Source organism: Styela clava, chromosome 3 (assembly GCF_964204865.1).
Source record: "Styela clava chromosome 3, kaStyClav1.hap1.2, whole genome shotgun sequence".
In the NCBI taxonomy this organism is placed as follows: Eukaryota; Metazoa; Chordata; class Ascidiacea; order Stolidobranchia; family Styelidae; genus Styela; species Styela clava.
Window position 1 is genome coordinate 8,873,126 of NC_135252.1, and position 211,360 is coordinate 9,084,485.

Consider the following 211,360-nt stretch of genomic DNA (forward strand, 5'->3'; position numbering starts at 1 on the left):
CCAAACTACTGGTGACAGAACAAGATTACACTCGGAAATTTAGAATTAAAAACGCAATGAACACATCGTTTCATCTGATAAGATTTGTCATCAAGAAAATTTGGCATACACATCCAATCACATATTTTAACTGCGGTAAGGATGATAAAGACTTTCTCTGACATCAGACGAATTTTGACTTTTTAATTACAAAACACAAATAAAAAATAATGCATCGTGAATTATATTGCACTTCAAATATTGCTTTCTCCGAGTTTTCGTACTGATCTGTAAGGTCCCAAGCAAAATCCTGCGTTTTCTATAAGAAACAAATTTCAATGATCTGATAGTATATGTTCTTGCTGTCCTATAACTAACTCAGTGAATGCTACTGGCAAATATCTGATTACCTATTCAAGTTGAAAGTTTTGAATGTCCACATGAATGTTTCTCGTCTCTACTTATTGGTAGATTACTCGCCGTGTGACAACAACTGGCTCTTTGTGATAAGACGAAGTGCTAAATGAGCACCATGTACATTAAGTTCTCTATATTGAAAAATAGATCTTATTTACTTGTATTTTAAAGTTGCACTTAATTAAATTTTATTTTAACATAAGGTATAATCTTTATGAACGAATAATGTAATCGTAAAAGGTTTTTATGCGCCCGATACTTGATAGATGAAAAATTCGGACGGCATTGTAAACATATAAATCATCATATTTACATACATACGCAAGTAAAATCACTGAAAATTTTCTGCAGTATAAATTATAATATACACCAGGGGAATTCGCTGCTTGCATCTTCTGTGCGTTCATGCATGATGGGTGCGATTGCCCTGTTTCGCGCTTATAGCTCGTGGATCGTCGTTCCGAAAGAGCAGCTGCGGCTTGCGAGTGGTAAATTTTCGCACAATACACGTTTATTACTGGTATAACAGGATGTATAATAAGAAAACTATTATTTCAGCACTATGAAAAAGTTTCAGTTGATGGTTTGTGGATAATTAAAAAAATTGCATAAAAACTTTGATATATACATGATCATTCATGATTAACTGACGAACTAAATGCAAATGTGCTTATAATCATGCCCACTTTGAAAAGTTTTGTTACATTTATTAAAATTCAAAAATTTGTACATTTATTAATTGTAGAAACTCATTATATTCAAATGAGTCCGAGCAATGGTACTCCCGTAGTGTGTGTACCAGATGAAGGTTAGACCATAATTTGATTCCGGTTTTCCTCATTTTAGTTATATTTTGAGTTAATATATACCCCCTGCCCATAGATTTCAGTCCCTTTACACAACTTAAAGTAAAGTAGGCGAACAAAATGAGTTACCTTCGCATTGGTACCTATACTACTGGAGAGCCCGAGCAACGACATGACAGGGTATCGGGTAGAATGAAATAAGATAAACTTGTACTGGATACAAATACTTTATGGAATGTTGACTTTCTTTGCGGAGAATGAGGAAATCGCAGTTAGAAACGATGAGATAAATGCATGCAAAATATATGGGGGGTGTGATTCGATCAACATTTTTAAGAGAACTTGGTTTTTAGACTTTGCTGGATACAATAACCGAATGCTTTGAATCTGACAGATTTCAGTGCAGTTTACCAACGTCTTACGTTCACGGTTTAAATACTTTTTATCTCGCTGAATTCACAAGTATAAGAACAAAAAAGGACAGCAATTGTATACGAATTCACTTGGTTATTTGTGAGGAGTTTTATAAATAACGAGGCCTCAAAAAGAGCAATTTGAAAAATAGCAACGAGAGTGAGTGATGGCGTTTGATGATCATTGATTTAGGTAACAAAAGTCTCCACTCTGAAGTTTCTCAAAAATTCCAATATAAACACAGAGATAATATGGTAATGCCGTTGATTATCTCAAGAACAAAATTCAAATGGGTTCAGATCAGTAATTTTTAGCCCAAATACGCAGAAATATTATGATAATACTCAAATGTGCGGTTTTAATGGAAATATATTTCAATCCGAGAAAAAAAAATTTACATATCTCCAATAAAATTGAATATTTTCCCAACCACGATGATAATATAAGCAAATTTAACCACTTTGAATTAAAAACGACTCGATGCCGGATATGATAGTGGTTTGATATGTTGCAACCTTGCCCGCACGTCATTCAAATGCAATTGAAAATACCATGTTTTCATAGTACAAATTGCGTAAATAGACATAGGAAAATGAATATAATGTAATTTCTCAAAACTGTATCTGTAGAATTTTTGGTTTATTATTGCACAGACGACGATAAGCAAATTTATATCAAAGATTTAAAAATATTTTTTTTTAATTTTTGGAAAAATTTCACATCACTCTATAAAAGACTCGTCTTTTGGAATCTATAGTCACATCTCGGTGTGTGTGTCTTTACAACTTCAAGAAATTCTGAAGGCCGGTTGAATCAGAATCGGACGAGTTCTTTGTGTTACAAGGTAAGTTCGTTGGCCTGTTTTCGTTTGCGAACTGAGTGTTTTTAATCTGACGTGAATTCAATTCACTTTTGACCTGATTTGCACAATTTTTCCCACGTTTTCTGGCCCCATCCATGCACGTTTCCGGAGCACGTTTCACTCAATATGCAAGATTGTGTCTGATTTGGCGGCAGACGATGAAAGGTAACTGACTTGATTGACCGCCTGTCAAACATTTGGCTTACATGGAAGTAGTCCTCCTAGTATTTGTTTGACAATTTCCTGCATTACTTCCAGGAACCATTTACAGAGAATATACAATGGATTGGTCGTTTTTGATAATATTGGTAACTAGTGTTTTTTTCGTGAACATGTCCAATGGACAACCACGGCCAGGGTAAGTAAGTGTTTTATTGTTAGCAAACGACAGAGTTGTTGTTCGTGTGTTGAATATAGCGTTACCGTCTTCGTAAGAATTTACAGCCATTCAACATTTTTAATTTGACGTTCAAGATGTTTATGTCTTCGCTGTAGTAGGAAAAAATGGCTGCGAGTATGCTGTAGAGATTCTAACCTTTTTAAAAGTAACATCCAGGAAATTTTTTTCGGAGAACTAAATTGAGTACTAAAAACGTAACTTTGAAACGTTTGGATAGGGTTCTAGGTCCAAGTCAGAGGTGGGCAAGGTTTTTGGTCCAAGGGCAAGAATTTTGCCCATCTAGGCTGGCGAGCAAGTGTGACGTAACAATGTGACACAGTGTTTACAAAGGCAAAAGTGGAAAACAATAAGCCTCGTGCCAAAACTAAATTTAATCGCAATTTCAACAAATTCCTTGAGTTCTTTTTAGCTAAAACATCAAAATTTGGTTTTAGTTTGGTTGTCGCAGCATCACGCGGGTCAAATTGAATTACCCAACAGGCCGGATTTGGCCCGCGGGCGTTAGTTTGCCTATTTCAGGTCTAAGTGATTACCTTTGACTCATGTAAATCTGTATATTAAGCAGCCCTTTTTTTTATTGGAAATAAAAATTTGGAGTAAAATATTATCCACGGCAATATTTATTTAAAATGTTGAATTTGTACTGTTTTTCAGATATAAGCAAGCAGTAAATCCACTTCCTGCTTACCTCGAACGTAAGTTTATACGACTAGAATTTGCGCAAAACTAACTCATTGTAATTTCTCAGACATAGTGATTGTCACATTGGATATAGTAGGGCGGGGGATGATGGCCCCCCTTATTGAAAATTGTCTATATTTCGAAAACCTTTCTTCAAATATTCTTAAAACTTTGCAAGTATAAACATAAGGGGCTGAACTCTTTAGCCACTCGGCGACGTCCGCCGGTCTCCAACCATCGCAACAGCAGAAACGTTTTTGAACGAAAAAAAAAATCGGGGAAGTTGGACATATGGTCGGATATGACGGACATGTGATAAAATCGCATCAAAATACTAGTATTGCGTTCTGTTTCTTATCAGAATATCAAAATAAGCAATGTATTTGGAAAATTTTTTGGGGCATTCGAAAATTCCCCCTATGTCCATCTTACCCCTTAAATTTTTGAAGTTGTAAACCCATTTATTGTTCACGAAAGTATGATAAAACACAGTAAAGCAGCCAATTTTTATTTGATCATACTTTCACACAAATCTTAATCATCACACCAAAAGAACATCTGGGATAGCATCAAAGCTATCGTCATGGAATTTTACATTCGAATGAAAATATTTATACAAAAAAGCTTCAAGCAAAGCAGTCATCACATTGGAAGGACACAATGTGTTTTCCATAAATCCCGGCACAAATATCGTGAAGCCACTTTTGGCATTTCTGGCACTGAATCCATCCCTCGTCCTCTTCAAAAAAATTGCCGTTGCAGACAGCACAGAGGTTACTGTAACAATATCTTTCATGTCGCTCATTCTTACGTTTATTTTCTTTTTTCTTCCTCTTCCTGGGAGCTGCAACTTTCTTAGACGAGCTAGATGACATCGTTTCTGCGAGTGCTGTAGTTTTCCTGAACGAGCTAGGTGGCGTTGTTTCTGCGAGTGCTGACAGTTCGGCTACATATTTCTCACTTGTTAACACTCTAATTCCCGCCTGAATGGCTTTCTTTGCCTCTTGGCTCTCTGAGTGGCTACTGGAAGAGGCAAATATATTCAAATGATACACTGGTGCTATCAGGTCTCTGCTATTTTCTTGCCTCAAAGAATCACTGACTTTATCAGAAACTAACTGAACTCCTGGTGAAGTTCTACTTGAAAAAATCGTTAGAGAGCACTGAGCAGCATGGTTCACTTGTGACACTTTCTACCTCTGTCGTGGTGTTAACCTCATGAGATGGTACATCGTAGTCTCTATTTGTTATTTGCCTCTGTTTGATATTCATTGGTATTTTCTCAACATTCTTTAGGATTTTCTGTTTCCCGTGCATCCAAAACTTGCATCTGGAAAAACATGATAGTACATAAGGGTAAGATGGCCACCCCCCATAATTTCATAAGATTATTGAGATTATCCAAGAAGTGTTTTGACAGGTAAAAGCAATAACAAAATTAAAAAGAAGACTTTCTGGTATCTTATTCACAAAGAACGGGTTTGAACGGTCAAAGTAAATAAAAGTCCGGAAAACGCAAAAAATTTATTACCCCCTCATAACCCCCCCATTTTTACATGATCACATGCTGAAAGATATAGTTAGCTGCTAGATGGCACAAGTCGCTCAGTTAGTCCTAAATCATTGTCATCAAGTATAAACTTACCAACAAACGCGCGATTCAGAGTTCCTTCGCTGAAAATGAGCATATAGTGCCTCCAAGAAAAACGTGTCCTTACTAAATGCCCTTTTTTCACCCTTCAAAAATCACAAGCCACGTGGAAAGCTACACAACTGACGAACTACGCCAAGCGCTGAACCGAAATGGCTAGAACGAATTCCCTCCTTAGCAACGAACTCGGCAATGGCATTTGCAGAACCAAGCCCCATAAGATGTCGCCAATAGGTCAATTTGAAAAAAAGTGTCCATCTAACCCCGTGTGTCTATCTTCCCCCGCCCTACTATATCGTTAATTCGTATACGAGATGAAATAAAATCACAGAAGAATATATTCAGACAAAATTATTCGAACTAGAAAATAATACTGTTAATAAATAAATGATAAATAACAAACCAGTAAGATGGTTCAAAATTCTGCACAAAATTACGGCGGGTATATTCTGTTTCCAAAATAATAAAATTGTCGTAATTATATTATTTTTCAGGAAACGATGTAAATACAGGATTGAGGAGAAGGTTTGCAGATACAATATAAATGTTTTATGTATGCTGTAAATTAAGAAAACTTTGTTCAATGTGTCAAGATGTTGATATATTCCAAGCGTGCTATACTTGTATTTTGCTATACAATTGTTTCCACCGCAAATTACTGCTTGTTTTCAACGTGGACGTCAGATTCATCGCTCCATACATGAAGGCTTGATTTAGAATCCCATTTTTTAGTATAATATGTAATATATCATACAGCTATTATTACTTTATTTTGAAGAATTGAAAAATGGTTTGAATTAATTTATAGGGTAAGAAGATATCAAAAACACAATACGGAAATTAGACATGAAACCACAAGCACTGAAGAAAAATGGGGTAAGTAGATCAATTATTGCATTTAAACAGGCGCTCCGGAGTATGTGTACCAAGATGGCGCACAAACTGAACCTTAACCTGGTACACATACTATGTCCAGGTTGTGCGCCATCTTGGTGCACATACTTTGGGATATAATATAAAAATTCTGTTTCTGGCTATAGCGTTATTTTTCTTAATTACCCCGATTGTGTATCTGTGCAAATTACCAAGAAGCGCTAAATTTTATGCAATAGATTTACTTTTCTATCCAAAATTTTGACAATGCTCCAATTGTCTCAATCTAAATTTCTAAAACAATTGTCAACAGTCAATGTTAATATTTATAACTAACACGTTTAAAAATGTGTTACTAGGGAATATACAAGGACCATCTTACGAACACATCCAGAATTGCGACTTTCGTTCTGAAGATAGCGATACTAATATCGAAAAGATCCTACAAGGAGGTAACTTAAAAACGACGCAACGCATGTCGATACACTCAATGTCTCAATGTCTTGTGTGCAATTTAGTATTGAATAATTATTTTGTCGTGGTTTTGGTATGTGTATGTCATAGCCTGTCTATACTTTGGCGGTCCAAAATCTATCTTGACATAGACTAGTGTAAGACTGTAATGAATGTTTAGAAATGGATGAATACATTAGCATTATAATATTTTTGATGGTTATTTTAATAATAGTTTTTGAGTTCTACTTCTGTATGACCAATATTCTGATTCAAAATAGCTAGAAGTAGCTAGGATGAGTAACGAATCTGTGTGAGGTAAATAGTGCCAGAGCAACTGCTAAAAATTCGATGGTTACGTCACCGACTCACCGTTGACATCTTGCGGGTTAGCCAGCATGTTATGGAATAAGTAATCTATGCTCCGTGATAATTCTTTTCAGTCCAAGGCTTACAGCCTTTATGTTTTAATTCTTTCATCCACTCAATGTTATATGTATAGTGTTTCAAACCTTGCTTGGATGCCTAACTTCTATTTCGTACCCTTATTTTTTTTTAATTTTTTAGAAAATGCTCCTGATAAGTGGAGAAATTGGTTTGTTGAGATAAGTGATGGGAGTAAAAAATGTGGAGGAACTCTCATCGCGCCGAGACTTGTTTTGACTGCCGCACATTGCTTTCCTTTCATAGCAAGGCGTCACGGCGGACCCATCTCTAGACATAATTGGTAAATTAACTATTACTAAGAAAATAAACTATTTATTTTGATAACTATAACATACAATATCGCACAGTATATCGCATACCCCTGCCAAGAGTAGCAATACATCAATTTTAATATACGGACTTCGTCATGTTAAATATTCTGTGCAACAATCAAGTTGTAATGAGAGGCCTTCGCTTCCCGGCAAAAAATCTCTTACTGTCGAATTTTATTTAAATGTATTTTATTTACATTTACAGTAAAACACTTGCCAACTACAATGCAACAATAAATCCTACTGGAAGACCTGGAGATCAGGAAATAATCAGGATATCTCACGTTTACAAAAATTCTGAGTTTACAATTAACCAAGGCTGGGGTTGCATTTATTCGTAAGATTGATATAGTCTATATATATATATATATATATATAAGGTTGATAGCCTATATGTGTTTTTATTCCATACAGAAGCTCTGCATCATATCCAGTGATATGCGAGTATGTACTTACTATTGTACTCTGATAAATTGGAGGGCGTCAGGTTTGGAGCATTAACATTTGAAACAGTGTCTTTGCTTGGTTAAGATTTGTATGTTACAATAAACAAGAGAGCAATTTTCAAATATATAGACACGAAAGCCAAAACGAAATATTTCACCCACAACTTCCTCGAAATCATATCTTGAACGATGCTGAAACTGTGGAACAGCTACCGTATAACTTACTGGTACCGGGCGTCCTATAGCTTACCCCGGTCTTGCGAAGATGATGATCAACATGAATCGAAATATCAAATGATAACCTTATCAAAAAACTCCCGTCTTTTCGTTTTGGCTTTCCATATATTTTAGAAATTGTGCATAATGATACAACGTAAAAATGGCATTTTCGTCAAAATTCTTCTGACCAATATCCATACATTTCTTTACTAGAAACGATGAAGCAATCGCAGTACTATCGACAGAATTCACCACCGATTTTAAGCCTCCTTTCTGCTTGAGTCATGGCCACAAGCCAGAATCCGAGGACAGGTGTTTTGCTGTTGGAATGGGATATACAGGTGTCGCTGTATATATATATTTTATTTGAAAAACCTATCCAAACTTTTAGTGATAAAATATAGATCGAATCATGTCAGTTATAAATATGTCGGTCATTACCATTGGTAACATTATTGTTATTCTGACAACGATTTAATAGCTTGGAATTGAATTTAGTGAACGAAAATTTGGGATTTGGTGCTGTTTATTTGAGTGCGGTACTTCAAGTTTTACGCTCACATCTGGGGAACACTTTAAGGCACACTTAAATTAAATGTTAAATAAACAATTCTAGGGTTTCAGTCTTTTTTTTGTGACTATATAATTATTCACCTGCTCTGTACCGTGTCATTTTTAGAGCGCTTCCGGGATAATCCCGATAGAAAAACATCGAAAACTTTGCAACGAAGAAATGTCAGTAGAATGAATTGCTCGTCAAAGATTTGCGAATTGAACAATAGGGAGAAACATGAAATACACTGTGTAACCACTGGACCTTTACAGGTATTGAAAAATAAATTAGAGACACGGCCAACGGTACAATTTGTACAAATTCTATTACCACCGGTGTGTTGGATGAGCCCGATTTACCAAACTGAAAAATAAAAATGATAAAAGAAATCAAACTCAGGAAACGAAATAATAAGCTCGCACTAAACGTGCAAAAATTTTGTTGGCCGAATCGCCCAATCGTCATGTACCCCATGTTCGTATATATATAGATATATGAATATATATGCTGTTTGTGCAGAAACATATTCATCAGGCATGCCAATTTTGCGAATTTGAGTTTGCTAGCTGACAGCAGACGAGTCTATGATAAAATAATAATAAAATCTAATAATTCTTAGATTCCTTGTTACTTATATAAATTAATATATACATAGCTACTTATCGATATCGAGGTTCTTGGGCTTCATCCTACCTTGCCTAATGGCAAACCCGTACCTCAAATACGCCAAATACTGGAGATAGGAGAATCAAGTCTTGAGCGCTATATGATAAGACTTGAACTCGATATAAAGTAGAAATGAGTGACGAATTATGACAAAAATAGTTTATGAGTCTACTTATTTAAGTCAATTGTTGTTTGAGATAATATTATATATTGCTTTACCTTAAACTTAACTTAAGTTTCTTACCAAGTTAAAAACAATGTGTTATATTTACAGGGTGACAGTGGTGGGCCGATTATTTGTAGTCGTAATGGCACAAAACAGTATTATTTAATGGGTATAATTTCTAAAGTCCACGGAGAAGGAAATTATGCTATTGTTCACAATGCAATGCAGAGAATGCAATTCTGGATCGAAGACTTTCTCCGGTCAGAAGCCCTGGATTTAGATGATCGCTCTAGCTGTCCTCCTCATATCCCGACAGCTCGAAAGTGGAATTGTCCTACATCAAAGAAATCATGTTAAGTTAAGACATTATATACATGACATAAACTTGCGAATCGTATATTTTCCCATTTTCAGTCACACATCCAATATGGCATAGCTGCGTGGGGCTCTGCAACCAAAACAAATTTGCTAAATCAGAAGTTTTACAGAATAGGACTGTTAGAATTCCTATATTATATACTATACCCTATATCTACAGGACCAGGGTGCTGAAACTATCTGACATCCATAAGCTAGATATCTGCAAAGACATTGATCTATTTCACAACAACCAGTTGCCTGCAACTTTTGGCGATTATTTGGTTAGGTTTAGTGACATGCATGAGCAGAATACGCGCTCTTCGACAAAGTCTAATTATTTGTACCCCGTTTTTCAATAGGAAAATCCCGCTCTAAAATATAAAGGTGTCGTAACTTGGTAACTTGGAATAGTATTCCCAGCAGTTGACGTGACTCCACCTATATGCCACTTTCAAAGTGAAGTATAAAGAACTCTTAAATTCTTCTGTCTTGCCAGCACCTTGAATTGATGTGCTGCCAGCACTTGCTTTGCCATTGTCAGCAGAATGCCGCTGTCGCAGCCTGATGCCCACAGTGTATGTATTGCTTTGCGGTATATGCAAAAATGTACTCAGTTATTATATATTCTTCTAATACTTTAAGGGGCGTACCTACCTGAGGAGCATAATCAAATAATTTTTGGGTCTTGTGTGTTCTGGTTTGTATATTCTCGGTTATATTAAACCGTGATCCTGGTCTATGAATTGACTCAAATATTCTGATTAATATTTTAATTATGATTTGATTTAGTTATTGCTTTATGCTCTTTAGTACGAAGTTTCGACTCATTTTTTCACCACTGAAAGTATGCAATCCCGACTCCGGGGAATTCGTAATATCGACTGTGTCAGGACTGTATAATACGTCTCCGGCTCCTTTTTTTTTTAACAACTTCTCCGGCTCCAGTGAAATCGTGACTTTACAGCCCTGACGATACATATCGTTGATGTGTATTTGTAGTAAATTCAAGGCATTCCAAAGAATTTATTCTCTTCGATTCTATTTTATTTTATAAGTCATTTCTATTCGCTCATTTTAAAAATAATAATTATCCGTGATACATTAATTTTAAAAACGAGTGTATCAATATCATTGATACAAAGAATGGAGTTGAATTTCATAAAAAAAGTGCATATATCAAATCTTTCAAATTGTAGTACATATATGTATTTATTCCATTTCGTTACACTTATTTTTAGTATTTAGTTTATTTAAATATCGCATGGTTTTTTGGACTAATTGGACTGTACACACGAGAAAATTTGTGATTTTTCTTCCATTTTTTCTTTATCTGATCATTTTGTATATTTTTTTCAATGAATTGATGACGGAACGCTTCGACTTCGACCTTGAGTACTTATGTTTTATTTATTATTTCCTTATTCAGCAAATAAATGCTAACATCAACAGCAAATTGTTTTAAATTTCTCTATAGCGATTAGTGCAGTTCATTCCTACAGAACAGTTGATCGTTTTGTACAGCTAAAACGAAGTACATACGGACCGAAACTTAATGACGAGCCCCTCAACATATTTATATTCGGCTCATCGTATTCCAACTATATATTGGGTTGATTTACAGTAGACCTGCAGTCCTAACAGGGGGGCCGGGAGTTTTGAAAATAACAGTTTTTAATATATATTAATATATTATAAAAATAGATATAAAATGAGTGCAATTTCAATGACCTTATTACACACACAGTAAATGATTTAGACAACGCTAAAAAATCTATAAAGTAAACTTTAAAATATACTCATTTTAAGTCGAATCCTTACAAAGAAACTAAGTCATATGAAAACATATATATACAAAATTACAAATCTCCATTTACAACATTGTATATCGATAATGTTGCAATTACCAATATTTATATCATATCCATATTCTGATAATCTAATCTAATAACTTATTATCTGAAGTAGACACAGTCTGGTCGAACCTTTCTTAAGATGCACCCTTCAATATCACTCCATCCGTTTTGCACATACAATATTTCGAGCGGGTAGGAAATCTGATTGCAGTACTTTTGCACAAAAACTTTTCAGGCGACCAGGGACCAGCTGGCTTGAGTCATAGTTGACGTAGGTAAATAGGACTTGGTAATGTTTTATTGGTTAGGATGTATATATATATATATATAGATTCCCACAAATAAAGAAAATCAAGAACTTTGAATAAAATGATTATCGTCCCCATATTGAGGTGTTCAACTTAGAATCTGGCGACAGTTGCATGTATGCCACTCATGAAGGACGCCTCCCCGTTCCAAATCGGGGAGTTAGATTGCGTCATGTTTACGTAACTGAAATATATAGATTCCCACAAATAAAGAAAATCAAGAACTTTGAATAAAATGATTATCGTCCCCATATTGAGGTGTTCAACTTAGAATCTGGCGACAGTTGCATGTATGCCACTCATGAAGGACGCCTCCCCGTTCCAAATCGGGGAGTTAGATTGCGTCATGTTTACGTAACTGAAATATGTGCCCTTATTAGTATGGAATAATTTTTGCCTCTGTTCAGACTGTCGGGCGTCTTTCTCATTCCAGTGTTTACGTTATCTGAAGGGTTGAAGTTAGCGAGCTGATAAAATAAGAGGCCTGACGATGAAATTAGTTGAGTGACGTCCGCCATTTTGTATCGTTTACGGACTGTTTTATATCAAGATACTCTCGAAGCATTGCCACCACAAGGTCAGAGCGTATGTGTTTGAATGGTTTCCACTTTGTTTAGCGTTAGCTCTTATGAACGACAAATCAGCAGCATGGTATCGATGAATTAGAAAATAGGAATGACAATGGATGTACGACCAGATTTCAGTTTGAGAAGTATACCGTCTTGTCTAAATAAAATAATTTCGTTTAAATAGATGGCATTTACATTTTTCCATAGGGAGAGCAAAACCGATATACCGGCTTAATAATATGACGTACCTCGGCCGGTTACTAGTCCATGTCAAGTATGGGATTAGTTGGTTCTGATTTTTCTGAAAGTCGTCTGAATTTGGAATGTATATATGTGAATGTACTTGGGCTTGATTTTAAACACAAAAGAAATATAATTTTCATTTATTCAGCGCTTAAAATTGGTTAATTGGTGAAGGAATTTCTGTATGTTCCAGTATATAATTATATTTAAAAACAGACTCGATCATAACATCTTCGAATTTTGCCATGTGTTGAAATATGAATCGCATTTGATTCTGCGTGTTTTTTGAATATTTGTAAGAGAGAATATCAAATAAACATTACTTAAATTGACGTTATGGGCGAAATGTTCACTAATACAGCACTACAATGACTTTCCGGTACCGAAATCCATACGGACCTAATTGAAGATTCAATAGAAATCTGCTCTTAAAATTCTAACGCTTGGCGCGCACTCAAAATTATTCCTATTGCTACGACGAACGCACACTTCTATTAACAGTTCGGTCAGAAAATTATAGCCGTAGTGAAGACGGCCTAGTCTAGTGTATACCAAAACCTGATTGAAGAATAACACCTCGAAACCAGATGAAACAAAATCAGGTAACCTGTCAAACTATTCAATGTCACCTCAAAACCACGAGGCTAATTATCTATAGATAGTTTTACCAGTTTCATGCAATGTTGTATGATGATAATACCTTTTTCAAATTAAGTGCTTTGTTTTCGGATAATGTGGTATATTATGAAAGAGAATCTTAATATTTTCAAAAAAGGTTCGAAATTTGTGAAACAATATAAAGTTATGTAAGTTACGTTAATTTTTGAAAAACCGTTTATTTCAAAATTGAGTAGCGTATATCTGGTAAAGATGTATGGTTATCAATTTTTTACCGATACCAACGAGAAGGCGCCTATGTCTGCTAACAGTATTTAAAGTGAACATTGTTTCAACTGATAAAGCAGATATTCTAGCTAGGGATGGCGGAATCGAGTCCGGATTTGATTACAGACTCGATTTTTTGCGGAATCGATTCCGATGGATTGGAATCAATTCTCGAGGTTAAAACGTCGATTGTAAACAATGTGTAACGTTTTGTGTCAATTTCTTCATATATATATATGTAGAAACTGCTTTACTGCTATGTTGAGTTGCTACGACGTCGCAAACTTCACTATATATATTTTTTTCGCTAGAAGGCTTTTTACGTTTATTTATTTCTAAAATCTCTGTGGTTCTGAGGGATTCCTTTTTATGTTCGATTTTGTCCCCCGTGACAGATTAGATACCCATACTACTTAGTTTTGGCCGTCTTGTCCTTCCTTATGTCTGAACATCGCTTTCTTTTTTGATTTCATATATAATATTGCTTAGGTGGGTATGTTTTCTCGGTAAGATATGTCCAGGAATCGAGAATCGGGATCAAAATTTAGGAATTTGATAAGAATCGAATACCTGTAAGTAATCATACTTAGCATCCTTAATCCTAGCACACGAGAATGCACAACATCAAATTTGTATTTGTGATTTAACTTAATAGATGGCTTAAAATACTCGAAATCAGTGGTTCCCAACCTTTTTTAACGTCAGAGACAAATTTAAACCTTAAAGTTATAAGGCGTCGCATAAAAACAACGCAAAATAAAGTAGCAACAAAACTCAAGTATGTATTTTAAAGTAACAACATCAACAAAACTTGGGGTATAAACCGATTTAACGCTAAAATTTGAAATTGGCTTTGACTTTTAATTCTGAAGTCTGAAACAGCGCGGCGCAATCGTGATGGATGCATTCTCCAGCAATATACATAACAATAGAAAGCTTCAAATTTTCATAATGATACCTATTTCAATTTAAAAAAACTTCTCTTTACAATCAAATTGAAACGCCCGTGCTCGATTACAAAACTCGTTGTGGGCCTGCTCCTATGCATAGCAAAATATATGGTGAAATGTTCATTAATTTAAGGGCGATCACTCATTCTCTATCCAACTGTGAAAATGAGACAGTGAACGCTTCGTACACGATGCCTCCAAAGCCAAATTAATTTTTGTTACCAATATTCGTATACTAATTAACACATTTTAGATAAGATCTAAGAGCTAAACTTATCGGAAGTATCAGTCTATTTCGTATCCAATACCGATATCAACAAAATGGTCGATTCGATACGTCTCTTATATCTAGTTGTGAGCGACCATGAATTGTCAATACAACGTTATCGCAGCCACATCCCTGTCACACGTTCGCCGTGGTGCCAACGCGGGGGAAATCTCCAATTTCATGTTAAATCTATTTAGTTTGAGTATTTTCCTAAGGATTTGTATCTGACATAAATCCTAACAGTTGCCCAGTTTTAGCTACAAATATTAGTATCTAGATCAGACATGGGCAAAGTACGGCCCGCGGGCCAAATCCGGCTCGATGGGTAATTCAATCTGGCCCGCCCTATGCTGTCACAACAAAACTGGGACGATATTTTTAAAGGTTTTAGCTAAAAATAGCGCAAGGAATTTGTTGAGATTGCGGTTAAATTTAGTTTTGTCACGAGGCTTATCGTTTAATACTTGATTTTGTAACACTGTATATATTGTTCATAAAATGTAACATTTTACGTCACACTTACATGGCCCGTTAGTCTAGACTCTAGATGGGCAAAAATTTTTGCTCCTAGTCCAAAAACCCTGCTCACCTACCTATGATCTAGATTCTAGATATTGTTTTTGTGAAGAAGGATCTTGTAGAATGTAAACGTATCTTTGGCTGTTTGAGGTATGAAAGATATGAGATCCAGTCTAAAGCCGTTCTTTGTTAGTACAAGGTAATTACTGATAGAATAACTCATAACTGCCAAACTAAAAAGTTACACAACTTTGTATACATTTATTTAAACAGTAATATAGAGGAATAATATTTTGTGATTAGCCACCAGGAAAACATTTAACGCAAATCTAGTCAACCCAAATATGGGCCTTTCTACTAGAGTGAGAGAGGCTACTCCACAAAACACTTGTTTCACGTCAAGCCAATTAAACAATATTGAAGAAGCAGTCGCTGTATGTGATAGTTTGTTGGCTGACGCAGAAACATCCAATGATGAAATTACATTCCCGTCGCCTGATACAAGACTAGTCAATGCAGAACAAAGTTCCTGTTTTCCAACGACTACCTTTCATCCTAACGGTCTTTCGATTAGGATACCTTTTCCTGTCGAAGGTGACTTAGCTATGATCGAATGTGCTGGGAATCGTCACAATGAAAAGTTTCCGGCAATGGTTAGATCAACTGGAAGCCGAAAAGAAAAGAAGCGCACAGAATGCATAAACAACGCTTTCTCAGAATTGAGAAAACGTATTCCAAACGTTCCTATGGATACGAAGTTGTCAAAAATAAAAACGCTGCGACTAGCAACGTCGTACATTGCTTACTTGACAGATATTCTTCAAAATGCTGATCCCAGCAATCCTAAAGATGGCAGGGATTTTCGTGCGGATCTGAAAGCCCTGAGAACACGAGAAAGAAGACGGCATCTCTGCCAGGTATACCCATCCTATATATACCAATCTATTGAATAAACTATATAAAACTATCTTACGTATTGTCAAAACCCAAAACATGCGGAACTGTAACATGTAAACCCTTGCTTACTTCCTAACAAGGTAAGTTAAGTATCTTATCACTCGTACCATAGGAAACAGCCTGAGTGTTGTATGGGACCTTGCATAGGCAAACTACGGCCCGCGGGCAAAATCAGGGCCGTTGGGTAATTTAATCTGTCCGCCTGATGCTACCACAACCAAACCAAATTTAGATGTTTTAGCTATATAGCTCAGGGATTTTTTTGATATAGTGCTTACATTTAGTTTTGGCACGAGGCATATTTTTTCCACTTTTGCTTTTGTAACACTGTAAATAAGATTCTGTTCATAAAATGTAACTTTTTACGTCACACTTACATGACCCGCTTGTTTAGGTGGGCACAAAATTTTGGCGCCTGGTCCAAATACCTTGCCCACCTCTGCTATGGACACTACCGAGAAATCTAGCTTGTCCTTTCAGCGCAATTAGCATAAGGTGATAATCACTTGGTCACAAGCGTGTTTATTTTATTCCAGACTGATGTTAGCGGAAAACATGCCGTTGTCAACGGGCAGTTAAATTTAACAATGGATGAGGAAACGCCAAATAATGCGGAGAAATTGAATTTGCAAGGTGGTAAAAAGAGAAAGGGTAGAACGGGATGGCCAGAAGCCGTGTGGGCAATGGAACTAGGAAATAACGTTACGCAGAGTGTTGATAGTTTTACCTCCAACAGTGAAATAGACACCCACACTTCAACAGAAATTGTTCCTACCCGGAGTATTACACAAAATGTTCCATTTTCACGCCTAGTTGAGGACACCGACTACAGTGAAGAAACATTTCAAAATATACCGCAAAGATTCTACGTATTTAACGGCGCTCAAAATTACGCCCCTGTTCAATCGTACACTTCAGATATCTCGAACGTAGGAACCGCTCAGACCATACATTCGATTGGCGTTGTTACTGGTAATGGATACGGTCAAAAAGATGATTATGTGTCTCCGTTTTCATATCCGGCAATAACATTACCAGCTGCTTCATCGTTTTCAAGACGTTTGCCTCCAATACCACGGCTGCGGCACGAAGAAGAACGCGGGGTTGAAATTCAGAAAATATCAGAAGGGCTTACTAGTACTGATTTTGATGTCATCAGAAGCGAGTTTACAGATCTAGAAAAAGGGGACCATTGCTCTCATTCGACTCCCAGATTCGCAGAACTGAAGACCGTTTCTGTTGCAAGTATAAAAATATCAACTTCAGCTATTAGTGGTGAGCTATGTTTATACATATGTGCTCCCCTAAATCTTCAGACTTGTTCCAATTAACCGAGTCATTTTCAGGTGTATTTACATCTAATCCAAGTTTTCAGTTCTCTATTCACTCGCATTAACGTTAGTGCAATCCAAAATCAGACTAATATTATTCAAATTTGTAACTTCAATTTCAGTCTAGTTTCGTGAAACATGCATGATATCAATTTTTATGTTGCTGTCATAAAAATTCATAATATTTCAGGATACGGCACGTTCACCAGTACTGATTGTGCCGATTCCAACCTGCAATGCATGGAAGCAACACCAGTTTTTGGATGCCTATCTTCTGAATGAGTATACTCTGGAGAGTTTTATGTTTATTTATCTTGTTCGCTTACAGAAATAAACAGACAAATAAATCATAAGATTTGTACATTGTGACACTATTATATTACCTATTTTATTTTTCTGACAATCTTTTCTTGAAATCGGTTGTAAATGCTGTATATCAAAGATTGCCCAGCATAATGTTTTACACAATTTTGCATCCCGTGTGACTCTCAGTGTAAAGGTGTTCGTCTGCACCCTCGCCTCGAAATATAATTCTTTTTATGGTATAATGATGAACTACAATTAATATGTACAAATTAGTGCATGATAATACAGATTGCAGGGTTGCTGTCTGTTCAATCAGTAGATAGATGTTCATGATAAAAATTTCTGTTCTCCGAAAGAGTTTTGGAATGAGACATCTAAAATGACGCCAAACTGTTGGCATTCGCTTTCAGTAAATTTGGCAATATTTTATAACATAAATTAAATAGTAATACATTTGGAATAGAAACACGAGCAGAACAATGATTGGTATTATTCATCTTATTTTACTGGTACAAAATCGGAATTCTATACCGAGAATTCATATTTTTGTATGGCCCCTGGTCCGAAAACTTTACCCCCCCCCCCCTGCTATAAAATCTTGCCGTTCAATGCGCAAATAACATTGCTTCTTATTTTGTAAAAGAACTTAGAGTTCATGAAAGTTTGTATCAAGAAATTTGTGAAACAAAATGGCGTTTTATATTGAGCTCGAAAATAAAATTTTATCGGCGATAACAGAAATAGACGCTAACAATTTGCGATTTCCTTTGTAGAACAGTTTTGTTAAGCTTTAAAAAAAATGGGCGAAATTCATAAGATTTGCTATATATATTATATATATATTGCATTGGTATCAGTTGAGAACTTCAGATCTTCTCTGATCTTACCGTAACAAAACGATTTAATAAAGTTCAAAATAGCTCGACATGTAAATTGTGTGGAAATTACCGGCTATTTGTCAATAAGGGAGTGTATTATTTTTAGTGCTTATTATTTTGCCGATTGAAGCACGGTGGCATCGATTAGGATAAGTATTTGATGCTGATCCTCCCTATACTGGTTCCACTGAAAGTTGCCGCTTCTGATCACAGGATGGAATGTTATTCTGACTTTTAAATTTATTGGCTAGTGGCGGTGGCTAAATATATAAAGTGCAGTTAAATTTTCAAAGAAGGATCGGAGGATAAATTGTGCTCTCTCTCGTAGATAATTTAAAATGAGTTAAGCGTGAAAATACATTAGAAAATGATATATCATTCCAGTTAGAACTAAACCGTCTGATCCTAATATTTATTTATTCTGCATGGACCATGTTTGATCGCAATACTATCAAATACTTTCAGAAAAAATTTTTGTACACCAGAGATTTTTTTTCTCCATATAATACACGTCTTGTATTTTATCACTTACACTGTTGTTTCAAGCATGCCCAACTTTTATATTGGTTTAATTAGCAAATCAATATAAAAAAGATGTTTATAGTATTTGCAAGCGTTTAAGAAAATAGGACGCAATCATCGTACTGCGAACTAAATTAGACCTATGCAACTACATCACTTGAATGAAACGTGCATAAACTCAGGCTTATACCTTTTTTATTTGAGTTCGACTGAGTTATTTTTATTAAAAACAAACTTTAAATGTAAAACTATGAAATTAAAAAAATCTGTTACAATTCGATCGATATAAATGAAAAGTGTACTTGGCGGTTCGAAGTCTTGGGATTAATGAATGGAGAAGATTTAGACCAAATTTGTGTAATTCCTAATGTCATTATGAAATATCCTCATTTCGGTAATGCCTTTAGCTTTGTATACCTCAAATAATTAATCTAAAACAGCTTATTCAGAACTGCAGTTCTTCTGTAGATAACAAGGAAAATTTGAAATTTATTCTCCATTTCAAAGCTATTCAACCCAACTCATTTGCTGAAAGAACGTCGTTGCATTATAATGTATATACTATATAACAAAGCGTATGCGAAACTTCCATGAGAATATTATTCATACAGAATGTCTTCAAAATGGTGTTTGTGGTGTCACGAGAATAAGCGGGCTTTCGTACTTTCCCAGGAACGTACATTTGTTTATTCATATCTCGGAGTTGATTACATTAGTTGTCCGTATATTTAACTGTCTTTGAAGTTATCCAGAGTCCCCAAATGACGTCTGCGATAAGTGAGAAACCGATCTTTATACTACAGGACTGGAAGTTCTGACTTAATCTTCTATAAAAAAGAAATAATAAAATCAGTCATGATCTTAAAATAAGCTGGCTGTTCGCCCAAGCAGTCATGTTGTTTCCCAGAAGGGTGCGCGATCTGCCCTGGGAAATTGAGGACTAGGGAGTGTGTTACAATTTTGTTTCGCATATATCAAATTGAAGTCAAACTGAATACGTATCAATATGGGAGATGTTCCCATTCTGAGTATTCTGCCGATACCGCAGATTCAAACTACCGACACCGAATCTAAAACTGTGAGATAGTAAAAGCCGCGTACACTGCCCTCGAGGGCGAAAATTCACATGACAACAGACCAGTGGTTCTCAACCTTTTTTCTTTAATGGCCCAGTTTTGTTGCACCGCAAATTCTGTGGCACATTAACTTTCTCATGCAAATGAAAAACTACAAAAAACAAAACATTCTTTTTCCAATATCTATGACGTCGAAAACTATTTATAGTGTTGGTGTCAATTACCTTAATTTATCGGGTAATTTGTTACAACACTTAGATTCTAATAATTAAAATTATCATTTAGTAGCAAAAAACAGCATTATCATTCATTTCTAATACAATCAAGTTTAACTAATTTATCAATATCTAACTCTAGCAATTTTTAAAAGATCTGTGACCCGACTGAAAGAAAATGTTTCTGTGGTCAAGCAGTGGGTCATGGCTCACTAGTTTAGAACCAGTGCAGTACACATTGGTATCGGCGACGCAGACTATTTAAAGATCTCGGACAACTTGATACATTTTTGATCAATGCAAATTTATTGTATTCGAGCAAGACAGGTGTCTACTTGAACCACTGCCACTACTTGAAACTGCACTCAGTGCTGCAATGTTTACATTCTACAAGTTTCAAAAACTGGTGATACTAGTGAAAAATTTAATACCAGTACACACTACTACTGCATCAGGAATGAAGACGAGCAATCCCCCGGCACATAGCATAGCGTGTTTTAGTATGATACAGATGTGTGAGATATTCCTCGCCGGCCATTCTTTCAAAAGATCAACGACAAAAATAGGTATTTTATGTTTTATTTAATGAAGAAATCACTTGAGCGTTGAAGAAGAAAGGTGAAATAATAGCAACAATCAGGGCAATATAATGAAATCAAAAGGAAAAATAATTCGCCTCGATTTTTTTTCAATAATTTTTTTTGTGAATCGAAAATCAACTTTTCCACGATTTATTACGGACACCATGTAATGTCAAATATGGTCGAATATGAAACGCAGATATCTTTATTGTAGAAATTTTTTGTAGTTTTACTGTTGGCTACATAAATTTATCTCCAACAGACAATCAGTTCTCTATCATAGTGACTCACTTATATTAGGCCAGATTTGATGAAATATATTCGGCGATGGGTTTTTGTAAAAAAAAAATACACAAAAATGAAATAGATGGACAAGAATACTGCTTGAAGGTAATAATGAGAAAATAAAAGTTTAAGGCTTCACTGTAAATCAGTACAAATCACAAGAAATATTATAATATTAAGCGATATATATACACAAGGCAATTGGGCACAAAAGCTTGAAGCTTATTCCTAGGTTTTCTACAAGGTTATTTACTCTCATATAGCTAATTTAGAATTGCAATGGAATAGCCATACTCGGACAATATCAACCAATTCATAAACACCATCAAGATGTAATATATCAATGCAATGTATAACGGTAAAGCAAGGTTTAAATGTTGCCAAAAAGCAATTGATATTTGACAAGACAATCAGATTCATCTTACTCTCAGTTTCCAATTTCAACTTGACCCATTTGACAATGGCGTTGGGTCCAAATAAATGTATTTTCAGGCCATGTTAATTTCAAGATTCAGTGGTTATAATAAAATCCAGTAAATTTTTTCATTCTATGATTCAAATTATTTCACTCACATATCACATACATTTTTCCTAAATCTACTAAGTGAAAATTCACTTTGTTCAAATCAGGGCTGTATTCATTATTCATCTCAACCAGACTGGAAAGATTGGAGCTACTGGCCACCATGTATGAAAAGGTTGGTGACAAAAGCATCATCCAGGAGTTACTGAAGTCAAATTTGCTGAAAGAATGTTTCTCCAATTTACAATGGCATAAATAGTCATTAAAAGACAATGATAACATGTACTATATTTCAGGTAAATTAGTTGAAATAGATTAGAAAAATCTTCAAAGTAATTTTTCTGCAGCTTGTTTAATATAACAACCTAAATGAGTGTGATAAAAACTTGTTCGGTACAAATAGTAGAATGGTAAATGTTCGACTCTAAAGAGGTAAAAGTACGGCGACTCAATAACATAAATTAAAAATGTAGTACGATTTAGAGATAATGTTTTTTCAGTGTAAGATTCTGATTAGTAGTATTTTAATAATTTACATCAAGTGAAAAATATTTAGTTGAAATAACTTGGACAGTCATTATTAATATATATAAATAGTACATAGGATTTTTTTACTGCACCATACAGAGTATTATGTGAATGAAGATGAACAGATACATTGAAGTTTGACTAAGACATATTTCATATGAAGAAAAATGAGTATTGATTTTTGGATCGTTGAGATTGCAGCAACAAATAAAGATGAAATTTTATAGCCAAATAGAATAACTACTAAAAAAAAAATTACGTGTATAAAGATATTAGGTAGGACAATTACACATTCTTACATTACAACATAAATATTAAAACAGGGTATAATGCAATGAAGAGAAATTGATAAGGATACAAAAAATGATCAACAATTTTGCTCATTAATCAGCTTGAAGAGAAGAATTAGAAAAATTACTGCACTTGATGAACAAAAATACATAAAAACTATGCGAAGTACTGGTTGCAAATCACTTGAATCATAAAACAGAATAGCAATATTTAAACTAGTTTGTTTGTCATGGCTCTAGATTTAAGATACACATATTATTCAAAGGACAGAGATATTTGCCTTAGTTGTATATACAAATATTTAAATACTGAAAAACTAAGCATACACAAACTCAAGTTATAAATGGACGAAATGCAAAATAGAATAAAAAGATATATTAGTCATGTTCAGGGTGGTATGCTGAACTGTAATACGTTTATACCAGGCGCGTGCAGCAGGGGGACCGAGGGCCACAACCGACCCGCCAAGCCATTCAGTCTGGCCCTTGTCAACATTCAGATTTTTTCCCATCAAGCTTTAAATTCTAATCCAAAAGTTTTGCCCAGTACATTTATTACTGTGAGGCCAAGCGAAAGCCTTTCCATTGTGAGAATTTTTTAAATAGTTGTCATCATGAAGAAAATAATTTTTTTTTATGTGGACCACAGACAAAAAAATGTTGCACACCCCTGGTGTGGACAGTCAAATTATTATGTTCAAAGAAAATTATCCATCATACAATTTTCCTGAATGAATTGGAGGACATCATATACATTCTAAAGAAATGGCTCAATCACACAGAGTGAACCACAACCATATATCTCAAACTTACTTTAGTGTAACTATCCATTTAAATGCACCAAATATAAGGTCCATTCGTATTTATGTTACAGAGTACAGTAAACGAGAACAGTAGTAAAAATCGTCAAATTGATCACGATAAAAATTTGCAGTTAATGTTTCAGTGGATCGAAGGAATCGAGAGTAACATGTTCTTCTGACATCATCAGTCCTCTGCTAAACTGATTCTACAAATAAATTCAAAAATTTGAAAATAAAAATGATGTATGCAACTCAAAGAATTTATGCTGAATTGCTAACAATCATAGTTATGGAGGCTGAGTTTGCATGTTTTTATTTGTATTGCACTTAAAGCCAGAATTATATTTTCGAACTTTTTGGTGTTGGAAGTCGAAATTTTAGATTCATAGGAGTTGCTAGTCACAGTTTCCGACTTTTAATGTAAGAATCAAAATTAATTTTTTTGACACAAACTAAAATAGCATTGCAATTAACAAACGTTCTCAATAGATAAATGAAAAAAGCTTGCATACACAAAACACTTTTCTTTATCAAAATTTGGTATCATAACAATTCGGAGCTCAAGTCCTCCAAATTTTTCCTCAATTTGGTCAATCTGGAGTCGGGAGTTGTTATGGAATGACCACAGTTCTGTCAATACTATATTGTTACTAGGACTTGGTATTTTGAACACTTGATGATTTCAGAATCGAATATTTTTTTAAATTTACTCTCAAATACTTTGAAGATGTATGTGAGTGTTTGTATTTTTTTTTATTGTAATGGGTCCTCCAGACACATTAATTACAGAAAACATAGAATCTATCACTCAGACAATCCACTGAGTATTCACATATGATAAGAAACATACTCTATCAATAACTCACTAAGAAGAGTCCCTATGTAAGAATTGCATTCTAAAAATATGGCTCTGATAAAAAAAATTGAGAGCTTCACACAACTTTTGGCGGACAAAAAAAAATGGTGCAGATTCAAAATTTTTGTCTAAACTGATTTGAATAATTCAAAATGCCCAGCCCTGATTGATACTGATATTGTCTTGAGAGAGAAAGAGAAAATAGACATAGCTAGTGGAAGAGAAAGCTAGGATCATCCTTTTTTGTGCATTTAGTATGCAAGATTAACAAGCCTACTAGAGAAAGTAACATGCAAACATGATTTTAGTTTCAAAAATTTTTATGTAATCGTCAAAATTTTAAAGACTCAGTGATGTGAAAAGATAGTGATGTGCTGGAAAAATATTAGCTAAGATATTGGATGAAAAAATGAAAGAGAAGACAAGGAAGTCAACTCACATCAAACCCACTAAGTTGATTTCCCGAAGAAGATGTTTTGTAGCGTTTCTTTTTTCCAGAAGGAAAATATTTTTTACTCCATTTCAAAGCCGGGCTTTGATTCTTCCGAGTTTTCTTTCGAATCAAAGGATGAGAAACAATGTGATAATTACTCTTTTTACTTTTAGAATATAGCTGTGCTGAGTCGGGTGAAGAAGTTCCCCACATGTTCTGATTAGTGAGAAAGATAGAGAAATAAAGAGGAGAGGAGAAAGCAAATGAATCGAGTGACTAGAAAAAGGATGAAGATCGAAAGTTTGTTTTTAAGATGGACCTTGCAAAGAGTAGGTAGTAACATGTAGGTATAATAATAAAAACTTTTTTGTCAATTCCATGTACATGCTCATATAATATCATTTTAGAATTTTGAGTGAAGTAGTAATATTCTGAGTGAGTGATTATGTAATATTCTCCTCAGTATGTATTGTTACTTTTCGGTCGTGATAAATTTTCAATTAAACTCTATTCAAGCAACATTGTAAATGTGATATTTGACATACAGTTGATTACTCAGTTGTGTGAAACTCTTTTTACACTAATGTTGTTTCTCTATATCAAATAAAAGGCGCTCCACAGGTGTGTCTACCAATATGGAGGTAACTAGTTTGCCTACTTTACATTAAGTTGTATAAAGAGACTGAAACCTATGGGCAGAGGGTATATTCACTTGGCTAACACAGACAGTCGCCGAAGTCGTATTAGAACTAGAATAAGGAAAATCGGAATAAAATCATAACCTAACCCTAACCTGGTACACACACTACGGGAATACCAAATAAAAAATAGATTAATTCAAACTATGCATTTATTTCATTGTATTATAAAATGATTTCATTATACACAGATTTATATAATTTGGAATCGGCGGGCTGTAAGATTGTTTAGGTACAGCAAAAACGTCATGAGCACAAGACATCGAACTATAGAAGCAGTATCACCCAATTTATTTCTAGAAGTAGAAAAATGCTAGTTTGTTTGTTTAAAATTGTATACTGGATACTATCTTATTTTGGACATTTACAACAGCCTGCTGGTTTCAAAATACCACAGTCCAGTGTAAAAAAGTAGATTTCCTATTACCAATCTATATACAATGGTTTATTTTACAACTATACCCTTTTGAAAGTACATGATGAGATGTAAAACAATACACATGATGAACAAGCTAAATTTGTTTTTATCTGTCATACTTCTTTACAGTCAACCCCAACTGCCAGAAAAAAGCAAATAAAAAAACTACAAGTTTTTACCTGTACATCCATTACTTCTCTGTTTATTTTAGGTTGAACTTGCAGAGGATCAAACATATCATTTGACCATGGATTTGCATCTGGAACAAGAAAAGTTAATCATAGATGCAGAAGTGCTTGTGTTTCTTATTAGTAATAAATGAGAATAGAACTGTTGAAAACCAGGATAGAGAAGGATATCATATGGCATATGACAAACCACAGCCTCTCGTCTGGTTACTATTATACATGTCGGGTACGAGATTAGTTAGCCAGTTATCTGTTTCAGATGCATGGTCATGGACTTAATGGTGGAGGGAGACATAACTAACTATCGGTTACGTGAATCACCCTACAACGATGAGGAGTCAAGCAATACACTTGCATGTAATTATCCCACACAGGAATCGTACCTGCAAACCCATGTAGGTCAATCAGAAGTGCAGTGACAAATGTATACCTATCGCGTAGCACGATGTACCACACCGTCAAGACTGAAGAAGTTATAGACTTAACAAATTTTGAATCAAACTATGGGTTGTGAAAAATTTTTGACTCAAGACTTCATCTCCGAACACTGACAAAATCAGATTTTGAGGAAAAAAACTCATTGCATATGCAAGCCTTTTTTAATAGACCTTTAAGAAACTTAGCATACTTGGTGCTTTTTGAGTTTCTGTAGAAAATTTTGACTTTTCAGCCATGAAAGTTTGAAATTGCAACGTCCAACTCCAGGCAGTTTGAAAATACGAACTCTATTTATATATCCCAGGTAAACAGTATAGAAAAATAATTTACTCTGTGGCCTTGTAGGTTTCCTAGATGGAGGCTGAGGAAGTCGTGCAGTATTTGTCATCGGCACAAAAGGTTGCATGTTGAATATGTCCTAGAAAAACAATAGAAATGGAATATCATCACAGTGATTTTATCAGTGTGATGGAATAATACACATTATATGTTTGATATCCAAAATAAATATTAGAATATGTTTCAAATGACCCGGGTTCCATTTTTCTGGGGTCACCTTATAATTCATATAAAATTTCATAAAACACCACTTCAAAAATTTGATATTTCAGAGGCAAATTTTCATAATTCGAATAATATATATATGATAAAATTGTAATTAATTAAAATCAATTTACATAGCAGTCCCTATTGCACAAATAACAAAACATGCCATAAGGCATAAACCAACATAATTAAATTGGGATTGTATTGACTTTATTTAAAATTTGAAATCATAAGTTGTTTTAAATAAATTTTGAATTCAAATCTGCCTCACTCACAATCCCGACATCATATTCTATAAATAGCTAATATTTTTGGCTTAATCAAATCAACATGATGGAAAGAGGAAATAGGTATTGCATATCATAGATGTTTATTAAGTTTTTTATTGCCGCGAATGAGGCCAAAGAGCATATGTTATGCTGATTATTCATGGGTGCATTACCAATATTTTACTTTCAATACTTTTGATCGCAGAACACCATAGTATATTGATACAAAAACTATATGGATGATATATGCAGTGCTATTAATAATAACGGCATCGGATTATGCAAAAACTATCACCATTTATAAATGGATTTCTATATATGTATTTGAACAGATAGATTAAAAGTCCAATTTGATTATGGGAAATTTGCATACTAACTGTTTTATTATACATTAATTTCTAATTTCTAAAAGCTGTTTAAGTTTTTGCGACTTTTCAACCAATGGCATTTCGAAATGAAAGATTTATACTAATTTGAATATCAGAATTATTATAGTCTGACATTTCAATTGATATTGAAATAAATTATTAGTAGCCTCTATTTTTATTTTTATTTTGACACAATATATACTCATAAAAATCATTATACCTATGTTTGACCTAATAATAATTTTACATCCTCACATCATATTCAAGAATTTTAGGATAAGCAGAAAGGCTGCCACAAGGAAATACAGCAGAGAGGGAAAAATAGTAAAGATATGACAGCTAATAAGGAAATAAGAACCTCTGACGTCAATCTTTGTCGACTATCCAAAGGCAACGACATCTGGTTGTGACTGTGCAGAATGTCTGTCTCTTGGGATGCTCTCATTCGCCTTCCTATAGGTAGAACTTCACCAGAGTGCATTGCATGAGTTTGAAATGAGGTTGGGCTGAAAGGGTTATGCACTGAGTTCTGCATATTTGCATGTGCAATCGGCCAGCCTCCATTATATCCATGATAATGATGGTGATCTTGGTTAATTTTACTGAAATCTCGTCTCTGAATATGCAGAAGAGGGTTCGCAAAACTATCAAGTGATATTGTGTCCAAATCACCAAATTCTGTTGATGAACTAATAGTGCTCGGAATTCGAGCTCTGGGTTCATGTGAAACCAATCGTGACTGATTTGAATGAGAGTTCATGATTGGTGGAAAATCATTAAAATTGGGTTGGTTACTCTTTTTATAAGCTGGAGGCATAACTAATCCCGGTGTTGTTAGTATCTTTTTAACATCTTCGCCTTCTCTTGCTGCATCTTTAGCTGCAGCTTCTCTCACAGCCTCCATCAAACGATTTACATTGTCATAGGTACTGTCAACTTGCATTTCCTGGTGAGCATTTCCAGTCGTTGGCAATGATGTGTTATTCAAAATATTTTGGACATGATCCTTCCCAGAGAGAACCATATATCCTTCTTCTCCGCCTAGCTGGCGTAAGGTATCATCAAGATTATTATCAGACCAACCGGGCAATCTATTTCGCCAAGGAATTTTCTTTGGTGCCGGTTTCGGAATTGATGTATTGGCAATAGAAGGACTTTGAAAGGAGGTAGTAGGAACATGTCCTATTTGTAAATTCAATCTACTCTGAGCATGATCTTCTGATCTATGATGAAACGTTTTACTTCCAGAAATAGCATTCGATACATTAAAGCTACTTGTTGTACTGCTCATGGGCTGTAAAATATAGACATGCTCGGCTGATGACGAGTCTGTTGTCGTCGTGCTCAGGCTGGAAACGTCATCATTCGAGTTGACAGATTCAGAGTGTTTTAAAATGTTCTTTGATGGTGAAAACGATTGACGATTGGGTTTTGTGGTGTTTTGTATAGCAGTGCTGACAGATATAGTCGGCATCTTTTTTGGATGATGCAATTCAGATTTATTATTATTAACAGATTCTGGGAGATGCCTTAAAATACTGTTGTAATTATGCTGAGATGGGTCATGATGAGTAGCAAGTTTTTCTCCAATTGTTTTTCCCGGTATAGACTGTTCTAAAAGACTCGATGATTTAGTTCTGCCATCCGTTTTTGTCATCATATTTTGCAATGTTGCAATAACATCATCCAGATTGGCATAAGTACTACTCCTTGGTGAACTACAAGAAGAAGTTGAAGACTCATCAAAAAACCTATGGGCCTCCATTTCACCATCAAGAGCCTTTGTTCTTTTCAGCTTTCTTGAGAGTATTTTTGCAGGAATCAGAGACGACAATGTTTTCTTCATTCTGTCTTCAGATGCCTTTGTCTTCCTCATATTTCGTTGTAAACTGTTGCGAAATTTCCTTACAGAGTTACTTACAGATGAAGGAGTGGTACCATCAATGGTATTTTCCCTGTGTTGTGCATTGGAGGTATCGGATGTCTTAGCTGTACTTCTTGCACCACGGTTTATACTAGTATACGTTGTTTCAGCATGATGGGTACCGGACACAGCCGTTGAGCTGTTTCCATGTGCAATAAGATCAACCAAGATGTCATGGTTTTGTTCTTTTGGAAGAGAAGAAAAGAGAGAAGAAACAGAAGTGGTTTTTGTCTCAGGTTGAAAGATATTGTGCTGTAGGATAAGAGAAAAAAAAAATACTTAGAATGTAAAAGAAGAACAGATAGCAAGTTTGCAAGAGGCATTGAGAACTGATTAAGATCCAAATATAAACTCCTTCAATTTTCGCTATTACAGTAGATATAACAATGAAAACATTTCAATTTTAGTTTTATTGAATTCAAAATACATGCAATTTTTTCCACAATATTCAAAATCAGATAAAAAATAACATATTGAACTGTCGTGAGTGATTGGCTTTATTATTGTATTGTTATTTTTTCAGTATCACTAATTCTCAATTATGCCAGTAAAAATACACAAGATTTCAGAACACCTGAACTGAATAATTAGGAATAACAGACAGATTTCGACAATATTCTGATACAACTCTGAAATACTCAATATAGTCGAGCACACTTATTTATTTCCAAGATGTTTTTGGTACTAACAAGCAAAGAATCATCCTAAAGTAACAATTTGCTAAAGTTTGGGATAAGGCTATCCCTTTTCCCCAGGACAGTACAACCTGTGCAATGGGATATGCATAGTTAATAAGAAGACTGAACAACTCCAATGATCCTTATTCGGCAATCTGCAGTGCTAAAATAGATATAGAACACAGAAGAAAATACTAAGACCCCATGGCCTAGAAGAAATCATATTGTGAACATATGTATCGTTCCTAGTTTATACCCTGAGAGAATAATTACATTTCCTTCATGTTCTCTCTATCATATTATGTCAGTAAATATATAAAGTGCATTGTTAGTGCCAATCATTATCCCCATCTTGTAGTATCATTGTTTAAAAAACTGATTTTTACTTTATCTCGCTGCCTCATATGCATTGCTTTATCAATAGCACAAAAACATTTTCACTCTATTTTAAGCGATTTTCATATAAAAAGGTTTTAATAATATTACTACAGAAGCTGACTTAAATTGAAATCTTTATCACTAAAGATTTGAAGTAAAGACGGAAGCAGGAAGTATTTTCACCTTGGCAATTACCAATTACTAAAGTTTCAACTGATTCATTCGCAATTTCCCAGTCAGGTACGTCGATCGATAGTGTCATGCTGAACATAAGGGTGTAAGATACATAACATGACCATGTATCTTTGACCAAACACGATGGCAAGGTTTATAAATTGACTTCACAAAATGGAATACTTCACTTACGATTGCTTCCTGTCGAGGACTGGTTATTGGTGTTGGAACGGGATGACTTCTGCGTGGTACGACAGGATTGGTTGTAGTTTGGGGTATTGACGGAGGAGAACGAGGCTTAGTTTCGATCTAGATTGAAAAATCGAAAATTAAACTCCAACAAACAAACTGTTTCCATGGCGCATACCAAGTACATATATCTACATTTAATAAATTGCTACTCTTAATGTTGCCCTTGAATGCAATATTTCAAGAAACTATTTTTGATTTAGAGAAAATGTTGAGGTAGAAATCGCATCCAAAACATTTCGAAGCATTAGCTTTTATGCCGCTTTATTTACAGGATGTTCATAAAGTCCTATATCAATTACAATTGTATAATAATATAATATATTTTCAATATATCCTAACCGAGTTTGTTTTATTTTAGGTATATCTAAATTTATAAAAATATTCTGAAAATCCTATAATCTCCAATAAAGCAGTTATGACAATTACTCCCATAACCACAAGCGACACATAACTAAATGATTTAAATTATAGATTCGAAGTTTCATAGAGTTATTACCAGAACAGGATCATTTCCATTTGCATTTGCTCGTTGCACTGCTTCTAATTCTGCGATCCTTTTACGTAATTCATCATTTTCTGATTCAAGGTCTTGAATTCGTTTACTCATTTCTGTAATCTGTAATAAGTTCAAACAAAAAAATTAATCGAAATATCAATTTCTATATATAGTATTATACTTTACAGAAAAATAGTAGTTATCATGAAAAACATTACTATAATCTATTATTATTTAATCTATCTTTTTATATATATTGCTCATTTTGAGATGACAAAAAGTATGATTTACTAAATTAAGTTGCTAGTCTACTGTCATGCTGTTGCAACCAAAAACAATACCAAATTGAACTTTAAAATGATCTATTTATTTTATGAGCATCTTCAGTTGCAAATTGGAATCTGCATTGTACAGCTTCAAACATACCAGTAGTTATATTTCTGCTAATGCAACACTGGATTATAAAACTGATGGATGAAAAGCATTTGTAATAATTGACACATAAAAACAAAAGCGCTGGTCACCAAATATGGAAATGAATATAACTTGTATTGCATAATTAATTACCTTTTTTGTTCCTGGTGTAGATGGATTATCTTTTACAAATTTTTCATATGCCAGCTCAAAGGCTTGTCCAATGGTGAGGGTGATGTCATTGGCCTAAGAAATTTGAATCACACTCATTATAAGTATAACATTATTAGATGTCGTTCTTGACTTCAAAATTAGTGAAAATATTCCGAGACAAGCAAAATGCTGATCAAAAGCATTTAGTTGGTCCAACTACTGGAATGCATGGTACGCAGATAGAGAATTGGTTGTATTTTTTCCAATATTCAGTGATGTAGTGATCCAATCATGTAGGTGAACCATTTGATTGCTATTATTGGCGCTCCAGAAGTATGCGTACCAATATGGAGATAACTAATTTTGTTCGCCTACTTTACATCAAGTTGTGTAAAGGGACGAAAGGGGGTATATTCACTTGGCTAACACAAACAGTCCCCGAACTCGTAATAAAACTAAAATAAGGAAAATCGGAATAAAATTATGGCTTAACTCTAACAACCTGATACACATACTACAGCCCCGGGAGTACCATATTATTTGCTCATCTAAATTAGCAAATGAGGCAATTTTTGAAGTACTAGATATGTTATTATAAACATATTTAGAAATAGAAATTTCATTTAAAACTATCCAATATTGGTTGCTGTTAATTTTGAGACGGACAAATGGGACCTATGAAACTACAAATCATTTTATTACCTGATGTAAGGAATCCAAACCGTAACAGTAATGCTTATTGTCATCAAGTTTTGCAATGAAAGCAAACAAACGTTTATCCTCTTTATCATCAGCACAAAATGAAACACGTTGTAAATTAATTCTATGAAGTATATCCTGCAAATAATTAAAGCTAACATTACTTTGATAATGTCATAAAAATAAGTCAAAGATTAAAGAATATAGCTGAAACAGATTCAATGCTAGGTGGTATTGAAACAAGTGGAAGCATTCTAGAACATCACACAATTATCTATGTTGAAAGTTGATATACAGGGTGTGCATAAAATTCTGTTATAATCAAAATTTTGTCATTAGGTCAGTTATCAATATATGTTAATGTTAACCAGGTTGGTTTTATTCTAACCAGTGTTTATTTGTCTTTTTACTTTAATTAACACAACATTATAAGCTTGCCATTACTTGCACGGAGCAAGTCAATGTTTTTTAACCTAATTCAATACAAGACTTTATTTACACCCTTATATTATGAAGACTTAACTATACAATTAAAAATTAAACTAATTGAAGAAACTGAAATATTTTAGTTAATAATGATGAGACATCATCATAATTAGGTATATTCGTATCAATACAGGTTTTAATTAAATAACCATGGGCATTTCACTTTTATTTAACGAACTTTTTTGCTTTCAATGGATAACTTGTATAATTGCCGATTCGATAACAAAAAGATTAAAAAGAGCCTATATGCTGATACCCATATATGTATACACCTTTGGAAGACGATTCTCTTATCTGTAGTGGAAAACATTTTTCTAAATCCTCTATGTGACTAATTTCAAATATTTCACAAATTATTCAAATGTGAATAAAAATTTCGATATTTAAAAATTTTCATATTGAATTTTAACTAGTCTAAGTAATCCGGAGTGATTCAATATTTAGCTATTTAAATTTCCAGTACAGACCAATATAAAGATAAGAGGCTGCGATACGCTGTTAGGTTTACAACTTCCCTCTCCCATAATATAATATTGGGAAATGCAAAATATATCCTAACATGCTTCAAAATGACCTATCCCAGGATGTCTTAATATCATCTAAATATTATTCTCAAGAACTATTTTTGTGCACAAGATATGTATTGTTTTGATCTTGTGCAACAAATTCTGGTTTGATGAAGTATATCTTCTGGTTACCTGGTACCACTTATTTGAATGTGCATTTTCTTAATTCAAACTGGTAGCACAATGATTCAATTATTACATTAAATCATAGTCATTGCACAGCATAATTGTGTGATACCAGGCTGTTGAAAATGGCTAACACTATATACTCTCTTACAAAAAAAGATCGAAACACTTTTTGTTTTCTATATTCAAGCTGAAAACTACCCATTCCTAAATATACTATATTTACAGAATTCAACTTCTGTAAACAAAAGTGAGTATGCAGAATTGCCGTCTCCGATTGCTCAAAAACCTTTTATCTAACAAAGATACAAAAACAAACGTAATTCTATACTTGCTCTTACTCTCTGGAACCAAATAATTCGCATTTGATACCCTTGAATTTGCTATGTAGGTCTCTTTTAGAATACACATATATAATACAACCATTCCGAAAGGTATCAAATATCGGATAAACTGTTTTGATGTAGACCGATGTCGTCATCGTATCCAGGAAACGACCTCGTTAGCACATAATCGTCGCCTTGAAAATTCAGTACTTCATCATATTACCTTATACGCATCTGTTGTGTTATTGATCGTGAACTATGCAATAGTGGGTACAGGGAGTTCACGTAACCACATGTTTCTCAAGTATTATGGACATATATAAGGCGTTGCATTAAAACCAATGCAAGGAATTGAATTGAAATTGTACACATTTGGTAGGGATAAGAACACAGCGATAACTTTTTAATTAATGACTGCGCATATCTATCACATACACCGATCTGAGAAGCAGAATTAAACCGAGCATATTTAAAGATATTTATGATTTTAGTTTACTATTTTTACGAAGTAGTCGCCATGTATGACGACCAAGAATGGCACCGGCTGGTGATGATGGTGGTCATTCGCCCAAGTATACAAAAAAATATAATTTTCTGAAAATTAACTGTGCAAAAAGGTTGTCGTCAATTCCACACAAAAGTCCGCTTAATTATTAGCGTATCGTTATACATTCGAATACAGACGTTTACGAAAACATATTGTGGTAAAGAGGTAACTGTTATCGAGTATCGAGTATCGAGAACGATTCTTTCAAATTAGGGTTTCTGAGATGATCTCCCTGTTCTCCTTGAAAAATAAAACGTTTCCGCTAAAACGCTAAGCCCATAGAGATATAGTTCGAAAAATCGGAGTTCATTCAAAATTGAAAACTGACGAAAAATCTCAAAAATGATAAATTACCTCCCTCACTAAAAGTGGCAGTAATGTCTGTAATCAGTATTCTTGCCTAAATCGACAATCGACATTCGAAATTTCGCCTTCCCGTCAAAGACATTTTCTGTTATATTTGAAATCCTCGTTATTATTTTGTGAATCGCTTTGTCCAGCGACTAAAAATACATTTGTTTCAACCGTTCGTATGCCGGCGTGAGACGGAAAGAAAATAATTTCTGACGTTGAAGGGCATCTGAGTTACGAAAATAGACGCTTGGTGATCACATCAAATAAAACTGCATGCTTTGCCGAATAATCGTTGCACACAACTATGTTTTGAATAATCTGTTCTATGCTATAATACCAATGACGGTCGAATCTTTTATTGTGGTAGCTCCCGAGTGCTGAAATTTTTGATATCTTCTTCACAATGCATAAAAACAAATATTGCATTCTGTTTATAATTTATCGCGAGTGTACTTTTCAGTATGACCTCCCACGACTGTTAACTTGTTCTATTAACTGGGTCAAAAAAAACTATAATTCATAGTTTCTCAACATTTGATGTCAGCAATATGTAACACCACTTTCAAGACAGTGATATGAGTCGGAGCTTTTATTGTTCACCACTTCACTCTACGCGCGATAAAAAAGCTGATCACATGACCAAAATGTACATGAAGATATGATACATAAAAGGCGAACAACACACAACTAATACCGACAGGGAAAACATAAAAATCTACCCATTATCAACACGACTTTTATTGATTTACAGGTATCATTTTCTGAAACATTTAAAACTTCTAATATCAAAAGTGAAATAAATCCCTGTATATACGATATGTTCTGCACACCACGATATGAACTATCGGGAAAATACAGGCACACGCCGATATGCTGTTACCTATCCCACTGGGAGTATCCACGATTCTTTTTCCTGGCCGGCATGCTTGCTAACAAACATGCTTTTGTTCGTATCACAAAAATATAATATTCATTTTAGAATAAGAGCATGTACTCTTTTCACGAATACATCGACAACAACTCCGTCAAATATCGTATTTATTTTGACAAAACACCTGAAAAGAGATGTCACTTTTGCGGCAAGATTGGTAGGGCATTATCGAAGCTGCATTCTTATTGGCATCTAGTGCAAAATAATTAATTTAGTTTGACCGCGACGGTAGTCATGACGTCATATGGGGAAAGGACTTTAAAAGCTATTACTCGTATGCGAATGAGTAAAGGTTCAAGAACGCGGTGTAAACATCCCGATGGGAATTCTGTTGATCATAGAAGAGTTGTTTAACAGTTTAACAGTCCGTTTTTCGTCAATCTTCACTTATGGTGCTACTTCCTCGATCTTCCGTAATTCAATTGAAGTTGAAAATCCATTTACTAAAACCGCTTGAACTGTTTTTGGCAAGTTTCCGCCAACACTTTCCTTCCGATAATAGGAAAATGAATAAAACAAAATGGCTTCAAAAAATCGTCAAGTTCGGGGAACGGTGATTCACAACAATTGTGCTAGTGCTGTTTTGAATAAACGTATCTTTAATACATTATCTAATTAAATAATCATTATTTTTGTACTTTACGGCAAAACAATCTGGAAACCTCTATATTACATTATCTCCAGTCAGGATACATCGACAATTTATTGGCGCTCCCCACGCCCTGTTTCGTAAGAACGCGTGTGTATGCGAAAACATTGCCCTACTAATATGATATATACATGAAAATGCCAAGTAATTTGATCTCGCGCAAGATTTAAAAGGCAAGACGTTATCAATGGCCGGTCACATTCCGAATAAGTGAGAGACTCCACTCCGTATTCCCATTGGGAGTTCTAAGAGATCAAAGTATTCAATGTAATTAATCTGGAGATTGACAACCAGCGATGAAAAAAAAATCGTATTTTAACATGGATTTCACAGTAATGATTAAATATGTAAAATTAGCCGTATGGTTGATGAGTTAGTTATCGTGCATCTCTATACTTCTTTTTTTCTCCCTGCCTTTGCATCGGTGCGCACAGACTGCTTTGTACCAGGAATCAAAACAGATTGGAAATATGTTTAACTAGGAATTTTATTATCATGAGCAGTGGTTACCAAGCTGGAACTTAAATTGTAAAATATTAAAAGTTTAATGTTAAATGTTAAATAACGACATGGCCTTAATTGAAAATCTCTTAAATCCAGGTAGTTACCACTATATCCTATCATAGCATATTGAATCCCTTTCTTTTGTCTTTGAACTTTGTATACACTATACACGCCCATGGAAAAATGATAAAACAGGATAAAGATGAAAAGAAGTGGTGTCTGATGAACAGGATAAGTAGAAGAAATCACAGTTACACAAAAACGTCACAATGCAAGAAGCCCCAACCACCCCAAAATATATAAATAGTCCAGCTAAAATATGACTGATAGGCGTGATAGCGATGTTTCGTGTGATTGTTAGTGTGTTGTGACTGATGCATTACCTCATTAAAAATAAATATATATTGTATCATGTATGATTTGGTTGTTGACTGAATGACACAAAATAAATATAATCGGTATAAGCATATTCTATCCATAATGCCACTCAAACATAAGACACAAAGATGCATAATATGTTGTTATTTCAATAATCAAAATTACACTGATTGCACTCATTCTAATGAACAATCCTAACTCACAATATTAAAGATAGAAGTCTATGCCTTATTAACAACTATTCTACATCACATAGATTTACCTCTGAGGCAAATAAAATTATATCCCAACTAGAGTTATTATTAAGAGGTATTCAATGAGTATCATAAGTTGAACCAGCTATTTAGAACCTCAAATATACACTTGAAGTTGAAGAAAACAAGTCAGAGGACTTTGAATTTATATATTGATTATGGGTGGCAACATTCCCTGCATGTAAAATAGGTTTTAAACATACCGTACTAATATTTCAGGATATCAAGTCGATAGGATACTCGATTCAATGTCAAACTATAATCAGCTTGGTGATATTTTTTTAATAAATGTTTTTCTTTACCCATGGCAACTATTATAAAATTATGAATACGGTGTGGCAAGTATCTTTATTTATTTATTTTTATTATCCTTGTTTACTATGTACGATATTTTATCTGGAGTTTATCGTATTTTTCCTGCTTCATAATATCTCTGTGGTTGTGTGGGTACGTGTGTGAATTAATCTAATAATTTTAGGTGAGTGAACACGTACCACTTCTTTTTGGCGAAACCTCCCATCTCATAATCTGTATCTAATGTTTTGTTCGCTCTCCTGATTTCATAATCAGTTTCTATTTATTTTTGCTTTGATTAATCATCGTATCGCGTGTTATGATGATTCTGGAGTCAAAATAAACTTGTACTTTTATTCCAAAACCATATACATAAATGGTAAAAAAGCCATAACTGTTCATCAACTACTGAAAAGGCAATTTATCTTCTCAACATGATCAATAATTATAATGAGATACAAACCTGCAACCCCCAGAGAGATTACTTAATGATGACATGAAACTCAGTATATTCTGAAGTTCAGCAGATCAGAGTTATGTATTGGGTACAGATTAAAATTTCTGTAGTAGTATTTAATACCGTACTTACTTTGCTTTTAATATCTGAAATGGTCACAAAATTAATATTGATTCCAAGTTCAACTTTGGGTGGTTTCGTTCCCTCAGTTCGCTTGATCTGTCTTGTAAAGCTTAATTTTTTGAGAGCTGCTTTTACCATCGGCATTCCACGAGGTTCTGGCACTTCAGCCTTACCCATAAACTGCAATAAAAATAAGCAGCGTATATGAATGGATAGCACTTTAATTGATTACTGTCACTACTTTCACATAAATTGTCAATTTATCACATATGCTTAGTAAAAAAATCTTCCAGTCTTCCAAGGCTTTGAATACTATAAAATGTACATATTTACAAGTATAAGACTGAACAATACCGGAGTAAGAAATTGTCGATTTGGGCAAAAATAAGTAAATAACAATCAAATATTAGTAACTCATTTTATATATTCATCAGTGATATACTAGATACTATACTGAAATCATACACCTATTTTCATCTAGAATAAAGAAAGAATACAACTCCAATAGTTGGCACATTGGACCTATGAAGCATAAACTCACTTTGACAGTGTATGTCACTCTTCCATTAATTAAACTTTCCGACGGATGAATCCATTGTTTTGAACCATTACCCTGAAAAATCATTAGTCATGTAAATAAATAGATTAGAGCTCTCAGCATTCCTGTTACTGAAATCAGAAAATAGCATGAGATAATTCTATGTCACTTTGGTATGCAATCTAACTTGCTTAACGGTATCTCAATCTCATACCGCAGTGGAACCAATTCAGTTCCTGACCCAAACCATAACTAAAATCACTGTAGCACCGATTTTTCTTTCCAGCTATCAGTAATGTCACATCAACTTTACTTGCTGATTATGATAAAACTTATTACATGTCTGCACGCTTGAGGTTATAGACATAGGCTACCCCTCGAAATAGTGTTACAAATTTGCACACTGGAAAAATGAGCATCATAGATCTGTAGTAAACAGTTTAAAAGGCGTCAGGGCCTACAGATACCGGTACAAGTTTAGGCAACGTATTCAATCAACTGATTGCAGCAAACAAAAAATGAAGAATTCCAAAATTAAAATCGTCTTCAACTTACCAAAACCATTGCTGAAAGTCCAGAAGTTGAAATAATGCTCGCTCTCAAATGCCGTAGGCGTAATCCACGATTTGTTCCTCAATCTCCCGAGTTTCCTTGTTAGATATAACAGATACACTGGATGTAACAAGTGTAATAGCTAGTACTAACTGCTTACGCACTGCAAAACCACCTGCAAATGCAAGCGTAACTGCGAATGCAATTAATTACTATCGCAGCGTTTGTTGACAGCTCTTCATCGCCACCCAGGGAGTCGCATTTACAAATTGAGCTGCATTGATTGATTGTCTATGGCTCTATAGCAGGCCTGCACAACATACGGCCCGCGGCCCGCGGGTCATTTGGAAACAAATCTTTGTTATTGTTACTTTTGTTACATTGTTATTTATGCAAGCGCGCCGCTACACCAATCATATTAGAAATCGTGAGATTTATGTTTTGCACTAGTTTCAATAAATATCGAACTTATTGTAAAATTGGTGTGCCCTTCGCGACCCTAAAATTCGTCGCTCGACCTCTCGCCCTCCAGTTTGGGAAACCCTGATCTAGATATCTCGGTATTCAAACTGAATCACGCTCAAAACAATATTGGTATACAATCTCCCACCCATTAGTGCATATTAGCAACCTATTAATAACCCCACTATTTTTTACTAGCAGTTTATGAAACTGAAGTTTCTTTTTCAAATTTAAAACTTAAAAAACAATTTTTTTATTCATGAATGCTGCAGAAATTGTCGCAGATTTTGTAGAAAAATGTAATTTAACAGTCGAAAAAGTACAACAGAGAAAGATCTATCGCTACTAAATGGATTGTTTGTCCAGCCTGCAATGAAAATATCTAAAAATGTTAGATATGACTGAATACCTATATGTGGGACGATTTTACAAAACTGAACCTGAGTAAAATATTTTCCTGCAGTCAGTTTATACTGCAACACGCAATACCTCATTCTAATAAAAAAAAATATTGAAAATGAAGGGTCGCTTTCAAGGTAGATGAACACTAAAAATTCTAAAGAAAATAAGATTCTTCATATTTTTAAGCTTTCCAGTAATGGAAGTTTTTCATCAAATTTAACTGTTTCACAATATTATTTTGATTTGAAGTTCATCTTGTGAAATATGTATGTGGCAAAGTTTGCGGCCCGCCGGGCCTTCAGATTTATGCTTGCGGCCCTCGTGGTAATTTGAGTTGTGCAGGCCTGCTCTATAGTCTATGGCTCTATGCTATGGTCTTATTCAGATGTTTCACAGAACATCGGCTCAGTTGCATGGTTAAACAACAAGTTTCCTAATGACGGTACAATTAAAATTTTTGAGGCCACTCATACACTTTTCCACTCAGATAGATTTTGAGCAGGGTCGTGGCCTGGAATTTTCAAGGAAGGGTCTGAAATTTCTAATTGTCAAGTTAGTTAAAACAGGGCTTCCCTAACTAGGGGCCGCGAAACAAATTTTAGGGGCTGCAAAGAGAACACCAATTTTACACAATGTACCATATCTATTGTACTTTTTCAGACTCGTGATTTGAAATACAATTATTAAAATGGACCTTTCCCCGAGCATCGACTTCCTTGTTTACTTCGTGACATTGGCCTATCAGTAAGATGCAAAACGTGACGTAACAACGCCCCCTTTAGGCATCCGCTCAGACACTTTTCTCACTCAGACAGATTTTCAAGCGTGGTTGTAAACATTACCTCGTTTTCGCGTTTTTGAACTCTATTCGTTAGTTTTCAGTTGTGTTTCGGAAACTTGAATAAAAATCAGATAATTCAATGATCACTCTGTCTTCCTAGGAGTTTTGATTCAATTGCAGTAATAAAAATTAGTGTAGAAATAGCTGTGATAGACTAGCGTGAAATTCTTTACCGGTACTTTTAAAAAACAAATTGTTGTATGCGATGAATCATAATGTTGGTTTGAAACACATACCCCATTTTACAGGCGCCAACTCGCAAAAGCATTCTTAAAATAGCCCCGAAAATTTTGCAATGGTGAAGTATAGAGAGAATTTTCCGGGGGTCAAAGGTCGGGGAAAGGTGTGTAAAACAAAAATGAGTGTAAAACAAAAATTTCACGATTCCGAGTGAATACATCATCATAATACTGTGTTTCTCCAAAAATAAGACACTGTCTTCAATTTTCTTTCGAAAATAACACTATGGCATATTTTTGGGATAGAGAATAACGAGATTTTTTATCATACAAAATATGAATGCCCTTTTCCATTTACCTATGAATAGCACGTTTTTATTTAAAATAACTGCTACAAATGAATAAATTATTAAACATTTAAAACGTGGAAGAAGTGGAAGATTTCTTGCTATTGATTGGGACTCAGTGGTTCTCGAACTTCATTGTATTGCGACGCCCTAGCAAAATTGAAACGACGCACTTCCACGGGATTAAGTAAAAAAAAGTTGCGCTTTCGACTAAGTCTTTTTTAAATCCTTTTTAAAATTCAGGCTTGGTCTCATCCTCGGGGAAACACGGTAGAATCATTGCGCTTGCATAACAATGCATATTCTGATCGTAAGACCCGATTTGCGAGTGCTTGTATACGGTTTAATTAATTAAGTTAGACTAGCGGTTTCCGAAGGCGATTTGCTGAGTGCGCCTCGAAACATATAGGCCGCGAGCCGAGGACCTGAAAAACGCCTAGAAAGTGAGTTTCGTAGCGCACATCAGGTAACTACCTGAAAATGATTTTAAAATGTTCCTTAAAAATTTAGTAACAAATATTGCCTTGTTCCCACTTCCAAAAGTTGCACGTTTTACAGAAATATGCATTTTTGATGTTTTATTGGCACAGCTAATTCTCAACTTTTATTAGGCCTACTCAATAACAAAAACAAGCACATATTTATTCAGATTAACGTTACTCTTTTGGCTACGCCCCTGTTTTTGAGGTATGACGATGTAAAATAATGACACGACTTAAATAACTCAATGATATTCAAGGTCGGGGAAACATCCATTGGACACGACAAGAAAGTATTGATCGTTTTGTCTAATATTTTGTTGATTTCACTCATGGTTACAAAGTGTGTAACTACCATTACAGGAATTGCCACTCTAATTTCAATAACACTTGCATACCAATAGTAGAGCTGAGAAATATAAATAGTAAATGATCTGGAATATAGTAAACAATTATGCAATGATGTCGCAAACTTGATGCTTGTTGTGCAATGCATTGCAATTCTGTCTCTCTCCTATGATATGCCTGCCAGATACGGAAATATCAGCTAGTTCAGGCTATCCCTATACGATTTTATATACTTGATCATTCTGCTTTGTAACGCTATTAAAACATTCTGTGGGATAATTAAATGATCTTGTATTCTTACTCAATACAATGAAATATACTTCCTCACACAAACACTCTCGGTGATATGGCGCATCGCCAGAAAGTGTGAGCAATGCACTGAAATGCACTGACATTGATCTATATCCGTAATTTTTTATACAAATTTAATTTTCAGGTTAGTAACAGATCAAACAGGGTTTGATTTTGTGACACTTTATCGAATAAGTTGTTTATGGTGTTCAAACTTGAAAACTTTTTTAGGGTTTATCTTCGTAATTGGTATTTTTATGTGCTAATGATACTCAAGCCAGAATCCAAATCCCATGAATTGTATTCATCAGTAGCATGCGTGGGTACGAATGGAAAACAATACGCTCTGAAGTGTTGTTAGAAAAACCACTTAAAAGCGGGACTTATCTTTCAAGATTGACAATTATTCATGGTCCGTGACTTTGTGGGCTCATCGTATAAACAAAGCGAATAAAAACGGTTTTTGCATCCTAGCAATATTTCCTAAACCGATTTGGTTACTTCAGAATTCAGACTTCAACAACAGTGTTAAGCATGTGGTATGAATATCATTTGCTATAAAGACGTGTGTCATATTTATCAACGTATTAGTTTATACAGAGAAACAAACCAATTTGAAAAGTTCTACTTCTTTCAATTGCCTCATCGTGATTGTGATATAGCTCACGATGCTTTTAGATTACTTCATATTGCATAATAACTGATTTCCAGTCGAAGAAAAGAATGGTTATTATGAGTATGAGTAGAACTGAAAACAGAAATTTGACATATTATTCGAAAGAGATATAATAGATAAAATAAAGTTCGAGAAAATTCGATAAAATAAAGTTCGACAAGAGCTGATAACGAAGATTTTGATTTGAAGTTAGTCGCGTGTATGGGAAAAAAATATAGGATTAAATTATTCCTTATTTATAATTTATCTTTGGAAATTTGTTGCTGCAACCAATACATGGATTATTTTTTAATTATAGAAAATTTTTAACAGTAGGATAGTAAATAAAATATTTCATACTGAAGGTTTGTGTGTCGTTTATTCAAAAATAATCATCATAGCATTTTAGAAAATCTTTCCAAAAATGTATTGGTTAAACTCAGATTTAAAGATGTCTAATAATGTATTTAAACCTTCAAGTTGAAAAGCAGCATCAAATTGAGGTCACGATTTGTAACTTGTTACTCTACAGAATTCTACGAGTCGAAAAGCGCTATATTAGTTGCATCATTTTAATTCTTGATATGAGTTAAAATATAAGTTAATGCATGCATCATTATTAGCAATAATATTAGTTGTAGAATGGCTATCCCAAACGTAGTTGGTGATTCCGTTAAAAATATCGTAGTGACAAATTAATATAATATCATGATGTCGCTATTTTGCAAATAAAATCACTTTTTAATAAATTCTCGACACCAATATGCTGAATACGCTCAAATCGTGTATTATGTTAAACATTGGGACTGGTATGTATCCAAGCTATGGCTTCAAATATGGCCAATGCGTTAGACAAAATATTTTTACTACACCAGACAACTTTTGTTGTGAAAAACAGACTAGACCACTGAAACCACAAATACGTCTCGATTTTTGTATGTACACTAAACAGGACTCGGTTGAGTTATTCCAGTTATTTAAACGAGTTAGGTTTTCATCTATGCGTCTAAAATTCCGCAGAAATATAAAATAGAACAATCTAAAATTTAAATTCTAGGTGAATATGTGGCATGACGATATATGAATATGAAGATCTAATCAATTTACTTACAAAATCTTTAACAATTTGATCAGAAAATTTTATATCCGATAGGGATAAACCATTCCGTAAAAAGAAAAAGTAATCACAGCAAAAAGTTTTTGAACATCATAGACTTTTCAACAGTATGATGCTACCGAAACCGTTGCTAAGGACGTTGTTGAAACATTACCAATCATTATAATGAGACAGTTTGTTTCGAAACGAGATTTTGAAGAACGCTAGCTTGAAAATGCATGCATGGGTGATTGTAGTTATGTATTAATGAATGATTAGCAGGAATAAGGCGCACCCACATTATATTGTATGAACTAAGGTGCAGATACAATGAGCAAGTTGAGTTTCAAATCTTTCAAATCTCTTCCAGATATAATAATAAGTTATATACTGGAATAAATAAAGTTAACAATGTTGTATGGCGGGCTGCGTCAATCTGTGGTTTATGGCTATTTTGGCCCGCGGGAATTTTTGTGGAAATGATATTAGATTAATAATGTTTTGATGGAGAAATGCCATTTGAGTCAGATCGTAAATCAGAGTTGTGACAAAAAACGCGAATTGTGTTTATTGTAAGCCGTTGCGTTCTGTGAAAAATAACAAAAGTATCTAAACTCAATAATCTATACATAATAGGAATTGAACGCGGACTTGCCGTCGAGTGGTGACGTGGTTCAACGACAAAACGTTGTTGTGTCAAGTATGGCTTATATACAATAATTCAAAAAGAGTTCTTCTTACGGGTTTGTGATCATTCGCCGTATTTGTATGGTTAGAACAGAAACACTGACTGATTGAATCATACTGATATAGAAAACATCATTGTAAGTCGTACTCTTGTTTTTCACAACAAGTTTAAACAGATTGTAGATTTAAACATAGAGTATTGAGATTGCAGCGAATGCATAGAAATGTTGTAAGACAAGTAATAGATCTTTAATTCAAACAGCGGAAAACAGGATTCTTTTGCCTTGAGCATAACTCTATACACCGTGAAGAACAGTGTGTCATTCTACGTAACATTGTGATATAGTCAAAATTACCTTTTTTCCGCGCTAGGTAAACTTTATATCGTCTTGTTTAGCAATTGCTTTCATTGGGTTACACACTGTACAGTATTACGAGTCTGGATCAATTGGTGAATATGCAGAAGGATTTTAAAGCAAATGTGAAAAATGTATCATATATCTCTTTTTAATTAGTTAAAAGATTGACAGAAAAAATGGTTTAAAATAACCAAGGGATTTCGAAATGATAAAACACAATTAGGACCTCATGATTATACTTCTATAATAAATGAATTTATTGTATAAGTTACATCTGCTTATTGCAAATCTGAACTGCACAGGATGCCAGATTTTGGATTGTGGCCAATATTACTAGGAATGATCATTTAATTAAGCAAATACGGGCGACAAATCATATGAAGGCGAAACAGAATGTATGTCGCATAAATTCTCGATTTTATATTTTTATATCAGATGTTGTAAATATATACCAGTATACATACGATAAGTGCGGTAAGTACACAAAATATAATTCAATGCTTTTCCAGTCAGATTTTTAGTAGAATTGAAGGTCGTTTGACGCCATTATGAGTGCATAACTATATAAGTCTTTAATTTTTGTTTAAATATCGCTTTGGGTCAAGATAAATGTTGTCTGACCGCTACTCCTTCGGCCATAATATAAACTTTTTATCTATATACTCCAGATCATATTTCAGTATAAAAAACTTACTTTGAAACCCGCGGGCTATATGATTGTAAATTTGATATAACCTGTTCAATCAATCGTTCAAGACTATAACAATATCTTTTATTCAGCCTAGTCTCCTTTATTTAAAATGCAAGCGTTTTGTGCAAGATTTTCTTTAGGTGAGAGAGTCAAGGTTTCCAAAATGCGGCATATTATTCGGGATGTAAAAGTCTGTTTATATTAGGTATATATTCTTCAAAAAGTAGCAGCCGTAAGCAAAAAATATTTACTAACATTGATTTAAAATTATACAATCACGTAATTTATCCATAATGAATTAAAATATTATATTTTATGTTAAGGAATGTAATGGTTTCGTCATAATTAAACTTAGAAATAATCCGTTTCAACAATGGATCAAACCACTTCTTCATCGGTCATTTCCGAGACAACTCTTGCATCGCTTCCGCAGACGGCGAATCTGGAGCCTGGAGATATTGCTGTTATTGTTGTCTACTTCATTTTTATTATTGCCGTTGGAATTTGGGTGAGTTGAAAGAAATGATGCTTTATTAAAATAAATAATAATATTACACACAATGCATGGTACTAATTGTTTTGAATTTTGAAACTGAAGAATATAAATTCTCTATAAAACAACGGGTACTTACGTTTGTCTACTTTCCTCTTGATTCACTGCATTTGAAAGTCGTGGTTATTACAATTGAATGCATACTTTGCATAACAATACCAGTTCACCCTTGTGCAGCAGAAAACCAATATCGTTTTAAATAAATGCAAAGTCTTTTATATATAAAAAAAAGTTCAATTCACTCTTATTTATCAGGCAATGTGCAGGACCAATCGTGGAAATGTCAATGGTTTCTTCCTTGCTGGGAGAAACATGAATTGGTTTCCTGTTGGAGCATCGTTGTTCAGCAGTAACATCGGTAGTGGTCATTTTGTCGGACTAGCTGGCACAGGAGCAGCGGCGGGAATAGCCGTTGGTGCTTTCGAGTGGAACGTGAGATAGTAGAAGTTCTTTATACTTTCCTGTGTTCTGCAATATTTTTTTCTCTGGTTCTTCTCGGTCCGTGTCGGCCATTCTTTCATTATTCATCATTCTTTCTAACTTCTACATACTATTTCAGGCGATGATCACCTTAACTTTGCTGGGTTGGATATTTGCTCCGATCTATATTGCAGCAGGTGTGGTGACAATGCCGGAATATCTGAGAGAGAGGTTCGGGGGACAAAGAATTCGAATGTATCTTTCGGTTCTTTCGCTCTTGTTGTACATTTTTACTAAAATATCGGTAAGTCTTCTTAGTACAGTTAACAAATCCCGAATAAGAAATTATTTTTCTTCATTGCTTGCTCGGGAATTAGAATTTCATGGTGAGAATTGTGAAATTAGAAGGATCAACAATGAAATATAACTGATTTTACGATCTCTTTCCAACAGTACGACACAGCATATAAATATTGAAATGTTTACGGTTCGCTGGCTAAATCCATTGGATGGAATTTTTGCGAGAATCATTCATGCGCTAAAAAAATGTTGCTTGGCAACTTTAACTGTTCGATGTTTATAAAACAAAAGTGTTAGGGTAAAGTGTTAGTGCTTAATAGCTTAATTAATTAACATGTCTACAATAAACTAAAATAACAAAAAAAGCGATCAGATCTCGTTTTGTGTTTTTCATCGGAAATTTAACTGATATAAAATAGTTTTTGTCTAGTATACATATTGACATCGAAGATGGACTCAATGTTTGTACCTTGTTGTTTTTAACATTCTGAAACCAAACACTTTACCCAATCAGGCGTAAATAACAAACTTATTGTTCAGACGGTAAACCTGGTTACGACTTCACATACGAGCCTATTCCGTTAACTCTAGAACCGTCAACACGTCATGAAAATGTATGAGCTCTGATAATCCATTGCGCCAGCGACATAAATTTGTATTTTCCAGTGACAACGTTTGCAATACTTTTATTGATCTCGTTTGTCCAAAGTTTCCAATTTTATTGAACAGAAATGCAACATATTGTCGAAAAATAATACTGAACACAGAATCGAAAGTGGGAGTGTTTTCTGATGATTGTTCCTGAAAAAACACATTCAAGCAATTAAAAACCAAATAAGAAATTGCTATATAAACTGGAATGCTATTGTTAAGGGTTGTAAATAAAGTGATCGAAGTAATTGGATAGACATCGAAATATGTGTACACGGCACGTCTGGCGAAACTGCGCATTTTAGAAAAATAAAATGAACTGTGTCGGCGATCGTCTCGAAAAGTTTATGTTTGTCAAAAGCTTCGATAAAAATTTTATTGCTGTTAATTTCATCACAGAAATATTCTCCCAAATCATTGAATGTATTGTGAGCCATATATAAGAATCTTTCAAATCTAACATAGTGTAAAAATATAAAAACTGTCACATTACATATATATACTGTTGTTTACTAGAATTCTGTTTGCAGGCTGATCTTTTTGCCGGAGCAGTCTTTATTCGAGAAGCTTTGCACTGGAATCTGTATTTTGCAATGGTACTTCTACTTGCAATAACGGCATTATATACAGTTACTGGTGGTTTGGCAGCTGTTATATACACTGATACAGCACAGACATTTATAATGCTGATTGGAGCATTCGTGATGATGATTATGGGTAATGATATTTATTGTCAATTTATATTCAGATGTTTGTGAAATATTCAAACATTTTCGTATTTACATGAAACATTAAAAAGTTCCACCAAAGTAAGCGACTGTTCGAAAATGATAATTTTTGAAGAAGTTACTTTGAGAACATATTGGAAGAAAGAATTGGGAATTGCTAAAGGTTATTGGTCAGAATTTCCAAATTTTACTAAACCTATCGACAATTTTGCTAAATTGTCGTACATATTCGGCGGTGGCGATCACCTAGCTATTGCTGAATCAAAAAATCAATATATATACCGTAGATATATATACTGTATACATTACCCTCTTGTTTATTTTCAAACTTATAACATAAAGCTATTATACGACTTTGTACGCATATAAAAAGTATCATAGTTTCACCCAGTTACAAAACAGTTCAAAAAAGTTGTAATCATTTTTTATAGCTTTTGCAAGAGTTGAAGGATATGATGCGTTAGTTACAAAATATATGAACGCTACTCCATCAATATTGATTGCGAACACCACGTGTGGGCACCCAAGATCTGACTCTTTCAGCGTGTTTCGGGACGCAGCAACTGGTGATTTACCTTGGCCTGGACTGACGTTTGGTCTCACAATTCTTGCCACCTGGTACTGGTGCACAGATCAGGTACCTGGTTTTCTGGAGCTAAATAATGATAACTATCTAACTGATTGATTGTGTAACACTTGTATACATGTACCTAAATAAATGAATCAAAGTTATTTGTAGATGGTCTGACCGAATCTGTATCAAATCGATATTTGTCAGATCGTACAATAAAATTAATGATTGAATAAATCACATCATTTTCTAACAATTTTAAAAAAATTACTGTAAACTCACATACTAGATTCTGATAGTTTGTGGGCAGGGTTTGCGTTATGTCGCGTCTACGATGTCAAATAAATCTTCACCACGAAGTGGACTATTAATTCTCAAATAGCGGGTTTGCTATTCCCATACACGACCTGTACTGGTAACCCGAAAAAACTATGATCTAGTAAAAGATTAAGCCGCCTATTCGTCCTTCCTCTGTATATATGTGAAAAATCTAAATGCTGTCAACGACATTGCTTTTCATAAATCCCTGAAAATTTCTGTTTATTACCTCAGGTTATCGTACAACGAACCCTTGCTGCGAAAAACTTGTCACATGCAAAGGGAGGTTGTGTAATGGCCGGATTGTTGAAAATATTACCAATGTATATGATGGTTATGGTTGGAATGATTAGTCGAGTAGAATTTAAAGGTAACCTAAAAACGTTTTTATACACCAAGCTATGCACAAAGTTTCGGAAAATAGATACGTGAAAATGTCTTTAAATTGATAATCTCATATATATAATATACATTTATATATATTTATTGTTTGTCTGCAAAGTATGGGAAGTGAGACAAATTAACACACAATTTATATATACAATATTACTATAAGATTTATGAAACTAACTTGGAAATAAAACCTCAAAATGCATTATCTTTGTTTACTATCCTCTGTTCAATCACTTTTCAGATGAAGTAGCTTGCGTTGATCCAGATGAATGTATGAAACATTGTGGAACGAAAGTTGGTTGCAGTAATGTAGCTTATCCGAAACTTGTCATCAAAATACTGCCTGTGGGTCTTCGAGGTAAAAATGAAGTTGTTTTCATTTGTTTTTATCCCAGTTTCGAATCAAAATCAAACTGAAAATGGGAGAATGCCTAGGTTAAATTTATTACTATATTTCCAGAAGAAAAGAATTTGATTTATTTAGTCGTTTGTATACGTTTGTTTATATATCACCTGCAACATTGACTATGATATAAATTCTGAAAAAGCTGAACTTGCGTCACTTTTGTTTGTGAAAGTTTAACCTACGACTGCTGCTGCCATCTAATACTAAATTCATGCGGTATTTCCTGAAAGCAAATTCGCAATAGAGCATGTAGATATTGTTCCACGTTTTTTTTATATTTCATAGGTCTCATGCTTGCGGTCATGATGGCTGCTCTCATGTCCTCACTGACGTCCGTCTTCAACAGTGCATCAACTCTCTTTACATGCGACATATGGACAAAAATCAGAAAGAAAGCTTCTCAAAGAGAACTAATGATTGTTGGAAGGTATTGCAACCCATTCTGTCAACGAAACTGTTTTTTTTTCATCAGTATTTCCTGTCGTGATTATTAGAGCACTTCATCGTATGTATCTTTTTGTGATAAAGTAACAAGAGAGCTCAAATATGGACACGAATGCTAAAATAAAGTAGCATCAAATCTTTTACTGTACCGGTATAGTCTCACCACGACCACTGAAATTCAGTCCCAGAACCACGGCACGGTGCGCATTTTTTAGTTTTGTTGACGTCATCGCACTTGAAAAAACGAATCCCATATAGGCATAGAGCCTGCAGGAAGTTTTGAAATAAATAAAAGTAATAGCCTTCTAGCGAAAAATGCAGTCTGCAACCACTGACAATTTCACAGCAATTGGTTCAGTAGTTAATGAGAAAAGCGATTTTTTCATAACGATAAGCAGAAAAATACTAACAACAACAAGAACAACATATAAAAAAAATGATCCATATGTACATTTCGTGTCCAATAATCTTATGCGTTATCTAATCTGCTTTAGGGTATTCATATTGGTCATGGTTGGAATCAGCATAGCTTGGGTACCGATTGTTCAAGTAGCGGCTGGAGGACAATTGTTCGATTACATCCAATCTATAACCAGTTATTTGGGACCACCGATTGCTGTCATTTTTGTGTTGGCAATATTTTGGCCACGATTAAATGAACCGGTGAGTGGATATCTGTCATGTTATTGCTGTTGACATTAGACTACTGTATTTTCGAAGTATTGTATAGGCTTTCGCCAACTCTTTGAAGAGTTAAGGCGCTCCCGTAGTATGTGCACCAAGTTGGCGGACACCTGAACATAGTATGGGTACCAGGTTAGGGTTGGGACATAATTTTAGTCCAATTTTCTTTAGTTTAGTTCTATTACGAGTTCGGGGACTATAGCCAAGTGACTCCCGTAGTATTTGTACCTGAAATTATGGCCTAACCCTAACTTCGTCCGCCATCTTGGTCCACATACTACGGGAGTACCGTGAAAACATATTCCATAATTCATGTGTTTAAAAGACTTTCGTTATATGATCTATGTTGTTGAATTACAGGCGATGAATATACCACGATGTGGACTGTATATTGACTGTATAAATTGCGTGTTCACAATGACTACTTTATTTTCCATCAGTATTAATTTCGCAATAAAGTTGTTACTATTTTATATCACTTATCAAACTTGGATACTGAAATTTTACTGGCATCATGCAATTGTCCCAACGTGATTGCAATGTTTTGTTTCCCCCTGAACGTATCATAACAAACATGAACTTACTTTGAAGTTCACAATCTCTTTGTTTAGACTAGGTTATAATGTGTTTGTTCTCTATTTCTCTTCAGACACTACTTGATTTAATATTGAATTCATTTCATTTCAGGGTGCTTTTTGGGCTCTCATGATAGGTCTCGTAATTGGACTCATCAGAATGATTCTCGATTTTGCCTATGGAGCGCCATTGTGCGGAGAAGAAGAATTCAGGCCATCAGTGATATATAAAGTAATGCTATAATTACTTTAAATTATTAATTGTAGTATATATATTGTCATTTTAGTACTATGCACGAAATGCAAAACAGCCTGAATTCAGTATAAAAAATTATTCAACCAATATAACGTTCACGATACTGCTTTTTTCACAAGTCAGTCATCTTCATCCGATGACAAACATTTTCTCATACCTTAATACAACAAAACAGCAATGCAAAAAAAAATATGGACACGAAATCCAAAACAAAGCAGTTCCAAAATTTACCCAGTACCGGTGCTCGGACCACCAGATAACTGAGATGTGATCACAGAACCACGCAACAGTGCGCATTGTTAACTTGATGTCATCATCATTTCGTATACAATACCTATTATATTGAATTAATCGTTGTTTGGTGGACTTTCATTGCTTATTTCATTTCTGTGGTTTCATGTGTTGTTTGAATGTTCTTTCCAACTAGACACTGTAAATTACTGATGAATTTTCAGAGAGTTATGCCTATGTATTAGTGATTCCGTATGTACCGACTGCAAGAATACTGTAGCAAGAATCAAAATGTAAATCAAAGATATTGAATGGCTCAAATATCTTGCATTTCATATTCACAAATTTTATTCTGTTTCATCCGAGCAAACTCAGTTATCGAATCACTCAATATATATAATAAAAAAATAGCTGTCAATTCATCATTTCAGATTCACTATTTACATTTCGCTCTGATATTGGCCGGGTGTACTCTCATTATAGCAGTTATTGTGAGTCTTCTCACTCCTCCTATTCCCAAGGAACATGTGAGTATTATTGGTGCTTATACTACTTTACTCTATATATACTATTCCGAAATTAATCTTTAATTGTCAAATTACTTTCAGCTTTACAGACTCACATGGTACACAAGACACAGTAAAACAAAGAGAATACCGATATATAAAAGTGAAGGAAAAGCTCTATCAAATGTAAATTTGTTTTTCTGTATTTTGAGTTTACAATCATGGGATACGGGAGCGAGGCTTTATTGTAGTTCGAAACTTTAGTATTGTAGTATATTATATTCATATATATAGCGTTATTTTATAATATTCTTTTTGACCCAATATATGCATTAGATTGAAATGGGAGTTACAAATCCTGCTATGGAAAATGACGACGGCGAGACTGTTGGCGAACTACCGGGAGTAGGAAAGACGGAAACGTCCACCAGTCCACCACAAGGTATACATGCATACGCTTTTATCCTTTTCTATATCTCATTTACTCTACTACCTACTTTTATACATATTACTCATGTGTATTGTAAATATAATTTGGACTCTCTGACTATATAATTTTATATGTTTCACACTCCTAATTATATTATACATTGCTTGACAGACGAAGACAAATCTTGTGTAAGGAAGGGATTCGATATATTTTGTGGCCTCGACGACACCCAACCTAAAAATGAAATTCCAATCATGCAGATTACAGATATCACAGAAAAGAAATGGGCAGCTATTGCAGTCAATGTGTCGTGTGTCATTATGTTAATTGTCATGATATTCCTTTTTGTATGGTATCGTTAAGAGATTCGTTAATTCCATGTTTAATTCGGCAAATGCACATCGACTTATTAAACATTCTCTGAATCATGACAATACCGTCATATATATATGTTTACCTTATTTGTTTGCGTGGGTTAAAGTAACAGTGAATTCAAAAATTACACCTTCTGCTATATAGTGAAAATAATAGTGTCTATAAATGGACACAAAAATTACATTTATCTGCGTCCGATTTCTCGCCACCAATAACTTTTTACTTTTGTAACAACTTACGGTGGCATTGTGGTGGTGTCTCTTTTATATCCTATAATGGAAAATCCCATTCCATTTTCAGCTATACTATATCTTACGATCAAATAAGTCATTTGCACAATATATTACAAAATATGAGTAAGCTATCTCTACTCCGTGCGATGAATTTATTTTGATAATCGAATTAGAGATGCCAACATTTTCCAGTTATATAATATGTAACCAATAACGTTTGGTAATTTTACTAAACAATAAACAAATATTGCCTTTTTCTATCATGATGTTCTTCGTTTTTAGAACTGAATAAACCTTCTTTAAATATATGTACACTTATAATGGGTGTGAACCGTTATCATTCGAACAAGCATCAGCAATATAAGGTGAATTTATCGTTATCAAATCAAAGCATTGGTAATAAATCACATCACTACGGTATTGTAATTATTGCATATTGCAATCATGTATATTGGGCGTCACACTAATTGAGGAACCGAGCAGTTGATCGATCATTAACAAGGTGGGCGAGGGCGAGGATTTTGAGGCGTTACTTCGCAGAATGCCTTCAACGGCATTAAAGCTTTTTTTTAAACTTTGACAATCTACCGACTTGCATGCTACCCCGATCATGAGCCATTGTAGTTGGGAAATCACAATATGAAAAATGAATCCGTAGATTGAATTGGATGTTTCTCCTCTCAATTCATCAAAGGTTATGCAGGGTCCTGATTTTAAAATATATATGTGACATTATAGCATATTTTATCCAGGAATTACTGAGGATTATGAAAATATAGCGAAATTCACTAAATTTCACGAAACTTTGCTAAGATTTCCTCAAAACTAAATAACGCGCTTTTATCAAGAAATAAGTAAATTCACCTCAGACCAAAGTTAAACGCGACTACTTAAATGCCGACAGCTACTGAACTATAGTTACTTCATGTTATGAATCATGAATGTGGATAATACGCCAGTAAGAACCGGTTACCACAAGGAGACTCGAAGCAGTTAAAATCATTCAGATCAGAAAAAGACATCTGCGAGATGTCTAATGAATTTCACGGAACTAACGTACATGAAGAAGTACATTTCATTTTGATTTTATCCTGTGTATATCAATCAGGTATTCAAAACCATGTCCCCATTATTCCCAAAGTCCATTGAATTCTCTGACAACATATTAATTTTACTCGCACAGTTATGACTACTGGCTTACTTACATAAACGCAATCATTTTTCACATTTAATTTACCCTTCTTCAGTAAGATCTATTATAATCAGGATTTGTATTATATCATAACTATTCAAGTAGGTAGGTGAAGGGCATTCAAGTTTATTTGAAACGATATGATCATAAAACGTACTCATATATCAAGTAGATAGGCGTAAATCGTACCTGTGATCAACCAACGAAAAATAGTATATTAGGCCTTTGCCATTTTGCATTGTAATGAATTGTGTTTTAGTCAGGTTGGATATCATTACAAAAAGAGACCATGAGCGACCATTGAGCATTATGTGATTGACTATTTTACATTCATACAATGATTAGAAAATAGAGGTTAATTTTTCTCTTTTACGTCTCCTTTGATTATCTTTAAATCTATAGGGATTTGTATGTAATGATGGCTTTACAATATCATATTTAAATATAAATCGATGCACATATTGCTAAATCACTTGGATATTGAAGGAATCTATAAATTCGTCTGCAATAGGTGATTTAATCCTATTTACGAGACTATTTTCCGCTTTACGATCGAATTGGACGCTCTAAATGGGCCACACAATGGATTCTTCTAATTTTCGCCAACAGAAGAAATGCTTCGTTCATTATGATCACTTCTACTAAATGTGGACTCTCTTCCTGATAACTTAGTTCATAATTTAGGATTTTTAAAGTAAACACTTGTGAGGCAGCATAGCATTTTGAATAAAGCATTAATTGCAGTTATTTGCAATTGAGCATTTAAGTGAAGTTTCAGATGTAACGTCATCGACGTAATTCCGATTACTTCCCACGCTGATATACGTAATATATAATATGTTATAGAATGATAGAACAAAAAACTTAATTATGGTGGTTGTATGACGAGAATGCGTCAATAATGACTAAACTAATCAGGACAAAGGTGGAAATTTACTAGAAGTTCTACCAACATAGTTGATGATTTTTCTCGTGACAATCATTACTCTCAGTTTCTATAAGGTGTTATTTCTATATTATTAAGCAGACTACGCTGAAATAATTTTTTTTCTAAGCTAACAGTGACAACTAATTTGAAACCTTTTCTGTAAATGGAGCGAGCCTTGCTTAGAGCAAAAATGAAAATATTATTACAGTATGATTTGTTGAATATCGAATTGTTCCTATTTCGAACTTCTTTTTCACATAGTACAGTATATAGACCGCAACAATGCAGTAGATTATGTTGACATTACAGTCCCACTGATTACCTTTAGACTTTTAAACCCTCATTTCAGGTTCATGGTGATGTAAGTCATGACTGCACGCAACCGCAGCGGTTATGAATAGAAGACCGGTGCGTCAATAATCTATTCCGTTTGTCTTCATTGGGTCATTATGCTCTGAAAATTAAGTTTTCCATGGAATACTGGCAGACAAGCAGCTCTGTGCTAAAACCCACTCACACATTTCAAATAATCATTAACGTTGATCAAAATTGCAAATGTAGAAAATGAAATAACAGGCAGTAGTAGCATTTCAAGCAGAAGCGACCCAGGACATGTAATTAACAAGACAGATTCAAGTTTAGGCACGAAAATGACAAATAAGAGATGTTGTCCCATCCAAAATTTTTCACGCGACTTCTTTTGATATTTAGCCTTTTAGTTGTAATGGCTTAGTTTTCTTCGGAAAATAAAGCAATTTGAGACCATATATAGATCAGAAAATACCCATTTAGAACATGTGAGTTTTTCGTTCTCACCTTCAAATTTATTCAATCAAACTATCTTCAATGTATGACATAAACAAGAGATCAATATAAACACATTTTGTTATAGATATAACTAAATTGTAAATTTTGCTAAGAACTAAATGTCAAGGAATCGAGCTTTTTCCCAGGACTGTACTCCAGGTGAGTTTTCGTAAATATGTTTCATCGTTCATTAATATTTTTGAAAATACGCATGCACTATATTTGCACTAGACTTTTGGGTATTTCAGCAGTCATACAGAATAGAAAGATGTTGTCCCGAAAGTTTTCTGATGTTATTGGAGACAGACTAAATATTGAAAATATCATTGAACATTCTCCGATAACGGCAAAGGAAAAGAAAAAAGTGGAGTATGACTTCGGAAAACTATCCGTAGAAGGTAAGAAAGTAACAGCCTAAATTACTGACCAAAAATAGAAAATTAGTTTTGTTTTACCCATTCCGAGCCTAGCGTTAAGATCAGTAGCGATCCGACAAAACCCCCTAAATTGATCGTCGCATAATTGAGTACATGACTATTTGATTCAGAGTGTTACTCAATTTGATATAAGATTTTAAGTTATCTTTTTTGGGTTACATTCATTTTGGCTAGTCTTCATATTTTTTTGGTTGATTCAAACACGTGGATAGGAAATCTCGTGGCATTGTTTTACACGAAATTTTTCCAAGTTGAGGTAACAATGAGGGGGACATATAATGTCAGGTAAAAGTGATAGGAATGTGTATTTTCAGATAAAAATTATCTGACGTTGGATGATATATCGTATGCGCCAATAGCAGTATACTATACAATAATTTATCCCTGCGATAAAACATTTAGTCTATGTTTCAGTAACAAAATTTTGTTGGCTTTTAATTTGATAATATTTATCATAATTGTCTAAAAATGAAATTCTTAAATTTACAAAATAATTTTTCCATTTAAGACATTTATCCCAAATCTAAAAGCGGAATCATCACAGAAGAGTTTATGAATGAACTGTTGAAAATATTGGTGCAATACGTCCATAAGACATTTGATAGAAAATCGAAAATACTTGATTTCCATCATCCCCATCAGTTTCTGGACGGAATAGAAGGTAACCGCAAATTTTTCAGTTTATTTCAGTTAAACAGAATCTTTTACCTTTACATAATTGCAACGAGTATTTTTAATCAGATCCATTCTTAATAAAGAATTTGGTAGCCATTAAAAAAACGTAATAATTTTGCCGACTTGCTTGATGCAGTTTTATGTAAATGCATTAGAAACATTGTCAAATTAAGTTGTTTCTGTATATTGTATAATTGTTTGCCTCCGATTGAATCTTCTTGTTGCTTTTAAGTAGGGTTTTGTTTTTTATCAATTCTAAAAAAACATCGTGCTTTAAAACAAGGGCTTGTTTTAAATCAAATTTTTTCTGTATTTTTTGTATTTTTTATTGAAATACCCCTTGCATTGCCGCGAAACTACGACAAAACGTTGCATTCGGGCAGATGTACACGCAGCCGGAATTATAATTTTGAAAATGTAAGTAAAAATTCCTATTTCGATTTTTACTTCTATTGCATTTATTTATCGCGACGTTCGTATCTCCACAAAGGTCATAAGATTTTAACCGGAATGTTTATCCGAGATATCAAAGAGACGTTTTCAGTAAGAAAAATCATGAAAATTAGCTCACAAGCCTATATATACTACAAAATCAATTAGAGGAATGGCAGCCTTCGGCAAAACGAGTGGGTTGCGAATTGCGATAATGAAGAATATGCTTACATCGACGGCGGATGATCCACGCTATAGCCTGGCCTATGTTAATCGTAAGAGTCCTCTGATGCAAAGACGCCACAACTAATCTGTTATGACGCCATGATATGGATTTCGAGTTCATATATAGACAGATTGACATTTTTCTCATAAAATGAAGGCATTATTACTGTTAATACTGTTCGGTTAATTTATCTTAGCAAGCTTTGTTTTTAAAGTTGAAGTGATAGAGTTTTTCAAGATTATACAAATTTTAATTTTCGCAAGGTGGTTTCGTCGCAGGGCCGTTTACGTAATGCCGTTACGTTATCGTTTGCGTCTTACTGCGCAAACCACTGAGCTACAACCTGAGAAGGTGTGCATGAGCCTCTATCGTTATTTGTGGCGTTTTGAAGAATTTATAGCAAATAAGAAGCGCTTGCTTGGCAAGTTTTTACATCCATTTTTTTTCAACTTATTTAATACAAAAAAATTAAATAGTACAGCCATTTTAAACGAAACAGGCAAAAAAACTTGATTTAAAACAATTGTTTTGAAACAATTCTTTTTGAACAAATCCCTACTTTAAGTATAGCGGTATATTAGTAGTTTGTGATTCTGCCTCGTAATAATCAGTTATAATACCTTTGTGAACATATTCTGATGGATACCTTATTATATCAAATCAGGGTTCAGTCTAGATTTGGACGTTGGGCCGCAATCTCTTGAACAACTTCTTGTCGATTGCCGGGATACTTTGAAATACGGAGTAAAAACAGGTTAAATATGATTTTATATTCCTTAATGCAAACATAGTACTTAAAGATAAGCATTTACCTGTTTTTACAAGTATATATATATAACAAATGATGGAAAATATTTTAATGTTTCGTTTTGCATTATAATAAACCACAACAAAAATATTTCTTATATAATAATATTTTAAAGTTGGAGAACAAAAATGCACGAAATTAATTTTATCTGTAATAATATATAATTCCTGAAAATGTTCTAAATAAGAAAAAATCCACATTTTTTTGAGCTGATGATTTGTATGATTCACTTGTTTGATTTTTGAATTGATATAAATGCGGTTTGCCTGAACGATCTTACCAACTTTTCATAAAGTCAGAATTTTCTCAAAGTAAATATTGAGCGGTGACGGTATCGGGCGACGGCGCAAAATATATGTATATTTTCAAATGGCATCAATTGCTTGTTTAATTCGCTTTATTGAATTCAAACATACTACGTTTTTATTACTCAGGCCATCCACGCTTTTTCAATCAACTTAGTAGTGGATTGGATGTTATATCTTTGGCAGCTGAGTGGGTAACTTCAACTGCAAACACAAACATGTAAGTAGCTGGATTGCTAGAAGAGAGATGCATGTTTCACTGGAAAAAATTACTCAACTAAATACCGATTTTTGATTGGTGTGAAAATCCTCACACAACGCGTAATATTGTAATCATTAATATTTCACAGCGCCATTTGTGTGCGTGACAACTGCAATCTCTTGGGTCGTATAGAATTCACCTTTTGTTTATTATTGATGTATTAATCGATTTAGGACGAACACATATGTTGCACAAACAAATTTTTGTTGAAGACGTGTTAATAAAAAGGTGTTTTTACACATTTCATATATTTTAAACATTCCGTTGCTTTGTTTTTCAATAATTAAATAAAATCTAGCATTTTGATTTTTACTCGAATAAAAGTTATGGAATCAACTTTAACTTTATATGGAACGGAAAATGTTCAACCACGAGCTTTTATTTGTTTGTCATGGTCTTATATATGGTGGCTAGAATGAGATAATAAGTTTTGAAATATTATGCAAAGCCCTTCTCTTGCAACGGGTTGATGCATACACAAATTTGGGCGCATGTTCACTAAACGCCGTAAGTACTTTTAGTTGGCGTGGTACAAACATTTTTGCCTATGTTATTCCTAACCCCCAGATGTCTACGTCTTAAAAAAATTACGTGACTACGTCGTCAAAATCACGTCATAGAGCTTGCCAAAGAAATGATACGATCGCCCGAAATGGCATCTCCGCTGACGATAACCAACTCGCTAACGCCAGCGATCTCTCTCATATAGGGATCGTTACGACGAGAAAACGAGAGAAATAGCTTGCCTGATTTCTGGTGATCGTCTGCGCGTTTTGGACGACAATCCGTATACTCGAACGGGCATTATTTCGTCACTGTGACGTAATTTTCGGATGACGTAGTCGGGTGGGGGTTAGAAATGACATATGCGAAAATGGCTATGCCACGCTAAATAAGAGTACTTGACGGCGTTTAGTGAACTATCCCCCAAATTTGCTGCTCGTTGCTTGTATAATGAACTGCCTATAAGTATACGTTGAAAAAATCAGCAAGATGAAATGAGATTCCGTGGTAGTGTTAGGTAAGTAACTTTTGTATTTGTTTATAATATACTTCATAACATATGAACCATCTTAACTCTTAGGTTTACGTTTGAAATTGCTCCTGTGTTCGTCTGTATGGAAACAATTGTTCTGCGTAAGATGCGTCAAATAATTGGTTGGGAAGATGGTGAGGGAGATGGAATATTTTCTCCAGGTAAATTGAGTTATTTAGATAGTAGTAGGTGGTCTTTGCTCGTGCTAGTAAGTTCCGTTACTTCCTAACTCCTGAACGCCATCCAGATATCCACTCATTGTTAGACACCCAACCCAATGATGAATTATTATTAGAGTTCATCAAATTAGATTTTACTTGGAAACATGAAGCATAACATTTGTTTGAAATATATTGACTATCCGTTAAAAGATTTTATGTAAAACTTGCTTCTCTTTTTTAGGTGGATCTATTAACAACATGTATGCAGCAATGATAGCAAGAAATCTAAGTTGTCCTGATGTGAAGAAATTGGGAATGAAACATTCACCAGACATTGTGATGTTTGTTTCTAAACACGTATGTCATTTAATATTAACAATGATATATATTATAATATATCAAACTTCCTCAGCACAATATTCCTATCTCTTCATTGGTATTTCATAAATTTGTATTATTCTGTTTCAGGCACATTATTCCAACTCAAGACCAGCGATAACACTTGGAATTGGAACTGACAATGTTATTTTGGTTGATGTCGATAACAGGTATACCAAGTTCAATATTGAATGGAAATTGTTCTGGTCCAAATCTCAACTATATAAAATATACAGGCCACATCAAAGGTAGATTCATTGAAATTGCCTTGTATTTAAAGGCTCTGTAATAAAATACTTTGTGCTGCCTGACTTGCTCTATGGGGAATGAAAGTCTCTCTTATGAACTGATGAACAAATAATACAAGAGATTTAAGAAGCTCAGAGGTGGTAATGTCAACACCAAGAACAACAGCATTGATTAAACAAAAATTTTCCAACAGCCCACTTACTGAGCGAAAATAAATTATCTTGAAATGCTTTAACAGCAAAGAAAAGTTGTATCACTACTAAATAAATTTTGTTGATCATTTACAGGCGAACTTCTAGTTTAATAAGTTGTAACAAATATGACAAAGATCATACACTGTTTCTTTACGTACCAGGGGACGTATGAAACCATGTGATTTAGAGAAGAAAATCCAAACTGCATTGTTAAATGGAAAACAACCATTTTATGTCTGTGCGACTGCTGCAACAACAGTACTTGGCGCATTCGATCCAATAACACCCATTTCAGCTATTTGCAAAAAGTATGGATTGTGGCTCCACGTTGACGTATGTAAAAATTAGAATAATTTACAATATCGGAATTAACAAAAATATAAAGTTTTCATTCTGAAATTAAATAATTCACTGATGAAATTCAATTTCGTTAAAAACGAATATGCATATTCAAATTCCAAACTATAGGCCAGCTCTGGTTTTGCGATACTATCTTTCGAATAGGTTTTTCACCTTAGCCAGCATCGAAATATCAATTTACTATTGCGCTGTTCACTGTGGCAGTAAATTTTCTGCGGTCTATGTTAAAATGTTTTATTACTATTTCTTATAAAGTTTTGAAAACCACTTTTGAGAATATACCTACATAAACTCAGGCTGCTTGGGGTGGAGGAGCATTGATGTCAAGAAAACATCGTTTTCTTCTACGAGGAATTGATCGAGCTGATTCTGTTACATGGAATCCACACAAAATGATGGGAATAACTTTGCAGTGTTCCGCACTTCTCATCAAACACAAAGTAAGTTTGCCTCGTTATTTTTATGCAGTTGGTGAAAACATACTGCTGCTCAACCAGAATGCATTGTAGAACAGCATACAGCAGAACAGCAGAAAGTGAATCACATGTACTACTATTGAAGATTGGACAGTTTCAAAATGGAAAGCGATCTATCACTCATGTCGCCCTTGCTTCAACACTAACTCTAACAAAAGAAAAATCATTTATTTTAATGATTTTCAAGAATACAGGTAAAACAACTGATACAGGTGGACTGGTGGTGTACAGCACCGGTATGTGACAATATTTTCCACTTTGCACCTCGCACATATCATTGATAATAAGGTGTGTCTGCATTGTACAGATAGGTACATATGTCGCTTGCATTTCGTTATTAATGAAAAATGTAATAACACGAAAATACATAATATAATGCACTTTGGGTGCAGAAATTTAGAACCATAATGGTGGTCAAATGAGCAAAAGCGAACATACCAATGTATATAGGGTACTTTGATATACTTAGTAACCGACAATGGTTGAACAATTTCAGAATCTACTTGAGGAATGTAACAAGATGGAGGCGAGCTATTTATTTCAGCAAGATAAACATTATGACGTATCATACGATACAGGGGATAAAACAATACAATGTGGAAGACACGTAGATGTTTTTAAACTATGGTTATCATGGCGAGCTAAGGTGAGTAAAATTGTGCTATTGCCATTGGCTTTATAAAACATATCTCCGACAGGACAGTACCATACGATCCAAAGATGAATTCAAATATATCAACATCAACCAATTTGTTTTTGGTTTTTAAATATTATTTCAAAACAGATTTATTACATTTACAGGGAGATGAAGGTTTTGAAAAACATGTCGACAAATGCATAGAAATGTCAACGTAAGTTGAAAAGTTTTCATGGTAACGAGTCGTGTGTGGATATTATTGGACACGGAATGTACATTTTGATCGTTTTGTTATTATGTTGTTCTTCTTCATATTCTTGTTTATGCTCATTACCTACCGTACCGGTAATGTGAAAGATTAGATACCCATTTTATTCATTAGCCTTCTTCAAGGAAATTTGTTTGTATAAAATACGACATTTGTTTGTATAAATATACATGAGGTTATCGTACATACAACACTACAACACTACGCTTTGTGAAATACATACATTTGGTTTGTTTAATTTCATAGAGCAAGTGTGAAATATTGATATTTGGAACAGTTCAAAAGGGTTATAGTTATACTTCGGTCTTCTCAAGCTGAGTGGTGTAACTCTAAGATAATGGTTACCAACTTTCAAGCAATTTATGTATTTTGTAATTCAAAACAATTTTGAAGATGTTTGTATTACTGCAAGCCATTGATTTTTAAGAAAAACATATACTACCAACGGTTCCATTACATTTGAACCCACGTACATTTGAACCCACGACAATTGTACCTGCATGCCATTGCACCTATGGATTTTTTTTGGTTTTACGGATATTTGTACCCATACTAACCTAACCCATGGGTTTTAGCACCCGCATATTGATTGAACCCGCGGATATACACATGGGTTCAAATGTACATGGGTTCAAATGTACGGTCACCACTACCAACATATGCGGGGTTAGGAGACAAAATATAAGATAATTTCCATTGTTGAACTCTTTTCAACTCTCTCTAGCGAATAATAAAAATAATTTTTATATTTTACAGATATATGACAAATCGCATCAAGTCATTAGAAGGCTTCGAACTGGTAATGGATAAGGTAAATAAGTATTATATTCGCATCGCCCAGTTCATGGCGCATTTATGCTCGTATCGTAGATTCGCGTGGGGTCATTTGTCTTGATTGTTACTCAGTTATTGTATTTTTCAGCCGCAATACACAAATGTATGCTTCTGGTATCTGCCACCGTGGATGCGAACAATGCAAAAAGATTCTACAAGAGACCAACTTTTGGGAAAAGTAAGTTTGCAATAATTTTTTTCAGAATGTTCCACTCATGATACTTTTAGAACTCCTCTAAAATAAACTATTAATAAGTTGTGCAAGTTTAAATAATTTCGTTAGATTTATAAAAATATTCAATACCTTGATTTTTGTGTGTGTATATATATAGTCACAACTTAATCGACTCTGCTCTTTCTATTATATTTACCTTGTAAGCTGTTATCATTTTCCATGCCAGATAGAGCTTCATTTTACATTTGTTGACTTAAAGTAAGTCACTCAAATGAAAACAAACACTGCTCTCAATATTTGTATTGATGTATTCAATTTTGACGGCGAATCATTTTATCTTTGACTCTTTTATTTACTACAGATTGCACCAATTATAAAAGCTCGAATGATGGAGTGTGGCAGCACCATGATTGGATATCAACCTCTTGACGACAAAGTTAATTTTTTTCGATGTGTCATCAGCAACCATGCAGTGGAAAAATGTGACGTCGATTTCTTGTTGGACGAGATTCAACGACTTGGAGAGAATTTAAAATTAGTCCAGTAATTATTTCGTCCCGATGTCCAAGATCGATGAAAAATTATATTTTGTCACGAGTGACCGCGTTTGAGGTTGTACAGTACAGTCTATGCTTAGAAATACATATCCAGTATTTTTTCTATACTTTGAATCTATAGGATAATTCTCTTCTCTTTCACATTTGTAACCGCTGTTATACCGACCCACATATATCAAATTTTGACTGAAGCTCACGCCTAAAATCTTCGTCCACCTTACATAGCTTCTATTGTAAATTTTTTTGTCAATTTTCGATGACTGAACCTATATATAATTCTATACTAAATGCTGCCAGTGAATTACAAGCTGACAGGCCTGACTCACTGGTCGAGAAAAGTGTTTATGGGATGTGGTTGAAAGCTAATTTATTTTATCTCATCTTCCACTTGATAGTATGTTTAAATATTTTTTTTCAATTTCGTGGAATAATGTACAATGTGAACGATAATCACAAGAGCTGTCACTGTATTCATTCTTTATCCTCCAAGATCTTTCCATGCTCATGCATATGTATTCACTTCATCAGTAGTTGTGTACGTGTAAACACAGGATGATTTTATTGATCACTGTTCTCAAGCATTGTAATATGTAACATGAGCTCTGAGCAATAGAAATGTTCACATGCATCAGCTACTTATCAAACGTGTACAAATATAGAAGAATTGCACCATTTTCCTTTTGAAAAATTGTTTCAATTTTTGTTCACGACTTCGAAAAATAGCAACGACAGCATGATAAAAACATAACGATATGAACACAAATGATATACTGTATATGGCAGTGAAACAGAAATTATTCGCTAATGTCAGCGAATGTCTGGAAGTTGTTTGCACAAACCCTTACGCTGTTTAACTTACATTTCATTTCTTTTCAACAATGATAGATACATTTTACGTGGGTAAAGTAGGGCTGACAATTGTAGAAAATTAAATGGTGTTATATTATGGTGTGTATTATGGTGTTTTTCGCGAATAGTTCAATTTGAGTCGCCCTTCACGCTCATCATTTGAACACTCACCGCTCTCAGTTCCCACGTCTATAAGAAGAGAGACTTTGGCAAACTTTGCTACATCTTAGCCCAGTGGTTCCAGTATTGTTTGTGTGGTATTCCTTCATATATATATACATAAGAATGGGGGATAAACTTCAGATGCACCAAAACACAAAATGAATATAATAGAAATTGAAACTCTGGGATACCTTCTCACAATTGTGGTATTGTCTAAAACAGAGTCTGGTTTCTGAAAAATATATTTCAGTTTTTTCACTTTAATTGTCTATCAATCTTTGCTGAAATTCATTAGTCTGCAGGTTTAATTGACGAAAGTTCGTCGTCTTTTCCTCCCCAACTTTGTGCATTTGGATAAGAACCGGGCTTCAGCAAATAGCTTTTTCCACAGAAATTTTCGTCATCGTAGACAATCCAACTGTAATACATACAAATGGATAATGAAAGTATCGGAAATATAACAAATACTTTTTTTCAAATAAATGCTATGATTAAACAATGGAGCAATGCTCGAATATATGTAAACAAGGGCCAAAACGAATTAGTACCAAATCTTTTACAGTGCCAGTAGTCTGGCCACCAAGTCATTGAGATGTGATCACGGAATACGGTACGGCGCGCAATTTCTGTTTAGATGACGTCATCACACAAACCTTTGAAGTGAAAAACATATTCCATAGCATAGAGCACCCAGAACGTTTTGAAATGAATAAAAGTAATGATATACTAGCGACAACAACAATCTTCAATAAATTCAAATTTCAAAGAAATTGGTCCGGTAGTTGAAAAGAACTAGAAGAAGAAAGAGAATAATACCACGAATAATACTTTAACAACTTCCTCCGCTTTCCACACAACGCCCATTCGCCATCGAAGTCATGGTGCACCAAAGGATGATATACATTTAAAATACAACTAATACGACTAAATACTTTATACGACGTTTGCCACAGACATATACTCATTTTAAGCCAATGAAGAATTGTGTCGTCAGCGTAAATGAGTGAACTGAAAATGGAACTATCTGAAACATAATTAACGAATGCCACGAACAAAACAAGTGTGAGAATTAAGGTCACGGAAAAAATGAAGTATACCTGGGATGACTGGCAATCAAGAATTACGTTGATCAGAGGAAAATGTTTTTATGATGGCGAAAATTTGATTCAATATAACATCAACAAACAATCAAATTTTGCACAGCTTCTATAGGCCCTAATACCGGTAGCACTTCTCCAACAGTTTGCTAAGGTGTATTTACACGAACAGTTGTTTAAAAGTTCAGATGATATCGAAGACAATTTCGAAGGACTTATTTTTTGAACTGAATCGGGTATCATTTTGACATCCCCAATATGGGTTTTATGGTTCCATTACATTTGAACCCACGTACATTTGAACCCATGACAATTGCACCTGTATGCTATTGCACCTATGGAATTTTTTTTGTTTCACGGATAGTTAAACCCATACTAACCCTAACCCATGGGTTTTAGCACCCGCATATAGATTGAACCCGTGGATATACGCATGGGTTCAAATGTACATGGGTTCAAATGTACGGTCACCGGGTTTTATGCTACCACCACTGTAGCGGTCTTCTGGCTACTTCGTCCAATGCTGTTGGACTAGCCTACCAGAATTTTGACATGTTATCCACTCCAGGTCGGTTGGGGTTGGTAATATTAAGAATGAATATTGTTCATTAGCACGATAAGTAATGCACTTACGTTCCAGATTCAACTTTTATTGACGAGATAATGTCATTAAATGAATGATTTTCCAGTTTCGAAGTTGCTTCTGTCAGCACCAGGCTATTGCCACCAAAGTCTTCATCTTCGAACAATATTATCTAAAAAGTAAATAATAAAGGAATATTGTTGGATAAGAAGTGGGAGTTTTGTTATTATGATATTTGTTGTTGTGAAAAAAAATCGTTTTTCTCTTTACCTCCAGGAATAATTGCTTAGAAATTGTCAGCGGTTAAAGCTTGTTGTTGTGGCTAGAAGGCTATCACTTTTTATTTATCTCAAAAATAGATGTGGGCTCTATGGGATTCGATTTTCATATCGAAGTTTTGTGTGATGACGTCATCCGAATCGCGCACCGTTTCGTGATTCTGTGATCACATGTCAGCGATCTGGTTGTCAGACTACCGGTACTGAAAAATATTTGATACTACTCCGTTTTGACTTTTGTTTCCATATATTCGAACATTGCTCTCTTGTTTTAAAATATGTTTATAATATATAACATAAACATGATTTTTGCACTGGTTTGCTACAATTCATATCGGCTGCATACTCCTAGATACTCATCTGCAATCAGATCATACATTTTGGAATAGCGGAATGTTTACGGAATTTTTGAAAGCGGAGCCACAGCATTTGGTTGAGATTCAGAATGGACATTTCCCCGACCTTTGACCCCCGAAAAATTCTTCCTATACTTTACCACTGCAAAATTTTCGGGGCTATTTTAAGAGTGCTTTTGCGAGTTGGCGCGTGTGGTGTTTCAAACCATTGTACATTGTGAATAGTTAGTTAGTTGCGTATGCACTTGATTTCTTTTGTCGTGTTTACATTCAAAAAACGCAACACGTGATCGGAAGCTCCCAATCTTTTTGTAATGTAACAACTTCTGTATTGGAGATCTGTCAATTGATGTTATCTTTGAGAATATGTATTTCAATGTGAGATTCAAAGTTAAAAATATAGAAGCATAAATGGTGTCTATCAAGGCTTCTTTGTCATAAACCACCTTATTATTTCTGCCTAATTCCCAATTTCAATGATGATAAGATGATATCATAGGTTTATAACTTCATGCCTGAATTGGCCAGGAATATGAAATCAAAGAACTAGATAAAATTCCAGGGGCCAGGAAGCTGGTGGTTTGAATTGTCATTCCAATTATCTCATCATAACTGGTTTAGAAAACATCAACTTTGGTTGGTTGCCCAAGTGTGGATTTTATGCCGAATTACGCGAGTTGGTGTATGAAGTAACAAATACTGATGCCACGTGAGGGGTAGATAAAAGAGATGATGCATTGTACATTGGATTCCCTAATTGGTCTGGATGTTACTCAGCAGTCATTACATAAAAGAAGGTCACGTTATGTAACTATTCGTAATTGCGATAATATTATCTTCGGGGACTCTTAATATGCTTAGTTGCAACACTTTGATCCAACAACAACTGTCGTATTTCGACTATTTACGCTCGTTCAATTGGAAGTTTCCATCCTCATAACAAAAATATATATTATCTTAAGAACATGGGGTAATATATGTTTTGTATGTCGCATATGATCCATCATAGTTTAGTTGTAAGATGTAGCGAAATTTACATCTCCTTATCAGATCCTCGAAAAATATAAACAAGAATATATATATATATACTAATAATAATTTCCACAGTTAAATGCAAATGTGTCAGGTGTTATAAGGTTTTAAAGTCGGGCTATGCTAAAAAATTTGACCTGAAGATCTAGATATAAGTATCTGTCTTTGCCGAGGAGCGTTTTAACCCTTAACTAAACTAAAATAAAAATAATTAAAAGAACCTCACCTTTGGTTGAGTCATTTTTTTCGTAACTATTGAATTAGATATGTTTTTATACGAAATTACTCCAAAATCTATAAAATTAGAGTGAATAATAGCTGTAACAACAAAACAAGATGTTATAAGACAACTTTAAATAAAATGTTGGATAAACAAGAAGTTGTTTTATAATTTAACGCAAATGCCTTGATTAGAAATTAGAATTCGTTATAATATCTATAACATCAATGAAGTGAGGAGAAAAAGTGGGAAGGTGAAAGTGTTGTCCAGGCATCATTATAAAAGAAAGGCCTTGTTCAAGCATTGGCGTATATATAAGTAAGTGGGAATCTAATATATGATCTGAATTGTTTGCAGTATTTCAAATAAATCTTCCCGACTAAGAAGTAGGCCGACTAAGAACTATCTCAAGCCACTTTGGGATCTAGAGTCAATAGACTAACATATTATATATTAATCATTGTAATAATTAATATCGCATTAAATATCATTTAAAATTACATCTTAAATAATTAATTAAACACTATACTCGTGCATTTTTTAATTTCCTCCCATTTCAAGCGACGCACATATTTCTGTGAAATATTGCTCAAAATTGAAAATTCCCAGTACATTAAAATTTACATTGTACACATTACAGGATATGCTCTCCTAGCGATGGTGATAACATTTCCTTCGAATTATTTTTCAACCGCTTAAAACTTTACAGATATGATAACACACTAAAAAAGCAGTTATATAAACTCAAAACCTATTTAGTTGACTCATTTCTGTACTGTAAAAACGGCATTGATTTAATTTAAGCAATAAATCAACCAGAATTCGGAACACCTATATCTATCATGCTATCTCAACGGTCGAATCAAACACGAAAAGATTGCAATATTTTGGGGTTGCCTAGATAAGCGACTTACTGGCAAAGATGTATTTATTTAGTTCTAACACACTATGTTGAAATCATAAAAATACAACAGATATTGAATGAAAATTTCGAGATAATAGTCAACTATTTTACAGAAATGAACAAACATCAATTGTTAAAGAAGTTTGATGCTGATAATAATACGTAGAAATTTCCTTCCTCCTTAAAAAAATTAGGGTCGGATATCTTTACGCATAAGTCAATAAAAAAAGTACCACTTCTTGTTTTCATAACATATGACAACATTGACTGATCTGTAGAGTATTTTTTGCTATATGTTTTCTTTTCTAAACTATGAAAGAATCCTTCATTTTTTAATTTAACAGACAAATTATTTCTTCTATTTGAAAATAATTTTCAAACCTGATCCTTCGCCTAGATTTCACTCCAAATCAGTTGTTTGCTAATTTGTCCAGTTATCAGCATAACTGATGAACGGGTATTGTGGATAAGGCATTTCAGATTCTTGTATCCGTCTGTCGCAATCTCGAAAGGCAAATGACTCGTTCGACCTTTATTGTGGGAGCAATTGTTCCGGTTACTGAATCTGTTGAGTCTGCCTTTCAACTTTCAATTTGAATGATTTCAAAGTGCTACGCTACAGAACCGAGGCTTTTTATATTACGATCGAAAAATTCTCAATTCAAAGCGTAAAATTAGAATCAACCATCAAACGAATGTCAAATTGCCGTTGTGCTCACTAATTCGACGTAAATGCCTTAATATTACGTGACCATTGACCTCCTTGAGTAGGAACGTCGTTTAGAAATTTCATTTAAAGCCTCAAAATGGTAAATATGCCTGTGATGGTCAGGTTTTGATTTTTTGTAAAGTTTTTTTTAAATATGTGAACGACTGCCTCGAAAATACGACGCAAAATTCCGTCAATCTATATATCTTTAAAAACCTAATTACAAACTGATTTTTCTTTATTAGGTGTTAATTCTTCCGCTGTCAACAGAAAACTATCGATTTTAAAACATTTACATCTGGCAACGCTAGCTGAAAAATATTGCAACGGTATATCGGTGCTCATTTTATAATCCGACATATGCATAACGTAACTGTAAAAGTACGTCGGTATGTAGACTTTTGTAAACTTGTTCTGATGGAAATAATATATTTTTTGTTTTCAGTCAACGGGTCGAAATTACACCTGGAAAATTTGAAATTTCGCGCTGCTTAATTCGATCTTATTTGGCAAAGTTTTTCAAAAGATCGATCAAATCGAGCGGTGTTACTCATCAAATTTACATTTCATTTCATTCCCCCTGTTGTTGTTTTTGTTGAATTCATTAATATTTTACCCTCATTGACAAATTGTTCGCGAAAATCGACTACGGAACGCGTTTTAAACTTTTACACCCTTGTTTTTTTTTAAATGTTGATGTCAGGTAACATGTCCTTAATTAAGTAAAAAAAATTAAAAGAGATTTTCAATAACAAGTTCCATTTAAAATGATTAAGTTAGTACGGCGCGAGAAAGATGTTTTTCTCATTCAAAAAGTCAACAAACCGATGTACCTTACAAAAGTAAAATATTGATTAAGTTTTCTATTATATTTATAATTTCCATATATTTTCCTAATGCGACATAATGTATAGGCACGTGGTTATGCGTAAAATCATCCCCTTCCAGTTTAAATTCCAGATATCTCAATGCCAACTCAATGTAAAATTACTTGTATATTGCATTAAATTAAACTAGTATTTTCCCAAATGGCATCGAAAATCAGCAACATCATTTTGTAGCGTGGGTGGGGATACATGCTCCTAAGTGATAATGTGCATGCTTCAAAAGCAATTGGTATTGCATTGTCAAGTTTAGTTAGGTGATATTATATGCAAATTTATGGGTGCTAGTATCTAAGTGTTAAGCTATGATAGAGATATCTAACACTATCGCTTTACCTGGATTTATTGAATATAAAAAATTCAAACGGTAATACCCATGCAGAAAGTTGTGCGTGTTAATGAGCTGCTAAACCATTAATTATTCAGGGAGATTTGTTCCCGCGCCTATCTCAGGTCGATCAATGATGATACAAGCCACACAAAGGTAGAAGTATTGACGTCCAGATCATCAATGCCAAATGACAGTGTGGTATCGTTTTGAATCCTAAAGTTGTGTAGTAAGCGATGAGTTTTTGAAAAAAGCAAAATATAAGATGGATTTTTTTTCTTGCCTGCCATCCAAGACCATACATATGATCGGCCTAGTTCGGTTTTGTGTGTACGATAAAATAACAAACAATTTACTGTTGTTCTGTAACTCGCTATTTCGTATAACATACAGTGTCATTCTAAAATGACTAATAATGTTCTATTTGATTTATCATTTAAACATTGTTCCAGCTTGAGGGCTTCGAGCGAATGCTAATTACTCTCACGATAATGAGAGACCACGACCTCTTGCAAATTTGAAAGGGCAAACATATGATAATCCGTATTAAAATTCGAGGACGTGTATTAGTCGTTTGCATTTGATGTTTACAATGCCAATTAAGAGACTGGGTACCTAACTATTTAAAGATAATTTTCTCTTTAATAGCAAAGTCATTCGCACTTAATTAGAAGTAAATTTGACTCATCTCTCAGCTTGTACAATGACGGAGAATGGTTTATATTTAGACTTTGGAGCCCATGGCCAACCGAGTGCAATGGCTGACAATTTGTCCATGAGGGGGTAGCTCCAAGTTGATATCATTCAATTTGAACCGGCGAGGCGCTGTGTAATTTAGTGATTCAGATTTAGGGAAAATCACATCAGGCAATTATGTCCTCATTTTTGCTCCCACGTAAAAAGCCAATCATCCAGCGTACCCTTCCTGAATTTCACGACCTGACGCAAAACGGAAAATCCAGCATTTTCACCGCAACAGGTCGTGTCATTATTTTCATTATTATAAACAGAAGCCCTTCATTAATCCGCTTTAGTTTCGGAGATAAAATTGATAGAATTCCACTACAGCATAGTTTGTTTCGACCGCCCCAAGAGACCTATCCGAAATACATCCCATAGTCGTTTTTTTACAACTCCATGGCGCCATCTTCCGTTCAGAAATTAGATGCCTACTGAAACCGAAGGTGCAAAAGTAAACAAACATATATGTATCAAACATAAAATCAGTACATTTATTCATTCAATATCAACCATAATAAGTAGCTTAATAAAATGTTGTAATTTAATATCATTATATTAATACCCATAGTACATAATCAAGACAGACTTGAAAGATTTAAGCTGAAGGAATTGACATCGTGAAGGGAATAAAACGATTCAAAAACTCGATAATAATGCTAGTAAAAAGCACAAAAAATAGCAAAATTCCACGATAAATCATGATATTGAAGGGGAAACTGTAACAATTGCGTGACTAAATGTAGAATGATCTAAATGCGGCAAACGATTGATGAAGTGTTAAAATCTACTCAAAATAATACACTCAATAGGTACCCCAAGTTGAGTAAGATACACTCAATAGGGAATCCCGAGTTGAGTAAGATACACTCAATGGGTACCCCAAGTTGAGTAAGATACACTCAATGGGTACCCAAAGGTGAGTTAGATACACTCAAATGATACCCCAAGTTGAGTAAGATACACTCAATAGGTACCGCAAGTCGAATAAGATAGATTGAACATGTCAGGTTCGAGATTTTGCGTCAAAGTGGCCTTGGAGGAAAAACAGCGAATGCTTCCAACAAATACAATTTGTAACATTTATTGATGAATTATTATATCCTTTTTTTGTAAATCTCTTTTGGAGGATAAAACTATATCTATAATAAGATAAAACTATATCTATAATAAGCACACGTCAGAAAAAGAGTTAAAGAACGAATGAAAAGAGTAAAATGTAGGAGAATCGTTAATGCATAATTATAATGAAAACACAAATAAAAAAAAATACGTTGAAAAACATGAAATAAAGTGATTTCAAACTGAATAGCAAGAATGAGAAATAAAACGACGAGGTGCAAATTCGATAGAAATTTTTAAACGTGGACTGACGATTATCATCTCTACGAGTACGGGATAATGGAAAACTCCAGGAAGAAGGAACAGATTTTTGATGAAAGGACATTAGTAGAGCTTGACTGTACATCGTTTTCTCTCGGTTAGCAAAAATATAGAAGTAGCATTTGAAGAATTTCTGTGTTGATAAATAAGCCCGATTGGCCGTCATCTATGTTCACATATTGTCAATCTAGAGAAAGTCAAGTGCTATGTGGAGAATTGATATTCAAACCCCCCTGCCTTATTATAATATCTCACCAAGACAACCAAAAACTACGCCATTCATGACGTCATACAAAAATGCTTCTGTCGATTCAATGCGATTAGAACAATACTCATGGCATTGATTTATATCGGTTTTTAAGCCCATCAAAACAATGTGACGTAATTTCATTGTAGTCGACGTTGTTATGGTGATAATAAACAAAGAAATAATTAAACGACAATACCGGAAAATAAAAATTTTGTTATATTACTCGTTGGCGCGCCTCTTGGCGATAAATAAAGATATTTTGGGCGATAAATAATGGCAAATGTCGCGACCCACACACAACCGCCAAATACTGTGCAAACATAGATTTAGGCCCAAAAGAAAAATTGCTGATCAATAAACGCAAAAAGAAAAAGACTAAGAGAAGAAAAAATGGCGGAAAACTATTTGATAACACTATTAAAAAGATGCTGGCCACGAGCATATTAGCGCGTTTAGCCGAGTCTACAACGTTTAACAGCCTTTTTCCACCGAACCATCATGTTCACTCTTTACGTACATACGTTAGCTAGAAACATTGAAAGTTTTTAAAGTTAAGCAAGTTAGAATAGATAGGCCACCAGGGCATATTCTATATATTAAATGATCAAAAATGGTTCGATTTTACCATCAAATGCTTAGCGTTGAGTCATACGTTTACAGATCAAAATTGCTATATGCAAATAAATGAATAAATACAATACGAATGAATGAATCGTCGATGAAACATATGGATAGATCATTGAGATTTGGAGTACACAAGTAAGAATGTACTACAGGCTAGGCTGATGATTCAATAAGCAATCTAGGGTATTTGGCCCCTTTGCTTCGTCCGAAGTGGGAGCCGAAATCGTCCGAAGTGGGAGCAAAATGATCCAAATCTCGTTTTCGCGATTACGTTAATTTCAAAACCTGGCAATTAGCCCTATACTCTTGTTTATTTTTTCGGTGATGAAGCTCGTGTTTCCCTCTTCCTTTCGTGAAATAAATTATGAAGGTTCAAAATACGACAGTGAAGCCTTTTTCTGTGTTGGTTTTAAGTGTCTTCAACCGTGGCTTTATTTTTCCCGAAACATGTCCATATTGAAGATTGTTGTGGTGGTGTTGCCATTAACATTGGTACTTGGTTTTTGTGAGTTATTTCGATCTGAAAATAGAAAAACATGACGATAAGAAACTATCAAATATCAAAGATGTAAAATAAATTAAAGATAACAATGTTTGCCTCAGAAAGCAAATCGGATCAAATATAGATAAATTATTGAAAATGATGAAATGAATAAAAGGATGAGACTACTGGTAAAATGTTAATTTGTCCTCACAGTCAAATATTGATTCGGAATATTGTTTTATAGAATGATGATAAAAACCTAATTTGGTTAAATATGAGTTAATGATCGGGCGCTTTTTAAATGTTTAACAATAAGTCATTGAGTAAAAATAAAAGTATACCGAAAAATAGAAATAATTGTACTGAAAGCAGAAGCAACATAACCAACACGATGATCAAAAGTTAAGACCTAAAATTTAAACAATTTATTGGAAATCAATCTCACCTTACAAGGAACCTGCATCCATGGTTCTCCGTCAACTTGCATTGGAAACAATTTTGTCGTCCTGTAATATTGAGATTATTTAATTTATTTCTAATTTTTGCACTAAAAACAATTTGACTAAAAAAATTACCCATAATACAAAACTATTTTATATTTTTGATTCCCATTGAGTTATCCACACAAATCGTGACTCGGGTTATCATGGTGGTCAACCACCAATCAACCAATTATATAGTATAACCGGAACGCTGATTTGATATGATTGCATTTGGCCAACCTTGATCATGGCATGGAGCATCCGATATGAATGTTTTAACAAACATTCGAATGGGCATTTTTATGTCAATCAAAATAATTTGAATTATAAATGACGATTATCTTACGTAATTTCAATAACGTGTCCTTGTGCTAAACGATTTCCTGCACGAAGTCCCGCCATTATTTGTCCAACTTCCATCGCTCCCACGACACCAACAACTTCTAACATTTTGTCTCCCATGCCTAAAAACATAGTAAACAAATTGTGAAGATGAACACGACGGTGAGAGGGGGTCCTGGAAAGATTTTTTCAATAATTTTCTAAAGAGATATTTTACACCTAACCTAGAACAAGGGGCCGTACAAGCGAGGCACTACTATATTTTCGATGTACCGCAATCTCGCAGGTCCGCCATTGCCTGTCCAATTTATTACACTCTGTATGAGGTACTGGGTATAGGCTGCCGACCCAAGATTTTTAGGTCTTATGCCTCCAACCACTAGACTGAACAAATATCCAAATTAACATCTGCTAGTATATTACCTTGAACTGCGTATTTAATATCGATGTTATCTTTACTCGCAGTAGTACTAGATGGTAGCGCAAGTTTCTTTTTCTTCTTTTTAGTCGTTCCCCACAAGTTTGTTCCTCCATATACACTGGGAATGTTTAAAACAGCGATGCCTTGAAATCTTTGGCCACTTTGTAAATCGATGTTTTTGCCATCAACCTTTATAATATGAATAAAAAAAAAACAGTTAGAAACTGGGAAAGAACTGAGGCAGTTATTTTATTTCGGAAATAAGCAAGGCTCGCATTTTCATCTATCGCGTTTGATTCATAACAAGCCAGGAAACGTCCGGTTTTCATTGAATCGTTCTAGAATATAGCAAAACGGCGTTGGAAAAGACGTATGAATTTATGTTTACCGGTACTTTCTATATCGTATGATGAACAAATGGTAGTCCCGCGCGAACCAAGGATTTTTAAACTTCCCAATAACTGTAATATTACCTTGACCGTTAGGTTTTCGTGAAGTTTCTTGCAGGATGCAGCGAATGTTTCTGAGGTTCCGAATTCAAAATACCAAAGTTTATTTTTCATCCGACTGTTGAATTTTTCGGGATGTTTTTCTCTCATGACGTGAAATTTTCGGCAAATCATGGCGTCCTATAGAATAAAATAAAAGTTTTGTTTACTTATAATAATCACCGCTAATTTTATAACGAAAAGGGATACATATTACTCCACCCCACATTTTTCTATAACGAACAGAAGGGGTGTGACAATCGCATAACTCATCCTAACAAGTAGGTCTTGGGACAATTGAAAGATAGTTGGTGCCTATCGCTAAAATTCCGACATATTCGTACAAAGATTATCGGTACTCCCGTATAGTGTGTGTACCAGGTTAGGGTTAGGCCATAGTTTTATTTTGATTTTCCTTATTTTAGTTTTATACGAGTTCGGGGACTGTCTGTGTTTGCCAAGTGAATATACCCCCTGCTCCCCTGCCCATAGGTTTCAATCCCTTTATACAACTTGATGTGAAGTAGGCGAAAAAAGTTGGCCTGCCTCCATATTGGTACAAACACTTCTGGAGCACCCGATTATCAACGTAATAAACATTTTGTTAAATTTTAACGATTTAAGCTAAAGAGAACTCTATAATGCAACGGATACTAAGATTTTCTCCTAACAAAACGTGAGAACTAGCAGATGTAAGAGATATCGATCAAAGATCAAAAACACATACACTGATCAACCAGATGTACTTGGTTGCATAAAAAAACAAAACAAATATTATTCGATAAATGTTTTTCAGTCCCTCAGTGTTATCAGTTAGCAGTCGCTTTTGTCATTAAAGGAAATTCTCCTTTACTTTTAAAGGAGACAATGGTCTACAATAACCAGCATATTGCTTATTTCATATCAGTCATATATCAAAATACCGAGATAATAAGGCAATCGATTATGACGCGAGAATAGATTTGAATAAGTGTTTAGGAGAAATGAACAATTAGACGTAAGTGCAATTCTTTCTGCTTGTGGTGTTTAGTTTTTGCAGTAATAATCCATAATCTATGGGAAATGGTTAGATTATGTCTATTTTACGCATATCCAATTATGTTTTTTTTATATCTGCTTTTGTATGGTAAAATTGCCAAACGAAGTAATTAGACGCCCTTATGTAGTACCTTGAAAAGCCTACATAGGCCCGTCTATTTGATGAGACGAGATTTCACTCTCGTTGTTATTTAGTTTTACTTACCACTCCTACTGAAAAGTAATTATTCATGATGGTGAGGGGTACGGGATCTCCTTTTTCTTTTGTTTCGGGGTCATGATCAACTTTCAAATTCCATCTGTCCATCATAACAGATTGACTTGCTTCGATTTGTTGTAGACATTTTATCATACTACCACCTTCATATCCTACATAAAGAAATGAAAGAGTGATTATTTAAAAAAGAAACACAACGCAGAGAAACTAATAAGCGGAAACGCTATATTTTCCCACAAACCCGGGCGGTAAATGACATTCAAAATATAATTACTGTAATAGGCGAATTTCGACACAATGGAATACGCATTTTAATACGATTAATACGTTTTGCTTTTTTTTTCTATTTTCGAGTGCTACAATGAGAAGTTTAATATGAGTCAATGAATTCGACGACCGTATAAATATCTTCGAAGTCGAGTAAAGTATTCCTATTGTAGATTTGTAATAAAATGTCAGAATGAAAATTGCTCTTACCTCCACCCCACCTCAGACACCGTGCAAGGTCGTTACCGGTACCCAGTGGTAGTATAGCTACGGGCGGTCTTTCTTGTATTCCGCTTTTATCTACAACAAAATCAAAATATGTAGTTGTTTATATAGAGTTCCTATTACTCGTCATTGTTCTGATAGGTAAATATAAATTAGTGTTTATCACACCATGCATTGTTTATACGCCCAATTAAATTAATCAGGTAATTCATTTTATATTCGATTTTAAATAATTTTCTAATTTCGAAATTACTTCGTCAACTTCATAGAAATTGTTCCCATTCTTGAAGAAAAATCTCGAAAAATACCAACACAGAAAAATGTATTAATCTCCGGCATTATATACGCTAATATAGTGTTAATTAAATCCTAGTTCGGGTTTTTTCAATACCGTCGGTTTAACGCAATTTTAAAGTTTCCGTATCAACTAACTATAACTCTGACTCGACGTTCGATTCGAAACGATGATGATTTGTGAAAATTTACTGACTCGACCAGAATCCGGACTCGAACTTTGAATTTTAATGGGTCTCAAAGTCGACTGGGATGATCCATGCCTCAACTTTCTTTGCCATAGACTTGTAACCAAGCTGATCTTACCTATGCAATCCAAAACCCATCCAACTGTGCCATCCCCGCCACAACATAAAACTCGAAATTTGTCGAGGTCGTGAAAGAAGTTAAGTCCAGGCATTGGTCCACCTTTTGTAAGGTCGTATACTTGTCTAGGATTGAGTAAATACTGCATCTTTCTGAGTAGTCTAAAAAAACGAATGAGAAATTTAATAATTTCGAAACTGGTTTGGGATAGGAATAATGTAATTAATAATGAGATATAAACAAACTAACCTTACGCCTTGTTTTCCGCCGCTTTTTGGGTTAATAAAAACGAGTAATGGAAATGTTCCAGGTAAAGGGTTAATTTGAAGACCTTGACCGTCTAACGACATTGAATTCATTCGTCTCATGTTTTTATGTTTATTAACTGAAAAAGGAAAAATATTATCATCTTTATTTAGCCTAATTTCGAATAGGAATATAAATTCGACAAATAAAATCGTATTGGAATACAGTACAAATATTCAACAAGTTAACTTGGATATACGAGTTAACCCAATGGTGCGGATATACTCTGTAGCGTAAATATGGGCATGGTTGATGGTATGCAGGAATTTGTATTCAAAAGGGTATGTATGGGCTGCAAACCATTTTTTAAATAAACGTTTTCCGAATTCTTGATGATAAAAAAATCCCCTGCAAGGCTGCAACTACTTGGTTAACACAGAAATTGCTAGTGAATTTATAAATTTGTTTACAGTTTGAAAAGTCTATCTTTTAAGTCCAAAACACGGTGTTATTATTCCGCACAGTGACTCCTACATTTTTAAAATTGGCGTTATAATAAGAAAAGATGATTTAATCAATATGGAAATGAAATTTCTAATGAGGAATAACATATTCTTACATGCAAAACAGAATTCTGCGCCTGTTTATTTAAATATATTATTATAACAGCAACATATTACTATAAATATATTTAATTATAGAATGCGAATTTTGTTTTGCATGTAAGATTATGTTATCCCTCATTGAAAATTCCATTTCCATAATGATTAAATCGTCTTTTCTTATTATAACGCCAATATTAAAAATGTAGGAGATTGGCACTATGAGGAATATTAACACCGTGTTTTGGACTTAGAGATAGACTTTTCAAACTGTAAACAAATTTATAACTTCACTAGCAATTTCTATGTTAACCAAGTAGTTGAAGGAGATTTTTTTATCATCAAGAATTCGGAAAACGTTTATTTAAAAAATCCTTCCGTTTGCAGCCCATACCCTTAGCGATCCATTTTAAGAGGCAAAAAACGTACATCGCGGTTAGATAAATACATTAAAATATTTCGTAGTGGTTTATCCTTGAAAGCGTGATCAAATTACCCGCGACCAAACAATATGAAGACGACACATGTGACGTAACCGTTCACCTATTCGTGAAGGTCAGCATTTGCACGCGGAAAGATATTTCGACGTTCAAACCGAACTCAGACGACTACCATAAGGTTGGTTCATTGAAGCTAAGTCAGCTAAGTCGAAAAAATGCAATAGTGTCACTAAGTCACAAACCTTGGCCATCTTGTAAATTTTCGCTTGAGCTGTTCTCTCTAGACCGGCTCTGTCTTTCCTAAAAACAACGTGGATTGTAATGATAATATTAATATCGAAATCCTCTATAATTCTATTATCCCATAACAAACTGAAACAGCATATAACAGTAATTCGATTCCATTTACGTATGTATAATGCCGTATATATGAAAAATTAACATAATACTAACAACGAAAGTATGAAAGTATGATGAATTAAATAAAAATAAACTAAACTTACCAAAACACCCGGGTAGATACTGGTTGGTGGTAATGTGTGCTGTCTCATTTTTCCTAGGTCGCATTCAGGTGGGATATGTGAAGCGCATTTGTTGTGATACTGAAAATAAAATATGTTATGAATAATCAAAACATCATTTCAATAAAGAAACTTGAAGATTTTTGAAAGCAACGCAAGATTCTAACATCCATACTTTCGTTTTATTCTGCCGTCATCGCACGATTAAAATCCTAGTACAACAGGCCGATATATACCCAAATATTACCAAAACGTAATTGTTAGGGGTGAACTTACCGTTGCTTGGCACCATCTACAATGTAGGCCCGTCAGACCCTGATACGATTTTATTGGCTTCTTACATTTATCACATGGACCTGCGTTGTTTCCTTCTATCCAAAAATGGTTTAGTTTCTGAAATAAAAAAATTATTATTATTATTATTCAATTTTCCACGCACAAAAATGATAAACAACACCATTTACGTCATCAACAAACAACGATACGTAACGAAAATTCACTTACCGCTGATTCTCTGGTTGACTTGACGTACGTATGGATGCAATTTGACGGCACTCTACTGACGCATCGTTCATGTGCTGCGTATTTACAAACTGAAACATAAAGAGCATTAACGTAAATATTTGATGTTGTAAACATCATACGATACTTATTAAAACAGAATTTGATTTTTGGTGACGACGCAATCGACATGATTCGAAAGTCAAAGTAAAACAAAAACAGAAAAGTGCGACGAACATTGCATTGTTGTAACATAGCAAACGACCTTTCATTCGGCAAATAAGCTTTGTAATCCATATTCAAACAAGGAATTAATACTACTTCCGTAATGTCAACCAATACCGAACGCATAAAAATAGCGCTCGACGATGACGTTTTATGAGAGTTTTCAAATTATGATACTACAAAATGGAAATGATCACACAAGAAACCTGGCAAAGTTTTGTAATAACAAAGAAATGGAACTAAGCATGAAGACTTAAATTAGAAGCACTGATTATAATCATACATGAAACAAGTAGTTTTGAAATTCGATTGCACATACGGTTTTAGTGGACGGTTAGTGGATTGTATCTATTCATTTCACTAACTGTAAACGGTTGAAATATATTTTACTTTTAACAGCAAAGAGGATGTTACATCTGTGCATGTAAAAACTTCTACTTATGACGGTCTCTAAAATAGCGATAATCGACTGCGTACATCGACATGTAAATACCGAATGATACGTCGAACCATTCATGTCCAAATATATAAAATGAACTTGGCCTTCTAATATCCCTCTAGGGCTTAGGCGCACATAACCAGTTACTTATTTTCGATTTCATTGTTTTTTTACCTAAAAATTCCTTTTTGTCATAAAACTACTCAATCTAGTCCACATCATGAAATACCAGTATAAGATAAGGAAAATTTAATCCGTAATTCAGAGTTATTCTGTGATGGATAAACATGTAGTGTATTTACATGTGCCGACCAGGCTTGGTATACATATTACCTATGGTTGTAATTTTATTAATAAAAGTGAATACTATTGTAATCTAGTAAATAGACTGAATTATTTCTATAGTGTATTTAAAAATAGATCCCACGTTCGGAAGTAAAGTCACAATTTTAAAATTGGTATTAAATTCTGAATTACGGAAATTTTCGTAATACAGTATCCTAAATCCTTGCAACCTTAGGCAAGGAGTGCATTACAATCGACTCTATCGCTTTTATTGAAAATAGATATAGGACAACATTAACATTGGGTGATAATAACTACATCGTGTGATGAAAGTAGGTTATTTTCATGCCTGGTGACATATTGTAAAAGAATAATTCAAGGTCGGAGCTGGAATCGTATTTCCATATTTCGCTTATATACAACGATTAAACAGGGAAAATTCCTCATACAGTTTTATAAGCCAGAATGCACGAATCTAATATTCTATCTATGTTGATATAGTATAGGAATATCTTGTGTGGTTATGACGAAATCTTGTTTTGAATGAAAGTTCTGTAAGCTAGAAATTTGTAAACCGCACTTACATGTACAACATAAACCTTGTTTTCCGACGCCTATCAACATGTTGAGGCAAAAGTTACAATAAGATGGTGACGTAAAATGCTTCAATCTCCAGGAATGTGTTCCGTCGTCTTTTATATTCTGAAATATATAAAATAACAGATAATGTTAGTCATGCAATATTTTTCAATAACATGTTCTTATATTGAGTCCAAATTTCAATACTCGCCACAACGTCATCTTGGGTATCTTAGGATGAACTATACATAATAAGATTAGATCCGGTAACAAACTATTTTACAGAAAATCCGAAAAAAGATTTTTTTACATTTTTTTATTGATGGACCATGACTGGCTAAACATACACAAAAGGTCAAATAATTATTGGATATTACTGACCTCATTAGTAAAATGAGGGCATAATGACTGACACGCGAGCCTGGTTATTAGATGACGTGCGTCAGTTAAAATGATTTGCCAGCCCGTGGTAGGTAAAATATCACAAGCATTACAAGGTTAGTTCCATAAAGAAGTCCTACATTTTTGCATCTTGCTTCAAATGTACAATTTTTTGTTTGCCAAATTACAAGCTTAATGATCGATTAAAATCGATGACAATTTGGGTAGTTGAACTAAACTTCGAAATTTGTCTTTCGAGAACAAAATGGCGGAAGCTAATTTGATAATGGATTACAAATTACCGTAAACGATAATTTCCGATCATCGACTTAATTATACCGTACAGTTATCAAATAAACAAAATGAATGGAGTATAAAACTCTATATTAGAAAGAAACCCGCGGAAAAGGAGATTTGATTTTGTGAGTCATATATAACGTGAAATTACTATATGCAATGTTTTATGTTTCATAATCGGATTACTCGATATCTGGAAGAAAACAAGGCAAACCACCCAGCCAAACAGGCAATTCCAAAAAAAAGTTTTCCACACGCAATAAATATTTATCATAAAAAATAGATATCCGTTTCCCTGTCCTACGCGCATAAAATACCAGTGTTATCATAACATAATAGCCGGATGAAAAATGACGCGCCTTCCGCTTGTCATTACCGTGCTAATATGGAGTGTACTGAGTGTCATATACACGAAAAGGTTATAACGAAATTAAAAAAAAAAAGATAATCAACAATTCCCCACATGTAATTCGCACTGTTGATGATTTCAACAACAGTAGACCAAACAAGCTACCTAGACGCAGAAGTTACCAAAATTGGTTTTCACTAGTCGGCGTTCTAATCACAAGACACACACGTATATCAGAGCTATTCTCATAATGCCGAATTGCGTAAATACAATACAAAACAAAAATATGATGATCAAATATTAAGTGTCCTATATGTCGAAATTCTACATAGACATATTTCGCAAATCGGCAATATTGTTAATTTGTTATACAAATGATCTTAAATATCAACGATCAGTGTTGTTAGCGGAAAGGCAATCTGTAACGGATCCGAGTCGATCGATATCGACTCTGAATAAGAATGAACCATTCAGTAATAATTGGCCTAATCGATGGGCACCAGGCAAGGATGATTACTATGAACAAATTCGTAGAATACTCATGTTTCCGACTCTTTTCCAATATTTCAAAACGATTCTCCGACAGAGCACACAAATAATTGTCACTTTCTACTCCGAGGTCGTTTTTTGAATGGCTCAGAATCAAATGAAACTTTTTCCCGAATTTAAACCCCTGCTTTTTGTGCTTACATAGAGTTGAGAAATACATTTACTATTTGAAGGAATAAAAAAGGTGCTAACAGCAATGTAAACGTTCCGTTTACATCATCTGTTTCGCAATAGACACGTCAGCGTAATAACAAAACGACCACCAAGTATAAGTATACATATAGGCTCAAAAAATTCTGCAGTTTCGTTGCATTTAATACTCACTCCGAAAATTCTAGTACACGACTTCGTTTGTGTCGTACTCTGATGGAACAGTAACTTAGAATATTTCGGTTTGGCGTTATTATAACTACGACAGTGTTTTACTTAGCAATATTAACGCTTACGTTTAAATATGACTCAAACGCCCTCCTTCTGCCAATGTCGTTTAGCGTTTAAAAACTGATATGATACCAAATTATCTATACGTACGTTTTTTTTTTGTTATTTACTGTATGTGGGCCGATTATGAGCAAGAATAATATAAGATTATCGCGAGGCAGACCACTTTGGTATGATTTTAACTCGCAAGCTTGGGAAACGTTACCTGGCTGTACCGATTCTTCCCCACTAAAAAGGATAATACTACACTGATGGACTCGCAGTGGTAGAGTCCGATCGGCACGGACCATAAGTAAGTTCTATAATTATAAATATGAAACAAAAACGGCCTACTAAGACGCTGACTACCAAATGTACCAGTAACAACATCGGACGGACAAGAACCCGTAATACAACATTGATCTAAATTCGGATTGCGTGTGACAAATAAGCATTATATAGTTTAGCATATATTGCATTTTATATACTTGGTCGGTGGTCGTAATGGTTTTTCCGACCATGAATATATTCCTACATGGAATTAAACATCAGTGTTTTGCTCTTAGAACGCCTCCTCCGATTGATTCTTTCCGTCTATCTAGTACTATCCGCGAAAATAACATTTGGTTCTACCTCGGTTTTCTGATTCTATAAATTCGACATTTTCATTTCGTTCAAACGGTGTGTCTTCCTTAACGTTATCCGTACGATTAAAATAGTATAATATACAAACAAACGAATTCTTACACCGACCTTATTTGCACAAGCTTGCACCATGTCAGAAGTTGGATAAATCCTTTCCGAAACGTTAATAAAATTCAGGAACATATAATAATAACAGTCACTAATTCTTTAGTTGAGTAAATAAAATGAAGACGCTGGCAGTAAGTATATCCTCAAAAAAGTAAAAATACGGTCAAGCCAATTTTAACATTTAGCCAGCCGTACCACACAGTGACGCATACAAAGTAAAATGAGAAGAAACTGTAAGGTGCTCAAGCTTTAGGTCATCGCATCGAAGTGAAAACGAGAAACCTGAAACACTTGCGACGTCATCAGTCACGGATGAACGATTACACGTTCTCTCGAACGAGACTGGAATATCCGAAAAATGTCATCGTCGTCTCCACTTTGAATCCGTACAGATGGTATAAGTAGCAATGCGTGTTAGGATAGATTGGTAATTATCACTGAAATACGCTTGGGTAACAACTAACTCAAACAAGTTTAAATACCAAAAGTGTTATATATTTAGAGATCAGACATTGTCTGAGCGAGATAATACAAGTCTTGATAGGATTATTGTAAAAACGCCAGTATTACACCTCTTTTTCTTTTACTTATGGTATGCTTCCACTTCAGGACCCTTGAAATACAAAGGGCCCTTCGTTTTACGGATTTTGCGTCATTTCGCCCAGGAAACAAAAGATTTGGAAACGACAAATCCATTTTTAGATTCGATTGTGAGACACGAATGAAGTCCGATGATAACAGAAGTGATTCATTATTACAAAGCTTAAAATTATTGTCTAACATGATCTATACCTGGACATCGCCTCAAAATATCGTACTATGTATATAGCAGATGATTGAATGTATGTAACAAAAGTGGCATCCAAAAAAGATGAAGATAGTCCCATACAACAAAACTAATTTTAGGTAACAGATTGAAACATTAAGACTAGCTGGCATAAGCGTAACGGCATTATCATTGGTTGCGTATTAGCATAATATGATATTCGTTTGAATAAGCTATTCTAACTTCTTAGTTGACACAATTTAATATATAATTACATATGATATATTTAAGAACTCTAATTTTTGATCTATCCATTTAAGTATATCGTAGACTGGAGCAACCGTGCTCAAAGCGTCAGGTTTATTTATTAACGCGGAAGACATGTGACAAATTCAATATGGTGGGACCAGAAGACCAATAATACGATATTAATAGAGCACATTTCTATATTCGTTTATTTGTTCGCTTCATAAAAGATGAGTCACGTTCACTTATAAAAAGAATACAAGTTTAATAACAAATTAAAAGTAATTTCATTGGAAACTACATTGATTTCTGAGTCAGTGTCATAAAATAGATTCGAAACACGTAAGTTTACTTACATAGGCCGATAAGGCTATTGCGAAAACGTAGAAATCAATGAACGCTATTTGATGGCTTGAGAAATATTTGAGATAATATATATATAAAAATATAAAATATCAATAAAGATAGATATCAGATAGATAATATTTTTAAAATAACAAATGGAAATGAATTGAAAGAACCCCATTTTTAATCAGCATGTTGTTGGCAGTGTCAAAACTGATTAAAATAATGATATACTGTATTTCTACCTTATGCGATTCTATATTGAAGGATTTCTATAGATTTCACTGTGTAAAGTATAAAACTTTTTTAGAATAGGATATATATATGTATCAGATTTGTTTTTAACATAGTATATTTTTGGCATGTGTTGCCAAAATAATCTTTCTGATGTACAACAAACCACTTTTATTTACAAGAACAATTTAGAACTCAAAATACGTATTTGGGCTTGAAATAAATCTTTCGTAATATGCCATTTCCACTATTTGTGTCATGCAAGAAAGCTAAAAACCATCGCTTCATTGGTCCCGGTTTCCCAAAATACTCTAAAAATACGAGCAATTTAAGCCGTAAAGAGTGTATAGACATGCGTTTGTCGGAATACCACAAGTACGACATTTAATACAACGACACCATGTCGGCATGAACAAAAGCAAGGTACATTTTGCTATATATATATGCTTTTATAGTTGTTATAGGCTATGAACCGCAGACACAGAAACTGGACAATTCCTTGTGACAAGTTTATTTGCTGTATCCGAAAATGCTACCACTAAAAAATGTATTGATCGAGATTCTGAGATATCAGCGCTGATTAATATTCTGCTTTATTATTCAATATTATTATATTATAATTGAAGCGACGACAATCACGAAGTCTTAGCCAATCGCGACATTCCTTTTTTAGTTGGAAAGATGTTTAAATATTTAATTCCACACGCTATTCTGCTGCTCTACAGATACTTGGACGATAGTTTCTATACACAGATGCGGCGATGACAAGTTGTAATTTCGAGAATGATACATAAAACTTCCAATGGAAATATTTTTATAAATATTTCGTGTTATTCCGAGTTCACTCGACCAAAATTTTCCGTAGGATTGTTTTTGTCGTATAGAAAAAACTATGAAACAGTATCTGTCAATTTATTATCTTTATTTTTAAGTGCTAAAATTTTTACACGCATACACAGAAGGCGGTTGCCGAAAGTTGTAATATGTAATAAAATGTCAGAATGCTGAAATTTTGAAGCAATTTCATTAATGTGCAAATCAAATTTTTATTGAGAACTCCTAATATTTAGAAGATATATTTTTTTTTATTTCATTTGGCACCCCACTTTGCTCGCGAAATAGGGGCTATGGTATTGAAAAGAATAATCTTTTCGGTCCAGGATTGACAAACCCAATCGAAATAATATTAGAATAAAAAGTAAATAATTAAATTTTACCGACAGCAATTACGAAATTTGAAATAAAAAAGATCGCATTTCTCCTTCTATGACGTCACAAACTTCACTCCATCCACCAAACAAACTAAATTAACCCATGGCAATGACACACTTTCATCAAAAAACAATATATGATTACACTTGACACGCAACTACGATCGCATTCCACTATTCGAAGTATGCTGTGAAATAATTCCAGAAAATTAAATATAATTCGAAGAAAAATCGAGGCTAAATCAATTCAAGTGCATGTGGCGATATATCAGGGCGAATATTTTACTATAAAATTTTATCAAATTTAAGAATTTTTCCACTATACAATGTTAGTAACCTAACAAATATATTTACGAAAATGTTAAATCATGCCCACCTACGACTTTACTTTTAATAAGCGCCGGGAGGTCATACGTGTAATTTATGAATGAATCACAAGTTTATCATATTATGGATATCTACGATAAAGTCGTAATACACGGTTAAGTTTTAAAAAGGGTTGAGAATTTGAGAAATACCGTACGATTTCATTGACATTTATTCGTTATTTTTGGTGATGAATAGCCAGCCATATTGAGGCTGGGAATTTTTTAATACGCATAATCATGTTTTTTAGGTCATTTGGTAGCATACAAAATTAACGAAATCGGAAAAAATATTAGTCACTTAAAATTTTCAAAACCAACATCTAAAAATAAAATGACATTGAGAATTATCATCAACACGAGTCATGTTTCAGAAAACAATTTTAAGTCATCGCAAATTTTCGTAATTCGGTTCAAAACATAGCGGCTCCTTGCATATCGGTGATGGTTTATACTGTATCTTGCTCAGAGCAAAAGTCAAAAACAATTACAACAGCCGTCATTAATGTTTTCGTTGTATCGCAATGTTTGCGCTTGTAAATTCTGCTGTCGCTTATTTTTTCCGACAACCCGCGAGCCATCTAGGTCGTATTTGTTGTAATTCCACCATGTTGAATAGTTCTTGTCGGGTTGGAACGTCGTCATCATAAATTATATTAGAGAATATGTTTATGGTTTTGAAAAAAAAGGAAAAAGGATATGACGTCACTATAAGAAAAACATAATATCGCTTCGGATTAACTGATCAAACAATCATTCAAAGGGTTAGTATGTTTACTTAGTATCTAAATAAACTCACGAATAAAGGCTTAGAAAGACCGCAAGGTCGAGCATATGTCATCATTTCTTTAAAACTACAATCCAAATACACACACCTATATCCACAATCTATATTTAGAAGACAAACATTTTTGTTCTTGAAAAGGTTGCCATTGTAATATAATAGTATAATTTCCGTGAGATGATATTTCGACCAAAAGCCTTCAATCGTAATTCAAAATCGGCCTTTGCAAATATTCTCACATTTTGTTTTTCATATAAATGATAATAATGCCCAGCAATGACTGTTATATATAAGTAATCGCAACGCGGCTCATCGTCTACTAATTTCCAAAAAGAACGCCTGTCGTTCTATTACAGTTATCCAAAAGTAGATTTATGTTCTCCTAATTTTCTATGTCGAATTTAAATAAACTTGTATTCGCTTTTGAGTTAGATATGCGTGCGATTGAGTTTTCAGTTATTGAACGCGATGTGGCCTATTGAGCGTTTTGCAAATGTGTTGTTGTTGTTAAAAAGTGTTTCTTGACAGCACAGGCCTGATACATAATCTAATAAATCTAATTTTAGTACTTTTCAAATTTCCTCCGTGTCAAAATTGAGTCCGATATTTCACCCAAAATGTCACTATTCTTTAATCCACAGACACATATGAAATTGGGTACAATTCTCCTTGGCATTTGGTACAATTATTTTAATATTTGTCTGGAATTTGCTGGCATTGCAGTGCCCATATTAGTCATTTTCCCTTCGTGGTTGTATATTTGATATTCAGCACATTCATGTCCTTGCGTCGCAGGTTTTTCTCCGGCTACCTTTCAAACGTAAACGTAATCTGCTACGATAAAACTAGAAAATCACAATGTCCGATTGCGACAATATTACAAAAGAACACAAAGCAACTTAACATATATCAAGAACAACAAAAACTGACGTGCTCAAAACAAAAACGCAAAACAGACCCTCCCATTTCTTTTTTGCTGATCTTTTTTATCATTATTATTTTCAATTAAAAACATTTGAGTTAATTTCAATTTTGAGTTCATTTACATCCGATGGAATATCCGTGATTCCGCGTATACACAGTGAAGAAAACTAACTTAGTGCCTCTTCACTTCCCTAGGAACTAATTAAAGCAATTATCACACTCACTGAAAACAGCAAATGATAGAAAAACAATCGGGGAAAAAATAACAGGACATTTGTACTTGCGTTGTGTTAGTTGTTACGCAAAATAAAAATCAACTACAACTAAAATAATACTTCTTGCTTATTTAGACTGTCATATTAGTACTGTATCTAAAAAATACTAAAAACTGCAACTTCAAATCACGTGAGGCACCTTAATACAATTATCTTTTCCGGTTTGGTTTGGGGAATTGCTGCAGAGAAAATCGTCAACGTTGAAAGACATATTACTCTGAGAATAAATTATAAGGTAATAAATTAATAACAGCAAATTTTATTAGAACTTATTAGTCCTGGGCTTTTCCGGTTTGGTTTGGGGAATTGCTGCAGAGAAAATCGTCAACGTTGGAAGACATATTACTCTGAGAATAAATTATAAGGTAATAAATTAATAACAGCAAATTTTATTAGAACTTAATTTTCGATAGAATAATTGGATCAACTGAAGAACCTCCCTCCCAGGGTACCCAACTGAAGAAAAATTTCACCCCAAGTTAGACCAACTGTAGAATCTCCACCTCAACTAAGACCGTCTAACCCAGTGGTTCTCAGCCTGTGGTACGCTGGAGCGTTTCAAGTGGTACGCGAGCAGCTTTGAACTATTGCAACAACTAACTTTTGAGTTGGCTAAAATATGGCGGCAACGCCTTTTTCCCCATACTGAATGTATTTGCTGAACGGGTATATAGAAGTACCAGTCCTGGGCTTTAGACATCGCCCGCTACTGCCCACCTAAAACGAATCCCCGCCCCAGGAACGTGTTATGTCGTTAACGCATCTCCATTGAGAAATCGACAACGAATGAAGCGTTTGGCGGGATTGGTCGACGCGTATAGAGATACTCTGATGATAGGCGCCTTAATACATCATACAGACGTTACTATTGCTACCTGATGTATATGTCTGTATATTGGCTGATCGGCATAATCTTAAGTTTTTAGGCTAATTTATTTGGAGATTGGGTTAGGCAATTTCTGATAGCGGCTAGCTCCAATAAAATTGTATTCGTTCGAGTTTTGCGATAATTCAATGGTGGCGATGATCGAAGCCTTTCAGCTCTGACGGTAGACGACGCAAATTCTCTCGCGATTTTGCGTGCAATTAATACGTTGGGACTTTTCACGCAGATCTTAAATGGATGTAATGCCACATAAAATAATCTCATAGCGCGTTTCTTGTGCCACTGTTTCCCACCCCAAATGGGAGTTTTGTCGGTGGTACGCGGCCAGAGTAAAAACACAAAAGTGGTACGCAGTCAGTAAAAGGTTGAGAACAACTTAAATAACCCTAACCCTACCAAATAATTAGTCTAGGTCAAATGAAGGATCAACTGGGATTATCGGCTTATTAGAATAACAGCGCTGTAATTAGATATAAGTCATACCGGTTGATGCTTCTCGCCTATATCTGTTGAGATCCATGGGTCTCTCGATAGTCACAAAATATACTTTTTAATTCTAAAATAGTTTCTCTCTCAACAAGGTTTTCAACAAGCGGATATACATAGTCCTAATTTTGCGTAAGTCGGAAATTGTAGTAAGAACATGTAGTAATAAATGAAAACTACAAATAAGTAAAGTAATACAATTATACAAATTCAGAAAAAAACATTAAACTTTTGTTTCACAAAAATGCAAGTTGACTAAGCGCATAAGTTCATATATAATCGAATAAGATTATAAGCAAACTATAAGACTTAAACAACCGTAATCAAACATCTTTCAATGTAATTCAATTTTATTCATATCGTGCCCACTCGAGTTGAGTTTCCTCATATATTTTCGTCACCAGCGTTCCATAATCTGACTTTGTTAAATTCTGAATGTGACGTCTGGTATTTATACCATTCTGATGACTTCGAAATGAATAACGTTTGGAGAAAAGATGACGAATCAAAGCAGGCAAAATATATTTATTTGATCGAAAATCCAAGGAAAGCAAGTCAAAACAGCGTGACGGTGACGACGATCACTGTTTGTTTTTGTATATACTTTGGTACAAACACCCATTGCAATTAAATTGTTCATTAAATCCACTTATATAAGTTAATTGAATTGGTTTATTTCGGGTAGAAAATTTTCATATATTTTGTGTTACAATGCAAACAGAAAATCGATATCAATTTCATCGGCGATATTTCCTAAAATGGACAGATAGTCGAAAATATTTGCTTCGAAAATAGCACATCCTAGCCCTTATTCTAGAGCGTGTGTCGCTTGAAATTCCTTTCGGAGCACTTGTTCGTTTATAACAAAAACATTTGTCGTTTGCATCAAATTTCACTTATTTTACAAAATTCGCCACCACGTGGATTTCTTTTTGGTCGATTTCGTATTTCTTGTGCTCAGCCAAATACGAAAAAAAATAAATTCTGACCTGGCGATCATTGAAGTATCAAGAGATGCTGACACTCTATGAAGAATTATAACGTGAATAACGCATTATAATAGGTACAGACGCAAGGCTCAAAACAGTTACAGTAATGCGGTGGTGAATTCCACATAAATGAAGTTATTGGAAAACAACCTTCACCAGCATTTTTTGTCGTGTAGGTGTACCGACAGTGAATGGATGGGAGCTCACATCTATGTCTATAACACAGTAACAATTTAAAAAAAAATGGTAAATGTGCCTGAGATATTAGGCAGTGTCGTTGTTATGATGGCACAACATAGATTATGCAGTGTAACAAAACCCAAAATTGGAAAAGTTGGATAAAACATCTCTGTGAATAAGTATCTCATTCTCATATGTTGGGTAAACATGATTACGATCTGTTAATGGAATTGTACAATCAGGTACAATACTCAAGAAAATCAAAATGATTTCGAATCGGGTTTCGGTGTTGGACACTACACTTGGTAAGAACATTTCAGCCGTTTGGATACAGGATTAAAAAAAAGAACAACGTTAATAAATGGGGTTAACATGTGAAGTATAATCTTTTTATAGATGAGCGCTTGGATTGCCTTTGATATGCTGAATTTCATTTTATATGTGAATGTGAAATTCTGAATATTCTGATTACTTCGTGTTGCAAATGAAAATATGGTTTTGAAACTAGGTTAAATTGGTTACGGTAGTCATATGAGACACAATGCAATTTGAGTTTCTTTTTCAAATAATCGCATATGACCCGATCAGAATTAGTCTACAGGACTAAGTACGTCAGTAACCGCGGAAACCGTATTATATTATATATAGAAGAAATAGAAGAATGAGTAACCGCTTTCTGTGCATTACCGTCGTCCTGTGTCGTGCGTCCAGACTGCAAGACACAGTTTCCTTCCATTGAATTTTAAGGGAAAGTTTAGTCAGTATTACACCAACGTCTTCCATGTCTAAATATATGACCATCGAAGACGTCACAACTTGTGAACAGAAATATATACGAAAACTAAACAATATTTTCCTGTTTAAAATTTTAATTGTATGAGATGCGTCACCTCAAATCTACGTCAGCGTCGAGATGCTTGGATGAACATGGCAATTACTTAACCAAGTTAGACAGATAAACTAATAAAAGACAACATTCTATGACTTTGTGACATCTACAAAAGCATACTAAACAGCACTACAGTAAATTTTTTAAATATTTCTAAAGAGCAAATCAGTTTATCACTTCAAGCTATAGGTTCAGAGTTCAGGCTTAAATTTGGAAAAAATTGAGCTTTGGCTCACATCCAAACAATTTTTTTATGGCACATTTCAACGATTACAGGCTTACAGCAACAACTAATCATATTTTTTTTTAACAGTCAGTTGCACTAGTATAATAGAACGGTAAGACGTCTATATATAAACACTGGACAAATATGTTATGTGATGAATAATACGTCTCTGAAAAAGTTATACTAACTCTGGTGTTTTCCAAAGTTTTATTTTTTTATTTAACAGTCAGTTGCACTTCTGATTTCTCAATTTTATCTTGGAGGAAAGAGCAAACGACCAGTATTTTAGGGTTAGAATCAGGCATTGAGAAGCCTGACACTTATCAAACTAGTATAATATAACGGTGAGACGACTATATTATATAAACACTGAACAAATATGTTAGGTGAAAAATATTCGTCTCGGAGAAAGTTATACTAATTCAGGTGTTTTCCAAAGGTGACATTGAAAGAGTACTTACCGTAATATAAAACCAATGGTAACGTTCTGAAAAAATGTAATAAACCAAAACACATTCCCCTCTAGCCAAATCGATACCAAACTATTTTAGCACCTCAGGCTATAGATCTCGGGGGTCAAAACCCAACGCTCAACCCGTCATGCATAGTATAATAAATTGGATAACGCAAACCGGAAGATCACACCGTTTCTGGAAAATACTAGTTTTGGGGGTAAAGAAAAAACGCCTCATAAAATACAACTGTTATTATCGTCGTTTTTAATTGATCAACTAATTAATTCAATAATTTATTTTAAGATACTTTTATAATTTTTAAATAAAATTTTTTTTAACAAAGTTTCTCTCGAGAACAGATTCCAGTCAAATTAAAGTATCATTTTAACAGTTCAAATATCCAAGCAATTTTATCTGTTTTCTTCAAATGGAGTAACCTGTTTCTGAATGACATAGAAACCTGGATGTATGGCTGAAACAGTCAATTATAAATAACAGGAATCTTAATAAACAGGTTGTGTGAACGATAAATCTTTAATACCTATTACATAGAATATTTTTGTGTATTTTAATCCGACAGTGACGTCCAAAACGAGACAATTTTAGGCGTATCTTGTTATTCCAATGTTGTTATGAACCTATACATGTACGCCAGTGGTGGGATTCAGCCGGTTCGCACCGGTTCTATAGAACCGTCTCATCGGAATTTTTTGAGATCAGCGAACCGGTTAGCATTACTGGTTATTGTCAACAACTTTTTGTAACAGAACCGGCTGAAAAAATATGACTTTTGTGATGGAACCGGCTGACAAAAATTTGAATCCCACCACTGATCTACGCTAATACAAAATGTAAACACTATAATATGATGACAGTATGACACCGGTTCACATAACATCCGAAGAGGGGTCAAACAAACCCAAGCGTTAAATAAGTGTTTTGATTATATAACGGTCGTTTTTTTTCATTGTAAGACTGCTTTCGGCGGGGGCAAAAGGGTGCGAGTTTACAGGGATATTAGCAAATTTTATATTCTTTGGACGTCGGTACACATATACATGAAAAGTTCTAAAACAGACAGCAACTAATATATAAATGGATAATTTCAGCGTAAGACAATTAATTAAAATATTTTTATACGGAAATTTTCTTAGAGAGAGGTGACGCGCACTCACTTGGAAATATAGGGGATTATTGTCTGAGCGAAATTATGAGTGACCAATAAGTGACAAGGGTACTCCCGTATAGTGTGTGTACCAGGTTAGGGTTAGGCTATAATTTTATTCCGATTTTCCTTATTTTAGTTCTATTACGAGTTCGGGGACTGTCTGTGTTAGCCAAGTGAATATACCCCCTGTCCATAGGCTTCCGTCCATTTACACAACTTGATGTAAAGTGGGCGAAAAAGAATAGTTACCTCCAATTCCATATTGGTACACACACTTCTGGAGCGCCGTTACAAGAACTACTGAACTAAGTATGAATCATTATAGTGTAGAATTGAGCGAAAGTGAATACCTGCTGACGTGGGACTTTAAGCAGTTCATGTCAGTATACGATCAGGAAAGCAACTTTGAGGTAGTGGAAGTTCTCGAAAAAAAATTTTTGGCACGAGAATATTTTTCTTTTGCTGAAAGTCAAATGTGCGACTCCTAATAGCGTGATATAACAATAGGACTCTAACCCCAGATTTTGGCCCATGCTGTACTTTTAAGTCGCATGTTTAAAGTTTTTTTTTCAACTTTCTTAAATTTATGTCCCGTGATTTAACCTTGTGTGTGGTCATTTTTGTACCGCGGAGTTCGAAATAAATCACATTATCTTATATGAATCTCCGTTTGGCCCAACTGCTGAGATTACCAAGCATGACGTCATGCTCCACATCCTACAAGGTGTGGAAACTTCTACTCCTCTATCAAGAAACATACGTTTGCTATTCAATTTATCGCTCTAAAAGGGTGACGTTAAAACCAGTTTTAGAAACTAATTAAATGTAATTGCTGTCTCCTAAGGAAAGTCTATTCGGATTACTCGAAATTGAAATTGTATAATCAAACAGTGAAACTACCTCGATTTGGACATCTCTAGGGTGGGACCATCTGGTAATCGTAAACATTTTGGCGTAAACATTTGTCTACGTATATTATTACTAACGAGTTTGATCGGGTACCTCTTATCCGGGTATTTTAGGCTCATAATGACGTCACAAAAGCCGCAGACAACATTAGTCTTTGGAATTAAAGCATCAAGGGAATCAACAGTCTATGTATGATTCATTTGTTTTTGTCACCGATTAAAGATGAGTGCTTATATCAGGATATAATATTAAAAATTTCCGCTTAATTTGTTGTGATTTTTACGTAATTTTATCATCATAATACTGAAACAAAAATATATATGTTTCAGCAACGAAAGAGTTTCAAAATAGGCATAACCAGGTCGGGAGATAACGCACAAAATACACAAAGTTGCATACGTGTACAAAATTAGTCTATTAAAAAAAAATTTTGGTATTATATATTACTCGAATTATTTATATAAAACAAGTAAATAAAAAATCGGATTTGTTGATAATGCTATAAATAACATTCGATACTGATATAAAAGACACAAATAAATTAATCGACAAATAAATCGTTTTGCTAATTTGACTGTCATCTCTTTACCTCCGCGTACATCCTATATCAGGGTCGTCCAACCCGTGGCCCGCGGGACATATGTGCCCGCGGAAGCATTTTAAATGGCCCGCGCTGTATTTTTCAGAATTGAATAAAAAAAAATGAGTAAAACTATTTTTCGAGTGATGTAGTATACAAAGATGTGATACAAACAATTTGTTTATTTTCATGAAATGTGCTCTGCCAGACCTTTCAAACGAGTCATGAGTGCCATTTTGAATCGGAGCCAACTGGGAGGAGATATCGATACATAGTCGCTTACACACTTGGTCTTTTACTACTCTATATGATGTTATCGCAAAACAATCGAAGCCATTCTCAGATTGTGAATTCGTTGAGAAGTGTATATTATGTGTCGTTCGAGTTGCCTATGTTTTACGTCCGGAAATAAAAGAGGTGTTTGCAAAAATAGCCTGTCAAGACAGACCATAACTCGTCCTGTAGAAGAGCTAGGGAACTCTATAGCGGAAACTTGACATCATGTTTACTACCCAGTTGGCGAGTTGGCGATCTTTTTGTGGGGAGGTAATGATGATTTAAAATTACCGACGAGCTTGCAGCCAATGTCCCTATTAAGGGTACGATGAGAGGCATTGATTTGTTGGGAGCTGTGATAAAAATGATCAAGCGTCTTGGCTTGTCTTTGGCAAAACTTTCGGGAATAACCACTGATGGCACTCCATCAATGGTTGGGAAACAACAGTTTTATTGTTCTAATAATTGTGAAATTTTGGTGTGAGGGTATTGTTTGTTTTTTCAATAACCTGTTGTAGTGTAGCAAAACTAGAACATAACTACTATATTAAGTGGCCCGCGCAGTTATTAGTAAACTACATGTGGCCATTTGGCCAAAAAGGCTGGACGACCCTGTCCTATATGAATAAAAATACATAAAGCGACAATTTTTGGGAAACCATTTCAAGAACGTACAGGGAGAGAGAGAGACACGTTTTTTAAATATGACGGTGTTAACACGTAACACAAATTATGAAATATTGTGTGTGAAATGAGTTTCAGGATTTGTAGAACTTTGTTGTGAAACTTATAAAAACAATGGCGATCCAAAAATGCCATATACCAATTGTAAAACACCTTCCCCATATTTAGCACATTATGTAACTTGTGCATAAGGTCGGTTTCGTGCTACCTATAAGGTTAGAGTATTTTCATGAAGTGAGATTCACTCAATCAGGACAGGTGTCGCACAAGTGCAGACCAAGTTTGAGAAAAGCGAGACAAGACGTTTTTCAGACATCCAGTTAATGAATGCATACATATATAATAAAATTGAAGATAGAAACAGCAATTATGCGTTCCAAGATTACAGAAATCCATGACTAGCGATTTTCGGTCTAAACTCTATGCGGTTGCGTTATGGTCGACTCTCAGAAAATATATACAAATATAGCACATAAAAGTATTTTAGGAACAACATTCTGATTCAGAATAGTTTGTCTTTATCAGAAGGTAAAAATGCAATTTCTTTTGATTATTTCCCTCAATATGCAAAACTGTAAAGTCACGATGAAAAAGGCAACCATTGTTGCTTACACAGCAAAAAATGATTAATTCCTACTATTTATCGTTGAATCTAATCTAAAAATAAATAAAACTCAAAATATGTAGTATATTTGAATTGTGTTCAAAAAATTTGTCTTAAATTCTTTTATTAGAATTACTTTCATTTTGCGTAAGCTTGTAATGCGATTAAATAATATACAGATGTAGGCTACATAAATTCGAACAAGTCGAAGGTTCTATAAAATGCAACGCTATGATGATGATGATGCTTTTTATGATTTTCATTGCTCTAAACCAGCAGTGTTTAACAGCTAAGCCATTTAACGTGGCCCATCTCATCACTCAGATTTTTCCCCATCGAGCATAAAATCATAATCCGATAGTTTGTTTAGCGTTATATATTTCGCCGTTGTCCGTTGCCCGCTGCTTGTGTACATGTGAAAAGTAAGTTTCTTCGTGTGACCCAGCAGGATGATGTATAAAGTTAGTGATATGGCCCAAAAATGTTGCAGGCGCCTGCTCTAAACAATGCCCGAACTTCCGAAAGCGAAGCTACTGAATGGCCGCTTGCTGGTTCGTTCCATCACAGTAAATTAATTTAAACCAATTTATTACGGCCCGTATGACGCACTTAGTAGACACTATCTCGTTTGCTTTCGATAACAGCATGGTTATGCCGAGCCATCGACCACTGTCCCAAAGATGAAATAATTCCTAGGGGATAGTACTTGGAGGAAAACGAAGAAATACTAACCAAAAAGCACTGTCGTCGATGATTTTTGGCGCAGCGAAACAACAGCGAAAGGACTCTTGAGCTTTGGATGAGATACTGTAGTGTGTGTACCAGGTCAGGGTTAGGCCATAATTTTATCCCGGTTTTCCTTATTTTAGTTCTCTTACGAGTTCGGGGACATTCTGTGTTGGCCAAGTAGATATACCCCTTGCCCATAGTAATCAGTCTTTTTACACAACTTGATGTAAAGTAGGCGAACAAAATTTTTTACCTCCGTATTGATACACCCACTTCTGGAGCGCCGTATGATGCACGACAAAATCGAAGGGGTATATAAAATTTGACCATTTTTTCCATATCAATCTTAGATATTATCGACATTACCAAAATTTTCAAATAACATCCTAGCGAGCGTAAAATAAATTATAAACTCAAGTTCCGAACTGAGACGTAATATTAGGGTTGCTATCATTTTTATATTAGGAGAAAAGCAAAAATTTGATATAAACTCAATTGCTGTGTTTAGAGCGCTTCGTATCAAAAATGATATACAACAGACACGGGTATTAACAATAGAATTTAAAAAAATGTTGATAAAGTTTGGTTTTGAATGTCATCACTTGCATTTCACTCAAGCATCGGTTTTACTCAAGCATCTACGATGACGCAAATGTCGGTTTAGAATTTAAGATCGGCATTTGCATAGACATAATCTGATGTAAGTCCATTTTTATTAGAATGTAATTTAAGTAAATTAGAGGTTCTGGCATTCATGCCTCACTATAAACAAATGAGTAAAGTGAAAGAGGTGGTCTGTATTAAAGCTAACTGGAATTCCAGAAAGGGCTTGTTCAAGACCGCGTGCCGTTAGTACAGTTCTAAATATAGCCGACCTTCGTTATCTTTGCCCTGGCCTATAATCTTCATTACAACCTGAAACCTAAGAATTTTTAAAAGTGCCAAGACTAAATCAAGTATGTGACCTATATGATACGCGCTTTACAAACAACACCCCACGCTTGATAAGGTATATGAAAAAATATCAACATAAAGAATTCAGACCAAAATATCCCTGGCGATACTATCTTGTTTGAAAACAAAATCGCGTTGGATAACTGCTTTCTGACGTCATAAGCAGGCTGAAGGAGACTAAATTTAGAATGTAACTTGCTTGATAGGAACTTATTACTATAATTTCAACTTTGACCCTCCCTTTGTTTTCAACTTTATCTTGTAGGCAGGGTCAAATAAGTCCCCGTAATTGTGACAAAAATTATGACAATATATAGATTTTGTTGCATTGTTCCATTTTGAAGTAATCTTGCAGTATAGAAAGTGATGAAAATTGTAATAAAAGCGAGGAATTTACTTGGAATCATAAACAGAAATTTTATTTTATACTACAAAATATTTTTTTATAAAATTTTTGTTACGTTATAAGGTTAAAGTCTTGCAAAAGGAACGAAAGGGAGACAAAGTGTAATATAGACCGAAGCCACCAAATGAAGCGATTGATAACTCTCGTCAGTGGTCGTCACCAACCAAATTCTGTTATTTTGATAGAAATAGGTATCCCAAACAATGTGAATTTTCACATCTTTTCTTCCATCAAGGCTAAATACAAGCACTACAGCGCCACTGATGGACTTGAGGCTATTAGGTACGTTTATTAGAGAGACCGACATATTTTTTTTCGAAATATATTGAAGTGCTAAGCTAAGGATAAGTATAAGCACAACAGAACCCCGTGGTAGATACGGAGCTATTGAGTATCTTGAAAATACCCAAGTTTTCTGTTTATAAATATCTTATACAGTATACATTTATAGGGTGCATATGATTCATCCATACCTATACCGAACTGACTAAGACTCTAAAAAGCAACACACTGATACATAAGGATAAACTATGTTTATGGAATAACCGAAGTCTTTTCGTTGAGGCATTTCTCGGTTTTATTACAGGAGAGGTTACGTTGTTTAAACATAGTATCTTTGTCTTGCGGTGCCAACTTGTAACCATTGATCAACCATTTGAATTTTAACTGTAGCGTTGGTGTTCTGCGTCTGACTCAGCCAACAAGACAAAATGGTGTATACGTGTTTCAGTGAATCCCGAGTGCCACCGAGCGGACAGTATTTCCCGAACGAGATCATCGTCGCATGCGTGGGTGTGGAGTCGCAGTGTGATATGTTTTTACTGGAGTTGGAGCTAGGTCGAATTTGTCAACTGCTTGGAGTCGGTAGTCGGAATTCTATACTCTCAAGTCTCAATTGTAATAATAAAAGTCAAAATTTTTCTTCGGGAACTCCAAATGCAGCACTTTCACTAAGCTTTCTTAATAACGGTCTATTAAAATAGGCTTGCCGATGCTTTTGTTATCATAATTTGAATATATCTTCGAGTTCGAAGGAGTATTCGGAAAAATTTTTATGACCCGGAGTTGAAGTCGGATTCAATTGTAAATTTTCCTCGACTCTACAACTTTTGTCGTATGGCAGTTGTTTACAAATTCTACCTATAGAAAAAGTATTGCACCACCCTACGTTAAGCGCCCGTGATTTTTGCACTGACCTAACTACAAAAGAATAGTGAGATTTGAGATTTAGCTTTAGTAAGCCACAATGCCTATCTATGTTCATCAACTCACAAACTGTGTGATAAATTGAGTAATCCGTGAAAATACGGCTATTCAAACTCATGTCTTTGTACTTTTACATTGTCGCCTGACCAAACCTTTGTCCATGGCAGAAGTACTTCCCAACAAGTACACGATTTGAGTATATGGCCGTCCACATGCTGCTATAAACGTGGTGTAAGACTTTGATAAATCAATAATATAGAAATCTTAGAAATTGTGCTCACAGTTTCAAGTCCAAGTAGTACAAGTAATGGGATAGTAGTCAGTCCTCCCTGTATCCATTCTTCTAATGAAACGACGCCGTCACCGTCATAATCTATTTCGTGAAGCATTTCTTGAAGAATCTAAAGAGCAGTAATTTTTACCATAAAAAAATTCAACTCTCCAATTTCAAAATAGTTTCCGTTTGTTGTTACAAATTCGCAATGTGGTGAATGTCACTGATGAAAAAACGAAGGTAAATTTTCAGTAGCTATTTTGTCCCATATAATCAGGAAAATTGTATGAAGAAACTGCGGACTATCAGGCGATGGAATTATTTCCGTCGACAAATAGCAATTTGGGAATCTGAAAATCTCTCCCCCTCAATCAATCGCAATGTACTGAATAAAGATAAGGGATAAATTATATCTTCTTAATTCTGGAATCCTACAATTGCAAATGTACTTTCCTTATTGATTTTGCACATACAAGATACAACATAATTTTACTTTGCATAATCACAATGGCAGCCACATTGAACTATGTGCGCGTGATTGCAAATTCGCAATAACTTTGACGCACGCCTGACGTTATTTCTATTGTCTAAAACGAGTGGGAAATGCGTCGTGTGCTACGTTATTACGCTGTGATTGTTTTACATTGCACAACAATCGACAAGAAACGCTATTTTCGCTCACACTTCCCACACATTTTCCCGTATTTCTGCGTGAGGTACGTCGCAACTAAATCTGACGCACGCAACATAAACTATGATCCATTGTGCGTGGACGCTGACACAACACATATTTTCTAAGAATAGGTTACATGCGCTAAATATAAACGTTGTGTTGTGACTGTACACAAATGTGATATTTTCAATGAATACAACAATGCAAATGGCGACATTTCCTTCAGACTTTTTATTTGAATGATTCGTAATGTAGTATGGAAATAACTAGGAATTTATTTCCAATATCTTTATTGCTACAATACATAAGGTAGTGGGTGACTTCGATGAAAGAGAATGCCTATTTCTCTGTGATTCCCATAAATATTATGTTGTCAAACTATGTAACACCATTCCGTTTTTGCTTTCTTTCGACTCACACCTCAATGAACCTGCTTGGCAAATGCAGGTAATGATTCTCTGCCAAAATATACGAAGTTCAAGTACCAAAACCGCCCAGGCATGCAATACAACAAACCCAAAAAGTCCTCAAATTGAGGCAATTTATACAAAAGTTTGCAAAAACTGAATGTTTATAGTTGCGTTACTAAGATGGGTTTCAGCAAGATGGATTTCTGTTGGTACAATGCGGCGTTTGCTACTGAATTTATCAAATTGATGATAATATTAGCACAGCATGTAACCGTAATCGTTGTCGGTGCAAGTCTAATTCTATAAACTTCCAATGCAAATATTTTTGCTCAAAATTGAGTTGCGGGCTAGTTATAATACAACTACACTTGTAACACACCACGCAAAGAAGGCACTTTAGATGCGACATTCCTCACGAAATGATAGATGTACCAAAACGAGGTTTGATTTCTTGCAAACGCTTTTGTATTACTTCACACAATAGTGTCAGAGAATATTGCAGAAAACACATTGCAAAATACAACATTGTTGTCTAGACTTAATCAGCCTGAATTGTTAGATGAACTCACGACTTTTAATATGTACGATTTATAAAGATCCAAATTCAACTGAAGTAAATATACTCCAAAATAGCCATTTTATTTGCAGATATATTGGGATTTAGCTAAAGAAATAAGAATGTGGCCCAAACAATGATTTGCGTTGATGTGAAATTATCAGTTGGGGTTACGAAAGACAAACTATCATTTCTTTCTTTATGACTTTGTGAAAGTGGATCCATATGCGTATAACGCAAGGATGCTGTAGCAATAATAAAGACGACTATTCTATTCAACCCAAGAGTTTTGCTGCACACTAACACAAATGTATTTCTGTAACGTTCCGTTTGACCGGGGTCAGACTTGTTCACATTCAGACCAGCATATTTCAACTCATGACGTCGGTCAGACGAAACATTACAGACATACATTTGTATTAGTGTGCAGCATGACTCTTGTATTAAATAAAATGATGTGAAAATTACTTTCCCTGCAAAAACTGGACCATTCAAATATTGATTTTCAGTATCGATATATAGTTGAGAATTGAATGTAGAAATCAACTGAATCAACAGAAGCTATAGAATAAGTAAATGGAAGAAAAAAATGAGCAAAAGAACTTACTGGTCGTAGTTCTGTGACATCCCAACCAAGATACTCTGCAACATGCATCATCTGGTTGACAATTCTTTCCATTTCCTAAAAACAATGACAGAATGTTTATTCAAAGATAATCGTCAACAAATTCTATCGATATCCGTAAACAAGGAATATACTCTTCCGTTATAGGAAAAATTTCGGCACTGTTCACAATACATTGTGAGCTAAAACTAGCCTGTATTTCACACTCGTTCGTATAGATACAGATATTCGCACTTTAGACCGGAAGACATATTATAATATTCAAACGCTCTCTGCCGACTTATTGCCGGAGATTGTGTTTAGTTTTTGAGACTTCGCCTTAATGATGAAACATAAAAAACCAAGTATATAAAAAGGTAAAATATGCATTCAATATAAATGGAAGTAATATGAGCACAGATTTGCATTTTATATATTTTACGTACATGGCACATCTGTATTGTAGTAATTTGCTATCTCATGGTCCCAATGACCTGTATGTAATGTGTATTATTACGTGAAAAGTTGGCCTGAATTGTCGTCTTAAAAATAATTAGAGAAGAGGGAGATTTGAGTCCGTGCGTCCTGATTGCTCAAAGTTCAAAAACGTCTGCAGATAGGTTTGAATATTCACTTCTCATAAATCTTATAATATCTTAACGATTGGCTCGTCGTCGCAAAAATCTAATAGGTTTGTTGGAATTCAAATGCTTGAAAACAAGCACCCTCTGCGAAAATCTATCGGCCTGCCAACCAGTTAACACACAGAATTATCTATCATTACAGAAACATTTGCAGTGGAATTCTCGGTAACGTTGTTGGTTCGCGTAGATGTGTTTGCTAGCAAATGGCATCATTTGTAAGGGAAAGAAAATGCGTTCAATGTGCGTCCATGCTTGATCATTGTTTCTTACCCAAACCGAAATTGGAATGTCTTTTTAATGGAATGTAATGGATCGTAAAGATAGCGAAAAGTCCATTTGTAACGTGCGGTCAAGAACATCATAATATTAAGTTCCCCAATGGCATGACATTTTATCCCTTTGGGGAAGTGCATAAAAAATTAATGTCGATGGTATGGTTTTCATCAAGTTTAAGTTCCTTCCAGACTGCATCTAATAGAATTAATTATGTGATGGCATTTATCATGACATAGAGCTGTGGAATAAGTTGCACACAGAAACTTGTGGTGTAAGACCGCAAGTACAAAATTGTGAATGGTATAATAGGGCTACCGCGAAATACGGGTCAATAAAAACAGGAATTTTTTTGGAAAATCGTATAAGGGTGGTGGATAGGTGGACAATAATCAAGTGATAATCAGGTGCAGGATGGCGATGAAAAATCTGAATCGATCTACTTACTAGCAATATTGTATATGCTTTATTTTCACTAAATCTAAATATCAGTCTACATGGGAATGAGCAATGTTTCTCGAGCAATATGACCCGTCATTGTCAGATAGCTGCAACACGACACCCTTTCTGGGACGTAATTTGCGTCATGACGCCGACGCACCCGCGTTTACGCACTCGTTCCCATCACGTTTACTATAGTGATCAACGCGCGTAAATTAGTTGGGAATTCAGAACCTAGCTTTCAAATTACAATTACTTGAAATAATATTACGCTTTCGACAATGAATTATTTACTTCTTGAACGCTTTCAATCAGTAATTGATTTTGATTTTACGACGTTTCAATTCAATTCCTATAAATGGATGGGAGTAAATTCGATTATCGGAAGATAATAAAATTTTCTTCGTTTGTAAAGGTCGCCCTATTCAAAACAGATCGCGCTATAATTATACTGAGAGAATAGTGTAACGTAAATAGGTAGAACAATTTCGCTTGTAACAAGCTCGGTCAAATTATACTTACGGTGTATTTACGGTTGTAAAATAAACATGATAAATTAATGGAAAAAAAACACTCACGCCATTGTCAAGATTTCCGTTCTCGTCTGTGTCGTATAATTTGAAGACGACTGTAAAAGAAATTATAAGTTGAAAAATAAACGAACTTATTTTATCTATGTTTGTTTATATACGGCGCTTATATTTTTATCACCGGACAAAGATAGGTTCTAGTGGTCACTGATATGCAGGCAGCTACAATTCCCGGAATCGTCGGGTAAGATGATCGGCATGGGATTTCACCCGCAGTTGTGTTATCTGCGATGCCGACACAGTACAATGCTTGCAGATACAACATACTATGAAGCAAAAAGACTGCCAAGATTAAAATAAATTTTGTGTCCCTAAATTTTATATTATCAGGAAGTACAATATTCTAACTTTATGTCAAAGGTACGTCTCGTCAGAAGTGTTTGCTGTTTACATAATTCAAATCCATGTCAAAATAAATTCTCAATTGATTTTTAAAAATCTACTAATAATACAATTGAATAATCCAAAATTTTCACTGAATGAATAGGAATTTATGAAATATGAGCAGCTGCCGCAAGGTGCTATATAACAATGTCTACCTAAATGAGTTCAAAACAAGTGAAATAACAATCAGATCGCGTTAAAGTAGTGGATTTAACGCCCAAACAGTTCACAAAAGCCGGCTATTTTCAGACTGATATTTACCATCGAAACTAACAATTCAAAAAGGATTCCAGTCAGATCGCGTGAACTTGAAAGAGTTGAAAAACACAAAAATAAAATATCTATTTTTTTAGAAACTAGTAAACCTAGGTAACTATTGTATTCATATTGTTTTAAAGCTTTGCAATAAAATTTTGAAATGATAGAACGAGTGAGTCGAATGGAATATATGAACATATGGTCCAATTTGTCTTGAAAACACATTTGGAAAGTTTTTTTTAGTAGTCGTGTTTCACGATGCTTGGCAAGTGAATGGACAAATTTCTCAAGGTGGGTAATGACATTTGGTTGACATAACAACAAAATTCTTGTAAATAAGTGAAATCCCAAGTTTCCCAGTCCACCATTCTGCAGAGTTGATACGTTTATATGAATATCAAAACTTATTTAAAATTAGGATTTTATGAAATGAATGATAGGATGCATCGCCACAACAAATCGTTTCAGTTTCAGCATTTCCGAAGTTGCCTTACTTCGCTGAAAGATGATTATCCTTCTGAGTGAGTGTGGCCTTGCTTTGAGCTCGAATTTTATTAAGAAAAGGTTTTTCAGACTTTAAAATTATATTTAAAGTTGATATATTTCGATGATGAGTGGATTCCCATACACGGACCAAATAAGAATCACGTTCTAACATAGCATTGTATCAAAGGCCAAGCTCGGTTAATAAAGTTATTAAAAAATTTTGATCAAAAACATTCATGTTGCATCTACTTACATTGCAATTTATCTTCGGGCCGATTTCCTTCTAAAAGCGATAAATAACAAACAATGTCTTTCAAATGAACAACTTCAACTTCTGAAGGAATCTCATCTGGATTCTTCGATCTTGCTGTTGTATAGTTCATTGTTTTACTCAATGTTGAAACCTTTGCAGCGGTGGTGGGGGTCTGAGGGGTGACGGTCACTGAAGAGAAAATATTGTTCCTTTATTATTATTAGTAATTTATGTAATTTATGTAACATGAATTTGCCCCCAATTTAGATTGTATTCGATATTTACCACTATTCTGGGTTCGAATAAATATACTATTCTAAGCTAGGCAAACGACTGAGCATAAAAAACATGTTTTTGTTCACGCATATAAATATTTAGCAATAATAAATATAAAACCTATTATTTTGTGATTTGAACTTTTGAAGACTGTTACCAGTACATAACGATTCTAAAGTCGATAAAGAATATTTATCCAATCGAGTAAGTTATCCATCTTTCAACCAGAGATCATGGTTGATCAATTACACATAGGTGATAAATAATTCCACAAAAATAAACATACATTAAAGTTAAAACAACGAAACGTAGTTCGGAATCATGCAAATTTAATGATTTGAGCCAAATATAGTTCAGATTAGTAGAGATTACGCAATATGTAGAGCGTAGCAAAGTTTGAACAAATTAAACTGTGGTGCACTAATATATATAGTGATCAAGTATGACCAAAAGCATATTTTTATACGACGTATTTATAGGACTGTCTCTCCGAACAAGGCTTCTTTGTGGTTCCGATTTCAGCTTTTAAGCTATAAGTAAAACTAATGGTGTTCAAGTTTGGACCAAACACGAGACCCTCTATGCGTCATTCAATTATATGAAATAACCTTCAAATATCATTGATTAAAAGTAATTTGGAATCAATTTTGGTGTATAAAATGTTCAAGTCAAACAATGTTAACCTTTGAACCTATTCAAAACAAAATCCTGAATTTCAAACTGACAATTAAAGTTTAGGTTTTGCAAAATGCGTCTGACAAAGTGGCCAAATTATTATTACATCAGAGTATTCTTTGCGTTTCGTATATTTCATTAGACAAGTAGAACTATCTAAAGGCTATTTAAATTTAGGGTATGAAAAAAAGGGTTACGAGGATGTAAAACAAGATATGTAAATTTAGGAGATTTTTCTGTAACAGTATTACCAACAAAGCTGAGATAAACATCTTCATGTTCAAAATAGCTGGGAATTCTAGCAATTCTTTCCAACATGTCGCGGTGGTATACGAGTGTTGAAAACATCGGGCCAAACGAGAGTCTAATATTCCTAGGTAAAGTAATTTTACCACAAAAAGATTCAGCTCCAGCAACCTAAACAGACACGGAAAACCTAAGATACTAGTGGAAATAAATTACCGGTACTTGGCGATCTAAATGTAGGGCAGACATTTCAAACGTGAGGAAATTGACTCGCAAAAGCCCAGACTTTTGCCTCTGAGGAGAAAGTATATGGTATATACTTACTCTTTATTAAATTAAACGAGTATGTCGATTAGGAAGACGCGTGCAATTGACTCCCTAACGAGTTGCGTATTTCCTCCTTACGGCAAAGCGTTTATTAAAATAGGTCAATTGAGTTCGTGTAAACTGTAAACAGCAGTGTTCTAAGCAGGAGACCATTCAAATTGTAACCATATTTCGTACTCCTATTTAAATAGCATAATGCAAATGCAAGCGTCATCAAATACCCCTGATTCTGAAAAAAGTTTCGGAACAACATTGTAAAAAATCCATGTTATTTCACGCTTGGTCAACGTGAATTCAAATTTGAATTCCTCACGGCTGATAACCTTTTAAAAAGAGGCTTTAATTCCATCAAAGAGATCGCCATCTAAAGATTGTTGACTGACTGAGTAGATTTACGCCGCATCGTAAAGGTTAATTGACAAAGACAGAAATCCCGAGTGATATCGTTCGTCTACAGAAGCTAAATGATGTAGTCGGCTTTGCCATTAAAAACCAAACTTGACATAAATTGAAATATTATCGTCTGACGTATGTTAAGAGCTCTCGCCTCGGCGGTTCTGAGAACAGGAGCTTGGTAGTTACTTCAATTATAGCGTAAAGAGAGCCCGGGATATAACCCTAATCAAACACCATGCACTTTGTTCCTAACCCACTCATCGTAGTCATCGAAGCCCAATGAGACGCTTTCGTTCACGACAGAAAGAATAGCTTCGAACAGTGAGCGATTAGTCTTGATTAGTGGTGAATTACGCAGCGACAAAAGAAGCCATTACTGCTCTTTGAATTGGTAGAGGTTATGGTTGATTAGGTTACGACCAGCTAAACTTCGGTTACGTTCAGACTATTTCTGTTTTGGATTCTTTTACAATGACTACCAAATCCCAACGTGAAGTTTTGGTTTTGTAAATTCGAAAATTGAAAAAAGGAAGCTGCATGATTTACAGAACCTGGAATCGCAGTTCATTTTCCAAAATACAAAATAGCAATATATGAGACAAAAAAAGATCCCAGAAAAAATATGAAAAAAATGATAATATCCTGTTTTTTCCTCATTAATTAATGCGTTTCCTTTAGTTTCGGCTGAGCTAGACTTCTCCACCGACCTCTGTTTATGTTACTCACAATATTATCTACTAAAATAAACAGACAGCGATGAATTTAACCTGAGTAGTATACCTACAAAAGTAATGAGAGGCACTTCTTCCTTTATCACCACAGGATATACGGAGAAAAATGAATCAGAAGTAGGCAACAAAAACATTTTTTGTACAATCATTGACAATATGAATGACAATGAAAATGATTTCAAAGAAAATCATCAGCGCTGAGAGGATTTTTGACATTAGAAACCGAGGAAATATAATGCATGTATCTCACCGCTTGGGACTGCGAGTGTGTTGTTGGTCGAACTATTGGTTTTATCTGCTGGTGTTGCTCCTGTAGTCTCGTGAGTATGGTCGTTCATATTGAGTGTTATTTCGCCAGCCGTTGACACAGGGCGAGGAGGTTTTCCTTTGACATCGGCATCTGAAAGGCAAATCAAAAGGTTTGAAACATGCGCTATCGATATGACCATTGACATTGAAACAGGTTTTTGTAAAACCAAACTGCTGGACTTGGTGCACATTACTAATGACTAGTGATAACATTTTTGATTTCAACTTAAATTATAATTGACTTTTGGACTATGTAACTATAAGCGATAAATAGAATTGGCGTAACACAGGTCATCAGTTTCCACTTTTAACCGAGGTAAAAATTATACAAAACAACGAATCAAGATTCTATTTGTATTACTTTGAAACGCATGTTGATTTAACATAACTTTACTACACTGTGTATTAAATGAGAACAAAAGATGTTTCATGTATCAATATACAAAATAAATGGGATTAAAATGACAAGCCAAACGTTAAAATGAAATAGGATGAATTCCAAGATGGTATTGACCTTTTGATCAATGTTTTTATAACGAGATAACAATATTTGTAGTTAACATTATGGATTGATGGTTGACAAAAAGGATTAAATATTGAAAGGTCATGCTTCGAATCGAGATCAAGAATGGAGATTTAATGGAGAACGTTAGTTGATGACAGAATACTTTTAGGTAATTTGGATATATAAATAACAGTAGCAGGCATAAATAGAATGATTCAAGGAATTTAACGTGTTTTTAATAAAAACAGAATCACTATATAAATACCAACGAGATCCTGAATTAGAAACTCCAACGGAGTTTTTGGCCAAACTCAAAAATAGAACTTGTTTTTATGTAACTTTGAATGGTATAATTTATTTTAGTTGACGGATTCCATTAAATTGCTTGTCATAAAACTAGGTTATAAAATTGAAAAAGAATTTTAGACCGAATCGAATTCTGACATTTATGGTTAAAAGTTTTATAAGTCAGAAAATCTAATAGTTAATTTGTCATATTAAAAAAGTAGATGTAGCTTATTAACAAAACAACATATTGACATGTCCTGTGTGTCAAAAAGTAAGAAGAAAAATATGCGACATGAAATATATTTGCAAATCCTCTTAATGCGTGTAATAGTTTTATGTAGGAACAATACAAAGAATATTTTTGAATTGAAAAAGTAGTTTTATCTCTTGACGAAATTAACAAGTTATCATGTCATATTTTATTGAAATATTTGCGACATAAATTTGTCTATTGCGTATATTTGCTATTCGCAGAAGCAACACCAAACGCTACATATTCTACCGCTACGCTACTATACTTGCCCTGTCTAAATCGACTCAAGGAAAACTGAGCTATAAGATTAATGAAGTATCACTTCACGGTTGAGTCGTTTTTTACAATACTTTAATGCATGCTCAATAATTTAGTGGCACCAGAAACCACCATACATACATCAATGGGATTGTCCGGAGAGAGAATTTAGATTTTGAATTCCGTTCAAACATCATGACTTTTTCATTTTATTTATTGATGTGTTGAATCTCCAGTATTATATTACCTATTGGCAAGGTTAATGGAAATAAGAGAATGTCAATTCGTACATTTGCGTGCTGCAAACCGCAAACCACAAACAATGATGCAGAAGTACGGATGGTTTGTTTGTTACATAGGAAGAAATCTCGTTGAAATGTCAGCGTTGTGTCATGTTACCGCGGTTACGGGCTTGTTTACAGGCAAAAAGAAAAGCTACGTCGAGAAAAGCTTCATTTGTAAAGCCCACTTGAAGACGTAATGTCAATTTTTGGTTTGGGCGTCTACTGTATTTTTGCAAAACAAATCAAACGCACATCGCTTGCTCGTTGAAATATGACCCAACGTTGTAACGCACTTCTTGAGAGAGGTAAATACAAAGATAGAAAAGCAAAATTGAAAGAATATAGTTCTCAATGCATCATATCGATTTCCGAACCTATAAACCCGCCAATTCCCATATCACAATCACCGAATCAGTAATCGAAAAATAAATTATTGAGAAAACTTTGACCGTTTAAATCTGATGACAACTATATAAAAATGAATACAAACTACAAGCGAGAACGCCCACAATCTTACAAACTATTAGCGCAAAGCAGTAACTTGCATGAAAGACAAGAGAGCAATTCTCATTTATATGGATATGAAAGTCAAATGACTACTCCAATGTCAGAAAACAAATGAATTGAATGCTATATATGAAGCTATGTACAAATGTCATATGAAATTATTATGCCCACGATTTATATAAAAATACAAGCAAAATTTGAGATGAAATGTCGGGCCACGTAGAAATCGGGAAATTTTGAAAAATATGAAAGTGATATATTCTAGGGACGGAATAAAGCGATTTTCTTGTAACAAAAATAACAAAAACAACAACAAATCACCAAAAAGATCCATAAGTCCACAAAAAAGATAAATAGAAACAAAAGTAGTTCGCACATACAGGTCGAGCATCAAGGCATGCACATGCAATATAGTTCACCATTCATAAATAATACGCTATATAATGTCTCACAACAATTTTTCTCTATTGATAAATATAAGATAGAAAGTAGAGATACGGAATCACACGCATGCTGCCATAATATATCATGCGAAATAGTTCACCGGTCGCAACGGTTACGATATATAATATCACACAACAATGATTTTGAGTTGACGAAAAAGACATAAAAAGTGGTACGAAACCATGCGCATGCTACCATATTATACCAGTTTTTCTCTCTTCAGAAGATTGTCGAGATTCGCCGAACCATGTTCTTCGTTTCACCGCAACAGGAGTTCCGACCATATTGTTGACGATTTTACCAGTTTGTAAACCTGTCCCACGCACATGGAAATGTTTTCAAATTTGTTTGGTATATAATTTTACGTTACATTGAACGCAGTAAAGCAAATGGCATAGATAGGATAAAGAAACTATCCATAAAGATTATAATAATGTGAGGTCTTTAACTGCGATTTTCGCATTTACGTGACGTCATAAATCTATAATAATAATGGAATAATACTGATGGGAGGTATTTATCACCCGCTAATTCTAAAGTATAATCTTGGACGAGTTTTTAAGTTAAACATTGCCCTGGAGAATGATCCTGCAGTGCGCCGGTTCAATGTCTTGTAGGATTTTCGGAGGATAGCGTTATGAAATTCGGGTTGAAAGACGAGAAAATTACAATATAAGGAAAGGATTTGTGACTTAAGTAAAATTACATACAGTGTTTTATTTGAATCGATTTTATTAATTCGTAAAATTTATGGAATTTGGATCTTATGGATAATAGACAATTTATTCGAAAATGGCTCAGAATTATCATACAATAAATAACTTGACTCAAGTCAAACATGGTATGTGTATTGAGATGCTCGCCTGACCAAAGAAGCGTCATATCGTTTAGGTAAATACACCTTATATATTTCACGGAGAAACAAATTCGGTCATACATATCATTATGCCCAGATTATTGACGTGAGAAAAGGAGTGTGAATTATAATGTTAAATTCCTATCAAGTATGAAACCAAGACCAACCGCGTCTTTCTGTGGCATTTATCCACGGAGTAAGGAATGAGTCAGTGGACATAGGTTGAATATAAATATTTGGAACATTCTTTTACCACGTACATGATGTTTGTTTGCCCTCCTTGTAGTTATTTTACGATGAGATAATTTATTGCCTATCTAGTGTGAAGAGAAGATAGAGTATAATAATTGGAGTATGATGTGAGTATATTTGTATGAGAGCCTTAAACAAATCGATATGAAAAAAAACACGATTACTTATACAAGAAAGTATACGAATTTTTATAAGGTCCATTCATATCTAATTAAAAGTCTTTTCACTCAATTGCAATATTTTCTAAATCTTTTGCTCCAAATTTGTGTCTAGACAAATAAACTCATATTTATACATTGCTATAGTTGTAATATGACAGTGAAACTTATTACACCCGGAGTAAGATGCGATTTGTAGAATAGTCATTGGAAAATTATAATGGTTGGCGTGCATTATAGGAACAAAACAGTTCACCAAAAAAAAAAATCCTCAAAAGTTTACAGTCATGTTATCCTTCATAAAAAATTTCCGAATTATAATTAATTCCGTGTTCATAAAACGTTATACAATTAGGTGTATGTGGTTTTATATATAAATGCGTCAAGTATATTAGTAGCAATCTACGATTAATCTAAATTAGGAACCTACGTTGTCATATTTATTCATGCGACAATATGCTAACTAAATTCTACTAGAATGAAATGGATTAATACTACTCGATCTATATAGGGGTTATATAATATAGGCGATGTCAAGTTAAGAAAAATATGGAGCACGGCTCTATGAATACCTATATTAATTAGCACTCGTCATAAAATTCTATCATCACACAAATCAATTAAAAAGACAAGATCTTTATAAAACAGTGTTGTCAGATATTCATTTTAACATGAAACCACAATTACAAAATTTCTTTGAGTTTGAATGAAAAATTTAACCATGCTATTTCGACACACCATAATTTCGACACATTGTAATATGTCATTTTGAAAAATCAAGTAGGACAATATATACCAAAAATAATTAATCACTAATTAAAAGTAATTATAATGAACATGCTATAATCCAGCCAGTCAAATTTAATAAGAATGGCGGCATATGAAAATAAGGGTACAGACCTGTGACGGAGGCACATGCTAGTACAGTTGCCCCGGAGAGGGTCATGTCAATTTTTCCTTCTGTTTTGTTATATCACGTGTTCGTTCCAGTTGAGTAGGTAAAGATTCGAAACACGTGTATGATTTGGTCGATTGAGCATGCATCGGATCAGATCAGACAACCACCAGCACGGACAATAAAAGAAGATTAAAATGAAATTGTGAAACATGATTAAAGACAAAATACAAAAATACAAACTGAATAAATATATAAACATAAAGTTTGCTGCCTAAGTTTACCAAGCTGCAGGTACGAAGCCTAAAACCGGACCCCATCCTGAGCCTAAACACGAGACGGTTCTAATAGTGAGCCACTATCTTTCATTCTTCAAAAAGTGAAAAGGCAGAACATGCCCTTTAAGGAATCAGTATATTCAAATGTAGGCTAAGACTCATATTTATCTTAAAATCCACTATACACACTCAATGTAGGTTTTTTACGTTTTATTCGACGAAGAAATACATTTTACTGTGATCTAAGTTTAGGAATTCTCAAGTCAGATGTATTTATCTGCCGATAATTATTCTGAAATTTCTAATTCCGGACGCTTTTATACAAGTTTAAGATATCAGTCACTGTCAAAAATGTTATATTGGCTAAGTATTGGATAAGCATACAACGGAGAATGACTACAACGTACTGTCATGTAATGCATGCTTCCTGAATAAGTTGGAACGTTGGAAGGCCAATATCGATATCGATAACCGTTTATCCCTTTTGCATATATGTAGTATCAGATGGATTAGAAAGCATACCATATTTAGTTTTTTTTATTAAAAAATGCGCGGTTTCTATCGAAAGGCGACTGTCTCAATCACAAATATACTGGAAGGAGGAAATAGTTGTGCAAATTGTTTTTGTTTGTTTTTATTCCGATTTTTTTATGATATTTTTTAAATGAGGAACGCGAGATAATCACACTTATGTGGTTAATACCTAACAAAAAAAATAATGTAACGAAGATGGGGATGACAACTCCTAGCACATGGACGCAAACGCGTCTCCCCAAAAATTATTTTTATTTGAAATAAATTTGTCTAATTTAGATTCCATCGATTCTTTCTGATTAATCATCGACTTATTTGGGAAACTTGGAAATAAAAATCAATAACATCACGATTGAAATGTCACAGTTATATTTTGCCTTTTCCCGTGTGAATAACAGATTTTTATTTCAACAGGGATCACTGGCCAAAGCAAACGAGTGTAAAATGTCATATACACCCCCCTTAAACCAGGAGTAATTTTGACGCCAAATTCATCTCATTTTCTTTTGAGTGAAATTTGTTTATATCGTCATGACAGCTTGTTCAAATTGTTTGAATCGAGATTTTCACGGAAAAGATTCTGAAAACTAATGAATAAGTATGACTGTTAGGCTACATAAACATTTCCAATGTTTTTAATAGCGCAGGAGAAAACACCTTTCACATAAGTAATATACAGACGGATATCCGCCAAAATACATCGCGCCACAAAAATGTTTTTTTTCGAAGTAATTTGATTTATATAAAGGTTAGGGACTAGAAAACTACAAAATGGCAGCAGATTGCAATTTCGTCACCAAAATACAACATATCCCATGAGAAAACCAACCATACACTGCGTATTGACTTCATTGGACCGTAAGACATTCAAAAACGATTATTATATATATATATATCTAATATATCTTTATGACAACTTTGCATATTAGGAACCATTACATCATCTTTCTGCCCTGCCAAATCCTGCGTGATGAATTTGCCCGTATGTTTGCCAAGGATATCTTTAGATTGGGAAGGAATGATCCCATAGAAAAATTTATAGAAAAATGAGCACAATAAAAATGATTGGACATAACATACTGATAACCAGTATAATAAAAAAGTTCATCTTTTAAGGCTTTCAGGAAGCAACGTTATATAACTGAGATTTAGATTTGTTTACTAAATTAGTACATTTGCACACCGTTCGGATGGTATTATGATACGAAATTAGTTTACACGAAATTACTTAATAAGATATATATACTCGTGGAAATTATCAAGATTTCACGATTTATAATGGCATGTTATTACAAATTTACCAAATATACACAATCACTATGAACACTAAACTTGCCTTAGTATACCGTGTCTATTATTTTACTATATAATAGTTTGGATCGCTGCGACCACACTGAAAAGAATAAAGTCAACTGATGACCCTGCTTAAATACTATATATATTCCCAGTTTGCTATAAAACGGAATCACAATACTACTAATTAATGACTCATTTACAAGTGACAAGCCTTTCAACATTTTGACAGAATTTTGACATTTTGAGGGAGTTGTCATATGCTGTCACCTGTCATACACATTTCGGTCATCCGAGGTTACCCACTGCGTGTTCCGCTTACTACAGATTAAATACAGCATAATTGAATCGGCGAGTTTAAACAATCGTTATGTAATTATTCAAATGTGACGTCACAAATAGATGCTACTCGGCGAGGATATCGAACGATGGAATGAATATTTTATCATTTCCTGTCGTTTTAGAATAAATACAAACGCGTGTACCTTGGTATACAATGGCAAGTACAATAAACACTATACACACAACATTACAAGTGGTTTGTGGTCATCTACCGAAGTGATAATAGCTTCAAAAATTGAAATTATTAAATATGAGTACATGCGGGTAAATATTTTGTTAGACATTGGTTTTCAAGCTTTAAGGTGGAGGGACCCCAATGAAACATTCCAGTGCTCGAGGAGCACCTATGCAATCCTTTAATTGTCGTAATTTGATGATCTGTAAATGTATTATATAAAAGAGAATCTAATACTGGCAAAACAAGATGTTCTTCAGAGGGCGCTCCCGAAGTATTGGCGCACATACTATGTTCAGGTTGGGCGTCATCTTGATGCACATACTTCTGGAGGTTCCTTCAGAGTGTAGCAGTTTGGTGGCTAGGCTAGCCCATTCGGTATTAGGAAATATTTATACAATATACATATATTAATGAAGACTCTCGGATTTGAATGTAAACTTGCGAAACCCACGGAGTGTACCGTTGGACCCCTGGGGTGCCGTGCAACCCCGACTGAGAACTACTGGGTAAGAATATTGCAGGCAACGATTTAGGCGCGACTAAACAATTAGTATACTTTGAGAGAGTTACAAAAAATATTTTACATTTTGCACAATTTTGCCATTACATTTTTGGAAACTACAAGGTTGTAAATTTATTCACGAGAGACAAGGGGTGATGAAGAATGACAGTTAGTTCATTGATCGATTTGTCACAAAATTAATTTCACCTCAAGGTGTTATATACAGTAATCTCGAAAAAAATATATTGAAGAACTTCGGGGAAAATTGATTTTAAAAATAGAATTGATCAGATTTACATAACCCAATCAATAAAAAGTTAACGAAGTTTTATTTGACATGTTTCTAAAAACGAAACAACGGTAAGTATAACATGGATTCGACGATACTTGGCAAACTGTCGAAAGCACGTTTTGTGACAATATTCTGTGAACGGTCTTTTATATATTTGTTAACGTGACTCACGCAACTGTGATTTCTAAGTGCGAATCCAACGTTGCTAAAAAGCGAAGGGAAAAGTTATCAATGTTTTAAATCTACCATCTGTGTAACCTATCAATTACGAATGAATATTATTCACCGACTTTGACGCATTTTCTGTTTCGTGTTTTGGAGATAGTGCCAAGACGCACACCACAAAAATTGACGCGGCAGCGAAAAAAATTCGCAAAATTTACCATATTACATGCCAAGGAATGACCCAATCTAAAATATAACATATCTAAGAAAAATTGCAAATATTTCAAAAATGTCCCAGAAAGTACTATCTTGTCTGTGAAATAATTGCTTTTGTGGGCTGTAAAATAAAGAATAAAATTGACATTTATCGAAAAAAAAAAATATAGAGCATATTTTTAAAGCTACTCTTGACTATTTTTTCATCGATTGTTGTAATTTGTATGTAGCAAACAAAAATGACTAACAGTTATAAATCCTAAATACCCAGTGAAGGTATCAATACAATGCAAATAATCCATTCAAGCAGATTACTAGAATAAGCTAATGAAATCCAATTCCAAATTTTTACATTTTTAAGAGTGAGTACAAAAGCCATCAGGATATCCAAGACGATCAATTTTAACAGTCAAATAAGCGCATAGCACTCCGTTTTACCGCTGACATGCCTAAATAATTCAATACCGTTTGATTGTATCGACGATATGAAACAAGACCAAAATAGCTCACCTACAATGGTTATATCGATTTTTGCGTCATTTATGGCCTAGGCAGGTATTCTTATGTAACATGGCGCCTTCAATAGCAGCCGTTTACCTGTTTATTCATACTGGTTAAGAGTGTTGCCGTTAAAAACCAAATGCGATTTAGGATTTCGGTTGTTAAGATTTATAGTTGTTTATTATTACATACATTGTGGTAACTGGAACGCCATATATATTTGCATATACGGCAAAACAAAGATGGATTCCTGACTAATTCATTCAGCAACCGCCGAGCCTAAGGCATTGATGAAAATAACCATTGAGGCGGGGCCCATGGAAACACAATTCCAATTGGATCAGGTTTAAGATATTCTCTGAATTACTCTTGAACGTAAAAGCAAATTTCAAATAATGGCGTTAATAGACTTCGCTACCCGCCAATGTAATAAACAACAATAAATTTTCCCCATTCATGATAAAGCTTTGCGTAGTAATATAAATATGTACCGGTAGGTCAAAATAAAAAAAAACTCAAATCTGCTGGGTAGATATTTTAATATGACAGTTATTCAAAAGAATAAAAGATTATTCCAGTTCTGCTTATCTGACGACTCGATTGATCATTCAGGCCTATTGACATTTCAAGTTTACATACATTTTGAAATAGTATGAAACTGCTTTATCAATTCCGAAGCTGTACTTATAATACGTGATATGTACGCATTGCCGTCCAAAAAAGTGAGAAATGCGTATATGTTATCTCAAATCCGCAATAATTAAACCGCTAAGATTGTATAAAACCGTTTTGAATTACTTAGTCAGCTATCAGGTATCGTATACCTATAGAGCACTATTAGACATTCGGAACCAGAAATATTGGCATGAATTATTGTAGAGGCCCGCGCTATTAAAAAAACTCAAAACTAATGCATAGCGTAAAATAAACGCAAGACATATCTGAGAAAATATTTCCAATCGCGAAAAACTAATTCCTTGCATATGCACGAGATGATGTTGGTTTGATACATGGAACGATAAACGTTTTTATATGATTTTTAGTCAATATCTGGATTATAGTAACTCATATTACAATTTTGAAACAAATACGTTTATTTTGGCAATGCTGCATGTTGTTGCTGACCAATTCTGCTTAATTGCTTATATATTAGCATTTCTGTTGTTAACAATGAACAAAATCCAATGTTGAGCATAGGATGTATCATCGTGGATCAGCAAAATCACGTTATTGACATGTTAAATTGTGATTGTATATTAATAATAATAATCCATATACCAACAGAACGAATGAACACAATATAATTGTCTATCATCGATCACAAATTACAATGCTGTATGAAGATATTAAACAGACATCCCACCTATTTCCTCCTTCGTGTCAGCCTTTTGAAACGACCGGAACATGTGGGTACAGAACAGATCTGGTAAATCCGCTTCCAAATACGTCTCCATGAAAAGCTTGAAACCGGCATAATCAATTGGCTAAAATTGCAAATACCTGATTAGCATTCACATTAGCTTTGTAAATCTACTGTGATCCTTGTAGTTGATTAAGTAATGTGTGACTCAAGTAACGTTAGTTGAACTTTGCCATACAGAGATGAAACTTTAATAGCAGGTTCCCGGGGATGGTCAAAACGTAATAATTTGGTATTTCGAATACATTCTGAAATATTCTTTCGAATGAAATATCGAATATATTCTGAAATGGAGGGTCTGTTCCACAAGATAAATTCTAAATTCGTAGAAATCAAATTTAGTCATGCAAAATAATTGAGATGATCATCGTTTTAATTAGTATTCATTATTTCATTTTGTCAGAAGTTATTAATTTTTTGTCTATCATAGAATAATAAATCCTCAATAAAAGGACATTTTCGGATGGAATTATTCTAAACTATTCCTAATAATATAACTATATCGAATATAACCAATTCCGAATGTATTCGAATATTAGATTCGTTTTGGACATCCCTCGCCAGAAAATATACTCTTAATAAGTGTTAACATAAGGAAGATATATTATAATACAATACAAACGCATGCTATTTCACTTGTAGTGAAATATTCATCTATTTGGTTCATGACATACGCTCAGATCTTCAAATGTTTTTATTTCAAAGCATTCGATCCATAATCTGATCTGATTTTGTGAATGCTATTACCCAGAATGAGCCAAATATATTGATAGTTCAGATGTGTCGATTCAACATGGCCGACAGAAAAACAATGTTTAATATACGACACACTGAAAAGGTTTGAGTGAAGGTTGCGTCTTTAGCCGACTTACACACTTCACTCAAACAAAACACGTACTACATGTACTCTTAAAAATCACCATTCGCCATACTTGCATTTTTGTATCAATTCGATATTCAGTGGTGTATATTGCGAATTTATGGCCAAATACTGACAATATATGCCACTCATACATACTTGGTATACATACTTCTGGAGCGCCACAATACGCACCTTGTAGCAGGACAATAATTATCGAAAATTAGCGACAAATTCACTAATTTTTTTTAACAGTGTACGAACGTAAAGATACATTTACATGCATAGCTTACTATCGACTCATCATCCTGTATTCCGTTTGGAAGCATAATCAAAGTAAAGACAAAGAAACATTTTGAATTATTCAATAACGTTGAAATATAATTGAAAATATAATTATAGCACAATAAAGCTGAAAGTGGGAATTGAAAAAATTGATTTACGTTCAAATAGAAAGTAGACATTTTCTTGTCAACGTGAAGAAAATGCAATAAATATATAAATATAAAGTTAAAATTTTGTTAAAATCATAGAAATATAACTAATTTTTTTTAAGCAAAATTAGCCGGAGTTAACGATATAGTTGGCTAAGCAGAGACTAATAACAAATAGTAAATTTACTTCCAACATAGTAAATCTAAAAGCATTTAATGCAGCACCACGAATCTAAGTGGTTACGATAGATCTTTTAATAATAATTATAGCAAAGGGTGTATTCAGGAGAGCATTCTCGAAAATAAATTAGCTTTTTAGGGTAATTTTACTTTATGAAAGTGAGGTACTCTTGGATTTAGGCAATTCAACCCATGCCAACTAAAACTTAGACGCTGGCCTGGGTTGGGTTTGAGCTGTCACAAGTAAAATACGTGGACCTTTTAATCGACCCATATTAAGGGCATCCATTCAATATTTTATTTGTGATGTTCATAATGAAACAAGTATTTTAAATTTAGAATTATGTGTACTCGGTAACCATAATGAACCAACGCGAGATGCTATAAGAGGTTAACACAATTTATTTTAAATATTTCATAATTTATTTCTCATTTTATTCTGAAGCAAAGAAATCGACTGCCAAAAAAATCTAATTTTGATCTCAAATCAAAATAGAATTCCATTCTGACGTAGTTTCAAAGGAAAATGAAGGGGGGCATGACCTGATCTCAAATCAATAGTTCAATAGATTTTTCCGGTCTTGAGTTTGCAACACCAACGCTGCACTGCAGTGATGTAAAGGTTCGCGTAAACACTTGGTCTTATTTTCCCGCACGTCACCAAACTTATGATTTATCCATGATAATTATTGACGTCATCCATTGGACGAAAATGAAATCATGCTTAGTAATTTGGTTACGTAATAGACAATTTTGGAATCTAATTAACGATTTTTAGTGAAATGATTAAATTTATCGAATATACACCAAATCAATGACAAGTGGCCAGTGAAATAAAAATTGTATATAAATTATCAAATAATTTGCGAATTGAATCCATTGTTGGTGTGTTAACTTGTTGCAGAAAGTGTTGAAAAACTTGTCGTACAGACCCTCCAGAAATCGACATTTTGATATCCCATAATAGTTTATTTAAATATTGAAAATACGATGATTATTAGGCCTACCCCATTAAGCCATTGCTTGTGGTTGTTTAATACTTCGTTTATTCAGGTGCTTGGAATTTTCTTCAAAAACAACATATTCGTATTTGTTGGATAAATAAATACCGATTACCTTTTGGAAGTTCCATACTACACCAAATCGACTATATGATTACTGTATCGCAGAAACTCACATCAGAGGTCGTGATGAATATTTTAAATATTTCTATACGCCAATGAACCGTCATTTACGCGTACAGATAGGATCAAAGTAAACCTTTGTAAGAAGCCTTCTATCGCTGGAATTGTAGCTTGTATTGTAAGCGTTTTTGTTATAGGGCACACCAACGGAGGCTCCTGCTGTTTTCAGTGCTGTCATGCTTTTTATTGTTACTATTAACACATTATTACTCCAGATAAGGGTATATTAGTGCCAAGTGTGTTCTATTCATAATCTATCCTCGATTTATAAAATTTGTATTGGGAGATAAATAGGATTGAATGGTAAAGACCACGTATCGATCATGTTTGGTAGGTAGTAAAATAACAAACTTGATGCTCTGATATAACCCCATAAATATCACATACCCGAGAAAAGCTAATTTGTGGCATCTCCGTGCTTGAACGACTATAATTAATGAGAATGCGCTCTGACCCAATTCAATAATTTTGAAGGCCTATTCAAAGCACATTTAGTCATCACACGAAGATTCCATATGGCTTCGTCATAAAAATAATACTCATATAGATAATATGATTTGATCCATAATTAAGCGTTTAATATTCATTGTATTTTTATATTAAGTTCCATGGTAATTCTCGGCCAAAGAAATGCCAGTAATACTTCATTATCTAGTGACAATATGTTATGACATGTTTGAAACAATTTAAAAATATTACATAATCAACGGACAGCAATATGCTGGGTAACATGCGCAGCGAACAAATAAGAATTGAACTAAACAATAACCGGTGTAAAATCCTCTTCATATCGACAATGTTTAGGGAACAGCTGCTAATAGCATGGTACTTATAACCAAATAGCATCATTTTTTGTTTTAAGATAAGTTAGATTTATAACCGTCGGTAAACAGTTAGATTAAAAATATCCAATAGGATTCGGGGAAAAATCGATGGCTCGTAAAAATGAGTTTTCTCAGAAAATAACTCCCAACGCGTATTCCGAAGTGGATCGATCATCTTGATTGATATGAATAAAATAAAAAATTCCCTTTCTGTTACAATAAAAGCACACGAATAGAAAACTAACAAGGAAATTAAAAAATCTTTTGCTATCAAAAGGGCTTGAGTGTTTGCAAAAAAAACATAAAAAAGGTAACATTTACTAACCTCGTCTTTCTTATACTTCGATAAAACGCCTCCGTTATGAAATTCCTCTAGTACATCGGTGAGTTTTTTCGACGAATCTAAAGAATGATATACAGAAAAAAAAAAAACTATAACATCGTTCTTTATAAGTTTAACCATACATACAAGAGTAACTAAACCGAAGTAACAAAAAAGTAGTAATACATAATCACCAAAGTACGGTTTGAATACTTGCCATCGCTTTTGTCTCATAGAAAACCAATAGTGTCAGAAAATATTACAGCAATTGTTTAAATGCAATTGCTGATTTGAAATCAATGAAACCAAAGAACACTTTTACGAAGTATTAATAGAATTACATATACAAATGTTATATATTACAATTTACAACACATTCCAAGTAAAAATATTCAACAAAATTATATTACCAATAAAAAATTACTAACACAAGGTAAAAATATCCAGTGCAATTGCTATCAAGCCTCGATAAAATCACAAATATTCTCAGCCGCCTTTGTAAGTAAATTCCAAATAAAAATAGATAGCCTATTGGAGATACAGATGTATGGCGGCAAAAGCTAAATCTACGCACAAACGGTGACCCGTAAATCATGTCATGCTTTGATAGGTTTGCCATTCATAACACCTGGAAGCAAAATAATCTATAAGTATTGGTACCAACCAATACCTGTTAACGTTCGGACATATGTTTCACATATATGTAGAATCTAAATTCGAATTTTGATAAATTCTGGTTCACAGTGTTCAAAACAGTTTCTTGAAATACCAGAGCGGGAAAAATCGATATTTTACAGAGCGAAAGTTGACGAAATTTGAATTGGGGTAATTCATTTCAATCGTTATGAATCGGTTACTTGCCACTTGAAATCTAGTAGTTACAACAACTTTTGCGTTGGCTATCGTCTTGTTATGTAGGATGACAAAACTTGCTTTGAGAAAGCGTCTTGAAATGATGGGATTACTAAAATATCTCTATAAAATCGAGTTCAAAAGTCTTGCTGTACATGGAAAGGTTTATATATCTGATACTCCAAATCTGATTATAGCAGGTGACATCCTTATACGAATATATTACAAATTACAACTCTAAAATGAAATGTGATTGCACGGATATAATTGCTTAAAGATATTTTACAATAGTAAGATAATTTATGAGATGTGAATTCAGTAAATAATGAAATTGAAATAAAATATTAGCGTTATGAATTGTGAATTTTGTGCGAATAACTATTCTACCTGGTAGGATGGGATATAAAGATATGAATTTAAAACAATTGGAATAAAATGCACATTTAGTATATGCGAATATGCTGGATATACCGATCGATATTTGATGAGGTTTGGTGTGCTAAAATTTCACATATTGCCAGTATAAGATCGACAATCCTATAGGAATTAACGCTTCATTTAAATGTATCAAATACCCCGTATGCAATGTGATAAAAATGATCAAATAAAAAGTAGTGAAAAAACAGCACATACGTCGATACAACGCTCTGTTAGATATTCATTATTCCCCAAAACCACACGGATAGATTTACGAATTTCAAGAATTATTTCACGGCTGAAGTAGCGCGACTTTTTTGCGATTATTTATCCCTTACTTTTGACGTCAAGAAAGGTCAAAAGCTTTTGAAGTATGCTCGTCTGCTATCGTCATCCGCACTTGGGAGCGTTCCAAAAAAACCAACCAACCAGAGGATTAAAATAATCAAAAACCCAATTTTGAATGTTACATTCGGAACCGCCACCATTTACCGTGTTTGGCGAATGAAAGTATTTGAAGACAAAAAATAAAGATTCAAACAAAAAAATATTTTAAAATTCAATAAATGTACTCAAGACGAAATTGATGTATAACCTCTGTGAACGCGCAATTAGAATTTTTTGTTTTGAGTGAACGAAGATATTTGTTAGGGCGAAGAGCCCCCACTATAAATTGACGTGAATAATAAGTAAACTTTGAAATTAGCCCGAAGCAATTCTGGAAATTTACTTTATTCCATAATATTTATATGGAAGTCTAGACTCTGTTTCAAACTTAAAAATTCAAATTTTCGATATGAAAATTATTTTAAAAATACAAACATATTATCACTGGTATTGGCAACCTATGATGGCGTTGAAGTTTGAGTTCAGAGCTTTTTAAGGTAGGCCGTAAGGTAAGGTCGTAATAGGAAGTTATTATATAATTTTGTGCATTATGAATTATTGCCTTCTAGTAAATTTGTTATAAATCAACATTTGTTTAAAAACTATCTGATAGAAGCTCGAAGGCTGTGATCTGTGCAAATAATAAATTTTAGCCCACGGTATTTTACTCACGACTGAATTTTAATCCTCGGCGCCAATCTAATCTTACATGATATATATGTTGTTTTGATAGATTTAGAATGAGCAAATGGTATTTAGTGTAACATCAAAGATAGGCTTTCTGGAATCCCAAAAGTCAATACATGGGCTTATGTTGCTTAAGCTATTTTTATTATTTGACTATTTGCTTGTGGAAGCCCATAAATATCGTATTGAAAATTTATATATTTCCGTTCATATACTGATTAATATATACTAAGTTATGGATGTATATACTTCACACGTGCTCGTCCTTACCTACCATAAAAGATCGCTCTCTACGAAACACGATGCGAAGAACAATCTCACAAAAATAAAAATTACGTGACTAAGATCCGATTTTTCGTTTAAACTGTGCATTTGATGCACAAATCAAAACTTGGTTAACTTATGATTGAAGAGGTAAGCAATATACTTACATTCCGCATACTTTTGCAACGTCTCAAACTCTGCAGGAGTAAGTGTTACAAATTGTTCGTCTGTCATCTTGTTAGAAGATACTCAGGTAAATTATCCGTCTTATTAAATCTCGGCTTTCAACAAAATTGTTTTGCCCTATACCATGTCGAAATATTAAAATGATACAATATCTTCTAGAAAAAAAGAAATGGTAATAACTTTTACCAGTTCGGATCGATTCAAATTAGAACAAATGTCATATGTCCCGTTTGCTGCGGCTTGACATATTCATCGGTCCATATCTGGGACATACTTGTAAATATCGAACGTGAGAAGAAGTCGTGTAAACTATACCTTTCCTGGCCACAAAATCACATGAATCATTCATAGTATGTATAGATTAATATAGATTACTTTGGCGTTTATAGCTATTTTGCGTCATCGACATAGTTTATTTCCAAGCTATTTATCTGTAAACCCTACGAATTGAAGGTACATAAATAGTATTCCCTTATATTTAGATGATGAATTATCTTTCTACAAACTACTGCATCCGCCCAACGCCTTGTGGAAAATAAACGTTCATCAAAATTCAAATAAACTACAAAATAATTTTGACCTGAATGCGGCAAGAATCCATTCCCTTACGCCGACCTCATAAACTTCTTACATTTCAAAGTTACTGATACATAAGGCTATTCACAACCACGCATATCAATTGTATTGCGTCTACATTCCCCTTATAGTACAGTAGATTACCGGAATTTCCTAATTTTGCTTACTATACACATTGTTTACAAGTACTGCCAAGGAGTAAACTGTATACCTATAGCCTCATGGTTATATTCAGAGCTGAACATTTCACGGGGAACCACCCATGTGGAATGAAGCAGCAAGTGCTGAACATATTATTTTGATAAATATGTGGACCTACACGATGGTACTATTAACACCAGTAATCGTTATCCCACCACCATACGCCGATTGTGGCTCGCGCAATGAAAGGCAATCAACTCTACAATACTTTCCCGTTTCAATTAAGGATAAGTTTCTTTGTCCTAACAAAATATCGCGTATTGATTTTTCTCTCGCACTGCCTTTCCCAACGATATTGATCATCGCCGCGCTACGTTTAAGTGCAAATCCATTCTGCGTCGTAGCAAGGCACGCTGCCCAAAGCGTGAATGCGCCTAGCGTATGTCGTAGACGTTTTTGAGCTGTACAGCGTACCACCACTCTTTTTCCTGTACGTCACCACACGGCTGACTTATCACGCAATACGTCTAACAATAGTAAAGCGTCGTGACGTTTGGCAGCCAGTAATGCTAATTTAAGCTTCTTGACAGTGCTAGAGCGTATTCCTTGATTCAAATGCATATTCTAACAAATACCAGCACGCAGTTCAGAGTCGGCTATTTTGAATGAAGCCATAAGAAGCATTTGCTTTCCAAAAGAGGCGTCTCAGAGGCGTGGTTTCGTGGATTTGAACAAAACCACATCTCAAAATTCCATAACAAAAAAACACAGGCGTTTAGAATAGCTCATTTTTTGCAATTGTGACACATGTCATTGTCATATTGAGTAAATTAGTATTCCTATTTAGCGATACGGTATTTATTAGGATCGATTTTCTGATCCATTCGACCACAAATTGAAACGACATCAAAGAAGCAAGCCGGAACCGTACTGGCCATGCATGCGTAAACATGTCAAACGAAATTGAATTTCGAACTCAAATCCGTTACTTACTGTTGCTGACCAAATGTTTGTTACCGGTAAAGAGCCGTGCCACATACATCCATGCGACCGTATGTCGACATGACGGAGAAAATATTAGAACGCATTATTTAATGAAAATTCTCCATTCCTTATTTGCCCAATATATAGCAAAACCATTTTGTGCGAATCGGTTGAAATAAAAGCTGAACAGATATTTTATGATTCGAAATGCTGGGGAGTGAAGTGAATTGGACAGGCTATGAATAATATATGAAGGCGGTGAAAGATTTGTTGACAATAAAATTCAATATAAAATCAACTTGAAGCTGGTTGAAAACTTTGTATCGATCAAAAATCTACAACGTCGACTTAAAACGTAAAATTGTGCCACTGAATGATACAAGCACACGTACTGATTGTCTGACTCACGTGCAGACAAATACAAATGAGACCGTTTGATTTTGACCCTTTTCGGACCAGAGAATTTTTTAACCCATCAGGTGAAACGTTTATAAAGGACAACTTGATCGCGTTTATAAGGTCGCGATTACCTCCTGTTCATGATTGCAGCACTGGATATTTATATCTATATCAATAATGATATATACAAATTGTTCCCGGGTTTCTGTCATGGTGTTTTCGCAGCTTACGCATACTCAAATTTCAGTTCTGTTGGCAATACTTTTAGAATAAAATGGCAGATAGAGGAGAGTGTAAGTTGAAACTATCATTAGGTGCAAAACAAGCTGTGGACACGAAGATCTATGTATACCAGACCAGGATATAATACGAAACTATTCTGATGAATATTGTAAAGAGAAAAGACGAATCTGTTAAATTTCTGACAAAATTTCCACCGTTTGCAAGTTTGGTCAACTTGAATTTTGCACCCAAATGACCGAATGGTGGGTGTTTGACAAGGAGTTCGATACATTCTACAAAATTGTTGAGTTGTAGGCATGACTATTACAAAATTTATGCTTGTTGATTTTATAAGCTGGCATATTGAATTATACCGTGGTACCGTACATCTGAAAACAACATACTTTTGAACAAAGATAATTTATGTCTTATCAAATATTATCGCATTTGAGTAACTTACACAGCTATAGCCATATTTTCCTCCTGTAGTTTACTTGCATACGTTAAAAAACGAGCCATGTTTCGGACATTACGTTTGTCACAGCGGTCGTGCAAGCTTGTAGTTTCCAATAAGACCTTTAGCGCCTCTTGTGTTCAGAAAAAATATATATGCAGTACCGAAGTTCATCTTAAACGTATACTCGCAATCAGTACTTTCAACAAAGCAGACTAATGAACAACTGCAATGATATCATTTTCTATACATTTCTCAGACTGAAATATGACTTACGGATAACAAAACATACCCCACACGGTCATGGCCGAATTTAGACGATGATTTCCCCTAACTAACCTACGCCATCCGTGAGGCTGCGCCGCTAACAATGAATGTATCATGACGTCATAATATACCTTTCACATTTCCATTGAATGATAGATGACGTCAGGGTTCTTTTTTTGAATTGCTTGAAATTCGTTATTTTAGTAGTAGATGGGATAGTACATAAGAAACTAAAGGCTGTAATAAACCGTCATGGCACCACAGTTTTTTTGTATTGACAAATTTGTAGACAAATTTATTTATTTCATTGTATTTAATTTTTTATCCCTCGAAAAGATAAATATCTGAGACACGAATTATTACCAAATATCGGTTATGAAAATTCTAAACCGATTTGATTCTGGATCAATACTTCGCAATTTAAAAACGACTTGAAAATGAAAATTAGTTCAAAATTGAACAACGAGGCCCCAAAGGCAGGACCGCGGTTCCAATACGGACCTTTCGAGTATTCGATTCCGATCGCATCTGATTCTTTATTTTGGGGTATTGATCCCATTTAGCTTTGGATATGTTAAGGTTTCTCTTATTCATAGTTTTAGAGAATTATTTTTATCATTTTCTCGTACTTGTACTTATCATATACGAATATACCTGTGACGTCACAATGGACAATACAAATAGCGCTGTTTTATTTTGCAAATAATCACTGAGCGGGGATCTAAAATGCGCATTGAGAATGTCAAATATTTTGCGGTCATTCGGTTTTCAACAGCTCGTTTCTGTTAACTTTTAAACTCACAATATAATATATTTTCTACAAAGACCGGACCACGGGCATTTTTAAGTTTTGTATACGGACCTTTAGTAAAAATAGTTGAGTAGCCCAGCCCTAAGGCTTGAGGCCCCTAGGATTCACCCTACCTTGCCTAAATGGTAAATCCCACACACAAACGGTATTCATGTAGTTGCGATGACCACAATATTTTGTCAGGATTCTATTCTCTCATTGCTGTATATTGATATTTCAGAGATATGCAGTTATTCTAAATACTAATATAGGTAAAATATCTGGAATATTGAAGCTAACTAAACGAGCAATATCTTCGTACACATAAAAAGATCGATATCCTCCTTGCAAGGACTGGCAATGTTTATATTACATCTCATCAGTTCATAAAATAGCTTCAAGTGGTTTAATTCGACGTAGTTTTATTGTTATGAAGTGTGTTATGACCTATGCTATTACTGTTGTATTTTGATTGCTGGCGGGAGAATACCACAGCGCGATCAGTTGCGCGGTTGAATGCCCTCAGGCTTTTGTGACTCTGACGACATCTTATTCGAGATAATAATATATCTTATAAGCTGCTGTTCATATTTCACACAATTGTACTTTAGTACAAGATGTGAACCGTTGCTGGTGCATAGAAAAGGAAGTAGTGTAGTAAATTAGACAAATGAAATGTTGACTTTGGGACGTTTGCATTAAAAAAACTGTGATATTCATGGATTTCAAACAAAATGGCGTTGAAAAAAGTCAGGCTACTGGTATTGGTGCTTACGGTATTCAGCATATTTATATTTATTCAAATGTTCATGGGTGATAAAGGGCCAGTAATAATGTAAGTGATTTTTATTATATTTATACATAGTGTAATAGTTTGGACTTTGCCTGAAATGTTAGCATTTGTTTGTGAAAAGTTAAAATTAGCCGTATTAGAAATTTTTGTATAGGGTTTCCGTTCGGCTTTTTCGCAGATGTAACATTTTCCAAATCCTTGTCGTTGTTAGCACTGGCAAACTACTCAATAAAAGGTACGGTTTTCAATTCAAATGCCATTTCAATACTTAGTTTCGCCTCTTGGGTCAGTTTATAGTCAACAAGAAAAAATTGCCGATTATCTTTTGTTCAAGTACTCGAAACATATTCATTCGACGGACCGACCTCCTGAAGTATGCGCACCAAGATGGCGCACAACCTGAACTCAGGTTCTATACCAGGTTAGAGTTCAGGTTATGCGACATCTTGGTGCGCATACTTCAGGCGTACCCATTCGACTGTAGATCGCAAAGTTCAAATTTTGTTTCAGAGAATCGTCGAGCATTTTTGTCAATGATAAGGAAGAAAATTCAGAAATCGACGAAGGGCATGAAAACGGCAAAAAACAAATTGTTCCACTTTTGCCGAGGAAAAATATCCTCGAAGTTGTTCGACAAAATAATTCTGTTATTCCAGAAAAGTTTTTTGAGAAGAAATTGAATATTTCACCTCATGAGTTCGGGTATTTGAGACAGAAACAAAAGTAAATATACTGTATAATGCAAACACGAGAATTCATGGTTTTACTTTCTATAGGTATTTACTCAACCCAACCAGATTCTGTGGTGAAAATATTCACAATGATCAATCGAAACAAGTTTTCTTTCTCGTGATGATTGCAAGCGCATCGTGGGAGTTTGAGAGGCGAGATCTCATTCGCCGCACGTGGGCGTCAATGACAAATGTTAGTCAAAAATCGATCAAATACTTATTTTTCGTAGGTAAGACTTAACGTCATTTTTTATACTGACAAAATTATTAAAATTTTATTTTGCACAGCGTTCAACAGAATATTGTGTGATTCATGTTATTCGTTTTGCACGTAATCGTTACACAGAAACCGAATGCCTGGTAATTTTGGTATTATACCAAGGTACTAAATCATAGTGTGTGTCATTATGGTTCAAAATGCAATATCTTAATTTTAGGTAACGACAATGAAAGCGATTCAAAACTAAAACTTGAATATGTAAAATTTGGGGATATAGTACAGGAAGACTATCAAGAAACATACAGAAATCTTACTTTGAAAACACAGGGTAAATTAGCAGTTTAATAAATATTATCTCATTGAAATGAATTACATTGAAACAAAAGAAAAAAGGGTTGATAGTATAAATGAGAAGAATAAAAATAAAATTATAATACAAAAAATATTTGTTTGTATCATAAAAATTGACAATAACAACTAATAAGTCACTAATAAGGCATTTATGTTTTCTCCATTTCGTTTTCTAAAACACACAATTCTATATATATGTTTGTTTTTTCTGAAAACTGTTGGTGCAATTTTTTTCCATAAGGAACTTCGTAATGGTCCCGAGCGTAGCAGAGGACTACTTAAAAACTGACGAATCATCCAAGATTTGGAATGACTGCTATATGCGGTATAATACAGCTTGTCCAGTATATAACAACAAGGCTGGTTGACCAAACCCGATGATACATGATCTGTGTTTTCTTTTACTGTATAATTGCTAGCTTTTTCGTCTTCAATAACATAAATGCATCTGGATATCAGAAATTTCGATTTTACTGCCATTATATATAATATTCAATCACTATTATAATACTTAACCAACAAACATTTTCTTTTGCAGGGCAATTAAAATGGTTGAAGCTTTACTGCCCTAACGCAACATTTTATATGCATGTTGATGATGACGTTATGCCGCATATTGATAGCATTGTAAAGCAGCATCTGGATATTTTGCCTAACTCCAGGTTTGTAATTTTATTCAAGATTAAGTTATCAATTGATCAAAATGACAGTAGAATTATATAGCTAACGTTTTGAAGTATTCTATACGTAATTTAAAGTCACATATATCGCGTTTTAATTACCGCAACGCAGCTCATTACAGTTACCTAGAGACAGACGTTCTTTTCGAATGAAAATACCCTTTTCAAATCTATCTTCGATTCATTTATATAAACTCGATTCGAAAATGCCGAAAACGAATACGTTAGCGCGGCAGAGGTGTCGTTTCGCTGTTTCGCTCTGGAGACACCAGTTTTTTTACTTCTTGACATTTTTGTTGAGGTGTCCACTGCTCTCTCTGCCCTCTGCTTGTGTTTGCCAAATTATTTTCTAGGTATCTTATACTTTATTTGTGCATTCAGGGAAATGGGTTGTGCAAAAGTATTCCAGCCAAAGGTTCGCAGAGAAGGAAAATGGGTGACGTCATTAGAAGAATATTCTGGAGATCAGTAGGTTTTGTCAATTCACACTCAATATATTCATTTACAGTTTATACGTACATATTAGTAATATAATCAAAAAGTGTCGCATAAGAAAATTAGGTATTGAGATTCGCCAGCACGTTGACGTCTGAAATAGTGCGGGCAAAGGCATTGCCTAGTCGTCGCCGTATTTCTTCCTTTTCATAAAGATCCAATTAGAAACTTTGGTTCGTGCATTAGCATAATATCGTATATCATCGTGCTCACCGACCCGGCAATCCAGGAATCTAAAATGATTAAATCTAATTTGCCAAGCTGAATGCGATAAAAAGGTTTAAATCTAATCCATTATAGGTATCCGCTATCCTGTGTTGGTTGGTGTTTTATAATGCCTGCTGTCATTGCGTTTGAACTTTATTATATGTCTCTCAATACTCATTTACTTCATTTGGAAGATGTATGGACGACAGGAATTCTCCGCGAGAAAATTGGAAATGTAAAGGTATATTAAAATGACCTGAATTAATATTGAAATGTGAATTAAAGTAATGAAAACGATGGATCGATTTGATGGTGGTTTTTCGCACTCCAAAAGTGCCTAATATGCAAAGGTTTGCAAAAAGCTTCTCAGCATTACAATTCATTTGGAGATTGTTATTTCTCAACATATTTTGGTGACCTGCTTCATGTGATTTTGCCAATATATTTTTTGTATTTTATCTTACCTATATGATGAGAATTTATTATTGATTTTAGATTCGAAAAATGGAAAATGATTTGGGAAAGAGCGTTTGTGAACATTTAGGATGGCCAAAGGACGAACCTACTAATGAAAAGATATTGACCGCATGGAGAAAGTTACAAAACGAGAATTAAATTAATTAGGCCGAATCCTTTGAAAAAAAGACGCAAACGAACGACACAGAAGCGTGATTACAATGGACCTATATGCCTAATTTTCGGCGGCGCAACCCTCCGGGTAAACCACTTTTGTCGATCACTCTTCGCGAATGTGGAAAACTAAAACAGGGACAACGCAATTGCATGGTGGCCTACGACAACGGCCTTTTTTACCACTACTTTACTATGACATGACCTGGCATATAGCATGGTGAATATGACTGAATCTGACTCTATGCAAACTAGTATCCCAGTGAGCCAGACTGTCAAGTCATTCTACTTTTATTTGACCTGACTTTGAATAAAATGAATTATATTGAAAACTATTGCTTTATCGAGCAATTGTAGTTTGTTCAATGTTGTCCCGTAGAATAGAATAAATCAAAATTACTTGAAACACTTCGCTCTCTGACTCGAAGCTATTATTTTCGACCGTAAAAGTAATAAACCCCACTTTCTTACCACGTGAAACAACCGTTAACCCCAAATTTTATCATGTAATTTGTCCAAAATTCTGTCTGTGATAAGTCAAGATTGCCATAACAGTAAATCGTGGTTTTTCATTTAATCGCACGAAATAATTAGACTCAAACAATCATTGATTTAGCTACATTCAGCATCAATTGCTTCAAGTGAAATCCACATTCAATCATAACAAACTCTGTAGGGAAAGGAGAGACTTCTGGAATACAAAATTTTGCATATTTCTATACAACATAAACGTCAATTGCACTTCAGAATATTTGATAAAGAATAGACAATTAATTCTGCTCATCCAAGAGTGATACTAAGACAGATTCCTCCATTGGGGAAAAGATCAACGCCATAATGTCGCTCAGCGCGAAAACCATTTTAGTACCTCCGGGAGAAGTAATCTATTTCGCGAAACCAAAATGTGTTTGATTATAAAGTGTTGCCTCACCGAGTATGGCACATGAGTGAGATAGGGTCTCCAATGTGCATTGTGAGTAGCTTATTATGCTTGGCAATGAGAAAAAAAGATTAGGAATATTTTTAGTGGAATGCGACAGGTTTTAGAAGGATCACCGGCTCAGAAATTAGATTTATGGGATCACCAAACGCGCTTAAATTATATGTTGATGTTGTTGATTCCTGTACAAAATATAATGTCGTAATGTAATATATATAAAAGATGAAAAAATTTCTGATTTTTGTTTTGTTTACAGTCGCTTGAGTTGCTTGTCCGTCCGTGTGTCTATTATTGTTATCTATTGTGTGCTTTGGCCACGGACGTTCACACAGTTTTAAACACTATTACTGGGTTACTATTTATGATGACGTCGTATGTAAAATCTAGTTTTAGTGTGATTTTACCAATATTTCAAAAGACGTGCATTCCGCCCATTACGCACTACGCCCAGTTTCATCGATTCTTACCGATTTACTATCGACTCTTTTAAAAATGCATACAACAGGCTGGTGGGGCGACATACGGTTTTTCGGGATTGTATCCTTGTGCAACTAACCATGAATTTGTGTACGGACTGTTTTAGCCCAAATTTCAGAAATAAATGCTATTGCAGTAACGATAAAATTTCAGTACAATTTATTCCCATTTCTCAAATTCAACACGGGAAGAGGAAGCCAAGATTGAGTGCTAAAGATATTTTGACCTCAGTCGACAGCGTCCTCTCCTTTCAAAAGATTTAAATTTCATTTTGAAAGAATAAAGGGGATAATCCAATAGACGTTCTCAAACGCATAAACATGTGTCGAATTAACACGCCGTCTTTATTTGCTGAAAGAGGAAGGTTTTGCCTTCATTTCAGCTTCGAGCAACGAAACACGAGAGGCTCTTACATAATTTATTACAGGCCGGGATCCTGTCGTTATTTTTGGGACCTCCAGTGCGATCAACGTAAGCGGGAGTTTACGCATTTGATAAAATGTTTCAATAAACAGGATTGCATGGTTTTATGATAGTTGCTATTATAATATAAATTATTATTTTATAAATTGCTGCCGATTGGGTGCTTGAATATTCAAGAATAAAGGGGTTTTCACTTTTGTATATGCCGGAGTCGAGAGTTGTCTATTCTATTATATTTCAAGTTGCCAGATACTATACTGTCTAATAATAATTAAATTTGAAAGACAGGACGAATTAATTGAAATTATTTTATACCAAAATATTTTTCTCTATACAAAAGGACAGCGTAGTAATGTCAAGAGTCAAAACTTATGTATTTTACTTACAGTCACGCAGCCATGAAACGTGAAAGAATTTGAGATTCATGCTAATGTAAATCGTATTAGTGCTTTGGATTGGTATATTTGCATTCAGATGCTTGCATGTGGGAAGGTGGCAGACTAAGACATCGTTTAGCATTGAAGCATTTTATTACTTATCAAATTGTTCGACACCATGCACCATGCTTGAAATATTGCGAGAGGTCGTTAGTTTTTATGCGATTTCCAAAACTAGCAAGGTTCACCATTTACTACAACAACTAACACTTTGATGGATTTTCGAAATATTTTGTATAAAATAATTCTTTCTTGAATGAATTGTGTGTATATAATAACGGCGAGCACTGTATGAAAGTTCCAAATTAAATTTCTGGGTGATACAATCTTATAGCTCATGTTAGCGTCAACTGTCAACATAGGCGCTATACTATACAAGATGTTGATCACGTATACACATTTCAATCAGTCAACATGCATAATTCAATATTGATTTTTATTTTTTGTACCCAGCAAGACCATCATTCCAATAGATAATAATCAGATGACTTCCATGTGGGGCGTTCGGAATATTTCGAAAACTTTTTAACGCTCGAGAACAGATTGTGTGTGTGTCCATTGTTGGGAAATCCACAGAGGGATTTAAATAAGAGGACGTGCCCACTTACCGCCCACTTTACAACGATTGAGAAGCAAAAAAATAAGTATTATGCTCGACGGTCAAGAACGGTCGAAGACTTAATTATAGGTAGAAATATATTGATAAATTATGATATGATTCAATACTGATATAAAACACATTTCCGTCAAAACATATCAAGTATGATTTACTGACGAATACTTGAACTGGTTTACTTACAACTACGCTGAACGAATTACAAAGTTCGTATGGGTCTCGTACTTTGCGCAACAGGCGTTTCCTTCGAAAAAGCATTAATACCACAACACGCTAATATAGTAGTAATATTGTTTAATTGTTTGAAATGATTAGTTTTATCTTAAGTGACGTCGTGTTATTGTATACAATGATGTTCTATAGCAGCAAGCCGTTCATCACATCTCAGTAGCCTAAATTAAAAAGTGTTTTGCCTTAATAAACTGCCGCTTGCGAATAAGCTACCCTTCCCTATCGGCCGTTTGCCGTCAGCAAAAATCGCTGACTAGCACATACCGAAATAGATTTTTGACACGTTTCTTTCGCTTGTTATTTATTGACGAAAGCATGAATTTCGGGCTTCACGTTAAAACTTTAGTGCGAATAGATGGAATCAGAAAGATAGTTGATCTGAGGTAAAATGAGAAGGTCCCAAGAGTGGGAAGGCATACTGTTGTGTTACCGTTGTGTTACTGTATATTCCACGTAGCAAAGTCTTGTCAATTTAGTAAGAAGTTAGCTAGTCTGTTTGAGTCATACTGACTTTTTGTATTGACAAAATTTGATAGATTATAAAGAGGTGAAAGTCCCATTTCGTTTTATAAGTGTATCCGGAAAAAGGCTCGGTATTTTAAATTGATGCGAAATCATTTTGATGAAAATATATAGAATAAACTATTTTTTCCGTATATAACGTAAAATATTTATAGTTTCAGAATGTAAGGTTCGAGGAACAGATGCACAAATAAAAAATTTACATCATTCTTCTTCAATTAAGAGCAAGACGTCAATAAACACCTAATTATTTCCGTGTTTTATGGAAATAATCAATACATTCATGTAATCTAATTCCAATTTTAAATAAAACCCGATATTCATTAATGGGTTGTATCGATCGACTGTGCTTGTTGCAGAAAAATATCATTTGATGCCCCGATGAATTCGTACAAATTTAAAAACATATTGCTTTCAGCCATCGAAGATTTATTAAAGATACAAACTTATTCTTTCCGCTTTAATACTCGGAATGCATCACAAATATAGCGGAATATCCTAATTGCGTCTGAGGGAGCACATTGCCTAATTATCATACTGGATTAGTCGCGCTACTGCCAGTGCAGAAGTAAATGATAATTCTACAATATAGCTGAATAATTTTAATCAGGTAAAAATGCGTAATTCAAAATTTTTGAATGTCCTGCACGTAACTTTTCTTATAAGTTTTAAACGCGGATAAATAATAATGAAACTTCTGCCAATGTATAGCATGTCATAAAACGTGTTGTAGTTTTGTCAACTATTATAACGAAACATGTGTAGATCAAATTTACGGCCTGCCCTGATTTACTTTGTTAGAAAATTATGACGAATTGTTAGAGGTCCAGAACAATATTCATGGTAGAATTATTGTATCTATAGCTATCTTACTTCTTGGCAGTAGCGTTTTCTTAGATTTGTAATATGAATTAGCACAAAGAAGGAAATAATATTATAGAGTTTCTTATTGATTGTATTTGAATAAATAAGTTACAGCGTGTAGCGTGTTAGGCGCCACCAAAATGCAATTTTGTGTAGATAGCCCGGGGATACGAAACAACTGTTTGCGTCGTAAACTTTGGAATTACGTAAGAAATTTCTCCCCAAAAACTGTTTTGAAAAATATGTCAGATCTTTGAACGTAGATAGAATCAGGTTGATGTTCATAAAATTTGTACAATTCACTTGATTTGTGAGGTTAATGACAAGTTGGTTTATACATTCTCATATTGCTATTATTACCATGTTAAAAGCTAACTTCGAAATGATCTTTAGGTGACAAAATCAATTAGAACACAAATACGGAACCAATTTAGGCAATGTGAAGACACTTTTTGGGGAAGTCAAGAGATCTAGGTGGCTCAATTTGTTCATATAATGAACCACTATTTGTAAATATCGAAAGTATGTGACATTAACTAAGAGTTCGAAAAATCATCATCAGTACCTGCGTCATTTTTCCCTAAAACTATTCGAACTGAAAAATCGCTTTCATTCAATATATTATATAGATTTACGTTTCTATTACACAATTTTGTAAAAAAATATGCGAAATTGTATTGCAAACCTTCGCAATGCATAAAGAACCAGATAAGGTTGAGAGAGACCATGCATGAAATGTTTCAACTTGATAGTATTGATAGCCATTTACTGTATTTTTTGTAATATGTTATAATTATTATTTATAATTATTGAAATTATATTATAAACTTCTGATACATGAACGTTTTTACTCTTTATGAAATGTATAATCAAAAATAAATATTTATGGAGAATTAAAGATCCAAAATTGCACTTCATTGCATATATTCATGCGACGAAACTTTAAATACGATCCAAAACAAAATGTTATATTATATAGATTATAGATAGATGATATTTATTCAAGCCTGTGAAGATTGTCCGGCGATGTGAAAAATAAGATAGTGTTTTTGGCAATAACAAAACAAGAATTGCCGATACGTCTGGGTATATGGTTTAGAGTAGGATTAGGAACAATAATTACAAATTTCTGTGCTTAGGACGATACGTTTAATTAGAATTAGATATTCATTTTTTGTATATGCTTTCCTCCTTCTGCTAAACAGGGTAAATCCAGGCTAATCTATACCTGTTCATGAGACTTACAAGGTGCTGTTGAGACGAGATGGAGTATTTCGCAATGGAATGGTCGAGATAGGCAGATAAATTCTAAACTTTTCCTATTTATTGAAACAAAAAATAATATTGTTGATATATCAAGATGAACAATGGACGGCAAATCGGATAATTGAAACCCCCACATAATGATTTTAAAAGATTCTATTTAAAAAAGTATTAAAAATATGACCAGTGAGAATAAATATTAAATTTTTGTCGCATACTAATGAATGCATACATAGAACGACTTAGTTGGGTTTCAGTCGTAAACCTGGCTTGAACACGACCTCACCGTTTCAAATCCGAAAATATTTGTGTACCTCCGTAACTGCCGCAAAAAGACTTAATCAATCAACTAAATAGCGTTACTCAGATATGATGGCGTGTGAGTTGTTCAAAGGTGATTTTTCGGAACAGCAAGAACTGATACTTCATTCAAGCAAAAGCCTATACCATACTTTGGCCTAACCCAACTAGAAAACACGGATGAACCTCTGTCCAATAATATTGATACGAGACGGAAGTGTTACCGCTCTTATTTTCGAGTTAAATATTACGTTACCTCACTTTGTTTTGGTAAGGAATAATTTCTTCATACATACAATGCATTGTCTGTATGTCTGTCTGCACCACGGATCAAAGGTTCAAAAAGTCTGTTAAAAAAAAAACATGCAGTTTTTTATCATGATTTTCGACGAACATAACATAGCCTTGCAATTTTACCATGAGTTTTCCATGCTTGTTTTAAAAACAAACTGCAGCTCAAATCTATTAGACTGTATTCCAGATGCCAGAGTATGCTTGAAGGTATGTTTTTCAATTTTGACAATTTGCGCATTTTTGTTACGGTTTTATCGTCTTTATTTAGTTTCATTTGCATTCAAGATCTTAAAGAAACATTTTGTTTATGTTACCATATAAACGTTTCTCGAAGATTTATGTAAAATAAAAGTTTATTTTCATTTGTGTCAAACTATTTCTTTTTCAATTTAATATATTTTTCTAATATTTCAGTAAAATATGCTTCTGAACAAAATACTTTAGCATACAATAGTGCTTGTTTATGAGTAAAGTTTGACTGAATAAATTTTGTAAGGAGTTTGTTTACACACAAGCATCCATCCACTCAAGAGTATAAAACTACTAACCGTTGGTATGATCGGAAGTATTCTGATGTTCATATATTGAAAACTTTTGAACCAGAATACTAAATCTCAATAGAAATCCTGGGCAAATTTTGATGGAAGGTTACGTTCGTCAAAGTCAGCAGATTTTACGTATAAAATATTATGACTTAAAATCTAGAAAACTCATTATAGGCTCTGTAAACCGATTGGTGGTTTAATGACGCTTTTTATATTCAGTTCAAATCCGGATCAGCTCAGTATTTCGGATAGATGTCAAGCAAGTGTCATCAGTTACGTAACATTTAATAGTTTCGGGGAAACCATTTTCATTTCAACAGTGTTTGTGTGGCAATAGAGCTATCTGGGGATCACTGCTATTTTGAATCAAAACTGTTTTACGTAACTGTTTTTCACTGGTTTATATATAACGATGCTATCATATTATTGCAATCGAATTTGTTGGATGTCATGCAGTGATGTTCAGTTTTGCCTGTTCCGACTGTATATATTTGATAATGGCCTTGTTTTCATTTTTATTTTAACATACAGCATTGTTAAATCATAGCTTGATGTACAGATTTGCAGTCTCATATAGGCATGGATGACACAAAGATATCAAGTGATAGAGCAACAAAAATTGTGATTGAGTCTGAAAAACGAGACGAAAAAAGGTTTTCGAATACTCTTCATCCGAATTCAGCAGCCTTAGGAATACCTAACAGGTTACGAAATGGTCGAAAATTACAGCAGACTTTCAGCTGTCCAGCTCCTTCCAGACCTAACATCGAAACCGCAAAGACAACGCCTGGATCCACTCGCAGACTTGACTTTGGAATAAAACGACATAAACGTTGTCCAACTGACGTGTCAAAACCGTCTGATCTCCTCGGTCGTCCTTCCTCTGCAAATTCTTGTCCAAACGACGCGTCGTATTATTCTAATCCTGGCACTTCGCAACACCATGTCACCATTGTTGAAACGGACAGTAAAAACAATTCGCCAAGAATTAGAAATTATCAAATAAAATCAGTCAAGAAAGGAGTTCCTGTCATAGATCCAAAAGATGAAGCCGTTAAGAAGATAAAACTCAAAAAGAAAGGTACACATTGTTATAATTCGACAGAAATATGATATAAGCATGTCGGGGCTTTGAAAATTGCTGTTTTTGTCACGTAGGTTAATCGTTTTCTATATGCGTTATAGCAGTAATACATCGAAACACAACTATGCAGGGTTGTCCAAAACGAATCGAATATTCGAAAACATTCGAATATCAAAGTATTCGAATACCTTTTTGGCTGATTTTCGAATAATTCTGAATAGTAGTCACTCTTCGCCGTCAGCGAGGTGTTTCACTTCTAAGTGAAATCTTCGAACGGTTTTTGGCGCTTTGTCATTTAAAACCACAATTGTTACAACACCCAATAAATTAGCCAGACTTATTAGGAAATATAGTTTATACTTTTTTTCGCTTTTTGAGCAATTACTAGCAATTAAAATGCCTGCCATATTAATTTAATTCTGTTAAACATAACCCGTGATTGCGTCAACTTATGAAAAAATAAAAGCATTGCTATCGTGTATTAAAATATCATGGCAATCTGTGAACATAAAATGTGCGGAAACTACCCATTATAATCAATTTTTGATTCAAAGTTTTGTACCTACTGAAATATGAAAAGCAATACTACAATATCAGGCAATCTGCGGACATAAAATGTCTGGTAAATAGGCAGGTTGTAGATAACAGTTATTCCATTGTTTATTGTATGCAATTGATTCATGCCATAAAATATGCTTTTCACTTGAATTTATTTTTGAATGTATTTGAAATTTCATATTCGAAAATAATAATTTTGAATGTATTCGAAATAGTGAACTATTCGGTTTTGGCCATCCCTGCTCGTATGTAACGCAGGCTTGGTTCAAATTAAAATTGAATACCAAGGCGCTAGGTTACAACGACGCAGAATGAAAACTATAGCGAAAGCAAATCACTATTTAAGTTTCCGTGAATCAAAAAAATTTAGCTTTAAAACTAATCCTTTGGATGGAAATACCCATCCTCTAGTAAAGGAAGTCATGGAGCAATTTTGTTGATGGATTGAAAGGTATGATCCGCATTTTTTTTTTAATTTTTTTTAATTTTAGGGAGGTTGCTCCAAAATTTAGCGAGTGGTAATTTTTTTGTTTTAAGTGATAAGACTTTGTAACTTATAAAAATGAGTATTTGACTGATCATCTGCACCGACATATGAGCCACTTTCTTGATATTTAAATACATTTCTATTTACGTTAAGAATTAAAGTGTGGGTCACACCTGAAAATTAGGGGGCGGTGTTTAAAAATTTAGTGTGAGGGCATTTAGTGTTGGGGTGTTCACTCCTTTAGAGATATCACTGGGAGTGACCATGGTGGAATGATATTATATTGCCATAATGAAATATCAAGAGAAGTGCCATAAATATCACAATTTCTCGATGAAGAAAAATTATTTTTGCATGCTAAGTTACAATTTTTACATGAAAAATTGAAAGTACTGCAATTTTCTTTTCATACTGGAATAGCTCTTATGATCCCTATTTCCGTATTCCGTGAAGGTCATTTTTAGAATGGTATAATCGTACTTATTTTCCTATTAGTAATGCTGTAAAATTTTAAAACTATGGTACGTCAAGTTCGCGGCCCAATTTACTTTATCTAAATCATAAACTAGGCTTCAAATAATTGCATTTTCCAAACTTTGTTTTGTACAACGCAATCTGAACATTTCAGTCTAAATATATCCGCGAAGTGAAAAGCGTGTCGAATCTTACTGGTGTCTTCATGTCATTTTGGTCATTCATAATGCATGTCCAACCGCGCGCGGTTATTTGTCCTATTTGAAGAAGATGACACTTCCTTTGAAGTACTTCTACTTGGAAGCGTAATCCGACAAGTGTGGGTATACTGATCGCTGTAGATATTGAACACCACTATTATCGTCAGGGCTTAAACATATAGTCGCCAACTTTGATAAAAAAAAAAACACTCAGTATCGTGGTCATTCGCCTTTGGGACTACATTATGAACGTAAATGTAAGCAAATCGATAGCTTAGTGCATATCCATCGTCACCACATCGCTCACTTTTGAATTTAAAAATAGAATTTAAATATCCCCATCCGGTGATCTGTCGTTCGAAACCGATTTTCCTCCATCTAAGATTTTCATCCTGTATGCATTATCATTTATTATGTTATTGACATAATCGCAGGAGACTTTACTTATAAAATCATTGGCTGCTCAGTGTGACCCTAAAATATAAAAGTTCAAGTTTTCATTAGGCGAAAATGAAAGCGATTTTCCCGGGGTCTATCATCACCTTCACATTTTTCATGTCGTCTTTGGGTTGCCTTAGCTTACATAATCGTTACAGTACTTATAACAAACTCAAATACTCAACTAATTATATTACCTCTTTATGACTCTTTAATGTTTTTCATAGCTTACAATACAATGATATAATCACAATACTTATCTTTCAGATCTCAGGATAACACCCTATTGGATTTGCCAAAAAAAGAAAGACGGGATAAAAAGGAACACCACGGCGTGGATTTTCAGCACTTTCGTTACGTTCGTTTGTGTTATTTTCCCCCTTACGTCATTCGCTAGTGACGTAGCCTTTTACGTCACATGTAGTGACCATTATAATCATACAGCTGAAATACTGGAACATGTGAGAACAGAACATAGCACAAAGACTGAATCTAAAGCAGATTCCATTTTGTCTATGAAGTTATCCAAAGGAAACGAAAACAGCCAAAATATTAAAACAAAAGACGAAACTCCCACGTCCTCTGAAGGTGTTCGCCCGGCTCCATTGGCGTCCAGATGGAGACGATCGACATCACAGAAAACCAATCGCATCAAACGAAACTCAAACGATCAGTCAAACAAGAATTCTTCTTCAAAAAAGACATATTACATCCGACCAAAATATAGAATACGCCACAAAACATTTTACAATTTTCATAAAATAAGGAGAGGGAATTCAGTGACAAGACCGAGTGATGCACATAGAAATCAACAAGACTCATTTTACGCAAATCCAAATCAAAATATAGGTTCCCAACGGAATTCGGTAAAAGGTCCACGGCAAGTAAAAGGTAAATAATTGCATGAATTTTATATAAGATCACTAGAAGTGTCGTAGGTCAATGCGACCTAACTTACCTAATATCGAGTCAATCGAATCCAAAATCAAGTTCTTTAATATTAGTTCTTTTTGTCGCATCTGCGATGGGATCAATCAAGTCGCGTTTTTTTACGAAATCGATATAACCCGATAAATTTGTATACCGTAGGATCTACAGTCTTCCGCCAGACCAATTTTGAAATTGAAGAATATAATTTCAATGAAACATCAGCTTGTGATCCACCATCCGTTGTATTGGATTACATGTTAACTGATGAAGCAGTAGAGGAACTGGAGGCTCATCGACATGTTACAATAGATATTTTTGAACCTGTTTTCATATTGGGATCGTTTCCATCTTTAATTCTCAGCATATTAACAAGGTAACATAATCTGTTTTATTAAAGTCAGTTTGTTCAGATAATTCATATTATACAAATAGATGAAACGAGTTGAAATATCAGGCTGGGAATAATCTTATCATCATGCCCCAATGAAGTTTTTCTCCATAAAAATTCGAAAATTACATCGTTTTGCTGACTCATTTCTTATTATCGTTATCGTCGGAAATTAGATTCTAGGTTTTTCTATCTATTTAACGATGCCACAAATGATATATATATTAATAACTCCAGAAATATGATTCTGATGTTATGTTAGATATACCCTGTAACAACGTGATTGAATTGGTGATGTATATAATGATGTATATAATATATTGGCAGAAGGCAGAGGATCATTATTTACCCTCCATACAGATTTTCGTGATCAGTTTTGTTCTAGCGTATTCTTCTATAACTGATAACAAATGTCGGTTTTGGAGTCCCAAGTTTCGATTTTTTGAAACATATCAGTAAAATTGAAATATTTTAAAATGTCAGAGAAATTTAAGTAGTTAACTCTGAAATTCCGGTTTTAAAAGTGATAATAACCACTCAAACGTTAAACTGTGTAATTTCATATATATTAAAGTTCATTTGGCTCAAGCGAGGTTACGCAAATAGAATTATGAAAATTAAATTTGTACGGATATTGAATTTTAACGAAATATGTCACGCCTACTCTACGATTTGTTTGTAAATACGTAATACAAAACCGCAAGAAAATGGGGAATAAATAGGAACCTTAAATTTGAGCGCAGGGTCATTTTACTTCAAACTTGTCACAAACAATATGAACGCGTTATTAACAAACGAAGAGTAACAGTGAAACACGCAATGGTTAATGGCATTTCACCGTCATCAAGGCATGCACATAACCATTTTTAGATTACATGTGTTAGTGTGCAGCAAGACTCTTGAATCAAATAGTATAGTCATCTTTATTCTTGCCACAGCGTCCTTGCGTGTAAGGCCTAGCCCTAGAGCAAGGAAACGGAGTTAGTCTTGCGTAACCCCAACTGATATTTATATAAAACAATGTGTGTTTAGTGTCAGATTTTGTCATTAGCCCTGTTTCATTACACTCCCTATTTCTTTATCATTTCAAATTACCTCAAATCCTCCGAATTTGACATAAAGCTGACAAGAATTGATTATTTCCTTATTAAATCCGTGTATTAATTTAGGCGCTGTCATGAGGCAAATTGACCGAAAAATTGGTTAGATTTACAATATCGGTTAGCATTCCTTGACCAATAATTTAATTTGGAAGTTCCTATGAAAATTGAAACTCTCGCATTCTTTATTTACTCATGAACTACCCTATACTCATGCTTTATTTTAAATGTTTTCAAATCAAGTAAGTGATTTTAGGTAAATTAATCCATGTGTACGACAAGCATAAATGCACTGGGAGAACTAATTGACCTAAAAATTATAGTTTTTATTACGTTACTTATATCTAATACTTTGTCAAGGATGCCCAAATGACATTTTTACAAATTCAGTATCAAAAATATCCTTACCAGATGAGTCAAGGATGCCCAAATGACATTTTTACAAATTCAGTATCAAAAATATCCTTACCAGATAACTTCGAGACAATAATATTTAAAATTTTGCAAACGTAGATTAAGTTCTTTATGTTCCTGTGTGTTTCCGAAAAACTGAACGTAAATTAACAGCTTAAATTTTAGGAATTTTACAATTTTCTTCCCGGAAACACCGCGAAATTTAATTTTGTGTGTTTTTGGTATGCAAGATATCAAAGATCAAAGCTTTTGGATCCATTTGGCCTACTTTTTGGTAATTTGAAAGATATTCACCTACATTTTGCTCAGAATAACCATTTTCCTTTGCAGCGTAAAACGCTTCCATATTAAAATAAAATATATTTTGTCGACTCCGTAACTGTTTTGTAAATACTCGCTCACTTTGCATATATATTAACTTTCACTAAAGTGTATAAAAGTGAAAATGAATGAAATAAGTCAACTATATAGCGTATGGGAATAACGTTATGAAAATTGCATGTATAGTTAAACTTATTTATAGGACACCTTACAGTGTGGTAAAGAATGACTCGTTGAGTCATCGTTTATTGGACACGTAAGTGGACATAACGATCGTTTCAATATTGTGTTGTTGTTGTTTTTTGTCATCATTATCATTAAAAAATCGCTTTTCTCTTCGAATACTGGACCAATTGCATTGAAATTTTCAGTGGTTGAAGATGGAATTTTCTCCAGAAGGCTATTACTTTCATTTTCTTTCAAACTTCCTGGGAATTCTATAAGATTTAATATTTTATTAAAAATTCGCTGTATTACTTTTTAATAAAACGATTTTTAATCCGCCAAGCGTGACGGCCAATTCTGGAAATTCTTGCTCAAAAACTCGGAAGATTTTTTAGGTTACCGGTACGCGTGATGTTGTGAACTACTGCTTCGCTTGCTGTCCATATATTTGTAGACTGCGGTATTTACTGTTATGATACCGTAGTAACTCGAATCAGTTGGTATTTCATATCACGTTGAAACGGAATCGTCACAGAACCTGTAAAATCCGTTTTCCTGTAACAGTGCTGCTTTGCCGATATGGGAGCCCAAACAGTCATTTGAAAGCGGGGCTTGCAGTCACAATTATATATATATGTAAACGAGCTGCATTGACTTATGAGGAAGCTAGATGTTGACAATAAGCAATGGTTTCCCATCAACACTGAATATTTAATAAGGTCCGTAAGATATGAAGACGAATTTGTATTGATGCATACAGGAGCAAATTAGCACTTGCTAGCAAGCTGTCAAAATTTGTGAATATATTTTCGTTGAATCATTATGTCTGTATTATATTAATTATTGCCAGCTCAATTCATTTTGAAATGACTCATAGGCTGAAATCATCACCGTGTAATATATTCTCACTTCAGGATGTTAAAATAATATTAATTATGCAGGCCGCCTGCAAAGGATATTGTTGAGGTGTCTAATCTGCATTGATATACCCGCATTACGACGACAATTCTCTCTAAAAAAATCCTACTGCACTGTGGAGCTGTTTGTATTTTCATCAAACGCATACTATTTATAAACCATTATTCAGCCAAAATATTATGAATTTGTCCGGAATGAAATAAAAAGTAACACATGCATAATAAACTCGCACGAGCCAATGGCATAGTATCATAGTACCATAACAATTTATATGTAGCTCTCGCCATCCATATAAAATACTTCGTGACTCTGCGTCAAGCAATGTTAGTCTAAAAACCTACATCTGAATAAGTCTTGATAAAATATTGATGCGTATACCATGTCATTCTTAGTTGAGTTTGTAGAGAGCATTTACAACAACGTTAACAAGAAATTTGATATCAGGTCCCAGAAAATCTCAAGTTATCGACGCTTAATGTAAAGTGCATAAATAAGTTTAAGGCTATATATTTCCGGTGACTAATTCATGAATATTTTAAAATTATTATAGTGAAAAAAAGAAAGGGCAGCCATTGAACCAAAATTAATATTCACTTACAAACAATTCAAGTTTTCCAAATTCAAGTCTAATCGATAATATTTCAGTATTTGATATAAAATAAATTTTATATTTACAGGTTAGTCGTTCTCGTCACCGGACACAAAAATTTTCTCTCTGCTTACGTCATCAACATGGCGTGTATGCCCTTACAACTTATAACAGGAGCATTGAGCGTTCACTCCGCATCATATCATCTCGGAAAAAAAGGGTTCGAGTGAGTTTATTCAGAATATTATAACAGAAGCAAACATTATAATTTTTTTTGTAGCCCTTTCTTAATACCTTTAGTTTATTTTCTTCAATTGGTTGTTTTCTACTGATATGTTGCAGTAAACACGGAGAGAATTTATTATTTCCTAAGTACTTTAATTTAAAACACTGAAGAAAATCACTTCTTAGATAGAGATCTTTCCCTTTAACTCAAAAGAGCTTGAACCTGATATTTTCGACCTGGTTTGTGAACATGGTGTTCCATAGTTTTGAATTGCTATTAACTATAGTAACTAGTTTATTGCGTCCACAAATTTAATAAAGATACGTTTAATCCAGTTCCCTGGCGGTTGACTTTGTTATACATAAATGATGCCTTGGAAAAATGAAAATTTCGGACATGTTTTAATTATGAAAATTTGCTTGTCATTTTCAGCAAACAAGATCGACAATATCACTATATTTGATCAAAAATTCTCCTTTGACTAATAACATGATGACATGTTTGATAAATACACATTGTCACTTATTGACACGAAAAACTGCCCTGATTCACTGTGATAAAATACAATACTTGGTTAATGACAATTTAATTTCAGGTTAAAGTGTTTGCGGTGTACATTTATTTTCAGGTGTTAACGAAGTAATACGGTAGTATTAGAAGATAAAATATAACGTTTTTCGTATGTGTAGCTATCCTGCAAGTTTTTTTTGCAGTACAGTACATACAAAACTTCTGCGTTGATTTTATAAACTAGCAACTTTATAATATCTGCAGGTGTTGGCATTGTGCACTAGACGGTGATTGTTCAGACATGGGTCCTCTCTGGTGGCTTCAGGATGGGGTTACAAAGAGTTTGCTCGTTGCTATATTCACAAAAATTGTAGATGGGATCGCTGGTGGATTAGTTTTATTCATTGTAAGAATTTTATTAGCATTCATTCTTTACAATATCTCAATGATAGAGACGTACAAGTATTGCCATTTACCTACAAAAGTAATCACCCATGATAATTAACCTTAATAAAACACAATTATATATCATAAATTTGACAAAAAGTGACATGGTACTACGTGTGGAAAACAATAACCTACTAACAATGTTTACGTTTAACGAGCTGCAGAAAGAGAATCGTAAATAGAAGAAAATCATAATCACTCGGCATTTACGTATCTAGTTGTCCTACATCAGTTCTAAATTGCCCGAGCTAATTCTCATTTCTTTTTAAGGTCATAATTCGTCTTCTTTGGCCCGACGGAGGTCACGTTACGTTTTGGTGGAATATGCTACGAGGATTGGCTATTTTCATTGCATTTGTCTCCTGCACCACTGTGTCACCATTGCTCGTTATCACTCCAACAATGAGCGTCATGAGGTAAGCTTGGACAGAGTTTTGAGAGCGACACCTAGTGAGTGGCACCATACAAGTTAAGTTTTTTTTAATACACTGCGCCTTATTCGCTTAAAAAGAATGAGAGATATTATTACTAAAATCCAAAATAAAGTCTGAAATTGAAAGTTTTTCATTCTCACACGCAAATACATATATATTTTAATCGATTATCGAAATAGATACTGTTTATTGTGACACTTTAGAATGCTGATTTGAAGACTTGATACAGTTTACGTTGATAAGTGGTTTTAAATGCAATACTTTTCTGATAAAAATCTCTGACATGATAAACATTTTGAATTTTTGTTGAAGCTTAAAGATTTCACATATTTTGTACTATGTTGCTGTCAAGATGAACAGCTGGGCTTGTTGCATTATTTATTGCCTTTTCTCGCCTTTCAAGGTCACCGCCGGCACGCGATCTTTAACATCGAAAAATTATTGTTATTATTTCCTCGCTCAATTTATAAGATGGTAGTCCAGCATATTTTCGGGCTTCAGTAATTGCAACTTTCACTATTGTTCCGTCATAATCAACTGCCAGCTTCCCTCTTGATGATGCTTCATTTCTAGTTCAATTCCGTTAGAATGGACCATTGTGACTAGTATGAACTCAACGTATTTGTTGCAACTTACGTACTCAGGGAACATGAACTTTTGCGGTATTTCACAGGCGAGACCGCCAGCGACCGTCAAATTTTATCTAGTTGTATGTACAAACTTTTTTAAATATTTATATAAACATCGATAAATATCATAGTTCGTTCAGATAATGATAGAATATACAGCTTTGAAAATATGTTTTTGTCATCCTCCACTAATATTTATTTGAATATCAAAGTAACCATACGTATATTTTATCCGGAGAAAACTTTCTTTAGAGAAGGGAGCGTTATTTCCCCAATGATGTCATACACAATATCAAAACTATTCTGTGCTTGATCTCTGACTGGGAGTGATAACAATAGAGTTGAGGATAAAAAATTGATATTTAAATTAGACTGATTAATTCCCAATAAAAGTTATATTTAACAAAATTTGCGCAAGCACATGATAGAATAAAATGTCAGGGCCAAATTGTGTTTTATATAAAGTGAGAATAATTAACTGTCACGTTTCGTTAAAACGATTCCGGTTCCTAAACTTTTGCTTTACTTGTATTTATTGGACACGTAGTGGACATAGCGATCGTTTCAATATTATGTTGTTGTTGTTGTTGTTCTTGTTCTTCGACACTTTTCGGGCACCTAGTGGAAAATCTAAAAAGTCGCCTTTCTCTTTGATTACTAGACCAATTGCTCTGAAATTTTCAGTGGTTACAGATAAAATTTTTCTCCAGAAGGCTATTACTTTTATTTATTTCAAATATTTCTGTTAGCTCTGTGAGATTTGTTTTTGTTTGCTATGACGTCACCGAACGTTCTGCGGACATCGGACGCCATTTTGTGTCCGACTGTACTGGTTCGCATGGTGTGAATATATTTGTAGACTGTGATCTGGCGGTACGGTAAACCGTACTGTACTGCGAACAGACGTGTCCATATATTTGGGCGTAGCTCTCTTGTTATATTTATATCAAGAGAAATATTATGGTGGTAATCCTCTTGCACTGACGAGTTATTCTTTTATTTTACCTCAAGGTTGGAATTCATGGAACTGGCAACTCCATTTCCCGGTCGAGATGGATTATTGTTGGCTTTCACAATCATGATGAGTCTCGGACTGGCCGCTTGGTGTCTCTCGTTCGGCGTTTTATTCATTCATGTTTCATACAGCATGTACATGTATTGCCGTGAACGAACGATAGATCGTTAATGGTGGTTTCCACCTCACAATTTTTCTACACTGTTCGTTTGCAGAGGACACTAATTCTCATGAAATGGAAACTGCAAAAATCATAACAAAGAAGAACAGTATGGTTATGAATTTGAGTTGGGTTGCGCGAGACTAACTTTTCTATCTTTTCTCTATGCCTATATGCTAGTGCAAGGATACTGTAGGCTGGAATAAACATGACTATTCTATTCAATTAAAGAGTCCAGCTGCACACTAACACAAATGTATTTCTGTAACGTTTCGTCCGACCAGAGTCAGACTTCCTCAGATAAGCAGTTTACAACAATGGCAAGAAATAAATTTGCTAAATGAATTTGAAATATCATTGAATAGAACAGTATGGTTATGGTTACAATATTTAAAGCATTATTCTAAAGAGAAAATGGGGTACGAAAAAGGCAGTCATTCTTCGAAATCGTTCATTTCTTCATAGAACACTTACACACGTAATACTAATACATTTTTAGCTCAAGCATTATATTACTTTGGGTTATGTGTACTTTTGCAGTTTTACCTTGCCGTTTTTTTTTTTTTTGGTTGAAATATTTTCCATCAACAATATGGAAACCCCTTTATTAGTTGGGACGTTAATCGATTACGAACCAAGCATTCAATTTTTTGCGACAACTACAGTTTTAAGACCTAAGATTTATTTTATATTTATAATAAATGCAATTGATATTATATTACTTATTCGTTGACTCTGGGCGAGGTATATACACAGAGTGACCCAACGAAACGAACACATAAATTCATCAATTACTCCTATGGAAAAAAATAGTTTCAAAAATCTTGGATTTGTACAAAAGTTATGTTCTCTCTAGAACGGTGGTTCCCAACCTGGGGATCGCGAAGCATTTTTCAGGAGGGCACGGAATAAAATAATTTTATGTGCGACTTTTTCTATAAAATCTATCGTAATCAATGATAGTAAAAATTAATTTGTTAATAAGCGGAAAAATTGAAAACGAGAAACAATGGATACCAATTTTAAGACTTCGGATTGACCAATTCCAAGCTAAGGTCTCCCCACTTCAGAACACTCTTACCAACATGACCTCTTATCTGTTGACAGCACGCATTTTAAGTTGATTATAAGTCTCTGGTTCCAAACCTTTACCTATTTTGGAACCCTCCCTCCCACTCTTTGAATATTACTATGTTTATTGAATCTCTAATGGACCGCTTTCCAATGTTATGCGCAAGACGCATCCCCATTTGTGTAGAGCCAAGTGATTTATCATAACAAACTGAATTAATATGCTACATAATATATACCCAATGCGAAGTGCTTGCGATATATATAAAAACAAATTGAAATTCCTCTTTTAGGGAAGCATTGCGATAAGTGCCTAATTTTACCCCTTGAGCGTTGAAATGTTATTCAACTTTGCGGTCGCGGCAGAGAATTTTTGTAGACGTGGCAGCTTCAAAATTTCATCCAAGTATGTTCTTCATTTTTGGCCCACTTGGTCATCTTCTAATATCAATTCAATTGCTAATCTGGAAGTTTAAAAGTCTACAGAAGGCAAACTTGATATGAAATGAGTAACATGAAAGTACGAGTTATGATTTTTTATAAGCGTATTTTCGGGTACCGCCCACGCCGATTTTGACTCCCGGTATTTGCTGTTCAAAAGCTAATCCAACGCGAGTAAATTGGTTTTTAAAAATAGGTCATGTAAATCCGTCTAATATCTGGAAATACGGTACACATTAAATAGTAGTGATAGTGCAATTTTAATTTTGAAGATAACAAGGTAATAATTTAATAATTGATAGCATTTGGATCGATTCGAGATAACTATTTTGCAGAAAACTCATTAAAGCTTCAATATCCTTTCTTTTGTATGGCACACTAATGCAGTCAGGATATGTCAGAAGCATCAATAATGTTTACTGGGGCACAGTACCCTCGAATCATTTTCAAACATCTCGTAATCGGTTTGTATTGGTTTGAAGACAAAAATGAAAAAGCTCCAAAGGTATATACGGAACGTGACGTGATGGGTGATGCCGTTTACGTTCTGGGCATCATTTGGACGAAGTAGAGGGATTGGTAGAGGTGACCATTGCTTCCAGCATGACCAGGCGACCAACCCCATGAACTGGCTCAGAGAGCGATTTCAAAAAAGGCTGATTAGCAGTGACCTAGAGTAGGTACCTTATTCATCGGACTTGAAATCCAAACAATCCTCAAACAATTGGTGAACTTGAGGCTGCAATTGCAGCAAAAATCAGAGAAATCCCCGTAGATTAGTGTGTACGATTGACTGGCAATTTTGCTAAACGGATGGGAGCGCATTTGTTACATAACTTTTGTGCAAAACGACCTAGATTTCTGAAACTTCTGGGTCCAAACGTGCACGAACTTTATGTGTAGACATAATAATTTACTTCATTTTTGTAGAAGTAATTAAGAAATTTATGGGTTATGTTTTTTTTGGGGTCAACTTGTGGCTGTGTGCACAGTAAATCGATTTGTTGTAGGCCGTACCACAATCGATTTTGTGGCTTATTCTAGGCCTATGCGACGTATTCCAATTCCCTGAAAGAACACTATAGACGAGGATAAATGAACGCTCCTTATCAATATTGCATACACCTTTAGCTTCCATTTTGTACGGTTGCACAAGTTGGTTTGAATCTCACACATCAAAATAGCCGATCGCTTAAACGTTTTAATTACATTGGTATTCATATGTTTTTCTGTATTAGTGACGCGTAAAAAACTTTCTGTTCATAATATCGGATTTCAGTTCACGAGACTACTCCATTGTTCATTTAATAACACAGCTGAATGTAGAACAATTAGCTCTCATTGAGCTTGCTGTGCATATAGTGTATCTACGATGATATGTCTGCAAACTGAATGTTCTCAGCTGGAAATGTGATAATAACTTTAATTAAAGTTTCAGAAAACTCACTATCATCCTTTAGTTTATAATTTGAAGACTCGATCTTCGGAATCCACGATCTATAGATACCGGAAAGAAATTTACATGCTGCTATTATAATACAAGGACCTATAGGTCAAAATACTGTTGCCAGCAAGCCTTTACTATTCAAATGTGAAAGTATTGAACAAACAAAAAAGATGAACTCAGATGCCGACATTCATCAAGCACTTGCTAGAAACCTCGGTCATGTGAGTCGTCAACGGGTCAGATATATTCAGATGGAATTGCGTAAATATGCAACAGATTCCAGAATGAGGAACGAGCGACAGTTTTGGACAATTTTGGAAAACAGCGGTCTGAGGTGAGTCCTTTAGTAGCTTTTAAATGCAACGCTATTTATTATTTCTTCCTTTACGCACGCATTGAGATATTTTGTACTTTGATATCAATATTTAAGTATATAGGATTGTTAGTAAAACGTTTGCAATGCTTTTTTCTCCAAACGTGAATTTCTAAGTACTATTATGCGCGATTACGTTTCAAATTTTGGCGCACACTTGCAGTCCATAAAATGGTTGAGACGATACATAAAATAAGATATATCAAAACAGCATCCAGAAATACAAAAATTGACCAAAAAGATAAAAAATGAAAGTTATTGACAGAGAATGAAGAAAACAATGGTGTAAGAGCCTTACTTTTTAGGTTTGAAACCTGTTCGAAACTCTAAATGCAAGTCCAAACTACCATCAATGTGCAATGTTTGTTGTAAGTGTTAATATTTTAGATTTCCCGTAAGAACCGCAAAACATTTCCTGACGCTAATAAAAGATCAACGAGGAATTGACGTAGAGATTGCATCTAAATACTTGAAAGAATCTCAGAAAAGAACAAGTAATATTGATAATGTATAGTTTTACAAGTAACCTTAAACTAATATTCCAGAAAAAAAAGAATTGGATAATTGTTAATTGGGTTCAATGGAATCAGTCTGCTAAAACGATCTGAAATTTACACAGAGAATAGTTTCCGAATATTTCCATTCGAATTCTCGTTCACTCAAAATATGATCATGATGTGCATTTAGACCAGTTAGGGTTTACTCAAAATAAATTTAAACGTTACAGTAACATTTTAAATTATATTTAATTTTGAATATATATATATATATATAATGTTTCTCGGATAGGGCGGGATAGCGTAGAAGCGCTTGTTGCTGGTGAAATGGCCGCAGAGAAACGAATGAACAGACAGAAGATCAAACACAAAGACACGCCGTGAATATATGCTTGATATATTATGTTTTGATATTTGTTTTACATTTTCAACAAAATAGTTATCATTTTTGTAGAAATCAAGATTCTTCTGAAAAGGATTCTGATTACACCCAGCTTTCATCATTTAAAAAAATGACTTCAAGATTATCTCTAGATGAATTTCGTAGAGTCGGAAGGATGGTAGCAAACGTATCTGCTCTTACGGGGGTGGGAAAGCACGTCGAGTCTCACACAAAAGAAAATTCAACGACTCCACTCGAAGAGACTCAAAACAATTCTTCACCAAATAAAACGCTTTTAAATATCCTTCTCGAAAATCCAGACAAAACTCAAGATAGTGATGGAAGTTATCAAGGCACAAATGAAAGTGCCCAAGAGAAATATGATGAAAAACTAAAAAAGCCGAAGATGACATTTTTAACAGTACCAAAACCAGAGAAGAAATCTTTGCCTACAAATTCCGATTCGTCTGATGAAACGAATGGAGGTCACGGGACGATAATAAAAATTGAAGAAAAAAATGGCAAGAAAAGGAAAAAATCCAAGCGCAAAAATCAACCTTGCGTAATTACCATCACGGTGGAGGACGTTGACGCTAATTCGCAAGAAAAAACTCCTACTGATGCTAACGAGTTCAACAATGAGGCAGAAATTGATTCTGAAATGGAAAATGATATGCTCTCATTTCTAGATCAAGAATCTGCGGAAACATCGGAATCGCAAACAGTGGATATTATTGAAAACGAACAAGAGCCTATTGATATAGAAGAAGAAGGTCGGAAAAAAATTGACGACAAAAAAGAAACATTTTTTACTAGAAAAAAAAATAAAAAGGAGAAAATTGATGACGAGAAAATAGATGTAAACGATGATCATATCACAGAAACAGAATTGTCAGAAATAAACAATGAAGAGTACATAGAAAATGACGAATTAAAAACGGATCCAAATTTTACTCCACAGCAGGATGAGCAAAGTCAAAATGTTGCGATATCAACAGAAACGGAAGAAGAAGATTTAGAAGAAATGTTATTAATGAAAATTGATTCTATTATTACTGCAGAGAGCGAAGGAGTGAATACAGAGATCGAGACTGAAGAACCAACTGACGATTCAAAAGCAGTAACGGAAACTGTCCTAGAACACACGTCGACGGATAATGAATTTTCGAAGGAAAACAAGGATATAGCTGAGAAAACAAACACGGATCAAAATTGTATTAACGAAAAGGATGAAATATACGCCGAGAATGAAGGGAACGACAAAGAGAAAGTAATAATAGAGGTTTCATCGATCGCTGAAACCGAATTGATCGAAAAAGAAGCTGTAAAAACAGAACATGAGGACATACAATCAATTCAGCAAATGCCTGAAAAAGATATAGTAGACAAAGATAGTGATAGTTCACAAAGTCAAGAATCACTCCGTGAAATCACAAATTGTGAACTTCCAACGACTGAATCTCCAGCAAATAAAAACGCGTCTGAGGCATTACCGACTGAGGAATTAACAGATTATTCAACGGATAGTTTTATAACAAGCGAGATCAGCGAAAACGAAGACTCAGATTTCTTTCTGTCGTCGTCTGGAGATGACGAAGAAACAAATGAAGTGAAGGAGACAGAATGTGATACAAAGAGTATCGCTGATTTTGGGGGAGAAACCATATACGTGGGAAGTTGCGAGATGACGGTATTTCCTCCTGAATGGAATAATAACAAAGAGTACACTGACAAAGTCGAAAATTTTACAACAACATCTGAACCAAAACTGGAAATAAACTGGGTGTAAGTATTTTACTACATAGTAAATATTCGTTTTTATATTTATATGAAGAGCTGTTGGTACTTAAAACGAACAAATAAACCAAATTATTTCGAAATTTCGAATACTGCCGATTTGAATAATACATTTCAGATGGATGCAGCATCTCCCCCAAAATATGAGAAAGCTTTATGGTCCCGGGTTAGCTAAGATATTGCACGCTTCCAATAAAATGTTTCATGTTATAGGGAATCAATTTTTATTTCATTGCAGTTATGGTTGTGAAATATCGCACGGACAGAGCATAGCTTCGGTTGGTGACGATGAGATTGTATACGGATCCGGATGCGTTGTTGTTCTGTACAACCACGCGAGATATTCTCAAAGACACTATCTAGGACATTCGGGACCAATTTCCTGGTGAGTTATATAAATATAAGGATACAAAACAATTGAATTGCTTCTTTGTAGAATTTTTTAGTGGAAGGCGACCATGACTTCATTTGCGTGATATATAATAATTAAAAGAATGGATCGAATTACAAACTTGAAGCTTGAGCATCCATTACTTGAGCTCATCGCTTCATTCATGCACTTCATAACTGATATTTTTCTCCAAACATTGCTTTCTAGTATTTGAATTCAACAGAAGACGCCGGGATTTTTTTGAGAAACAAATAGTTCGCATCGAATGAGTACTAAAAACATATTCAATCCTGTTTTCCAGTGTTGCCGTTCATCCCGATCATAGTATTGTTGGTAGTGCACAGAGTGAAAGTAAAACATCATCTGATATGTTGACGACAGCGTCCGAAACTTTACTTGATTCTGCGAAGCACGAATCGAATCACGGAAGAATTCACATTCGAGTCTGGAGAGTTATGGATTTGACAACAATGTATATAATGGGCGTTGGAACTTTCCAACATACAATTCGAAAAATGCAATTCATGAATTACAAGGTGAAGACGCCTGAAAATTAATATTTCAAAATAAATGGGTTAGCCTGAATTGCGAGTTCGCACCAGTTAGCATTGGTTTCGTAACAAAGCGTGTTGATTTGACATTCTAACGAAAATGTATATATACATGATTGTTGTCTGTAACAGTAAAACTTTAGTGACAATTTTTATTAGGAAATACTTTGAAAATATTGTAACATAAGATTACTATACTTTGGAATGTTGTTGCTAAAAACTTGATACATCGCTGCTGTAATGTAATCAATTACTATTTTGATTCAGTGATATTTGAGACCATAGATTTTATTCATATTTAGAGCTATATTTTGACTATCGAAAACGACGAAGAAGCATCTCTTACGCTATGGGATGGAGGTTGTAAAATGAAAAGAATTTCCACAAACCCGAATGTGGCAGAGATTCCAGAACCCGCGGTTTCTACTGGAAAAAGAAAAATGAAAAACCCTGCGCCAGCACGGAAGCCAGGTCAGGCTGATACAAATGTTATTGTTCGGTTCTTTTATACTACAATGCTGTATACTACTTAACACTGCAACGCGATATGTCTGCCATGCCCAGAACCCTAATTGGTGTAACTGATATACCCCAAAACGTCTTACTTTTGGTTCTCAGATAATGGACCTCGTGGTCTGGCTGCTACATCGCTCCATGGAGCTGAGTTTGTCATTGCTGGGAAAGAACATCTAGGATTCTGGGAGATTAAAGATATTGATTATACTGGAACTTCATCAGATGAAGAATTCGTCAAAATTATTGGACCAAAGAGGTTCGTTAACAATTAACTAAATAAATTCGGTACGATTTGCTGACTTAGTCGAGCTCCTTTCCATTGTGTTTTTATTCGATTTTTCTCTATTCATCATTCATAAAATAATTTAAAAAAAGTATCTATAATTTATTGAAATACATTCATTCTATGCTTATATTCTAGTCCAAACATAATTTCCAATCCTTCCTGATGCAACATATTTAAATACGCATGGTTTTTCTTATAAGAACCATGCACGACAAAAATATGACTTCATGAAATTGAAATGTATTTATAATTGTAATTGTGATTACGTTTAGGGGTGATTTTGTGAAACACTTTCTCCCTCGTTTTGTTTCCTGTTGTGTAAAGGCGGAACGTGGCGGTACAGGACTTTTTGTAACTGGGGATACAAATGGGACAATACTGATCTGGTCAGAAAGTTTGAAAGAGGTTGTTGGCGGATGTAAACATGCACATGAATGTCCTATATCGTGTATTCTAGTAACAAAAGGTAACTCAAAATTGTCACATTAGATAGTTTAATATTAAGCCAAATGTTAAGTTTACTAACTTGAGCAAATATCATTTAGCGACAATAGATATTCGCGCCACAAATGGGTTAATTCCAGGCCAATGTAATACTGAATCTGTGGACATTTTCATGTATTTTGATAATAACATATATGCAGGATGAATTATAGTGTAATCTAAAGATTACACAATATTTACCTATTGATAGTTTTATAAATTGTTGTTGTTACTTGTTGAAGCTCAAGCGTTGCTGACTCTTGAATAATATCTATAACGCAGATTCGTGTTAATACTTCTCTTTTGAATTACAAAACCTACGTTTTGTAAATTAGTACACAAATGGAATAAAATCGAACTACACTATGATATTTATGACTCATTCGTGTAAATACTTCTCTTTTTAATTACGAAACCTACGTTTTGTAAATTAGTACACAAATGGAATAAAATCGAACTACACTATGATATTTATGACTCATTCGTGTAAATACTTCTCTTTTTAATTACGAAACCTACGTTTTGTAAATTAGTATAAAAATTCCAATAAAATCAAATTACACTATGATACTTATGACTCATTCGAATTCAAACCTACATTTTATGTTGCCGCCATAACAATCAAATACTTTTTAAAATATCACAGATCACATTTTCACCGGTGGAGCATCGGATAAAAAGATCCGGGCTTTTAGTTGGGGTAAAAGAGAATTGGAACGGGTAGGTAACCTCACTTTACCTAAAAACATCGGACAAGTATCAGCTATATCTATTGTTGGTGAAAATTTATTCATCGGAACAACGAAGAACTTAATTTGCACGGTTGTTATCAACCACTCAGGCTATTCATTCTTTCAAAGTAGAACAGTACTCACAGATGAAATCAACAAGTTTAAAATTGGGAACAAGAAAAACAATATGGAAGAGAATGACAGTGCTGTAAATAATAACATATTTGGTCAATTAGACTCCAGAGAGATCGCAAGAGGAAGCAAGGAAGATGTGAAATGTGTATGCGCGGCATCGTATTTTAAGAAAAGAGCAAGTAAGTTACTCATCAACATCAAATAGACTTAGTAACAAGATAAATAATCACGACCTACCAATTCGCTATTTTGAATTCAAATCTTAGAGTGAGGCTCTTGTTTCAATGCGTTTGTATGCAAATAAGTTTGTGGAGTTAACATTATTACTATGTTATTGCGAAGCGTCAATTACCATATATTTTAAACCATATATTTTAAATAAAAAGAGTAGCAGGCAAAGAAATAACTGATAATATTACATAAGTGTAAATTGGATGTATACCAATCAATGTTGGCCGTTTTTGATGGGGCTGTTCTGTATTGTTGTCTTAAAGTTAATGTATTCGCGACAGCTACCATAAATATTTGGAACGCTCGTAGTCCGCTTGTAATGTTTTATAATGTCAAACAGAAACAAGAGAAATGACGCCAACACCAGACGAATCAAATTTGAGACGATGGTCAAGAAGTGCAATGTGAGTAGTGTTGGAACATGTTTTAAGTAAACTTCGCAAGGAATCGTAATATTTTTATCATGTATTATAACAGCTTCCGTCGACCAGAACCTGCTGTTGATGTAAGGCCTCTACAGTCTGCAAGAACATATAAACCCAGCGCTAAAATATCACAAACTGATATATCGAGATCTCAAACGCCAGATGGACCTCCGAAGCTCACTATTGCATTCGCATCTCCAAAATTACGAACTAGCGAAAGAAGCTTGAGAAAGTGAGATAGTCTGTTAACCGTTAATAGTTGGGTTTACCATGAAGACTAATTAAGTTTTTCAATATATTTGACCATAGTGATGCGTTGCGGCATTTGCTTGCCTCGATCGCTAATGTGAGTCACGTGAATGTGGAACTTCGATCACTTGTATTGTACGTGGGGAAAAAATGAAGTACAGTATTTTAAATGGCTACTATTTATTAGTTTATTTCTGTGAATGATTTGAAATACAGTCTAACTTGTGGGGTTGCAGTTCGTCGATCGCCTATTTTTTTGTACTTCTGTAGTATGCGAACCAAGATGGCGAACACTGCAACGTAGTATGTGTACCAGGTTAGGGTTAGGCCATAATTTTATTCCAACTTTCCTTATTTTAGTTCTATTACGAGTTCGGGAACTAGCCAAGTGACTTCCGTAGTATTTGTACCTGAAATTATGACCTAACCCTAACCTGGTACACATAATACGTTTTGGTGTCCGCCAGCTTGGTTTACATGGTTCGGCAGTATATATTTTTTATCATAATTAATTTATAATGTTTAATTTACATATTCTATATCTGTTTTTGAATATTTTCCAAAGAGCGAAGAACGACATTGAAGCACAAAATGTGATGCCGTATTTCGCACAAGATGAATTTGTTGATAAAAGAGTATTCGCTGTTTCATCATTTCCAAAAGGTGTAGATTGTCGTGAATCTCCCGAACCATTCACAGACGAAGCAGGGTTACATCAATTCTTCGTAACAGCTTCTAACGACTGCTGCATCACAATATATGATGCGAAAGATCATTGGTATGTCGTAACTACATCGTTTTCTGTTTGTAATATTTCAAAACTACGTTGCAGAATGTCCATGCTTCTAAGTTTCAGTTTGAATTATATCACTTTTTCCGATAAATAATCGACTTACATAATTCATCCGAATGCCCAATGGGGCAAAAATTTTGTACGGTGCCAAGAGAACATGATAGATAAATATTTTCAAACTCAAATATTCTTAAATTTCAATTTTTAGTTGCGTTGCTTCAGCCAAGTTGGCAACTAAAAGAAATTTCACTTGTATGGATTGTTGTTCTAAGCGAAGTATGCTCATCATCGGATCTGCAACCGGGCACGTTGCACTTCTACGATTATCATTGGACGGTTTTGAGGTGAGAATCTGTCATTATAACTCCTAATTTACAACGTCGTTTCAGTGTAGATTAGGTCAAATCGCAAGAAACTCCTTACTTATTTTGATGATAATTTGATTTGATGATGCAACAGTGTCGATCGAATAACCCCAAATCCAGTCACGAAGGACAAAATATTTACGGAGACTCTAAAAAGGGACTTGTTGAAGAAACTTAAAAAAATATATATATATCCAAAATTTAAATACCAATGTCATGCAAGCAAGCGTTTGACGCGAATATAGTTCTTATCCAATAAATATTTGAAATTTTCCCCATATATGTATATACTGTAAACCAAGTTGGGAAGCTATATATAGAGAGAATGTATTTAGATTGTGTACGAAATCTGTGATATTTATGTAGCTATTTCTATTTTACTGCATTCAACGAATTTAAATTCTTGATTGTATTATTTAATTTAAGCGTTGTCGTTTAAAGTTGTTGACAATTCAACCGTTACATCTCCTTTCAGCAAATTTCTGAAACTAATTTTCGATGTAAAAGAGGTTCTCGAGCCATATGTGGAATCCGATTCTCAATGAACGGCAAACGGATTGCCTTCAGCGTTGGAAATGAAATTGTCATCGCGTCGGTGAAGAGTTCTGGGATTCATGAACTTGAAAGGTTAGTTAGTCAAAAAAATACGCTAATAAGATTAAAATAGTAAACAGTTTCGGTGTCGGGGTTTTACTATTTTAAAAAACAAAATATAATTTTTCGCAGAATAACATCCAAATTCTATATATATACAACACCACTTGTTCAATGCTTTGCACGGTGACAAAAGTTTGAAATGAATTTTATTATTAGAGGTAGTAATAGATTGTTATTTCAGATGTCTTGGACACAACTCCGAAACTATCAATTCACTTGATTGGTCTTCAGAAAGATTACGAGGATCTGAATTGTTGAGAACGACTGCTCTTACTCCAGGTGACACTACGCCTTATTTTTCGAATATGTTATATTACATAGTCCGACAAATATCTGCCTAAGCCACGTTATGTAACCTAATTGAGATAATTTATTTGATAAAAAAATGACTCCATCAATGGCTGTGAATCGTGGTTTGAATCGTTTCTATAAGACCAACTTTGCAGCGAAATATTGATAATGGAAGAATTAAAAATAAAATATAATTCAAATATAATTTGTTATGTAGATCCAGAAGTGTTTGTATGGTCGATTGAACCCGCCAAAAACATTGAAGATTTATCAACCGTCAGAAACATGAAATGGCAATCTAACACTGGTTCAATTGACTTTTCGATAAAAGGTAAGATCCATGCGCTCAATGGGTAATGGATAATCAGAATGAAATAAATCTTCATAATATTTCGTCTAAAACATAGAGGAGATTAGTCATTTGTAAAGCCAGAAATATAAATTTCGAGGTGACTTCGAAACTGCTATTGAATTTGTCCGTCTACGAGCGGAATATCCAATATATACCTAATATATATAATCTGTTATTCGTGTTTCAATTGATTTGAAAGTATTGTATGTATGGCACTTGATCGATGTTCTATTTTTATTTCTTATTGATTGATGCCGCAAAAGATCACTGATGTTATTAGCGCTACAAAGCACGTGAACAACATAGCGTATACTGAAACATACGAAGTTTCATACTTATACATTGTGACGATTATTTGGCTATAATAAAATCTGAAAGTTACCCTACTCGTGTATTTTTCTAGGCGTCTGGGACCATTTTACAAATCACGAAGAGCTCTCCAATCTGTGCGTAACAGACGTTACGTACGTAAGCAGAAATGCGACTTCGTCTAGCAAAGATAAATTCATGAGCGGATTCAAGTCAAGTTTCAGCAATTGGCGTACAACTTCTATCGACGTCGAGGTTCCTAGCTCAGCTATAACATGCTGTGTCGGCGATGTATTAGGATGCGTTAGAAGTTATCATTATCCAGCCATTGCGTCTTACCCAAATGAAACTTTAATAAGGTGGGTATCGGAGTTTACTATAGAAGATTCTGAAATGATTTCGAATCATCTGTGTTGAGTAATTATAACAAACCCTTTGAAAATTCTATGCCTGTTTGACAATAATATATGTGAACCCCTTGTATGATGTCTCTTTGATATCACGAGCATAACCAGACTACAAAGGTACGTTCCCCTTATTCGCCACATGATTAGGTAATCTTGTAAATGTCACTATTTGGTGTAGATTAGAAGATTTGGCAAAATTTGATATTCTGGTGATTTCTTTTCAGGGTGTTTCATTCTGCTGTCTCGTCGTTCACTTGCATCCCAGGATATCTGCTAGCATGTGGCGAAGAAGATAAGAGTATAATACAATTTGATTTGGCATGCTTGGAGGATGAGGTTGAACCCCAATAAGTCATTCAAGTAACAAACAGTCTAATTATACCATTGTAACCATGTCAGAAGTCTGAGCACGTCTGTATTGAAATACCTTCTGTTCAAATTGAATTAAAGATGTGAAATATATATGTATATGCATGGCATTTTTTTTACAATTCTTCATGATTTATTGAACGATATGCTGAACAAAAATGGGCACAATAACACAGAGGTCGCATATATTGAACGATTTTTACCATAATAATGCCTTTATTTTCTCTTGGAATAAAGGAAAAAGCTGAAAGGCTGCAGCTAATAATTTCCGTGAAATTTCTAACAGGCCCATCCTCGATAACGTGGACAAGATATCTCAAAGTCAGACAACCTTTTTGGTTATACTATGTGAAAGTCTGTGGAATACTAAAAATGCAACAGCAGATGACTTACTTACAGTAACAAACTGCTTTTAATAAATTACTCTAAAATGGCATATCACAAGCACTCAAAAGGTAGCAAAATCATTCAACATGATCAACCTGGTCAAGAAGGCTAACAAGCAATCACTCATAACACACTTATCACAAAACAAACCCCACACATTTAGTCTGTTTTTTTTTTTTGGCAAGATATAAATCAGACTGAGATCCAAAATCTACCTCACCATCGATCAGACTCACTTCATCATCTAACACTTGTCAGTACAACTCTCAGACACAAAAGACAGACGATCACATTTGTGCTTTGCATCTCGCACACGCCTCTTCCACTTCGCAAATTTCTTTAAAACAAGAAAAATCATTGGAAACATTTTGTTCAGAACACAAATTAAACGAAGAACCATTACTACTGATAATTTTTCTAATACCATGCACCAAAGGGAAACTTATGATTGTGACGAAATGCAGATACATTTCGCTGCTTGATACTCTGCTCAGTGCATTCAGTATTTAACATGGAACATACTGGATTGAGATGCATTACTTCTTCAACTGTAGTGGAGAAGATACATGTAGTGGAGAAGATATATAAGGATTACTTTTGGAAGTAGCACTACTTACCAAATCAGTAGACAACATACGATGACTTAAATGACCGTCATTTATAAAGTACCACAGCACCATGAAAAAAAACTAATCAAAAGATAAAAGTCTTATCTATATTGGACATTTTTAGAACTACAAAATGTTTCTTTCATAGAGGAGAATTTTCAATTTTGTTGTTCTCCGGAACAGCATGTTGCGATTTTAGGTGATATAAGAAAACTTGGAATCAAACTTTCCTAACCCATAGGCGCGAAACACTTGACACAGGTTTTGATATAAAGCGTTTTGTGAATATAAAGGTTAATATTTATTATATATATATAGTTGTATCTATAAAAAATATAAAAAGTATCAAACAAAATAGAACATTCACTTCATCCCGCTGTCATGCGGTGATCTGAAACGAAAAAAAATTGATATATAACAAAGAGATGGAAACCATTTTCATAAAATGTTTTATCACATAGTGGTTCTGAAATGTGATTTTATCAAAAAAAAAAGTCATCTCTGCTATTTCGTTCAGTTAAGTATTTCTTTATTACTTTAAACTGAGTACGATAGAACGCGGAACTTCTAACCTAGGATGAGTCAATGTAAAACAAACCGCGGAAGATCTTTGCATGATTTCAAATCTGATATGAATCGTATTGATATGCATTGTCACGAGGACTACGCAATCGGAGTCTACGTGGAGGAAGTTAATTTAAAGTAAGCGGCTTATTATTATACTCAAATTCCTGACACATTGGAGTCATAAAGTAGTGACTTTTCTATATGTATACCAAATCATCAAAATATAGTTACCGAAATCGGTCATACGTGTGCAACGGAGCTCTCTGCAAGATTCAGTTGATGTCTGTTAACGTCCAAAACAAATAAAAACATAAAATTATTTCGTATATATATATATTCGTTGGGTTAGCGTTACGTAATATTTCATGGAACAAATAATATGAGTATTGCGTATTCACTTTGTATTAAACAAGACTTGAAAAATAAATAAAAAACTCTGTTGCTTTTTTATGTTTGTAAATTCGTCCATTACAAGTATAAGATACTGCATAACGTAATGCCGATAGGTTTCTTACCATGGCTACCACTCCGCCGCTTCGTGGTTTCACGTGGCATCCAAATGTACCCCAAAGCTTCAAATTGTGTTTGACAGGAATAACCTGCAATTTAAATTAATAAATTGAAGATAATATCGCCCCCAAAAAATACAAAAAGAAATATTTATAAAGACGGAGTGGTCAAATTAAATCATTTACCGTGGATGACCTTTGACCTTGACTTCTTGGTGGCATACGGTATCCATATTGTCCACGAATTCGCGGTTTGCATTTTGTATTTCGAACCTGGAATAAATTTTAATATTGCATTGATGTTTTTACTGAATAAAATGGTATAGAATCAAAATAAAGCATTGAAAATGTATATTAATTGTGTCATCATGTTATACAAAACATAATATTGCTTCGGTTGAGAGATAGATGTGTTATGCTACATGTGGCACATTTCACAGGATTTCGGATTGGTTCAAATATTGAGAATTCCTCACCGTCTTCTTTTTTTGATAACTTGTCTTCGCCCCCTTCGCCGTCTCTTCGGGAGTGGGATCACTGAAAATATACAGTTTTAAAAACGAGGCAAATATTATCAGTAAAGGCAAATAATATTAGGTTTATTTGTATAATATCACACAAAAATTTAAATAAATTTATATATCATATCAGACACAATTTTGATTTTAGTAAAATCTACTGTTTACGGCCCAGAGAATGAAGACTATACCGAAAACAAACGTGGTAAGTAGACCTGGGGTCGTAACCAGTGGAGGGATTCAGCCGGTTTGCACCGGTTCTATAGAACCGTCTCACAGAATTTAATGAGATCAGCGAACCGGTTAGCATTACTAAAAAAACATGTAACAGAACCGGCCGAAAAATATGACTTTTGTGATGGAACCGGCTGACAAAAAATTTGAATCCCACCACTGGTCGTAACCTATATCCAGAGTATTTACTTAGAATCAATAACGAAATTGACGTGTATAATTTGTACCTGCATACTTTTGCGCCCCCATACAGAGATCATTTACAGCGGGTAAAAATCTGTGGGTGCAAATATCCTGTTTGCATTTTACGCGTGCAAACAAACATGGACGCAAATTGCACACTGTTTTGGATTTAGTGACTATCCCTGGCGACTGATGGATGTCGATTTTTTGAATTCGTTTAACTATAACGGGAGAAACTTTTGAAAAAAATCCAAGTAAGCTAAGTAACAGCCGCATTGGTTCTGTAGGTCTACATTCACCCTTTAGTATTTTGGAACGTTGGAACGTTCAAACTGCTTTATATTCTCAAAATCAATTTTCGTCCCAAACATCTGACATAAAAATGTACCGCAAGATCAACCTGTTTTAACTGTAACTAAACTAAGTTACATTGGTATGCAAAATCATCAGGAATACGAAGCAGTTCGAACTTTGATAATAATTCTTTAGGCTTTATTTATATGCGTGGAAAGAACGACCATGAATGAAGCATTCTTTTTGGAACTGAACAAACCACCCAAAAATAACATTTTGGCCGGCCTTTTTTCCAATTTTTCTTTATTGAATTATTAGTTCGTTTTTACCCATGTTACATATGGGTCAATGATTAGCCAGCCCTGGCCAATGTAGACGCGAATTCATTTTGTGACCTGACCGAAGTAAATTTGCAGTAGCGATCTCTAAAGCAATAAACCATCAAATGTCGATGGACCATGTCTCTCAAGTTCATTTTTTCGGTATATGATTGTAACGTCAAAGCCTAAATATACATACCTGTTTTAATTTGCAGTTATGACATATGTTACACTGCATTGCAATAATCCATAATAAGTGGTCGCATCATCTTACAATCAGGAGACACACAATAACCATACCTACAGTTACAGTTTGGGGGGTTGAGGCATAGTGATAAGAAATAGTTAGGCTCGGATTGGTTAATCAGTGTGAATTGGATATCAAAGTGGAAGTATGAATAATATAATTGTTAGTATACTTTCATTTTGTACTCAATAATTTATAACACTTCATTTACAATAAAACGAAATTTAAAATCGTTTTACTAACTTACCCATTGATCACGTGTAAAAACTTTGGCGGGTCCACAGGAGTACCCAATGAGTTGTCCTCTTCGGGATCCACCGATGAGGATAAGCATACAATAGTTTGGCGTTGGCCCATGTTGCGCGAATATTCGATTTTAATCGACAACTAGTGTCTGATTTATTAAAAAATAGAACAAATGAAGTTATAAAGATTATCTTGCCTGGTCAATATGGAATGTTGCTATTGTGCCCAAAGTCAATATATATCAATTATTGGTGTACAGCATTGTTCTAATCATTGGTAACATTCTCTCCATCGCATTTTTGTAAGGACAACGCATGGGGCGTGGCCAGGAAAGAGGGGATAACTGACCTGGTAATCGGGCATCCGGTCGTGGTCGACTTTGTTGGATTTCCCTTTTCACTTTATAAAATGTAACCTACTATTTATATTATGTATTCAAAGTTCGAAAACTCGTAACAAAAGACTTTCTGTTTAAGTCAATCTTGTTATTTAAGGATGATAAATGAATCAACATAAGATTTACATATTTATCCCGAGGGAGGGGTAAGCCGATTAGACATCCCAACCATATGGAGAACCACGGCCTCTCGTCCGGTTACTAGTTCGCGTGGAGTATGATATTCGTTGGCCAGTTATTTATTTCAGATGCGTGAACTTGATGGTGAAGGAAGCGATATTCAAATTCCACTTAACTTTAATACTCTACACTACAGATTTATTACGGTAGAATTACAGATACTGAGATACAGGGGGTATGGTTTGCGCGTTACGCTACAGGAATTTTTAACCGACATCACCTAATTATCGCGAGCGATTTCCATGAACTCGCATGAAGCAAGTGTACGAAAGAAAAAAACTAAATACTGTAAGCTAAACTCTGGCCCGAACAACGATGGTAGCGGTTTCCGTGGAAACAAAGGTTTCTGTAACATTGTTACGTCATATTTTGTAACTAAGCGACCAAGCCTGCAAAGTGAATGGAGTTGCCTCCGGAAGAATCATTTTAAAAAGTAGTCGAAATACGACATGCGTATTTCAAAATCAATTGTTACCTTTTAAATTTGTCATTCAACTTGTTTTCAATTATTTGAAATGTATATGTATTCACCAACACGCCATATGTCTTTTAGAGAAACCTAATAACCTAAGTCTCTCCAAGACCCGTATCCAGGATAGCGAATCTTTTTCACCGGATAGAACACACGTTATATTTTTATCACAGAAAGAAAATGCGGGTCATAGATTCAATCACTGAGACACTTGTCGTGTCACACCTTTTCCGTGAGTCTAATAGTCGTGGGTATTATGAAATTCACGTTTGAAAACTTCGATTCGCAGTGAAGACTTCTAAAGTATTAAACTGCGACTATGATGATGGCCTACGTCTCAAGATTATTTTTGCGAAATATGATAACGTCAAAGACTCAAAACATATATATATACAAAGGCGTTAGCCAACATTTGAACTGAAGCAAACGCATTGAGAACCGCCCTTGCACAACGCCTATTAGTTTCATTTATTTTGGGAAGAAACGTAGAGAAATCAAATGTAATATATATATATCATGTTACTCTGATTCAACTCTGAAAAACTCAAATAATTACCCCATAAGTGGTTTATTCATATTGAGTATTGCACGAAATGGAAAGGACACATATATATATATATACACATCATTAACTGTGTCCCGCGGAGGATCAAGAATCGCATTTGGTGTTGTTTCGTCATAACCAGAAACATTTTTTGACATCTAGTTACATCACTAATGTCACTGAATTGACTAGTGTCACGGCTAGCTGAGGCAACTAGCGAAGTTGAATTGTAGCGAGTACATAAGGATAGTTACTGTGTATTTCAATATTTTTACCTCATATTGGTAATAGTGCATGTTCTTTGACTGAAAAAAGTCGTTGCTCTAATTCATTTCCTTTATGTTATATTTCCCTCGCTCAATGTTGCTCGTGTTTATCTTTCTTTGTTAGTTAGAAATTTGGTTTCATCACATATACTTGCAAGTTGCAACCATACCCAACCGGTCGGTCTGGTGCCATTTTCCATTGGGTATTTTTTATGTCAACCATTAAGCCCTAAAAATTCACTCATGGCTATTTTATAGCGTGTGCTAGAGTTCTATTCAGCAATATATATAAAACGAACTCCTCTGAAAAAAACAAATTTTTTATACACCAAAATACCAAAACTATATAATAAAATTGACCTATTTATTAGCAAAACCCGTGTCGAGGGTTTCGGGCCTATGGGTTAGATTGGTATGCGTCCAATAGCTAGAAAGCTATTACTTTTTATTTATTTTAAACATTCTGTGTTTTCTATGTGATTCGTTTTGATGTGTGCGATGACGTCATCAAAACTAAAAAATGTGCTTCTTGTTGGCGGTTTCGCTTTCGCGTAATATCAAATCTGCTGCTCAGCTGCGATACGGTACCGGTAGGCTACTGTGACAGATTAAATATTCGTACCACTTCGTGTCCACATATTTGAGCATCACTCTCTTGTTTGGTTTCATGATGCTGTAGTACTTTTACTGTCTGTGTTTTCTCATTTTACCGTATGAGATTCTCATTTTTGGATCAGATGATATTCCTAGGCCATGAGTACGTAAGCACATAATTATTTGCAATCTTAGTTCGTGTTTCGTCTATTCTATACCGTCGTTTTGATTTTCAAATAGATTGACAAGTTGAATGACAAATTTAAAAGGTAACAATTGATTTTGAAATATGTATGTCGTATTTCGACTACTTCTTAAAATGATTCTTCTGGAGGCAACTCCATTCACTTTGCAGGCTTGGTCGCTTAGTTACAAAATATGACGTAACAATGCTACAGAAACCTTTGTTTCCACGGAAACCGCTACCATCGTTGTTCGGGCTAGAGTTTAGCTTACATTAATCAGTTTTTTTCTTTCGTACACTTGCTTCATGCGAGTTTATGGAAATCGCTCGCGATAATTAGGTGATGTCGGTTAAAAATTTCAGGAGCGTAACGCGCAAGCCATACCCCCTGTATCTCAGTATCTATAATTCTACCGTAATAAATCTGTAGCGTAGAGTATTAAAGTTAAGTGGAATTTGAATATCGCTTCCTTCACCATCAAGTTCCGGCGAGAGGCCGTGGTTTGCCATATAGTTGGGATGTCTAATCGGCTTACCCTTTCCTCGGGATAAATATGTAAATCTTATGTTGATTCATTCATCATCCTTAAATAACAAGATTGACTTAAACAGAAAGTCTTTTTTACGAGTTTTCGAACTTTGAATACATAATATAAATAGTATAGGTTACATTTTATAAAGTGAAAAGGGAAATCCAACAAAGTCGACCACGACCGGATGCCCGATTACCAGGTCAGTCATCCCCTCTTTTCGGGCCACGCCCCATGCGTTGTCCTTACAAAAATGCGATGGAGAGAATGTTTCCAATGATTAGAACAATACTGTACACCAATAATTGATATATATTGACTTTGGGCAAAATAGCCAAATTCCACATTGACCAGGCAAGATAATCTTTATAACTTCATTTGTTCTGTTTTTTATTAAATAAGACATTAGTTGTCGATTAAAATCGAATATTCGCGCAACATGGGCCAACGCCAAACTATTGTATGCTTATCCTCATCGGTGGATCCCGAAAAGGACAACTCATTGGGTACACCTGTGGACCCGCCAAAGTTTTTACACATGGTCAATGGGTAAGTTGGTAAAACGATTTTAAATTTCGTTTTAATGTAAATAAAGTGTTATAAAAAATTGAGTACAAAATGAAAGTATATTAACAATTATATTATTCATACTTCCACTTTGATATCCAATTCACACTGATTAACCAATCCGAGCCTAACTATTTCTCATCACTATGCCTCAACCCCCCCAAACTGTAGGTATGGTTATTGTGTGTCTCTTGATTGTAAGATGATGCGACCAATTATTATGGATTAATGCCATGCAGTGTAACATATGTCATAACTGCAAATTAAAACAGGTATGTATATATATGCTTTGACGTAATCATATACCAAAAAAATGAACTTGAGAGACATGATCCATCGATATTTGATGGTTTATTGCTTTAGAGATCGCTACTGCAAATTTACGTCGGTTAGGTCACAAAATGAATTTGCGTCTACATTGGCCAGGGCTGGCTAATCATTGAACCATATATAACATGGGTAAAAACGAACTAATAATTCAATGAAGAAAAATTGGAAGGAGGGCCGGCTAAAATGTTATTTTTGGGTGGTTTGTTCAGTTCCAAAAAGAATGCTTCATTTATGGTCGTTATTTCCCCGCATATAATTAAAGCCTAAAGAATTATTATCAAAGTTCGAACTGGTTTGTATTCCTGATGATTTTGCTTTCCAATGTAACTTAGTTTAGTTACAGTTAAAGCAGGTTGATCTTGCGGTACATTTTTATGTCAGATGTTTGGGACGAAAATTGATTTTGAGAATATAAAGCAGTTTGAACGTTCCAACGTTCCAAAATACTAAAGGGTGCATGTAGACCTACAGAACCACTGAGGCTGTTACTTAGCTTACTAGGATTTTTTTCAAAAGTTTCTCCCGTTATAGTGAAACGAATTCAAAAAAGCGACATCCATCAGTCGCCAGGGATAATCACTAAATCCAAAACAGTGTGCAATTTGCGTCCATGTTTGTTTGCACGCGTAAAATGCAAACAGGATATTTGCACCCACAGATTTTAACACGCTGTAAATGATCTCTGTATGGGGGTGCAAAAGTATGCAGGTACAAATTATACACGTCAATTTCCTTATTGATTCTAAGTAAATACTCTGGATATAGGTTACGACCAGTGGTGGGATTCAAATTTTTTGTCAGCCGGTTCTATCACAAAAGTCATATTTTTCGGCCGGTTCTGTTACATGTTTTTTTAGTAATGCTAACCGGTTCGGGGATCTCATTAAATTCTGTGAGACGGTTCTATAGAAACGGTGCAAACCGGCTGAATCCCACCACTGGTTACGACCCCAGGTCCACATACCACGTTTGTTTTCGGTATAGTCTTCATTCCCTTGGCCGTAAACAGTACATTTTATTAAAATCAAAATTGTTTCTGATATGATATATAAATTTATTTAAATTTTTGTGTGATATTATACAAATATACCTATTATAATATTTGCCTTTACTATTATCATTTGCCTCGTTTTTAAAATTGTATATTTTCAGTGATCTCACTCCCGAAGAGACGGCGAAGGGGGCGAAGACAAGTTATCAAAAAAAGAAGACGGTGAGGAATTCTCAATATTTGAACCAATCAGAAATCCTGTGAAATGTGTCGCATGTAGCATAACACATCTATCTCTTAACCGAAGCAATATTATATTATGTATACCATGATGACACAATTAATATACATTTTCAATGCTATATTTTGATTCTATACCATTTTATTCAGTAAAGACATCAATGCAATATTAAAATTTATTCCAGGTTCGAAATACAAAATGCAAACCGCGAATTCGTGGACAATATGGATACCGTATGCCACCAAGAAGTCAAGGTCAAAGGTCGTCCACGGTAAATGATTTAATTTGACCACTCTGTCTTTATAAATATTCCTTTTTGTATTTTTTGTGGGCGATATTATCTTTAATTTATAAATTCAAATTGCAGGTTATTCCTGTCAAACACAATTTGAAGCTTTGTGGTACATTTGGATGCCACGTGAAACCACGAAGCGGCGGAGTGGTAGCCATGGTAAGAAACCTATCGGCATTACGTTATGCAGTATCTTATACTTGTAATGGACGAATTTACAAACGTAAAAAAGCAACAGAGTTTTTTAATTATTTTTCAAGTCTTGTTTAATACAAAGTGAATACGCAATACTCATATTATTTGTTCCATGAAATATTACTTAACGCTAACCCAACGAATATATATATATATATAAATAAATTTATGTTTTTATTCGTTTTGGACGTTAACAGACATCAACTGAATCTTGCAGAGAGCTCCGTTGCACACGTATGACCGATTTCGGTAACTATATTTTGATGATTTGGTATACATATAGAAAAGTCACTACTTTATGACTCCAATGTGTCAGGAATTTGAGTATAATAATAAGCCGCTTACTTTAAATTAACTTCCTCCACGTAGACTCCGATTGCGTAGTCCTCGTGACAATGCATATCAATACGATTCATATCAGATTTGAAATCATGCAAAGATCTTCCGCGGTTTGTTTTACATTGACTCATCTTGGGTTAGAAGTTTCGCGTTCTATCGTACTCAGTTTAAAGGAATAAAGAAATGCTTAACTGAACGAAATAGCAGAGATGAATTTTTTTTTGAAAAAATCACATTTCAGAACCACTATGTGATAAAACATTTTATGAAAATGGTTTCCATCTCTTTGTTATATATCAATTTTTTTTCGTTTCAGATCGCCGCATGACAGCGGGATGAAGTGAATGTTCTATTTTGTTTGATACTTTTTATAGATACAACTATATATATATAATAAATATTAACCTTTATATTCACAAAACGCTTTATATCAAAACCTGTGTCAAGTGTTTCGCGCCTATGGGTTAGGAAAGTATGATTCCAAGTTTTCTTATATCACCTAAAATCGCAACATGCTGTTCCGGAGAACAACAAAATTGAAAATTCTCCTCTATGAAAGAAACATTTTGTAGTTCTAAAAATGTCCAATATAAATAAGACTTTTATCTTATGATTAGTTTTTTCGATTTCATGGTGTTGTGGTACTTTATAAATGACGGTTATTTAAGTCATCGTATGTTGTCTACTGATTTGGTAAGTAGTGCTACTTCCAAAAGTAATCCTTATATATCTTCTCCACTACATGTATCTTCTCCACTACAGTTGAACAAGTAATGCATCTCAATCCAGTATGTTCCATGTTAAATACTGAATGCACTGAGCAGAGTATCAAGCAGCGAAATGTATCTGCATTCCGTCACAATCATAAGTTTCCCTTTGGTGCATGGTATTAGAAAAATTATCAGTAGTAATGGTTCTTCGTCCAATTTGTGTTCTGAACAAAATGTTTCCAATAATTTTTCTTGTTTTAAAGAAATTTGCGAAGTGGAAGAGGCGTGTGCGAGATGCAAAGCACAAATGTGATCGTCTGTCTTTTGTGTCTGAGAGTTGTACTGACAAGTGTTAGATGATGAAGTGAGTCTGATCGATGGTGAGGTAGATTTTGTCTCTCAGTCTGATTTATATCTTGCCAAAAAAAAAAACAGACTAAATGTGTGGGGTTTGTTTTGTGATAAGTGTGTTATGAGTGATTGCTTGTTAGCCTTCTTGACCAGGTTGATCATGTTGAATGATTTTGCTACCTTTTGAGTGCTTGTGATATGCCAATTTAGAGTAATTTATTTGAAGCAGTTTGTTACTGTAAGTCATCTGCTGTTGCATATTCAGTATTCCACAGACTTTCACATAGTATAACCAAAAAGGTTGTCTGGCTTTGGGATATCTTGTTCACGTTATCGAGAATGGGCCTGTTAGAAATTTCACGGAAATAATTAGCTGCAACCTTTTAGCTTTTTCCTTTATTCCAAGTAAAAATAAAGGCATTATTATGGTAAAAATCGTTCAATTTATGCGACCTCTGTGTTTTTTGTGCCCAGTTTTGTTCAGCATATCGTTCAATAAATGATGAAGAAATATAAAAAAAAAATGCCATGCATATACATATATGTTTCACATCTTTAATTCAATTTGAACAGAAGATATTTCAATACAGACGTGCTCAGACTTCTGACATGGTTACAATGGTATAGGGCAGGCTGTTTGTTACTTGAATGACTTATTGAGGTTCAACCTCATCCTCCAAACATGCCAAATCGAATTGTATTATACTCTTATCTTCTTCGCCACATGCTAGCAGATATCCTGGGATGCAAGTGAACGACGAAACAGCAGAATGAAACACCCTGAGAAGAAATCACCAGAATATCAGATTTTGCCAAATCTTCTAATCTACACCAAATAGTGACATTTAAAAGATTACCTAATCATGTGGCGAATAAGGGGAACGTACTTTTGTAGTCTGGTTATGCTCGTGATATCAAAGAGACATCATACAAGGGGTTCACATATATTATTTTCAAACAGGCATAGAATTTTCAAAGAATTTGTTCTAATTACACAACACAGATGATTCGAAATCCTTTCAGAGTCTTCTATGGTAAACTCCGATACCCACCTTATTAAAGTTTCATTTGGGTAAGACGCAATGGCTGGATAATGATAACTTCTAACGCATCCTAATACATCACCGACCAACCGACCACCAAGTTGGAGGCCAATTGCTGAAACTTGACTTGAATCCGCTCATGAATTTATCTTTGCTAGACGAAGTCGCATTTCTGCTTACGTACGTAATGTCTGTTACGCACAGATTGGAGAGCTCTTCGTGATTTGTAAAATGGTCCCAGACGCCTAGAAAAAATACACGAGTAGGGTAACTTTCAGATTTTATTATAGCCAAATATATTAACAATCGTCAAAATGTATAAGTATGAAACTTCGTATGTTTTAGTATACGCTATGTTGTTCACGTGCTTTGTAGCGCTAATAACATCAGTGATCTTTTGCGGCATCAATCAATAAGAAATAAAAATAGAACATCGATCAAGTGCCATACATACAATACTTTCAAATCAATTGAAACACGAATAACAGATTATATTAGGTATATATTGGATATTCCGCTCGTAGACGGACAAATTCAATAGCAGTTTCAATCATGTTTTTGCTACTCCCCTTCGAAGTCACCTCGAAATTTATATTTCTGGCTTTACAAATGACTAATCTACTCTATGTTTTAGACGAAATATTATGAAGATTTATTTCATTTTGATTATCCATTACCCATTGAGCGCATGGATCTTACCTTTTATCGAAAAGTCAATTGAACCAGTGTATCACTGCCATTGATGGAGTCATTTTTTACCAAATAAATTATCTCGATTAGTTTACATAACGTGGCTTTGGCAGATATTTGTCGGACTACGTAATATAACATATTCGAAAAATAAGGCGTAGTGTCACCTGGAGTAAGAGCAGTCGTTCTCAACAATTCAGATCCTCGTAATCTTTCTGAAGACCAATCAAGTGAATTGAAAGTTTTGGAGTTGTGTCCAAGACATCTGAAATAACAATCTATTACTACCTCTAATAATAAAATTCATTTCAAACTTTTGTCACCGTGCAAAGCATTGAACAAGTGGTGTTGTATATATATAGAATTCCGATGTTATTCTGCGAAAAATTATATTTTGTTTTAAAATAGTAAAACCCCGACACCGAAGCTGTTTACTATTTTAATCTTATTAGCGTATTTTTTTTTGACTAATTAACCTTTCAAGTTCATGAATCCCAGAACTCTTCACCGACGCGATGACAATTTCATTTCCAACGCTGAAAGCAATCCGTTTGCCGTTCATTGAGAATCGGATTCCACATATGGCTCGAGAACCTCTTTTACATCGAAAATTAGTTTCAGAAATTTGCTGAAAAGAGATGTAACGGTTGAATTGTCAACAACTTTAAACGACAACGCTTCAATTAATTAATACAATCAAGAATTTAAATTCGTTGAATGCAGTAAAATAGAAATAGCTACATAAATATCACAGATTTCGTACACAATCTAAATACATTCTCTATATATATAGCTTCCCTTGGTTTACAGTATATACATATATGGGGAAAATTTCAAATATTTATTGGATAAGAACTATATTTGCGTCAAACGCTTGCTTGCATGACATTGGTATTTAAATTTTGGATATATATATTTTTTTTAAGTTTCTTCAACAAGTTCCTCTTTAGAGTCTCCGTAAATATTTTGTCCTTCGTGACTGGATTTGGGCTTATTCGACACTGTTGCATCATCAAATCAAATTATTATTAAAATAAGTAAGGAGTTTCTTGCGATTTGACCTAATCTAGATTGAAGCGACGTTGTAAATTAGGAGTTATAATGACAGATTCTCACCTCAAAACCGTCCAATGATAATCGTAGAAGTGCAACGTGCCCGGTTGCAGATCCGATGATGAGCATACTTCGTTTAGAACAACAACCCATACAAGTGAAATTTCTTTTAGTTGCCAACTTAATTGTAGCAACGCAACTAAAAATTGAAATTTAAGAATATTTGAGTTTGAAAATATTTATCTATCATGTTCTCTTGGCACCGTACAAAATTTTTGCCCCATTGGGCATTCGGATGAATTATGTAAGTCGATTATTTATCGGAAAACGTGATATAATTTAAACTGAATCTTAGAAACATGGGCATTCTGCAAAGTAGTTTTGAAACATTACAAACAGAAAACGATGTAGTTACGACATACCAATGATCTTTTGCATCATATATTGTGATGCAGCCGTCGTTAGAAACTGTTATGAAGAATTGATGTAACCCTGCTTCGTCTGTGAATGGTTCGGGAGATTCACGACAATCTACACCTTTTGGAAATGATGAAACAGCGAATACTCTTTTATCAACAAATTCATCTTGTGCGAAATACGGCATTATATTTTGTGCTTCAATGTCGTTCTTCGCTCTTTGAAAAATATTCAAAAACAGATATAGAATAAGTAAATGAAACATTATAAATTAATTATGATAAAAAATATATACTGCCGTAGTGTGTGAACCGAGCTGGCGGACACCGGAACGTAGTATGTGTACCAGGTTAGGGTTAGGCCATGATTTCAGGTACAAATACTGCGGGAGTCACTTGGCTAGTCCCTGAACTCATAATAAAACTAAAACAAAGAAAGTTGGAATAAAATTATGGCCTAACCCTTGGTACACATACTACGTTCCGGTGTCCGCCATCTTGGTTCGCATACTACAGAAGTACAAAAAAATAAGCGATCGACGATCTGCAACCCCACAAGTTAGACTGTATTTCAAATCATTCACAGAAATAGACTAATACATAGTAGACATTTGAAATACTGTACTTCATTTTTTCCCCACGTACAATATAAGTGACCGAAGTTCCACATTCACGTGACTCACATTAGCGATCGAGGCAAGCAAATGTCACAACGCATCACTATTTTTAAATATAAAAACTTAGTTAGTCATCATGTCAAACCTAACTATTAACGGGTAACAGACTATCTCACTTTCTCAAGCTCCTTTCACTTGTTCGTAATTTTGGAGATGCGAATGCAATAGTGAGCCTCGGAGGTCCATCTGGCGTTTGAGATCTCGATAAATCACTTTGTGATATTTTAGCGCTGGGTTTATATGTTCTTGCAGACTGTAGAGGCCTTACATTAACAGCAGGTTCTGGTCGACGGAAGCTGTAATAAAACATGATAAAAATATTACGATTTCTTGCGAATTTTACTTAAAACATGTTCCAACACTATACTCACATGGCACTTCTTGACAATCGTCTCAAATTTGATTCATTTGGTGTTGGCGTCATTTCCCTTGTTTCACATTTCACATCTTCTTTGCTTCCTCTCGCGATCTCTCTGGATTCTAATTGACCAAATATGTTATTATTTACAGCACTGTCATTCTCTTCTATATTGTTTTTTTTTGTTCCCAATTTTAAACTTGTTGATTTCATCTGTGAGTACTGTTCTACTTTGAAAGAATGAATAGCCTGAGTGGTTGATTACAACCGTGCAAATTAAGTTCTTCGTTGTTCCGATGAATAAATTTTCTTCAACAATAGATATAGCTGCTACTTGTCCGATGTTTTTAGGTAAAGTGAGGTTACCTACTCGTTCCAATTCTCTTTCACCCCAACTAAAAGCCCGAATCTTTTTACCCGATGCTCCACCGGTGAAAATGTGATCTGTGATATTTTAAAAAGTATTTGATTGATTTGGTTGTTATGATGGCAACATAAAATGTAGGATTGAGTTCGAATGAGTCATAAATATCCTAGTGTAATTTGATTTTATTCGAATTTTCATACTAATTTACAAAACGTAGGTTTCGTAATTCAAAAGAGAAGTATTCACACTAGTCTGCGTTATAGATAATTTTTCAAGAGTCAGCAACGCTAGAGCTTCAACATGTAACAACAACAATTTATAAAACTATCAATAAGTAAATGTTGTGTAATCTTTAGATTACATTATAATTCATCATGCATATATGTTATTATCAAAATACAACAAAATGTCCACATTCAATGTCAAAGGTCCAAATTCAGTATTACATTGGCCTGGAATTAACCCATTTGTATCACGAATATCTATTGTCGCTAGATGATATTTGCTCAAGTTAGTAAACTTAACATTTGGCTTAATATTAAACTATCTAATGTGACAATTTTGAGTTACCTTTTGTTACTAGAATACACGATATAGGACATTCATGTGCATGTTTACATCCGCCAACAACCTCTTTCAAACTTTCTGACCAGATCAGTATCGTCCCATTTGTATCCCCAGTTACAAAAAGTCCTGTACCGCCACGTTCCGCCTTTACACAACAGGAAACAAAACGAGGGAGAAAGTGTTTCACAAAATCACCCCTAAACGTAATCACAATTACAATTATAAATACATTTCAATTTCATGAAGTTGTATTTTTGTTGTGCATGGTTCTTATAAGAAAAACCATGCGTATTTAAATATTTTGCATCAGGAAGGATTGGAAATTATGTTTGGACTAGAATATAAGCATAGAATGAATGTATTTCAATAAATTATAGATACTTTTTTTAATTATTTTATGAATGATGAATAGAGAAAAATCGAATAAAAATACAATGGAAAGGAGCTCGACTAAGTCAGCAAATCGTACCGAATTTATTTAGTTAATTGTCAACGAACCTCTTTGGTCCAATAATTTTGACGAATTCTTCATCTGATGAAGTTCCAGTATAATCAATATCTTTAATCTCCCAGAATCCTAGATGTTTTTTCCCAGCAATGACAAACTCAGCTCCATGAAGCGATGTAACAGCCAGACCACGAGGTCCATTATCTGAGAACCAAAAGTAAGACGTTTTGTGGTATATCAGTTACACCAATTAAGGTACTGGGCGTGGCAGACATATCACGTTTCAGTGTTAAGTAGTATACAATACACTATTGTAGTATAAAAGAACAGAACAATGACATTTGTATCAGCCTGACCTGGCTTTCGTGCCGGCGCAGGGTTTTTCATTTTTCTTTTCTCAGTAGAAACCGCGGGTTCTGGAATCTCTGCCACATTCGGGTTTGTGGAAATTCTTTTCATTTTACAACCTCCATCCCATAGCGTAAGAGATGCTTCTTCGTCGTCTTCGATAGTCAAAATATAGCTCTAAATATGAATAAAATCTATGGTCTCAAGTATCACTGAATCAAAATAGTAATTGATTACATTACAGCAGCGATGTATGACGTTTTTATCGACAACATGCCAAAGTATTGTAATCTTATGTTACAATATTTTCAAAGTATTTCCTAATAAAAATTGTCACTAAAGTTTCACCGTTACTGATGCGAACTCGCAATTCAGGCTAACACATTTATTTTAAAATATTAATTTTCAGGCGTCTTCACCTTGTAATTCATGAATTGCATTTTTCGAATTGTATGTTGGAAAGTTCCAACACGCATTATATACATTGTTGTCAAATCCATAACACTCCAGACTCGAATGTGAATTCTTCCGTGATTCGATTCGTGCTTCGCAGAATCAAGTAAAGTTTTTGACGCTGTCGTCAACATATCAGATGCTGTTTTACTTTCACTCTGTGCACTACCAACAATATTATGATCGGGATGAACGGCAACACTGAAAAACAGGTTTGAATATGTTGGAACTTTTTAGTACTCATTCGATGCGAACTGTTTGTTTCTCAAAAAAATCCAGGCGTCTCTTGTTGAATTCAAATACTAGCAAGCAAAGTTTGGAGAAAATTATTAGTTATGAAGTGCGTGAATGAAGCGATGAGCTTAAGTAATGGATGCCCAAGGTTCAAGTTTGTAATTCGATTCATTCTTTTAACCCATTACAGCCGGATGGCATATATTTAGTAATTATAATTAGTAATTTTAGTTTATTTATTATCTTGAGAAAAAAACATAATTTAAAAAAAAAAATAGTATTATATCTGCGTGGATTATTTCCGCGTGGGAATTGGCTAGTTATATAAATATGACGGGATTGAACTCGAGCGAGTCATATCGATTCATGCGTCATAATAGGAAAATCTACCTTAATACAACCAAACACTCCAAGAATATATACTATCGTAAAAAATTATACAGAGAAGCAATTCAATTGTTTTGTATCCTTATTTTTATATAACTCACCAAGAAATTGGTCCCGAATGTCCTAGATAGTGTATTTGAGAATATCTCGCGTGGTTGTACAGAACAACAACGCATCCGGATCCGCATATAATTTCATCGTCACCAACCAAAGCCATGCTCTGTGCGTGCGATATTTCACAACCATAACTGCAATAAAAAAAAAATTATTCCCTATAAAATGAAACATTTTATTGGAAGCGCGCAATATCTTAGCTAACACGGGAACAGTAAAGTCTTCTCCTATTTTGGTGAGATGCTGCATCCATCTGAAATGTATTATTTAAGTCGGCAGTATTCGGAATTTCGAAATATTTTTGTTTATTTGTTCGTTTTAGGTAGTGCAGCCTGCCAACAGCTCTTGATTTAAATCTAAAAACGGATATTCACTATGCTGTAAAATACTTACACCCAGTTTATTTCCAGTTTTGGTTCAGATGTTGTTGTAAAATTTTCGACTTTGTCAGTGTACTCTTTGTTATTATTCCATTCAGGAGGAAATACCGTCATCTCGCAACTTCCCACGTATATTGTTTCTCCCCCAAAATCAGCGATACTTTTTGTATCACATTCTGTCTCCTTCACTTCATTTGTTTCTTCGTCATCTCCAGACGACGACTGAAAGAAATCTGAGTCTTCGTTTTCGCTGATCTCACTTGTTATAAAACTATCTGTTGGATAATCTGTTAATTCCTCAGTCGGTAATGCCTCCGACGCGTTTTTATTTGTTAGAGATTCAGTCGTTGGAAGTTCTTGGTCACAATTTGTGATTTCACGGAGTGATTTTTGACTTTGTGAACTATCACTATCTTGGTCTACTACGTCCTTTTCAGGCATTTGCTGAATTGATTGTATGTCTTCATGTTCTGATTTTACAGCTTCTTTTTCCATCAATTCGGTTTCAGCGATCGACGAAACCTCGATTATTACCATACTTTCTCTTTGTCGTTTTCTTCATCCTCGGCGTATATTTCATCGTTTTCGTTAATACAATTTTGATCCGTATTTGTTTTCTCAGTTATATCCTCGCTTTCCTTCGAAAGTTCGTTATCCATCGACTTGTGTTCTAGGACAGTTTCCGTTACTGCTGTTGAATCGTCAGTAAATTCTTCAGTCTCGATTTCTGTATTCACTACTTTGCTCTCTGCAGTAATTTTAGAATCAATTTTCATTAATAACATTTCTACTAAAGCTTCTTCTTCCGTTTCTATTGATATCGCAACATTTTGACTTTGTTCATCCTGCAGTGGAGTAAAATTTGAATCAGTTTTTGATTCGTTATTTTGTATGTACTCTTAATTTTTAGTTTCTGACAATTCTGTTCCCATGATTCGATCACCGTTCGCATCTATTTCCTTTTCATTTATTTTCTCCTTTTTATTTTCTTCTCTAGTGAACACTGTTTCTTTTTTGTCGTCAATATTTTTCCGACCTTCTTCTTCTATATCAATAGGCTATTGTTCATTTTCAATAATATCCACTGTTTGCGATTCCGATGTTTCCGCAGATTCTTGAGCTGGAAATGAAAGCACCCCCACCAGAAGAGTGATCCTTTGCTTACTTTTCCTTCCTCTAGTGCAGGGGTTTTCAAACTTTTGGTGTTGCGGAGCCCTTGAAAATGTTGACTATTATTCACAGAGCCCCAAAATAAATGTTAAAATTGTTACTTTCAGGTTAATATTCCTGAGCAAGTTAAAAGTACTTTACTCAATTTAAATGCTGAACCTTTTTGATAGGGTTAATACAAGTCATAAATGAATCTAAATTTCAAACATAAATTATATATTATACTAAAGCTGTAAATTTGACACTTGACAAACATAATAAATTAGGGGTCAAATTTTTTCCCTCTTGACATTTTTGGAAGACTTAAAAGGCCGCTAATAATGTGCGCGATTGCATTTTGTTACAATCGCCGATTTTTTTCCTCCAGCATGGCGTGTTTTTGAACCTTTAAACATCTTTTCGCCAGTGTTTATTCTCCCTAAATCAAGAATTTCCCTCGGCATATACATGTATTGTTACACAACGACGACGTTAATTGCTTTTTTGTTCTCGTGGGGAAATATGAGTTCAGTGTAAAAAATATGTTATCATTTTATAGTCATCGGCGACGAAATGCTAAAAATAATAATTAATAAAGAGGTAAATCCGCAACTCAAATTTCTTGATTGAAAAGCGGCATTCTAAAATATTAAAACTAAAACTTAAAATGGAAGATCACACGTTTGGTTTCAGCAGACTCACCACTGATTGAAAACGCTTTTATAGACATTGAAAATCACAAAATTTGGTGTTATGTTAGGTTTTCATCGTAGTAACTGCAAAATCGAAACACAGTCAATTGTGCGCGCGATGTACCTTTTTTCCCATTTTGAAACTACCGGCGGAGCCGCACGCAATCAATCGTGCGCGCCATCCGCGATGTACCTTTTCATTCTGAAACTACCGAACGAGCCGAATGCAATAAAATAAATTTCAATTTTTCGTATTTTGCCCAGACATTGTGAATTTTTAAACGACGATATCTTGCTTAAAAATAATCTCAAGTGCGAAAGAACAAATCAAGTTTGACAAATCCCAAGATCGCAAAAATACGACTCCAATTTATTAATAGTTGGCAGTTTATCACATATTTTATGTTATTTTTAGAATAGTATTCTTCAATTTTAGTAATCCTAATAGTAATCTCGAATCAAACGTGAGTAACGATGAGCACAATTACATTATAACGACGAGACACGTTAAATGCTCGCATAGGTCATGGATTAAATATTTTACGCAACAGCAATCTCGTTATCCGTTTTTTAAATCGCGAATGTTGCGCGGAAATTTCCGATTCTAATTTTGAACCACCCCCTCTCCTGGCTGCGCTCCTGCTTATAAATAATGTTATTTTTTAATTGCGCCTCTTTGCCAAATTTCGAGGCTATATTTTTGTCAGATTTTATCAAAGCTGTTATTGCTTCTTTGAACAGTTACAAAATTGGTCAGTATTTTGAAAAGTAATCGAATAGCTCGCGGAGCCCCTGGGTTTCTCTCGCGGAGCCCCGGGGCTCCGTACGGAGCACTTTGAGAACCTATGCTCTAGTGCATAGGTTCTCAAAGTGCTCCGTACGGAGCCCCAGGGCTCCGCGAGAGAAACCCAGGGGCTCTGCGAACTCTTCAAAATACTGACTCAAAATTTTGTAACTGTTCAAAGAAGCAATAACAGCATTGATAAAATCTGACAACAATATAGCCCTGAAATATGGTAAAGAGGCGGAATTAAAAAATGACATTATTTATAAGCAGGAGCGCAGCCAGGATTCTTAAGAGGCAGGTGGTTCAAAATTGGAATCGGAAATTTCCGCGCAACATTCTTCGCGATTAAAAAAACGGATAACGAGATTTCTGTTGCGTAAAATATTCAATCCATGACCGATGCGAGCATTTAACGTGTCTCATCGTTACTCACGTTTGGTTCGAGATTACTATTAGGATTACTAAAATGAAAATACTATTCTAAAATAACATAAAATATGTGATAAACTGCCAACTATAAATAAATTGGAGTCGTATGTTTGCGATCTTGGGATTTGTCAAACTTGATTTGTTCTTTTGCACTTGAGATTATTTTTAAGCAAGATATCGCCGTTTAAAAAATCACAATATTTGGGCAAAATACGAACAATTGAAATTAATTTTATTGCATTCGGCTCTGCCGGTAGTTTCAGAATGAAAAAAGGTACATCGCGGATCGCGCTCACAATTGACTGTGTTTCGATTTCGCAGTTACTACGATGAAAACCTAACATAACACCAAATTTTATGATTTACAATGTCTATAAAAGCGTTTTCAATCTGAGGTGAGTCTGCTGAAAACGAAACGTGTGATCTTCCATTTTAAGTTTCAGTTTTAATATTTTAGAAGGCGTTTTTCGATTAAGAAATTTGAGTTGCGGATTTACCTCTTTATTAATTATTATTTTTAGCCTTTCATCGCCGATGACTATAATATGGTAACATGTTTTTCACATTAAACTCATACTTCCCCACGAGAACAAAAAGCAATTAACGTCGTCATTGTGTAACAATACATGTATATGCCGAAGGAAATTTTTGATTTAGGGAGAATAAACACCGGCGTAAAGATGTTTAAAGGTTCAAAAACACGCCATGCTGACGAAAAAAAATCGGCGATTGTAACAAAATGATATCGCGCACGTTATTAGCGGCCTTTTAAGTCTTTCAATGTCAAAAGGGAAAAGATTCGCCCCCTAATTTATCAATATGTTGGTCAAGTGTCAAATTTACAGCTTTAGTATATTATGTTTGAAATTTAGATTTATCTATGACTTGTGTTAACCCTATTAAAAAGGGTTCAGCATTCAAAATAAGTAAAGTACTTTTAACTTGCTCAGGAATATTAATCTGAAAGTAAAATTTTAACATTTATTTTGGGGCTCCGCGAATAATATTCAACCTTTCAAGGGCTCCGCAACACCAAAAGTTTGAGAACCCCTGCTCTAGTGCACCGTTCTCCACTGAAACTCATGGTCTTGTTCGAAAGCAAACGCCAAAAGAGTCCAGTCTCGTTCAGGTTGAATACGTCGTCTGCGGAGAACTGCCCGAGTAAGGGCTGGAGGACTATTTGATAGCTGCATCCTTCTTGCTGATGATTACCTTCACTGTGGCTCTCTTAACTTCGATGCCCCATTTCTTGCTCATTTCCCTGGTCAGCTCGGACTGATACGGATCCTTTTTTGCGGCATCAATTGTGGGCCAATTTCTGAATCTGGAACAAACTTTAGAATTCGAAACTACTGCACTTTACTGTACTTTATACTGGGATACATGTAAATCATAATCGTACAACACAACGTGGCATTACATTGTTACGTCACAAGGCTGTTTTTACAAACCCTTGTTACCATGTCACCATGTCACTTTCTGTCGGTGCCAAAGAGTGGCATAGTATCGAAGTTTGACTATATCCATTTCGGAATTTGGCGGTTTTTAAAAAAAAATAGGAAATACCATCGGATACGGATATGATGTAAGGAAGCTTACCATACCAAGACTCAGACAGCAAATCAATAACATTAACTCCTTTATATTGACTTATTATTGGTTTAGCATGTATTTTCAGTCATACATACCATCCCTGGCGTTGTGATGTTTTGATAAATATGATTTCGACTGCACCATACTTGGCAGAGGTATCCAGATTTTTTAAACGTGAAAAAAACGTAAAATTAATAGTAATTTTCACGCGTAACGACGCGTATTGGATTGTTTACGACTTTCTACACGCATTTCCGTCGAAAAAAGTAACATTTTTTGCATCTGGGGGTCTGTGCAGTAATAATTAGAGCTGTGATTTCAATTGAAGCCTTGAACATGAAAATTCTATTCTTGCTATAATAGTCGTTTTGGTATTGTTCTGTTGGGAAAAACTTCAAGAAAACGTTTAAATAAAAATCAAATAGTAAATGAATTAATTATTAATCCTCATCTGTACACATAATCTCTCGAGGTACATTTTTTTATTAGAACATTGGTCGCATAAAAAGAATATTATCGTTTTAAAGATATATTGCTGAATAGAACTCTAGCACACTCTTTTAAAAAGCCATGCGTGAAGCTTTAGGGCTTAATGGTTGACAAAATTTTTTTTTTTCAAAAATACCGATGCAAAATGGGAGGGGCGGGGACGGCAAGAAGGTTATAATCGCCGAAGGAATTCGTTTGTGATATATTTATTCCTCATCGGCTGGATCATACGAATTCTGAAAAATAACGTCATTAGCATCTTTAAAATGGTGTATTAACGCTGACAGCATTATATAATTTTGGAAATTATTGAAAACGAATTTGATGGGCCAAGTTCAAAAGATTTTAACCGCCAACAATATTTCATTTTTTGTTCAAACAATTACAATGTAGATTAAGCAGCATTCGCCATTTTCTAGAAAATGCTTGAATACAATACAACACAGACCGGAGTTTTTAACTGTATTACCGACCCGTTTCATGTAATAGATGATTATATTCTGAAACAGGAGAAATTTTCATTTTTTGTTTTGTTTTTGATTGTTTTTCAAATTGAATCTCAATTAAAACTAAATATGATTCAAAATAGATGTGATTGATATTGTATAGCAAATAATAAAAAAAAGAATATTTTTTATGAGTTTATCAATTCAAATTAATGGCTATTCAACGACAATATCCCAAATGTAAGATTTTTCTTACCTGTTATATTGATTGATGCATCATGATTTACCTACAATAAAAATCTTGCTATGTAAATAAATTTTTTAATGTTGTTGCTCTGCAGATGAATTTCACATTCTGAAGTTTGCAGATAACTTTTCCTAAGCATAAAGCCCAAAAGAATTCTTTTGAAAATCCATAACTATTTGGATGATTTTTTTTAAGCTCCTCAGTAATTGACAAAACAAATGGTGCTGCTTTGTTTTGTCCTGTAATACATCCCTCATGTAATTTTGATCAATTTCGCTTTGTCTGTATGTCAACCGCAATGATACAAATATTGAACAAGATATTGAAATGTCCACAATAGTTTTTTTAATACCTCGTTATATGATAAGAAGAGTTGAGCAATATCTGCAATCCTTTGCGAGTATTTTTCAAACCCATTTTTTCCCCGAAAGGATAAATAATGGGAATTATTTATTATATTGTAAAAATCATAGTTACATACCGTGTTAAGTCATGTCAAGTCAACTCAAAAGTATAAAGGATAATTCTCGTATTACAAAACTGAAATGTCGAAATATGTATGAGGTAAAAAAGGGCGGGAGGCACGTACTTATTAGAAACAAAAACATTATAGTGCGTTATAGTTTTATCAAAAATTATATAGGAAAATAGGCATCTTCTACATAACTTACAAAGGTTTCTGTCACAAGTTATGACAAAATAAAAAAGGTTTTGAAATTCATTATGCAGATCTGTGTACAGGGTAAATAACCCTTTTGCGATTTTGCTCAACTAAATATTGTCAAAAACTTATCTAACGTTCTAAACACAAATGATTCAGCTGAATTGTGTAACAAAAATGAATTAAGAAAGCCTTTGGTTATTATATTCCGCAAAAAAGCTGGAAAACCAATGCTCGGATCTAGTCAAGGAGCCTGGTCATATAGGTACGCGGTTTGGATATCATGACATACTTCGCCATACAGACTATGGGCATTAGGATAATAAATATTTGGTAATCACTGCTCTAGTTGCTTATGGCCTAATTATTCTAATAATTCAAGTCTTCGCATTAGGAAAAAATAAACTGGGAACTATCTTTTTAATATTGATTCGGATTGGCGACGTAAATTAAACTTGGCCAGTTAATTGATTCAGCTATTCAGACACATCAAAAGAAAAGAATATTTTTCGAATTGCGATACATGAACAAAGAGGAGAATTTGAGGACTGTTAAACTCCTATAAACAAATGTGTTTCTAGATTTGATTTCACCCTGTGATAATATTTTTACTATACGCCAGCGCTTTTTTGCAAACACCAAATTAGAAAAGCGCCAATAGACTTACTCAACGTATGAGTCGCTCGCTATACGGAGTCTAGTAGAAATTTACTACATTGTATACTTTGAAAAGGTCGATTTTCTGCGATCTCCATTTCGCTTTGCACTTTTTCTTTATCAACAAAACATAATGCCTACAATATATACGCTCTACAATGTGCCACTAGCTACCTCATTGATTCAGCCAATACTTCCTTAAAGTATATTGCACCATGGACATACTCACACGTCAGCAATTACTTTATTTCCTTTTATTCATCTTCAATATCAGACTACATTTTAATTAATAAGAGAACGATACTCAAATATATGGACACGATTGTCGGTGCTCCTTAAGTATGCGTACCAAGATGGCGGACACCGGAACGTAGTATATTTACGACGTTGGGGTTGGCCATAATTTCAGGTACAAATATTACGGGAGTCACTTGGCTAGTCCCCGAACTTGTAATAAAACAAAATAAGAAAAATTGTAATAAAAATTATGGCCTAACCCTAACCTGGTACACATACTTCGTCCCGGTGTCCGCCATATTGGTTTACACATTTCGGGAGTACCGAAGTCAAATACGTAGTTATATCTTTTGTTCGAACGTTAGCAATTTGCATCATTCTACCACTTGCACTATTGCGTCAATTTTATATAATTTGATATTGCACCTCGCAAATACTTAGCAAATTTCTCTTTGTCATATTACACGTCAGTAATTACTTTACTGCCTTCAATTCATCTTCAACAACAGACTATAATTTAAATAGTATTATGTCTTGCCTGTATATAATTAGAAATACCATGGTCATAAGTGGGTAAGATTCCTAAGTGTAATTTTTCAACCCATGAAAGTTTGAGGGTGTAAACATAAATCCGTATTATCCATAGATAAAAATGCCCAGTGCAAAGTGCAAATGTACGTGGGTTCAAATGTTCATGAGCGCAAAAGTATACGGTTGCGAATGTACGCAGTTGTAATTGTACTCGGTTGCAATTTTACGCCGGTGCAAATGTATACGAGGTTGCAAAATTACGGCGGTGCAAATGTACATGATTGAAAAATTACGGGGATGCAAATGTCAACACGGTTTAAAAATTTGGGGATGCAGTTTTTTCATGGTTCGTTCACTTTCGCTTTTTTCTGCAATTCTGCAGATTGCCAGCTGGAATCGCCTGGTCGCCATATTCCATTTTACTTGTATCGTATATTATTTATCGACTGACTGCTTGCTCGTTGTTATTATTTTCCACCCTGGGACAGTGCTCGCACTCAACACTCTTTTTTTCCTCGGTACCTCACTGGTCTATCTACGTATCATCTTTTCTTGGCGGCTTGCCTGCTGCTGTCTCTACCCACGTGTTCACTATCATCCATCTTCACCATTTTAATTTTCCAGGGCCGCTACCCTGCTACCGTCTTCTATTTTGCCTCTGCCATCTGTATCGTGTTCAGACGATGGCCTACCATTTTTCCTTGGCGGCTTGCCTGCTGCTGTCTGCCCGTGTTTCTACCACCACCTCACCATTTTTATTTTCCCGGGCCTGCTGTCCTGCCATCGGCTTTCTTTTCAGCACGACTGTGTGCTGATCCTGCCCTACAACTCAGTGGTGTTGGAACTCCTAATACCTGGCATAATGTTTAATCTGAAGTCGCTACGTACCCCCGGTTCGAACTCCTGATACCCTCCTTGATACCTGGCGTATAATGTTCAATCTAAAGTTGCACCCCCTGCGCTACCGCTACTGAAGAAGAACGGGTGCCCACGACGATGCGAATTAACTCTCAAAAATTACAATACACATACTGAATTGTTTGGAATCAGGTGTTTTTATAGCTGAATGGAAGTCGTTCATCTAAAACTATCGTTTGCGTTTGCTTTATTCGTGAAAATAAAATTATATCTCATTTTTAGTTGTTGTTCATTTTAGTTTTTTCAATAAAAATGCAATTGCAATTACAATGAGATAATTTGAGAAGTGAATCCGCGAACCAAATTTCTTTCGTTCAGTCAGCTTTTTCATACTTCACAAACAGATTCAAGTTCATATTTGAGTATTTTATTTCAACCGGCCAATATCGAGGTATATGTCGTTTGACCGATTCGAATCTGCGAATTAGTCAAATAAACACTGAGACCATTGAAAAATCGTCTATGTGAATTACTGAAGTGCGGAAATTTCTGTGGTGCCCATTTTCATTATTGCCACAAGCACCTGGTTATATTGTTTAATGCAGTGGTTCCCAACCTAGCAGCCCCAGCCCGTCGGTACTGGACTATCTATGTTTAGCCCTGTCTGACAGCATCATCGAAGTCTTCATTATGTTTCATTCTTGCCCTAAAAATAATAGACTACAATCTAATTTACAAACGTTATTGCGATTATTATGCAACTTTGTGATTCTTCCGAAACTATGCCAGCAAAAAATTAATCAACTGAAAGTACCGCACGATTTGGGTACAGAAAGCAAACGTCAGCTTCAATAACAGATGCGTCGTATGTCATGAAAATTACAAGATTGCAAAAAATCTAAGCCCGCTGCTTCAGGCAAATACTTGCTTAACCTATGGCAATGCAAGGCAATGTTTGAAAATTGTGACAAATACCTATGTATAGGCGAAAAACAAACATGGGTGAAAAAATGTTTAGAAGTCTCTCACGTTCATTATTATTCTGTTAATTGTAAATAAAAATGCAAGCTAGTTCATATTTTTTACACAATGCCATAAGTTTATAGGGTATACATTACCGTAGTATGTGAACTGGGTTAGGAGGGTTAAGCCATAACTTTATTCAGATTTTCCTTATTTTAGTTATATATATTTCGAAATTGGGGACTGCCTTTCTTGGCCAAGTAAATATACCCCTTACCATAAGTTTCAGTCTTTGATGTAAAGTGGGCGAACAAAATTTTTTACCTCCATATTTGTACACACTTCTGCAGCCCCCTTTATGGGATTTGACGTTTGATTTTAAAACCTTGTGCAAGCTTTGAATGCCTGAAATCGGGTTAAAACTATCTTAAGCAGAAACTTATATCATTTAAATACCTCCCGACGTAACATGTTACAGACAAAGTTTCTTTGTTTTATTTTGTATATATTTGACCGGGTTTATTTCAAGAAATATCGGCAATTGCTGCTCATAATTTACTTCCGTAAAGCAATTTCACTATCTGTTCGTGGGCAGGAATGGGCATGTCGGCGTAAACAAAACCTTTTATCGGTCTTTTTTCTTGTTTATTTATTATTTCGAATCATTGCCAGTCGGCTGTTTACAATTCATTTAGTGATAGAAGTTAACGAGTGCTAATTTACTTGCCGCAATGAGCGGATTTGTTCGCTTGTCTTTAAGTTAAATGATATGGTTTGATCTATTTTGCATAAATTTATGTTGCTATTGTTTGCATATTTTATTTGAATATGGTATTAATCTGTCTGTTGAGTTGGTCGTAAACTTAAGCAACCTTCAATATTACTATATCAATTTATTTGAACCTCTACATTGCAAGAATTATTTACACGTCTATCCCTACCATACTGGTATCAATAATTTGTTTTTATCACCACTCAATTTCGTCGTTTCATTCAGCACAATAACTCGTCTATATCGCACTTGTGCATGTAGACTGGTATTTCGTCGACTGCAATATATTTCAAGCATATTCAAAGTGATGGGGTTGTTAATTATTGAAAAATCTGGCAGGTTATACATCAAAGGAAGGTAATAGCGCGAAGTGTCACCGTCCAACACATTATAGGCTTCTAAAGACTAATCATAAATACTAAGTCGCTTATGTTCTACATCGACCCACTCTGTTGTATTAGCGATTTCCCCCTTTGTGCTTTTAACTTGCTATACTGCATCATGCTAGTCAGCAATCTTTTTGGTGTATCTACGCTCACTGGTGCATGATGTTGCAAAGTAAAACTGACTACGCTCACTAATGCATGACGTTACAAAGTAAAACTGACTAAAATTCACTAATGCATGACATTACAAGGTAAAACTGATTATGCTCACCCATGCATAAAGTTACAAAGTAAAACAGACTACGCTCGCCCATGCATGACGTTTTGACTACGCTCACCCATGCATGACGTTGCAAAGTAAAATTGACTACGCTCACTCATGCATGACGTTACAAAGTAAACTGACTACGCTCACTCAAGCATGACGTCACAAAGCAAACACCCACATGAAGTTACAAAGTAAGACTGCCTACACTCACTCATGTATGACATTACAAAGTAAAACTGACTACACTCACCCATGCATGACGTTACAAGGTAAAACTGACTACTATCACTCATGCATGACGTTACAAAGTAAAACTGACTACTCTCACTCATGCATGACATAACAAAATAAACCTGACAATTCACTCATGCATGAAGTTACAAAGTAAAACTGCTATGCTCACTCACGCATGACGGTACAAAAGAAAATTTGACTACGCGCTCACTCATGCATGACGTTACAAAATAAATCTGACTACGCTCACTCACGCGTAGTGCATGAAGTTACAGAGTAAAACTGACTACGCTCACTCATGGATGACGTTACAAAGTAAAACTGACTACGCTCACCCATGCATGAAGTTACAAGGTAAAGCTGACTACGCTCACCCATGCATGACGTTACAAAGTAAAACAGACTAAATTCACTCATACATGACGTTACAAACTCACTCAGGCCTGACGTTACAAAGTAAAAACTGACTATGCTCACCCATGCAGGCCTTTCCATGTGAAACTGACTACGCTCACTAACCCATGCACGAGGATACAAAAGTAAAACAAAAGTAAATAAAGACTACGCTCATTCATGCATGAAGTTACAAAGTAAAACTGACTACGCTCACACATGCATGACTTACAAAGTAAAACTGACTACGCTTACTCATGCATGAATTTACAAAGTAATACTGACTACGCTCACACATGTATGACGTTACAAAGAAAAATTGACTAAGCTCACACTCTGCATTTATTTTGGTAGTCTTTCTGGAACTGGAACAATTAATTGCGAGCATTGTTTATCTGTTTGTTTGTTTGTCTAATTGTGTTATTATAATATTTCATGCCGGGCAAAATTAATATCTGAATCTGGTTCTTATGGTTCAAGCGTCCAACTAATAATTATAACTGTATAATACAGACGATTCTGCTGGGTAGAATTGTATAATTTATTAGCCTGACTAGATCTGCCATTTCGATACGAAATAGAACAATATTGTCAAAATCGAACATAGCAAATAAATTTATTTTATCGTACAGGCATATTTTCTCCGTTTATTATATGTATGCAAAATACAACTAATACAAATTGCAAATTAAGTGGAGTAACCACATATTTAATTAAATAATTCAAATAGATTTTTAAGTAATTTAAATTCATTGCATATAGTAACATTGCATTTTTTAAAAAAAAAGCATTTTTTAATAAAAAAGTATTTTTTAAATTGTCAAAATATAATACCGAGCTTCCATGTGGACCCAAGAGGTGTCGGTTTTCCCACTCGTTAGGACTTGTTGATGGGGTCCTATCGCGCTCCAGAAAAATCTGAAACGCCCTATGCCCATATTTAAATGCCAAACGAATTAGGTAACTATTTTGGGCCATTTGGGAAACAGGACTATACCAATAAAACAACAATGGACACTCAAAACGCTGACTCCCACAAATCGTGGCTTGTAAAAATTATAAAAACATAGTCATCAATGTATTATATTATACCTTATCGTGATTGTCTTCACAGATAATGTTCGGTTTCTTCTATTTCTCGGTAAGTTATCTTCTGAAAACAAATACCATTTAATAACAATATTCAATAGAATCGAACTTATTAATGAAATTCTTCTAATTGAACTTCTTATCATTAACAATATCTAAGCCTAACAAAATTCGTAAAAATATTTACATGTAATGCGTATATTTTCCTCGTATCCGTATTTTCTTAATTTCTTCCGTGCCTTCAAAGTTTTGTGCCTGAGAAGCTAGAAAAACATTAACAATATCTAAGCCTAATAAAAACCCTATTAATCCTAATGGCGGGAATGGGTCTAAATCTATCTATAACAAATAAACCATTAAGAACAGAAAAGCCATGGCAAGCCTTGTTAATACTTTTCTTCTTTTGTCGGTGTCACGATATCCTGTTTCTCAAAAATAGAAGAGAAAATGATGATTAATACAAATAAGATAAGCAAATATGAATACCGCATATTACTAAAAAAAGCTTTATTATTAAATAATAAATGCCAGCATTAAACATAATACTTGGTGCATTATTGTATCAGCAATAATATAATCAGAATAAGATTATATCGAATAAAAATCAAAATGAACACTAAATGGAAAAAGTAAGCCTGCCTAATGATACAAATGTAACATATTTACCGGTATTTTAGATTTGTCTCTGGTTACGTCTTCTTTCAATTTCTTCAGTGCCTTCAAAATTCTGTGCCTGAAAAACTAAGATAATATTAACAATATCTAAGCCTAATAAAATTTGTAAAAATATTTACATTCAATTTGTAAATTTTCTTGTATCAGTCTTTTCCTAATTTCTTCATTGTTTCCTTGTATCAGTCTTTTTCTTACTTCTTCGTAATTCTGTGCCTGAGAAGCTAGTATTTCATTAAAAAGATCCAAGTCTCATAAAATTTTAAAAATATTTACATGTAATTTGTAGATTTTCCTTCTATCCGTCTTTCCTTGATTTTTCCAGTGTCTTCATGGTTGTGTGCCTGAGAAGCTAGAATAACATTATAAATATCTAAGCCTAATAAAAACCCTATTATTCCTAATGGCGGGTATTCCTAATGGAGGGAATGAATCTGAATCTATCTATAACAAATAAAATATTAAAAACAAAAAAGCTATGGCGAGCCCTGTTAATACTTTTCTTCTTTTGTCGGTGTCACGATATCGTTTCCAGTTGAAAATATCTCAAAAATAGAAAAGAAAATAATGATTATGACAAATAAGATAGGCAAGTATGAATACCGCATATTATTAAAAAAAGCTTTATTATTAAATAATAAATGCCAGCATTAAACATAATACTTGGTGCATTATTGTATCAGCAATAATATAATCAGAATAAGATTATATCGAATAAAAATCAAAATGAACACTAAATGGAAAAAGTAAGCCTGCCTAATGAAACAAATGTAACATATTTACCGGTATTTTAGATTTTCTCTCTGGTTCCGTCTTCTTTCAATTTCTTCAGTGCCTTCAAAATTCTGTGCCTGAGAAACTAAGATAATATTAACAATATCTAAGCCTAATAAAATTTGTAAAAATATTTACATTCAATTTGTAGATTTTCCTTGTTCCAGTCTTTTCCTAATTTCTTCATTGTTTCCTTGTATCAGTATTTTCTTACTTCTTCCTAATTCTGTGCCTGAGAAACTAGAATACAATTTAAAATATCTAAGCCTCATAAAATTCGAAAAATATTTACATGTAAATAGTAGATTTTCCTTCTATCCGTCTTTTCTCGATTTTTCCAGTGTCTTCATACTTGTGTGCCTGAAAAGCTAGAATAACATTAAAAATATCTAAGCCTAATAAAAACCCTATTATTCCTAATGGCGGGAATGGGACTAATCTATCTATAACAAATAAAAGATGAAAAGAAACAAAAAAGCCATGGCGATCCCTGTTAATACTTTTCTTCTTTTGTCGGTGTCACTCGTTTCTAGTTGAAAATATCTCAAAAATAGAAAAGAAAAAAATAATTATGACAAATAAGATAGGCAAGTATGGATACAGCATATTACTATAAAAAAGCTTTATTAATAAATATTAAATGCCAGCAATAAACATAATACTTGGTGCATTATTGTATCAGTAGTAATATAATCAGAAAAATATTATATCGAATTAAAATCAGAATGATAACTAAATAAAAAAAGTAAGCCTGCCTAATAAAACAAATGTAACATATTTACCGGTATTTTAGATTTTTCACTGGTTCCGTCTTCTTTCAATTTCATCAGTGCCTTCAAAATTCTGTGCCTGAGAAGCTAAGATAATATTAACAAAAATAAGCCTAATAAAATTTGTGAAAATATTCACATTCAATTTGTAAATTTTTTTTGTATCAGTCTTTTCCTAATTTCTTCATTGTTTCCTTGTATTAGTCTTTTTCTTACTTCTTCCTAATTCTGTGCCTGAGAAACTAGAATACAATTAAAAATATCTAAGCCTCATAAAATTCGAAAAATATTTACATGTAAATAGTAGATTTTCCTTCTATCCGTCTTTTCTTGATTTTTCCAGTGTCTTCATACTTGTGTGCCTGAAAAGCTAGAACAACATTAAAAATATCTAAGCCTAATAAAAACCCTATTATTCCTAATGGCGGGAATGGGACTAATCCATCTATAACAAATAAAAGATGAAAAGAAACAAAAAAGCCATGGCGATCCCTGTTAATACTTTTCTTCTTTTGTCGGTGTCACTCGTTTCTAGTTGAAAATATCTCAAAAATAGAAAAGAAAAAAATAATTATGACAAATAAGATAGGCAAGTATGGATACAGCATATTACTATAAAAAAGCTTTATTAATAAATATTAAATGCCAGCAATAAACATAATACTTGGTGCATTATTGTATCAGTAGTAATATAATCAGAAAAATATTATATCGAATTAAAATCAGAATGATAACTAAATAAAAAAAGTAAGCCTGCCTAATAAAAAAAATGTAACATATTTACCGGTATTTTAGATTTGTCTCTGGTTCCGTCTTCTTTCAATTTCATCAGTGTCTTCAAAATTCTGTGCCTGAGAAGCTAAGATAATATTAACACTATCTGAGCCTAATAAAATTTGTAAAAATATTTACATTCAATTTGTAAATTTTCTTGTATCAGTCTTTTCCTAATTTCTTCATTGTTTCCTTGTATCAGTCTTTTTCTTACTTCTTTGTAATTCTGTGCCTGAGAAGCTAGAATATCATTAAAAATATCTAAGTCTCATAAAATTCGAAAAATATTTACATGTAATTTGTAGATTTTCCTTCTATCCGTCTTTCCTTGATTTTTTCGGTGTCTTCATGGTTGTGTGCCTGAGAAGCTAGAATAACATTAAAAATATCTAAGCCTAATAAAAACCCTATTATTCCTAATGGCGGGTATTCCTAATGGAGGGAATGAATCTAAATCGATCTATAACAAACAAAATATTAAAAACAAAAAAGCTATGGCGAGCCCTGTTAATACTTTTCTTCTTTTGTCGGTGTCACGATATCGTTTCCAGTTGAAAATATCTCAAAAATAGAAAAGAAAATAATGATTATGACAAATAAGATAGGCAAGTATGAATACCGCATATTACTAAAAAAAAGCTTTATTATCAAATATAAATGCCAGCATTAAACATAATACTTGGTGCATTATTGTATCAGCAATAATATAATCAGAATAAGATTATATCGAATAAAAATCTAAATGAACACTAAATGGAAAAAGTAAGCCTGCCTAATGAAACAAATGTAACATATTTACCGGTATTTTAGATTTGTCTCTGGTTTCGTCTTCTTTCAATTTCTTCAGTGCCTTCAAAATTCTGTGCCTGAGAAACTAAGATAATATTAACAATATCTAAGCCTAATAAAATTTGTAAAAATATTTACATTCAATTTGTAGATTTTCCTTGTTCCAGTCTTTTCCTAATTTCTTCATTGTTTCCTTGTATCAGTATTTTCTTACTTCTTCCTAATTCTGTGCCTGAGAAACTAGAATACAATTTAACATATCTAAGCCTCATAAAATTCGAAAAATATTTACATGTAAATAGTAGATTTTCCTTCTATCCGTCTTTTCTTGATTTTTCCAGTGTCTTCATACTTGTGTGCCTGAAAAGCTAGAATAACATTAAAAATATCTAAGCCTAATAAAAACCCTATTATTCCTAATGGCGGGAATGGGACTAATCTATCTATAACAAATAAAAGATGAAAAGAAACAAAAAAGCCATGGCGATCCCTGTTAATACTTTTCTTCTTTTGTCGGTGTCACTCGTTTCTAGTTGAAAATATCTCAAAAATAGAAAAGAAAAAAATAATTATGACAAATAAGATAGGCAAGTATGGATACAGCATATTACTATAAAAAAGCTTTATTAATAAATATTAAATGCCAGCAATAAACATAATACTTGGTGCATTATTGTATCAGTAGTAATATAATCAGAAAAATATTATATCGAATTAAAATCAGAATGATAACTAAATAAAAAAATAAGCCTGCCTAATAAAACAAATGTAACATATTTACCGGTATTTTAGATTTGTCTCTGGTTCCGCCTTCTTTCAATTTCATCAGTGCCTTCAAAATTCTGTGCCTGAGAAGCTAAGATAATATTAACAACAATAGGCCTAATAAAATTTGTGAAAATATTTACATTCAATTTGTAAATTTTCTTGTATCAGTCTTTTCCTAATTTCTTCATTGTTTCCTTGTATCAGTCTTTTTCTTACTTCTTCGTAATTCTGTGCCTGAGAAGCTAGAATATCATTAAAAATATCTAAGTCTCATAAAATTCGAAAAATATTTACATGTAATTTGTAGATTTTCCTTCTATCCGTCTTTCCTTGATTTTTCCAGTGTCTTCATGGTTGTGTGCCTGCGAAGCTAGAATAACATTATAAATATCTAAGCCTAATAAAAATCCTATTATTCCTAATGGCGGGTATTCCTAATGGAGGGAATGAATCTGAATCTATCTATAACAAATAAAATATTAAAAACAAAAAGCTATGGCGAGCCCTGTTAATACTTTTCTTCTTTCGTCGGTGTCACGATATCGTTTCCAGTTGAAAATATCTCAAAAATAGAAAAGAAATAATGATTATGACAAATAAGATAGGCAAGTATGAATACCGCATATTACTAAAAAAAGCTTTATTATTAAATAATAAATGCCAGCATTAAACATTATACTTGGTGCATTACTGTATCAGCAATAATATAATCAGAATAAGATTATATCGAATAAAAACAAAATGAACACTAAATGGAAAAAGTAAGTCTGCCTAATGAAACAAATGTAACATATTTACCGGTATTTTAGATTTGTCTCTGGTTCCGTCTTCTTTCAATTTCTTCAGTGCCTTCAAAATTCTGTGCCTGAGAAACTAAGATAATATTAACAATATCTAAGCCTAATAAAATTTTTAAAAATATTTACATTCAATTTGTAGATTTTCCTTGTTCCAGTCTTTTCCTAATTTTTCATTGTTTCCTTGTATCATTCTTTTTCTTACTTCTTCCTAATTCTGTGCCTGAGAAACTAGAATACAATTTAAAATATCTAAGCCTCATAAAATTCGAAAAATATTTACATGTAAATAGTAGATTTTCCTTCTATCCGTCTTTTCTTGATTTTTCCAGTGTCTTCATACTTGTGTGCCTGAAAAGCTAGAACAACATTAAAAATATCTAAGCCTAGTAAAATCCCTATTATTCCTAATGGCGGGAATGGGACTAATCTATCTATAACAAATAAAAGATGAAAAGAAACAAAAAAGCCATGGCGATCCCTGTTAATACTTTTCTTCTTTTGTCGGTGTCACTCGTTTCTAGTTGAAAATATCTCAAAAATAGAAAAGAAAAAACTAATTATGACAAATAAGATAGGCAAGTATGGATACAGCATATTACTATGAAAAAGCTTTATTAATAAACAATAAATGCCAGCAATAAACATAATACTTGGTGCATTATTGTATCAGTAGTAATATAACCAGAATAAGATTATATCGGATTAAAATCAGGATGATAACTAAATAAAAAAAAGTAAGCCTGCCTAATAAAACAAATGTAACATATTTACCGGTATTTTAGATTTGTCTCTGGTTCCGTCTTCTTTCAATTTCATCAGTGCCTTCAAAATTCTGTGCCTGAGAAGCTAAGATAATATTAACAACAATAAGCCTAATAAAATTTGTAAAAATATTCACATTCAATTTGTAAATTTTCTTGAATCAGTCTTTTCCTAATTTCTTCATTGTTTCCTTGTATCAATCTTTTTCTTACTTCTTCGTAATTCTGTGCCTGAGAAGCTAGAATATCATTAAAAATATCTAAGTCTCATAAAATTCGAAAAATATTTACATGTAATTTGTAGATTTTCCTTCTATCCGTCTTTCCTTGATTTTTCCAGTGTCTTCATAGTTGTGTGCCTTAGCCTAATAAAAACCCTATTATTCCTAATGGCGGGTATTCCTAATGGAGGGAATGAATCTAAATCTATCTATAACAAATAAAATATTAAAAACAAAAAAGCTGTGGCGAGCCCTGTTAATACTTTTCTTCTTTTGTCGGTGTCACGATATCGTTTCCAGTTGAGAATATCTCAAAAATAGAAAAGAAAATAATGATTATGACAAATGAGATAGGCAAGTATGAATACCGCATATTACTAAAAAAAGCTTTATCATTAAATAATAAATGCCAGCAATAAACATAATACTTGGTGCATTATTGTATCAGCAATAATATAATAGAATAACATTATATCAAATAAAAATCAAAATGAACACTAAATGGAAAAAGTAAGCCTGCCTAATGAAACAAATGTAACATATTTACCGGTATTTTAGATTTGTCTCTGATTCCGTCTTCTTTCAATTTCTTCAGTGCCTTCAAAATTCTGTGCCTGAGAAACTAAGATAATATTAACAATATCTAAGCCTAATAAAATTTGTAAAAATATTTACATTCAATTTGTAGATTTTCCTTGTTCCAGTCTTTTCCTAATTTCTTCATTGTTTCCTTGTATCAGTATTTTCTTACTTCTTCCTAATTCTGTGCCTGAGAAACTAGAATACAATTTAACATATCTAAGCCTCATAAAATTCGAAAAACATTTACATGTAAATAGTAGATTTCCTTCTATCAGTCTTTTCTTGATTTATCCAGTGTCTTCATACTTATGTGCCTGAAAAGCTAGAATAACATTAAAAATATCTGAGCCTAATAAAAACCCTATTATTCCTAATGGCGGGAATGGGACTAATCTATCTATAACAAATAAAAGATCAAAAGAAACAAAAAAGCCATGGCGATCCCTGTTAATACTTTTCTTCTTTTGTCGGTGTCACTCGTTTCTAGTTGAAAATATCTCAAAAATAGAAAAGAAAAAAATAATTATGACAAATAAGATAGGCAAGTATGGATACAGCATATTACTATAAAAAAGCTTTATTAATAAATATTAAATGCCAGCAATAAACATAATACTTGGTGCATTATTGTATCAGTAGTAATATAATCAGAAAAATATTATATCGAATTAAAATCAGAATAATAACTAAATAAAAAAAGTAAGCCTGCCTAATAAAACAAATGTAACATATTTACCGGTATTTTAGATTTGTCTCTGGTTCCGTCTTCTTTCAATTTCATCAGTGTCTTCAAAATTCTGTGCCTGAGAAGCTAAGATAATATTAACAATATCTGAGCCTAATAAAATTTCTAAAAATATTTACATTCAATTTGTAAATTTTCTTGTATCAGTCTTTTCCTAATTTCTTCATTGTTTCCTTGTATCAGTCTTTTTCTTACTTCTTCGTAATTCTGTGCCTGAGAAGCTAGAATATCATTAAAAGTATCTAAGTCTCATAAAATTCGAAAAATATTTACATGTAATTTGTAGATTTTCCTTCTATCCGTCTTTCCTTGATTTTTCCAGTGTCTTCATGGTTGTGTGCCTGAGAAGCTAGAATAACATTAAAAATATCTAAGCCTAATAAAAACCCTATTATTCCTAATGGCGGGTATTCCTAATGGAGGGAATGAATCTAAATCGATCTATAACAAATAAAATATTAAAAACAAAAAAGCTATGGCGAGCCCTGTTAATACTTTTCTTCTTTTGTCGGTGTCACGATATCGTTTCCAGTTGAAAATATCTCAAAAATAGAAAAGAAAATAATGATTATGACAAATAAGATAGGCAAGTATGAATACCGCATATTACTAAAAAAAAGCTTTATTATTAAATATAAATGCCAGCATCAAACATAATACTTGGTGCATTATTGTATCAGCAATAATATAATCAGAATAAGATTATATCGAATAAAAATCAAAATGAACACTAAATGGAAAAAGTAAGTCTGCCTAATGAAACAAATGTAACATGTTTACCGGTATTTTAGATTTGTCTCTGGTTTCGTCTTCTTTCAATTTCTTCAGTGCCTTCAAAATTCTGTGCCTGAGAAACTAAGATAATATTAACAATATCTAAGCCTAATAAAATTTGTAAAAATATTTACATTCAATTTGTAGATTTTCCTTGTTCCAGTCTTTTCCTAATTTCTTCATTGTTTCCTTGTATCAGTATTTTCTTACTTCTTCCTAATTCTGTGTCTGAGAAACTAAAATACAATTTAACATATCTAAGCCTCATAAAATTCGAAAAATATTTACATGTAAATAGTAGATTTTCCTTCTATCCGTCTTTTCTTGATTTTTCCAGTGTCTTCATACTTGTGGGCCTGAAAAGCTAGAATAACATTAAAAATATCTAAGCCTAATAAAAACCCTATTATTCCTAATGGCGGGAATGGGACTAATCTATCTATAACAAATAAAAGATGAAAAGAAACAAAAAAGCCATGGCGATCCCTGTTAATTCTTTTCTTCTTTTGTCGGTGTCACTCGTTTCTACTTGAAAATATCTCAAAAATAGAAAGAAAAAAATAATTATGACAAATAAGATAGGCAAGTATGGATACAGCATATTACTATAAAAAAGCTTTATTAATAAATATTAAATGCCAGCAATAAACATAATACTTGGTGCATTATTGTATCAGTAGTAATATAATCAGAAAAATATTATATCGAATTAAAATCAGAATGATAACTAAATAAAAAAATAAGCCTGCCTAATAAAACAAATGTAACATATTTACCGGTATTTTAGATTTGTCTCTGGTTCCGCCTTCTTTCA

General features: G+C 34.2%; 13 protein-coding genes and 1 long non-coding RNA gene across 26 annotated transcripts; 8 read left to right on the plus strand and 6 right to left on the minus strand.

Annotated features, from left to right (window-relative positions):
- The first annotated feature begins 2,207 nt into the window (after positions 1-2,207).
- Positions 2,208-11,157, plus strand: LOC120341915 (chymotrypsinogen A-like). The gene is made up of 11 exons (XM_039410509.2): positions 2,208-2,460; positions 2,737-2,836; positions 3,533-3,573; positions 5,705-5,735; positions 6,019-6,086; positions 6,443-6,535; positions 7,104-7,263; positions 7,500-7,631; positions 8,173-8,300; positions 8,639-8,784; positions 9,453-11,157. Exons 2-11 carry the CDS (start codon positions 2,760-2,762, stop codon positions 9,699-9,701), a joined length of 1,125 nt encoding a protein of 374 aa, XP_039266443.2. The 5' UTR covers positions 2,208-2,460; positions 2,737-2,759; the 3' UTR covers positions 9,702-11,157.
- A 4,434-nt stretch (positions 11,158-15,591) lies between these two features.
- Positions 15,592-18,807, plus strand: LOC120341914 (uncharacterized). The gene is made up of 3 exons (XM_039410508.2): positions 15,592-16,216; positions 16,793-17,531; positions 17,778-18,807. The coding sequence occupies exons 1-3, from the start codon at positions 15,644-15,646 to the stop codon at positions 17,867-17,869; spliced, it is 1,404 nt and encodes a 467-aa protein (XP_039266442.2). The 5' UTR covers positions 15,592-15,643; the 3' UTR covers positions 17,870-18,807.
- A 2,340-nt stretch (positions 18,808-21,147) lies between these two features.
- On the minus strand, positions 21,148-40,294 carry LOC120341888 (uncharacterized). Of its 3 annotated transcripts, XM_039410460.2 has the most exons (12): positions 40,064-40,294; positions 39,512-39,583; positions 38,980-39,150; positions 32,979-33,113; positions 32,277-32,369; positions 31,710-31,829; positions 31,154-31,270; positions 28,167-29,984; positions 26,956-27,043; positions 26,179-26,258; positions 24,890-25,099; positions 21,148-23,800 (listed from the first exon to the last, which is right to left on the minus strand). In XM_039410460.2, exons 1-12 carry the CDS (start codon positions 40,070-40,072, stop codon positions 23,726-23,728), a joined length of 2,988 nt encoding a protein of 995 aa, XP_039266394.2. In that variant the 5' UTR covers positions 40,073-40,294; the 3' UTR covers positions 21,148-23,725. The 3 variants fall into 3 exon arrangements, with proteins under 3 accessions (XP_039266394.2, XP_039266395.2, XP_039266396.2); XM_039410461.2 differs by lacking the exon at positions 24,890-25,099 and having other exon boundaries at positions 40,064-40,293; XM_039410462.2 differs by lacking the exons at positions 38,980-39,150; positions 39,512-39,583; positions 40,064-40,294 and having other exon boundaries at positions 31,710-31,831; positions 32,278-32,369; positions 32,979-33,027.
- A 6,926-nt stretch (positions 40,295-47,220) lies between these two features.
- On the plus strand, positions 47,221-55,296 carry LOC120341901 (sodium/glucose cotransporter 4-like). The gene is made up of 14 exons (XM_039410478.2): positions 47,221-47,405; positions 47,706-47,882; positions 48,010-48,174; positions 49,352-49,538; positions 49,981-50,186; positions 50,673-50,808; positions 51,073-51,189; positions 51,523-51,664; positions 52,176-52,344; positions 53,053-53,172; positions 53,859-53,954; positions 54,036-54,119; positions 54,270-54,375; positions 54,535-55,296. Exons 1-14 carry the CDS (start codon positions 47,271-47,273, stop codon positions 54,723-54,725), a joined length of 2,031 nt encoding a protein of 676 aa, XP_039266412.2. The 5' UTR covers positions 47,221-47,270; the 3' UTR covers positions 54,726-55,296.
- A 2,117-nt stretch (positions 55,297-57,413) lies between these two features.
- On the plus strand, positions 57,414-67,042 carry LOC120341910 (glutamate decarboxylase 1-like). Of its 3 annotated transcripts, none has more exons than XM_039410500.2 (15): positions 57,414-58,057; positions 58,150-58,296; positions 58,844-58,996; positions 60,333-60,422; positions 60,911-61,001; positions 62,128-62,240; positions 62,482-62,597; positions 62,709-62,788; positions 63,223-63,394; positions 63,718-63,861; positions 64,394-64,543; positions 64,699-64,748; positions 65,559-65,613; positions 65,725-65,814; positions 66,173-67,042. In XM_039410500.2, exons 1-15 carry the CDS (start codon positions 58,018-58,020, stop codon positions 66,356-66,358), a joined length of 1,677 nt encoding a protein of 558 aa, XP_039266434.2. In that variant the 5' UTR covers positions 57,414-58,017; the 3' UTR covers positions 66,359-67,042. The 3 variants fall into 3 exon arrangements, with proteins under 3 accessions (XP_039266434.2, XP_039266433.2, XP_077967170.1); XM_039410499.2 differs by having other exon boundaries at positions 57,415-58,057; positions 58,147-58,296; XM_078111044.1 differs by having other exon boundaries at positions 57,416-58,057; positions 58,130-58,296.
- Positions 67,043-67,178: 136 nt separating this feature from the next.
- Positions 67,179-71,039, minus strand: LOC120341940 (beta/gamma-crystallin-like). Its single transcript, XM_039410548.2, has 3 exons — positions 70,952-71,039; positions 69,110-69,231; positions 67,179-67,797 (listed from the first exon to the last, which is right to left on the minus strand). Exons 1-3 carry the CDS (start codon positions 70,964-70,966, stop codon positions 67,671-67,673), a joined length of 264 nt encoding a protein of 87 aa, XP_039266482.2. The 5' UTR covers positions 70,967-71,039; the 3' UTR covers positions 67,179-67,670.
- A 3,936-nt stretch (positions 71,040-74,975) lies between these two features.
- On the minus strand, positions 74,976-130,678 carry LOC120341806 (diacylglycerol kinase beta-like). Of its 5 annotated transcripts, XM_078111181.1 has the most exons (25): positions 130,498-130,678; positions 127,727-127,803; positions 125,073-125,087; positions 123,864-123,984; positions 118,205-118,264; positions 116,244-116,351; positions 113,441-113,590; positions 110,540-110,728; positions 109,147-109,196; positions 107,214-107,288; positions 104,975-105,094; positions 85,173-85,290; positions 83,643-83,731; positions 83,415-83,531; positions 83,121-83,219; positions 82,860-82,917; positions 81,579-81,714; positions 81,330-81,490; positions 80,715-80,804; positions 80,226-80,389; positions 78,968-79,123; positions 78,497-78,683; positions 78,078-78,195; positions 77,695-77,755; positions 74,976-77,285 (listed from the first exon to the last, which is right to left on the minus strand). In XM_078111181.1, exons 1-25 carry the CDS (start codon positions 130,562-130,564, stop codon positions 77,175-77,177), a joined length of 2,697 nt encoding a protein of 898 aa, XP_077967307.1. In that variant the 5' UTR covers positions 130,565-130,678; the 3' UTR covers positions 74,976-77,174. The 5 variants fall into 5 exon arrangements, with proteins under 5 accessions (XP_077967307.1, XP_077967308.1, XP_077967309.1 ...); XM_078111182.1 differs by lacking the exon at positions 125,073-125,087; XM_078111183.1 differs by lacking the exon at positions 116,244-116,351.
- Positions 130,679-134,934: 4,256 nt separating this feature from the next.
- Positions 134,935-138,470, plus strand: LOC120341923 (beta-1,3-galactosyltransferase 1-like). 3 transcript variants are annotated; one of them, XM_039410522.2, is made up of 8 exons: positions 134,937-135,184; positions 135,653-135,844; positions 135,919-136,103; positions 136,311-136,421; positions 136,983-137,106; positions 137,506-137,592; positions 137,920-138,067; positions 138,322-138,470. In XM_039410522.2, the coding sequence occupies exons 1-8, from the start codon at positions 135,084-135,086 to the stop codon at positions 138,439-138,441; spliced, it is 1,068 nt and encodes a 355-aa protein (XP_039266456.2). In that variant the 5' UTR covers positions 134,937-135,083; the 3' UTR covers positions 138,442-138,470. The 3 variants fall into 3 exon arrangements, with proteins under 3 accessions (XP_039266458.2, XP_039266457.2, XP_039266456.2); XM_039410524.2 differs by lacking the exon at positions 135,653-135,844 and having other exon boundaries at positions 134,935-135,184; XM_039410523.2 differs by lacking the exon at positions 136,311-136,421 and having other exon boundaries at positions 134,936-135,184.
- A 6,926-nt stretch (positions 138,471-145,396) lies between these two features.
- LOC120341904 (uncharacterized) lies at positions 145,397-157,436 on the plus strand. Its single transcript, XM_078110845.1, has 7 exons — positions 145,397-146,449; positions 148,877-149,500; positions 149,699-149,912; positions 153,523-153,660; positions 154,435-154,576; positions 154,888-155,033; positions 156,692-157,436. The coding sequence occupies exons 1-7, from the start codon at positions 145,948-145,950 to the stop codon at positions 156,864-156,866; spliced, it is 1,941 nt and encodes a 646-aa protein (XP_077966971.1). The 5' UTR covers positions 145,397-145,947; the 3' UTR covers positions 156,867-157,436.
- Positions 157,437-159,848: 2,412 nt separating this feature from the next.
- Positions 159,849-170,473, plus strand: LOC120341887 (uncharacterized). 2 transcript variants are annotated; one of them, XM_078111032.1, is made up of 19 exons: positions 159,849-160,148; positions 160,575-160,681; positions 160,977-161,064; positions 161,139-162,851; positions 163,102-163,248; positions 163,556-163,790; positions 164,108-164,276; positions 164,424-164,577; positions 164,880-165,073; positions 165,737-166,135; positions 166,528-166,591; positions 166,665-166,844; positions 167,427-167,639; positions 167,863-167,998; positions 168,495-168,646; positions 168,858-168,955; positions 169,185-169,298; positions 169,723-169,987; positions 170,260-170,473. In XM_078111032.1, exons 1-19 carry the CDS (start codon positions 159,985-159,987, stop codon positions 170,384-170,386), a joined length of 4,719 nt encoding a protein of 1,572 aa, XP_077967158.1. In that variant the 5' UTR covers positions 159,849-159,984; the 3' UTR covers positions 170,387-170,473. The 2 variants fall into 2 exon arrangements, with proteins under 2 accessions (XP_077967158.1, XP_039266391.2); XM_039410457.2 differs by lacking the exon at positions 169,185-169,298.
- A 1,225-nt stretch (positions 170,474-171,698) lies between these two features.
- Positions 171,699-188,759, minus strand: LOC120341938 (uncharacterized). 2 transcript variants are annotated; one of them, XM_078111099.1, is made up of 7 exons: positions 188,745-188,759; positions 174,519-174,665; positions 172,952-173,012; positions 172,662-172,748; positions 172,482-172,565; positions 172,198-172,249; positions 171,699-171,790 (listed from the first exon to the last, which is right to left on the minus strand). In XM_078111099.1, the coding sequence occupies exons 2-7, from the start codon at positions 174,626-174,628 to the stop codon at positions 171,768-171,770; spliced, it is 417 nt and encodes a 138-aa protein (XP_077967225.1). In that variant the 5' UTR covers positions 174,629-174,665; positions 188,745-188,759; the 3' UTR covers positions 171,699-171,767. The 2 variants fall into 2 exon arrangements, with proteins under 2 accessions (XP_077967225.1, XP_039266480.2); XM_039410546.2 differs by lacking the exon at positions 188,745-188,759 and adding an exon at positions 174,866-175,418.
- On the plus strand, positions 177,423-181,118 carry LOC120341939 (uncharacterized). The gene is made up of 6 exons (XM_039410547.2): positions 177,423-178,233; positions 179,734-179,794; positions 179,998-180,084; positions 180,181-180,264; positions 180,498-180,549; positions 180,956-181,118. The coding sequence occupies exons 1-6, from the start codon at positions 178,124-178,126 to the stop codon at positions 180,976-180,978; spliced, it is 417 nt and encodes a 138-aa protein (XP_039266481.2). The 5' UTR covers positions 177,423-178,123; the 3' UTR covers positions 180,979-181,118.
- On the minus strand, positions 182,037-183,700 carry LOC144420843 (uncharacterized). Its single transcript, XR_013474753.1, has 3 exons — positions 183,601-183,700; positions 182,753-182,988; positions 182,037-182,480 (listed from the first exon to the last, which is right to left on the minus strand). It is a non-coding gene; the product is annotated as an uncharacterized LOC144420843 (long non-coding RNA).
- LOC144420831 (uncharacterized) lies at positions 183,882-186,274 on the minus strand. Its single transcript, XM_078110509.1, has 5 exons — positions 185,951-186,274; positions 185,696-185,875; positions 184,909-185,121; positions 184,550-184,685; positions 183,882-184,061 (listed from the first exon to the last, which is right to left on the minus strand). Exons 1-5 carry the CDS (start codon positions 186,148-186,150, stop codon positions 183,882-183,884), a joined length of 909 nt encoding a protein of 302 aa, XP_077966635.1. The 5' UTR covers positions 186,151-186,274.
- Positions 188,760-211,360: the final 22,601 nt, after the last annotated feature.

Coding starts and splice junctions, on each gene's coding strand:
- LOC120341915 (XM_039410509.2), top strand. CDS start 2,760: ATGGATTGGTCGTTTTTGATAATATTGGTAACTAGTGTTTTTTTCGTG. Junction 2,837..3,532: donor AATGGACAACCACGGCCAGG/GTAAGTAAGTGT, acceptor ACTGTTTTTCAG/ATATAAGCAAGCAGTAAATC. Junction 3,574..5,704: donor ACTTCCTGCTTACCTCGAAC/GTAAGTTTATAC, acceptor ATTATTTTTCAG/GAAACGATGTAAATACAGGA.
- LOC120341914 (XM_039410508.2), top strand. CDS start 15,644: ATGGGCCTTTCTACTAGAGTGAGAGAGGCTACTCCACAAAACACTTGT. Junction 16,217..16,792: donor GAAGACGGCATCTCTGCCAG/GTATACCCATCC, acceptor ATTTTATTCCAG/ACTGATGTTAGCGGAAAACA. Junction 17,532..17,777: donor ATCAACTTCAGCTATTAGTG/GTGAGCTATGTT, acceptor ATAATATTTCAG/GATACGGCACGTTCACCAGT.
- LOC120341904 (XM_078110845.1), top strand. CDS start 145,948: ATGGATGACACAAAGATATCAAGTGATAGAGCAACAAAAATTGTGATT. Junction 149,501..149,698: donor AGGTCCACGGCAAGTAAAAG/GTAAATAATTGC, acceptor TGTATACCGTAG/GATCTACAGTCTTCCGCCAG. Junction 153,661..154,434: donor CTCGGAAAAAAAGGGTTCGA/GTGAGTTTATTC, acceptor TAATATCTGCAG/GTGTTGGCATTGTGCACTAG.
- LOC120341901 (XM_039410478.2), top strand. CDS start 47,271: ATGGATCAAACCACTTCTTCATCGGTCATTTCCGAGACAACTCTTGCA. Junction 51,665..52,175: donor GAACTAATGATTGTTGGAAG/GTATTGCAACCC, acceptor AATCTGCTTTAG/GGTATTCATATTGGTCATGG. Junction 52,345..53,052: donor GGCCACGATTAAATGAACCG/GTGAGTGGATAT, acceptor ATTTCATTTCAG/GGTGCTTTTTGGGCTCTCAT.
- LOC120341939 (XM_039410547.2), top strand. CDS start 178,124: ATGGGCCAACGCCAAACTATTGTATGCTTATCCTCATCGGTGGATCCC. Junction 179,795..179,997: donor GTTATCAAAAAAAGAAGACG/GTGAGGAATTCT, acceptor AATTTATTCCAG/GTTCGAAATACAAAATGCAA. Junction 180,085..180,180: donor AAGGTCAAAGGTCGTCCACG/GTAAATGATTTA, acceptor TTCAAATTGCAG/GTTATTCCTGTCAAACACAA.
- LOC120341806 (XM_078111181.1), bottom strand. CDS start 130,564: ATGACAGACGAACAATTTGTAACACTTACTCCTGCAGAGTTTGAGACG. Junction 107,289..109,146: donor ACGGAAATCTTGACAATGGC/GTGAGTGTTTTT, acceptor CATTGTTTTTAG/GAAATGGAAAGAATTGTCAA. Junction 80,390..80,714: donor GTGTCTGAGGTGGGGTGGAG/GTAAGAGCAATT, acceptor TTCTTTATGTAG/GATATGAAGGTGGTAGTATG.
- LOC120341910 (XM_039410499.2), top strand. CDS start 58,018: ATGTCAAGGAATCGAGCTTTTTCCCAGGACTGTACTCCAG. Junction 62,241..62,481: donor AGATGGAATATTTTCTCCAG/GTAAATTGAGTT, acceptor TCTCTTTTTTAG/GTGGATCTATTAACAACATG. Junction 63,395..63,717: donor GATTGTGGCTCCACGTTGAC/GTATGTAAAAAT, acceptor ACATAAACTCAG/GCTGCTTGGGGTGGAGGAGC.
- LOC120341938 (XM_078111099.1), bottom strand. CDS start 174,628: ATGGGCCAACGCCAAACTATTGTATGCTTATCCTCATCGGTGGATCCC. Junction 172,749..172,951: donor GTTATCAAAAAAAGAAGACG/GTGAGGAATTCT, acceptor AATTTATTCCAG/GTTCGAAATACAAAATGCAA. Junction 171,791..172,197: donor CACACGTATGACCGATTTCG/GTAACTATATTT, acceptor TTTTCGTTTCAG/ATCACCGCATGACAGCGGGA.
- LOC120341887 (XM_078111032.1), top strand. CDS start 159,985: ATGAACTCAGATGCCGACATTCATCAAGCACTTGCTAGAAACCTCGGT. Junction 162,852..163,101: donor AAACTGGAAATAAACTGGGT/GTAAGTATTTTA, acceptor ATTTCATTGCAG/TTATGGTTGTGAAATATCGC. Junction 169,988..170,259: donor CCAAATGAAACTTTAATAAG/GTGGGTATCGGA, acceptor ATTTCTTTTCAG/GGTGTTTCATTCTGCTGTCT.
- LOC120341940 (XM_039410548.2), bottom strand. Junction 67,798..69,109: donor ATAAAAGTTGAATCTGGAAC/GTAAGTGCATTA, acceptor TATGTATTACAG/TTGGATTGTCTACGATGACG.
- LOC144420831 (XM_078110509.1), bottom strand. CDS start 186,150: ATGAAATCAACAAGTTTAAAATTGGGAACAAAAAAAAACAATATAGAA. Junction 185,876..185,950: donor CGATTGTCAAGAAGTGCCAT/GTGAGTATAGTG, acceptor GTTTTATTACAG/CTTCCGTCGACCAGAACCTG. Junction 185,122..185,695: donor AGTGAAAGGAGCTTGAGAAA/GTGAGATAGTCT, acceptor TATTTTTCAAAG/AGCGAAGAACGACATTGAAG.
- LOC120341888 (XM_039410460.2), bottom strand. Junction 32,370..32,978: donor GTTTGGATTCCTTACATCAG/GTAATAAAATGA, acceptor CAAATTTCTTAG/GCCAATGACATCACCCTCAC. Junction 31,830..32,276: donor CTACACCAGGAACAAAAAAG/GTAATTAATTAT, acceptor AACTTATTACAG/ATTACAGAAATGAGTAAACG.
- LOC120341923 (XM_039410522.2), top strand. CDS start 135,084: ATGGCGTTGAAAAAAGTCAGGCTACTGGTATTGGTGCTTACGGTATTC. Junction 135,845..135,918: donor ATTTCACCTCATGAGTTCGG/GTATTTGAGACA, acceptor TACTTTCTATAG/GTATTTACTCAACCCAACCA. Junction 136,104..136,310: donor CAAATACTTATTTTTCGTAG/GTAAGACTTAAC, acceptor TCTTAATTTTAG/GTAACGACAATGAAAGCGAT.